The 288,358-nt window shown below is 40.9% G+C and overlaps 4 protein-coding genes and 1 non-coding gene across 14 annotated transcripts in view; all 5 read left to right on the top strand.

Moving 5' to 3' along the window:
- The first annotated feature begins 68,191 nt into the window (after window positions 1–68,191).
- On the top strand, window positions 68,192–68,326 carry LOC115893040. The gene has a single exon (XR_004052997.1). It is a non-coding gene; the product is annotated as a small nucleolar RNA SNORA70 (small nucleolar RNA).
- Window positions 68,327–92,390: 24,064 nt separating this feature from the next.
- Window positions 92,391–113,153, top strand: C13H21orf62 (chromosome 13 C21orf62 homolog). The gene is given in 4 exon segments (XM_010358823.2): window positions 92,391–92,542; window positions 95,359–95,439; window positions 112,349–112,889; window positions 112,891–113,153. Coding segments are annotated over 2 exon segments (660 nt in total). The 5' UTR covers window positions 92,391–92,542; window positions 95,359–95,439; window positions 112,349–112,412; the 3' UTR covers window positions 113,074–113,153.
- Window positions 113,154–124,792: 11,639 nt separating this feature from the next.
- PAXBP1 (PAX3 and PAX7 binding protein 1) lies at window positions 124,793–162,849 on the top strand. Of its 3 annotated transcripts, none has more exons than XM_030914181.1 (18): window positions 124,793–125,345; window positions 126,766–126,894; window positions 132,163–132,339; window positions 134,306–134,527; window positions 135,368–135,471; window positions 136,486–136,703; window positions 137,211–137,400; window positions 141,134–141,257; window positions 145,093–145,192; window positions 145,280–145,395; window positions 147,608–147,807; window positions 150,608–150,752; window positions 151,734–151,855; window positions 152,899–152,975; window positions 153,331–153,397; window positions 158,088–158,129; window positions 159,216–159,370; window positions 161,686–162,849. In XM_030914181.1, exons 1-18 carry the CDS (start codon window positions 125,000–125,002, stop codon window positions 161,801–161,803), a joined length of 2,652 nt encoding a protein of 883 aa, XP_030770041.1. In that variant the 5' UTR covers window positions 124,793–124,999; the 3' UTR covers window positions 161,804–162,849. The 3 variants fall into 3 exon arrangements, with proteins under 3 accessions (XP_030770041.1, XP_010357123.1, XP_030770042.1); XM_010358821.2 differs by having other exon boundaries at window positions 157,983–158,129; XM_030914182.1 differs by lacking the exons at window positions 158,088–158,129; window positions 159,216–159,370; window positions 161,686–162,849 and adding an exon at window positions 154,958–155,253.
- Window positions 162,850–168,887: 6,038 nt separating this feature from the next.
- Window positions 168,888–272,602, top strand: SYNJ1 (synaptojanin 1). Of its 8 annotated transcripts, none has more exons than XM_030914173.1 (31): window positions 168,888–168,985; window positions 170,012–170,157; window positions 196,190–196,276; window positions 198,118–198,385; window positions 202,885–203,110; window positions 204,480–204,563; window positions 210,706–210,767; window positions 211,999–212,095; window positions 213,467–213,636; window positions 214,955–215,036; window positions 217,320–217,472; window positions 220,165–220,330; window positions 225,434–225,625; window positions 228,517–228,601; window positions 232,301–232,441; window positions 232,737–232,929; window positions 233,800–233,958; window positions 241,341–241,497; window positions 242,097–242,214; window positions 242,315–242,530; window positions 246,250–246,328; window positions 249,587–249,749; window positions 253,980–254,189; window positions 254,783–254,926; window positions 256,084–256,122; window positions 257,654–257,701; window positions 258,945–258,983; window positions 259,107–259,177; window positions 261,282–261,390; window positions 261,935–262,152; window positions 269,550–272,602. In XM_030914173.1, exons 1-31 carry the CDS (start codon window positions 168,891–168,893, stop codon window positions 270,360–270,362), a joined length of 4,830 nt encoding a protein of 1,609 aa, XP_030770033.1. In that variant the 5' UTR covers window positions 168,888–168,890; the 3' UTR covers window positions 270,363–272,602. The 8 variants fall into 8 exon arrangements, with proteins under 8 accessions (XP_030770033.1, XP_030770034.1, XP_030770036.1 ...); XM_030914178.1 differs by lacking the exon at window positions 168,888–168,985 and adding an exon at window positions 168,998–169,094 and having other exon boundaries at window positions 220,174–220,330; XM_030914175.1 differs by lacking the exon at window positions 168,888–168,985 and adding an exon at window positions 168,998–169,094.
- A 5,766-nt stretch (window positions 272,603–278,368) lies between these two features.
- CFAP298 (cilia and flagella associated protein 298) overlaps window positions 278,369–288,358 on the top strand; it is a 12,645-nt gene continuing 2,655 nt past the window's right edge. Inside the window, 6 exon segments of the mRNA XM_010358818.1 lie at window positions 278,369–278,666; window positions 278,669–278,740; window positions 278,743–278,790; window positions 278,793–279,089; window positions 282,267–282,434; window positions 284,664–284,731. Coding sequence (XP_010357120.1) covers window positions 278,369–278,666; window positions 278,669–278,740; window positions 278,743–278,790; window positions 278,793–279,089; window positions 282,267–282,434; window positions 284,664–284,731 — 951 coding nt within the window.

Here is a 288,358-nt window from a genome sequence, read left to right as displayed (position 1 = left end):
TGTCGCCCTCCGGACTTATTAACATACTAATGGTCTGACATTGTATTCTCTGACAGGCAACAGGGCTTACTGATTTGATGTCTGGACATGGGGATTTTATGCAGGAATGAGAGCAGGCTTTGGGAAGGAGGTTTAAAAAACGCAAATTAACTCTTTGGTATCAATGTGTTTATGGCTCTCTTGTGGAAAAAAAAAAAGTTCAACCCCAGGCAGGCAAGGAAAGCATGTTATGGGTAGAAGCCCGGCTCCATCCTTGCAAAGCCAGTTGTGGTTCTCCAGGAGAAAATACGCTCCGCGTGAGAAGAGCCAGGCTTTGTTTCGATTACAGGGTTATTGTGAGGAACTGCCTCAAAGGAGAAGTCTTCCGCAGCCCCGGGGAAAGTTATGTGATTAGACTTTTTCTACTGTAGCTAAGCAAATGAAAAGTAGCAATTCTCCTTTTGGGAAATTTGAGTGTGGTCTGTCCGCTCCCCCTCCCTTTTTTTTTTTTTTTTTTTTTTTTTTTTTTTTTTTTTGACAGGGTCTTTCTCTGTCATCTAGGCTGGAGTGACACCAGCGTTTCTCACAGCAGCCTTGAACTTCCGGGCTCAAGTGATCCTCCCATCCTCAAGCAAGTAGTTGGGACTGTAGACGTGTAACACCAAGCTTTGCTAATTTTTGTTTTTTGTTTTTTCTTTTTTTTTGTAGAGACAGGGTCTCGCTACGTTGCCCAGGCTGGTCTGGAACTCCTGGCCTCAAGTGATCCTTCCACCTTGGCTTCCCAAAATGTTGGGATTACAGGCATGAACCCAGCCTGTTCCCACCTTTGAAATCCAGCCGAGGACTGGATTGTGAACCCTGGGCTGATGGGAATGGCTTAGAGAACTGTCTGGAGCTGTCCCATGGACATTGGTAGAGAACAATGGTTTTGTTGGTGTTTTTCTTCTGGGATTGCGTGATTGGGTCTTTTCTGTCCTGGGAAATTTCAGGGGTGTGAGCATTAGTCACAGGCCACAGAAAGACTCAAGTCCAAGGATAACACAGAGAGACAGCTTATGCAGGGGGACTGGATGTTCCTTTTCTGTCCCTTAACCTTTCATTCCTAGTGTTTCCTCCTCCTTCAGTGCCTGCACACAGGATGAGCATAGACATAATTGAAAAGAAAAAGCTTCGTGAATTTTAAAGAAGTCAGTCTATGGAAGGGTCATGACCAAGGGCTGAACCAAATCCCACCAGCAGCTGCGGACGTGGGGTGGCAGCCCATCAGGGGACTGGGGTTGGCTGCAGCCTCCTGGGCCTGGGCTGAGGTTTCTGCCAGGTTAGCCAAGGAGCTGCGGGAGGCTGGGTCTGCAGAGAGAGCCAGAAAGCATTCCAGAAGCCGCTGCCCGGAAGCTGCAGACCAGAACTTGGCTTGCAGCTGGCAGACTCTCTTTATAAAAAGCCGCAAGTGGTTTCCCTTCCTCCTGGGCTCTGAGCAGGGGGAATGCTGCAGTGGGACAGTCACACTTCCTTCTCCTCACTAGTCCCCAGCCATGGCAGGAAGAAAGCACGGGGAAGAAGAGCAGGAACCTACCCACTGTCTATTTAATCCCTCTTTCTTTTCCCCCTCCATCTTTTTTTTAAAGAGTCAGTCTCACTCTGTCTCCCAGGCTGGAGTGTACAGGCACGATCGTAGCTCACTGCAGTCTCCAAATCCCAGGCTCAAGCAATCCTCCAGCCTCAGCCTTCCAAGTAGCTGGGACTACAGGTGCACGCCACTGTGCCTGGCCTAATCACTTTGATGGGAGGAGCAGGAGGAGGAGAAAGAGGAGGAGGATCATAGCCTTCATTTTTATCTCTTAAGCCGAGCCTTTTATAAACATGATCTTACTAAGTTTTTCACCCCAGGGTTTCTCAATTTCAGCACAACTGATACATTGGCCCTAATAATTCTTTGTTGTAGGGCACTGCCTTGGGCAATGTGGGATGCTGAGCTGCATCCCTAGCCTCTACCTACTAGGTGCTATTAGCACCCCCAACCCAGCTGTGATAACCAAAAATGTCTCCAGACATAGCCAAATGTCACTGGACATCAGGCAGGGGGAGTGTCCCTCAGTTCAGAAACACAGGTCTGGAGGTAGGCATACCACCCTCAGTTTGTAGATGAGAGGCAAACACCCTGTGAAAGAGGAATGGAAGCTTCACAGCTAGCAGGAGGCAGAGCAGGACTTAGACCTGCTGTCTGTTGGCTCTCACACCCTGGCTCATTCCTCTGCCCAGTCCTCCCCAGTCATGGTGTCACCAGTGGTGGCTCACCTGTCCACGTTCCAGTGCTGACCATTAGAGATCTATCTTGGGTCAGATGTTTGCTAAGGAATTTATATATCATCTTTTAAAATCCTCTCAATATCCCTTTGAGATAGGTACTATTATTAGTCTCTTTTAAGAGATGAGGAAACTAAAACTCACGAATTAAGTAACATGTCCAAAGTCAAACGGCTGATAGGAGAGATTCTCACTCAGGCATCTCTGGCTTCAAAGCACAAGTGTTTTCTAATACAGTACCCAGAACTCCAACCATCTGCACCTAGAGACCTCCATGCTTAGCATCTATTCTCTTTTCTTGCCAAGAAGGAGCACTTCCTCCCTCTGTTTCCCTGGCTGACCAGGGTGCTGTGCCTGTTAAGTTTCCCAAGGCCAATTGTGATGGTTAACTTTATGTGTCAACTTGACTGGGCCACAGGGTGCCCAGATATTTGATTAACATTATTCTGGTTTTTTATGTGCGGGTGTTTTTGAATGGGATTCATATTTACATCAGTAGACCCCGCAGAGCAGATTGTCCTTTCTCATGTGGGTTGGCTTCATCTAATCAACTGAAGACCTGAATAGAACAAAAAGGCCAACCCTCCCCCCAAGTAAGAGACAATTCCTCCTGCCTGACTGCCTGCAAACTAGGACATCACCTTTTTCCTCTCTTCAGATGCAAACTGAAACATCAGCTCTTCCTGGGTCTGGAGGCTGCTGGGGCTCTGCTGGTTCTCCAGCTTGCCAGCTCACCCTGAGGATTTTGGAACTTAGCTTCCATAATCATGTGAATCAATTCCTTATATGAAATATCTGTCTATCTCTGCATACATTGTATTGTTCTGTTTATCTGGAGAACCCTGACTAATACAGCATTTGTTCAGCTTTTACACACAGCAGCTTCTTATATCCCCACATTTTCAGCATTTCTGTTTCATTTTGCTTTAGGACTGACTTGTAACCAATGTGTAAGCAACCAATATGTATGTTTCTTAAAAATGTAATCTGAGACTAAGGATGTCAAACATGTTCTTTATTCTTGGCCATTTGGATAATTTATCACTCTGTGCTATATTCTGGATGAGTTCCTCCACAATGATCTTCCAGTTTGTCAGTTTTCTCTGTAGCCATCCAATCTAGGGTTTACGCCATATACTGGCTTTGTAAATTTCAGTAATTAGCTGCTTTGTCCTTTTAATCCAAGATTTCTAAATGATTCTTTTTCATATCTGTTCTTTTTTTCATTTCTGCCTGGTTCAAGTTCTTAATTTCTTGTCCTTTTATTAAAAAAAAGAAATCTTATTCATCTTTCCTTTAACTCTTAGAAAATATTCAGCATAGTGACTTTTTAAATCATTTTCAGATTACATTATTGTTTTCATTTTCTCTTAAGTGATTTCATCTCTTGATTTTTAATTTTTTTTGAATAGGTGTAAGTTTATTTTTGTTTTATTTCATTTTGTAGAAGTGGCCCTGTACTCACCATTCCCGTTCTAGTGGTTTCTTGTCTCTATGTGCCCTCTTAGAGTCTCTGGTTCAGAATCACATCTTACAGTGGGCTTTCAGAGTGTTCATCCTACAGAGATAACTGGGGATATTTTAGTTCTAGTCACTGAACCGCTTAGTAAAATGGCCAGATGCTAGATGCAAGGCTGTATTTGCCTTTTCTCATCTTGTATTTTCAGTTATGCAGGGGTTCATGGATGCATTTTATATTCTCTTATAAGAGGGAGCCACATTCCTCCCTAGCTCTGTTCTTCTGCCTTCCAATCACCCTGCAGAAAATGAACTCTCTGCTTCCTTTGACTGCTTACAGATTCACAACCCAGTAGGCTGCTAGCTTCAGTAACTGATTTGTTTTGAGTTTTTAGCCCATAGAGATGTTATCTTTTTTTTCCAGCATGGTAATTTTTTAAAACTCTACCATTACTCTGCATTGATGCAGATGGGGGGCTCGAAGCATAAATCTTGATGGGGTTTAACTTTCCCTGCTGTGTACATTTCTCATGACCATTCTACAATATTTTATCCAAAAAATCTCCCTACAGGAAATAGTCACCTAGTTGTTACCTTGGCTTTACAAAGTGCTATGATTAGGAAGTCAGAGTGCTTAGTGGTCTAAAGACTGCCTAGGTTCAAATCCCAGATCTATTACTTATTTGTTATGGAAACTTGGGCCAAGTTATTTAATGCTTTAAGCCTTGTTTTCCTCGTCTGCAAGAAATATCAGTAGTATAACTTCCTGCAGTTGTTCTGAGGATTAAAGAAGATAAGCCATGGGAAAGCATGTCCCACAGATTCTCCTGGCACACAGTCAGGCCTCAATTAATGCCTGCTATTATTACGGTGGTTATTATTTCTTGGTTAGAACCAAATATCCAACTTTAGAATAGTATTATTTTTTGAAAAGGGCTCCAGTGGCCTGAAAGGCAGAAGAGAGAAATGCCAATAAATCATTCAGTTCTTACGTTTTTCAAAGTATCTTTATATCTTTTATTCTTAATCCCTCAACAAGTCTGTATTTTTTTTTTTTCATTTTACAAATGAAGAGAAAACTGAGCCATAAGATGAAGAGAAAATTGAAGCACAAGATTATTGCACACTTTTGACCATATGCACAGGAATTAAAATTCTCACTCACTTGACACTCTCTGAGACATGAGAAGTGCTACCATTTCTTGAAAGGAGATTAGGAAGCAGCCCTGGGAAACCCTGCTACCTTTTGGAAATCAGCACTCTCCATTTCGCTGCTACACTGTCGGTGTCGCTGTGCTGTTGGTGGTCTTGGACCACAGAGATCATATTAATACCAACAACAAGCCAGCAACTCAGAGGGCTGCCGTTTGCTTCTCCAAACCCATTCTTCACTCACCTCTGCTCTGTTCTGTGTCCTTTATCTGCATGGGTTATAGCAACAGGTTCCCTACCCTCTGGCTCCTGGCTATACCTGACCAATAGCAGAATGACCAACTATTTACAGAATCAACCTGGGACAGGGCCATATAAGACTATAAAACAGGCTGGGTATGGTGACTCATGCTTGTAATTCCAGCACTTTGGGGGGCACCCAGTCACAGCTGTCCTCTTATCAAGCCCACATTACACTGAGCCCTGGTGTCAGCCCAAGGTGATGACATTGAGCTAACAATGTTCTCAATGAAAGCATTTTAATGTGGAGCCCTTATTGGAATTAAGGTTGATTTTATGTGTCATCTTGGCCAGGCTATGGTGCCCAGTTGTTTGGTCAAACACTACCCTAGATGTTGCTGTGAAGGTATGTTATAGATGTGATTAACACATAAATCAGCACACTTGAAGTAAAGCAGATGACCTTCCTTAACGTGGATGGGCTTTTTCTAAACAGTCAAAGGCCTTCAGAGCAAAGACTGAGGTTTCCCAGGGAAGAAGGAATTCTGTCTCCAGACTGCAATATAGAAACCCTGCCTGAGTTTCTAGCGGATTTTGGACTCAGGTTTGCAACATCTACTCTTCCCTGAGTCTCCAGCCTGACACCTGCCCTGCAGATCTCAGCCTTGCAGCCCCAATTGTGTGGACCAATTCCTTCAAATAAATTTCTCAGTGGATGGATGGATAGATAGATAGATAGAAGGATGGATAGATAGATAGATAGATAGATAGACAGACAGATGATAGATAATAAAATGTAGATTTTTTTATTGATTCTGTTTCTCTGGAGAAAGGGTAATAATAACGTACAGTAAACACATACATTCTGTGAAATCCTTTTAAAATTTTGCCATATAATACACTAGCAAGAACAAGTTTTTAGACACGCAAGAATTAGTTTGCAGCTCTCCAAGATTGTCCATCCACTTTGTAACTAAAGACTTGTTTTGGTAAACCAGATGTTTCTCAGTGAGATCGTTTGTACTAATAAATTAGTTATATGAGTTAGTCATGTCCAAAATGGCCATTATTTTACATAGTCTGAAGTACATTGGATGACATTATAAGTTAAACCTTTGTTTCTCATGGAAAATGGTATTAAAACACAGAGATCATTTTAATTTTTAAAATCTTAAATTGGATTACAAATAAACTACCGATTTAGTAGAGAAATTGAGAAAGCTCTGTTGCCATTTTCTGTTTTTTATAGTTTTAAACCTGCTTTATTAGTATTTTTTAAAGCATCACTTTTTTGGAATGAATCTAAGCCTTATTTTCCTCATCTGCTAAGTCCTTTTTTTTAAATGAATTTTTTCATAATGTTCACATAACATCAAACAACTGAAGTCCAGTCTGCCCATCCTTTTCTATGCTCCTTAGGGGCTCTTCAAAGACCACCAGTTCTGAAGAAAGGACACATAAGTTCTGTTTTGCTGTAATCCTTGTCTCCATTATCAGCCTCAATGTGTTTCCCAATTAAACAGGGACATCCTTCTTATCCCAAACTTTGAAAAAATGACTTTGCAATAGACCAACAATTTAACATTTTCTGTATGGCAGGCAATGATAATAGCCACTTTCTAGGCATGTGTCTAAGGAGACTATCTCCTACCACTTCTACAAGGTCAAAAGTCTCGTTGTTTCTACACATTTTGAAAGAAATGAAAGTTGACCAAAAGCTTTCATTATGAAATCATCAATATCCCAGATAAGCAAATCACACCCCCTAAACATATGACAATTAGCAGATAAGATTTTTCCATTTTCACTGGTAAGACGTTTATAGACTGAAAAGAATTTGCCAAAATTTACCTTTGCGTTCTCAGTCATATCTATAAGTAGATGAACTAAGTCTAGTTTTTATTTGTATTCTTTTTTTGTTTTTTTTGTTTGTTTTTTTGTTTTTGTTTTGTTTTGTTTTGTTTTGTTTTGTTTGAGACGGAGTCTCGCTCTGTCGCCCGGGCTGGAGTGCAGTGGCCGGATCTCAGCTCACTGCAAGCTCCACCTCCCGGGTTTACGCCATTCTCCTGCCTCAGCCTCCTGAGTAGCTGGGACTACAGGCACCAGCCACCTCGCCCGGCTAGCTTTTTGTATTTTTTTTTTTTTTCAGTAGAGACGGGGTTTCACCGTGTTAGCCAGGATGGTCTCAAACTCCTGACCTCGTGATCCGCCTGTCTCGGCCTCCCAAAGTGCTGGGATTACAGGCTTGAGCCACCGCGCCCAGCCTATTTTTATTCTTTTAATGTATTTGTATATATATTTTTGTAGTGATGGGGGGTGATATGGTTTGGTTGTGTCCTCACTCAAATCTCATCTTGAACTCCCATGTGCTGTGGGAGGGACCAGGTGGGAGGTAATTGAATCATGGGGACAGGTCTTTCCTGTGCTGTTCTTGTGATAGTGAATAAGTCTCATGAGAGCTGATGGTTTTATAAAGGGGTGCTTCCCTGCACAATCTCTTTTCTCTTGCTTGCCACCATGTAAGACATGCCTTTCACCTTCTGCCATGATCGTGAGGCCTCCCCAGCAATGTGGAACTGTAAGTTCATTAAACCTCTTTCTTTTGTAAATTGCCCAGTCTCAGGTATGTCTTAACAGCAGCATGAAAGCAGACTAACACAGGGGGTCTCACCATGTTGCCCAGGCTGGTCTTGAACTCCTGGCCTCAAGCAAGATTCCCATCTCAGCCTCCCAAGGCACTGGGGTTAGAGGTGTGAATGTCTAGTTTTTATTAGGATAAGGTATCAGTACTCTTTTGGTTTACATTTTCTGAGTTTATAAGAGTTTATAAACTCTTTATAGAAATCAAAACTATTTCAAACTCCATTTCTCAAATCAGAGCACCTGAGAGTGAGGGAGAATGGTTTTCTTGTTGTTGTTACCATGATTCAGTGCTGCAGAAAGCATGATTGTGGGAAAGATAGGAAAAGATCTGTTCTACCATGTAAGGGACCAACACATCTCTTACTGTTTTTATTCATCTCTTTTGTTTGCTTGCAAGACATTTCAGTTATAACCTCTGAATCAGGAAATGTAGCCTTACTGAATCTTATAAAATGATCAAAAGAGTGATTTGATAAAGCGTGTTCATTTGTGTGGTATGACTGAGCTAATGCAGCAGCTGCTATTTTTGATTGGACATTTTTTGGTAGGTGTTTTTTGATTGACTTAGGGATATCAGTCCCATCTTAGAATTGTGAGATGTCGTCTCTACATGCACTTTCACATCCTCTTCTCCACTGTGCCCAGTTCAAAACTCTTTTCTGCATATTGAGCAGTGTGCTCTGTTTTGATTATTTACCTCTCTAATCCAGTCATACATGTCCTTCCATATGTCATTAAGATAACACAGTTGGTTAGCCTTCTTTTCCAGTGATGCCTGGGTTTATGCCAACATTGGTATTGTAATCACTATCTTTTTTAAGTATCTGAACTCTTAGAAAATATGGCCACAATATTTACAACTGCTAAAAGTTAAATGAGCACTACTTTGATACAAAGGACAACAGTCAGTTCACAGGTCAAGTCAAAGACAGACTGTTAATGCCCATGATTTTGCAATGCACTTGTGACGCACACTTAGATGCAACCTTGGGAATGATGCAACAGTGGATGGTCCACTATTCTGAACGACAAGTTGTGGTCCAACCTGAGCAGTCAGGGAAGAAACAGCAACACAGGTTATGGAAGGTGGATCATCTGCACTGTACCCACTTACAGACAAAACAGTATTGCATTCAGCCCCTATTTTTTGGGCCACCATATGGTTTTTACACATTTCCCCCAAGCTTCTGTGCATATCACCAAATTGATTTTCCGGGATTTAGAACTTTCAGTGCTAAAACCAGGGTAATCCCAGGCAATCTGAGACCATTGGTCACCCTACCAACAAGGAACAATTGTGGGTTTGGAGGGCAGGAGGAAAAGAAATTACAGCTTCCTCCCTAAGGAATTGATACAGGCCGGCTTCATCCCTTGACCAAAGCACCCAGGACCTGTCACGTGGATTTCTCTCTGTCTCCGTGTTCCAGTAACTGCTCTTTCCCTCTGCACTTCAGGCCCAGGGATTGTAACAGAGCCCTGCTCTTACTAGCCCAAGAAACCCTCCCTGTCCTTTGTGGTTTCTCTAGACTCTACCCACTCTTAACTTCTAAATAATAATTAAATAATTATTAAGTGAATAATTATTTATTATTTATATTTTCATATATTTTCATTATAATTATATTATTTATATGTAATAATATTAATATATAAAATATTTCCATATATAGATAAAATATAATTATATAATTATATTTATTATAATTATATAAATATAACTATAAGTAATTATATAAGTGTAATTAGGCAATTAATAATATAATTATATAATTAATAAGATAAAGTATATAAATTATAAGTAATTTATATAAATTTATAAATGCATACTTATACATTATAAATATAATTAATTAATTTATATATTATTTATAAATATCAATTTTTATAATATACAATTTATATATTAAATATTTTGTACATCTATATATTATATGCAATATAATATAAAAATATATTTCTATAATTATTAATCATAATAAATATATAATTTATATATTATACGTTGTATATATTACTAATTATAAGGAATAACTATTAAATTAACTGATAAATAATTACAAAATACTATTTGTAAGTAATTACTTGGTTAAAATTTTCTCAAATTACTTCCTATTAGTGGGCCATCTATTTGTTGCTAGGTCCCTGACTGATACAATAGTGGGTTCCAGGAGCAGCCCCAGGAAACAGACCCTCAGAACTGAATTTGAAGACTGAGATAGCCACGTGGTGTGCTGGAGCCAACTATGACTGGTTTACAAGAGCTGATTGTGTACCTCTCTATCCAACTACGTGTTGAGTGAAATTATGTTGGTAGATTGAAATCAGCCACAGTGGGAATATTTATACCATAGAAATTTGCAAATGCTACCAATTAGGGCTTCTTTCTTTTCTCTTTTTTGTTTCTTTCTTTGTTTCTCCCTCCCTCCCTTTCTCCCTCCTTTCCTTTCTTACCTTCCTCCTTTCTTTTTAAGAATCAGTTGTTCAACACTTACCAGCAGGCCACTAGCTGCTCATCTATTTGCATTGCCCAGTGATACCTATCTTGCCAAGGGGAAAAGGCACACAGGTAATCCGTGGCACACTGTGATGTGTTATTACTCAAATTACGAACAGTGCTGGCATGAGATAAAGTTCAAGTTGAGGGCAAAGTGTAAAGAGACTTTGATCCTACTGTGATTCTAAACATTTATGGGGGCTAAGTGAGGACACAGCAAAGAAAGTAGCCGTCTGCAAGCCCACTTCTGGGCTCCTGCCTGTTCACTCATTGTTACTCAGGGAATCCTTATTAGTTTCTTTTGCTCTGCAAGCTTATACTTAAATTCAACATCTGAGCTGAGGTCATAGCTGAGGCCAGAAAGCTTGAAAATCAAGAGGTGAGGAAGGCTGGGATGAGGTGCTGACATCTATGCAGATCTAGGAAGCAGTCAGGAAAGGTGGCCAGAGTTGTAAATCCAGTCCAATCCATGGTGAGTGACTGATGGATTGGTCAGCCAGTCAGTGACCTGGAACAAGACTTGAAAATTGATGATAAGGAGGTCTGGGAGTATGTGGATGGATCTCTTAGAATGGGCATAGAGTCATGCCTGTTATCCCAGCACTTTGGGAGGCTGAGGCAAGCAGATCATGAGGTCAAGAGATCAAGACCATCCTGGCCAACATGGTGAAACCCCATCTCTACTAAAAATACAAAAATTAGCTGAGAATGGTGGCGTGCACCTGTAGTCCCAGCTACTCGGGAGGCTGAGGCAGAAGAATCACTTGAATCGGAAGGTGGAGGCTGCAGTGAGCCGAGATCATGCCACTGCACTCCAGCCTGGGGAGAGAGTGAGACTCCATCTTAAAAAAAAAAAAAAAAAGTGTGAGCAGAGAGTATAAGGATATTCATGCCTTCTTCACTTCAGGGCATTCACTGTGGAGGAGGTTCTCAAAAATCAGGTGTGTAATGGACTAAATTGTGTCTAACCCCACCCCCCAAATTCATATACTGAAGCCCTAACCCTTCAATGTGAATATATTTGGAGATAGGGCCTTTAAGGAGATAATTAAGATTAAATGAGGTCATAAGAGTGTGGCCCTAATCCAGTAGGACTGGTGTCCTGATAAGAAAAGGAAAAGACACCGGAGAACTCTTTCTCTGCATGCACAGAAAAGTGGCTAAGTGAGGACACAGGAAAGAAGGTAGCTGTCTGCAAGTCACTAATGGAGTCCTCACCAGAAACTGACCTTGCTTGATCTTGGACTTCCAGTCTCCAGAACTGAGAGAAACTAAATGTCTGTGGTTTAAGCTAACCAGTCATGGTATCTTGCTACAGCAGCTTGAGCAGAATAATTGAAGTGGTTAAGTTGACCTGTCCTGTAGAGGCTGACTAACCACATTGCTCACTCAATGGGCTGAGACACAAAGTGGCCATATGGCAGGGGTGGAGGTTTATACATGGGTTCATCACTGTGGACTTTTCCTCACCAGGCCTGATTTAGCTACAGCTATTGATGAGTTTCCAACTTGTCAACAGCAGAGACTATATCTGAGCCTCTAAGCTGTTACTATTTCCCAGGGGTACCAGCAAGTTGATTATATTGAACCCTGTATTAATCAGAGTTCTCCAGAGAAACTTAACCAATAGAAGAGAAAGACAGAGATTTATTTTAAGGAAGTGGCTCATGCAACTGTGGAAACTGGCAAGTCCAAAATCTGAACCTATGTAAGAGTTGATGCTGTGGTATTGAGTATGAATTCCATAGGGCAGCAGGCTGGAAACTCCTTCTTCCTCAGGAAACCTCAGTCTTTGCTCTTAAGGCCTTCAGTGGACTGAATGAAGCCAACATGCCTCACGGAGAAGAATCTGCTTTAATCAAAGTCCATGGATTTAAATACTAGTCATATCTAAAATACATCCTTACTGCAACATCTAGACTGGTGCTTGACCAAACAATTGGCCACCATGTCCCAGCCATGCTGACACATGAAAGTAACCCCCACAGAGCCCTTCCACCATGAAGGGGGTAGAACTTTTTCTTCACAGAGATAGATATATCCCTGATACAGATTTGCCTTCCCTATTGACATAGTTTGGATATTTGTCCCCTCCGAATCTCATGTTAAAATGTGATCCCAATGTTGAAGGTGGGGCCTAGTGGGAGGTGTTTTGGTCATGAGGCAGATCCTCGTGAATGGTTTGGTGCCCTCCCTGAGGTAAGGAGTGCACTCTTGCTCCTTTAGTTCACATGAGATCTGATTGTTTGAAAGAGCCTAGCATCATTCTCTCTCTCTCTCTCTCTCTCTCTCTCTCTCTCTCTCCCTCTCCCCCATCCCCATTCCCCCTCTCCCTCTCTCTCTCTCTCCCTCTTTCCCAGCCTGTGACACACTGGCTCACTTTCACGTTCTACCATGAGTAAAAGCTTCCTGAGGCCTCACCAGAAGCAGATGCTGGTGCCATGCCTCTTGTACAGTATGCAGAACCATGAGCCAAATAAACCTCATTTAAAAATAAATTACCCAGCCTCAAGTATTCCTTTACAGCAACACAAAATGGAATAACATGCCTATTCATAATGCTTTGATCAGCACCACTGTTCCCGCACTTGCAGAATGCTTCCACCGTTGCCATAGTATCCTACACTGTCACCTCTGACCGGGTGACATATTTTAGGGAAAAGGAAGTGTGGCAATGAACTCATGCCCAAATTAACCCAAATGGCCACATCACCCAGAAACTTAATAAAGAGTGGAGTGGCTTGAGGATGGCTCAGGTGTAGTTCTAGGTGGGAGACAACATGTTGGGAGGTCTGAGAGCTGTCTACCTTTGTCCCATGTGTCCTTAAAGAGATCTAAGGTTTGGTGCCATCTTCCCTTTAGTCAGAATGCACAAGACTTGGGGGCGAGTGGGGGAGATGAGTGTCGCTCTCACTATCACTTTGTGAAACTCTTTGGAGGGGTGTTTGCATCCCATCCCTATCTTCTTGGACTGGGAGATGTGGAGGTCTTAGTGCCCGTGATGGTCAGTTTGAAGTATCAACTTGGCAAGTTGATATGAATAATATGAATAATATGAATAATATGAATAATATGAATAATACCCAGTTATTCAATCAAGTACGAATCTGGGTGTTGCTGTGAAGCTATTCTGCAGATGTGATTGACATCTACAATCACTAGCTTCAAGGAATGAAGATTGTCCTCTACACTCTGGGTGGAGATTTCCAATCAGTGGAGAGGCCTTAAGAGCAGAGCTGAGGCTTCCCTGAGGAAGAAAGTCTGCCTTTGACCTGCAGCATCAACTCCTGCCCTAGAGTTCCAGGTGGCCCTTCCTGATGACCTACTGTCTGGATTTTAGACTTGCCTAGGTGGCTGCCACAACCTCATAAGCTAATTCCTTGCAATAGATCTCTTGATGTATATATGCTACTTGTTCTGTGTTTGTTTATTTTGTTTTTTGCTGGAACCCTGACTGATACAATGTCCGAGGGGAACATGCTTTCCTAGTCATGGCTTTTGGGGAGAAATCTTCCTGCTGCTTAATCAGCAAGCAGAGAAGGGGTCACTGTGTTGAACACAGTAATTGATCCGAATAACCAAGGAGCAAGTTACCTAATGGGTGAATGGAGTTCTATGTGTGGATCCCCAGAGATACACCGGGAAGTTTCTTAGTACTTCCTTGCCCAGTAGGCTTAGACAATGGAGAAAAGATTTCCAAGGACACAGATGCTTCCAGAATGAAAGCTTAGCTCAGCCCTCTAGTTAAAGAACTCAGGCTAACCGAAACTGGCATAAGACAAGGGGAACTCTAGAAGGGTGGTAGGAAGAAGGCAGCTGTAATGGCCAACTTGGACTTGTAACCTGCTCCATCAGGAACTATGGTGGTTATACACATCAGCCATTCCTTTCCCTTTTCCCTCATTACCTTGAATGAAGGTGGTTAGTATTTTAGGTTTTAGGTTGGAGCTGGCTGAATTGATATCACCCCACAATGGTACAGTAACTGATGGGACTTTGTATGACTTTGTCCTTGTTGGGGACACAAATTTATAACCTGGGTAAAGGACAAGCATAAATACTGGGGGATGAAGGGTACCCTGTGCCGGATGTCTCTTGTTTGCCCTTCCAGCCCTGCTTCCACCCCTGCTCTATGCCCACAAGTCTGACCTCAAAGGGCCACATCAATGGGCTCCTGTCCTCTCCGACTTCTGGTTGTCTCCAGTCAATGGGGACGTCATGGGTTGGAGAGGAGATGGGGATAGAAATATGAGGTCAGTTCATGTGCTCTCCTGATCCCTCTCTGGGGTCACTACAGGCTGGTCAAATCCCTCCAACTCCAGCCCTCTGTGCCTCAGGCTCCTGTGCTGTTAGGCCTGAAGGGGGTAAGTGCCCACCATGATTACTAGCCCAGAAACACCACAGTACTCCCTGTGGCTGCCCTGTAACCTGCCCACATCATTGAAAAGGGTCCCTTTATGACACTTTCCTCAAATAACACAATTTGAGCATGTTGTCTTTTGCTTGCTGTACCCTGAGTGATAAAGGACTATTTGGGCTTACTGAGCTCTGAGCATCTCTCCAAAGAAGATTATCAAAGACTCATGGATGAGGACGGACTGTGGGTATGGTTGAGACCACTTTCCAGTCAACCTAGATAACAAACAGAGAGAGGCTCTGTGAAAGAATAAGGTATTGATTTGGGGACAGAGCATTGCAATGAGAATACACAGTAAACTATGTGCGTATTCAGGGAGGTGAAGGAACACAAGGGTTTTCAAGGAGGAAATGAGGTGAGCACACAATTGTTTGGAGGTGACTATCCTTGGCTACAAATATCTACAACAAGGGTGACTCCAGTCAAGGTTGGGCAGACAGTTGCTGCACAGATGTTCCTGCAGAAGTATTCTTTGTGTAAGGCTGCGATGGCCTCTGTGCAGGGTTGTGGCTTTTGCAGTCCTTTGTGACAGTTTGTGTCATTAGGCATACAAACGTAAGAGCCCTCTCTTCATGGCTTTCCCTGGCTCTATTTGTGAGGTTGGGTTTTTAACATTAGTGACTCCGTGTTCATTCTGACCACTCTCATGTTCCATTTCCAGATGAGACAAGCCGCCAAGGTCGAGAGTGGTGAAGTGAGAAATCCAAGGTCCTTTCGCCAAACAGGGGCAGGGCAGGGACCTATCTCAGATCTCCTGGGCCCATGCACCGCAGTACCTGACCATTCCTCCTGTCTGTCTCAGGCTCTGCGAATGACTCTCAGACCACCTAGGTGTAAGGAGTCCTTTATAAATCCTTCCTGAGGTGAAGAAAGTAACACCTGCCTTGTAATCCCGTAGCAAGGACCTTCAAATCAGACCAGGAATCAAACTATATATTCAGGGCCCCATCACAGAGGTGCTCTGTGGAAAGTCTGTGGGTTCTAAGTCAAGCCCTGCCCAAACTGCGAGGCTGAGGGAGCTGTCTCCTTAGCCCTCACCAGCTGCTGCTGAATGCCCTGTTCTTAAGTACCCCTATTCAAGACGCCACCTGACAACTGAGAAGTTAACAGATTTTTTAAAGGCATTGTCCACGTTGTTTACAATAAGTGAGAAACTCTCTCAAGCATGGGTTTCTACAAGTAATTATGTAATGAGAGTGTGAAGAAATAGCAGCCTTCCTTAACTAAAACGACCTCCTGGATCCATGGGGTCTGGCCTCACTCTAAAGCCCTCCACAGTATATTCACTATCTTGACTCGGAATGTTCCTATCCCATATGCACAGGCAGTATGTGTGCAATGCCCATGTATTGTGTATGGGCTGGGAGAGGACGGGGAGAAGCCACCTATAACCAAGGACTTAAAGTGAGAATTTAATACAAATAGCTGTTAACTAGTTATACAATATTTTAAAAGTCAACTGGAAAGTCACAGACAGAAGTAGCAACTACCAGAAGCAGCACTACTCTTAGGGCTGGCACAAACAAAGGGAAGAGGTATTTTTTTTTTTTTTTTTTTTTTTTTTTTTTTTTTTGAGACGGAGTCTCGCTCTGTCACCCAGGCTGGAGTGCAGTGGCCGGATCTCAGCTCACTGTAAGCTCCGCTTCCCGGGTTTACGCCATTCTCCTGCCTCAGCCTCCTGAGTAGCTGGGACTACAGGTGCCCGCCACCTCGCCCGGCTAGTTTTTTGTATTTTTTTTGTAGAGACGGGGTTTCACCGTGTTAGCCAGGATGGTCTCGATCTCCTGACCTCGTGATCCGCCCGTCTCGGCCTCCCAAAGTGCTGGGATTACAGGCTTGAGCCACCGCGCCTGGCTCGGAAGAGGTATTTTTAAAACAGGTAATTTAATGACTCTGAGGAGCAGAAACTCAAATCTCAGAGGAAGGCACCCTGCCCAACTGCTGATTATGTTTCTGGGCTAATAAGAGGGACCTTGTGGGGCTGAAATTCAGTTCTGAGAGGAAGATGCTCCTGCCAGCTGGTTCTCAAGGTGGGGGAGTGGTACAATGAGGTAGTATCTATAACTGCTGGAAAAACTACTCATTGGATGCAGCTTCTGCTATGTGAAGGAACTGCTGCTGCTGGGGTGAAGAAGCATGCTTGGGTGATGCAGAGAGGGACAGGAAGCAAGCAAGAAGGAACAGGTTCCCTTTTTCTACTTCAACCTTTTAGCTTCTCTTCAGTACACCCTCTTGGCAGAGCCTAACATGGAGCCTGCAGGGAAAGTGGATATGTGGTTTGTAAAACCTCTGCTCCAATCCAATAGCATAGAGCAGAAATTAGAAGGGTGAGTCTGGAGCTGAAAAACAACAATAAATAGCACACTTTCAAATTTAAAATGATGGTTTCTCTCAGAAAAATATAGCCCATGAGGATTTATGGTGGGTGCCAAATAGCAACAAAGTTGGTCTCTCAGGACAATGGTTTTATTTTCTATATGGCTGTCTTGAAGGGTGGGCTCCCATCTGAATGGAGGACAGAACAGACTTAGATTAGTTGGGTGTGGCCAATTGTTACCCAAGCCTCTGGTTGAGCAGCTTTGGGGAAGAGGAAGGGAGGGAGGTAGATCTGAGGAGAGCATGTGTCATATCAAAAGGCAATCCCATGGAAACAGCCCAAGTATCCATCAACAGATGATAAAGAAAATGTGGCACATCCATACAATGGAATATTATTCAGACATGGAAAGAAAGAAAGTTCTGTGCATGCTATAACATGTAATATGTTAAAAACATTACACAAAGTGAAATAAGCTGGGCACAAAAGGACAAATGTTGTATGATTGTATTATTCCACTTGAATGAAATATTTAGAACAAGCAAGTTTCTAGAGACAGAAATTAGGTTAGAGGCTACCAGTGGCTTGGAAGAGGAAGAGTGGGGAGTTATTGGTTAATGGTTATAGGGGATGCCCTCTGCCTGCTGCCCCAGCTCTTCAAATGCTCTTATAAGCATCATTCCCTATATTAAATGCCTTTCCACATTTCAGGGTCCTGCACTCATCCAGTTCCCCCACTTCGAGTGGGAGAGTGACATTTCTCATCTTTTTAGAGTAGTTCATATATTCACAATAACTCACCCCTTATTTCATTTGCCTTCTTCAGAGGCTCATAGTCTTCCCAAGCACCTCCCTGGCTCAAACATTTGTCTCAGTAATAATGTCATTCTCTGAGCCTCAGTTTCCTCATCTAGAAAATGAGGATGGCCAGATGCAGTGGCTCAGGCCTGTAATCTCAGCACTTTGGGAGGCCGAGACAGGTGGATCATGAGGTCAGGAGATCGAGACCATCCTGGCCAACATGGTGAAACCCCGTCTCTACCAAAAACACAAAAGAAATAGCTGGGCTTGGTGGTACATCCCTGTGATCCAAGCTACTTGGGAGGCTGAGGCAGGAGAATCACCTGATCCAAGGAGTTGGAGGTTGCAGTGAGCCGAGATAGCGCCACTGCACTCCAGCCTGGCAACAGAGCAAGATTCCGTCTCAAAAAAAAAAAAAAAAAAAAAAAAGAAAGAAAGAAAAGAAAATGAGGATACTAATCCCTGACATGCAGAGTTGTCCTGAAGATAAAATGAGTTATTATCCAATGGAAAAGTTGTGTGATAGATGAATGCATAAAATGTTAGATCCATGAATAGTTGATTAATAAGCATGACTTCCATGAGTTGACCAGTGAAGAAATAACAGTATTTGCCTATCTTTTAAAAGAAATATATGTTTATGTGTATTGGTATAAATGCTATATATTCATCTATATGTTTTTCAAAACGTGTGTGCAGTAATACATATTAAGATTTAGAAATTCTAAATGCAGGCTGATTGCTTAAACGTCAAGTTTAAGTTACAACACAAGGTCTGCAAAGTGTAGTCATAATCATTTAAGACATTATGACTCACTCAATATTTATATTTTAGAAGTAATTTATTTTATTGCAACCACCAATAACCAACTGAAAAACTTTTAAAATTCAAGATAAAGTTTCTGTGGCCAAGTCCGTGCTCTGATCAGCAGCCATTCTCTCATTGACACTTGTGGCCCCACTGATTTCTGCTCTCATTTGCAGTGTGTAAAAGGCCTCTGACAGCCTCCTTTCCACCCTGTTCAAACAAACAATAGTCTTTGGAGCAAAGAAGGAAATTTGTAGCAGGTGAAAGTTTAGTTTTAATGATGGAGACACCAAATTGTTTTTAAACTTGAAATACATAAAAGGCTCCAAGCCTACTTTAATGTCTCATTTCTCACAATTACCTCATTATAGTTTACCAAATATTTTACTTTGCATCACAGGATCTTTGAAAGAAATTCCAAAACTAACCTTTTGCACATACGTAGCTTATTAGCAACAGAAAAAATTACTTTTCTCTCTGATTGTGAATTTTTTTCTCTCCAGAACATAAAATAAAGACATAAACTTATAGGGCTTAGAGGTTGTGACCAGTGACATTTTCCCATTTTCTTGAGGAAAGAAAATCTAGCTTGAGAGGGTAAGAAAACAACAAAGCGTAAGATTGGTCATTTGTATCTACATGCAGCAAAGAAGCTAATAGGCACTGACAAGCTACTCAGATCAGAACACCCAAGGCTGTTGTCGTTTCTCTTCATGCCCTGCAATCATTGAATCCGGTTATTTAATTGGTGTGTAAAAAGTCACCTTAACACAGTTCATGGTCACCTTTCCCTGAAATCTTCATGACAAAGGATTTGTGAAAACTTTTCTAAATAAACATAACCTCTCCAATGTTCAACTATGTACAGGAAGAAGAAATGTCAGTGTTCATGCACAGAATCACTTTCCTTGAGACCTCTTCCCCAGTAAGACCCAGAGATAGCATTAGGGATAGAAAGACAAGATACGCCCTGGCAAGGATGGTAACAGAGTACATTAGTCAGGGTAAATTACACAAGCTGCAGTAACAAACATCCCCCAAACATCTGTGGCTTAACACATTACAGGTTTATTTCTGCTTGTACCACAATCCATTTTAGATTGAGAAGTTCCCTCCCAAGCAGTAACTCAGGATCCCAGACTCCTTTCATCTTGTATAGCACCATTTTTAACACATGGCCTGCAAGGTTGCTGTGAAATAGAAAGAGCCTGTGAAAAGCAGACACTCAATTGTCTAAGTTTGGTCAGGGTGCATATATCTTTGGCTAAAACCAGTTTTTTTGCCCAATCTAAACACAAGGGATCTGGGAAAGTAGTGAAAACTGTACATAAGAAAGGGTCAGTGAGTCTGCTAGAATAATGAAGTGGTCTTGGTTGGAGGAGGTTCTAAACCCTGGGCTCCTGGATCCCAGAACACAGTATAATACCAATGAGTTGCACTCACTTCAACAAAACAAATTACTCTTCAATTTGTCTCAATACATTCTATTCACTCCCGGTGATATGGTTTGGCTGTGTCCCCACCCAAATCTCATCTTGAATTGTAGTTCCCATAATCCCCACATGTCATGGGGAGGGACCCAGTGGGAGGTAATTGAATCATGGTGGTGGTTACCCTCATGCTGCTATTCTTGTGATAGTAAATGAGTTCTCACAAGATCTGATGGTTTTATAAGGGGCTTTTCCCCCTTTTGCCCAGCACTTACCCTTCCTGTTATAATGTGAAGAAGAATGTGTTTGCTTCCCCTTCCACCATGATTGAAGGTCCCTGAAGCCTCCCCAGCCATGCAGAACTGTGAGTTAATTAAACCTCTTTCCTTTATAAATTACCCAATCTCAGGCAGTTCTTTATAGTAGCATGAGAATGAACTAATTCACCCGGTTATTCTTACATGTCCCTCATTTTACATGACTAGACACGTGTTTGATTTTGTAAGTATTCTCTAGAATTTAGCGAAGTCCAATGCATTATCAAATACAATTTAAAAACCAACAAGTTGGCTTGATCTAAGTGCCCCTTGAGGATGAGGGCTGAGTTTGACTCCTTTTGATGGGACCAGAAGGTAGGATATGACACTCAATGTTTGCTGAACAAGTTAATTTACAAGCAATGTTGCTGACATATTTAAATCTCAATTTTTGAAAATCTGTATCTATCCTAGGCTGTCCCCTGGAATCACTTTCCAATTTTCCATCCTAACTCCTCTCATAGTTCTAGCCTAAAATCTGCCTCCTCTGTGGCTATGTGGTAGAACAGTGACGAGTCACATGACTACATATCTCATCCTATAAATGACCCCTCCCCACCATCACCAACACTGTTTCCAACCAGATGAAGGTGGACTTATGCATTGATTACTGACCCATCAAAGGAATTCCTGACCATACAATGAATTAACATCCTCCCCCTCAATTAATACTTAGTAAACCATGAGTATGGGAACCTGATTTATCTTATTCTAATGATACTAACTTTAGACTTCATTCCGTTATTTAATCCTCATGCTAACACCAAGAAGAGGCAATTTTGCAGATGAGGAAAATGAGGCACATAGATGTTAAGTAACTTGCACAAGGTCATACAGCCAGGAAATGCAAGAAACAGAATTTGAACTCTACAGTAGCTATATATGGGCCAGGGGTGGTGGCTAACATTCGTAATCCCAGCACTTCGGGAGGCTGAAGTGGGTAGACCAATTGAGCTCAGGAGTTCGAGACCAGTCTGGGCAACATGGTGAAACCCCATCTCTATTAAAAATACAAAAATTAGCCAGGCATGACGGTGTGTGCCTGTAAGTCCAAGCTACTTGGGAGGCTGAGGCAGGAGAATCACTTGAACCCAGGAAGCAGAGGTTGCAGTGAGCTGAGATCACACCACTGCACTCCAGCCTGGGCAACAGAGCAAGACTTCATCTCAAAATATATACATATGATTTTACAAGGTCAAGAGGGATTACAGTGTAATAAATTTAGTTGCGTCAAGCATCAATTTTAAGAAGATCTTTACCTGAAAGGGGTGGGCCAAGATCTGATTTCTAGAGTTCTGAGCAGAAATAGCTTTTGCCAAGTAGAGCTTTTCAGTCACAGAGCCTGGAGAAAGGACTAGCAGCATCCAGGTGGGGAGTAGATTCATCCACCTGCCACCAGGGCTCCAGGGCTCTGCTCCAGAGTCATGCTTTTCCTAAAGACCTCGAGGCTATCATAGAGGAAGGGCAGGAAGTTAGGTCTAAGGTGGGTTCTGCTTATGCTCAGAACAGGAGCCCTTTGCTATGATGTTCTCAGTCCTCCTCTCTGGCCAAGAAGGAGCTTCTAGGTAGTCTTCTAGGCTGGGATTTCCTGGTCCTCCAGACACAGCAGGCTAACAGAAGCCAGGCTGACAGTAGAGGAGAGGAAAGGAAAATGCAAAACACTTACCCCTAGCTCCCTAAAGAAAAAAAATGGTCCAGGCAGAGTGGCTGTAATCCCAGCACTTTGAGAGGCTGAGGCATGAGGATTGCTTGAGGCCAAGAGTTCAAGACTAGCCTAGCCAACATAGAGATCCTATCTCTACAAAAATTTTTAAAATTAGTCGGGTGTGATAGCGTAAACCTGTAGTTCCAGTTACTCAGGAGGTTGAGGTGAGAGGATCATTTGAGCCCCAAGAATCTGAGGCTGCAGTGAGCTAGGATTGTACCATTGTACTACAGCCTGGGTGACAGAACAAGACCAATGAAAGGAAGAAAGAAAGGAAGAGAGAGAAAGAGACAGAGGGAGACAGAGAGAGAGAAGGAAGAAAGAAGGAAAAAGAAAGAAAGAAGGAAAGAAGGAAAGAAAGAAAGAAAGAAAGAAAGAAGAAGAAAGAAAGAAAGAAAGAAAACAAAAAGAAAGAAAGAAAAGCAAGAAAGAAAGAAAAGAAAGAGAACAGGAGGAAAACCTAGGGAAAGAAAGAAAGGAAAAAAAAAAAAAAGCGAAGCAAAGAGAGAAAAAGAGAAAGAGGAGGACAGTTTTAGAGAAGGACGGACGGGAGAGAAAGATAAGAAGAAAAAGAAGAAGAAGAAAAGAAGAAGCGAGGAGAGACTCCAAGATACATAAATCAAATAGTATAAAAATTTAAAATTTTTATCCATGTGAAAAAACATTAAGTCAATTAAAGACAGTGTTCTTTCCAGGAGACACCTACCACATCAGCACTGAGGTAATTTGTGCTCACCCAGACACACACCAAAGCCCTCTGTCCCTCCTGCCTGAGACTCACAGCCATCAAGCATCCAGTAGCAGCAACACGTGGGAGGCAGAACTGTTATCTCAGAAGGAAATGCCCATTAGACAGAAAATAGAGCAACAGTATGATTCTGCCAAGCTAACTGACACTGGAGTTGTACAGCTTTGTAAATTCTTTTTGATTATTTGAGGCTATCTACGTCACTGACATGCTTTAATGCAAAGTCTTCTGATTTTTCATTGAGAAAAACAAAACTTCCTGGGCTATGGAAAACTCTGTGGCTTGGTTGTCCATGTTTGGCATTAGCCAGCAAAGCATTGCTTTTAACTCTGTGATGCCAGGCCTCTTGCTTTTCCTGCACCCCTTTTTCTTTATCTTTCTTTCCCCAGGCATCATTACCATTTGTCAACTTTTCTTTTCTTTTTCTAGTCTAGCTCTGTCGCCCAGGCTGGAGTGCAGTGGCGCGATCTCAGCTCACTGCAAGGAGTTCCGCCTCCCGGGTTCACACATTCTCCTGTCTCAGCCTCCCGAGTAGCTGGGACTACCGTCCCCTTGAGTGTGGGCAGGCCCTGTGACTCGCTTCACAGTAGAATGTGGCAAAGATGATGGGCGTTCACACACACAAGGGTGTGAATACCAGGAGGTGTGGACCGTGGGGCCACCACAGGGTCTGTCCCCGACCCCACACCAGGTGACCATGAGGCATCCAAAAAATGGAACATTCTCCTGGGGACAGACGGTGAGGGTCTTTCTCACATCTCTGGGAGGAAAAGTGATTTTTGTTATTAGGACAGGTTTTATATTTTGAAATCAACCAAGCCACTTCTAAATGAAAAAGGGGAGCTATTTTTCCATCTGGTAGTCCCTCCAATGCTAGGATGTTTTCTGCAAACACAGCAAGATGCTGACTTGTTTGGGGGAAAGTTCTGGTCTCTAAAAGTGGGAACAATGGAAGTAGAAGGTGAGGTGGCAGAGCTGCCCCTGTGGGTTTCTTATGAGTGGTCAGAGGAACGGCAGGTCGGGGGCATCCAGAGCTGCATGGCCCAGCACTGGCCACAGCACACAGCCCCCAAGGCTCAGGCAGGCCTTTCAGCTATTGGGGTAGAACCATCCCATTTAGGTGATGCCAGGATGAGGTACCATGGAAAGGCCATTTATGGCAAGGCATTCCAAATTCTATGTAATTTCGCTTCTGACTGAAGTTTTTTTTTTTTTTTTTTTAATTTGTTGAATAGAAAATATTTTCACAGGGAGTTACATACACATTGTGCATATATATGTGTGTGTATATATATGTATATATGCATGTGTGTAGATAGATAGATAATCATATGTCCTCCTCCTCTTCCTGACCCCATCTTCTCAATTCTTGTCCTCCTATTGCACATATGCTCACACATAGGTTAGCAAGTTTCATTTTTTTGTTGTTTTGTTTTGTTTTGTTTTTACAGGGTCTCGCTCTGTAACCCAGGCTGGAATGCAGTGGCACAATCACAGCTCACTGCAACCTCTGCCTCCCAGGCTCAAGCAATCCTTCCACCTCAGCCTCCTGAGTAGCTGGGACCACAGGCATGCGCCACCACAACTGGCTAATTTTTTGTATTTTTGGTAGAGACGGAGTTTCACCATGTTGCCCAGGCTGGTCTCTGACTCCTGAGCTCAAGTGATTCACCTGCCTCAGCCTCCCAAAGTGCTGGGATTACAGGTGTAAGCCTCCGTGCCCAGGCTAGCAAGCTTCTTATCTACATTTCAGGGTATGTGTAAGTAAATATATAGACACATTATATTTTCTTAATACAAGAGTTCACTCACATGGTGAACTCACTATGCGAGTGAAGTACACACAGTACTCGCCTCTGCTTTTTTGCAGGTTATAGCATATCCTAGAGATTATTCCACAGCAGACCATACAACACTGCTCATTCTTTACTTACAGTCACGTGGTCTTCCATTGTGGAGACGTACTGATCGATTCAACAGTTCTCTGCTAATATTGATGGACAGTTGGGTTATTTGTCAATCTTTCACTCTTATCAGGATGTTCCCAGGATTGGGATTGTTGGGCAAAAGGATCTATGACTTTCTGCTTTCATATCTATTGCTCCACTGCCCACTGTAGGGGGTCGCACAAATTTACATTCCCACCAGTCTTCCATAAGTTTGTCTTGTTTCCCCCCAGCCTATCACCAAATTCATGAATTTTTTTTTCAATCTGCTAAATGAAAAGCCACCGATACCAAAGTTTCTGAAAATCAAGTGTGTCACTGGAATATTGATTTCTTCTTTGGGAGAAACTTTTTTTGGAGTAAAATACACATAATGTAAAATTTGCCATTTTAATCATTTTAAATGTACAATTCAGTGGAATTAACTGCATTCACATAGTTGTGGAACCATCACCCCCATCCATCTCCAGAACATTTTCATCTTGCAGAACTGAAACTGTACTCGTTCAACACTAACTCCCCATTCCTCTTCCCCTAGTCCCTGGTAACCCACAATTCTGCTTCCTGTCTGTATGAATTTGACTATTCTGTGTTCCTCACATAAGATGAATCATACAGCATTTGTCATTTGTGTCTGACTTATTTCATTCAGCATAGTACCCTCAAGGTTCATCATGTTGTAGCATATGCCAGAATTTTAGTCATTTAAGGCTGAATAATATCCCGTTGTATGTATACACCATATTTTGTTGGATCCATTCATCTGTCAGCGAACACTTGGGTTGTTTCCCCCTTTGGCTGTTGTGAAGAATGCTGCTGTGAACATAGGTGTACAACTACCTTTTTGAGTCCCTGCTCTCAAGAAGGAGGGGCATCTTCCCTCCTCCTCTAGCAGGTATGAAATGAACTTCACCCCGTTAGTTGCTATGGAGGATCCCTGGTCTTTTGTTCTCTTTACCTACCCAAGAGAATTCCATTCCAGGCTGCCTTTTCTCTAAATGCAAGATGCACACACACTGCAGTCCACTCCTTGGAACTATTTGGGACCTTAACATCACACTTTTCCAATGGACAGTGAAGGCCATTGTGATTTCTTAAATATCATGCAACTCAAAGCAATCAATGGAAGTCAACAGACAACATCTAGAAGAAGGGGCAGCAATGGTCTTCCTCTCCTTTGTGTAGACCAGAGTGTGACATCCAGTGCTAAGGAATGCATCTGAAGGGAGAGGTAAAAGGAGAGGAATGTATTCAAAGAAGAGGAGCTGGGATGCTCAGGGGAATAAAACCCTGCATTACAAGAGACACAGCTGAAAGAGCTGGGGTGAAAAATTGAGAGAACAAACATATGACAGTATTTCTTAATATTTTAAGCATATGACAATGTTAATATTTGAAAGGCTGTCATGAGGAAGTTAGATTTGATATTGATGACCTCAAGAGAAGCAAATGGAGTCAATAGGTATGAGTTCTAAGGAAAGAGATTTGGGGTTTATTATAAAGAAGTGTCCAAAGATGGAATTAGTTTCTTCACAAGGCTGTAGAGTGAGTTTCCTGTTCCTGGAACTATATAAGTCTTGACTACATAGTTTCTTGACTGGATTGAGAGGGAGGGGAAGCAGGCATTGGTCTTCCTTCATTTTACATATACAAATAGCTGAGGATCTCCTATGTGTTTAAAGGTTGGAGGTGGTTTCTACTACTCCATCTTCCTAAAGCAACCTTTCATTTCCTGCACCTGGCAGAGATTAGTTAACCCTCAGGACCTCTAGCAAATGTCACCTCCTCTCTGAAGCGCACCCCGATAGGCTTCCCTTCTTTTAGTACCTATTGTGTCCTGATTATTGGTTCATATGTATGATTATCAGCGTATACCATAAGCTCCTGAGGTTAGCTGGGGTGGGTTCTTCTGTTTGCTGCTAAGAACCCCAAGGCAGACAAATAGGCAACCAGCAAAATCTGCAATTGTCAAAGGCGTTTGAACCAGATTGGCTCCATCTTGAATAGGGGCTGGGTAAAATGAGGCTGAGACCTTCCGGGCTGCCTTCCCAGGAGGTCAGGCATTCTAAGTCACAGGATGACATAGGAGGTCAGCACAAGAGGTAGGTCACAAAGACCTTGCTGATAAAACAGTTTGTGGTAAATAAGTCAGACAAAAGCCACTAAAACCAAGATAGCGACGAAAGTGACCTCTGGTTTTCCTCCCTGCTCATTATATACTAATTATAATACATTAGCATGCTAAAAGACACTCCCTCCAGTGCCATGACAGTTTACAAATGCCATCGCAACATCAGAAAGTTACCCTATATGGTCTAAGAAGGGGAGGGAGAAACCCTCAGTTCCAGGAATTGCCCATATGTTTTCCGGAAAACTCATGGATAATCCGCCCCTTGTTCTGCATATAATCAAGAAATAACGGTAAAAATGGCCAACCAGGAGCCCTCAGGACTGCTCTGCTTATGGAGTAGCCATTCTTTATTCCTTTACTTTCTTAATGAACTTGCTTTCACTTTACACTGGATTTGCCTCAAATTCTGTCTTGTGCGAGATCCAGAAACCCCTTTCTGGTAACACAATGATAATCTTTGATAAAAATCAATGATGTGAAAATTACTGCATTTGCTTTGAAGCAATTTGAAAGATCATTTGTTCTTATTAGTAATAATTAGTAATAATTGCCATCAATTTCTGAGCAATTACTAGTGCCAGACACTGTGCAAAGTGCTTCATATCTACCATCCCGTGAAATCTTACAACTCTATAGGGTGCATGTGATCAGCCCCATGTTACAGCTGGGACAAAAAGGCATTTAGAAAAGTTAAGCGACTTGTCCAAAGCCACACATGTAACAAAAAGTGGAGTGTTTTTTGAGCCAGGTTTATGTGAAGCCGAAGCTCAAGTTCTTGACTGCTAGGCTCCAGTTGTGTGCAACTGTCAACCAAAAATGGAGATTTGAGAGGCCAAAGATGTCACACACCTTCAAACTGCACATCACACAAGTCTTCATAAGCCTCCAGTGCCACTGTTACTGTGCCTCTCTACGGTCAGGACCCATCCACTTATTTCTGCTTCGCCTTTTACTCCCAACATTCCATCTTCTCACTCCAAATCTGGTCCGAACTCTAAGTTGCCCTTGTTAGACCAAACACTTTTCCTATTTGTTAAATATCCATTTGCAATTCTATGTCCTAATTCATATTTCCAATGTTACCCTCTTTTTTTTGTTTTTGTTTTTTTTTGTTTTTGTTTTGTTTGTTTGTTTGTTTTTTTGAGACAGAGTCTTGCTCTGTCGCCCAGGCTGGAGTACAGTGGCCGGATCTCAGCTCACTGCAAGCTCCGCCTCCCGGGTTTACGCCATTCTCCTGCCTCAGCCTCCTGAGTAGCTGGGACTACAGGCACCCGCCACCTCGCCCGGCTAGTTTTTTGTATTTTTTAGTAGAGATGGGGTTTCACTGTGTTAGCCAGGATGGTCTCGATCTCCTGACCTCGTGATCCGCCCGTCTCGGCCTCCCAAAGTGCTGGGATTACAGGCTTGAGCCACCGCGCCCGGCCAACCCTCTTTTTTTTAAATAAAATTCCAATTTCCATATCAGCACTGTCCTTTTGGTCCTTACGGGAATTCCCTGAAGATATCGCTGACTCCTTACATGGGGGAACACCCCTTTTCTCCTAGAAACTCCATCGTTCCTACTGGACCATGGCAATCCCCTAATCCCCATTAGCTCAGGAGAACAAGAAAGGTAGGGCAGTCATCTAAATTCTGAATACTTGTAACTGTGGCCAATATATCATGAATAACCAGAACAAAGCTCTTAAAACATTCATATTTCGTTTCATTCCAAAAGCATGAATATACGATTATTCCTTACTGATGATGTATTTTTAAAAGTAATTCCTTTACTACTTCTCTGTTCAAATGCTCCAAGTTTGGTGTAAAAATAAGTCACATATTATTTATACTCTTTGGAACATCCTCAAGTAGATTTTTTTTTTGGTTGGGGAAGAAAAATAATACTGATGTTAAGCATCCCCCACCAAGAATACGTTCATCAAGGCTGTGAAGCCCTTCATAGCATAAGAACACACCCGTGGCAGGTATCCGAAATTTTAATCCCCTAACTTTGCACATGTTTTTAAAGCAGGTGACAAACAAATATTCACCCTTGGTTGCAATTAGGTCCTCATATTACAGTCAATGGGGCATTTTTGAGACCAGATCTTCTCTTCCATTAATTCATGGTGTTATGTATTGCTGTACTGTATCCTTTAGAAAGCACATAGCCTCTCTGGTGTTTGACTTTGTTCCATTTTGTTTTGTTTTGTTTAAGGCTGGCTGGATTAAATGATTTAAGGTCATATTTGGTCCTAAGACTGTTTCTATGATTGCTTTTCTCTCCCTGCCGTCTGTGGGGGGTTATACTTGCAAAAGCCTTCCAGACAAGTTCTCTGGTTGAGACATAAATGCAATTATCAGGGGCAGGGGAGGGAGGGCATTAAACAGGTCATGGTGGATTCTGTTCTTCCTGTTTCAGCAAAGCTGGCACCTGGTACTTACCCCCCTCCACTGCGGCATTTATCTACACGGTGAAAATCTTGCTCTGAGAAGCAATGTTGAACCCCACAGATGCTTGTCCCTGGGACTCATCAGGGGACAAAGACAGAGCCACACAGCCCTCATTAATCCACGTGGAAATAAAAAAGATTAAGCAGCATAGACCCTGTGACCACTGAGAAAATGACAGAAATAAAGATCATTATGTGCCTTTGGTTTTCCAGGGGAAAGAAATGGAGAGAAAGCCTTAAGTCTTTAATAAGGCTGGAAATTAAAACTGGGATTAACAACAACACGAAGCATTTATAAGAAGCCATCCATGACATTCCTGCTTAGGTTTTGCTGGCCTGGTTTCTGGAACATTTTCTATATTGTTAATTTTTATCACCAGCTTTTTCTTTAGTTGAAAAAAAAAAGTCACTGCCCACTGGTTTCAGGTTCACAGCCTTCTCTCCAGACATACTAGACCTGCTTCAAGATGATACTTCTTTAAAACCAATTATTCAGCACCATTTTCATGAGGTTTCTGCGGAGATAGGGGAGTATGTATTGCTGAATTTCAATGAAGTTTTGAGGTCTGGTTTTGCTCTGTGATACACAGAGAAAACAGCTTTCCGAGAGAGCTGACCATGGGCCACACATCTTAAGTCTGGGAGGGGCAGGAGGGGAGGATGAACTATCCCTACATTTAGACACCCCAGATTCTCCTACCAGAGATGCAGTGGACATTGGTGCCTATCCAGGAGGCTGTGTTAAAATGTAACTGTGCCACTTGGTTGAACTATGTGACACCCACCCCACAAAAAAACACACTGAGGTCTTAACCCCTGGGACCTCAGAATGTGATTTTATTTTTGAGTAGGATCTTTATAGATCTCATCAAGTTAAAATGGGCTCATTAGTGTGGGCCCTAACCCTATATGACTGGCGTCCTCATAACAAAGGAAAATTTGGACACAGAGACAAATGTGCACAGAGAGAACGTGATATGAAGACACAGAGAGAAACTATATGAAGTCCGAGGATGAAGTGACGCATCCCTTAGCCAAGGAACGTCAAAGATCACCAGCGACCCCCAGACACTGGAAGCAAGGCCTGGAACAGATCCTCCCTCACAGTCTCACGAAGAACCCCCGCTGCCAACACCTTGATTTTAGACTTCTGGCCTCCAGAACTGTGAGAGAATCAATTTCCATTGTTTAAGCCATCCCATCTGTGATGCTTTGTTACATCAGTCCTAGGAAACAAGTACCTCAACATTTCAACCAATTAGAGATTATTGGTGCCTTAGCTATTATCATCTAGCAAAGAAAGAATTTTAAAGGAATGAGGAATGTGTCTGAGAGGGAAGGCTGGTAAGATGCAGAGAGGAGTTGGTGCTAGCAAAGAGCATACAGAGGGGAGTGTTACCACAAAGGCTACAGGAAACCCAAGACTCACTTGAGGGCACTGAGATTTCAGGGAGTTGGGGACAGAGCCAACACCAAAGGTCAAGAAGATGTTAAAGATAAGCTCTCCTGGCTGGGCATGGTGGTTTATGCCTATAATCCCAGCACTTTGGGAGGCCAAGGCAGGAAGATCTTCTGAGGTCAGGAGTTCGAGACTAGCTAAAAATACAAAAATTAACTGGGTGTGGTGCCATGTGCCTGTAATTCCAGTTACTTGGGAGGCTGAGGCAGGAGAATTGCTTGAACCTGGGAAGGGGAGGTTACAGTGAGCTGAGATTGCACCACTGCATTCCAGCCTGAGCAACAGAGTGAGACGCTGTCTCAAAAAATAATAATAATGATAATAATAAATTCTCCTTGCATTACTGTTTGCTGAGGTTTAGGACCACAAGCTTTATCCATGTTTGAACTTGTGGCTAATTACGGATTCTCACAATTAAATATGCCTAGCAGCACCAGATTGTCTTAGCTCTTCACCCAGGACATTAACCATTATCAAGAGCCATGGCCGGATCGTCTATTAGCCCCTGTTGTGTGTCAGTCAAAGCTAACGAGCCTGGTCAGGTGTTGATATACCTTAGCTGCAAAGGATCCTGGGATATGGTTGCAGACAGAATGATGCTGTATAAAATGTGAAAAGCCTGGCTGTGGAGACCGGTCTTGCTAGGTCAACCCTAGGCAAAGCCTGCCAAAAGAGATGAAGACTGTGTTCAGCCCCCTTCTGGTTCTTAGCTCATTTCCACCTTTATTTTTCTTCTTTCCCATGCTCTTCCCCGGCCTGCTCTACTCCTTGCTCTATTCTATTCAGTCCCTCCAGGAGTGCAGCCCCAACCTAACATGGCATGGCAGATCCCAGAAAATAGAACATTTCAGAGTAAGAAAGTGGGTGCAAATGGTGCACTGCACTCATTAGAATTAAGTTGAGCTACAGAAAAAAAAAAAGAGAGAGAGAGAGAGAAAGACATAAAACAAGAGACGAAACAAGACAGTGTACTGAGAGGGGTCAGAAGTAGGCAGTCTGCAGTGGGTGCTATTCCACAGGGCCAGGAACTCTCTTCCTCACTGCTTCACACTGGATGGCTCCAAAGTCATCCCTTTGTCCCAGGAAGGTGCCAGAACTCCAACCAACACGATTACAGTCCAGCCATGAGGAAAGGAAAGAGGGCATAAGAAGTGCATGTTTCCCCTTAAAGCACTCTTTAAGGAAGCTCCCAGAAGTTGCCACACCATGCCAGCTGTGTCCCATGATCTAGAAGGTAGTCACATCCAACTGCAAGGCTGGCTGGAAACGCAGCCTTCAGTGCTGGCAGCCCTGTGAGCCAAATATCAAGGATTCGATGACTATGGACCTGGGTCCAACTGACATCCTGAGACTGGTGAGTCTGTGGGGGAGTGGAGGGAGTGCCCTGTGTGCTGTAGGATGTTTAGCAGCATCCTTGACCTCTACCCATTAGATACCAGCAGCACCCTTCTTCCATGTGACAAACCAAAATGCCTTCAGACATTGCCAGATGTTCTCCAGGGGCCCACATTACCCCCCATGGAGAACCTAGAAGAATCTAGGAGAACCACTCCACTAGATGAAGAGGAGGAAAATGAGCCATCTCTACTACCTACACTTCACCTGCTTGTATCTCGAACCATTCCCACAGCCTCCCCATGCCACTGAAGGCAACCTGTTTCCTATCGTGACTTAATGCAGTTACTTGGGTTTGGTGAACTAACCTGTCACTTGCAACTCTAGCTCTATTTCCTGGACAATCTTTTGTGTATCACCTCCAAATTAACCCTAAGAGTTGACCTAAGCCAACACCAAAGGTCGAGAAGATGTTAAAGATAAGCTCTCCTTATATTACAGTTTCCTGAGGTTTAGGACCTCAGCCTTTATCCATATTTGAACTTGTGGTTAATTACAGATTCTCACAATTGAATATACCTAATAGCACAAGATTGGGGGCACACATAGATCTCTTAGTTTGGGGGCTAATGACCCACTCAGGCATGAAAGAGCAAGGAACTCACAATTAAAGTGAAAGAAAAGCAACACAGAGAAACAAACTTATTTGAAGATATTATGGAATATTGAATTTCCTGAAGAAGATGTGGCCATACAAATATGTTAGTGTTGCTCATTTCTACATATCATGTATAGGCATGAGGATTATATTTTTGAAAATATTGAAACACTATTTTCCCATAGTTGCTGGGTGATCTTCCACCTGTTGAAACTGAGGGATTCGTTGCCTTTGGAAGAGGGTGGGGACTGCCTAGGAGACAGAGAAGTCATTGATCTGTTGGATGCTTCAAACTAAACTATTTAAGGTCCGTGGTGAGTAGCTGTGGAAGAGGGAAGACAATAGTCTTGAAAGCCATGTTTTCAAAAGAGAAAAAAAAATGAATTTCTTAGAATTCCCAAAGCTGCATTTTATCATCAATAACTAAAGCTTTGAGGATTAGAACTGGCTATGGAGCAGGTCATGGAATGTAGGCTATGACATAAAGGAGGCTCCCAGCCTACAGGAAGAAGAAAAGTCCGTCTTTTCTTCAGGAAAGATCAGGAAAGAATTCAAAGGGAATAAGAGAAGTATCCTCAAGAAGGCACCTGATGCCAATGTCCTGCTGAATCCTGGGCAGCTAAAGGTCAGGCAGAGGGTCAGAAAGACCTGGACAGACTCACTGGACTTAGGGACACTCAAAAGTATCCAGAGGTACCTTGGGAAGCAGAAGGTGTCAAGGCAATGTGACGCCTAGGAAAGAGATTAGCAGAATATCAGGAAGGAGGTGCAAGGTGTGGCTCTGAGAGATTGCCTTGGCTTGGGAACAGATGGCTGGCTGTGCACCTGTTTCAGTCTGTCTGTTAATTCCTGGAAAAGTGTGGGGTTTCACAGCCTGATCAGATGAGCAAACCCATGTATACCAAATGCTCCGTGTACGAAAGACACCCAGGGACCCCACATGTCCGTGTGGGCCTGCAGAAAGGCTGAGAGTCTTACGGGCAAGAAGAGAATTAGGAGCAAGACAAGGATGCTGCAGACTGTGGGAATCTTAGAACCAGGGTCTGTCCCAGGGACCAGAGACTTTAACAGCAATAGCCAGGCAGCATGGTGCCCATGATGGTGACAAACACACCTCTGCAGACACAGTTGAGATGGAGAGATAATCTCAGGAGCAGGAAGGCCAGGAGAACAGAAGATGGAAGAAGGGCAGATGCCCTCATCTTTATGCCACCAGACAGGAAGCCGTCAATAACCATCAGTTACCCCATAGGAAAAGAAGGAAGAAGGGGGAAGTAGGGAGAAATGCCAAAAGACTGATTATTTATCTGAAAGAGACTAGGTCATCAAAATAAGCTGTTTTAAACCTGAAATTACTGAGTGACAATTTAAGTCGTGTCTGAGTCAACTCGGGCTGCCAGAACAAAATACCACAGATTGGGTGGCTGAAACAACAGGCATTTATTTCTTAGAGTTCTGGAGGCTGGAAAGTCCAAGATCAAGTTGGGTAGATTTGATTCTGGGGCCTCTTCTCTTGGATGGTAGGAAACTGCCATCTTGCTGTACACATACGTGGCCTCTTTTTTGTGCAAGCGCGGGGAGAGTGAGCAAAAGAGCAAACAATCTCTGGTGTCTTTTTTTTAATACAGAGTCTTGTTCTATCTCCCAGGCTGCAGTGCAGTGGTGCAATCACAGCTCACTGAAGCTTCAGCTTCTTGGGCTCAAGTGATCCTCCCACATCTGCCTCCTGAGTAGCTGGGATTACAGATGTGTGCCATCATGCCTGGCTAGTATTTTTTTTTTTTTTTTTTTTTTTAATTCTTTGTAGAAACAGGGTCTTCAGGCTGGTCTCAAACTCCTGAGCTCAAACAGTCCTCCCACCTTGGCCTCCCAAAGTACTAGGATTAAACGTTCGAGCCACAGCACCTGGCCCTTGGCATCTCTTCTTAGAAGGACGCTAATTCTGTTGGATCAGGGCCCCACCCTTATGACTTCATTTAACCTGTTACTTCTTGTTGTGGCCTAACCCCACACCAGGGGTTAAGGCTTCAACATATGAATTTTAGGAGGACACAAACATTCAGTGCATAACAAGTGGCAAGTCTAAATGTTTTCATCTACCAAGTTGGATAGGGGCTCAAGATCAAGTTTATTTCTATTCAGAGAAGTAAACTAAATATCTACATACCTCTGAGTGTGTTATCTATGAAACTTGGAGCCTTTGATAACATGTGTGGGGGATAAGGGAAAACTACTTCTTTGCCCTCTGATGGCTTGCTGAAAAATCAACTGACAAAAAGCAAATTAATAGGAGAAATGGTACACAAATTTATTAGCATGCATAGGGGAAATCACAGAATAATTGCTCCACCATGCAATGGGGTACAGATGCTTACACCTTACTTCTTAGGGAAAGGAAGATGGGGAGGTGTGCATTATTTTAGTGGTTAAGTAAATGATTTTTAGGGGACTTCAATGGGCTTGAAAAACATAGGCTGGCCTGGGACAAGTCTGTTAGGCCTCAAGAGCAGACAACGGTTGTGACAAGTCTGTCCAGGTGCATTGACAGACTTCAGTCTTTCTTCCTGTGATATGGGTTCAGTGCATCCTGACCCACCGTCATTAACATGTGGCCTTCATCCTTAAGTCACAAGAAGTCTGATGCACTGCAGGTGTGTGTGCCTGCTCCCCAACCCTTGAATTTTTCAGAAGCAACATGTTTGTTTACAGGAATTAATATATAAAGTTTGCCTCTACCTTGGTGAGCACAAAGAGATGCTCAGAATTGGACATTTCGTTTTTTGCTTTTTTTTTTTTAAAGAAATTTTAACTAATACCAGGCTTCCAGAATTAATAATAAGAACTGTTGGGCAATGCATTACCTAGAATCGCCTAATATTTTTACCCAAATCTGATGCCAAATTTTCCAAATACATTACCCGAACCATTTTCTTCCCCTTGCAGCAACAGCAGCACAACCACTACACAACAATCATGGTTATCATGGAGGTCAGCCACAAGCAGTCCTTCCTCAAAAACAACACACAACAAAAGGATATAACCAATATGCTTTTGATGGAGTTCAGGATGCATTACCCCAAAATATGGCACCTTGACATTTGAGAAAACAGCAGAAGCAGGAAGATCTCTCTCACTTTCTTCCCAAGCCTCTGCCCTTGTCCCCAGAAGAAGAGTCATAAAACTTAGGAAGGATTTTCTGGCCCTTTCCCTAGAGCCAATCATAGGACCCTCGTTCAAGAGGTGCCTTCTCTATATCTGCAGGAAAGAAACATTCTTATCTCTGAAGACACAGGAACACAGAGACGAATCTGAATAGGGCTTATTAAGTTCCTCTAGTTTATCACCAGTAGATCACCCTTTTTAATCCAATTATACTTCTCCATGGCTGTCCAATTCTTCATCAAACTTAGCATAAAAAAATACAGGCTTACCCGTTTCTTTGGGTCATTTCCTTATGAAGGCTCCAATGTAAACTTATATTAAAGAAATCTGTATGCTTTTCTTTTATGGATCTGTCTTTTTTTTTTTTCCAGAGGTCCCCGCTATGAACCTAGCAGTGGGTGAGAAAAAGGTATTTCTCTTCCCCTACATTTGTGATTTTATTCCTTGCTTGAAAGGCCTAGCTAAATGCCTCTTGTGGCATAGCCGAAACAGAAAAGAAACCCATCAGAGGTGAGCAGGCCAAGCAGGAGTGCAGACACAATTCCTTTCCAGCCATTTGGGCTGTCAAGTTAAGGAAGCCGATGGCAGTGAGTGTCTCCTTTGCAGAACTAGCAAGTTTTTAGAGGTGCTCCAGGGACCCTGAGCATGGGGTGGTGGTCCCAAAGATTAGAAACTCTTGCATTGACTTGAATTTAGTATCATGTTTGACTAGTTCTTTACCACTATGAGAATCATTATTCCCTAGTTTACCTTTTAAAAGAAAGTTAATATCATCTAGAAACCAACAGTCGTAGGATAAAACCTTAGAATTTTGTTTTTTATGCTTATAATCTGTGGAAGAAAAAGAGCTCTTTACATTTTCTGTTAGTTGATTAATGCAAGAGCTCATCCTCCTGGAATACAATGCTCTTTCTCTCTTCTATGCTGCAGTACTTCTTTACGATGTAAAACATCCACATCTTAAGTCTACTGCTCTTTGACTTAATGACAAATGTGAATCCCATATAAAATTACCCAGCACAAGATATAGAAAATTTCCTTGTTTCCCGGAATTTTCAGGCCCCATTCCAATCAATCAGCACTATTGTAATCACCATAGATTACACCTATTTCTTTCACCATAGTTAGTATTGCCTGTTATTGTATTAGTTTTGCCTGAACTTTGTATTAATAGAATTTAAAAATGAATTCTTTTGTACCTAGATTCTTGCATTCAACATAGTGTTTTTTCAAATTAATTCATGATGTTGCTTGTATTAGTGGTAGTTGCTTTTGATTGGTGAGTAGTAATCCGTTGTAAAAATATGCCAGTTTGCTTATCAATTCTCTTGTGTTTTTAGTGTGGGGTTATTAAGAATAAGGCTACCATGAACACTCTTGGACACATCTTTTTGTGGACATTTTTCTTTGCAATATACCTAGGAGTGCATTTTCTGGGTGATAACATGGGCACTCATTTGACTAAGATTACACTAATTTATACTGCTGCCAACATGGTACAGTTGCCACTGAAACCACCCTCACAAGAATTGCATGCTAAGCCCACAAAAATTACAAGCCAGGTTCTGGACAGAAATATGGTCATAATTAAGCATTAATAAGGCTGCACATTGGTCCACTTCCTTGTAGCTGCTTGCTAACCAAAAGTCATGTAACACTAGGTACAACCACTTGCCCATCCTATATCATTCCCACAGATGTAATTTCTGACCTTAGAATCATATGGCTTTTGTTTAAAATTTGCTTAAGATATTTCTCAGATCCTGATTTCCAACAAAATAGCTGATGTCAACCAGTGTGAAAACCCACAAAGAGGAAGCGAATTAGCATGGGAATACTGTTTCTTCATCTCTCAGTCCCGTGATTTCACCCTGCTTTCTTCAACCAATCAACAGTCCCCACACCTCAGGACTACTCCAGACCTCTTAAAATCCCTAGCTCCAAAGTCCTCAAGGAGGCAGATTTGAGATTTCCTCTTGTCTCCTCATTTGGCTGCCCTGCAATTATTGAACTCTCGGCTGCAGTGTCTCAGTATATGGACTCTCCCCAGTGTCTCAGTGTATGGACTTGCTATGCACTGGGCAGAAAAACCTATTACGCAAATACTTGGTATTAACAGTCTTTCTTTAATTTTAGACATTCTGGTGAGTGTGTTGTAGTATCTTACTGTGGTTTTAATTTCCATTTACCTCTTACTGAATGATGGTGAACATCTTTTCATGTTTCTTACCAGCTCAGGTATCTTCCTTTGCAAAGCGGTTACTCAAATTTTTTGTTCATTTTTAATGAATTGTTTGGTTTTTTTATTACTAATATATGAAAATTTTCAAATATATTCTAGGTGAAGTCTGTGTGTGTGTGTGTGTGTGTGTGTGTGTGTGTGTGTGTGTTGAATATTTTCTCCCAGTCTGTGGCTTAACTTTTCAGTTTCTTAATGATGTTTCTTTTGATGAAAAGTGTCTAATTTTGATGAGATCCAATATGTGAATATGTGAATAGTTTGTTTTTATTGTTAATACTTTTTTTTTTACTTTCTAAGAAATTTTTGCCTGTCCCCAATAGTGAAGATATTCTCCTTTGTCTTTAATTTTTTTTTTTTTTTTTTTTTTTTGAGACTGTGTCTTGCTCTGTTGCCCAGGCTGGAGTGCAGTAGTGCAATCTCGGCTCACTGCAACCTCCATCTCTTGGGTTTCAATGATTCTCCTGCCTCAGCCTCCTGAGTAGCTGGAATTACAGACACCCACCACCGTGTCCAACTACTTTTGTACTTTTTAGTAGAGACAGCATTTCACCATGTTGGCCAGACTGGTCTCAAACTCCTGACCTCAAGCTATCCAGAAGCTGCAGCCTCCCAAAGTGATGGGGTTACAGGTGTGAGCCACCATGCCCAACCTGTCTTTACTTTTTAATTTCAAATTCATTTATATGTGTGGTATGATGCAGGACTCAAGGTTAATGTTTTTCTATGCCAGTATCTCATTTTTCTACCATTTTTCCCTGCCATTTACTGACATGTGATTTATTTTCTTTCTCACATTAAATTGCTTTGGCATTTTTGTCAAAAATCAATTGACCATGGGTCTATATGTTGTCCAGTAAACCACTGTGGGTCTATTTCTAGACTCACTGTTTTTCTTTACTTTTTTTTCTGTTTGCTTGTTTTTTGTTTCTCGTTTTCTGAGATGGAGTCTCACTCTGTCACCAGGCTGGAGTGCAATGGCACAATCTCAGCTCACTGCAACCTCCATCTCCCGGGTTCAAGAGATTCTCCTCCCTCAGCCTCCTGAGTGGCTGAAACTACAGGCATGCACCACCACACCCAGCTAATTTTTGTATTTTTAGTAGAGACAGGGTTTCACCGTGTTGGCCAGGATGGTCTCGATCTCTTGACCTTTGGCCTCCCAAAGTGCTGGGATTACAGGCATGAGCCACCGCTCCCAGTCTATTTTTTATCCTTATACTTGAGAAATAATCCTGACCCACTAATGGATTAAATGGACCCCCTTGGTTTAAGAAATCCTAAACGCTAAGAAAAAGTTCATTGAGTTGCTGGCTAGGGTAGAATGGGAGCTAGTTATGCCCCAAGATACCCCTTCCTTATTAAACTTTAACCAGAATTCCCTCCTAAGGAGTAATCAGAAACCAGCTGTGACAAACAAGAAATACATCTTATTCCTTTATCACATCTGGTCAAACATCTGAGGCTGCAGCCAGACTCCCCCAATACCACCACCCCCACTCCACACCCCCTTTGTCAGTTTTACATTGACAGTCACTAGTTTTGCAACACATCCTTTCCTGATGAGAAGCCACCAACCATGGTGGTTCTGGGAAGTCTGCAGAGGATGCACAATGCAATGACAGTGTTTGTGTCCTCTGCTTCACCTTTTGATGCCATGGGACTGAAAACTTGACCCTTAGATCATGCTAATGGTGCTATTCTTTTTGTACATGTGACACAAGGAGAGGTGTACAACTCAATTGCATATGTGCTTTTTTCTCCTTTCATAAATATTCAGCACTCCCTATATAGCTTATTAAAAATGTATATTCAGCCACCTCTCTCAGTATAAATTCCTGTTCCTTTCACTCCTCCATCGAAGTGCTGTTTTTCCAGCGTCTGCCAGAGTCTCTGCTTCCTGCCTGCAGGTTGTGATACCTTTCAGGAATAAAGCTCTCCATTTCAAATTTATAAAATATCATAACTTTATTGGTCAACATACCAATACCACACTGTCTTGATTACTATAGCTTTTTAATAAGTGATATGGTTTGGCTCTGTCCTCACCCAAATCTCAGCTTGAATTTTATCTCCCAGAATTCTCATGTGTTGTGGGAGGGACCCAGGGGAGGTAATTGAATCATGGGGGACGGTCTTTTCCATTCTATTCTCATGATAGTGAGTACGTCTCATGAGACCGGATGGGTTTATCAGAGGTTTTCGCTTTTGCTTTTTCCTCATTTTCTCTTGCTGCCAACATGTAAGAAGTGTCTTTTGCCTCCTGCCATGATTCTGAGGCCCCCCCAGCCATGTGGAACTGTGGTCCAATTAAACGTCTTTTTCTTCTCAGTCTCGGGTATGTCTTTATTAGCAGTGTGAAAACGGACTAATACAATAACTCTTCAAATCAGCTAGTATAACTCGTTCAACTTTGCTCTTCTTTTCCATAGTTGTTTTGGCTATTTTAGATCCTTTGCATACATATTCTAGAATCAACAGGTCCATTTCTATAGTTGGATTGGGATTACATTGAATCTATAGTTAAATGTGAGGAAAACTGACATCTGAACATTCTAAGTTGTCCAATACATGAACATGGCCTATCTCCCCATTTATTGAAAACTTCTTTGATTTTTTCAGCAATATTTTATAAATTCTCATGTAGTGATCTTGCATATCTTTCACTAAATTTAAGTGTATTCTGAATATATGATTCTTATACTACTTTAAGTAGTGTATTTTAATTTTAATCTCATTGTTTTTTGCCTCTATATAGAAATATATTTCAATATTTGTACATCAATCTTTTATTTTACAATCTTGCTGAATTTATTTTTAAAATTCTAGTAGTTTGTAGACTCCTTTGGACATTTCATGTACACAATGATGTCATTTGTGAATAAAGATAGTTTTACTCTTTCCTTTTAGATTTTTAGACCTTTAATTTCTTGTTCTTGCCTTATTGCACTGGCTTTGCCCTCTACTACATTGTTGAATAGAAGTGATGAGCATGGACATTCTTGCCCTCACTGTGGGGGAAAAGCATTTAATATTTAACCATTAAATATTATTTTAGTTCTGTGTTTGGTAGATAGCCCTTACTAGAGAGGAAATTTCCTTGTATTTCCAGTTTGCTGAGAGTTTTTTATTGTTGTTTTGGTTGGCTTTTTGCTTTTTAAAATTTTGGATGGATGTTGAATTTCACTGGGGGATTCATTTGGATTTATTGAGATGGTACAACATTTGCTTCTTTATGATATAATTGTTTTTTGAATGTTCAACCAATTTTCCATACCTTGTATAAACCCCACTTGGTCAAGATATATTCTTCTTTTTATACATTGCTGTATTCTATTTGCTAACATTTTGTTTGGGGCTTGGTAAATTTCAGGAACTAGTCTAATCTGAACAACAAACTGTTCTCATTGTGTTGAAAGGAAGGTCTTCACATCCCAAATTCAATAGCTTCGTTGTTGCCATACAAGCCTTTCATGAAATACAGATTTTTTTTTAACCTCTCATTTTTACTCTTCCTTGTGAAAAATTTTAGCAGGTAAAACTGAATTGAATTTGCCATGGCACAAATAAAAATGCATAGACCATAGACATTTTCTGTGAAATCGGGTTCATCTAAAAGCCATAACAAAAACAAATCCTATTTGAATTAGCAAAGTCAGACCAAAACCAGATCCTATCTCTCTGTAACTGAGTGATACTGAGGAACCTGGCTATTTGTACCTTGTAATAGTGCTTGTCTTCAGCAATGCACAAATCCTAAAATGACAAATTTTATCCTGGGATTAAGGATCATCCTTTTATAATTTGGAAATGAAAATTGTCTGCGAAATATGTGACTTGATTTTGAGAAATAGAGGATGAATCCCCAGAATCTCTCAAAAATCCTCAGAAATTGTCTCTTGACACCACCCTCAGTTCCCACTCCAATCCCAGCCCACCCACATCTTTTGGTCTCCAAGTTAAGCCAATGATTCACTGTGTGCAAGGGTAGGCTTAGCCCAGACCTTCTTCCTGTGCTAAAGTGGGGTCCCACCTCCCACGTCGGGGAATCCCAGTCATACCAGGCCCTCATAGCCATTCCCTGGGAAGCTCTTTTCCTGACATGTCCCCCAGGAAAGCCTGGAAAATTGGATAAAGGTCCCATCTCACTCAGCCCCAAAGTAACCTATGTCAGGAAATGAACTCTTCCCAAACTGCTCACCAGAGCAAGGACTGTCCAAGGCCAAAATCTCTCCTCTGACCTGCCCTGGGGTGCAACCTGCTCCCAGACAACCTGTATCTAAGGCCATTGCCCCACATCCACCCTCTGGCACACTGGTTCCAGGCTCTGTGGGGTGGAGATGGTAGCTTCTGTGCCTGTCTCCAGCCTTTCCTGAGAGCAATCCCTGATGCCTCGGAAAAACCACCCTTACTTACCACTCACACCCCATTTGTCTTTCTCACAGTTTCTTGAGTTTGTTTTGGGCACTTGCATCCAAAAGCTTTTTTAATTGACTCACAGTTCTGCATAGCTGGGGAGTCTTCAGGAAACTTACAATCATGGTGGAAGGAGAAGGAGAACCAGGCCACCTTCTTCACAAGGAGGCAGGAAAGAGAGAGATCAGGAGGAACTGCCAAACACGTATGAAACCACTGGCTCTCATGAGAACTCACTCACTATCATGAGAACAGCACGGAGGAAACTGCCCTCAAGATCCAATCACCTCCCACCAGGTCCTCCCCACACCAGGTGGGGATTATGGGGATTACAATTTGAGATGAGATTTGGGTGGAGACACATAGCCCAACTATATCAGATAGACGGATGGATGGATGGATAGATAGATAGATAGATAGAGCAATGATAGAGATTATAGAGATAGATATGATAGATAGAGCAACGATAGAGATTATAGAGATAGATATGATAGATAGAGATAGCAATGGTAGAGATCATAGAGATAGATATGATAGATGGATAGATAGACAATAGATAGGTATGATAGACTGATGGAGGTAGAGGTGAAGGTACAGAGAGGTAGAGATGAGGATGGGAATGGAGATTGGGATGGGGAGAAGGGATAAGGATAGGGATATATATTTTCTGGTGGGGCGTAGAGGAAGTTAAAGGCGTACAAGGAGTGGGCCACTAGGAGTGGGCAGAGACCCGAATTATTTGTCACATTTCTCCTCCCACTGTTCTGCAAACACCTTGGGGCAAAGTCTCCCTAGTGCTCCTGGCTAACATTGCAGGCTGGTGACCAGCGGATGGAGGACATGCAGGAGGCAAGCCCTGGGCTGAAAGAACAGCCACTTCCCCTTATGGCTGCTCAACAGCTGGACTTCAGATCCCCTGACCAGACCTGCTGAGCACGTAGTCACTAATCTCTGCAACAAAGTTCCTCCCTGAAAATTAGGGGTTTTGTTTTTGTGTTTTGCCTTCTGCAGTCTTGTCCACATTGGCCTCAATTTCCACCCCTCACTGTGACCACCTGTTGGGTCTAAATGTTATTAGGAGGGGACAAATCCCGCAGGTAGCTGCCACCTCGCCCACAATGGCAGTTGTTTGGAAAGCCAGGGTCCTGCTGCGAGGGGCCACACCACCCTGGGAGGGAAATGACCAAGGTCAATGTTGGGGACGCAGCATCTGCAGCGAGGCATTTGCCCATTCTCCTCCTGTGGTCATTGTTACATTCCACTGACCAGCTGCCTGCAGGCTCCAGGCACAGCCGCCATTCAGCAGAGATTAATGCCTGAAATGAGCCACACCTCTGAACAATTGCTTCCTATAAGAAGGACAGCACTGAATGGCCAGGGAGCCCCATTGATGACTGTTATAAAAGAGGTGAAGGCTTTAATGGAGGGAAAGAAAAGTTTCACACCGCCCCTCAAACCTAGCTCTGATTCTTCCTTCTCTCTCTTCTTTTCCCTTCTGACTGCCCATTTTGGCCACATTGCCTTAATCCAGAATCTTCTTTTATGTACAGCAAGCTTAAAATTTGTGAATTTGCTACTGTAAGTCATATTGCTGTGTGCTGATCGCATTAGTACTATTATCTGCGCAACTTTCCGACTTGACAATTAGTTACTATCATTCACACTGTGCAATCAGCTGTTAAATCCTCATTTATGCTAATTTGAATATGAATGTGCTGTTCAATAACATGTTAGATTGCCATGTTTACAAATATACTCCAGGTATTTAGAAATTTAGATGATGCAAAACATACTGTTTAAGTTGCGCTCAGTGCCAGTTTAAATAACTTAAGCCTATTTATCAGTCACTTAGCAATTCTTTTCACATACTTCTGTTTTCCTCTGTCCTACCCTTCTCAACCAAAACTAAAATATGCTCTTTTTGCTTGTTTATTTTGTTGCTGTATTAAACTAATCATCTTCAAGATGGAACTTAATTAGCAGTCACCTCAACGTGGGCCTTCTTTTCTAATTCCTGCTGATCTAATTCCTGACTCTTTTAGGAGCAGATGAAACAGTAAATAGGAAAAAGAGAGAAAAAAATGATCTCTGCAGCTGCAGTGTTAAATATTGATTTCTAACCCAGTCATTGAAAAGGAATGATTTGTATGTAGCTAAAAAAGGAGAGACGACAAAATTTTTTAATGAAGGTAAAACTAAAGACGGCGAGATACTCGTGATGGTAAACTCCTGGAAGGAAAGCGATGTGAATGCTAGAGCAGAGCTTCTCAACCCTGAGTATGCACTGGAATCACCTGGGGATCCTATGACTCATAGACGCTGGTTTAGTGAGTACCCTACTGACTGAGCTGCTGTGGTTCTAACCACCTCTCAGGTGCTGCTATTGTGGCTGCTATCTTGGGTACCACACTGGGCAGTCCAGCTCTAAAATATATATCATCCAACTCCACTGGAAACAAGAAAAAGTAAAATAAAATAAAATACATATCACACATGCACCTTCAACTATTACTTTTACAATCAAACATGCTTTTCCACCAAGAGATTTAAAAATCAGGCTTGACAATTTCACTTCTGAGTATTAATCCAAAAGAACTGAACTCAGAGTGTTGGAGAGATATTTATGCAACATGTTCACAGCAGCATTATTCACAATAGCCAAGACGTGGAAGCAACCCAAGTTATTAGCCATTGATGGGTGGGTGGGTAAATAAAATGTGATGTAGACATCCATACAATGAAGTATTATTCAGTTGGAAAAAGGAAGGAAATTCTGGGACATGCTATAACATGGATGGGACTTAGAAATATTATGCTGGGTGAAATCAGCCAGTCACAGAAGGATAAATACTGTATGGATCCATTTACATGAGATCCCTGGAGTAATCAAGTTCATAGAGACAGAAAGAAGAATGGTGGCAACCAGGGGCTGGGTAGAGTGATACATGGGGGTTGTTTAATGGATATAGAGTTTCACTCTTGCAGGATGAAAAAGTCCTGGAAATGGGTCACTGAATGGTACATTTCAGAATGGTTAGGATGGTAAATTTTATGTTATGTTCTTGCATTTTACCACTGTTTTTCTCATTTATAAAATAAATTTTTTAAAAAATTGGTTTTAGGGACATTGCAAAAAAATATTTTTTTCTGCAAAGAAAGCTATATTTTAGCCAATTCTTCTCAATTCTTCAAGGAGCTAGTCAGATATCGCCAGCCCTGGCACCAGTCAGGATATAACTAATCTATTTTTCTTCATAGTCTCACATCTTTTGATGAAAACTCCATTCCAGGCTGGGCGTGGTAGCTCACGCCTGTAATCCCAGCACTTTGGGAGGCTGAGGCAGTGGATCACTTGAGGCCAGGAGTTCAAGACCAGCCTGGACAACATAGGGAGACCTTGCCTCTACAAATAATTGAAAAATTAATTGGGTGTGGTGGTATATGCCAATGGTCCCAACTACTCGGAAGGCTGAGGTACAAGAATGGCTTGAACCTGGAGGCTGAGGTTGCAGTGAGCCAAGATGGCACCACTGCCCTCCAGCCTGGGTAGCAAAGCAAGATTCTGTCTCAAATAAAAAATGTTTTACAAAGAAACTCTGTTCTGCTAAGTGTGACATTCTAGTTGATGATCAGATTCCTTGTGACTGTCTCCACGTCCCTCCCTACAGTGTGAGGTTTTGAGGGCAGTGGTTGATGTCCTGCAGAGCTGCAGTCGATGCTGTTGGCTGCCTTCCCTCAGGCCATCTTCTCTCCTCCTTGATACAGTCCTAATTTTGCTCAGTAAGTCTCCTCCTCCACTTGCCCATGTTGGCACCAGGCTGAGGATTAAGCCAGTATCAGAAAAAGACAGAGTCAAAGGACCCAGAGAGGCAGAAGCAGAACCCAGGCCACTCTCACTTTAGATCTCCTGCCATGTGAGATATAAAGTGCCCTCAACACTCCAGCTGGTTGAGTAGGAATTTTCTCTTTCTTACAGCCAAAACCAGCTTAACTGATCACAGTGTTCTGCAGGTAGAAGATGGTCTGAAATTTGCCAGACTGAATTCAAGTAGGAAGATAGGGCTGGTTCACTGTGCCCAGAGGCTCAGCAGGCAGCCAGACAACTCTCCCCTGTGCTAAGCAACTTCACATAGGAAACGGTATTTTCCAAGGAGAAAGGTAACAGTGTTTTGGTTTTTTGTTTGCTTGCTGGCTTTATTAAAGGGTTTTCTAAGGGATACTTTTCCCAGAAAACGTTTAAAATGTTTTTCCATCAAGCCTGTAATCCCAGCACTTTGGGAGGCCGAGACGGGCGGATCACGAGGTCAAGAGATCGAGACCATCCTGGCTAACATGGTGAAACCCCGTCTCTACTAAAAAATACAAAAATCTAGCCGGGCGTGGTGGCGGGCGCCTGTAGTCCCAGCTACTTGGGAGGCTGAGGCAGGAGAATGGTGTAAACCCGGGAGGCGGAGCTTGCAGTGAGCTGAGATCCGGCCACTGCACTCCAGCCCGGGCGACAGAGCGAGACTCCGTCTCAAAAAAAAAAAAAAATGTTTTTCCATTTACAAAGTTTTATTGAGTTTTACCTTTTTACAAACCTGTGTCTTATAAGAGCAACATTCGAGGAATAGGTAAAAACAATGTCTGCTGCTTCTTGAGCACTTACTCATGGTATTGTGCTCAGTGAATCCCTCACAAGAGCCCTTCGGTGATACAACTTTCATTCTCCCTTTACGAATAAAGAAATAGAAGCACAAAACATTTCATTTCCTTGTCCAAGGCCACACAGCTAATAACACCTAGGGCTGGGATTCCAACCTGAACAGTCGGCTCCTACCATGATACTTGGCAGCTATGCTTTGGTGAGGTGCATTGCAGCATTCCTTAGTTCAAATAACTGCAACCCACATTCTATAGGGTGGTCAGAAAAGTCTTCTAAAAAAAAAAAAAAACCATTACAACCTCCTTAAGACTTAAATCTCATTAACCTGCTAACCAATGCCCTTCAGTGGATTCCAAAGGATGTTCTAGATTATATCAAAGTGACTATATCCACAGCCCCTCCCCCTGTCATTTCCAGCCCTGCCCACCTCCTACTGGCCTTCTCTCAGCTCCTCTAACACATTCTACCTTTTCTGTCTCAGAGCCTTTGCATATGCTTCTCCACCACCTCCAACACACACACACACACATACACACGCATGCACACACACACACATAGACACACACATGTGCACACGTACCCCTTGGTTCTGGATAACTTCTACTAATCCTTCAAGTCTCATTTTAACATTTTATTTCTTCAGAGAGGTCTTTGCTGACCATCAGTCTAAATTAGTCCCCTGTTAGACCCTCTCCTTGTCATCTTTGTCACAGCATTTATCAGAATTTATCATTTCACTGGTCTGTGTGATTATGTGCTTTGTCTCTGTCCTGCCCAAGGAGAGGATCAGCTGCAGGTGTGTGCCCTCCCGTGCATATTGTCACCGCTGTATCCTGAGTGACAGGCACATTGTAGCAAAGAGCAGGGAAATTGTTGGGGAATGGGAGAAGCAAAGTTGAAAGGAAAATAAAACATTGGAGGGAAGGAAAGGAGGTGAAACTGGGCGAACAGAGGAAGGAAGGAAGGAACTGTGTGGTCCCAGGAGTTGCCATGCATTAGAAAACTTTCATCACAGTATCATTTCCTACTCCAGCACACAAGAAACACCGCTGTAACAACAGCTAGCTTGTTTCTATGCTTCCTTCTTCGTTCTGTCTATACCTTTCTTCCTACTTCTTTATTCCTTTTTTACTTTTTAATTTTTATTTTGTTCTATTATGTTATTATTTATTTATTTATTTATTTCTGAGACAGAGTCTCACTCTGTCGCCAGACTGAAGCACAGTGGCATGATCTCGGCTCGCTGCAATATCCACGATCTTAGCTCATTGCAATAGCTGCCTCCCGGGTTCAAGTGATTCTCCTGCCCCAGTCTCCCGAGTAGCTGGGACTACAGGCGTGCACCACTGTGCCTGGCTAATTTTTGTATTTTTAGTTGAGATGGGGTTTTGCTGTGTTAGCTAGGATGGTCTTGATCTCCTGACTACATGATCTTCCTGCCTCGGCTTCCCAAAGTGCTGGGATTACAGGCGTAAGCCACCACGCCTGGCCAATTTTTTTTTTTTTTTTTTTAAGTTGGAGTCTTGCTCTGTCGCCTGGGCTGGAGTGCAGTGGCGTGATCTCAGCTCACTGCAACCTCCACCTCCCGGATTCCAGTAATTCTCCTGCCTCAGCCTCCTGAGTAGCTGGAATTAGGAATTACAGGGATCTGCCACCAAGCCCAGCTAATTTTTGTATTTTTAGTAGAGACAGGGTTTTTCCTTGTTGACCAGACTGGTCTTGACCTCCTGACCTCAGGTGATCCACCCTCCTCGGCCTCCCAAAGTGCTAGAATTACAGGCGTGAGCCACTGTGCCCGGCTTACAGACATGACCTCCACATCTGGCTATTTTTAATTTCCATAAAACAAGAATAAATGATGAAATGAAACTGGCATGTAAAAATTAAACTATCCTTAAATTTTAAGGTAAAATACGTGCTGGGCCAACAAGACACATTTACCCTTGTTTGATGGAGAGCCAGGGAGCTCTCTCTTCCCTCATACTCGTCCTCTTCTCAAAGATGTATCTGTTTATATTATGTGCATGAGCCTTCACAATCTCCTCTACCCTTCAGTGCAATAACACTAACCAAGCTACTATGCTAGAATTAGGAATGTAAGTTTTAGAAAAACCACTAAGCAAATTGGTGGATTGTTCACTTATAAGGTTAAGAGGCTGTCAAGAAATCAGCATGAGGTCAAGAGAGTTACAGCTCAAACATCTTCCTTTTTGAGCCACAGCTCAAAAGCTGTGGCTCACTCCTGTAATCCCAGCACTTTGGGAGGCCGAGGTGGGTGGAACTCGAGGTCAGGAGATCGAGACCATCCTGGCTAACACAGTAAAACCCCGTCTCCACTAAAATTACAAAAAAAAAAGAGCCAGGCATGATGGTGGGCACCTGTAGTCCCAGCTACTCGGGAGGCTGAGGCAGGAGAATGGCGTGAACCAGGAGGCGGAGCTTGCAGTGAGCCAGATCGGGCCACTGCACTTCAGTCTGGGCAACAGAGTGAGACTCCGTCTCGGGAAAAAAAAAAAAAAAAAAAAAGAGACAACTAGTGAGAAAAATATAATGACTTAAAAATACCCAAGCAACCAGAAAACCATTAAAGTTGAGAATCACCAAAATATAGAGTAATCTGGGGAAACAATAGAAATTCTAGCACTTTAAGCCATTTTGAAATAGACAAAATAAATTCATTCCGAAACATGTCTAACTACTCAGGAAATGTGATTATAATCAGCAAAATGTCTTAAAATTTATTTTGTAGAGCATTATATTGGTAATTATAACTAAGATGATATTGACCAACAAAATTCTAGCTATAGCACTGAGGCCATATATTCAAGTTTCCGCAGATTAGAAAGCACAGCGTGCTTTAACTAGTAAATGTCTCATGTCTTTTTTGTTTGACTAGCTTTCAAATTCATTTCATCCATGGGACCCATCAATTAATCACCTGATGTGGTAATGAGACTGATGAAAGGAAGGAAGAAAGGGAGGAAGAGAAGGAGCAACAAAGGGAGAAGGAAAGTTCTGCATCTAAATTAATGGGATCCTTCAGTAGTGCTTCCTTGAGATTACATATTTAGTCTTCAGTGCCTCCATTCCTTAAATGTTTTGGGGAAGTTCCCACTTGGAACTGCCTTTTCCATAGTGGTTCTCCCTTGTAGCAGGTGCACAAATTAGACCATCCCTTACCTGTGTATCACACACCACAAAAGTTTAGGGCTTGAAGAAACTTTAGGGTTTATCAAGTGTTTATTTTATGGATAAGGAAACTGCAATTCAGATACTTTGAGACACTTAGCAAACTCACAGAAGTGAGAACACGGATCCACTTTGACATTAAAGTATTCAAAGTTATTCCATTCTTTTTTTCTGCATCCAAGTATATCAGCTGTTGTCATTCTTTCTTATTAGATTCTCTCATTCATTTATTCTGCAAATATTTACTCAATGCCTAGTAAGTGCCAGCTATTGTTGAGACAGCAGTGTACAAAATAAACAACATTTTCTACCCTCATGGAGCTCATGTCCAGGGATTCAGTGTGATTTAAATTCCTGAATCTATTTTCCATTCAGAGCTTGCTGTTTTAACAATTCTCAGGAACCACTTAATTAAAATCAAAGGTGTTGAGCAAATCACTTATAGGATTAAGTGGCCATCAAGAAATTATGTCCTACTGACATAATTTGATGAGTGTAGAAATTACAAATATAAGCCCACTCTATTGATCACAAAGGGAAATGGAAGCAGTATCCATTCAATTTTTAAAGAGAAAGTGAAATTAAACCCCATGAAAAAATAATGTCCCCACATAACATCCAGATTTGCCAGCCACAGCTCCTGAAACAGAGGGCAAGACTTAGAAGTAAGACAAAAGACAAACTAAAAGCATTTTTAAAGGCTTTGCATACAGGATAAGAAAACATTAAACTCTTGGCAAACATCCTAGCAGCTTGCAAAACAAAACCACTCCCTGCCTGTAAGTGTTTAGCCCACAGCTGTTGGAAATGAAGAATGTCAAAATACACAAATGTAAGAATTCATGCATGCACATCAAAGAAGCAAAGCTCCAGGGAAACCCAAGGGTTGGAGTCCAACTAGGATGGATCACGGAAGCTCGGGAGAAGAGGCAGAAAAAGGAGATCTGGATCATGCAGAAGACCACGCCACAACCATAGATCTGGGCTGTGCTTATCAGCCTCCTATACCATCATGTGGGAAAATTATCTCCATCATTCAGAAATGCACTTTAACAGGACAAAAAGCCTGCTTCAGTTGCTCCATTTTGCACATGGTGCCTCAGTTTACTCAATAATAAAATCATAAAAACAGAGGCAGGGGCCAGGGATGGTAGCTCATGCCTGTAATCCCAGCACTTTGGGAGGCCAAGGCGGGCGGATCACAAGGTCAGGAATTCGAGACCAGCCTGGCCAACATGGTGAAACCCCATCTCTACTAAAAATAAAAAAATTAAAAAGAAATTAGCTGGGTGTGGTGGTGTGCACCTGTAGTCCCAGCTATTCAGGAGGCTGAGGCAGGAGAATCTCTTGAACCCATGAGGTGGAGGTTGCAGTGAGCTGAGATCGTGCCACTGCACTCCAGGCTGGGTGACAAGAGCAAAACTCCATCCCAAAAAAAAAAAAAAAATTGTAGGCAGGGCTCCCATTTTGCTTTGTCTTTTTTTTCTTTTAATCAAATCTCATATTTACTGTAGAAGTTAAAATAGTTGAAAAAGCAAAACAATCTTACTTATAAAGAAAAAGCATTGTATACTTTTGAGAAGCCAATGTTCTGAAAGTTCATAAATCCCTTTATTTCTTGGTTTAAGTAAAAACACCACATTCCAGCCATTAAAGGGGAGGCACATTCATGAATGGGGCCAACCCTTGTGGAGCCTTGATGGCTGTGAAGATGATGTCATAACTTAGAGAAATTATTTGTGATGTGTTTTCTTTTTTATTTTTACAAGTTTTGTGGAATTTGACCATGCCAGTTTAATAATTTCAACAAACAATTACTAAAAATAATATAGAGTGAACCTCTACTCTGACTAGAGGGTGAGAGGCATGTCCCTGGATTTGGTACTTTCAGATACAGTGACAAAGAAAGGCATCAAGATCAAAAAAAGTATGGAAAGATGATCCACAGGCCAACTAAGCTTTCTGACACATGAAATGCAAGAATCAACATGCTTCCCTTACATCACCACTTTATTCAAATAATTCAAGAGACTTTTGTAAGCATTAGGAAATTGGTCCCTAAAATGTCGTGAGTTACTTAGGTAAGAAAAAAGAAAGGGAGAAATCAGAAGAACTATATTGTAAATTGCTTTGATGAGAACCTACAGGACAAACCTTAGTTCCAAGGCATGAGAGCTGCAGGCTACAATAGGCTGAATTAATACAAGTGATAGTAGCAGGAGGCAGTCAAATGCCTACACAGATAGGGGCAGGTCCCTGGTTAAACGCCACCTCCAAGCTGAAGACAGTTTAAAGCCTGAAAGCCAAGCTACAAGTCAAATCCACAGACTGGATTGAAAACCTGTCTTCTTGTTTGGCATGTTTCCTCTGATTGATCACCACCTTTCATCTATTTTACATACCTATCCTTTCCTAATTGGCTTTCTACACTGCTGTGCCCACCTTTGAGTGGTGCTTTTGCTTTAGCCTTTCTTTGCATACTCACAAACCAATCAGCACACACTCCCCTATTCTGAGCCCATAAAAGTCCCAGACTCAGCCACACTGGAAGAGAGAAACCACCCCCATGTTCCCTCTCCACTGGGAGCTGTTCCATCGCTCAATAAAATTCTTATCCACCCATCCTCACCCTTCAATTGTCGGCATATCCTCATTCAGTGATTGGGTGGCTGCCAGAACTGCAGACCAAAGTGGGAATTTGTGGTGACTTTTCCAGGTGCCCCCCATGGTCACCTATGGACCAGTTGATACACACTTTCTCCCGTCTGAGGCCCATAAAAGCCCCATACTCAGCCAGAGCAGAGCAGATGACAGGATGACCAGCTGTAGGAGAAGCTACCCTCTCTGCTAGGAGCTGAACATTCATCTGGACACCCTGGCTGTGGAAAGGAGCTACAAACTGAGGGTCTCCTCCTAGCTGTTCTATGACTCAATAAAGCTCCTCTTCGTCTTGCTCACCCTCCACTTGTCACCATACCTATTCTTCCTGGTCACAGGACAAGACTGGGGACCTGCCAAATGGTGAGGCTAAAAGAGCTATAACACAAACAGGGTTGAGACACGCCCTTTGCTTGCCACATTGCAGGTGAAGAGATGGAGAAAAGAGCTCTCCTTCGGGGAGCCAAGACTGGGGAGCTCCCTGAGCCAGGGCTGTATCTCCTTCCTTGGGGTCCTGCAATTCCTGACATATTCAAGCTTCTGAGTGCCACTGTGTTCCCCACTGCCAGCTCTGGAAGCTGCTTGTGGTGTGCCTGGTCCAGCCAAACCCTTGCAGACAGCCAGCACCTGTGCAGACATCTGGAGCTGCCCACCCCACTGCAGCAGCTGCACAGAGGTTTCTGACCAGAAAAGCAGTACCTCAAAGATCCCATAACATTTTCTCTGAGCTACCTTTAAAGATTTTAGATTGTGTAAAAAATGCTTACCACCTCTTTGAAAATACCTTGTACACTCATGATTAAATCATAACCTTAGTTGAGGTTTATTGGTTTCACCTGTGAGGTTATTTTTGGTAAAGTTCAAAAGTTAGGAGTATCAGCTGCTTGGCATGGCTAAAGTCGAGTAATAAGGGAATTAAAGGAATTTTTAAAAGAGTGCTACGGTTAAAAGTCAGCTTAATTAAAAGTGGATATCCAAGCTATATGTATATTTAAAAGGCCTTTGTGCTTTTTTTTTTTTTTTTCTCTTCTTGGATCTTGTTTTGCTGGAAAAAGTTTTTCTTTTTTCTCAGTCACCTGAATTATTTTTCTCCATTTTGTCTTGCCACTCTTAATGCACACATGAGAGGCCCTAAGATAACTTCTGATAGCCTGGGATGGCTTGGGCAAAACAGAAAAGGTGCCATGGATCCTATTTTGGGTAAAAACCTCTGTTTTCCTCATGGAACCCCAGGAATTAAAAGTGGATAGAACCCTCTCAAAATCTGTATTTGTCTTCCAGCTGTGCCTGTTTATTAGGCCCTAGAAACTGCATGCTTTCCTACTGCTGCTCTTCAAGGGCTGCACCCTGAGGCCAGTAATCCAATTAAGAAACTGGCAGATGAAAAATCTTACAACTACTGGATTTTCTTCTGTCTGTCTGTGTAGTTATATATGTGTGATGCGTGTGATGTTTATATAAAAAAGAGCTCTAACTAATTGACTTAAAGAAAAAAAATCAAAATTTTTAAAGGAAAAATAAAAGCTGTGATGCCATTTAGTTCACATGACTTTAATCTTTGAAAAATAGAAAATTTTAAAGATTATTGGTAAAACACAAATGTCTTCAAAATGTAAACATGTGGTCTAAATTATGTTCAGATATTAGGTTTGCTAAATGCTCTAAGGTCATAAACTGCTTCTTTGGCTTTTGAAAATTGTTCAGCTTGCCTGCTTTACAGTTTGGTAAGGCTTTGGGACATGTGGAGTTAACTATACCTCTAACTATACTGGAAAGAGTCAGACCTTAGCTGCACCTAGTACATAACTAAAACAACTCATCAGGTTTTACACTAAAACTAAAACTTGCTAAGAGTTACCATTATAACATGTAATTGAGACTACTGAAAACAGATTTACATGCAAAGTGTGTAAGGAAAGTAAAATACGTTTTTAGTAAAAGATTATAAGAAGGCATGGGAATGTAAATTTTTGCCTACTTTAGAGAGTTAAAGAATTGTTTTAAATTAGATAATATAAAGCTAAAGGTTTAAACAAGTTGTGAAAGGTTGGTAAAAATTAATCCTGCAAAAGAAACTCTGTGCGTGATCAACTAAACTCAAAAGAGTATGATTTGGTTTTTCCATAAATCAAGCATTGGAATAAAAGCATAACAGGGTTTTCTTAAGGCACTGATCTGCTCTTTAACAAAAATTTGTGAAGAGTTTTAAAAGATTTATAAGAACCTCACCTCATGGTCAAACTGGTTAAGATTGGATAGAATTATCTACAAGATTTCAAAACAAAGAGAGAGGGAGACAAGACAGTTTTGGAAAGCTAAGTCTTCCCTCCTAATGAGTAAAGGTTTTTGCCTTTTTAAAAATGTTTTAAATTGTCTTTTTGGCTAAACAAATGACTTGTGGTAACTTGGAATTCTATTTCATAATATCAAATGTTTTAAACCTTTAACATGTTTGTAGGCTTCCCCAAAAATCAAACTTCAGCTTTGAGGTGGTCTTTTCTAACCCCTAACTTTTGGATGCTACAGAGGGCCCCTGGAACATCCAAAAGAGGTAAACAGGATTAGTTGACATGTTTTGTTTTAACAAAAATGAGGACTGGAGAGATAAAAAATATGTTTCAAAACTTACCATACACTTGACATTAAATCCTAGTTTCATTGTTTTTAAGTTTTTGTCTGCATTTCAGACTAACCCTGTTTATTCCTGTGACCCAACCAGTGATCTCCAGCTGCAGCTCAGAAGAAGCAAAAGGGTTGGGTAATGTGGAAATCTGGATCAATATTCTAGTTCTGGGCAATTATCCTGCAAAGCCTGCCAGGTGATAGGAGTAAACAGGGTGCCCATAACCCCAGGGTTTCTTTGTTTGGGAAAATAAGACCAAGAGAGCGAACCAAAGCCAAGCTCCATGCACTCAAGTCTTAGCAGGCATAATTACAGCCATCAGTTATCTGGCCATGTTGGCAACCTTGGGATTTGTAAGCTGCTCTTACCCTCTTGTTTCATGCTGATACATATCTTCTAATAGCCTGGCTTGTCTCTTCTCACCTTCAGGCCATCAGACTCTAAATGGTCATGCAACTGGAGCCTCAGACAATGGCTCTTTTTTGCCAGGGACCCTTAGAGAGGACTCTGAGGGAGATCTGACTGCCATTTTCCCAAAACAGCACCCACTGTCAGCATGAAGCAGTTAAGGTCAGTCACCATTCTTATCCTAATGGCAGTTAGATGTACCTCTTCAGAGGGGGGAGTTGATAGTGGCAGGAGGCAAATGCCTAGTCTGATATGGGCAGGTCCCCAGTGAAACCCGACCTTCAAGCCAAAGACAGTTTAAAGCCTGAAAGCCAAGCTACAGGTCAGATCCACAGATTGGATTGAGAACCTCTCTTCCCATTTGGCATATTTTCCTCTGATTGGTCCCCACCCTTCACCTATTTTACATATACTTACCTTTTCCTAATTGGTTTTCTACACTGCTGTGCCCTGCTTTGAGCAGAGACTTTGCTTTAGCTTTTCTTTGCATATTCACAAACCAATCAGCACACACTCCCCTGTTCTGAGCCGATAAAAGTCCCAGACTCAGCCACACTGAGAGAGAAAAACCACCAACTGCAGGGGTCGGGGACCATCCCTGTGTTCTGTCTCCACTGAAAGCTGTTCCATCACTCAATAAAATTCTCCACCCATCGTCACCTTTCAGTTGTCAGCATATTCTTGTTCTTCTTGAACGTGGGACAAGATCTCAGGAACAACTGAACTCGGGTACAAGCTATAACACAAGTGGGCCAAGTGGGCAGGGTGCCTCCAGCGACGGGCCTGGGGCTAAGCAAGACCTGGGCAGGGGGACGTCACTGGCCATGGAAGTCCCCAAAGTGGCCAAGAAAAATAATGTGTTACAAGTAAATATGGCCTCCCTGCCCCACTGCATTCCTGCCCCTGAAAAGCAGCTGACAGGATTACCATAATATGATAAATGTCCAGAGGTCAACTTAACTACATATGTGAAAACATATATATCCTTTGACCTAACAAAGCTTTTAAGTCTTTATCTTAAAGAGCTAACCAGAGAAGTACACAAAAGGTATTTGTACAACACACTGATTTCAGCTTTCTTTCTAATAAGAAAAAAATGGGCACCCCCCCACCAAAAGGCCCACAAAAGGGATTAATTATGTAATTAAGGAGTATCTATTGAACTCTGATGCTGTCTTTAAAAAGGAATATGGGCCAGGCACGGTGCCTGCCCATACTGGTGTCTTTAAAAAGGAATATGCTCAGGCTGGTATCTTTAAAAAGGAATATGGGCCAGGCGCCTGTAATCCCTGCACTTTGGGAGGTCAAGGTGGGTGGATCACCTGAGGTCAGGAGTTTGAGACCAGCCTAGCCAACATGATGAAACCCTGTCTCTACTAAAAATACAAAAAATTAGCTGGGCATGGTGGTGCGTGCCTGTAATCCCAGCTACTCATGAGGCTGAGGCAGAAGAATCGCTTGAACCCAGGAGGCAGAGGTTGCAGTGAGCCAAGTTTGTGCCATTGCACTCCCACCTGGGCAACAAGAGCAAAACTCCATCTCAAAAAAAAAAGGGGGGGGGGAATATGAAGATATAGAGTCAGTGAAATAAGAAAAAACCTTCATGACATATTGTTGGCTAAAACAAGCTATTTATAAAACAGTATGTATGGGTGGGAGGGGGTGGATGATGAGATATTAATTAATGGGTACAATATTCCTTATTTGCGTGATGGACACACTAAAAGCCTTGATTTCACCACTACACAATCTATCTATACAACAAAATTCCCCTTGCACCCATAAATTTATACAAATAAAATAAAATAAAATGGTATGTATGCTATGGTACCATTGTTATTGGACAAGATGTATAAATGCATAGACATCCGGAAAAGAAGTGTCCTGCTTATTGGCAGTGGTATCCCTTGGTGGTGAATTTAGGATGACTTTTGCTTTGATCCTTACTCTGGCCTGTGTTACTTGAACATCCTACAAGAGGAGGTGTGGACTTCATCTGGTGCTGCGAAGAGGCCTCTAGGATGGAGCTGACAGAGCCTCTTGAGAAGTTCTGGGGAGCCCCAGCATAGCGACCAGCGGAGGCCCCAGGGATGGGATTGCTAGAGGATGGGCAGAAAGGCTTAAATGATGTGGAAGCAAAGAGAGAGCCCAAGCCATTTTATGGCAAGAGAAAGGACTGTGATGAAGCAGAATTTCCGGGTGATTAGTCTGAGCTCTCTGCAAGGCTGCATGGGATCGTGTGTCCCATTATTATTCATAGAATTCTTGCTATCAGGGAACTCAGTGGGCCATTGGAACAGCCTGGCTAACTGGTTGTTGTTTTTTTGTTTGTTTGTTTGTTTGTTTTTGTTTGTGTTTGTGTGTTTGGTCAGCTTGGGGCCTGTTTGGGGAAAGTAAATACCAAGCTAACTTTCCCAAGGAATGCCATAGTCATTGGAGGTGGGGGAAAAATTCTTCCGCAGAACATGCGAAATCATCAAGGTCCACAGTTAGGCTGCAGGCTATCTTGATTGGCAGTTGCATTCAGCACAGTGAAATACAGTACATTTTTCTTTCCTAAAAATTGGTGAAAATGAGGTAAAGAATAGTGAATCTCTTCCTATAACAGGAATCTGGCAGTGGAGAGTGAGTGTAGAATGTCCTGTAATGGTTCCATTTAGTGTTGAGATCCTCAGACACCAAAGATGTAACTACTAGAAAGTACAATAGCTCTAATCCTGCAAAATTTTCTGGTGGACAAGGGAGAATAAGAAGCATTTTTGGCCTAAGTACTAGTTTGCCTGATTAAATATTCTCTATGGAGTAGGTGGAGTTAGCAATAGAAATCAATAATATTGAAATAATTTTCACAGTGTTGGTCCAGCACAGAAATATTGTTCAGTACTTCAGTAACATATTTTCCACTACCAAAATTCAAAAAAGTATTATAAAAATATACCCAAAACACTTATTTTCTTTTCCATAAGACTCTATTTGATAGAAAATACTTATTAAAAGGAAAATATCTTCAAACCGATTGCCCAAAATGGCTCCAGTTCACATGTCTGGGAAAATGACATGCTAATATTCAGAGGACTTTCCTGCTCGATCATTCTAACAGTGGTCACTTGAAAACTTCACATTAGATTTGCACACTGTACCAAATCAAAAATTAAACAGCCAAAATAAATAAAAAACAAAACCATAATGCAAAACCAGCTGCGACAGAGAGCCCTCAAACATTTGAGGCTATTTAAACATTTTGGAACATCTCAAAGTGAAAACAAACTTCTCTGCTGAAATCTAGTAAGCACATTTTTAATGTTGCAACACAGATTTTCTATCATGCACTTTGAGTTAACACAGAGATACAACTTAATACAATAAGCATGGCTGGCTTCTCCTGTTTGGGATTCTTAAGTTGTAAGAAATATAGCATGCTGGCTCTTTACTCTGTTTGAATTACCAGCAATGTACATATAGGATATTGTTAAGATCAAGTCATTCTATGACCCTTTGCTGCTTAAAATTTTTTCATTTAACAGAATCCATACATTGGTAATGTTTAAAATGAGACTTTTCTGTGACCAAAAAAAAAAAAAAAAAGTATTTGTGTAATCTTCAAAGTGTTTAATTTGTATTAAAGCTAAATCCAGAGGCTCTGAAACCTTAGGGGCTCTTGATGTGGATTTTTGTTCTGGTTCACACACCTTGAGACAAAGGCTCATAGTCAAGATGTGGAGGAAAAAGACGTTTTTTGTGTGTGTGTGAGATGCGGGGCAAATTTATTCCTGAGGCAGCCTGGAATGGGCTTCAGAAAATGGATAGAGTGTCTTCTTGAAGAAAGGGCCTCTAAGTAAACTCCACTGCCATTCAAAAGATTTGCTCTGACACTTAACAAGTGGTGCAGGAAGAAAGGAAAATCTGTTGTCAGGTTTGGGGTGTTTATCAGCTCCCCTCGAGACACTTGACCTAATGCTGCGGTGCCCCTAATCCGCTGATCTGCATGCGGTGGTCCTGCGAGCCTCAGCCCGCAACTGCCAGCAAAATTGCCTGGAACACTTATCCCAACGCATTGATCCCTCAGTATATTGTGTGCCGCTCACCTACTCCCCCTCCTCCCCTCCCGCCCCCTTCTTGCGACTCCCCCGAAATTTAATTCTGCTCACAAATTGTGAAATAAGTTGTTTGGGCTGGATTTGTCGAGTGAATTGTCCCACTAATGAAACAGTCTGTTCATTATACAGTGGTAGGACGGAAGATTTAGCGCTCCCATACCCCGGGACCCAGGCAGGTTAACGTTTTTAGACTGACAGTTGACAAAAGAATGAATAGCTCTCTCCTGTCAAATCAGGCTTACAAACAGCTTGGCATACAAACAGTTACTGCTTGCATGCATGAGGATTTCGGATCCCCGTCTGCTAATGCCCCAGATTTGTAAGTACAAATTGGTTAGTCTTCAAACTGTTTGCGAAAGGAATAAAATGACCAAAAATTAGTTTGTTTTAGCCTTTCCTCCTCCCCTCCCCGCTCCTGCAAGTGAAACATTAAAAAAAAGAAAAGAAAAGGATAAAATAGTGTGTAATGGTCTCATGGAATATTGTTGGGATTTTGCTTAAGGCATCAAATTAAGCAGAACCATTGTTTCGCAGGAAACATTTTGTTCTGCTTGGACACCCTGCTTCTTGAAAAGCAGCGGAAAATCTAATGGAATTAATGTAAGATATGTGATTTTAAACGATAGGGAGCAGAGGGGGAAGGAGAGAGATCAAAAATGTTCATTTCTATTCATTTTAGTACCTGTTGCTTAAAACAGGTTATAACAACACAATGGGTCATTGAGATTTCTGAAACTTTTTCATAGGCAATTATATGTACATTAGATAAAAACCATTTTAGTTTTCCTTGTTGGTTTGCATCATTTTGTGACTAAAGTAAACTAATGCAAAAATCACTGAGAGAGAAAGTTCTGTAGGAAAGAAAGTAAATACTTTTGCCAGGTGATTTCTCAATGTGGTGATAATTTTTAGTCTGGCTTAGGTTACATAATTCTCTGCTATATCATAACTGAGGCAGAGCAGTAGACAGGGACAGGAGTGATAGCATATATTTTTGTTGAATTCTAGGGAACACAAATGAAAAAAGGTAACAGACAAGAATTTTTTCAACTTCGAGCATGACCCAATGTCTTTGAATTAACAACTGTTTTCTTCTTTATAAAATGCATTCCCAGGGTAGCCAAACTCCTTATAATACTGGGAGTTGCTCTTACATTTCAGTGAGTTCATGATCACATCTTTCTACATATGCTAAAGACAATTTTTAAAAATCAGACCTTTTGGAAGCTTTGCAAGTAGCAGTTATGAGTTAATTCAAACATTCCTAAAAACCTTTTCTCTTATCAGTGCCTAAGTCTTGCACGGGTATTTGCAGCATTAAGAGTTCCAAACAATAAGTACAATCTTAACGCATAAGTGTACAAAGTCAATGACAGTTGCTATTGGAAATCTGAATAAAGCGAGAGCATTAGGCTGCTAGAGAGAATAAGTGGGACAGCCTTCGTCCCAGATATGATTGAATCGTTTTTTATGAAGTCGTCCAAGCCTATAGAATGTTCTGCACCTGTGAGTCCTTATGCCAAAATTGGTCATTTAAATCTGAGGATGGGAATGGGAGAGAAAGTTACAAACAACTCAATAGCAAACAACACTATGGCTGCGCACAGAACAGACCCAAGTGGTCTCCCTCCATTTCCCATTTCTCCTTACCACTCACAGAACTTTGAAAACATCTTCCTCTAAAATCCATTCCTTTCCCATCAACCCCCAATTTTTTTTTTCCTACATCATCACATTTTGGGCATTTCAAAGACAGAGGCCAGGACTGATGAAGAACTTCAGATTAAGAAAATGCATATGTTTGGTGAAATCTTTTGGAGAAATATGCTTAGAGAAATGGCATTTTCCTATGGTTTTTACAGTGCAGTGATTGCCTTACAATGGAAAACCATAGAAAATGCGGGGGTTTCAGTAATCAGGTCATCTGTTTGGGGTAGACTTCTCCACACAATCCACAAGATTACAAAGAATGCAGAGGGGAGTAAGACTAAAGCTGACCTAAGTTCCATGCAAGAGTTGAAGAGAAATGAATAAATACTTAAGGCTGCTTATTGTCTTTCTCCTTATGAGAAACAAAGGCTGCTGATGGAAAGCATTGTTAATAGCACACTATAGGCTAAAATACAAAGCCTTCCTGCTCTAAAAAAGAGCTGAGGATAAAGCAAGCAAGCTGCATCATTAGCAAGAAGGGATGGGCATGGTGCACAGGTCTCTGCGGAAGGAAATGCCGTTGACCTTCATGGATAGGTTTTCATGGTGGTAAAGCCTCAGTCTCCCAGTGACCATGGGCAGGTCTCTTAACCTCTTTGAGCTTCCTCATCCCATCTGTAAAATGGGGAGAACAGTATCTCATGCTGTTATTACAATGGATAATTTATGTGTTACACAATGCCTAGTCCAGCAAATATATGTAAATATTTTCCATATTAAAAAAAAAAGAATAAATAGTGGCCAGGCGTGGTGGCTCATGCCTGTAATCCCAGCACTGTGGGAGGCTGAGGCAGACAATCCCTTGAGCCAAGGAGTTCGAGACCATTCTGGGCAACATGGTGAAACCCCGTCTCTACAAAAAATAGAAAGAGTAGCCGGGCGTGGTGCTTAGTGCCTGTACTCCAAGCTACTTGGGAGGCTGACGTGGGAGGATCACCTGAACCTGGGGAGTTTGAGGCTGCAGTGAGCCATGATTGTGCCACTGCACTCCAGCCTGGGGAACCCTGTATTTAAAAAAAAGAATAAAAAAGGAATCTATAGTCTTATGAGGTTTCTGAGCAATTGCAACTGGCTGAGGCAGAAAAATCCTAGTGTTTTATGATGCGTCTCAAAATCCAGTGGAAAACAGAGGGTGATAGTTGTGGCTGAATGAGCTATCCCATAGGTAAACCTCAGGCTGGTGTTGCATCCCCCAGTGAGGCTTAATTCATCTAACATCAGGTCTGGATGCCAGTCTACTTCATCTTACAGATGAGGAAGCTGAGGTTCAAATTAACATGGGGTTAAAACTCAGGCCTCCTGGCTGGGCACAGTGGCTCACGCTTGTAATCCCAGCACTTTGGGAGGCTGAGGTGGGCAGATCACGAGGTCAGGAGATCGAGACCACCCTGGCTAACACGGTGAAACCCCGTCTCTACTAAAAGTACAAAAAAAAAAATTAGCCGGGGATGGTGGCAGGCACCTGTAGTCCCAGTTACTCAGGAGGCTGAGGCAGAAGAATGGCATGAACCCAGGAGGTGGAGCTTGCAGAGAGCTGATATCCCCGCCACTGCACTCCAGCCTGGGCAACAGTGTATGACTCGGTCTCAAAAACAAAAACAAAAAAAACAAAACAACAACAACAAAAAAAAAAACTCAGGCCTCCTGATCACCAGTGTAGTAATGTTCTTCCCTTTCAGCACATTCATTCTAAAGGAAAGGCTGTAATGCTGTAACCTGGTTTATCTTTTGACACATAACTCTTACTTTATCTGTATAAAATGGGGCATTTGTGTGGGTTCAGTGCGTTTTCTGAACTGACATTGGTTCAGTACTTTTTGCCTATTAGGCATGTTTATGAATCTGTGAGATCTAGTTTTAGAAGTTAATTACTAAGTCTACCTTTTTTCCAGTTAAATGTCTAGGTCATGGTTATCATTGTTTTGTTACTTATGAAGTAAAATAAGCAGAAAAAAAAAAAAAACCCCGAAAACAAAATAACCTATTGTTACCTTAAATCTTTTAAAATATAACATCAAAAATACATTTTTCACATTAAAAAATCTATTGATTCAAGAAAACTGTACTCAAACCATGGCCCCAGGGTGAAATGAATGGTGAGCAAGAGTGCCAATTAAAACAGATGGGAGGAGAAACGTATTTGCATTACCTTACACAGGTTTTCTAGGATTCCCTAAGATCTCCAGAAACCTCTAGAAGGTGTTTGTTTTCTCTTTTGCTATTCCCTTTCTGGGAAGGCTGCCAGAGTCCCTTCATCCCGAGCACCCATTCAACATAAAGCACCAGAGAGGCTAAGACGGCTGCCACTACTACCAGGCAAGGCTCAGGTTAGGATATCAGCCGCTCATGGCTTGGCTACATATTGCTTTGATTCAGTATTAGTGGCACCCTGGTGTGGTAAAGATTATCTTTTAGAGAAAGGGATCCAGAAAGAGAAGTCTAAAGCCCCCAAGATGAATTGCATCGTTTTACCCAGTACAAGCCTGTGGCAGATCTACACAAGAGCTACCGTTCTCTAACTAAAAATGGGGTCGGAGCACTAAGTCTTATGTGAAAAGGAATGTAATGCTGAGGTTGGGAAAGACAAAAACAAAAAACAAAGAGGCTGTACAGCCAGGGGACATGGTTTTGAATTTTATTTTAGCTACTTATAAGTTGTGTGGCCTCAGTTATTTAGTTTATTCACTTAGGTATTCAATTATTTAATTCTTCATCTAGAAGATGGAGGTGATAATAATATCGCCCTCGTGAGGTTAAAAGTAAAGATTAAATATGCAGACACATATACAGTACTTACAACATAGTCATGTGGTTCATAAGTGTTAGCTGCTGTCAATGGATATTCACAAGATCCTCTAGTGAATGTTCACTAGTGTTTGAAGTGTGGGCCTTGGACCAGAAGAATGGTCGTCAACTTGTCAGCAATGCAGAATCTCAGGCCCCACAACTGCTGAATCAGAATCTGCACTTTCATAAAGCACTCCGATGATTCACGCGTCCATGAAAGTTGGAGGAATGCTGGCTTAGAACACACACTCCAGACTTGTCCCTTGAGGCTTTGACTGGGTGGCACTGAAATGAATGCTGAAGTCTTCAGCTTGGATCTCCCATATGCTAGCACTCTACCCAGTAGTGTGGGCTGCCAGGCTGGTTATTTAATGAGTTTTATGATACATTAAATCTTCCAGACCTCACGGCAATTTGACCATTAAAGAAACAACTTTTTTAAGGTAGCCCAAAACAAGCCAACTCAAGCGAATAATGGGATTAGCACGGTGATATTGAAATCAGAGTCAGACCACGTGAATCACTCTCCATCAATCACGGCTGCTGTCCTCACAGCTGATTGTGGCACATTGTCTCATCAAATTAAACACCAAAGGGATGTTGTAAAGGCAGCATATGGTCCTCTTTCAAAAGTAGTTTAGCCTGGCATTGCACAAGTGGCCTCATGGTGGCTCCCCTGAAACCTTCTAAATCAACATATTGAGGGTATTTGCTTTTGCAAAACAATGACTCATAAAAGTGGTTGCTTTTAATTGCAGGCTTGATAACGTTGTCGTTGGAGGCAAGGGCAGGATGTGAGATGGGAAGGAGAGTAGATGGACTCACGATGAAAGGACAGAAATCAACTGCCATCTTTTCCTGTTCTCCCATCGCAGTGGCAGTGATCACAGAGGAGAGACGCCTACGTTCACCTCTCCCACCTGGATGGATGCTGAGCTCTTAGAAACTGACTTTCCAAAGGATACAGAGGTTCACGCCTATAGTCCCAGAACTTTGGGAGGCCGAGGTGGAAGGATGGCTAGAGACCAGGAGTTTGAAGCTGCAGTGAGCTTGAGACCAGCCTGCAGTGAGCTTGAGACCAGACCCTGTCTCTATAAAAAATGTTTAATAAAAACTTAGCTGGGTATAGTGGCATGTATCTGCAGTCCTAGCTACTTGGAAGGCTGACATGAGAGGATGGCTGTGTGCAGGAGTTCAAGACTGCAGTGAGTGAGCTATGACTGCTCCACTGCACTTCAGCCTGGGTGACAAAGCAAGACCCTGACTCAAAAAAAGCTAGAGCAGGAGGACGAATAAAAGAAAAAAAAAAAAAGGAATAGACTTTTCTCCCTCTCTATTAGGCAAAAGCAGACTGGGGATGGTTTTAGAATCAAAGCAAGAATCAAGGCAAGACATGTGGCTAGACGACCTGCTGGAGGAGGGGAGAGGATGTTCTCAGGAGAGACACAGGACAGAGCTTCGTAGAGGAGTCAGTGAAGGGCAACTGTGTCAGCCTCTGGTGGCTCCAGTAGAACCCTCGTAGTTTGTGATGCACCAGTTAGATGATACTGGAAGATGAGGCCAGCCCAAGTCTGACTTTCAAGAGAAAGTCATTAGGCAATATTAGGAGCGATGTTTGGTTGCTATTTTGCATCTATGTGGCTGACCTTTGCTCCATGAACGTGATGGATTAGCCAATGTGCAATTAGTGAATAGCAAACCTCGCAGCGCCCCTGTGAGCTCAGCATGAAAGGAATGTCATAGGTGGCAGGTCACCTGAGCCAAATTCCTCTCTTCCAACTGCAACTCTTATCCCACCCTCCCCTCAGAGTGCCCCCAAAACAAGAAGGCTTGACCAGCCATCATGCAGGGGTGGAGATGCCATGGGTCACCTCCCACCTTCTGGTTAGTATGTGACCCTTTGTCACTTCTGACCACACAGTTGCCACCATTCCTAGGGGGCAGCCCTAAGTCCACAGCCCCCTTCTATGTCTGCTCAGAGGTAAACACAACTAAGAGAACTAAGGGAACATTTGAATCACAGCCTGAAAAAAGATACTATTATTGGTTGGATGCAGTAGCTCATGCCTGTAATCCCAGCATTTTGGGAGGCCAAGGCAGAAGGATCACTTAAGCTCAGGAGTTCAAGATCACCCTGGGCAATGTGGTGAAACTCAGTCTTGCTAAAATAAAAAAAATTTGCCAGACATGGTGGCAGGTGCCTGTAATCTCAGCTACGTGGGAGGCTGAGGCACCAGAATTGCTTGAACCCAGGAGGCAGAGGTTGCAGTGAGCTGAGACAGCGCCACTACACTTCAGCCTGGGCGACAGAGCGAGACTGTCTCAAAAATAAAAATAAAAAATAAATAAAAGATATTATTATTATTATTCAACAGCAAGACATGACCTTCATTTTTCAAAATGAAGGGGATAAAAATAAAAGTCAAAGTCTTGTCAGCTGACTACTGACCTTCCCCTTCTGTCCAAGAGTAGCTACTGGTGCTGGCATGTTCTCTACCCTGAGAAGGATCTTAGATAGTGCCTGGTCAGTTTTCCAGTGGATACAGGAATCTCCTCAACACTGAGAATAAACCTACATGCCTTGGTAAAATCATCCTACTAATAATACTTCACAAATAACACAGCCTTTTACCTTGAGAATTGGGAAATACTGGTTTTTACCCTAATTTATTAAACTCTGGCAGGATGATACAGTATCATAGGGGTGCTATTTTACCCTTCATAAAATAGACATGGGTTCTACCATGTCTAGGCTTCTACATAGGCCTCAGAAAACTTCCAGTGATGGCACACAGTGGAAAGCAGGCACATCACATGGCTGGAATAGGAACAAGAGAGAGAAGGGGAAGGGGCTACACACTTTTAAACAACCGGGTCTCATCAGAACTCACCCACAATCCTGAGGATAACATCGAGGGGGTGGTGCTAAACCACTTATGAGAATTCATGAGCACCCATGAGCCAATCACCTCCCACCAGGCCACACCTCCAACATTGGGAACCTCCTTCCTAGCAGTGGGCAAAAAGCAATACATCACTAGGTAGCCGGGACAATTCAATCCATGAGTAGCAATAGAAGTGACCTCAAAATTCCAAGTTATTTTTCTTAACCAAATGAAACCTTTAAAACTCCAAATAGAGGAAGTTGTGTCAACAATTGCTAAGGTCATTATTTGTTGAAGAGATTATTAGTAAAAGGAAGACTTTATAAGAAATGGAACTCACCTACTGGTCTGATTAAGAAAATTCAGCATGGAAAGACTTCAACCAGAAAAGTGAGAGAAATATTTCATTCCTGCTTGAATAACAGGGGCATTTTAAAGGAAAACATGTGTGCCACAGAGTGGAGACTGAGCTCATCTGAGACAAGACTTAGGTCATGTCCTTAACTGTGGCAGGATGAGGTGACTCCCGGTATAGGATTCACGGGGGTTGGCGACTATTAGTCTGTTCTCACATTGCTGTGAAGAAATACCCAATCTGCAGCCAATTAAGCTGAGTGAGTTCTTTTCCTCATGGGGGCCAGGTGTGCAATGACTGCAAACAGCTGCTTCCTCGGTAGTGTATGCAGCCTGTTTCTTGTATGGGTTGCTCTAAGGGACCTTGGAGACAGGCCCTTCAGATGGATGTTCATGTCTCTGACCTTGCACTACCCCAATGGAGGCAAACAGGCATGCGAGGTACCTTTGGAAAGCCCCAGGACACTGTGGCCAGGGTTCACGTTGTACCATGGTTATCATGTCCATCTACACCAAGCTGCAGAACAAGGAGCATGTGATTGAGGCCCTGCGCAGGGTCAAATTCAAGTTCCCTGGCCACCCCGAAGATCCGCATCTCAAAGAAGTGAGGCTTCACCAAGTTCAATGCGGATGAATTTGAAGACATGGTGGCTGAGAAGTGGCTCATCCCAGATGGCTGTGGGGTCAAGTACATCCCAGTCCTGGCCCTCTGGACAAGTGACAGGCCCTGTACTCATGAGGGCTTCCACTGTGCTGCCCCCTCTTAATATTCACCATTAAATCCTACTTACTGTCCAAAAAAAGAAAAAGAAATACCCAAGAATGGATAATTTACAAAGAAGAGTTTTGAGGCCAGGCACGGTGGCTCACGCCTGTAATCCCAGCACTTTGGGAGATGAAGGCAGGTGGATCACGAGGTCAAGAGTTCAAGACCAGCCTGACCAACATGGTGAAACCCCATCTCTACTAAAAATACAAAAATTAGCCTGGCATGGGAGCAGACACCTATAATCCCAGCTGCTCAGGAGGCTGAGGCAGGAGAATTGCTTGAACCCAGGAGGCAGAGTTTGCAGTGAGCTGAGATCGCACCACTGCACTCCAGCCTGGGTGACAGAGTGAGACTCTGTCTCAAACAAAAGAGTTTTGATTGGCTCACAGTTCTGCACACTGTACAGGAAACAGGATGCTGGCATCTACTTAGCTTCTACAGAGGCCTCAGAAAACTTCCAGTGATGGTGGGCAGTGGAAAGCAGGCACATCACATGGCTGGAGTAGGAACAAGAGAGAGCGGGGGAAGGTGCTACACACTTTTAAACAACCAGATCTCACCAGAACTCACCCACTATCCTGAGGACAGCATCATGGGGATGGTGCTAAACTATGAGAATTCATGAGCACCCATGATCCATTAAGAGAATTCATGAGCACCCATGATTCAGACCACACCTCCAACACTGGGGATTACTATTTGACATGAGATTTGGTGAGGACGCAGGTCCAAACCATATGACTGACTGTGTACGATCTTAACCACTCAGCTAAAATAATGGCTACACGTAACCAACTTAAATGACCTTAATAAACTTGTAACCCTGGCGTCTGGGCCACCTTGGGATCTGTGGTAGCTGAAGCATAACAACCAACCTGCTGGGGGAAGATGCGACTCAAAACAACCAATCTGCTGGGGGAACATGCGACTCGAAACACACCTGCGGTGAGTTATTTATTTTTTGGTATCAATTGAAAGCCCAAACACTGATGCAATTTGGTCCTCTTTAGAGCCGGGCTTCATCAGGCACTCTCCCCGTTAATTAGCTGAGCTGTAAGATGTTGCTAATAGCTACACATCTTGTAAACATGTTGAGCTGGCCCTGCCCCTGAAGAGCCCGCACTGTTAAGTGATATCTCAGCTGGGGCTGGCAGAGCCCATCTTCCCACCAGGGAGCCATTGCAAGGTGTGCAGCCTCCGATCAGCATCAAAACATGGTGCTCGGAGAGGTTCTCCTTTGGTTGTTGTTCCCTTAGAGGTGACTACCTTTTGGTAGTAATGATAATAATAATGAGAAGGAGAATAAAAATGAAGAGGCAGAGGAGGAGTGGGAGAAGAAACTTGCCTTTACATTCACTAGAGAGACTAGAGGTGGTGAGATTGTGGACATTCTGCTTTCTTCCCAAGGTAAACAGAGACATCAAGCCTTGCAGAGAAGAAAATCTCTGTGAGTGTTCCTTAGTCTGCTGACATGGCTGATCAGCTGCTCTCTGGCTAGCTACCAAAACTAAAACCATAGCAATGAATGATTAAAAACAGTTTCCCAAAACAGCACCCAGATAGGAAATTGCAAAGGCAGAAGAAAGAATGAAGGAAGAGGTGGAGAGGCCACATGGCTGCAGCTCTGTTTGCTAACTTGATGTTTGAATTCTTTTGCAGGATTGTGTCCAATCTTAGGTATTCAGAGGTATATCAGGGAAGGTGACAGAATAAATCAAATGCAGAAGAATCCTGGAGTTAGGGTGAGCAACCATCCTAGTTTTCTCTGGCTTTCCCAGTTTTAGCACTGAGAGTCCCTGTCCAAGGAAACCACTGAGTCCCAGGCAAATCAAATGGTTGGCCATCCTGCCTAGAGTCATAGAAGTGCATGGTTAAAAGAGAGCCTGGACCCTCATCCAAATCCCTAATTTTTGGCCAAAAGCTTCTTTTGGCTTGTCTTTATATCTCCCTACAACTATGACTAATCCTCTTTATTTGAACAACTTCAAAGACTCTAATTTCACACACATGGCATGCATACAACAGACACATTTTTAGTTCCTGCCAGCAGGTAATTAGAAGCAACAAAAAGGTATGTCTTGATGAAGAATTGCCTCGCTGTCCTAGCCACCACTTCAGTTGATCCAGCAGAAATTCATCCTGTTACAGACCACTTCTCAGAGGCAGAGGAGGTCTGGTTTGCAGAGGAAAAAAAAATCATCTAGCCAATCAGACTTGAAATTGATCAATTTCATCCCATTATATTTATGTACAGAAAAAGCCTATTAATTTTTGTATAACTAACTTTATAACCAGGTACTTAGTCATATTATTTCTAACAGCTTTTCAATTGATTGATATGGATTTTAAAGATATATAATGATATAATCTGCAAATAATTTTCTCCCCATATTTATAGCTTTTTTTTCTCTTATCTAATTACATTGGCTAGTACTCCTACAACAGTTTAAAAAATAGTTTCCATGGTGATCAATATTATCATTAAAGATAATATTAATGAAGATAAATTTAATAATAAAAAATGGTTTTAGCATTTTGCCATTTAGCATAATGATGGTTTTTCAATTAATATGTGCATATATGTTTACATGTTAATTTATTGTGTCCAGAATCTATTCCTAATTGAAATTTTAAAATAAAGAAATGATTGTCAAATTTTGACAAAAAAAGCTCTTTGGGTCACAAAAATACAATTATGGGTTTTTTCTTCCATTACCTATTAGTATCGTAAATTATAATAATAAACTTCATAATAGCAAGCCATTCTTGCATTCCTATGATTTTTACATTTCAATAAACTTCTAAATTCTATGTGCTAGTATTTTTTTTTACGAATTGTACTTAAGGACATATAGTATAAAGAAATAATCAGAGCCAGGCGCGGTGGCTCATGCCTATAATCCCAGCACTTTGGGAGGCCGAGGTGGGCAGATTGCCTGAGCTCAGGAGTTAGAGACCAGCCTGGGCAACACCATGAAACCCCAACTCTACTAAAATACAAAAAATTAGCTGGACATGGTGGCATGCGCCTGTAGTCCCAGCTACTTGGGAAGCTGAGGCAGGAGAATTGCTTGAACTCAGGAGGCAGAGGCTGCAGTGAGCTGAGATTGCACCACTGCACTCCAGCCTGGGAGACAGTGAGACTACGTCTCGAAAGAAAGAAAGAAGGAAGGAAGGAAGGAAGGAAAAAGGAAGGAAGGAAGAAGGAGGAAGGAAGGAGGAGGGGGAGGGGAGGAGGGAGGGAGGGAGGAAGGAAGTAACGAAGAAGGAAGACTTAATAAAGAAGGATAAGAAAAAGGAAAGTAATGAAATGGGGGAGGTAATTACGAGATAGGAGAATATGAGAGGGGGAGATTTTCTATTTGAAAGAATAGAGAAAGGGGAAGTAAAAGAAGGAATTGAAAAAAGTCAAAAAAAAAGATAAAAAGAAATAAGAAAGAAAAACGACAGAAAGAAAAAAATAAAATAACGAAAGAAGACGAACGAGAAGGATGGAGTAGGTGTATGGAGTTATGTTAGTGAGGATTTAAGAAGCACTAACCTTACGTCATTACGTAGAAGGAATTCATTCCCTTCATTCTGAAGGAAGAGGATCAGAATTATCCGTCTCCATACCGGCATTTCTATATTCTTTGGCTCTGTAGGAAATTTGGTGCTGCTAATACACCTCTAGGATTTATTTGTTGTAAACAAGTAATAATAATAACAATCCTGTGAGGCAAGTACTATCATTATTATCATCATCATTATCTCTGCTTTTCAGACAAAGAAACTGAGCTTGTTCATATAGGTAGTAAGTCACAAAGTCCAAGCAATCTGGCATGACAGTTTGTGTTCTGATTCCCTAAGTCACTCGTTTATTGCACCTGCAGCATGTATTTACTCCCTGCCTCCTATTTTGAAGACACTTCATAATATTTTCCTTTTAAAAAGCAAATGAATACTTTGATGAACATCTAGGTCTATGCAGTAGTTCTAAAATGTGTTTATCTATTTATTCCAGGCAATATTCCCATACGGCTCTTTCCCCAACCTTTCAAAATTTCTGTCCTAACTGCTGTCATCCAGTGTGTCAGGCTGAGGGAATATTAAGCTGAGCCCAAGATACTAGCCTAGTCTGATGACATTTTGGCAGAGTCTGTGTGGATGCTCCTGGAAAGGTAAGGCCTTAGTAACAAAGAAGAACCGAATATCCAGGTCAGTTGGATGACCAGGCTGTTGCAAATGACGCTACCCAACACGACATGTCTTATCTGCAAAAGAGAGAAAACTAGCTAGACTAAGATGTGCAGCAAGACATTAGTGCTTGGCCAGTAGAAGGCACAAGAAAATAACCGAGTGCTAACTTCAGGCAGACCGTGAGAGCAGGGCAGCATCTGGGAGGGGCTTTTCACACCATATGTCTTTTCCTTTGCCCCAGAGCCCCTGTGGCATTTTTGAGGCGTTAGCCCTTGGTTTCTTCTATTACCTGGTTTTCATTAGCCTCCTGAAGCCCCTTTGTGTGGGGTGTAGTGTCTGCTGCGAGGGTGATAAATAGAAGGCACCCCGGTCAATATTTTGGGGAAGGAGCCTTGTGAATGGGCCTGATGGGCCAAGGTTGGGGCCTGGGGAAGGTGGAAGGAATGTTTCCCCTGTAATCTGGCATTTAATCACTGGCGCTGAGAACAATGGAGGCTCCTCCACCCTCCCAAGGCCTGATTTCATTTGGCAAGCCCAGCCCTCTTTTGTCAGCCTCACAAGGAGGTCCCACCCCTCCGTGTTCCACACCAGGTTCGCTTCCCAAGTGTCACTGAGATGAAACAGTCAGAACACGGGCTGCGGACTGCTGGGCTCAGCCTCTCTCTGCCACCAGCACCGGCCCTTCCCTCATAGGCCTTTGTGACTCTGTGAATCTATAATTCCAGGAACTTTTATATTTAGTGTTCTCAAAGTGAGTGCAACACGGTGGAATGCGTTTCTATACATATAATTTTTCCTAAGAAAATTATGATTCCATTCAAGAGCCAAAGAGTGCCAGATGGTTCCTGGCAATATGAAATGATAAGCATAGTGATACTAAAACGAGAGGAAATCTCTCAATGATTTTCATTTCTTCCCTTCTCTTCCAGTCCTTAAGTATTATGGCTATCTAATTTTATGTAATAATTACAACAAAGATGTGATTTTTTTGTACTTTTTTCTCAGCCAAGTGCTTTTTAATATTGCTATGTTGCTTTCAAAATAATTACGTTAATGCTAGATACTTACATTCACGTTCCTATGTTAACATGTATCCTGTTGCTGCACACAAATATAAAGGGATGTCATACTGCAGGATCAGCCCCTGAAATCAGAAAACCTCAGCTTTGTTCTGCTTTTATTCCAACAGTGTGATCTGTATACCTTAACCACTCTAAACACGTCTCTTCATCCATGAAGTAAGGGTCACAACCGCACCTAACTCCCAGGGCCACGGTAAAATCAAAGGAAATGATACATGTGACAGCCGCTTCTGAACTGCAGAGCCAGACAAGTGGTAGTTATTAGTAGCTTGTTTCCCAGTTTTCAATGCTAAAAATAAAGATTACAGTGAACATTTTCAAACCCAGAGCATTCAACTCCCTTCAGATGCTTTGTCTAGGATAGATTCCAAAACCCAGGACTATTTGATCAAAAAATAAATAAATAAACCTTGTTATGGTTCTTAGATCAGAATTGCTACCTGCTTTTCAAAGGGTTGAACCAACTTACATTGTAACTGGCTACATCTGGATGTAGCACTTTGCCAAGACCTCATCAGCATAGCAAAACTTCATTTTAAAACAGGTTGGCTAATTATATAAGTTGCCACCATTTGCGTTGTTTAACTACTGGTGAAAGCTGAACATTTTTCATGTTTCCTTATGAAAAACAAGCGGGCTTCAATATGTTTTAAGACCATTTTTAATGCTAATTTCTCATGGTAGGGAGAAAAAGACCATATCATGTAGAGAAACCAACTTGAGCTTTAAAACGACACTTAAGTACAAAAATGTTTGCAGAACTCTATAGTCAATGAGCTCTCCAAAACCAAGAACCCAAGTTCCCACTTTTGTCCTGAAATATATCTGGCCACAATGGTTTATCCTGATCTGGGGCCCAATCCTGCCTCTATGGTCCTTTTCTGTAGTGTGGATATTAGCTTGTGAAGGCAAGCGACACAGTTGGGGACTGACATTTTACCGGTGAAAAACGGAGGCTTATGGGGCTAGACTTCAACTAATGGACTAGTCGACAAATATTTATTAGGTGTTATTAAGCACTTACTAAAGGATGGCCTCTACTCTCAAAGAAATAGTAAGACGAAAGGGTTAACAACAGGAAACCATCGTAGAACACAGAACATACTTGAAAACCTGGTGATGATGCCTCCCCACACCTCTGCAGTCAGGAAGCAGAGAAACCATGTCACCTGGAGTGAGCTGGAAAATCTTCAGAGAACAGGTAAAAATTGCTCTGCCAGCCGGGTGCTGTGGCTCACGCCTGTAATCCCAGCACTTTTAGAGGCCGAGGAGGGTGGATCACCTGAGGTTAGGAGTTCGAGACCAGCCTGGCCAACATGGGGAAGCCCCGTCTCTACTAAAAATATAAAAAGTTAGCCAGGTGTGGTGGCACATGCCTGTAATCCCAGCTACTCGAGAGGCTGAAGCACAAGAATCACCTGAACCCAGGAGGCGGAGGTTGCAGTGAGCCAAAATTGCACCACTGCACTCCAGCCTGGGGAACAGAGTAAGACTCTGTCTCAAAAAAAAAAAAAAAGAAAAAAATTGTCTTGGGTCGGTGACAGCAGAACACAGACAAGAGGAGTCACCTAAAGTCAGGTCACCTAAAGTCTTCAGCACCTAGTCGCTGTGAAGAATTTAAAATTATGACAACTTTTTAGTAATGCGTAGAGAAAAATATTGGTACAAAAATGTTGACAATGGTTGTATCTGGGGATGAAATTTGGGGAGATTATAATATCTTTCTATTTATTTTATTTTATTTATTTATTTATAGAGATAGAGTCTCACTATGTCACCTAGGTTGGAATGCAGTGGCATGATCATAGCTCACTGCAGCCTCAAACTCCTGGGCTCAGGCGATCGTTCCATCTCAGTCTCCTGAGTAGCTAGGACTACAGGCCCAAACCACCATGCCAGGCTAGCTTTTAAACTTTTTTTGTAGAGATCCGGCCTCACTGTGTTGCCCAGGCTGGTCTCAAACTCCTGGCCTCAAGCGATCCTCCAATTCAACCTCCCAAAGTGCTGGGATGACAGGCGTGAGCCATTGTACCTGGTCTATATTTTTTATAATAACCATAGATGACTCAAATGATAAAGGAATATGATAAAATAAGAAGTAATATTGTGGGCTAACTCAGAAAACTAACAGCCATGTAAAACATTTTAATTAGAAAATGTATTTTGAGATCCAAAAATTTTAAAGTACAACCCCTGTATACATAGGGGGTGGGCAATGTCATTTTTTATGATCCACTGTGATTATACAGCAATCTGACCATGCCTCTTCAGTACCTACCAAGTACTTCTCTGTACCTACTGAGGTGCTAGAATGATTTTTTGAACATTTGTCTCCAAATGTATCTATCCATGAAAAGAGGCAATACTAAAAGAACTATTCTGGGAAGTTGAGGAGTGGATAGATGTTTGTTTTTTAATTATTACATTGGTGCAAAAGTAATTGTGATTTTGCAATTACTTTTAATGGTGCAATGACATAAAGTGAGCATCTTGTAAATTGAATTGACCTCTAGCTGGGTCATACTCAGACCTAAAGCAGCACTGCCTATTATTCAGATGCTTTCCAAGACAAGTGGATAAAGGAAGAAGGAAAGAAAGCTTCATTTCAAATCCTGAATTAGGTCCAAAGATACTCCCTGGGAAACGCATTCGCTTCGGTGTGTTTTCATTGAAGTGCTTGCGTGCTGGAAATACCCTCCCTCCTCTTTCACTCCCTTGCTTCCCCAGTTCTTAGTCACAGGCTCAGGGGACCCTCAGCACCTCTCCTTCCTCCAGCTAAGTAGAAACCTGTACCACGTCGTAGGTGGCTCCTTTGGGTCGGGAGCAGGTGCTGCGAGCCCGGGAGGCCTCCTAGGGGACACTGGCTACCTTGCGGGAGAGCCTGCGTGTCTGGTTGGTGCGCAGAGAAACATTGCCATCTAGTGGAAGAAAGAGCAACGCTCTCATTTCTTTTCTTGAGTTAATGGGGTGTAACTGTGGATTGGATGTTTAGAGCCGTCTCACTGTTGGGCTGATCACATTTAACTTTCCTAGGAAAAGTTTTTATCATCTTCTTCCTACCTTAAAATTTGTACTTCAGTAAATTTAAAGAAATACAATTGGGCACTTCATTCCCAGGGAAATTACCAGAAACCACCTAAGCTAGACAGGAAAAGAAATGAAGAGAAAATAGAGGTTATCTGCAGTTCATGATGAACTTGCTGTTTCCCTCATTATCACTCGTACTTTTCTTTGTACTTTTCTCTTGTTTATGTATCTAGGATGACTCCTTTGTTCAACACTTCACCAAATCCAACCCCATGGACTCAGTCAGATTCCATAGGTGAAGAACAGCAGCTCATATTAGCAAAGCTTCCTTGTGTGGTGTTCTGATTTGATGATTTTTTTTTTTGGAAACATACTATCAAGCAATCACTGTTGGCCATGTGAGGTGGCTCACGCCTGTAATCCCAGCACTTTGGGAGGCCGAGATGGGAGAATCTCTTGACACCAGGAGTTTGAGACCAGCCTGGGCAACATAGCAAGACCCTCATCACTATAAAATATTTAAACATTAGCTGAATGTGGTGGAATGCAACTTGTAGTCCTAGCTAGTCATGAGGCTGAGGTGGCAGGATAGCTTGAGCCTAGGAGTTGGAAGCTGCAGTGAGCTATGATTGCACCACTGCATTCCAGTCTGGGTGACACAGCAAGACCCCGTCTCCACAAAACAAATCTCAGAAAATTTAGAATTAAAATGAAGGAGGTGATTGGGATAAAAAACAAATTCATGATTGGAGTAAGATAATAAATACAAACCTAAATATACCATAATAATATTAATGTATCAAAATTCCCACAGTAATAACAGATTGGATTTAAAAATCAGTTATATTTGGCTGGGCACAGTGGCTCATGCCTGTAATCCCAGCACTTTGGGAGGCCAAGGCAGGCAGATCACCTGAGGTCAGGAGTTCGAGACCAGTTGACCAACATGGAGAAACCCTGTCTCTACTAAAAATACAAAATTAGCCAGGCGTGGTGGCACATGCTTGTAACCCCAGCTACTTGGGAGCCTGAGGCAGGAGAATAGCTTGAACCTGGAAGGCCAGAGGTTGCGAAACTCCGTTTAAAAAAAAAAAAAAAAAAAAGCCAGAACAAATAGCATATTATTGCAGCTGTAACATTTTATGTCTTTGCCACAACAACTGGTTTTCCGCAGTAATTTTGCTATTATGCTATGATTTTTATTAGAAAATGTATTACTGCCATCTTAATTTTCTTAGCCAGTTTAACACATTTATGGCTTTTCTGCTTTTGCAAAGTGGTATTTCAAATGCTGAAGAATAACTTTTTTTAATTCTATAAATCCTGGATGAAATTTAAACCATAAATTTCATTTCTGAATAATCAACTCAGAACATTACTGCAACTGTTTCATCCCCTAAAGGCAGTAAAATTCCATGAGTTTGTAAAAATGTTATTGTGGGCAAGTCACACAAGGGGTAGTTTAATGATCTGAAACGTCCAGGGTTTGCTATTTCTTCCCCAATAGTCCTTTTTTTTTTTTTTTTTTTTTTGTCTAAGATGGAGTATCACTCTGTTGCCCAGGCTGAAGTGCAGTGGCACGACCTCAGCTCACTGCAACCTTTGCCTCCCAGGTTTAAGCTATTCTCCTGCCTAAGCCTCCCAAGTAGCTGGGATTACAGGCTCCTTCCAACACACCCAGCTAATTTATGTATTTTTAGTAGAGATGGGGTTTTCACCATGTTGACCAGGCTGGTCTTGAACTCCTGACCTCATTATCTGCCCTCCTCAGTCTCCCAAAGTGCTGGGAGGCACAAAGTGCAGGCGTGAGCCACCACGCCCGGCCTCTTCCCCAGTATTCTTGAAGAGGTTTATAACAACACCGACTCTCATATCTGACGGCTACCTGTTGGGAGAAATCAAGGAATGAGGAAGAGTTTGAACGAGGAATGCAGGTGGCCTTTTTCGCCATCCTTTTGCCTAGTGACCCCCTTTTTCACAAAGACAAGGGGCTGGTTTTTGTTTCTGGTTTTATCACATCAGATTCTGGCTCATAACAAAAGCAGTCAGTCTCCTGTTGCTGCTTCACGGATAGTGCCTCCAACAGGCATTGATTTGTTGTTGTTGTTGTTGTTGTTGTTGTTGTTGTTGTTGTTGTTAATGGTCTGAAACTTCTAGTAGTAATGGGATGGAGGGAGGGTCAGCATTCACTCTAATAGAACAGTCTGGAAAGACAAGTGTTGTTGGTAAACCCTAGGGACGTGAGAATCAAGTGTCACCAGTAGGTGGAGGACTTGATCAGAAATACACAGGCCTTGGGGCCTATGTGGAGTTGCCTGCTCAGCTATGGCTTGAAGCAGAATCCGAGGCGATGCTCATGGTCCAGACAGTTTGGCAAATATCAGGGTGTGGGTATGTAGATGAGGCACAAGGTTAACTGGAAGTGTGGGACATAAGTGAAAGATGGTACCAGGAGGTTGAAACTGTCCCTTAAACTGAGTCCTACAGGCACCCTCTCTTGGGTGATGGAGCCCCAGTTACTCCTGTGCACCCTCATAGGCTTCTGAGCTCAAGGCTCTCTCCCCGACTCGATGGCTGATGCTCCAGAACACACCATATGTGAAACTGTCAGTGGATTCCAGGCACCCATCCTTTAGTAGGCAGCTAGCAGATCCCTAGCTTAGCGGAAGGCACAGGTTTGATGGAGATTCAGAAACGAAGCCCAGCAAGTTCCCTCATCACTGACTCTCCACCTGGATACATAAACAACCTATTACAATGGTTGTTTAAATACTAGAGCTAGTTCGTTGCCCAGATCTCCTGTGTGCCCTCTCCCTTTTTTTTTTTTTTTTTTTTTTTTTTTGAGTCGGAGTCTCGCTCTGTCGCCCTTGCTGGAGTGCAGTGGCGCAATCTTGGCTCACTGCAAGCTTCACCTCCCGGGTTCACGCCATTCTCCTGCCTCAACCTCCCGAGTAGCTGGGACTGCAGGCGCCCGTCACCACACCCAGCTAATTTTTTGTATTTTTAGTAGAGACGGGGTTTCACCATGTTAGTCAGGATGGTCTCGATCTCCTGACGTCATGATCCACCTGCCTCGGCCTCCCAAAGTGCTGGGATTACAGGCGTGAGCCATGGCACCCAGCCTCCCTCCCTCTTAGACGTATATTTTGCACACTGAGCTCTTTGCACAATCAGCGTTAAAAGCAAATAGCTGGTGGAGGAAGGGTGAACTGACTCTCTCTGCTTCAGCGGGGACATCCATCTTCTTCTGCCCTTGGACATGAGCTCTCCAACTTCTCGGGCCTTTAGGCTCAGACCTAGACTCACATCATTTGTTCCTCTGGGTCTCAGGCTTTTGGGCTCAGACTGATACTGTACCTGGCTTTCCTGGACCTTCGACTTGCAAATGGCAGATGAAGGGATTTCTCAGCCTCCACAATTATGTGAGCTAATCCCTCATCATAAATCCCTTTCTATACATCTATATATAGCCTATCAGTTCTGTTTCTCTAATACATTTTATTTCTGACTTCTTCAATTACTTCTTCTTTAACAGCTCTAATGAGACATAATTCAAATACTACACAATTCACCCATGTAAAGTGCAAACTTCATTGGTTTTAGTATATTCACAGAATTGTGTAACCATCAACACAATCAATTTTAGAAGTTTTTCATAACCCCAAAAATAAGCCCCATATGCATTAGCAGTTATTCCCCATTTCATCTCACCTCCAGCCCTAGGCAATCGCCAATCTACTTTCTGTCTCTACGGAGTTTTCTCTTCTAGACATTTCATATAAATGAAATCATACCATATGTGGTGCTTTCACACTGGCTTTTTGCACTTAATGTTTCAAGGTTTATCCATGTGGCAGTATGTATCAGTACATCATTCTTTTTCAGTGCTGAATAATATTCCATTGTGTGGATATACCACATATTATTTATCCATTCATTGGTTGATGGGCATGGGTTGTTGCCACTGTTGGGGTATGATGAATGATGTTGCTATGAACGTTCATGTACAATTTTTTGTGTGAGCACGTGTTTCACTTCTTTTGGGTACATACCTTCCAGTGGAATTGCCTGGTCATATGGTAACTCTATCTTTAACCTTTCAAGGAACTGTCAGACTGTTTTCCAAAGTGGCTGCACCATCTATTACAGGCTGGGCATCCCTAATCTTAAAATTTCACATCCAAAATATTCCAAAATCTGAAACTTTTAAAGCACCAACATGATGCCACAAGTGGAAGATTTCTCACCTGACCTCGTGTGATGGGTCACAGTCAAAATGCAGGTGCACAATGATGAAGATGACGTGGTCAACACTGCAGAAAATTTGCCTCTAGACGACATAATGAAAATGTATAATGGGCTCATTGAAGGACCAGAGCACCACGCATTCATAACAGAAGAAGAAATCATATCCGGTTTATAAAGTCAAACAGAGACTTCTAAGACAAGAACAATTTACGCTTGACATTTATGCTTTAATGACGCAGATGATTCTGGAGGAAATATCTTTAAAAGCCATCCAGCAGAATGCCTCATGAGCCCCAGAGGACCCACTTCCTGGTCTCTCAATTGCTTCTGAAGTTTCTTCTCATCTAAAAAAATAAAATACAGTGCACAGTAACCTTTTCATCAAAACACAGCATCGTAGGTGGAGACAGGAAACCTGCTGTTGTTTGTTGCTACTGCTGTTTAGCAGCTGATCCAGCTATTCCAGGAATGCTACTGAGAAGCTTGGTTGCCCTGAACACATTATGTTTTTTCACTGTATTTATGGCATTCCATATTTTCTTTTCTTTTTTTTTTTTTTTTATTATACTTTAGGTTCTAGGGTACGTGTGCACAGCATGCAGGTTTGATACATAGGTATACGTGGGCCTTGTTGGTTTGCTGCACCCATCAAGTCATCATTTACATTAGGTATTTCTCCTAATGCTATCCCTCACTCTTCCCCCTCCCCACAATAGGCCCTGGTGTGTGATGTTCCCCTTCCTGTGTCCAAGTGATCTCATTGTTCAGTTCCCACCTATGAGTGAGAACATGCAGTGTCTGATTTTCTGTCCTTGTGATAGTTTGCTGAGAATGATGGTTTCCAGTTTCATCCATGTCCCTGCTCATCCTTTTTCATGGTTGCATAGTATTCCATGGTGTATATGTGCCACATTTTCTTAATCCAGTCTATCATTGATGGACATTTGGTTGGTTCCAAGTCTTTGCTATTGTGAATAGTGCCACAATAAACATATGTGTGCATGTGTCTTTATAGTAGCATGATTTATAATCCTTTGGGTATATACCCAGTAATGGGATTGCTAGGTCAAATGGCAATTATAGTTCTAGACCCTTGAGGAATCACCACACTGTCTTCCACAAAAGTTGAACTAATTTATATTCCCACCAACAGTGTAAAAGCATTCCTATTTCTCCACATCCTCTCCAGCACCTGTTGTTTCCTGACTTTTTAATGATTACATTTCTAACTGGTGTGAGATGGTATCTCATTGTGGTTTTGCTTTGCATTTCTCTGATGACCAGTGATGATGAGCACATCGTCGTGTGTCTGTTGGCTGCATAGATATCTTCTTTTGAGAAGTGTCTGTTCATATCCTTTGCCCACTTTTTGATGGGGTTGTTCGTTTTTTTCTCGTAAATTTGTTTGAGTTCTTTGTGGATTCTGGATATTAACCCTTTGTCAGATGGGTAGATTGCAAAAATTTTCTCCCATTCTGTAGGTTGCCTGTTCACTCTGATGGCAGTTTCTTGTGCTGTGCAGAAGCTCTTTAGTTTAATTAGATCCCATTTGTCTATTTTGGCTTTTGTTGCCATTGCTTTTGGTGTTTTAGTCATGAAGTCCTTGCCCATGCCTATGTCCTGAACGGTATTGGATGGCATGCCATATTTTCTACTGGTCAGTACTCATGTGCAAATAAGTGTAAGAAAATGATATTTATTTATTTATTATTTATTTATTTATTTATTTATTTATTTTAAGACAGAGTCTCACTCTGTCGCCCAGGCTGGAGTGCAGTGGCACGATCTCGGCTCACTGCAACCCACCTCCTGGGTTCAAGTGATTCTCCTGCCTCAGCCTCCCAAGTAGCTGGGATTACAGGCCCGTGCCACCACGCCCAGCTAATTTTTTGTACTTTTAGTAGAGATGGGGTTTCACCATGTTAGCCAGGGTGGTCTCGATCTCCTGACCTCATGATCTGCCCTCCTCGGCCTCCCAAAGTGCTGGGATTACAGGCGTGAGCCACTGCACCTGGCCAAAAATGATTCTTATCACTAGCATATACATTCAGAGCCTGGAATAACAGTGATGCCAAACAGCAATGTCCACATGGGTGACTGAGATAGTGACACTTGTTTTCGGATGGTTCAATGTACACAAACTTTGTTTCATGCAAAACATTATTTAAAATATTGTATAAAACTACTTTCAGGCTACGTGTATCAGGTGCATTTGAAGCATAAGTGGATGTAATGTTTAGATTTGGGTCCCATCCCCTATATATCTCATTATGTACATGCAAATATTTCAAAATCCAAAGAGCATCTGAAATCCAAAATACTTCTGGTCCCAAGGATTTTGGATAAGGGAAACTTAGCCTGTACTTCTTATCTTAAATGTTTATTTACTATTCAAATAATTTTTACCTCGTTTTCCTATGGTTTTATTTTTTAAAACTTATTAATCCCATATAGACTTCATTCAATACATAGTGACAATCTATATTTGGATTTTCCTCCAAATTCATAGCCAGTGATTCCAAATTATTGCTGAGTAATCCTTAATCTCCTCAGTAACGTGTATTTTCTTCTTTTATATATCAATTCAAAACAACGTTTTTTAGACACAAGGTCTCACTGTGTTGCTCAGGCTGGCCTCGAGCTCCTGGGCTCCAGTGATTGTTCCAAATAGCTGAGACTACAGGTGTGCACCGCCACCTGTGGTTACAGTCTGCCTCTGTTCATGTCAGTACCTGCACTATTTCAGTGACTGCTATTTTGGTTTTTGTGTTTTGGTTTTTTTCTGTTTGTTTGGTTTGTTTTTGTTTTTGAGACAGAGCCTTGCTCTATTGTCCAGGCTGCAATGCAGTAGTGGATCTCAGCTCACTACAACCCCCAAATCCTGGTTCAAAGATTCTAGTGCCTCAGCCTCCCAAGTCGCTGGGATAACAGGTGCCTGCCTCCACATCCAGCCAATTTTTGAATTTTTAATAGAGACAGAGTTTTGCCATGTTGGCCAGGCTGGTCTTGAACTCCTGGCCTCAAGTGATCCACCCACCTCGACCTCCCAAAGTATCATTTTGTTTTAATAAGTCAAATGACTAATCCCCCTCTTATCATTCTTCATTTTTTGAATATTTTCTTTATTATCTCATTGAACTTCAGAATACTTGTATCAACTCCTTTGATACTTGTATCAATTTCCATTGGATTTTTAAAATCACTCTTGATTTAGCTCTCTAAATTAATTTGAGAGAAGTTGTTCTTTCTGGCTGGGCACAGTGGCTCACACCTGTAATCCCAGCACTTTGGAAGGCTGACACAGGCTGATTGCTTGAGCCTAGGAGTCTGAGACCACTATGGGCAAAACTCTGTCTCTACAAAAAAATATAAAGATTAGCTGGGCATGGTGGTGCATGCCTGTGGTCCCAGCTACTTGGGAGGCTGAAATGGCAGGATTGCTTGAGGCTAGGAGGTCGAAGCTACAGTGAGCCGAGATCATACCAGTGCACTCCAGCCTGGGTGACAGAGCGAGACTCTGTCTCAAAAAAAAAAAAAAAAAAAAAAAAAAAAAAAAAAAAAAAAAAAAAAAGTTATTATTTCTACAATATTTAACTATTACACCTTGAAACATGCTTTTTCTGCAGGAGAAATTCAAACTACAATTTCCAGTACTTGATGATTCGTTGGCTCTGTGGATTAAAGAAGGAAGAGTCAAAATGTTTCTGAGATTTTGGGCCTAAGAGAGTTTGGGACTCAGAAAAGCTTCATAGGAGCCAAAAGAGCATTGCTAAGGGTTATCAGAAAGAAGAGGCAAGAAGAGTGTTACTCTTAAGGGTGGAAAAAGAGCCAATGTCTCAAAATTCCCAGGAGACAGATTCAGCCATACATAAGAAATTATTTTACATAATAGAGCTCTCCAAAAATGAAAAAAAAAAAAAAAAAAGCTGCTGTGTAAGGAGGCAAGCCTTTCATCTCTGAAAGCATTCAAACTGAGGATAGATTACCAATAAGTGTCAATAAGACAGCCCTCTTATTTCTAATCATCTGTGTTGAGTTTATTCTCCAAGCTGGGGTGATCTTCATATAACTGAAACAAGTGACTAGAACTCATGAAGAAGAGCAGGGTTAAGGACAACACTTTAAGGGCTGCTCAAAAAAAGGAAAAATAGGCCAGGCGCCATGGCTGATGCCTGTAATCCCAGCACTTTGGGAGGCCAAGGCGGGTGGATCACTTGAGGTCAGGAGTTCAAGACCAGACTCGCCAACGTGGCAAAAACCTGTCTGTACTAAAAATACAAAAATTAGCTGGCTGTGGTGGTGCTTGCCTGTAATCCCAGCTACTCAGGAGGCTGAGGCAGGATAATCGCTTGAACCCGGGAAGTGGAGGTTGCAGTGAGCTGAGATGGTGCCACTGTACTCCAGCCTGAGCAAGAGAAGGAGACTCCATCTCACAAAAAAAAAAAAAAAAAAAAAAGAGAGAGAGAAAGAAGAGCCCAAAGGAGAGAAAGAGACAGAGAGAGAGAGAGAGAGGATGTCACCAGTAAAATAATATAAGCACCAGGAAAGTTATAGATTCATGGATGACAGTGGAGGACCAAGGAAAGGTTGGCTAATAGTCAGGTACCACAAATAAGAGAAGTACAGTAAGGCCAAGCAAGTTGTGAGAGGACTTGGAGAGTGAAGTTCCAGTAGATCTATGCAACAGTGAAATGACAGCTAAGTGGCCCTCTAGAGTCAAGCGACAGTTTATGCATTTCAGAATGAGGAGGCCATACACATCTGAAGTCCAAAGAGCCGACAGCAGGGATTAAGAGATAGAAAGTACAGGAGATTCGGACATTTATGCTTTAATATCTATGGTTCTTACCATTTGTCACTGACCTCTACGGTCCAAACCATGTTGTAATTTTTAAATTTTGCCAAGGCACACACTGGAATCACATCCGCTGAGAAACTGCCGCACAAGAGTGAGTCACTTATTTGGAGAGCATGCCTAGTTAGCTGCCCAACATCTGTATCATATCATGCCTTTGTTATTCTCTGCTAATCGTACATGCTGTAACTATCGTGAAGTGAGAGGGACTCTGCTGCTTTGTAGATTCAGATAAGCTCATGGGTAATGTCGCCACTAAGATGACATATGATGACTACTTTAGTTCTTTAAAAACCATCTAAGGGACTGAAGATACCACTTTGATGCTTCAGGTATTCTTCCAGATGCAGGTAATTCCATACAACGGGTACTCTAAAAAGGGATTTTCACAGCTCTAAGGATACATTTCTTAAAACTATCAAGATCAAAATTCTACTTATTGGAAGAGGTGAGGCCATCACTAGAGAAGAAACGCAGGAGTTGGGAAGGGCTGCTTTTAGCTCACAGGTAGAAGAATGTATTTCAGAATCTGGAAAGAAGAAAGAATGTGGCTTAGCCTGATTTCCCCAGAGAGTAGAACATCAGAAAAAGCATATATATATATACATATATGCAAGCACTATATTGGGAACTGCGATGCTTACAAGCAAGAGTGAGGGAGAGGGAAGCGGTGAGAGGCAGCCCAAGGTAGGTTATTGCTTAATTCTGTGAACCACTGAGAAGCCACAAGGCACGCATCTCAAGACTGTCTGTCTGGGTTGAGAAAGGAGGAGGCATTTATCCATCAGCTCGAATCCCCCATTGGTCAGAGGATCACTCCATGGAGGCATTAACTCCCTGGAACTTCAGGTTGCATTCATGAGACTACTAAGGAGTGTTTGTAGCGTCTGTCCCAGGCTGCAGAGATGACAGAGAAGGCTTCGGATGGGAGGTGAGAGGTGCTTGCAAGTTAGTTCTACATACTGCTGGTCAGGTTCATGGCAGAGCTGTCACTACAGTGGCGGCTGGAATCAAAGACAGGTGTGCCTGAAAGGAGCTGAGGCAGTGCTTATGAGGTGTCTGATTCAAGATGTTCACGTTCTAAGAAGTACATGGGTGTGAGCAGGATGGTGAGAAAGCCCTGGTCTGATTCCTGGCTCCTCTCAGACGCAAGGCCGTCTCACAAGGCTGGGGATGCCGTGACAGGAGTGAGTATCTGATACAAGTGGAGAAGAGTTATCACAGCCACTGGGCCAGAACTGCCAGGAAGACTTCCAGGATCACATCAGGGGTTCTCAGGAAACCAAGCATTAGGAATTCTTAGTTCTCTGCATTTTCTCCATGAGTGCCTGCACCCTAGAGTGGATGCTGAGGAAGCAGACCATGAGAGGACCCAGAGTGGACTTTGCAGAGGGCAAAGGTCATAGGTAGGGGTCACCCCGGTAGGGGTCAGGGCAGTGTGGATGCAGCAGGGCAGGGAGAGCCGAGGGTGGATGGAAGAGGTAAGGCCAGAGGCGCTGCTATCTAGAGACACCGTGAGGATGGAGCAGGGAGAAGGAACACACGCAGAGCCCTGCTCAAGCTCTGGGGCAAGGCCGTGAGGTGAAGACATAGGTGCTGACATCCTGCAGTGAGCTGAGAATACAGATGTTGAAGTTGCCAAAGAAGGAAGGGGAAGGGAAGTTGGGAAGGAAAGAGAGACCCTGAGATGACTCCGGAAGCTGCCCTGGATGGAAGAAACAGTAATAGAAGACACTGTTTTGTAGTGATTTGGAGGCAGTTAAGTAGGGGGTGGTAGAGACTCCAGATGAGAATCCATGAAGAGAGGGTGTCAGAAACAGTGGAATTTGAGGCCTTGTGGTAAAAGTTTTTTTTTTTCTTTTTCAGAGACAGGGTCTTGCTCTGTCGCCCAGGCTGGAGTGCAATGGTACAATCTTGGCTCACTGCAGCCTCGACCTCCTGGGCTCAAGAGATCCTCCCACCTCAGCCTCCTGAGTAGCTGGGACTATAGGTGGGCACCTCTACACCTGGCTAGTTTTTTATTTTTTGCAGAAACAGGGTCTCACTATGTTGATAAGGTTGGTCTCAAACTCCTATCTTCAAGTGCTCCTCCCATCTCAGCCTCCCAAAGTGCTGGGATTACAGACATGAGCTACCACGCCAGGCCCAAGGTAAAAGGTTTTAAGGAACACATGCTAGTGAACAATCAAGTAATATTTGCTTCCCTGCAGACTTACACCAGACGTTATTTCCGGAAGATCAGCTGTAGAGGGGGGTGTGGGTTTTCACTTTTGCTTAATACATTGGATATTATCTGAATGTGCTATCAGAAACCTGCATTGCTTTTATGATAAAAATAAAAGGAAGAAAGAAAACAAAATTGGTCAAGGACAAAGCTAGAATTCCATCTCATCGTGAATAAACACTTGTCCACCACCCGTTGGCTCCACAGCTGAACAAAACAGGCAGTCTGAGGTGTGGTTTTATTAACCTTCCCAATACCCATTGCTGCTAAATCAACTTAAACTGTGTGACCCAGTTAACACAAAGAGCCAGTGGAAGTAAATGCTTTAAAAAGACAAGGAGATATAAAACCTGGGGTAAATGTTTAACATGCCATACACAGAGACCGAGCCACATTCCATCGGCAGCTGCGTGTTTGGCCTTCAAGTTTCCAGGGAAGTACCTGGCTCTTCACACTCTTTGTCTTCAGCCAGGAACCCCACTAAGCAAGAGGTCCTGGAAGGCATCTGGGTCATAAATAGAGAAAGTGACAAGGAGTAATCAATATAATAGCTACCATTACTGGCTGCCTTCTTTGTGCAGTGGTTTACACTAAATACCTTATGCTGCTTATCTTAGTCATTAAAATAAAGGAGTAGAAGAGACAATACCAGCAAACTCCCACTTATCTTGTATAGTAGGCCATTCTCATCTTGCTATAAAGAAATGCTTGAGGCCAGGTAATTTATGAAGACAAGAGGTTGAATTGTCTCATGGTTCTGTGGGCTGAACAGGAAGTATAGCAGCATCTGCTTGGCTTCTGAAGAAGCCTCAGGAAACTTACAATTGTGGAGAAGGTGAATGGGGAGCAGGTGTGTCCCATGGGGGAAGCAGGAATAGGTGTGGGGAAGTGCCACACATTTTTAAACAACCAAATCTCACGAGAACTCACTATCGTGAGGACAGTATCAAGCATTCAAGAGAAATCCACCCACGTGATCCGATCACCTCCCACCAGGCCCCACCTCCAACACTGGGGATTACAATTCAACATGATATTTGGGTGGGGACACATATGCAAACTCTGTCACCTTGTATTGGCCAGAATGAAAGCACTAGTATATAATGCAGGGTTCTTGGTTACAGGCAACAGAGTCTACTCCAGCTGGTTTAGACCAACCAGGAATTTCTTCAGATGTGCAGATACTTCCTTGAGTCATTGGAAGGACTGAAGAAATGGATTCTAGACTGAACTCTGAAAGTCACCATAGAATTGGACCATCATGGGAGCTACTACCTGATCCACCATCAGGAAGTTGCTGAATTAAGAGGCCACATTCTCCAACAGGAAGTTAGTGCCACAGTTCTCAGCTCCTGAGCCATGCCACATGGGCCACAACCAGTCCACAACAGAGTCAGAAGGCCACCCCCACCACAGACCATGCCATATCTATTGAGACCCTGGCCAGCAAGAGATTTCCAGCACTGTCCTCTCTCTCCTCACTTAATTCATTCCCAAAGTCTCAGGGTCCTCTCTCCACATGACTTCGTTCTGAGTCAAGTATAAATAATAAAACTCAAATCCCACCTGAAACCTCAACTTCAGGAGACACTGGTGTGTTGAATTATAGAGATTTCCAGTCTCTACAGTAGAGGCAGGCAAGAGAGAAAGATGTAGAAACAGGTTGAGTACGCCAAACCATTGGATTAGCCACAGTTGCTCTGGAAAATTGGGGCACTTGGTGTATCGTTAGCCAGCCTTTCCCTCCCTCATCTTCAGGTATCCAGTGCACATATATTATCTCATTTTTTCCTCAGTTCTACCTTTCAACAAAGTATTATTATACTCACTTTATAGATAAGGAAACTGAGGCTTATAAAGTTTAAATAATGTGCAAGAAGGTAACAGACTCCAGGTTTGAACCAAGATCCACTTTGCTGTTTTCACATGGTAGAATTTATACATGTGCTTTGCTGAAACTGATCACTAAACAATAGCAGCCTCTCTCTCTTCTCAATTCCCTTTATCCTGGCTGTGATTCACTGGCTTTCCAAATGGCTGAATAGGCCTGGGACTCTTCCACCTCCAAACCTTTGCTCCAGTAATTTTCTTAGTTACTTGAGCTCCTTTATTCTGTGGGCCACCCGAGAAGCCATTTGTCTCAGGCTCTCTGGGTGCAGAAAGGAGGAAGGATTTATCATCACCTTGGGTCTGCAATTCATCAAAGAATCACTCCATTAGGGATTGTTGTCCTTTCCCCCACAACTGACCACACAGATCCCAGCCATCCTTTAAGGCCTAGATCCAAAACTACCTCTCCACAAGGACTTCGCCAGTCTCCCTGGCAAAGGCTGACCTTCACTGAGACTCCCCTGCATTGTGTCTATACCTCCCTTCAAACATTTCCCAGACACAATGGATATAATTGTGCCTTCTATAGTATAACTCCCTTAAAGACAAGAACCATGACATTGATCTCTGTGCCCCTTAAATCTGCTGGCACAGTGCATGTGTATGGTAAGGATTCACTAGATGAATAATAAATGAATGAATGAATTTCCCACTGAGGTGCTCTCTTCTTTAACATATTGGAGAATCTGTATCTGGGTAATTACAAATCAATTGCTCCAGTTTCTTAATGCTTTTAATTAGCAAGATTTTTCTTTATCTCAGCAGTCCCCAACCTTCTTGGCACCAGAGACCGGTTTCATGGAAGATAATTTTTCCACAGACAGGTAGGGGTAGGAGATGGTTTGGGGATGATTCAAGTGTGTTACATTTATTGTGCAATTTGTATTATTGCATTATAATATATAATGAAATACTTATACCACTCACCATAATGTAGAATCAGTGGGAGCCCCGAGCTTGTTTTCTTGCAACTAGACTGTCCCATCTGGGTGTGATGGGAGACAGTGACAGATCATCAGGCATTAGATTCTCAGATGGAGCATGCAACCCAGATCCTCGCATGCACAGTTCATAATGGTTCACAATAGAATAGCATTCTCAATTTGCTGGTATGAGAATCTAATGCCACTGCTGATCTGACAGGAGGCAGAGCTCAGGTGGTAATGTGAGTGATAGGGAGTGGCTGTAAATACAGACGAAGCTGCTTCTCTTGCTTACCCACTGCTCACCTCCTGCTGTAGCATGGACTGGTACCAGTCTGTGGCCTGGAGACTGGGGTCCCCTGCCTTATCTTTTTTTCCCGTATTTAGTGAGACCTCATCAGTTGTTAAGGCCCAGGTATTTATCTTCCCTTAAAATACATATATTGAAACCTAATCCTCAATGTGATAGCATAGGAGGTGGAGATGTTGGAATGTGATTAGGTCATGAGGGTGGAGCCCTTATGAATGGGATTAGTGCCCTTGTAACAAGCTGAAAAACCACAGTTGTCTCCCTTCCACCATGTAAGGACTCAGCTAGAAGGTGCCATGTATGAACCAGGAAGCACAGACCCTCACCGGAAAAGAAATCTGCCTTGATCTTGGTCTTCCCAGCCTACAGAAATAAATGTGTTGTTTATAAGTTACCCAACTAATGGCATTTTGTTGTAGAAGCCCACAAGGACTAAGACATCAGTTAATGTACATAGAATAATTTTTACCTATTTATTGGTTTTGTGGCTTCTCTTTTTTTTTTTAATTAACTTAAAAAAAAAGAGAGAGAGAATAATGTCTATCTTTGGAGTTCAAATGAGTTTTTTTTTTTCCTTTGGAACAACTACGATGGGACACTTTTTACAGTAATGCAGGCATTTACCATAAGTAACAATTCATCAGACCAAAAAACATGGAATAAATCATGAAAGTAAAAGTATCAAGGAATCTCCGTACTCTACATTTAATCCATTCAATTTCCTGCTAAAGTAGAATTTCTTCCATTTGTGTCAATCCTTTGGGATCAGCCTGCAGCAACAGTCTCCTCAGTTTCTTCTAGAAACTTCCCAGTTTAGAACCCCAAAAGAGTGGCTAGAAGTCACCAAGGCAGGTTCTCTCCTGCGTGTAGTTAATGAGACTGGTAGGCCAGCCGCTTCCTCCTGGTTGCCATGGAAATGACCAGGCCGCTGGCCCTCTGAAGACGGAAAAGAACAGCAAGTGCAAGACCACGCATTCCACCCTGGCTTGCAGATTAAACCAGCTGTCAAGCCAGGGTGAAGGCTCCGTGGCCAGGCAGAGGTCTGTGGAGTGGAGAGGCAAGGCCTCACGATGGAACTCTGAGATGTAAGTAATTTCTCTGTTCCTCTTTTTTAAAAAGCATGCCTAGTCTGACAGTTTTTAAGAGCTTCAGAATTTCTGCTGCATGGCAGGAACTGTGACGGTTGGAAGAACCATTATCAGGGTCACCTTCTTGTTGCATTTGCATTTCCTGAACATAATGTACATGTATGAGTGGCTTTCACTATGAAACACTATTTTAGGCTTCCAGGCATATGAATTCCTCTTTACTGAGATCCTGCCTTGAAAATGAAAGATTTTCAGTGCATTAAGCAAATAATGAAATGGTCTTCTCATTTAAACCCTAAAAAGATAAACTAACTTAAGGCTAACAGAAAGCTCCTTGAAATCTTGTCTCTATTTTAAAACATCTGGCTAGACTTTTCCATTAGTCTTCAGTGGCAAATAACAATTAAGGAAAAGAGATATCAGATCTGATATCTCTTTTCCTTTTTGTGATCGCAAACAAAGAAAAGTGGGAACTCCCAAAACATCGGCTGATATTGTTTCTTTGCTCTGTTTTAATAGTATTATATTTACTGCCTATTTACACACCAGGCTTTATAGAGTTTGCTGATTAGAAAACAAAGAGAGAAAAGAAAGTAAGTTAAGATGAGCGTTAACATTTGGATTGGACAGTTCGTGTTTTTAAAAAATTGCTCTTTTATTCAAAAGTGAAAAAGCATGATAAATAATGTAGCAAAAGGCAAGATGAGGAGGGGAATGTTTTAACTCAAAATGAGTAGAACATATACAGTCTTGCATATATTTCTTCGTTTAATAAACATATTTCTGGAAAGTTTTTAGCACAAAGTATGTTGGTGTATACTGAGGACAGGAAATGTTTCAAAAACATTGTGCATATTTATTAAAAACCCATCTTTAAAAATACCAAAAAAAAAGATCTCATTTGTTTGAAAATTTTTTTACCAAAAAGAGCCATCCTTGAGAAGTTTTTGCTTTTTTTTAAACTAAATAATGCAATATGTTTGGAAGAGAAAAAAAAAAAAGACTTTTCATTACTTTTTTTCTGACAGAAATTGGGCATTTTCTGAAAATAACAGTTTCAATAAAGTATTTATGGAAATGAGTGCTTTTCAAGAGCTGACTTGGATTTCTCAGCTTTCTTTTCCACACTAATATTTTTCACTGCTTAAAGCTGCTACATTATCAGCTTTTAAAATTCAGTGCCCAGTGGCTTGTGTCTGTGTCTGTGGGAGCTAGTAGGTCAATAGGCCCCAGTGGGAAGAACAGGCAGGCCTCACAGTTCTGTGGGCATGGGACCAAGGGGTAGCTGTGCAAAGCTGTGGATGTGAACCCTGGTGATGCAATGAACTGAGTGTCTACCAAGTCACTCAAGGGAAAAGCCTGAAGGATTTGCACTCATTGCCTAATTCACTCTCTCAAGGACTGTGTCAAGTAGAAAGGTACAGTAGCCACATATTCTAGTTAGGACTTCCCAGTGGCTCACTCTCTGAGAATTCTTTGTCCCACATTCCATACCTATGTTAGCAGAAGCAGCACTCTGCTCATATTGTCCTCCATTCTGATTATGAACTTAAGAACAGAGATTTCTTATGGTTCTGGAGACTGGGGATTCCAAGGTCAAGGGGCCTGCATCTGGCAAGGGCATTCTTGCTGTTTCATCCCATGGTGGAAGGTGGAAAGGTAAGAGAGCATGGGCACACACTTAAGAGAGAGAGAGAGGAAGGGGGTCAAATTCATCCTTTCATTTGAAACCTATTCTCATGGTGACCAACCCACTACTCCTCAATAACAGCATTAATCCATTCATGAGGGCACCACATCATAGCATTTAGCATGAGGGGTCTATACACATATAGGTTAAAGGCCACAGCATCTAGTAATAGAATACAATGCATGGAATCTCCCTTGAATAGACCCAATTCCCTGGGGTGGGAAATAGCACTGTAATTTCCACCACGACTCTTCAGAGTATAGTTGGCTGGGTTCAAATTTTAGCCATTATTAACTAGTTCTGTGACCTTGGACAAGTTATTTAACCTCCCTGTGTATCATTTCCTGATATGAAAATGGGACCATATGCAGTGGCTCATGCTCGTAACACTAGCACTTTGAGAGGCTGAGGTGGGATCAGGAGTTCGAGACCAGCCTGGCCAAAATGGCGAAACCCAGTCTCTACTAAAAATACAAAAATTAGCGGGGTGTGGTGGTACACCACCTATAATGCCAACTACTTGGGAGGTTGAGGAAGGAGAATTGCTTGAATCTGGGATGCAGAGGTTGCAGTGAGCTGAGAGAGTGCCGCTGCACTCCAGCCTAGGTGACAGATCGAGACTCTGTCTCAAAAAAAAAAAAAGGGGGGGGGGGCCATAATATCTACCTGTAGGATTACAGAAAGGATTAAATAACATAAAATTTGCGAAACACTTAGTACCTGGCACAAAAAAACCACTCATTAGATCTTACTATTAGTGAATAAAAATATGGATAGTTCCTGATATCATTCAATTTTCAACATACAACATACATGTATCACATTTTATATTTTAAAGTATATTGCCTCTTCATCAATGACAACTTGCTGTATTTAGCTAGCTTAGCCTTGGGAACATGGGGCTGAGGAATGGTGAGTTATAGATACAATAACATTTCTCATAGGAGTCTGAACTTCCTTGGGGATCAAGAGCTGTGTGTTTGGCGTGTTAAGTTGGAGATGTCCACTAGACATTCAGAAAGAGCTATCAGATACAATGTGGGACGTGTGAACATGATGCAGTCAGGAGGTAGAGACATCTCTCAGTTCACCATCAGCATCTAGGTGGTATTGAACTTCACAGGACAGCATGCAGGCACCAAAAGAGTGGACGCACATACAGAAGACAGCCATGCACTGAGCTGCAGACATGCAACAATAACAGGTAAGAAGATCAGATGCCAGCCAAAAGACTGAGAAGGAGTGGCCATTGGAGGAGACAGAAAACCAGGAGAAGGTGACATCATGGAGGAACAGAAAGCTATTCACTCAAAAAGAAGGGAGGAGGCAACCAAGTCAGATGCTGCTGGGAAGTCAAACAAAATGAGACCAGGAAATTAATCACTGGGTTTAGTATGGGGGTGGTGGGATTCACTGGGAACCTGATGAGAATGGTTGCAATAGAATGATCACAGCAAAAGTCTGGTTTTTGGGAGTGGCTTAAAAATCTAACACAACTAGCTACTAGGCTCTGTGTGATAACAGATTGGCTTGCAAAACCTTTTTTTTTTTTTAATTTATCTTACAATAGACTGATGCTGCACTCTAAGAAAAGCAGGTTTGAGTCAAACAAGAACTGTCACCTATTCCCCCAGCTTAATAATAAAATGTCATGAAAGAGGAGAGATTTGAAGACAGTATGAGAGATGAAGGTGGTTTCTTAATGGATAAGAAACAGAAATCATCCCAAATACAGAGGGCGGCATAAGCAGCATGAGGCGAATGGGGTCCAGATTGGAGAATAAGAAAACACAATGCGGGCAGGCGCGGTGGCTCACGCCTGGAATCCCCACACTTTGGGAGATGGGAAGATCTCTTGAGGCCAGAAGTTGTACATCAGCCTGAGCACTACAGCTGAGACCGTGTCTGTACAAAAAATTAAAAACATTAGCCAGTGGTACGCACCCATAGTCCTAGCTATTCAGGAGGCTGAGGTTGGGAGGTTTGCTTGAGCCCAGCAGTTCAAGGTGACAGTGAGCTACTGCACTCCAGCCTGGGTGAGGGAGCAAGACCTTGTCTCCAAAAAGGAAAGAAAGAAAGAGAGAGAGAAAGGAAGAGAGGAAAGAGAGACAGAGAGAGAGGAAGGAAGGAAGGGAGGGAGGGAGGGAGTAAGGAAGGAAGGAAGGAGGAAGGAGGGACGGAGGGGAGGGGAGGGGAGGGAGAGGGGAGGGAGAAGGAAGGAAGGAAAGAGAGAAAGAGGGAGGGAAGGAGGGAGGGAGAGAAAGCAGAAAGAAAGAAAGGCCGGGCGCGGTGGCTCACGCCTGTAATCCCAGCACTTTGGGAGGCCGAGGCAGGGGGACCACAAGGTCAGGAGATGGAGACCATCCTGGCTAACACGGTGAAACGCCGTCTCTACTAAAAATACAAAAAATTAGCCGGGCATGGTGGTGGGTGCCTGTAGTCCCAGCTACTCACGAGGCTGAGGCAGTAGAATGGCGTGAACCTGGGAGGCAGAACTTCCAGTGAGCTTGCAATTGATCACACCACTGCACTCCAGCCTGGGCGACAGAGTGAGACTCTGTCAAAAAAGAAAGAAAGAGAGAGAGAGAGGGAGGGAGGGAGGGAGGGAGGGAGGGAGGGAGGGAGGAAGGAAGGAAGGAAGGAAGGAAGGAAGGAAGGAAGGAAGGAAGGAAGGAAGGAAGGAAGGAAGGAAGGAAGGAAGGAAAGAAAGAACAATGAAAGCGCAGTGAGACATCACACACACACATACACACACACACACACACGCACTCCTCGAGGCTCGTCCCCACAACATGCCTTGGTGTCTCTGCTTTCCCAGTTTTGATCCACTTCCCATAAAAAGATTACTTCGCATTTGCATCTCCGAAATGCCTGGTCTCTGGGTCATTAAAAAAAGAAAAGAAAAGAAAAGAATCTCTGTGGCCAGGAGGTCTGAATAATTCATTTGGAGTTGTGCCTAGACACTATTTCATGGGCACTCAGTTTAGCCCAAGTCGTGATGCCAGATTATCTACTGGAGCTCTGCTGCTGTCACAAAACTAATCTTCAAAGAGTAATCAATGAGATTCAGGATTCACTCTTTTTAAATAAAATTCTTATTTTGCAATAGTTTTAGGTTTACAGAAAAATCATGAAGATAATGGAGAGCTCTCATATAGAATTAACATCTTACATTAGCATGGTACATTTGTCACAATTAATGAACCAGTATTGACACACTATTATTATAAAATAAAGTCCAAACATTATTCAGATGTCCTTAGATTTTGCCCATTGTCCTTTTTCTTGTCCCAGGATTCCATCCAGGATCCCACATTACCTTTAGTCATCATTCCCAGGAGGCATTTTAAAACTCTGAAAAATCTTTCAAGACGGAAACAAGTTTTAAATGTTCATTGGTTCCAATAATTGTAACCAAAACCAGCAAAGGAAATTGTAATTATTTTTATCCAAACTCGAACAGGTCGGAACTATAGCTTGAACACAGTTGAAAGGAAAAAAAGCCCAAGGCTTACATCTTAAGGAAATAGTGCAGGTACTTTATAGGAATAGAAGAAGGCACAACTGTAAGTGGAAGATCTGAATTCTCTTTTATTGTTCTGGAAGCAGGTAATTAAAATAGTAAAGGTCTGCCAGCCTTTTTTTTTTTTTTTTTTCTCATCTCCTAGCAAAGGGATTAGTGTCTGACTCATTTTCCTTGGCAACCTCACACTCACATAATACTGGCCCAGTAATTTAAGCAAAGCTCTCCCTGAGTTAGCTTTACAAGATTGGACTCTGAAAGGTTAGGTCGTGGGGGAGTTTTGCAGCAAGGGCTGTTGTAATCGCTCAACCAAGAGCAATTAGGGGAATGGCTTTGTGATGCTCACAAATATCTGTGAGACCAAAATATACTAACCGTACTAATGTTTTCCTTCGCCCCTCGGAGGGTGTGTGGCATAAGATGGAAGGGCAGTGATTAGAGGCCTGACTTGGGACTCACAGTCTCCATTCTAGCCAAGTGTATTTTACCCTTCATCCTCATCAGACTCAAGGGAAGTTGTAAGGCAACCGGGAACCTAGACTAGGCCTTTTGGTAAAGTCACAGGAGGTTGGAGGTGCCTCCTGGGATTTTGCCAGATGTCGTTCAGTGGCTTTCAAGGATGATGCACAGCTAGGCCATAGGAGAGTAAGCTCAAATTCCCACCCTGTCACCCATACACAGAAACTCATTCTGGTTTCTCTGCCATGGCTAGGCCATATAATGAAAGTCGCTGAAGAAGAACATGAATGTTGCTTGCTGACTTGGTAACACTCGACAATCCTAGGAGGTAAAAGGCAAAAGAGGGGCTGGGCAAGGTGGCTGACGCCTGTAATCCCAACACTTTGGGAGGCTGAGTAGGTGGATCACCTGAGGTCAGGAGTTTGAGACCAGCCTGACTAACATGGAGGAACTCCGTCTCTACTAAAAATTAGCCCAGTGTGGTGGCACATGCCTGTAATCCCAGCTACTCAGGAGGCTGAGGCGGGAGAATCGCTTGAACCCAGGAGGCGGAGGTTGTGGTGAGCCAAGATCAAGCCATTGCCCTCCAGCCTGGGCAAGAAGAGCAAAACTCCGTTGCTCCCACCAAAAAAAAAAAAAAAAAAAGAAAAAAAGAAAAAACGCGTAAGAGGGAATCAAGGACCAATAACATGCCTCATTGGCTTGGCTGACGTAGAGACTCATTTGGATAATATAAACAGTCATGGTGTGCCCCTGTGTGCCCAGCCCTGTGCTAAGGTCTGGGGAAACTGCGATCAGCAAGAAGGCATCAGAAACCTGGCCCCTGATATGGTTTGGCTGTGCCCCCACCCAACTTTCATCGTGAACTGTAGCTCTCATCATTCCCTCGTGTTGTGGGGTGACCTAGTGGGAGATTATTGAATCATGGGGGTGGTTTCCCCAATACCGTTCTTGTGATAGTGAATTCGTCTTGCGAGATCTGATGGTTTGATAAGGGGAAACCCCTTTCACTTGGCTCTCACTTTTCTTTTGTTTGCCACCATGTGAGACATGACTCACTTTCCACCATGATTGTGAGGCCTCCCCAGCCATGTGGGACTGTGAGTTCATTAAACCTCTTTCTTTTGTAAATTACCCAGGCTTGGGTAATTTTTAATTGCTGCTTTATCAGCAGCACGAAAACGGACTATAAAACCCCACAGTAAACCAACAAGGAAGCCCCGTATCCAGGCAGCAAATTAGTGGGTGAAATTAACACCCAGGTGAGCTCAGTGCTTTCCAAATAAAATATCTGCTCTTCAGTCAGTTCTTACTCAGCTCCTAAGCTCCTGAGCACTTAGTCTATTTCTATGATTCAATCAATTTAATATCAAACCAGTAATCCAGCTGATACCTGAAGAGCTCCTGGCTTCACCAGGCACAGATGAAGTGAATACGAATAGCTTGTATTCTGCTGGTTCATGCTCCCACCTACCTGATACAGGTCCTTGCCTCCTCCCACCACTATGTCTACAAAATAGAATTTTCTCCAGGTGCTTCTTTGAGTCCCCAGGGGTCTTGCCTATGCTCACAATGGTCCTTTCATCTGCTCCTGTCCCCAGCCCCCACTGGATGCTGACCTGTCCATTGCCTTGGCCAAGAGGCTTCCTGTTGCTTGATGACCAGGGAGCAACATCCAGGGGTGGCCCCAGTCTGTTCTCGAGAAAGGGTCAAATGGTGCCACCTGTCCCTCATTCCTCACTGTGCTACAGCTGAGCTGTACTCAGTACAGAAGTGGAGAAAATGCTTCTATCCATCACTCAATGTCGCCCTTTCTTGCCTGGACAGGGGGCCACTTGTACCTCACATCTCAGAATTCTCAAAAGCACTTCTTGCAGCCTTTGCTTGCTACCTGACCAGACTCAGCCTCAGGCATATGTTTGGGCTGTAAAGACACAAATGCTACTGTCCCATCCCTCTGTTCTTCCCTGCCCTGGGCCCTCCCATATCCTCTTCGCTCTTCTTTCTTCTTCAACAATTCCACGTATGCAATTAACCACCTGAAGATGGTTCCTCCTCAACTCATAAGACATATCCAGATGTATCCATTTGGGCTTGGCAGGACCCAACATGGTGTGACTATTCTATGGGAGCATTGAGTTTGGTATTTCAGGAGAATAGTTAGCCTGAGAGCTTATGATCTAGGCTAACGAGAGGAATAAACCACATAATGTAATTAGCAAACACTGCAGGGCTATGAATACAGAAGGGCTGGTTTGGTCCACAAGGGTGGTTTGATGTGGTGGTTTGGTTTCCTCATCATCTCTGTATTCATTTCCTATTGCTGCTATAACAAATTTCTACAAATTGGCCAGGCACAATGGCTTACACCTGTAATCCCAGCACTTTTGGAGACCAAGGCAGGCAGATCACTTGAGGTCAGGAGTTTGAGACCAGCCTGGCCAACATGGTAAAACCCAATCTCTACTAAAAATACAAAATTTAGGCTGGTATGGTGGCACACACCTGTAATCCCAGCTATTCAGGAGGCTGAGGCAGGAGAATCGCTTGAACATGGGATGCAAAGATTGCAGTGAGCCAAGATCATGGCATTGCACTCCACACTCCAGCCTGGGTGACAGAGCGAGACTCCGTCTCAAAAAAAAGAAAAAAAATCTACAAATTTAGTGGCTTAAAACAACATATCTATATTCTTTTACACTTCTGGAGGTCAGAAGTTCAAAACCAGTCTGACCAGGCTATTGTTAGGGTGTAAGTAGGCCTGGTTCTTTCTGGAGACTCCAAGGGAAAATCTGTTGTTGCCTCTTTCAGCTCCTAGAGGCTGCTGGCATTCCTTGGCTTGTAGCCATATCACTCCAATCTCTGCTTCAATTGTCATATTGCCTTCTTCTTATACAGACCCTGTTGATTACATTGGGCCCACCCAGATAATCCAGGATCAACTCCTTATCTCAAGTTTCTTAATTTAATCATGTCTGTAGAGGACTTATGGCCATGTAAGGTAAAGCATTCACAGGGCCCAGGGATTAGGACACAGGCACCTTTAGGGACTATTATTTGACCTACTGTAATATCCATTAGGCACAGTAGGAGATCAGAAATAAAGCGTTTTGATCACAGCCCACATTCCTGCTGTTCCTTCAAACATTTTACACACATTTAAATTAGTAGAAATGGGAATTGGATAATTAATTTCTATTTTCCAGACTAGCTCACTAATAATTTCAGGACCTCACAGTCCTCAGCATTTACAGGAGGACATTTGTAAATCTGATTTGATTAGTTACAGGAAAAATCATGCAAAGAGACATTTTTGTTTTATGCTGTGCTTGTTCTCTCTCTAGTCAAATGTTTGATACAAGGAATGCATTAAATGAACCAGTTACTTTAGATTTCTTTGGGGTGGCTTTTGGGATGCCCTCACAGAGCATGCTAATACATTTGTTATCACTATGACTCCGATATTACAAAATATCATTGTCTATGAATAATACTATGTATATTGTAGTATACCTATGAGTACTTATTAGTACCACAATATACATAATACTATAGAACTATTCAGACTGGGGGCGGTGGCTCACGCCTATAATCCTAGCAACTTGGGAGGCCAAGGCAGGAGAATCACTTGAGCCTGGGAGTTTAAGACCAGCCTGGACGACATAGTGAGACCCCATCTCTAAACACAATAAATACATAATATAGTACTATTCATATATATATATAATCACATGCATCTACTTTGCTTTTGTAACCTGTGTGGTTGGATTATTATCCTGTGCCATGTCAAGAGAAATAAGACTCAGACAGGTTCTCTGACTGATCCAACTATATACTAGTGAGTTCAACATGAACAGTCACAAAAATATTTTAAAGTGTGTCCTCTCAAAACCCAAATTGCATACTTGAAGCTAATTTTGCCTGCATAATTCCAACTTATGGAGACATGAATTTACTTCATCTTTTTCTAGATGAGCAAATATATCAGATGATAGCATATAGTTTAGATCCTACTATAGAAACCAAATGAGATTCTGATCACATCAGAATTACTGGGAACTCATTTCCTGCCCCTCACAATGAACTGCGTAAACCACAATGAAAGGGAAATGATCTTCACCCACAGAGACTTCACAGAACGGTGACTTCAGCATTAGATCCTTGTAAGGGCCTGTGAAAACTCAGTGGCTCATACCAAGGATAAGGATGTGCTGTCGTGGAATGTGAAGAAGAAATAAAAGACAACACGTACCACAGTAAGAAAACATTGGAGAGGGACCCAAATTAGCTTTCAACTTCATAAGCTTTGAAATATTAAACAACAAAGATATAATTCCGTTTTCAAATATCATCTTACATAGTGTTTATCTCTAACCTGCCTCCTACAGTGCATTTGTGGAACAAAGCCAAAGAAAAGAAAAATGCTAAAATCCCTTTTTTCAAGAGCATTTCAAGGTCCTACATCTAAAGCCCTCACACAGTGCCTATGTGGGCATCTCATCCACATAACAGAATAGCCAACACCCCTCCTTGACCTAAATGGGAAGAGGGGTTGCACAACCCTGGACAAGTGGGCACTGGACCTGAGAACAGGTGACCACTTGTTTCTGGAGCCCTAGCGTGGAGTCTCCACCCCACACTCCTCCCATACTTTCTATTTGATCCTTGCTATCTCTCTAATTAGGAACAAGGTAGCCATAAGGCTTACAGTGTAAATACCCTTGGGAAAGAATGTGTTGGTTTAAATTCCGATTGAGGCCTAACCAACTGGTATCAGATCCCAATCTGTGAGCGGGTTTTTAGCACTGGCTCCTGGAAAGAATGGATGATCAAGGAATTAAGAGGAAGGCACATCAAGGGGAACTGGGGATTGGAGAGCTACTCCACCTACTCCATAGCTTGCCATAACTAACCCTCACTAGCAGCTAGGCTTGCTGTCAGTCTGATGAAGCCACCCAGAGGCTGCTAATTCTGAGAAAATGAGCTATGTTTTTCTCGCGGCTGTCCGGGCTCACAGTGGATGTCTCAGGGAGTGGCGTTCCCAGGCAAACTGTGTTGGGATGCTAAGAATGAGACGACGATGGGAGGCTGAGGCAGGAGAATTGCTTGAACCCAGGAGTGGGAGGTTGCAGTGAGCCAAGATCGTGCCACTGCACTCCAGCCTGGGAGACAGAGCGAGATGAATGCTTTTCTGTGCTGCCCACTTGGGTTCTCCTGCTCCCTGTACCACTGGTTCCCTCCCAGGAGTTCTAGCAGGTGTCCTGACTGCATGGTCATAGGAGGAAGACAGCCTCATCCTCATCCCCACCTTCTCAATCCTACATTCTTGATCCTCTCCATCCCCTTGAGGATTCCAGATATTGAAATAGATTTATCCAAAGAGCCTGGAGTTAGAAAGAGTCAACAATTGGATAGATGGAAATCATTGAAGAAAATACAAAAGAAAAATATTTTGAACTCACTGTCCTGACTCTAGTGTCTTCTCCCCAGATTTGATCTCTCCCTGGCAGCCTAGGTTACCTTCCTTAAACAAGATCTAAGCAGATGTCTCCTGCTTCAGACCTTTACCATCTCATTTTTTGTCTCTTGCAGGAGCCTCCAGAGAGGGAGTTTACATCACAGGAGGTTTGCAAGCCAAGCTAATGGGGTAGAGCTGAAAATATTCAAACTTTCATTTTTGTTTATTTCTCATCTCAAATTTTTAAAAATGTTACTGTTTGCATATTGTTGATAATACAGATGATATGTAAGCATGGTAATATGTGAATAGCCTATATTAATTAATTCCTAAATTAACAGATACATCTATTGGGGAGAGTTTTAAAATTATTTATTGATGGGATGATGATCAGAAGAGTTTGGAGACCAAGTAACTGCCAGCATAAAGTCCAAACCCCTTAGCTTGATCAGCAAAGTCCTGTCTAACCCTGTCCTCCTGCCTGCCTCCCCAGCCTCATGGACCCCCAGATGTCTTATACCTGCTCTAAACATACTAAGGACTTTAGTCATTCTGACATTTGTGCCAATGACTCTTGCATCTGCACTACCTCACCTTTCCTAACCCGAACCTCTTCTCCACCTGGCCCAAAGAGCACATCCTTTGGGAGTCTTTCCATTTCTTCCTTACCACCACTCCATCTGCATCTTTTTTTTTTTTTTTTTTTTTCTTTTGAGATGAGTTTCACTCTTGTTGCCCAGGCTGGAGTGCAATGGCGCAATCTCGGCTCACTGCAACCTCTGCCTCCCAGGTTCAAGCGAGTCTGCTGCCTCAGCTTCCTGAGTAGCTGGGATTACAGGTGTCCACAACCACGCCCAGCTAATTTTTTGTATTTTTAGTAGAGACAGGGTTTTACCATGTTGGCTAAACTCATCTCAAACTCCTGACCTCAGATGATCTGCCCACTTTGGCTTCCCAAAGTGCTGGGATTACAGGCGTCAGCCACTGTGCCTGGCCTCCATCTGCATCTTTAAGAACTACCAATCACGTTGTCTCATAATTAGTTGCCCAGTTGTTTGTTCCCAGAGTACATTCCAAGTTCTCTGGGCAAATTTCAAGCCCCTTGAGGGCATGGATGATATCTTCTTCATTTTTGCCTCCCCATGACTTAGGCCATTTGCCTGGCATCCAATAAATGTCCTCTAAATGTTGATTTTTCATTTTCTTTTCAGAAAAGAGGATGTAAAAATCATAAGTTGCAAAGCAATATTAGCACCTGTTGTATTGTACCCAGTTAACAGGGTAGGCTAGCTGCTTTGACAAACTTCAAGACATCAGTGGCTTAGAGCAATTGAGATCTGCTCCTCCCTTACATCACAGACTAATGCCATTAAGGGGGTAGAGGGGTGTGCTGTCTTCCACACAATCATTCAGGGATTCAACCTTTTGTCTATAGTTCTGCCATCTTCTAGGGCTGTCGGTTCCTTTGTGGAATCTTCTACCATATTCCATAGGCCAGAACTCAATCACATGGCACCACTTCACTACCAGAAGCTCAGAAATAAAGTCCAATGATGTGCCAAGGAAGAAGAGGCGAAAATGGCATTCACAGGGACTAGAAGTCTCTGACATAACTAGGTTGTAAGACACAATAAGTAGCTTGATGCAGCCATGACAAAAACTCGGGGGATGTCTATGCATCCAAATTTTTCAGTCAAGATGCTAAAAACTGTGCATGACTTTTTTTTTGAGGCCGAGTCTTGCTCTGGAGTGCAATGGCGCAATCTCGGCTCAAAGCAACCTCTGCCTCCCGGGTTCAAGTGATTCTCCTGCCTCAGCCTCCTGAGTAGCTGGGATTAAAAGCACATGCCACCACGTCCAGCTAATTTTTGTATTTTTAGTAGAGATGGGGGCTTCACCATGTCGGTCAGGCTGGTCTTGAACTCCTGACCTCGTGATCCACCTGCCTCGGCCTCCCAAAGTGCTGGGATTACAGGCGTGAGCCACTGCACCCAGCCTATGTGCATGATTGTTAAATATTTGGGACTTAAAATCACCGGACAGTTTTAAAAACCAGAGCTACTATCAGAATCAGTTTGACTATTATTTTTGTATTGCAGCTGAAGAAATCTCAAGAACAATACTAGCAACTAGCTGCATAAAGGCAGAGGGCTCTGAATTGAGGAGATACAGACATCAGTTACTTGAAAACAAATTCCACACAGATTCCTTCTCAATCTAGGATTACACCCAACATTTAGATAATGTTTATACTTGGCTTCAAAAGGAATGTTTCAAACTCGACTAGTTCTGTTTATAAGAAGATATTACTAGTAAGGAGATATTATGTCAGTGGGAGGATAGCATTTGGAGCATTTGCCCAAAACAGATCTGAAATGTCATAAATAATGATGTTCTGAGCGCTATAGTCCTAACACAAAAGACAAATAACTAATTGTGGAAAAATCAAGTGACATTCTCCAAATTCTTATAGCAATTAAAAATCAAAAGCAATTTAAAAACGTAATTTGGAAGTGAGTTTAATTTGAAATCAAAAGTGGTTTTTATTTTATTTTATTATCTGAGATAGAGTCTCACCCTGTAGCCCAGGCTGGAGTGCAGTGGTGCAATCTCAGTTCACAGCAACCTCCACCTCCTCGGTTCAAGCGATTCTCATGCCTCAGCCTCCTGAGTAGCTGGGATTATAGGTGTGCACCACCACACCCAACTAATTTTTGTATTTTTAGTAGAGACAGGGTTTCCCCATATTGGCCAGGCCAGTCTTGAACTCCTGACCTCAAATGATCTGTCTCCCTCAGCCTACCAAAGTGCCAGGATGACAGGTGTGAACCACCACGCCTGGCGGTGATTTTTATTTTTAAAGTGGAAATGCAATTAGGGGAAAGACTCAAGAGAAGAAACTGTGAAAGGCTCAAAACTCAGAAGCTGAGGAGATGCCCTGGCAAGAAGCAGTCTCAAGTATAGATCTGAGTTATGGCTCTGGGGTTAAAATCAGAAGAAAGCCAGGGCCCGGGCACCCCAAGGAACACACTGTGAAGCCAGGAATTGGAGAGGTAAGCAGGGCTATCACTCACAAATGCAGTCCCCAACGTCTGTCCCTGCAAAAATCCTTGAAGATTCTTGGGAGGTAAAAACGAGGGGCCTTCCAGTAAAGGAGCCAATTTGAAATTCTGAATATATCCCACAAAGTCAAACATATATCTGCACTCTTAAGAGTTCATTTTATCTAAGTGGTGCTTTGGTGTTTGCTGAGACTGAGAGGAATAGAGTTGCAATGCTCACCCACGCCCATCCCACGGGTCTTGTGGGCACCCACTTTTCTGACTGCCCACCTGGCCCTTTTCTAACAGTGCCTCCTGATTTCCCTTTGCAGAGCCATCCTTCTACCCTCTCAGTCCACTGTTCGCAGTGTGGCTGATCCCATTCTTTGGGTCCTGAGCTGAGCGTACGACTCAGGAGACCCGTGTATTTTTGCCTCCTAATATTTATTTATTTACTTATTTGGTTATTTATTTTATTATTATTATTATTTGGTTGCAGAGTCTCACTCTGTCACCCAGGCTGGAGTGCAGTGGCACAATTTCTGCTCACTGCAACCTCTGCCTCCCAGGTTCAAGCGATTCTCCTGCCTCAGCCTCCCTGTTGCTGGGATTACAGGCACGTGCCACCCAGCCCGGCTAATTTTTGTATTTTTGGTAGAGACAGGGTTTCGCCATGTTGGCCAGGCTGGTCTCGAACTCCTGAGCTCAAGCGATCTGCCTGTCTTGGTCTTCCAAATTGCTAGGATTACAGGCCTGAGCCACTGCACCCAGCCATATTTATTTATTTATTAGAGAGGCGGTCTTGTTCTGTCATCTAGGCTGGAGTGTGTAGTGATACAATCATAACTCACTGCAGCCTCAAATGGCCTAAGATTTCAAAGCCCAGTGAAATCATAGCTCACGAGGGGTACTTGAGGGAAACTAGGGGAGGAAGGTTTGAGACACAGTCTCCAGCAGAATCGGCTGTCATGAACCCGTGGAGTAAGAACTGGGGTTAGGTCGTGAGAAGAACAGGTGCCTTTTCATATCATCCCTCCGTCAGTCACCCTAAGCAAGAAGCCATCCAGAGAGACGCCAAGGCCAGGGATTGAGTGTGCTCGCACACCTTGCCCTGAACCTGCACTTGTGTCCCTATTTCTGCCTGTGCTGCCATAACAGATACCACAACAGGGTGGCTTAAACAACACTGAATTCTCAGACTCAAGTGATCTTTGTGCTTCAGCCTCCCGAGTAGCTGGGACTATAGGTGCGCACCATCATGTCCAACTAATTTATTTTATTTGTAGAGATTATGTCTCATGATGTTTGCTGGGCTGGTCTTGAACTCCTGGCTTCCCACAATGCTCCTACCTTGACCTCCCAAAGTGCTGGGGTTACAGGTATGAGCCACCGCACCCAGCAGCCTGGTGCTATTTAAAAAGAGTTTTTTGGGTTTTTTGTCTATTTGTTTGTTTTCTTGAGAGGTTGCTCAGCTGATAGAAAGTAAACCTGGATCTACTAGTGACCATCTTGTCCCCAGAAGGAGTGATCTTGTCTGGGAATAAAGCCCACAAATGAGAAAGAATAACTGAAAGATGGAAAGACATTTCTGAAACCGTTTTTTGAGTAGCTGGATCAAGCCATGCCTGAAATCCTTCCTTAATTTTTCAAATAAGTGGGCAGTTTTTTTTTTTTTTTTTTTTTTTTTTTTTTTTACTCAAGTCAGTCTTAATTGGATTTGTATAGCTAGCAGTTAAAAGAGTTTGAGGCCGGGCACGGTGGCTCAAGCCTGTAATCCCAGCACTTTGGGAGGCCGAGATGGGCAGATCACGAGGTCAGAAGATCGAGACCATCCTGGATAACACGGTGAAACCCTATCTCTACTAAAAAAATATGAAAAACTAGCTGGGCGAGATGGCAGGCACCTGTAGTCCCAGCTACTCGGGAGGCTGAGGCAGGAGAATGACATAAACCCAGGAGGTGGAGATTGCAGTGAGCTGAGATCCGGCCACTGCACTCCAGCCTGGGCGACAGAGCAAGACTCTGTCTCAAAAAAAAAAAAAAAAAAAAAAAGAGTTTGAGTACACTGTCATTTGGTAAACTATGTTTTTTCATTCATTCAATGAAATTTGTTGAGTCTTTGCTATGTGCTAGGCACTGTGTGGGAAAATGAGAATATAAAGCCCCAAAACTGTTCTCTCAAGGTGTTTACCCCAGTGAAAGAGAACTTTGAACGGTACAGCCAAGTACAGTGGCTCATGCCTGTAATCCCAGCACTTTGGGAGGCCGAGCCAGGCGGATCACCCTGAGGTCAGGAGTTCAAGACCAGCCTGTCCAACATGGCAAAACCCCATTTTTACTATAAATACAAAAATTAGTCGGGCATGGTGGTACGTGCCTGTAATCTCAGCTACTTAGGAGACTGAGACAAGACAATTGCTGGAACCCAGGAGGCAGAGCTTGCAGTCAGCTGAGACTGTACCACTGAACTCCAGCCTGGGCAACAGATCAAGACTCCATCTCAAAAAAGACAAAAGAAACTCACGGTAGACCGAAGGAGGAAAATATCCAACTGGCATCTCTGTGGCGGCCGCCATAAACGGGTTACCGGGGTATTTGCCCCACTCGATGCCCTCTTAGTGAGCCTTCCCCCCGGGCATGTGTTCTTGTTCTGGCATTGGGACTTCCTGATATCCAGGAGGCAAGGACCATCCTGAGGTCCAGCCAGGGCCTTACTGTTGGGAAGTTGCTCACAAATTCTTTTGGGAACTTCTTGTCCCACACGTTCCAGCAAACCAATATCCTTTTCCCTTCTGATCTCTTTTCCTCCTCCATGGCTGCCCCTGAACAGGATCAGCACTGGAAAGAGGGAGGCAGGCACTTTTCTCAGTAAGTTTGGGCTGGTGAATAGACCTCTCCCCTCTCTTTCCTTTTAAGGCTAGGGTCAGGGTGGACCAATGGTATTGACGGCATTCCTGGTTCTGGGATGACAGGGTTACTGGGACACGAAGTCCCAGAGGCCTCCAGTGGAATCTGGGACAGCTGATTATCTAAAATTATCTTGTAATTAATAAATTATTCACCGTTCCTCAGGACCTCGGGATGGTCCCTGCCTCCTGGACATCAGGAAGCCCAAAGACCAGAACAAGAACACATGCTCACTAAGCGGGGTAGACACACCCACATTCTAACACTGCTTAAGACTGTTAAGCCTCTTGTTCAGGGAGAACTCTTGGTCTCCACGTTTCTCAAAGCTCTTTCTTTCATGACAAAATGTACCTATTAATAAATCCTTTAAGAAAATCCTGTGCCAACTTCAAAATAGACACAAAGCTCTATAAAGCGCCTTATCCAGTCCCCCACTGTCGAATCTCTCTCTCTCTCTCTCTCTCTCTCTCTCTCTGCTGTGTTCTCATAGCAGCCTGTATGTTCAGTACAGCGCTTCTCAGTTCAGCCTTATTTGTCTTTTTCCTTTGAGGATAAATCCTGGAGGATAGGATCCAGGTCTTTTGTATCGTTGTTTCTTCTGCTTGGCCTAAGCCAGGGCCTGGCACACGGCCTAGGCTGGGTCCTGCCCAACTCCTGCATTTGCCCCCTCCTCCCACCTCTTCCCCACTGCTACAGCCTCTCTGTCCTCATATGCAGGACTGGCCTGGCTTTGGGCTCTGATGCCCAGTTCATTGGAAGCAGAAGGAATTTTGTTAGGACATAAGTTCTATGAGGACTGGGCCCTGGGTTGTCTTGTTCTGAGTTGTAACCTCATGACTAGCAGAGGGCGTGCCACCTAGTAATCTTCCAATAAGCATTAGTTGAAGGAAGGAAGGGCCGGGCGCGGTGGCTCAAGCCTGTAATCCCAGCACTTTGGGAGGCCGAGACGGGCGGATCACGAGGTCAGGAGATCGAGACCATCCTGGCTAACACGGTGAAACCCCGTCTCTACTAAAAAAAAAAAAAAAACTAGCCGGGCGTGGTGACGGGCGCCTGTAGTCCCAGCTACTCGGGAGGCTGAGGCAGGAGAATAGCAGGAACCCGGGAGGTGGAGCTTGCAGTGAGCTGAGATCCGGCCACTGCACTCCAGCCTGGGCGACAGAGCGAGACTCTGTCTCAAAAAAAAAAAAAAAAAGAAGGAGGGAAGGAGGGAAGGAGGGAAGGAAGGAAGGAAGGAAGGAAGGAAGGAAGGAAGGAAGGAAGGAAGGAAGGAAGGGATAAATGCACGAATACAGTCAGAATTGCTATGAATCAATGTCTTACCCTCTGTTCAAGTTTACGCAGCAGAGCTTACTTCTATCCTCCTGGCATTCCACCCATGGGGTTATGGCTTGTGCCTCCTGCCTGTCTACCTGATCCCTGACATTTTTAGCTTTGATTCCTTTGGATTTCTAATTGCCCTGTGGCCTCGTCTAACACCCTGATTGCTGCTTGTCTGCCTAGCCTCTTCCCTGCTGTCACCATACTCTTTGGACACATGTTGAGATCCTCAGACAGACCCTCCCATCTGTTGCTCCCTGGCCCTTAGTGTAGTGGCCCTGCCAGTAGCTCTGGGCCCTCCTACTCAGAGGTCTAATGCCCAGTATCCCACCACACCCAGGAACTCAGCAAATGGAGATGGACTGAATTGTATTGTTTGGTTTCTCTCTTCAGTCATTGGGGGAATGCAACTACTTTTGCCAAACTGAAATGTGGTACGCTCTGCCATGATGCTCATCTCATTCCAATCACACCACAAAGGAGGACCCTGCATCTGTCATATGCCAGACACTGTGGGGCTTTTCCCCCAAAACTGGACATTAGTGTTGCTCTTTAAATTACCCATGCATCCCTACCTTATTTAGATTTTTTAGAAGTTCCTATATATGGTTTTGTTTTGGAGCCCTGCAATAAATTGACAAGATCAGTTCATAAATTTCTTCTGGCATAAGAGTAGCTAAATCAAAATAATTGTGATTAATCAGTGGGTGATTAGCCTTTTTGTTGTCTATTACCACAGTTACTTAGGTACATTAGGTACATTAGGTAGGAGGCCCTGAAAAGGATGAATGGACCTACAAACAGATTAATATGGTGAGGATGGAAGGCATGTTTATCTACTTAGAAATTAAAGCTTACCATTAACTAAATGCTCCATTGGTATTCATGCTATGTTGTGTAATAGATAGTGCTTGGATAGCTGAATCCAACAAAGAAGTGTTTGTCTCCTGAATTCCAGGAAGTCAGATATTCAGGGGGAGGAAAGCATGTGCATGTTCAGGTGTTTGTGGGCACTTGATACTAGTAATCGGATGTGTGGAGAATGTGCTCTCTCAACTCCAAATCCCTGCCCATAGATAGGATGCGGTAGGTCTCCTCTCTGGCATCCGCTCTGGCATTTCTCTGGCTGTGTTGTTGACATGCTGGTCTCACTGTCAGCCGACATCACTGGGAGTTTTACACCTCAGATGAGCAGAGCTCAAAGGTTTGGCTGCTGTCTCTGGATAAGGTGCTGAGAAAAGAGCTTTCCCAGTGTCTGGGCTGCAAGTATTGCCTGCAGCTCAAGAAACAGTTACTAGAACAGTGAGAAAGAAATGTTTACAACTTGTTTTTTTCTGGGGTTCCTTTTCCATAAACTGTGTATTTCAAATGAAAGGTTGTGATAAAGCTGCCTGTTTTCTTTCAGGTGAGTTCCCACAAATTGGTTCACAAAGGTGGGGGATAAACACGCTGGCCCACGCTGGGCAAGCATGGCACCACCTCGCAGGCACTGTCTCCTTCTGATCAGCGCTCTGGGCGTCTTTGCACTTAACTGCTTCACCAAAGGTCAGAAGAACAGCACGCTCATCTTCACAAAGGAAAACACCATTCGGAACTGCAGCTGTTCTGCGGACATCCGGGATTGTGACTACAGTTTGGCCAACCTGATGTGCAGCTGTAAAACCGTCCTGCCCCTTGCGGTGGGGCGAACCAGCTACAATAGCCATCTGACCATCTGGTTCACGGACACATCTGCGCTGGGCCGCCTGCTGAACTTCACGCTGGTCCAAGACCTGAAGCTTTCCCTGTGCAGCGCCAACACTCTCCCCACTGAATACCTGGCTATCTGTGGTCTGCAGAGGCTGCGCATCAACATGGAGGCCAAGCATCCCTTCCCAGAGCAGAGCCTACTCATCCATAGGGCTGGGGACAGTGACTCCAGAGAGAAGCCCATGTGGTTACACAAACGGCTGGCAGCCATGTATGTATATCTCATTCTTAGATATGGCTCTTTTCAACAGGGACTCATCCTTAAAATCATATAGTATTGAAAACGTTACCAGCATTGCCAACAACTTTCCTGACTTTTCTTATTTTAAAACCTTTCCAATGCCAAGCCACAAAAGCTATGTTGTCACATTTATTTACTAACATAATAACTGCGTCCAGCTGCCTGGAACTTTGGCAAACGATGGATAATTTGCAGAAGGAATCTGGAAATAAGGCCATGAGACAAGTATCCCTACCCACAACTGTGCCTCTCTCTGCAGGCTCCATTTGCAACACAGCCACACATACCAATAACCAGCTCTCTGTTCTGCTCTGTGCCCAACTGCCAGAGCACTTTTGAAAAACAAAAGAAAAAGAAACCCGAAAACCAACTTGATTCCATCCAGGGACATGTCTTGGGAGGCAGCTAGGCTTGGTCTCTGCAACTAGGAGCCTGTGGGGAAACATCCAGTCAGAAATGGAGCAAACAATACACCCTAGAGACTGGTTAGTGGAGCTCCTCCCAGGAGGGGACCCCCAAGAAACATATCTTCTTTCAAAATACTGCCTTACTTTGTTTCTGTTTCATTTTGTGAAATTGCTTGGAATTCCTCGAAGTAGAGAATAATTGATTTCACAGGTCTTGGGACTGTGAGTTTTATAAAATGGCCAGGCGCAGTGACCCACACCTGTAATCCCAGCACTTTGGGAGGCCCAGGCAGGCGGATCACCTGAGGTCAGGAGTTTGAGACCAGCCTGGCCAACATGGAGAAACCCTGTCTCTACCAAAACTACAAAATAAGCCAGGCGTGGTGGCGCATGCCTGTAATCCCAGCTACTCCGGAGGCTGAGGCAGGAGAATCACTTGGACCTGGGAGACGGAGGTTGCAGTGAGCCAAGATCGCACCATTGCACTCCAGCCTGGGCAACAAGAGCGAAACTCTATCTAAAAAAAAAAAAAAAAAAAAAATCCACTGCAATTATGATACAAATGTCTAAACCTGGAGTGGAATGAATTTGAAACATTATTGCATTCATGATGCCATAATGATAAGAAATAGTCCATGACTTAACAGGATGTCCTGGGGCTGATGACTTTAGATCACATACATCACTTTTTTTTTTTTTTCCTCTTAACCTTAACATAGAGTAACTGAAATAACCTGCAATTTCTACATTTGCTTAATTGGTGGGGGACTTAGCCATTCAGGCTAATTAGCATGAGTCCATGTCAGTGTTTAAATTAGGCCAAAACAAAGACCAAAGTATTAATTTTAATAGAAAAATGTGACCTCATTACTGACATTGTACTTCAGATAATGTTAAAGTGATAGAAAAAAATAAGGAAAGGGGGAAAAAGGAGGAGAAAGGAAAGCAAGAAAAGACAAGTGAAAAGATAAGTAATATATTCACTGTCATTAGTTACTGAAAATATAACAAATTGAATTTTAATAATTTTTATTAATAAAGTATAAAATTAAATGATGTTAGAAAGTATATGTCTCCTATAAATATCTTCCATTTGGTAGCTTTTAATAGTTTCAAAGCCCTTTCACATACGTTTTAAGTGAGTCTTTTGAGAAATACTTGTGAGTTAATGGGACTTAAATCAATAGAAAAGGAAAACTAATTTAGTTACAAATCAAGCCTGAGGTTTCAGATTTCTGGACTAAAAATATGGTTCAGTTTGTGCTGCTGTGGGATGAAGAATGGGCAGAGAAAGTCCACAGCACAGGCATGGGGATAAATGGCATTTGACACTTAGGTGCAGGGTTTGGGGGACAACAGGGAGTGGTGGGATGGTGGTTAAGTAAGGGTGCACGCCCCACCTGAAGCTCTACAGTGGCTCAGCTTCCACTGAGTGCTGCCATGGGAAAATCTGACGGGGCCAGATCTGATCCTTCAAGAGAATGAGGTATTCCAGGTTGTTATGTGAATTCTCACAATTTGTAAATGTGGCATGCCATTCAGCATTTTTGTCTGTTTGTTTTAAATAATATCATGTGGGTCAAACAAACTATGTCAATGGTACCTATCTGGCCTGGGGCTAGTAGCTTGTTGCCTTCAGTCAGTGGTGTGCTAATAAAAGTTTCACCACCAGCTCTCCAACAGAAAAGGGAGGTGGGCTGCTCTGCCTGTGAAGTAGCCATGCTTTCATTCCTTTACTTTCTTAATAAACTTGCTTTCAGTTTACTCTATGGACTCACCTTGAATTCTTTCTTATGTGAGATCCAAGAACCTTCTCTTGGGGTCTGGTTTAGGACCCCTTTCTGGTAACATCTTTATGGCAACCACGAAGGGATGATACTAAGGAGACCCCTGACCCAAAGGAAATAGACCAACACTGACTGGCTGACTTTGGAGTCAAGGAAACTTTTCTTTTGAGCTATTGACAGCTTTTAACAATTGAGTAAATTATGTTCCTGTGAACAAAATTTGAAGCATGTTTGTTTCTCTCTACCTAATTTCTCCAAAATCTGGAAACTAGTTATATCACCTTTAGTCAGAGTTATGAATGGCCCTCACCATACTGAGACTTTCTCTGACTGAACTCCTGTCTAGCCTGGATCTGAGACCCTAATAGTTAGGCAGGAATATCATCACCCCATTCAGCCTCCAGAAGTTACAAAAGATAGACCTTCATCTCTCTACAACCCTTAGGATTAAGGGTTCTCTTATAAAAGGGATGGGGGAAATGTCAGAGGCATTTAAACCAAAGCGACTCCATCTTGTATAGAGGCTGGGTAAAATAAGGCTGAGGCCTGCTGGCCTGCATTCCCAGCAGGTTAGGCATTCTTACTTACAGGATAAGATAGGAGGTCGGCACAAAATGCAGGTCATAAAGACCTTGCTGATAAAACAGGTTGCAGTAAAGAAGCCAAAACCCACCAAAAGCAAGAGGGAGATGAGAGTGACCTCTGGTTGCCCTCACTGCTACACCCCAAACAGCGCCACGACAGTTTACAAACCCCATGGCAACATCAGGAAGTTACCCTATATGGTCTAAAAGGGGAGGAGCCCTCAGCTCTGGGAATTGCCCACCCCCACTCCTTTCCGAAAAATTCATGTATAATCCATCCTTGTTTAGTATATAACTAAGAAATCACTATAAAAATGGGCAACCATTTGACAAATATCATACCCAAGACAAATATCATAATGTTAAATTAGATAGTATTAAAGTGGAAAACAAAGAGACTAACAATCTAATAGAAAAACAATGAAATAAGCATGCAATTCACTTTAAGATGAAAACAAGTAGCCAATAACCGAACAAAAGAAAATTACCTCTACCAAGAGAAATGCAATAGGAAACTACTATTTCATCCACTAGATTGGCAAAAAGTTATTTGATATTCCATTTTGTCGTGCCTGTAGGCAAATAGATAGTCTCTATTTAAGAGAATAAACTGCTACAATCACTTTGAGTACTATTTAGTAATGTGTCTTAAAATTTACACAAGCTAGAAAACAACAATTATATGTTTGTATATCTACATAGAGAAGCACCACACACACAGATACACATATGTCAGTAACAATTCACTTAGCTCTTCACTTACAATAAATGCACCTTTCTGTATGCATTCTATACTTCAATAACAATTTTTTAAAAAGAAAAGAATGAATAGTGTGACTAACATTCATGTAATTATCATCCAGAATTGACAAATATGAACATTTTGCCACATTTATTTTAAGATTTTTTTGTGAAAGAAATAAAACACTATTAGCTTTTAAAAATGCAAAGAAATTATAAACTTTAGTAGGTTTGTTGGTGGTGATAATATTGGTGCAACAATTCTAAAACCACTTTATAGGATTGTGCAAAAAAGTAAATACATTGAAGTTTTGGGGGTCCATCCAGAGTTGTAATGGTAGGAAATATAAAGTGAGGGAAGAAGCAGCCGCCTGGGATGTTGGATTGGAATTAAAGGTATCAGTGCAAACTCATGACTTTTTTTTTTGAGACAGGGTATTGCTCTGTTGCCCAGCCTGGAGTGCAGTGGTGTGCTAATAGTTCACTGCAGTCTCAACCTCCTGGGCTCAAGTCATCCTCCCACGTCAGCCTCCCAAGTAGCTGGGACTACAGGTGCATGCCGTTATGCCTGGCTAATTTTTAAAATTATTTGTAGAGACAAAGTCTCACTACGTTGTCCAGGCAGGTCTCAAACTCGTAGGATCAAGCAATCCTCCCTTATTGTGCTGGGATTACAGGTGTGAGCCAGTACACCTGGCCAAACTCATGCTTTTTAAGACATATGTCTTAGCTTTATCCTCTGAGAAAGCCTAGAAGCAATGACACCCCTGTGGCAAAAACACACCTGATACCTAAATTGTGGTTTCTCAACACCATTCCCCACTAAAACAAACAAACAAACAAACAAAAATAGGGCCTTGAAGAAATGGTTGATTCCAGGGGTCTGGAGAAACAAAAACATAAAGTGAGCTTGAAACATCTTACTGTAACAGAAAGTAAGATAAGGTCAAAAAGCTGATGGAGATGTAGCAAGAGAATACAGAAGCCATTGCAGAGAGTTTTACTGGCCAAATTAGGGATAATATAAACATCAAAATGATCAATTACAGAAATGGATTTTAGATATTGATTTGAAAACGACTCCATGAATCTGTACTGTCACTAAAAAAGTAAAAAATTAAAAAGTGGGAAAGGAGAAGAGAAAGTCTGATTTACAGAAGAATGGCAACTAATAAATTTAGAATGAGTAATAGAGCGTAATACCAAATAACCATTTTGCAAATGCTATAGTAATCATGAATTCTGAAAAGAATCATTAATGGATGCTAAAATTATTGGTTGAAATTCTGAAGAATATTTACACAGTCTAAAAGTATCATCACTCCACAGATTACTTATTAATTACAAGCAGGACCTTTACAATGGAGAAAGGTCCACAACTGGGTGATTAAACTTACCATGGGTGACCATAGTCAATAATAATAATAACTGAATTGTACATTTAAAAATAACTAAAAGAGTGTAACTGGATTATTCGTAACACAAACAATAAATGCTTGAAGGGATGGACACCTCATGTGTCTCCATGATCACATTGCGTACCTGTATCAAACTATCTTATATACCCCACAAACATATACACCTACTATGTACCCACAGAGATTTAAAATAAAAAACTTACCATGGGACAAATTGGCACCATAAGCTGCCTGATGTGATGCACTGAGAAGGACACACTACCTAGGTAAGATTTTTGCCAAAAAATGTCAAACTTGTGTAATCCAGATCCAAATAGGGGACATTCTGGAGAAGAACAAAAACAAAAACAACTGACGAGGACTCCTCAAAAATGTCAGTGTTGGCCAGGCATGGTGGCTCACACCTGTAATCCCAGCACAAGGTGGGCGGATCACCTCAGGTCAAGAGTTCGAGACCAGCCTTGCCAACATAGCGAACATAGAGACCCCATCTCTACTAAAAATACCAAAAATGACCTGGAGGCTGAGGCAGGAGAATTGCTTCAACCTGGGAGGTGAAGAGGTTGCAGTGAGCTGAGATCTCGCCACTGTACTCCAGCCTGGGTGACAGAGCAAGACTCTGTCTCAAAAAAAAAAAGTCAATGTCATGAAAGTTAAAAGACAAGAAGAAAAAAGGAAAGGATAGGCTGTCCTAGAATAAAGGAGACTAAATACCCATGGCAACTAAATGCAATGCACCATCTTTACAAGATACCAGATCAGGGATAAAACAACAGCCATGAAAGACATTATTCGGATAAGTGAGGGAATTTTGAATATGGACTCCATGTTAGATAACAGTAGTATGTTAATGTAAAACTTCCTGAGTGTGATAACTGTATTATGGGTATGTAGAGAAACGCCCTTGTTCTTAGGGGATACTCACTGAAGTATTTAGGGCTGCAGTATCAGGATGTCCCCAGGTAACTTTGAAATGACTCAGGAAAGCTAAAGAGAGAAAGCAAATGTAGCAAAATATTAACAGTGATGAATCTAGATGAAGGATAGGTGGGTAATCGTTGTATTATTCTTGCTTTTATGTGTGTTGGTGTGTTGAGAGAGGGTCTTTACCTGTCGCCCAGGAAGGAGTGCAGTAGTGCGATCACAGTTCACTGTAACATCTAATTCCTGGACTCAAGTGATTCTTGAGTAGCTGGGACTACATGTGTATGCCACCATACCCAGCTAACTTTTTTATTTTTAGTTTTTTTAAATAGTGATGGGGTCTAGCTATGTTGCCCAGGCTAGTCTCGACATCCTGGCCTCAAGAAATCTTCCTGCCTGGGCCTGCCAAAGTGCTGGGGATTACAGGCGTGAGCCACCATACCAGTCTCCTGCTTGTTTTTTGTTTTTTCCTCTGAGACGGAGCCTTGCTCTGTTGCCCAGGCTGGAGTGCAATGGCACGATCTCAGCTCACTGCAACCTCTGCCTCCTGGGTTCAAGCAATTCTCCTGCCTCAACCTCCCGAGTAGCTGGGATTACAGGCATGCACCACCACACCTGGCTAATTTTTTTGTATTTTTAGTAGAGACGGGGTTTCACCATGTTGGCCAGGCTGGTCTTGAACTCCTGGCCTCGTGATCTGCCCACCTCGGCCTCCCAAAGTGCTGGGATTACAGGTGTGAGCCACCACACCTGGCTCTGCTTGTTTTTATACATTTGAATTTTTCCAAAATAAAAAGTTGGGAAAATGAATGAGGTATATTTATACATACTTTAAAAAGCTGCAAATCCCAAGCTGAAAGGAAAAAGCAAGTTATAAAACAACACATAGAGTACGATACCATTTAGTTAAAAATACACAGAACATTACTTAGATAAATAGATGCTGCATCTGTGTGGAAAACAGAAAACAGTCTAGGTGTTTTGAGCAGAGAATGACCAAAGCAATCAGGAAGGGAATGATCCAAAAATTAACATTTAATAACTTTTAGGATTTAAACCACATGATTAGTTTATAAGTTATTCTTATTTTCTTCTTTGTATTGTTCTGTATTTTCTGATTTCTAAAATGTGCAAGTAGTACTTTTATAATTAGGGAAAAGTTACTTTTTAAAGTCCATTTGTAGTTTTTAACAAATTCAAAGCTGCATCTGATTCTGTTATGTAATCACAATCTAATCTTACTGTATGTTTATTGTATGACTTTGCTGCCCTCTAGCAACACTAAACAATACAGAAAAAAAGAAACATCAATTATTCTATCTTTTATACCCAGAAGGCATGTTTATAACTGTTGTCTTCCATAATATATCTGCTTCAAATTTTTTCCAAAAGGGACAATAATGTATGAATGATACTGACCCAACAGGTATTAAGTGGGTTCTTTCAGGAAGGCTGCATAGATTGCTATTTTTGCTGTTTCATTGGTCACACTATTCTCAGATGTATAATACAAAGTGTCCATTGTGAATGTAATATAAATATCTTGTTCTACTATGGTTATGGTTCTGAATAATACTCTTTCACATAGTAACACTAGAAGATAAAAATTACTGAACTGGATAAATGATTTCAAATGCTCATTTTACACGAAATGTTTGAAGAAAAGTTTACTACAGAAGACACCTTGAAGCTGTTCATTGTAATCATCTTGCAGGAAAATGTTCTGCCTCAGTCCCCGAAGTCCTTACACATTTTCTAATGATAAAGATACTTAAATGGCCATTGGCACTGTTAGGGCTCACAATACCACAAAGCATGCCACTTTAGCATGCTGAGTACCTTGAACTACAGGAGACTGGAAAAGCACAGAAGGACCTCAGAACCAGGGTCTCCCTGACCTTCTCCCGCCCTCCTGTCTCTGGCCCCTCTTTCTCTCCTAAAGCACAGGGAGAGGCTCTCTGAACTTCTCATACCTGCCTAAAGATAGATCCTCCAAAAAGAAACTCAATTGTCATGAGTCTCCTCCCCAGGAATCTCATCAATCAAGGAAGATTGACTGCATCCCAAGAGAAGAGATTGAAGGTCAACACCACGCCCAGGCAGACGTGGCACAGGCTCTATCACCTATTCATCTTTCCCCCAAATTATTTTCTCAACCTTGAGTTACCTATATCCTTCCCTCTTTCTCCTCTTTGATGAAGGTATATAAGCTTCTACATTTCATTCCGTTATTGGGTACTCACTTTTTCCTATGATGCCCCTGTACATATAATAAATTTGTGTGCCTTTTTTCCCTCTTACTCTGTCTACTGTCTATTTACTTCAGTCCTTCAGAGGGTAAAGAGAATGGTTCATGCCTGCAATCCCAACACTTTGAGAGGCCAAGGTGGGCAGATTTCTTGAGGTCAGGAGTTCAAGACCAGCCTGGCCAACACAGGAGCTTGTGGGGTGTGTGGATCATCTCTACTAAAAATACAAAAATTAACTGGGCATAGTGGTGCACAGTTATAATCCCAGCTACTTGGGAGGCTGAGTGGGGAGGATTGCTTGAACCTGGGAGGTGGAGGTTGCAGTGAGCTGCGATCACGCCACTGCACTCCAGCCTGGGGGTAGAGCGAGACTCTGTCTCATTGCTTTAACCTGGGAGGTGGAGGTTGCAGTAAGTTGAGATCGTGCCACTGCACTCCAGACTGGGCGACAGAGTGACACTCCGTCTCAAAAAACAAAAACAAAACAAAACAAAACAACAACAAAATAAGTTTTAAAAAATAAGAAAGCTTATAAAGTAAAAGTTATAGTAAGCTATTTATTATTGAAGAAAGAAATACGTTTAAATATTTAGTGTAGCCTAAGTGTACAGTTGTTTATAAAATCTACAGCAGTGTACAGTAATATCCTGGGCCTTCCTATTCACTTAACTCACTCACTGACTCACCCAGAGCAACCTCCAGTCCTGTAAGCTCCATTCCTGGTAAATGCCCTATACCATTTTTAAAGCTTTTATGCCATATTTTTACTGTATCTTTTCTATGTTTAGGTGCAGATACTTACCATTGTGTTATAATAGCTACAGTATGCAGTACAGTAACATGCTGTATAGGTTTGCAGCCTGGGAGCAATAAGCTATGCCATACAGCCTACGTATGCAGTAGGCTATACCACTAAGTTTGTGTAAGTATGTGATGAAATTGCCTAATGGCATATTCCTCAGAATGTATCCCCGTTAAGTGACACATGATTGTATTGTGGCTTACTTAAAATGGCAGGTACTCTTCCCTCTATCCATATCCAATCACCACTTTTACACTGGGAGAAATTTTTGAAATTTCAGGCCAACATAATAACATACTCTGCTTCTGGACCTTATCTTTGCTACCTCTACCCTAATCATTTTACTGCAAATCTTTCTCTTGGCTCAGGTGTCTGGAGGCTGACCAGGCACAATTTGAATCTTCCATAATTAGAAAAGGGAGTTCAATTTCACTAGTGACACAGTCTGTTGGAATCAGAACTCACATCAATGCTGAACAGCCAGAATATAAGAACTGAGAGTAACATGAGTAGAATGGAAGCCAGATGTTATTAACCTTTCCTATTAACTAGAAGAAAATGTAAATGTTATAGAGGATATGCTTAGCTCCAAAACTGAGTCCTTGTTGTGTACACGTCAAATCTAATTAAAAATGTAAAATTTAGGCCGGGTGTGGTGGCTCATGCCTTAATCCCAGCATTTCAGAAGGCTGAAGCAGGCGGATCACGAGGTCAGAAGTTTGAGACCAGCCTGGCCAACACAGCAAAACCCCATCTTGACTAAAAATACAAAAATTAGCCGGGTGTGGTGCTGGGTGCCCGTAAGCCCAGCTACTCGGGAGGCTGAGGCAGGAGAATCGCTTGAACCCGGGAGGCAGAGGTTGCAGTAAGCTGAGATCGTGCCATTGCAGTCCAGCCTGGGTGAGAAGAGCAAGACTCCGTCTCAAAAAACAAAACAAAACAAAAATACAAAAATTATCTGGGCATGGTCACATATGCCTGTAATCCTAGCTACTTGAGAGGCTGAGACATGAGAATTGCTTGAACATGGGAGGCAGAGGTTGCAGTGAGCCGAGATCGTCACTGCACTTCAGTCTGGGCCATAGAGCAAGACTCCGTCTCAAACAAACAAACAAACAACAAATAAATAAATAAAATAAAAAGAAATGCTTGGAGTGCTCGGGATCTTCCGCTTCAACCTGGACTTTAAATGTTACTGAAATTTCGACAGGATGGTGTGGGCAAACAGGCATCCTCATGTTTGCTGATATAAGTACAAACTGCATAACTGCTATAAAAAGAAATCTGGAATGAGCAAAATCATAAATGCACATATTGTGATCAAGCAATTCCAATTCTATTTCATCCTCCAGATGTGACAGTTTTTCAAAGCTTTTTGTTATAGCACTGATTAAGACTAGAAATAATCTAAATATCAATGTTCATGGAATTGGCTAAATAAATTATGGTATATCCCAACAATGAATCACTATGCAGCTACGAAAAACAAAACAAAACAAAAAAAAGACGGCCGTGTGCAGTGGCTCACACTTGTAATCCCAGCACTTTGGGAGGCCGAGGCTGGCGTATCACGAGGTCAAGAGATTGAGACCATCCTGGCCAACATGATGAAACAGTCTCTACTAAAAATACAAAAATAAATTAGCCGGGCGTGGTGGCCGGTGCCTGTAATCCCAGCTACTCGGGAGGCTGAGGTAGGAGAATCACTTGAACCCGGGAGGCGGAGGTTGCAGTGAGCCGAGATCGTGCTACTGCACTCTAGCCTGGGCGACAAGAGTGAAATTTCGTCTCAAAAAAAAAAAAAAAAAAAAAAAACCTTCATATACGGATATGGGCGGATTCCAATTTATGGTAGGCTAAAAACGCACTGTTTACACACCATCTGTGTAAAAAGGGGAACACATTAAAATATGCGTATTTATTTGCTTTTATGTTTGTAGAACATCTTTAGAGGATCATAAGAAACTGTTAACATTGCCACTGAGGAAGTGAACAGTCTTCCAGACATGGGTGGATTTTTTTCAATCTACCGAATACCCTTTTAATTTTGAAACATCAAAATGAATTTGTACACACAGGTGCACGCCAGAAGGAAAAACTTCAAGTTCGGTGAGGAGACAGGGAAAGCCGGTGAGTTCAACCTCAGGAGCAATCACCCTGTGAAGGTGTGGCCATTGAGGGTTTTGTCACCCACGTCTGAGAACTGTCACAACCTTCCCCACCCCCGGCTCGATTTTCCTTCCACTTGTTTCTGAAACTCACTAAGCTTCGGAAAGTATTTACTCAAAGAATTGCTAGCAAACTTGGCGTTCTTACGAAAACACTTTTGCTTTCCTTGTTACTGAGAGACTGGGGAGCAGGGGACATCACGCCAGGTAACATTGTATCATAAATGAAATTCAGTATCTTTGAAGTAACATTGTATCATAACTGAAATTCAACGTCTTTGAAGTAACATTGTATCATAAAAGAAACTTAAATGTCTTTGAATTAACATTGTATCATAAAAGAAATTCAATGTCTGAATTAACATTGTATCATAAATAAAATTCAATGTCTCTGGAAGAGTTCTGTAGCTATAAAGCTGTAGAAATACAAAGTATTACTCAAGAGTAACTAGTGATTACCAATAGTCACACCTCCGGTCAAAGTTTGGAGAGGATTATTTCACCTCCTAGACCACACTTCCCTTCCCCAAAGCCGCTTCTCGCTCTGATCCCTCCCCTCCTCCGCTTGGCTGGAGGATTCCTCACCCAATCGCTCCGCCTAAGTGCGAAGACGCACTGCAGCAGCGCAGTCTGAGGGACAACAGAGCCTACTCTTTTTTCTCATCTCTATGATCCTCTTTGTGACCTGTCAAACAACACCGGAGTTCCATGCTAATAGTCCTCCAATCCGACAGACGGCGATGCAAAGAGCCGACGCTCTCGCCAGAGGTGTGCGGCTCTCTCTCTCTCTCCCCCTCTCTCTTTTTCTCCAAGTATTGAGAGCGCGTGGGAGCACAAGCGCATGCGCGCTCGTGGGGTGCGCGGTAGCAACAGAGAGGACTCGACCCGGCTGGAGCTGGGGAGAACGCGCGTGCGCCGTCACGAGCTCGGCGCTGCCGGGACCGCGGTGTAGAAGCGGGTGTTCGACCGCCGTGCGGGCCGCGGAGATGTTCCGAAAGGCCCGGCGGGTGAACGTGCGCAAGCGGAACGACTCCGAAGAGGAAGAGCGGGAACGCGATGAGGAGCAGGAGCCGCCGCCGTTGTTGCCGCCGCCGGGCACGGGCGAAGAGGCGGGCCCTGGCGGTGGCGGCGACAGGGCCCCTGGGGGGGAGTCGCTGCTGGGCCCGGGTCCGCCGCCGCCTTCCGCGCTGACCCCGGGCCTCGGAGCTGAGGCCGGGGGCTGCTTCCCTAGCGGCGCGGAGCCCGGCAACGGGCTGAAGACGCGCAAGAGGCCTCGCGAGAACAAAGAGATGCCCCGGGCCAGCCTGCTCAGCTTCCAGGACGAGGAGGAAGGTAAAGTCCGCGCTTCGGGCGCCCTTAGACGGCCACATCCCCGACCCAGGCCCCAGTACCCGGCCCCCGTATTCTCTGGACGCCCAGCCCCCTAGCCCTGGAACGGAGTCCCCTGCCGCCCGACCGGCTGCGAATCTTCCCCAGCCTCCGGCCTTCTGCTCGGGCAAGGGACGCGTTCCCGCGCTGCCACCAGCCTTTTCTTAACCACCTCCTCTGCATCGTCTTCCTGTGCATTTCCTACTCCACGGGGCCGGAGCTCAGATCGGGCATTCTGAATGTTTCAGGGGAAATTCGGTGTTCCCTGTCCTGCCTCTTTTCTGCCTGGCGTGTTTCAGAGCTAACTTGGTGTGGGTCCCCTGGCTGCTCTTGGCATGCTTTCTGAGCCCACTGCAGCTCACTGTGCCCACACTTCTTGGATCCTCTGTCCAGGCGTCCTCGACCGTGAAGGCCGGGTTTGTAATACTAGGAGAGGGAACAGAAGCCTGGAGTTGCAGCTCTGGTTCTGAGTGACCTTGGGCCAGTCCCTTGCAGTCGCTGAGCCTCAGTTTATCCATAAAACTAATTACGGGTAGCTAATACCCAGCCTTCTTCGCACTGACTTTGGGAACAGTGAAGCGAGACGGTGTAACAGTAAAAGCAAGGCAGTTTCTTCAATTCCTTGTGGGAGACCAGGCTGCAGTGGATTTAGATTGCTGATCTTAAATGAGCCTTAAATCTTTTCTTCTGACCACTTGAATGTGCATAACCCAATTAATTCCGTGTTACGAAGAAAGAAATTAAGTTTTGGAACTCTTACTTGCATTTTTATTCGAGACGCTTTCAGGTTTCCAGTAAGGTAGGCAGTTTATCTTTGGCATTTCTGTTACTTTTTATTTGGTTTGTGAGGAGTACAGACAGATTTTTGTTTTTGAGATACATGAGCTATTTTTTAGAAGTATTTAGTATTTTTAAAATTTCAAATCAAAGAAAAGTGGTTTGCTCTTACCTTAGCCTTAAAACAACTATGTCAGCTTATGGTGGATGTAGTTACTCAGAATTGACAGCACCTTTTTATTTTAGATGCTTTGTTTCAGATTCGTTAATAACTTGATGATGTGGTTTCTCAGAAACATTTTGAATGATTTTTTTTCCCCTCCTCAAATAGATGATTTAAGGAAGACAATAGGAAAATTTTGTGAAGTTACATGTGCTAGTCCTTTAAAAAGTCTCAAAATCTCATTACTTCACATTAGGTCATTTAGGAGGTTGACCTCTGTTTTTGAGAGTCTGTGACAGACTTGAAATAATTATACAATGAATTTGGCATATGAGTATATATACTTGGGAGAATTTGTCTGAACAGCACGTAAGATCGTGTGAAAGAAGGGAAAATATTTTCAGAAAATAGTTTCTACAGACTTCATTTAATTTCCTTTTTAAGAAAATGAAGAAGTTTTCAAAGTGAAGAAATCAAGTTATAGCAAAAAGATAGTAAAATTGCTCAAGAAGGAATATAAAGAAGATCTTGAAAAATCGAAGATTAAGACAGAACTCAACTCATCAGCTGAAAGTAAGTACCAAAGTAATTGAATTCTTTTGAAATGACAAAATGAAAGCTCTTTCTCACAGTGATTTGCTATGTATCTTCTGAACTCATTCAGTGGACCCTGTGGTTGTCAAGGGCCCTCATTGAGTAGCAATGCAATTCTGTTATTTAATTGTAACACAACTGCTTTGTAAATGTATTTTTTAAAAAGACAGAATTGTTGCCACTGGAACATTTCTGCTGCAATGACTAGATTTTCTCACAGTTTTCCTTCTTGTGGGCAGACTGCTGTTGAACAGAGAAAGGTTTCTCATTTCAGCCTAAGACACAGGTTTATTCCTGTTCGAAGGAGTGTTGTGCAAATTCCTCCTGTACTTGTGTTTTGTAGAGACAGTTTTGCAATTTCCTTGGTGGTATTTCCACAGTGGATTTTATTCTTAGAGAACTTTTAGGAATGCCCAAAGTTTAATATTGGCATTACTTCCATTCAGCAGCCTTATCTGATACTAGATGAAGACTCCTTAGAATAATGAGGCAGTTGTATTGTACAGACATCTCTTATGTCTCTCAAAACCTCGGTTTAAAAAACTTTAAGCAGTTATTTTGTCTTTAGGAAAGTGGATCCAGTATAATATTCCATGATCTGAGTTATTCTCATGCAAATGCTGTTTTATTTTATGGAATTAATGAGAGAATCATGACTTTCCAGATTCTCACAGGCTTAATGGGAAAAAGTATGGCATTGTATCTCAAATTTACAATCTGGTTGTGAAGACAATATCTCATAACCGTGTAAGAGGACTCAGTGTTTGCCAAAATGTTCAATCAGTGTTCCAAAGAATAGCTGCGCTTTCAGAGGAGAGAGGACTGCTTTATGGAAAAAGTGGGACTTGAAGATAGATCTTTGATAATTAAAATTCTGAAAGGGAAGGTATTGGGGTTATGATCAAGGATTAAAATGACTAAAGCCGTTTTGAAAAAGAACAAGTACCCTGACAGGTCTGAGTAGATGATTTGTGAAGGAAGTAGTTAGAGGTTTCATGTGAAAGACACGTTGACAGATTGTGAAGGATGTTCAGTATCCAGTAAGGGTTTACATTTGCTACAGTGGCTTGCCAAGATGATGACATGATAAATGCCTTTTGAAACTTTAGCCTGGTATTAATATGCAGCATGAGGAGAGATTGGAGGTCTAAAGGAGTTTAAACTCAAGGGCCAGCTTTGATCCATTAATAGTGGGTTTAAAAAGATCTCACAGTTGAGCAAGAGTAAAGGCTTCTATTGACTTAGTAAGAAATTCTGGATGAGTTAAAAATGTTTTCTGTTGTTGTAGGGGGAGAAGGGTAAGGAAAGAATGATTTGAGAACCATTCCAAGGGAAGAATTGATAGGCTTGATGTACACTTTGCCATGTTGGATTTAAAAGAACAGTCAAATTTGAGCTTTTGACCTGGAGTGTTTTAATTCATTTTCTGCTCCTGTAACAGAATACTACAGACTGGGTAATTTATAAACAATAGAAGTTTATTTGGTTTACAGTTCTGGAGGCTGGGAGGGCCAAGAGAATGGCACAGGCATCTGCTAAGGGCCTTTGTGTTGTGTCATAACATGGTAGAAGGGCAGGTGAGCCTCCAAGACAGAGAGGGAATATCCTGCCAAATTCACCCTTTTATCAGGAGCCAGCTCCTGGGATAACAGCATTAATCTCCTCAGGTTGTAACTGCCATTTAAAGGCTCCACCTATTGATAGTGTTACAGTGTAATTAATTTCAACATGAGCTTTGGAGGGGACACTCAAACCATAGGGTGACTTGGTTATGAATAATTATATATAGGAATAGGGAAGGCAAGTGGAAGGAGGAATGTTTTTAGGAGAACTGGTTATTTTGGAGTCTAGGAGACTGCCTTATTTTCCCCAGAATTCTTGAGACCAGTTATTTATAATGAGATAGTAGAAGAAAGGTCAGGATAAGTGACAACTGAGAAAGGCCTGTTGTCATGGTTGCTGTATTAAGTCTCTTTTCACGCTGCCGATAAAGACATACCCAAGACTGGGAAGAAAAAGAGGTTTAATTGGACTTTCAGTTCCACGTGACTGGGGAGGCCTCAGAATCATGGCAGGAGGTGAAAGGCACTTCTTACAAGGTGGCAGCAAGAGCAAATGAGGAGGAAGCAAAAGCGGAAACCCCTGATAAACCCATCAGTTCTCGTGATACTTATTCACTGTCATGAGAATGGCACGGGAAAGACCAGCCCCCATGATTTACTTACCTCCCCGTGAGTCCCTTCCACAACACGTAGGAATTCTGGGAGGTACAATTCAAGTTGAGATTTGAATGGGGACACAGCCAAACCATATTAGTTGCCATTTATTGTTGGGTTTAGAAATGGAAACAAGTGTGAAGTTTAGGAAGCCATCTCTGACCTCTTCCTTCCTTCTACCCTCACCTAATTCTGATACTCCACTCACCAGATAACTCCAATTAATGTCCTCCCTGAAGGCACAGTCTGATTGTATTATAGATTGTCATTGTTAACACTGAAATGAAGGTCTGTCATTGACAATCAGAACTCTTCCTACCTTCAACCCTCTTTAGTAGGCAGAGACAATTAACTTCAGAATAACCACGCTATTGACTTGAGAACCCCATTTTTCTGATATTCTTAAAATAATGAGTTCAATTTTTAACTTGAATTTGAGTGGAAGTAGCCAGTGACTAGAGATGTAGATTTGGGGGTAGTGCTTATTGCGGTGATAATTAAAGGTGGATGGAATTGATGAAGGAGCCTTATATAAAGGAAAAATTCCTGAAGACCAAAGACTTCTACTCTAGTAAGCCTACATGTAGAGGAAGGGATTTACCAAAGAGATAAAAGAATCAGAAAGGCCAAAGAGGAAAAGGGAAGAAGGTTTCAGGAAGATGATGGTCGCTTGTGTGAACTAGTACAAGAAACGGCAGGATTGCCCGGCTTTTCTCTTGAAGAGGGCTTCTGACTGGGTGGGAGTGGCCCACCAACCAGACCCAGTGCCCTCAGAGCTGTTTGGAAGAAGGAACACCTTTTGCTAAATTGCTTGATGATGCTGTCATATGAATTAGCCATGCTTGCAGCCATTGGGTTAGCTGCTGAGCTTAGGTTGAGTGAAATCAAAGGCCGTTCGTAGGGTCAAGGCACAAAAGTTGGTGAGGAAGTAGAGGGCAGCAGGTCCACACTGCTTCCTTGGGAAGTTTGGCAGAGAGAGACATAGGCAATAACTAGAGGGACCAATGGAGTCAAGTGGGAAAGCTCTTTTTATGAAGAGAAGCCTGTGCCTCTTTGTAGAAAAGGAGAGGGAGAGCCTGACCAGGTTTAAGGTGAAGCAGGTAATAATTGTGAGAGCAGGTTTCCTGAAGTAGTAGTAAATGAAATTGAAGGCATAAGTGGAGCCTTGAAAAACGTTATTTAACATCTGTATAGAGATGTTTGGAAGGGTAACATGTGACCACTAACATTCACATATTACCATGCTTTGGACTTGTGTTTGCTCAATCATAAGCAAATACTTGTGAATTTAATGTAACATTGAATCTTAAAATTTGTAGGAATGGTTCATTATCTAAGCATATCTGATGTAGTAGACCTTTTGCACTTTTGTTTTTAGTCCATTAAAAGCCATTGGTTTAGCGTGGGTTTATTTGTTTTGTTTTGTTTTTGAGATGGAATCTCATTCTGTTGCTCAGGCTGGAGTGCAGTGGGGTGATTTTAGCTCACTGCAGTCTCTGCCTCCTGGGTTCAAGCGATTCTCCTGCCTCAGCCTCCTGAGTAGCTGGGACTACAGGTGTGTGCCACCACGCCCGGCCAATTTTGTATATTTAGTAGAGAGGGGGTCTCACCATGTTGGCCAGGCTGGTCTTGAACTCCTGATCTCAGGTGATCCACCCACCTTGGCCTCCCAGAGTGCTGGGATTACAGGTGTGAGCCACCACGCCTTGCCTAGCATGAGTTTAGAGCAAAAGGAAATAGGTAGTTTTTACTCCATCTAATAATATGATAAAGTTAGTTTTAAAATCTTATAGCTTCAGAATCCACTTCAGAAGGAAGTCTGGGTAATGAGAAAATGGTAAATGAAAAAAAAAAAAAAAATGAAAGAGCCTAAAACAGGTGACCTGAAATCTTCTTGGTAAAGTTAAAAAGAGGGGAGGTATGTTATCTCTGGGACTATTAAGGGAGTACAGTATGGTTTGAGAAGGAAGAAGTTTGAAGTAGTTTTGGGGACAGGAACATTCTAAGGAAATGACAGAAAAATATCTTTCATATTGAGAATAAACGTTTGCTTTACTCTTTCTTCAGTATATTCTTTGTGCCTGTTGTGAGTATTACCAGGTTCATTGCTTCAAGGTGAAACACTTTGATTTGGCTGTAGTAGGAGTATTTAATTATAAGCAATGTAAACCAGGGCAGTTTATCATTAAGATGTAGTGGTGCCTCCTGGATGCCAGTGGCAGGAAAGCAATCTTGAAATGGGCCTCAGGAGTGGATTAGAACTGAGAATTAGGAAACTCTCTTCTCTGTACAGATGGCACAATGCGGCCATTCCTCAGCTCCCTTCCTAGTTTACGTACGGTTGTTCTTAGTGTCATGTAGCCCTTTAGTTTCAGGCCTGATTCCAGATTCCCAGAATGAGAGTCGGTTACCTCTGCTTCAGTCAGACATCCACTCCTAAACATTGAGTCATGGTAGTGGGTCCCGCTTGCACAGTGTACATGTGACTGCTGGGATCTCATCTCTTTAGGTGATAGGTGGCAAGTGGTTTTGAGCTAAGAAGGTATTCCACGTAAGTGTCCATTACTAAGAGACTTAGCTGGACTGTAAATGTGCTTTGTTCATAACAGAGTTGCCTTGAATGGGCTTAGGGTTTAATGAAATACATAAAATGAAGTAATGCTTAAAAGAGGTACAAGCAGTTCCTTGTGGGAATTTAGAGGAAACAGTTTTGATAAATTGTTGACATTTTGATAAAATCAACTGAAGGTGGGATGGAGCGGGGCCTCAAATGCATCCTTTATTTTATCCTCTGTATTATTTTTACCTAATCCTGTCTGTTATGCTATTTCATGCTCATGCACTCAAGAGTTTTGAGTTTTTAATAAACAATCAAAACAATTCAAGCTTTACTGGATTGAGCCCATAATTGAGTGAAAATTTCCTTTTTTTAAAAATTAAATATTTTTTAAATGATGTCAATACCATAGAAATAAGCTTTCTTAATTTATGAATTTTATTTTACATATATTTTAATTTTTCAAAAATTTAGGTGAGCAACCTTTGGACAAAGCAGGACATGTTAAGGATACAAATCAAGAAGATGGAGTTATCATCAGTGAACATGGTGAAGATGAAATGGATATGGAAAGTGAAAAAGAGGAAGAAAAGCCAAAGACTGGTGGAGCTTTTTCAAATGCTTTATCTTCATTGAATGTTCTCCGTCCAGGTGTGTACTCAAAAGTATTTCTCAGAAGTAAACCAAACCCGCAAGAATGGGCCATCTTTAAAGATGATTATTAAGAAGGAGTTAGCTAAGTCGTGTTTCTTATTATGACATCGCTGTTTGAAGAGGGAGTTTTTCCATTTGCAAATATAAAAAGTAGGAGAACCAGAAGTTTCCCAACTTTTCCAAGTTTATTCACAGATAATTTTATTTTGCAAATGAGTCTTCAAGTAAGTGGAAAAATGGTCCTGTAGTCCTTTTTAATGTATCAGATTAAGACTGACTTAACTTTCTTCTGAACTGCTGCTAAAAGCAAAACCAGTTTCTGTTAGGTTTTTTTGTTTTTGTTTTGTTTTGTTTTGTTTTTTTTGAGATGGAGTCTCGCTCTGTTGCCCAGGCTGGAGTGCAATGGCACGATCTTGGCTCACTGTACCCACGACCTCCCGGGTTCAAGCAATTCTCCTGCCTCAGCCTCCTGAGTAGCTGGGACTACAGGCAACCACTACCACACCCAGCTGATTTTTGTATTTTTAGTAGAGATGGGGTTTCTCCATGTTGGCCAGGCTGGTCTTGAACTCCTGAACTCAGGTGATCCGCCTGCCTCTGCCTCCCAAAGTTCTGGGATTACAGGCGTGAACCACTGCACCTGGCCTGATTTCTGTTTATGTCCATACTCCTTTTTACTTTTCTGCAAAAAATAGTTTGCAAGTCTAGCCACTGGCTAATCCGCTTTTGAATAAATAAGTGCTCGGTAGCCGGATTTAAATTATGAAGCAGTACCATTTAACTCCTGTTAATGTTTATACAATTCTTTTCTGGGCTGAGAAAGTTGTAGTGAATTCTATACATATATCACTAGTGGGAGTCTAATTGGTACAGTCCTTATGGGAAACTCTTTGGCAATATGAATCAATAGATCTCAAAATGTTCTTACTCTTGACCCAGTGATTTCATATCTAGAAATTTATCCCAAGGAGATAATGTTTTTATTGGAACATTTGCAATGAGCAACATTTTCTAGCAGGAAGGGAAAGGTTCGTTAGTTAATTATAGTACATTTACTTGATAGGATATTATGTAGCTGTTAACGATTAGGCAAGTAGGGAGGCATTAATTTTTACTGTAGTCAAAAGGTCAGTTAATGTGTGAGGTAGATTATGCCTTATCCAGAAAATGTTAAGTCATTAAAAACTATGTTTATGGAGAACAATAGCATGGAATAAAGCTTATTATGATATGAGAAATAATTAGGTACAAAATTAAGTATTTAGTATGTTACAGGTGAACTAAAAACTATCTGCAAGAGAAATGTACTATACATCATATAGTGCCTTTTCAGGGTCATGAGATTGTATTATTTTTATCTCTTCCAGCATCATAATACAGTTTTATAACCTTTTTTTTTTTTGAGACGAAATATCGCTCTTGTTGCCCAGGCGGGAGTGCAGTGGTGCAATCTCAGCTCATACAACCTCTGCCTCCTGGGTTCAAGCGATTCTCCTGCCTTAGCCTCCCAAGTAGCTGGGATTACAGGCGCCTGCCACCACATCTGGCTAATTTTTTGTATTTTTAGTAGAGATAGGCTTTCACCATGTTGGCCAGGCTGGTCTTGAACTCCTGACCTCAGGTGTGAGCCACCGTGCCCGGCCACTTTTATTTGTTAAAAATGAAGAAAAAAAATTACGGTTAGAACAAAACTGCTTTGGTGAGTTTTTCCTTTTTACCCCGTCCCACTTTTTCCCATATATATTACCATTATATGTTCTTTTTAGTTTCCTCAGTGACTTTTATACTCCATTTAAACTCAATTAACAATCTTTCAGATTGCAGACACAGTGTGGGAAGGAGGTGCCAGCAGTTGAAACATCACTGTGATGTGGCTATCTTGGATTATTTTACCTTTCATATTTTCAAGAAAATAGAAACTTTGCACCTCTCATACTGCCATATTCTTACCATTTGTTTCTAGGAGAAATTCCAGATGCAGCTTTTATACATGCTGCAAGGAAAAAGCGCCAAATGGCCCGAGAATTGGGAGATTTCACTCCTCATGATAATGAGCCTGGCAAAGGCCGCCTTGTTAGAGAAGATGAGAATGATGCCAGTGATGATGAAGATGACGATGAGAAACGCCGGATAGTTTTTTCTGTGAAAGAAAAGTCACAAAGACAAAAAATTGCTGAGGAAATAGGTAACTTGATTTAACTGAATAGTAAGCCTATTGCATTGCCTTTTTTTGTTTGTTTTTAGGCAAAGTGTCATTCCATCACTTAGGCCAGAGTGCAGTGGTACAATCATAGCTCACTGCAGTGTCTTGACTTGTGGACTCAAACAGTGCCCCTGTCTCAGCCTCTCAAGTAGCTGGGACTACAGGTGTTTGTCACCACACCTGGCTAATTTTTTTGTTTTTAATTTTTTTGTAGTTATGGGGTCTCACTGTGTCTGGTGTCTTAACTCTTGGCTTCAAGAGATCCTCCTGCCTCAGCCTCCCGAAGTGCTGGGATTACAGGCGTGAGCCACCATGCCTGGCCTCTAATGCTGTTAAATGTGATTTGATATTATAGTCAAGTAAAAAGTATTTAGACTATTAAGTTTTATGTTAGAGGACTGTTCTTGGGTACAAGTATCTTATTGGAATTTTAAAAAACTATAATATTGTGATAACTAATGTTTATTGAACATTTATTGTGCAGCTGGTATTGTGCTTAGCAATTTACATGCATAAATTCATATAATTCTGTATTCTTAGGAGGCATTAGATTTTGTTCCCTTTGTTGATGTCAAGTTTACAGAGGTTAAGAAACACATCCAAGATTTTAACTATTACATTAATACTGCCTTTAGCTTCAAGGAATACTGTGCTTAAAACAGGCAAAGTCAGGACTACCAAATGAGAGAGGAGATCATATTAGACATTTTAGTAAGATTGAGTTAATAGTTTTGCTCAGTTCTTGTGAAATGTCAGGTCAGCATCTTTTACCTCTTTGCTGTTTGGGTGTTACTTACTTTTCTTTGTTACTCATGGCTGTAGGAATTGAGGGGAGTGATGATGATGCTTTAGTAACTGGAGAACAGGATGAAGAGCTCAGCCGATGGGAACAGGAGCAGATAAGGAAAGGAATTAATATCCCTCAGGTAAGACAAAAGAATTAAACTAAAAATTAAAAGTAGATTAAAAAGCCTTTTTTATCGAATCTTTGTCATTTCAAGTAACAAAATCCCATGAGGACACACACACACACACACACACACGCACGCACGCACGCGTAGGCTTTAAAAGAAACTGCATTATGTTCAGCTTTTTGCAGTCAGAACGATGGAGGAATTTCCAGTTTCTTCGATCAGTTTTTCTCAAAGTGGTCCTTCATTTTAGCAGCATCGGCGTTACCTGGTAGCTCATTAGAAATGCAAATTATCAGCCCCCGGAGACCTACAGAGTCAGAAACTTGGGGTGGTGGGGCCAGCAATCTTTGTTTAACAAGCCCTCCAGGTGATGCTGATGCACACTAAAGTTGGAGAACCATTGCTTTAAATGGATTTTTTTTGTGTGTATAGCTTATTTTTTTGGACTTTAAGAATTATTTTGAAGAAGATGGATTTCTCAATAATACAAAAATTTGAGATGGATGAAAAATATCTTCCCTAATAGTTAAAACAATTTGTTTTATAAAAGTAGGTAATACAGTGAGAAAAATTGCATAAACATAAACCTATTTTTGTTACTAATGTTTTGAGGCAGAATTCGCATACATTTGGGTGAAGTTAAGAAAATGACACAATAGAGAAAGTCTTGGACTGGATGTCAGGAGTTTTAGATTCTAATCTCTGGTTGCCCATTGATTCTGTGACCATGGGCAGGCATTTATCCTCTTTCATTGATCAAAGGTGGCCTTAAATGATTTTTGATGTTCCTTCCAACTCTGAATGCTGTTTTTCTGAAAATTATTAGAAGTAAATGTAGTGATTCCACCAAGAGATATGACATTCATTCAATCCTGCTTTTATCTAATTTTGAAGAGTTCTGCAATTATTACATAATGTTTGACAAATAGGTATAATTTTTTGCTGATTTTTTTTAACCCTAAAGGCTTATTATTGTTTTCAAAGTTTTAACTACCGGATTTCATCTATATCCCATTTCTTTTCTAGGTTCAAGCCAGTCAGCCCACGGAAGTGAATATGTACTACCAGAACACTTACCAGACAATGCCTTACAGCTCATCCTATGGCATTCCTTATAGTTATACGGCCTATGGATCATCAGATGCCAAATCTCAAAAAACAGATAATACAGTCCCTTTCAAAACTCCCAGTAATGAGATGACTCCCGTTACTATTGATTTGGTAAAGAAACAGCTTAAAGACAGGTAGGGCAGATCAACTTCTTAAAGACCTGTCCGCTAGCTTTCTGTTCCCTCAGGCAACATGTAGTCTGGGGTAGCAGATGCAGAATATCAGCAAAGAAGATTCACTGGCCCAGCTTCAAAAGCTAAACAGAAGATGACTTCATACTTTGTTCTGCTACCTTCTTGGATTACTTCTGTGGAAGCCTCGAAAAGTTATAAAAAATGCCACTTCATGATCTTGTTGAAGACATTTCTGAGTTTCTACCTCTTGGACTCTGAAAAAGTGTAGTCACGCTATGGGGGGAAAAGCAAAACAGTGAGATTTTGGTTAGCCCACAAAACTGCGAAATCTGTAAACTGCCATTTTTTGTTTTTTGAGAAAAAAAGCAGTACAGATGAAAAGATGCCATTCCAAATATTTTTATGTTCTAATAGTGGAACTAAATGCATATTTTAATATTGCAAGAGTCCTGACAGCATAGACCTTTGGATGTAAATGTGTTATATTTATCCTTTTGTGTTCCTAAGGTTGGACTCCATGAAAGAATTGCACAAAACAAATCGACAGCAGCATGAGAAACACCTGCAAAGCCGAGTGGACTCTACCAGGGCTATTGAAAGATTAGAAGGGTCTTCTGGGGGTATTGGTGAACGGTATAAATTTTTGCAAGAAATGCGAGGGTATGTCCAAGACTTGCTTGAGTGTTTCAGTGAAAAGGTAAGAATGCAAAAATATTAATCTCTTTGAATAAGGCAAAATTAGGGAGGTCTAGATGGCCTTGTGTAGAACATTCTGTAATTCTCAGAAAGTACCCACTGAACTCAACATTAGAAGTGATGAAAAGTCATGTTTCATTTTTCTTCACTTCATTAGTGGCATTATCTCTTAGGTGCAATATAATACCTTTGTTGAAAACAGAAATAAATATAATATCTTAAAGCACATTTAAATAAGACTTTGGAAAGTCTTATGTCAATATGGTGATAGATTATTATTGGCCTGTGCTGAATTCTTAGAAGATAAGGGACTCATCCGATAAAATTTTCTTTTATGGTTCAGGTTTAAACTTATTTTTAAGCTGTTTCTACAAGTAATTCTAAATGTGCATATAAAGTTGCAAATTTTTATTAGATTTTTTTTTTTTAAACCTTGGGTGATTACCATGGTTGCTAATAGCTTTTATCTAAATAAGCCTATGCTTGATTCATTTCAGAAACCATTCATTGGATATCATTTTTCTAAGGTTTCATTTCTCCCAAATTTATTTTTTTCCAATAGGATAGTCAGTTGACAAAATGTTTTGCATTCTTATACCATTTATTGTTTACATTTAAAATTAGGTGCACACAGCTAATTTCTCAAATGACCTCCTAATTGATTTTTTTCTTTAAGATAAAATACTGGTTGAGGCACTGGTTTATAAGCATTTGTGGACTTTGCAGCCTTATCTTTAAAAAAAAAAATTTGAAGTGTGGTCCTTAAATATCCTGTCTGAACTTTGGATTGGAAGACACATTTCCCTTTGTTATTGACTATGTAGATTAGCTTAGAATCTGTAAGCGTATAGTGTGGTTAAATATGTATTTCAACTTTTATTATCTCTGTTGATTACTTGAATACCCTAAAACCAGTAGCTGGGAAAAGCACATTGCCAGACTGTCTTCCTGATGGTTCTTTCTTCCCGATGGGCCTTTCTTCCTGATGGGTCTTAATAGTTCCAGTCAGTCTGTGGCCAGATTCAGGATGAGATAGCATTCACCATGTCCTCTCTGTAGGGTCTGTCATGTTTTGTCTTTATCACCTGGTTTCTGGAGAAGCAGCTGCAGTCTGAGTTATGATACCACTTGTGGTATATCAGTTGCTTAGGGTGGGGAAGAAGTATAGGCTTGTCTGTATTCCTCTGTGCCGGGAGCTGGAGTCAAGATTGGAAGTGGAACCTAAGTGTCAAGAGTTGACAGATGTGTCCTTCCTACTGGCAAAACTCTTCTGAGCCCAGTGGGCATGGTGGGAGCTGGTCTCGTAACTTTTGTGACTAGAGAAAGGATCTTTTTCTTAAACTATACTTTGTGAGTTTATCCCTGGAGAGCTGCTTCTTGAAGTATCTTGGCGCTTGCTTCGGAACTTTCTTGAGTAAATTAAGATATTCATAATTGCAAACACAACTCTGAAAAATTTGACAGTAATATGGTCAGCTAGATAATACCAAAAGTAGGACAACCTAGTTTATAGTTTTTAATTGTTGAATTATTAGTGTACTTCATCTCTTGATTACCCTGTTCCTAGAGAAGTTTACTTCAGATTATGCTAACGTGGTTATACAGAGTCACTTAGATTTTTTGGAACAAATCTTAAACCTTATACAGTGACTACATTTTAATTAAAAGAGAGTTAGACATACCTTCATTTAAAGATGAGTATTATATTTCATTCTAACATTTTCATGTGTATTTCATTTTATTAAGTGTACTGCTTAGTTTAGATCTTTAGAAGATAATCTTAGAAAAAACAAAAAAGTACTGCTGAGTTGATAATATAAATTATTATATTGGAGATGCTTAGAAATAATTGGATACTTTGAATCATTTTACCATAAGAATATTATTTCAGAGTTAAACTGTAAAAAGATAAAGATCCCTTTTTTTTCCTCTTTGCTTATGAAAGTTTAGTTGGTTTTTAAACTTAAGTTTTAAATATTTGTAAATCATTTTAACTTGCCATTGTTTTTGTTTCCCTGTAATTATCTTTCTTGGGTTCTTTGCCTTAACTTTGGTCCTAAAATAGTAATAATTGGTAAGAGTTTTGAGTTTGGAGAGGATAAAGAAGTCGTCATGGTGCAAGACTCTTGAGATAAATCAATATTGTTAAGAAACTTGAATGAGAGCTGACAGTCGGTTTAGGGCTTTTATTCTCAGTAGAGTTTTTCTCTGGACCTCCAGTAAAAGGCATTCCAGTTAATCTAAAGAGAAAAACTACATTGTCAGGATCTTAACTATCCATTGCAAATTGTATTCTGTATGATGCCAGCTTAGGTGGGTAGTTCTTACAGTACAGGAAGCTTAACAATCTCTAGGACTAAAAGATAAAAGGATGCCTCTTAGGCTCATTTATCTTCAGTACTTCATGGTTTTTTTAAAAAAAGTAATGAGGGCGTGGGGAAGTGTAAATGGCAATGTGATGGCAGTAATTGCTGAAAAAAAAATCAGATTATAGTAAAGTGTAATGATAGAGTCTCTGGACTCAGCTGTGAAGGATAATCATTGCAGATTTGGGGACATTGTTGCCCATGGTGTGGCATATTAAAGAGCAAAATAACTCCATTACTTTGACCTTTCTGTGAGCATTTGCTACTTTTGCAATGGAATCATGCAAGTATATAAAATTGCTTTTATTACAGACATCTTTGTATTCCACCTGCCTTTTTTTATTTTCCATTTGCAGTCTGTTCAGTTCAGGAAGCTGCTATAACATTTGGTGCCAGTGTTCCCAAACTCTAAATAATGTTTTCCATTTGCACTAACCATCAGGAAACTAGAATTTCTGGTTTCCTCAGGTATGTGTAGTGGTCATTAGTGTTATGTGAAAGTTTCATAGCATTTGTCTATAACATAAGGTATTTATAAAGAGAAAGTTTTCTGTTTTAAGTTAGCTCTCATGTTCTTTTGTATTCTATATGAATCAAGTAAATGCTTTAAGGATATTAACCTGGAAAAAATTATTGACTTTGTAAGCTCACAATTCATGTAAAGAAATTTTTATAAAATATGGAAGAATTTAAATATTTGACAGGAAGAGGACAACTTTCTAAATTTGCGATATATTGATTTCAGAGAGGTTAGTGATAGCTAGAAATTTTATTTGCCCTAATAATTATTTTGTTTACATTAAAAAATTTGTAATAAAGGTACAAAATAGTTAACAGATTAACGTACTTGGTACGTATGAGTGGCAGAGCAACTGAAATATCCAAAACTGGAGAATTAGCAGACTTTTTTTGTTCTTACCTATTCATAGAGCCATTGCACTTTTTTGGTATTGCACAGTGATAATGTTTTACTTTGAGCTACAAAAATCGCAAGGCAGATAATGCTGCTGGAAAATTAAAAATAGATATTAAAAAGACTTCTGAGTACTTAAATATTCTCTAAAGGAAAAGCTCTAAAATTGTTGACATTTCTTTACTTGTTCTGTGAATACTGAAGTGCTACATTTCTTAACTAACGTTTGCTCCAATAACTAGGCACTGGACATTATAGCTCTATGCATGGATTAAAAGAAGAAGTGTTGTTTCCCAAATGTAAAACTGAATTTGCTACTTGTGTGCTGTTGGGGATTCATGATTATTCTGTCCGTAGAGAGGGTACTTTTTCAGAAATCCGGAAATAGTATGGAACCCTCAAATAAGTAAGCAGCTGAGGAGTTTGGTGTTACGGAGTGTGTTGTATTTTTACAGGTGCCACTGATTAATGAACTTGAATCAGCAATACATCAGCTGTACAAACAGCGAGCTTCACGCCTTGTCCAAAGACGACAAGATGATATTAAAGATGAATCTTCGGAGTTTTCAAGCCATTCAAGTCAGTCCATCTTGAAGGTTTTTATTATTCATTAAACAACCTTGTTTACATAGTGCAGCCTAATTGAAAATTAGAGATCTTGGAGCATTTTTTTTTTAAAGAAACAATTTCCTTGCTCTTGTGTCAGGTAGATCTAAAAATCGTAACAGTGTGTACTTGAATTGTGTTTAAGAAAATAGAGCTTTTGCTCAAAAACGTGGTAATATTCTGTCAGTCTTATTCTTCTTTGGGCATGTTTTTTCATTCTCCTTTAGAGGACAGAAAAGACATTATCAGTATTTTATGTTAAAACCATTATTTGTTTGGCCCTAGTTGTTTTTTTCCCCCATTTTCATTCAAAACACCAATACAAATAAATGCTTTTCTTGATCACAGTGAAAGAGTTTGAGTTTAGGGACTGGGACATTTTGTGGGTAAGGGGAGGGAAGCTATAACTTAACAAATGACACAACTCCAAGATTAAGAGAGTTTTGAGCTTCATCTTTTGGATAAAAAATGTTTTATATTTTCTTTTTAAATGTTTCTCTAGTTAGCCTTATATACTGGGTTTTTTAGTAAGTCAGTTGGTGCTTACAATTCCTGAAATTCTGTATAAAAATGGATAGAAATTGAATTGTACTTCCATCATGATGGCGTGTGTTATGGAAAACCAGAATTAGAAACCCCTTGTTAAATAGTTCAGTGGAGGTCCTTTAACTAGATGTTTTAAACTTTTTAGTTCCTTTTTTTCCATTGCCCTCCATATTCTTGAGTGCGCTAATAGGAGTTTTCCTAGCGTGAATTCCTTGTGGTTTCTTTTGTCATTTCTTTGTTCCCTTTGTCAGCATTTCTCAAATGGAAGTGTGCATCACAATTACCTGATACTCGTTTAACATACGGATTTTCTGGTCCTATCCCCAGTGATTCTTACTAGGTCTTCAGCATCCAGAAATTGCATGTTAAACAACCTTTCCAGGTGATCAAATGCAAAGAGCTCTAATGTTACTCTTTCAGAAAGCAATGCTTTGCTGTACAGGGTCTCCTCTGAGTCAGAGACATAGGATCCCTGAAAAAGCATCCTTCTGTATGTCAGATGGGTTTTGAAGAGGCATAAACAGATGGTAATACAGCCCTCATAGCTGAGGCAGACTCAGCTATGAGCCCTATAAGTGGCTGTGACCTTCTGTTTTTGCCACCGAATTTTAAACTGGATTATTGACAGCCACCTACATGACTAATGCATCCTTTCCAGATCACTTTTGATCTAGAAAACCAGATTTCTGGGGCAGATTGCAGGTAACCATTATATTACAAAAGGAGGTAATTTTTTTTTAAGTTAGATGGTTTGTGTGAGCTGTACGTTTCGTCAAATACCTTTTCCCACCTGTAATTTGTTCTTGAGAATATGATGCTGTTTACTTGGAGGGAATTTGAAGGAAGAGTTGAATTATGTATACTAATTTGTTTGAAAGTTGGAAAGAAATTAAAAGATACTGGGAAAGTGAAAAATTCAGTCCTAGAGGGAGTATACATTAATTGCCAAAGATTTGAGGAAAATTACATGGGACGCTGGAGAATCAATTCATTTTCTGATCTGTTTTTTAAAGAAGTAAAGAATAGTCTGAAATTCATCTGTTTAGATTTATAAGCACTTATCTGCAGTTACTGTGTATAATTCTTACAGAAATGGAGGAGGCTATCACTTGAGTCATGTTACACTCACCTGTGTCCTCCAGTGCACATTTTACAAAACCTATACGTGCAGCGATGTTTTAAGTATAATGATATTTTTAACAATATTTCTTGAATGAAGGAAAACTCTTGAGTCAGGAATTATTTTTATAGTTTGGGATATTTTAGCTAATTTATCTAGGGTGTGTAGTGAACTCACATCTAGGGCTAGGACATCTTTCTGGTTTAGTAATTTTTCATTCCAATTGGTGCACTTGGGAACATACCTCCTTCCTAATTTCAGAGCTATTTTGAAATATGAATTAAAAACTCAGTAAAAAAAAAAAAAGTCAACTTTTAAAAATAGTAGGGTCTGGCCGGGCACGATGGCTCACACCTGTAATCCCAGCACTTTGAGAGGCCGAGGCGGAGTTGGAGACCAGCCTGGCCAAAGTGGCAAAACCCCGTTTCTACTGAAAATATAAAAATTAGCTGGTGGCGGGTGCCTGTAATCCCAGCTACTCAGGAGGAAGCTGAGGCAGGAGAATAGCTTGAACCTGGGTGGCGGAGGTTGCAGTGAACTGAGATTGTGCCATTGCACTCCAGTCTGGGCGACGAGCAAGACTCCGTCTCAAAAAATAAAATAAATAAATAAATAAATAGTAAGGCCTGGGATGGTTAGGATATTCTGAAGTAAGAGCTGATTTTTGGTTTTGTTTTTCCTCTTGCTGATTTTGGTGACACATCTCTCATATCAAGTAAAAAAATAGGCACGTCTTAACTTGGATGTCTTTCATCTTGCATGTGCTCACCTCCCTCCCCTCTCTCCCAATGCCTTGGGTTGTTTGCCTCCCCTTACTATCATGTCTTCATAGTGTGGAACTAAAACGTAGAAATGAGGGAAGTATAGTGGACAGATGTTTCCCCCACCCCTTCTTCTACCTGGGCAAGAGATTAGGGGAGTCTTGATTAAAGAGAATAGGTCCAAAATAAAGACCCTGAAACACTAAAATCTAGGGGTCCCCAACAAAAGAACTGGCTCTGTACCTAGTGATCTGATGGAGACACCTCTGTTAGACAGCTCCTGCCCACACACACAGCTTCCAATCTTGCTCTTCTACATGAACAGGCAGTTAACGATGATCAGAAGGACCAACCTCAGCAGTAGAACCAAAGGGACTGAGGAGACAGACAGTGCTGGTGCAAGTATGCAAGTTTTTTTTTTTTTTTTTTTTTTTTTTTGAGGCAGAGTCTCACTCTGTCGCCGGGGCTGGAGTGCAGTGGCCGGATCTCAGCTCACTGCAAGCTCCGCCTCCCGGGTTTACGCAAGTTTTCTGTGAACAGGATACTTTCAAACAGTTGGGAGCCCCAGGGAGATAACAGAAGGTATCCTATTCAGTAGCAGTATAGAATACTGTAGAAGAGGAATATTGTAAGAACAGGAACCATCGCTAGAAAATGAAAAACATGATAACTGAAATACAAATAGGATTGGAAACTAAAGCTAGGAAATTACCCTAGAACGTTTTTGACAAATGGAAAATAGGAAGGCAAATAAATAAATAAATAAATAAAACTATGCTGTGAAAGAGAAAGATTAGCATTGAGAAGGCAGAAGTTAGTCCTGCTCAGATACGGTTTTCAGTCTGTGGTGTTGCCTTGTTCTAAAAATAGTGATAGAAAACAAACTTCTACAAAGCAAAATTATAATAAATTCATTAAACTCTTGCAACAAAGCTGTTTTCTTATGTCTTCCTATGTTTTCCTGCTGTCATATCATTCAACGTGATGCTTAAGGTCTTCTTCTTTAAAAGTGTAATAATACTATTTTTCCCTTTGCACAGGTAATTTAGAGTTTTAATTTATTTGGTCATCGTGATAGCTATTCCTGATAGCTGTCCTGTTACTTAGACATAAAAATAGTGAGTAAGCCCAATTACATATTTGTAGGGTTGTTGAACTCTTAAAAAGAAATCACTTCTTTAATTTTTCTACTTTTTAAAATGGGAACGCAGAATAATACTGAAATTTGTTCTAAACTAAAATCCTGTCTGGTTTACCAGTTATTGCAGAATCTTGCCGTTGAGATTAGCAAGCAGTCTATCGTAATGGCTTATTCTGTGCAAACTCTTTCCTCAAGATTGTTGAAAGATGGCTTTTAATTTTAACTGTTGTTGTTTTGCAGACAAAGCTCTGATGGCACCAAATCTTGATTCCTTTGGACGCGATCGGGCACTGTATCAAGAGCATGCAAAACGTCGCATTGCAGAGCGGGAGGCCAGGAGGTAATTGTCAAAACCCTTGCTCTTGGCTTGTTTGGGAAGGGAGGAGTCTCTTTTATCTAGTTTGGGAACTTGATGTTTATTATTTAGGACTCGTCGTAGACAAGCCAGAGAGCAAACCGGTAAGATGGCAGATCACCTTGAAGGCCTTTCCAGTGATGATGAAGAAACTTCTACAGATATTACTAATTTCAATCTGGAAAAAGGTTAGACATTTATTTGGAAATAAGACTCATCATCAATTTAGTTTCTACTTGGGTATGGTTTTTACCATGAAATGGTTTGAATATTCATGGCCTCTGCATTAGAACCAGGCACTTCTTTTTTAATTGCAGAAACTTGCATGCCTTTTTATTAGTGAATATCATGATGAATTCTCAAAAATAGGGGTAACACCTTCTCATAGGGTATACTTAGTACTTGCATAATAAATGTTGTTACTCTTCCAAATGGTAGAATTTTAAGTGACTGGAAATGTGTCAGGTCCTGAGGGCAACTCTCATTGCAGCCTGTCTGGTCTGGAAAGGTAAAGCTTGGCAGCAGAGCACTCAGCCCTGAAGGAAACTCTTGGGGAGTCATGAGTAATCTCACTTTAGAGGGTGGTTAGTACTATTATGTGCCAGGCATTTTCAGAAGGATCCCAAATAAAAGTCTTCATTTCCCACCATTGGCTATAATTGTTTGGAATTATATCAATTGCACACCATTTGGAACTTAGTTCGAGAACCTTCTTTCTCTCACTTTTTTTTACAGTGAACATTTCTAAACAGAAAATTTGAAAGACTAGCACAGTGATCATCCACATACCTATCACTCAGATAACAATGCTTATCATTTCACCAAGTTTGCCTGACTCTTTATACATGGAGATGTGTGTGTGTGTTGAACTATTTGAAAGTACCTTACATACCTCATGGCACTTCACTCCCCAAAATTTCAGTGTGTGTTTCCTATAAATGAGTATATTTTTCTGTGTAATCACAGTACTATTATCTTTTTTTTTTTTTTTTTTTTTACGATGGCTATTCTGATTCTTTTTTTTTAGCACAATAAGAAAATTAATAAATTTATTAATATCATGTCCATATTTAATTTTCCTCAATGGCATCCTGGAAAAACCCTTTTTAGGAACTATTTTTATTTTGTTATTTTGTGGTTTTTGAAACCAGGATCCACCTAAGGTTCATGCTCTGCATTTGGTTGTTAAATTTTAAAATCTAGAATAAATGAATAACCGTAAGTACTCCACGCATTCACACACCCACCCCTATTGTTTAAGACACTAGCTTTTTGAAGAGACCGGACCACTTCTCTTATAGAATATCCTATATTCTAGACTGTTCTGTATGTTTCCTCATAGCATTGTTTAACTTGTTCTTTGATCCATTTCTTGTAAACTGGAATTTAGGTCTGAAGGCTTAATTAGATTTAAGTTAAACTTTTTTTTCCCCAAGAATAATTTATACAAGATGTTGTTTCATACTGCCTAAAAGCACATGACAAATGTTAGACTGTCCCACTATTAACATTGTTAAGATTGATCTTGCAGTAAAGGTTCTCAGAACTTTCTCCCTCCATTGTAAAGATTTCCTTTTCCCAAGTAATCTGGGACATCATAAGAGTATCTTATTCTTGGTCCAGCACAATGGCTCACACCTGTAATCCCAGCATTTTGGGAGGCCGAGGCAGGTGGACCACTTGAGGTCAGGAGTTCAAGACCAACTTGGCCCACATGATGAAACCCCCATCTCTACTAAAAATACAAAAATTAGTTGGGCATGGTGGTACATACCTGTAATTCCAGCTACTCGGGAGGTTGAGGCAGGAGAATCACTTGAACCTGGGAGGCAGAGGTTGCAGTGAGCTGAGATTGTGCCACTTCACTCCAGCCTAGGTGACAGAGTGAGAATCTGTCTCAAAAAAAAAAACTTAAATAACTTTTCACTTGAAGTTCTTAGCATCCATTCAACTGATGGTTGGCTAGGTCAGTTATTATAATCACCAACAGAGTTTGAATGAAGCAGTGTGATTAGTGACTGATTATGATGCACAGCTGTTAATCTGTGCAGTGGTTTGTGGACTAGAAAGCTAGCAGTGCAATTACTCATGGCTAATATACTATGGTAACTGAAATTTGAACTGTCTTGTTTGGAAACAGGTGTTATTTAGCTAAATTTAGAAAAATTGTACATACTGGAACTGCAAAACAAAGACTGGCTGCACTCTAGTTTACGTAAAAGAGAAATTGAAACATCAATTTATCTTTATTTTTTCTTCTAAATTATGACTAATAATTGGCCCTTTGTTAATTAGCATATCTTCTGATACTGAAGCAACAAAGAAAACAGAAAATATTGGACTGTTTTTTTCCTACTTCATACTAATGTATGGTTCTCTCTGGGATTTTGTTGTTTTTAGATCGAATTTCAAAAGAATCCAGCAAAGTTTTTGAAGATGTCCTTGAAAGTTTCTATTCAATTGACTGTATTAAATCACAGTTTGAAGCATGGCGTTCAAAATACTACACGTCCTACAAGGATGCTTACATTGGCCTTTGTTTGCCAAAATTATTCAACCCCCTCATACGACTTCAGCTTCTCACTTGGACTCCTCTTGAGGTGAGTGGCTTCTGTCACTATTAGAAAGTGTTATAATTTGATACCTGGGTAATTTTAATCTCAGTGCTAGAGAAGTAAGCTTAAGCAAAATATTTTGCAGGGGCGATAGGGCATAGGCTGTAATTGATACAGGTTGTATCTGGTTATAATCTTATGATCTTTCCTTTTAAGTTTCATCTCTTCCCAGAAGAGCTGTGTGGTTTTTTTTTTTCAGTTTACATATAATTCTTTTTTCAGCCAGCTAAAATTATATGCAGTAACACTGGGATATGAACACAAATAGTAAGAACTTGGTCCTTTGATCCTAAGGGATCTCAGAACCAGATGGGAAAGCACAATGAGGCAGGTGTGAAATGAGGACGTGAACCAAGTCAGTGGTCATGGTGAGAAAAATTGATAGGCCAGGCATGGTGGCTCACGCTTGTAATCCTAACAGTTTGGGAGGCCAAGACAGGAGGATTGTTTGAGCTCAGGAGTTCAAGACCAGTCTGGGCGACATAGCAAGACCTTGTCTCTATTTAAAAAAAAAAAAAAAAATTAGCTATGGTGGTACGTGCTTGTATTCCCAGCTACGTGGGGGGCTGAGGCAGGATTGCTTGAGCCCAGGAGATTGAGGCTATAATGAGCTATGATTGTGCCACTGCACTCCAGCCTGGGTGATAGAACAAGACCTATCATAAGAAAAAAAAAAAAGAGAGATAAGGAGGTGGAATCAAGAGGACCTATTGGTCTGTCATAAAGGGAGGGGGCTAGAGGGGTCTAGAATTGACTCTGGAGGTCTAGTGGTGATGTTTACAATGTGGTTTGAGAAGTTAAAAACTGACTTGGGTGAAGCTGTACACACGGTTGAGATTGGCTAGGTTGAATTTGTGGACTGTAAGGAAAATGGGGCTGAGGTTGAAGCCCTGGAAACACAACTGAAAAAAATGTGAGCTCTGAGAAGCATTCAGCTCACAGCTCCTATTTCCTGTGTGCTCTTGGCCAGACCTTCTGAAGTTTTGCTGTGTGTCTGAGTATCTTGGTAGACAGCAAAGGCCCGAGACTGTGTTTTGGAGTTGTTTTTCTGTGTCGCCCACTCCTCTGCCCCACAGCTTCCAGCTGTCTCAGCCTTCCTGAGACACCCTCTGTCTCCTCCACTCAGCAAGACTGCTCTGCTGCCCTGAACTAGCACCTCACCTCATTTGATTCCTTTCTTTCAAGGGTCATAGTCTTGTGCTGCCTGTGGTCCATTGTATTTTGTCCAGTTCTTTTGTATTTTCTTCAGCTTTTAAGTTCCGGAGTACATGTGCAGATTTGTTACTTAGGTGAACATGTGGCATGGTGGTTTACAGCACAGGTCGACCCATCGCCTTGGTATTAAGCTAGCATCCAGTAGCTGTTGATGCTCTCCCTCCACTAAGTCCCCACCCCCACCCCCCAACAGGCCTCAGTGTGTGTGGTTCCCAGTATGTGTCCATATGTTCTCATTGTTCAGCTTTCACTTGTGAGAACATGTGGTGTTTGGGTTTCTGTTCTTGCGTTAGTTTGCTGAGGATAATGGCTTCTAGCTCCATCCATGTCCCTGCAAAGGACATGACCTCGTTCCTTTTTATGGCTGCATAGTATTTCATGGTATATATGTACCACATTTTCTTTATCCAGTCTATAATTGATGGGCATTTGGGTTGATTCCATGTCTTTGCTATCGTGAATAGTGTTGCAGTGAACATACATATGCTTGTAGCTTTATAATGGAATGGTTTATATTTCTGTTGGTATATACCCCGTAATGGGATTGCTGGGTCAAATGGTATTTCTGCCTCTAGATCTTTGAGGAATTGCCACACTGTCTTCCACAATGGTTGAACTAATTTACACTCCCCCCAATAGTGTAAAAGCATTCCTTTTTCTCCAAAACGTTACCAGCATCTGTTGTTTCTGGACTTTTTAATAATTCCTATTCTGATTGGTGTGGAATGGTAGCTCATTGTGGTTTTGATTTGCATTTCTCTGATGATCAGTGATGTTGAGCTTTTTTTTCATGTTTGTTGGCTGCATGAATGTCTTCTTTGGAGAAATGTCTGTTCATGTCTTTTGCCCACTTTTTAATGGGATTGTTTTTTTCTTATACATTTAAGTTTCCTCTAGACTCTGGATATTAGACCTTTGTCAGATGCACAGATTGCAAAAATTTTCTCCCATTCTGTAGGTTGTCCATTCATTCTGATAATAGTTTCTTTTGCTGTGTAGAAGCTCTTTAATTGAATTAGATACCATTTGTCAATTTTTGCTTTTGTTGCAGTTGCTTTTGGTGTTTTTGTCATGAAATCTGCCCATGCCTATGTCCTGAATGGTATTGACTAGATTTTCTTCCAGGATTTTTATAGTTTTGAAGTGTACATTTAAGTCTTTAATCCATCTTGACTTAATTTTTGTATATAGTGTAAGGAAGGAGTCCATTTTCAGTTTTCTGTATATGGCTAGCCAGTTCTCCCAGCACCATTTATTAAACAGGGCATCTTTTCCCCGTTGCTTGTTTCTGTCAGGTTTGTTGGAGATCAGATGGTTATAGGTGTGCAGTCTTAGTGCTAAGTTCTCTATTCTGTTCCATTGGTCTATGTGTCTGTTTTTGTATCAGTACCATGCTGTTTTGGTTACTGTGGCCTTACAGTTTGAAATCCGGTAGCATGATATCTCCAGCTGTCCAGTTTTTAGTTGTTTACAACCAAAGGTTAAATCCAGTTCTTGTTTCTCTTATCACAGCTGGAAGCTGAAATACCCACTATTTTAGTATTTGGGTAACCTTTTAAATGTCTTTTAGGCAAAATGTCGTGACTTTGAGAATATGCTGTGGTTTGAATCTTTGCTGTTTTATGGTTGTGAAGAACGAGAGCAAGAAAAAGATGATGTAGATGTTGCCCTACTACCTACCATAGTAGAAAAGGTGATTCTTCCTAAACTAACAGGTAAATCTCCTGTTCTCTGAATTGAGCATTCAGACACACTGGCTTTCCCAAATCTATTTTTATGAGTTTTTAATTCAGAGCATATTTCTTTATAGAAATTACATGAGAAATAATAGTTACCACCTGGCCCAGAGATGACTTGAGGGCAGAGGGGTTCTTATCCTGGGACTTGAGGACCACTTTAGGGTGGGCCTATAATTGAGTGCAGTAATTGCTTCATAGGTGAGGTTTAGAAATTCAAAGACTAACTGAAGCAAAATTATACATAGTTTGAGGGAGGATATGTATTTATGTGGGGAGCAATTTCTTTCTTTTTTTTTTTTTTTTTTTTGAGGCGGAGTCTCGCTCTGTCGCCCGGACTGGAGTGCAGTGGCCAGATCTCAGCTCACTGTAAGCTCCGCCTCCTGGGTTTACGCCATTCTCCTGCCTCAGCCTCCCGAGTAGCTGGGACTACAGGCGCCCGCCACCTCGCCCGGCTAGTTTTTTTTTTGTATTTTTAGTAGAGACGGGGTTTCACCGTGTTAGCCAGGATGGTCTCGATCTCCTGACCTCGTGATCCGCCCGTCTCGGCCTCCCAAAGTGCTGGGATTACAGGCTTGAGCCACCGCGCCCGGCCTTGGGGAGCAATTTCAATACTTTGATAAGTTCCTCTAAAAAGATTAGGAATCATTGATATAGGAATTTATTTTGAATACTAGAAATGTTAGTTTGAAATTCTTGATGCCAAGACAACATTTCTACAGAAATCCTCTTTTTTCCTAATCTTCATTTTCCCCGAGTACCAGAAATAAGAATAATCTATCCTCTCTCCACATCCCTGTCCCTCCAAATTCCCACAGTTAATAGCACAAAGAAGACTAAAGCTTATATTGTAGAGAAAGAGGAAAAATAAATTAGGATTGACATTAATAGAGGTCTGCTTGACAAAAAATTTAAGCTACAATTGGCTTCTGTGTCTCAATCCTCTTTTTTTCTTAATAGTGATAGCTGAAAATATGTGGGACCCTTTTTCTACAACACAGACTTCAAGAATGGTGGGAATTACACTAAAATTAATCAATGGATATCCTTCAGTAGTGAATGCAGAAAATAAAAATACACAGGTAATTTAGTATCTTTGGAAGACTTTTTTTTTTTTTTCCTCTTTCTATTGAATATGAGCAAGCATTGAGAGAATGAGTCTTTATCCTAAACCAATCAGAAATCTGGTTCTCTCACTTGGGCCATCAGGGCTGTTAAAACCTGAAATACACAAAATTTGAGATGTTAGGTTTTTTTTTCTTTTTTTTATACCTAGTCCCACAGAGAGATGCTAGTTTTCAGTTTAAAAAAGTTAATAAAGAAGGAAGATGGCATCAGTTTAAATAGCCTTTCATTGTTATGATTTCTCACCACCACACCTCAGTCCCAATCCAACTAGTCAAATGTCCTTTTAAGGACTGTATTTTTTGGGGGGAAATGAGAAACTAAAATGTTAACAATTGATAATTTAAGCTTGTCCAAACCATGGCCCATGGACATGTGGCCCAGGACGGCTTTGAATGCAGCCCAACACAAATTTGTAAACTGTCTTAAAACATGAAATTTATGCACAGACCCTGCCCCCCCCCCCCCCCCCCGTTTTAAATTTTTTAATTTTTTTAGCTCACAGCTATCATTAGTGTCAGTGTATTTTATGTGCGGCCTAAGATAGTTCTTCCAGTATGGCCCAGGGAAGCCAAAAGATTGGGCACCCAAACCAATTAAACAGCATATGAAACAACTAGATACTGTTTTATAACTAGTTTCCACACTTAAAGGTAATGCTCTTCAGGGGCCTTTCATAGGAGCTATTTAAATGTAGACAAGGTGGGTGTTCTTTGTCATTGTTGAATTTTCACTTTGAGAACTTGATTATGTGTCTGGTCTTAAATCTTTATGTAGACTAAGGGATTGAAAGATTTCTAAAGTTTTATTGCATGGCAGTTGTTGAGGAATGAACTAATAGATTATTAAATATTAATTACTTTAGGGTCTTCAATGAGGAAAATTAAAAATTTGGAAAACTAGTTCACTCAGTTCAATATTCAGTTACATGATTTGGAATATGTCATTTTTTTTTGTCATAGTGCTTATTAAAATGTGTGATCTACTTTTAACTCTTTAGGTATACCTAAAGGCACTTTTATTGAGAATGAGAAGAACTTTAGATGACGATGTCTTTATGCCCTTATATCCCAAAAAGTAAGTAACTCTGAAGAATATTAAAGATAATATTCTCCATTGTCTTTCAGAGAAGGCTTATAAAATTCTGCAAAACTAGCTTGAAATATAAACTTCACCCTCGTAGTGTATTACAGAGACTAGATTAGTGGGGAGATTGTTCCCTTAAGCAGAACAAAACAATTAATACTCTTATGTTCTCCCTGAGTGTCTTAGAGTAAATTTCCATTGCCTTTTTAACATACTATCTTCCAGAATGCAATTATTTGAAAAATTAAAGAATTAGTTTACCTGTTTTGTAGAAAAATCTTTAGGAATCATATGGCACTTACATATAAAATATCTGATCATGGTATGTTTCTCTGTTTTTACTTAGCGTCTTAGAAAATAAAAATTCTGGGCCTTACTTGTTTTTTCAACGACAGTTTTGGTCTTCAGTTAAGGTACGTATTCATAGACTATCTAAAATACTCAGATTTCGTTTGACTTCGTATATTATATTTTGCAGAGTGTTTTGTTTTTTATTAACTCCATAGGCTTAGATCTATTTATATGTATACCCAAAATCTCCATTTTATAAAGTAATTTTATTCCAAAAGTTCATTCAAGTTTGATATTTTCACAGCAGAAAGTGATTTCTGAGTTCCAAAGTAAGGTCCATGGTACTCAACAAAATGCCTGACTAAGCTGCAATTAATTTTTTAGCAAGTAGATTACAGTAGTCCTCCCCATATCCATGGGGATAAGATGCCCAGTGGCTACCTGAAACCACAGATGGTACCAAACCCTATATATACTGTTGTTTCCTCTACATACATACCTATGATAAAGTTTAATTTATAAATTAGGCACAATAAGAAATTAGCAATAACTAATAATAGAGCAACTATTAACAATACACTGTGGTAAAGGATATATGAATGTAGTTTCTCTTTCTCTCAAAATACGTTATCGTACTGTGCCACAGCTGACTGAAACCACAGATAAGGAGGACTGCTGGAGCAGATACTCTTCTGAGGTTTGGGGATATAGCAGTAAGCAAGCTAGAAGTTGAATCTTTGTGGAGTTCATAGTCCAGCACAGTTGACATCAAATAGGTAATCGCAGGTGTGATGAGTTATGAAAGGGGACATTCAAGGTAATGTGGAACATATGAAAAGGGCACAGAGACCTTGACTAGCCAGTCCCAGAAGATTTCCTTCCACCCTGAGGAAGTGATATTTAGATCTTTAGACCTGGAGCATAAATAGGAGTTAGCCCTGAGGTGAAAGAGAGCAGGCTACACTGGAGGCGCTGAAGAAAGCATAGGACAGCTGGAGTGAGCAAGGAGGTCCATAGTCCAGATGATAGAGGATCTTGTAGGTCATTTGAAATACTTTGGTCCTTATCCCAAAAGTTGTAGGAAGTCACAGAAAGATTTTTTCCTTTAAAAAAAAAATTGATATGATTTACGTACAGTAAAATTCACTCTCTTTAGTGTATAGTTGTGTGAATTCTGATGAGCAGGTACAGCCATGCTATCTGCTGCTGTACAGTCAAGGTCACAGCAAGCCCTGGCCACCTCCCAGTCTATGTCCTAGGAAGTGAAGGGAATTACATGATAGGCAGAGTCTTTGGAGTCTGGCTGCTTTCACTGAATACATTTGAGGTTCAGCCTTGCTGCGTAGGTGCACCAGAGTTGGGTTTTGGTTTTTATTTAGTCCCTAATTAAGGGACATTTGGATTGTTTATCTTGGGACTCAGAAAACAATACCATAAAATGAAGGCCTCAGCCTCAGAAGAACTTTTTCTTTGACCTTCTCCTGCCCTCCTGTCTTTCAGTCCTGTTCTCCCTTGAGGGTTGACATAGAAACTAGAATCCCTGTTGCCCCAGGTGGGTCATAGACACCAGAACCCCTTTTCTGCAAAGCCAGCCATAAAACCTAAATATATTACTCTTAATTTTGGCTCTGCCTGTGTAAAAACTGGCCATAAAACATCTGACCTACCTTGTTTGATTATAGGTCATAAAACCCCCATTCCAGAGAAAGTCCTGCCCCATACCCAGAAAGAAAGAATGCTGCTGGGAGAGGCCAAGAAGAATCTGGATGGACAGGCCTTGTTGTGTGTCTTCTCTTGGTCTATGAGCAGTAGATCATACCTTTTTGTCCAGGCGTGTTTCTGCATGCCTGTACATACTTTGTTAAACCTAAACATAGAAGTAGACAGTTTCTCCTCCATCTTTGGGTCTTTACTCTGAAGGCTCTCATGTAACATAAAACTGTGATCAAATAAATTTATATGCCTTTTCTCCTGTTAATTTGCCTCTTGTCAGTAATTTTCAGCGAAACTTCATAGGCCTAAGGGGAAGCTTTCCCTTGGTCCCAACATTTCCAATTTGGTTATGAACAAGGTTTCTATAAGGGTGTTCTGAATATGTAAGTTTCATTTCAGTTGGGTGAAACAGCTGGACAAAGCTGTCTTCCCAAGTGGCTGTATCATTTTGCGTTCTTACCAGTAACCTGTTACTGTCCTGGTTATTCTTTACTCCCACCATACTTGCTGTTAGTGTTTTGCTTTTAAAGTTATTCTGTGGGGTGCAATATGGTATCTCATTGTGGTTTTCATTTGCATTTCCCTAATGACAGTCATGTGCTTATTTGCAATTCGTTTATGTATTTTGGTGAAATGTCTTCAGATCTTTTGCTTAGGTTTTAAATTGGGCTTTCTTCTTACTAAGCATTGAGTTCTATATTCTGGAGAGAAGTCCTTTATCATATAAATGATTTGCAGATTTTTTTTTTTTTTCAGTTTGTGGCTTATCTTTCCATTCTAATAGTCTTCCATATGCAGAAGTTCTTAATTTTGATGAAGTCTAGTTTTTCTTTTTTTCCTGTTACGGATTGTGCTTTAGATGTAGTATCTAAGAAATCTTTGCCTAACTTGAAGCCACAAAAGTCTTCTATCCTTTCTTCTAGAAGTTTCATAGTTCTAAGTTTTACGTTTAGGTCTGTGACTCTTTTCAAGTTAATTTTTATTATAGGGTGTGAGGCCTGGATTAAGGTTTATTTGTTCCAGGACTATTTGTTGAAAAGGCTATCCTTTGTCCTGTGAACACCGAAAATTTGAGACAGGTCTCAGTTAATTTAGAAAGTTTATTTTGCCACGATTGAGGACGCACCCGTGACACAGCCTTAGGAAGTTCTGATGACATGTGCCCAAAGTGGTTGGGGCATAGCTTGGTTTTATACATTTTAGGGAGATATGAGACATCAATCAATACATTAGTTCCATCCAGAAAGGTGGAGACAGCTCAAAGCAAGGCCCCCCCATTGGGGACTTCCAGGTCACATGTAGGTGAGAGAGAGATGGTTCCTTTCTTTGGAGTTTCTGATAAGTTTTTCCAGAAGAGGCAATCAGAATATGCATCGGTCTCCATGAGCTGACAGATGACTTTGAATAGAATGGGAGGCAGATTTGCCCTGAGCGAGGTTCCCAGCTTGAAGAGGCCCAACATATTTCCCTTTCACAGTCCATTGAATTGCTTTTGTACCTTTGTTGAAAACCAGTTAACTATATATGTGTGTCGTGGAAGGATTTAAGGTAAATAAACAAATTGCCTTTTTTTTTTTTTTTTAATTTTTTTTTTATTTAAAGAGATGAGGTCTTGCTGTGTTGCCCAGGCTGGTCTTAATCTCCTGAGCTCAAGTGGTCCTCCTTCCTTGGCTTCCCAAAGTACTGGGATTACAGGTATAAGCCACCGTGCCCAGCCATAAATTGCTATTTTTAAGATTACTCTGTCTGCTATGTGGAGATAATAGATTGAAGTAGGTATGGATAGTAATAATGAAAATGGGAACTGGTATTTATTGTGTATTTTAGGGGAACTAGTATTTATTGTGTGTTTACTATGTACCAAGCGCTGTGCCGTACCTTTGACATAGATTATCGTGAATCCTCAGAATGACTCAATGAGGTACCGACTGTTTTTTCACTTTACTGATGGGGCAGTGAGGCACACAATAACCTGCCCAGGGTCATTCCATTGGTAATTAGAGATGGGATTCAAACTCAGGCCAGTCTGACTCTTGAGCAGCTCTTCTCAACTGGGCTTCTGTGGGAGACTTAATACCTAATGCCCTAAAGCCTCCGTTGTCTATAATGAATTCTCCTCTTTCCCGCGCATCTGTAACAGTACTAACTATGTATCATTCTTGGGAGAACTGAGTAAAGAGCCACACAAATCATTTTCTGTAGATTTGGAACTCTTGCAGAGCCCTGCTTAAGAAAGGCTACTCCATGCTCTTGCTCATAATTACTGGAGTAACTGCAGGGTTCCGAAGAGATTAAGGTGGGTTGGATTTGGGGGATGGCAGCAGGAACTGAGGGAAATGGAGAGACTGGATGGTGGTGGAGACACACAACTTGAGAGAGAGGTCAGGAATGACCTCCAGACCCCTGGCACGAGCAGCTGGTTGAATAGTGTTACCATTTACTAAGTTGAGAAACAACTGGGAAACTAAGTTTTTATGGTGGGATGGGATGAGGCTTCCATTTTATGATGATAGCTTTCACTTTCTATGTATTGATTGAGCTTGGGTAGCTTGAGATGCACAGTGATATAACTTGGTTGTAGTTCATGATATGTGGTAGCCATGCAGGGTTGTAGTCAGACTCTCCCATCCTTTGTGGGCGGCGGTGGGGGGGTGGGGGTGTGCACAGAACCAGCTGGAGTGTAATTTTGAATGGAGGACACTTACCTAAGAATTAGCACTCCCTAACTGTCTGCGAAGATGGAAAATGTTCTATATCTATGCTGACCAGTGCTGTAGCCACTGGCTACATGTGGCTGTTTCAGTTTTGACTAATTAAAATTGAATATTCAAATGTAACTATTCTAGGAAATATCTGTACCATTGAAAGGATTAATATTTCTTAGTACTTTGCAAGACAGGGTCTGCTGTATTTCATGTGGTGTTTTACTATGTGACTTATTTATGTTGTACTTAATCTAATTGTGTCACGTTACCTATTTTTTCTTCTTTCCAGCTATTAGGCAATTTTCTTCAGTGGTATGGCATTTTCTCAAATAAAACTCTACAAGAGTTATCAATAGATGGTTTATTAAATCGATATATTCTCATGGCTTTTCAGAATTCAGAATATGGAGATGACAGCATCAAAAAAGCCCAAAATGTGAGTTAAATGACATAGTGTAGTTTTTAAAGCATATGAGTTAAAATGAATTAAGTTTTTGTTTGTTCGAAGAGGGATTTGAGAATTTTATGAAATCCCTTTGATTACTGGACTTGCATGTAAGGTTGACAGTTTGCCTACCCAGGTAGTTCCAAACCCCTACAACTTTTTTTTACATAAAAATGCATACTATTATATATATCTATCCATCTGTATCCATATTTTGTAGATATTAGTAAAAGTTTTAATATTTTATAGGTATAAATAAAAGCTTTAATTTCAGGATAATAATAACCTTACTATCTTAACCTCAGTCTGGGCCAACTCGACTCCCATTGTCCGCATGCACGGATGCCTATTCATGGAATTATTGCGGGGGTTGGGGGCAGTGTGATTTCATTTTTATACCACTCATATTTTTACATGAAAAACTGCTGAAAAAGGAAACTCAGTTTATTTAGGCCATCCTAGAAGACTGGAAAATGAAGCAGTTGGTTGTCAGTTTTACATTACTAATTTACTCAAATATTGGACAGATTTTCTTTTGCTTTGAGTGCCTAACCCATTGGTTGGGGTAAAAATTCAGGTATATTGGTTTAGTTAACGTAGGAAGTAAGATTTAAAAGAATATTTCTGGCCGGGCGCGGTGGCTCAAGCCTGTAATCCCAGCACTTTGGGAGGCCGAGACGGGCGGATCACAAGGTCAGGAGATCGAGACCATCCTGGCGAACACAGTGAAACCCCGTCTCTACTAAAAATACAAAAAATTAGCCGGGCGAGGTGGCGGGCGCCTGTAGTCCCAGCTACTTGGGAGGCCTGAGGCAGGAGAATGGCGTGAACCCAGGAGGCGGAGCTTGCAGTGAGCGGAGATCGCGCCACTGCGCTCCAGCCTGGGCGACAGAGCAAGACTCCGCCTCAAAAAAAAAAAAAAAAAAAAAAAAAGAATATTTCTTCAGAGTAATTGCTGTGTAGCTCAGAAGCATGTCTTCTGGTGAAATACATTTATACCCGTTATCTAGACTTTGCTTTTAATATTTTAATTTATTCTGTCTTAACTATTTTATTTTACATCTTTCTTCTCCACAGGTAATCAATTGTTTCCCCAAACAATGGTTCATGAATCTGAAAGGAGAAAGGACTATTTCTCAGTTAGAAAACTTTTGCAGATACCTTGTACACTTAGCAGATACAATTTATAGAAACAGTATTGGGTGCTCTGATGTGGAAAAAAGAAATGCAAGGTAATTTTGTAATTAATGAAATGGTAATCTAGAGTTGTTTTAGTTGCCAGATTTAGTATTAAAATATTTTAAGTAGAAATATTTATATTTTAGTTTAAATTGTATGTTCACTTAGTATTATAAACCTGCCAAAAATGCACATAATTTTTCGTTTTTGCAGTTTTTACTTTATCGTTTTTTCAGTATGTTATTTATGAAGATACTAAGGAAAGACTTCTGGTAAGGACCAGCCCCTCAGGGGAGTGAATCAATGGTGGTTTTCTCTGTCCCTCTCTTTGAAGAATTAGAGAGGTCTCAGACTCTATTGTTTGGAGTTTCATTATACAGATGTAAATTCAAGGTTATCTCCCAATTTGGGGAAATTTTTTGTTTTAATCCATATTATGAACTAGAGGTTATCACTAATGGCTTTTTGGGAGCAGCTTATTTCTAATTTGTATCAAGGGTTGTAAGAAAAGAGTGAATGAACCATTAGCCTTTCTGTGGGCATTAATTATGGATATTCAGGTAATTCTGGGATAAATCTCTAGCATAAAAAGTAAATAATAGCACTAGGGCAGTTTGAAGGAATTGTCTTTTTAAATTTTTAATTTCATATATCTTTGTAATGTCAAAGTTTAATTTTTGTTTAGATCACACCATTAGTCATACCACTATAACAAAACCTTCTTCCGTTCCCTCATTCCCCTTTCTTGAAAACAGACCTTATTTTCCTGCAAGAAAATCAGATATTTTTTCCACAATAAAATTAAAGTAGCTATTAAAGATTTTAGGCCGGGCGTGGTGGCTCATGCCTATAATCCCAGCACTTTGGGAGGCTGAGGCAGGCAGATCATGAGGTCAGGAGATCGAGACCATCCTGGCCAATATAGTGAATCCCCGTTTCTACTAAAAATACAAAAATTAGGTGGGCGTGGTGGTGCATGTCTGTAGTCCCCCCTACTCGGGAGCCTGAGGCAGACAGAGGTTGTAGTGAGCTGAGATTGTGCCACTGCACTCCAGCCTGGTGATAGAGCAAGACTGCATCTCAAAAAACAACAAAACAGATTTTAATGGTAAAATTCTTTGGTAGGTTTTGGTTGATTTGATTTTGTTCTTAGTGTGTGCCATTTTGTTATTTGTTGGCACTAACATTTTTTCTCAGTGTGTTGTTTTCTACTAGATAAGTTTTATCACATTTTAAACTTTGATTTACATACATTTAACAGTGTTTCTGTTTGGGAGTTAACAAATAGTGTTTACTTTTCTACAGAAAAGAACTTTAACAGCCATGTAAGCACCTGCTTTGTGCAATGCATATAAAGCAGGTTTCACATGGGTTACCAAGTTTTGCAAATTCTAATTCTTCCCTAATAGGTGCTTACTACAATTCTGTAGAAGAGATGAGACAATTACTAATGTCATATTATGTCTTGTTTCTTATGAGTGGTTTCAGCTAACTGTTAAAACAGTCATTCTTAAAGTGTGGTCCCTAGACCAGCAGTATCAGCATGACACTGGGAGTTTGACAGACTTGCAAGTTCTCAGGCCCTACTCTGGGCCTACTGAATATAACTCTTGGGGTGGGGCCAGGGATGATCTGCATTTCAGCAATTCTCTAGGTAATTCTGATGTGGGCTAAAATTTGAGGATTACTTCCTAATAAGAAAGCAGAATGTCTTCTAGCTGGGGTGATAAGGAAAGTCAGATTATACTTTATTTAGTGAATTTTGGTGGAGTGGAAATGACGCTGGATCTTGATGGATTGGTGATGAAAAGACACAAATACCCTTTGTGTTCCAGGTATATGCTGAAAGAGCCAGGACTCTAGTTTGAGAAGGAATGGGAGACAGGCCTCTGAAGTAGTTTGAAAACAGACTGCTTTCTTTTCTTTTGCGATATTAATGAAACTCATTGATCTCAATGAATTTTGTGTTTTTTTTTTTAAATGGGTCCCCTGTCTCTGGGCTAGTCATTTAAACATATGTAAGTTTTGTTTTATATGGATAAATGTAAACTTTTTATTTTATTTTATTTTATTTTATTTTAGTAGAGACGGGGTTTCACCATGTTGGCCAGGCTGGTCTTGAACTCCTGACCTCAGGTGATCGACACGCCTCAGCCTCCCAAAGTGCTAGGATTATAAGCGTGAGCCACCGTGCCCAGGCTTTTTTTTTCTTTTCTACATGCTGTAGCTTGTATATCTGTTTCCCTTCTTTGAAAATGTGTGCTTGGAAAAATTGATTGCAGAAGCTCTAAAATAGCCATGAAATCAGTAGCAAATTTTCTCTTAGATGTACTAATTAATGAGATGCTGCTATATTTTTTTCTTTTAGGGAAAACATAAAACAGATAGTAAAACTCCTTGCAAGCGTTCGAGCTTTGGATCATGCTATGTCTGTTGCAAGTGACCACAATGTGAAAGAATTTAAGTCTTTGATTGAAGGAAAATAGATCTGTGAGACTGAAAAACCTATTTGCTTGATTACCATTCCCAATGTGTAAATTTTGTATATATGTAAAGTTTCTTAAACTGTAAAATAGCGATTCTTCTTTTAATACAAAAAACATTATATTCAATACTGTGTCCTTAAATGATATTTCTTCAGAATGAAAGGAATTCAGATTATTTCTAGGAGTCTATGAATGTTTACTGCCTGTCATACTTTGTTTACAGAAGTATTTTGTATGGTCATTTAAATTAACCCTCTCAGTTAATTGTCCCCTGTAAACGATGTGTGCAGTGTAAATTGTGTAATTATGCATATATATATTTATACCACCATGGATTTACTTTCACACTGGAAATTTGTGGTGTTTTTCTACAGAGGAAGCCTTTTAACAGCAGAAAATTATCCGGTAGCAAATTGTCTTAGGGAAATTACTACACTGTTGTAACAAAAGGGCTGGCAAGTGACTAAATGTTCATTACCTTTTGGTTAGCGTTGCTATCACTGTAGCTGTGCTGCCTTAACATTGAGATTTGAGTTGTGGACTTAGTCGTTGAGTGAATGTTGAACTTTCTTCCTTGAATCAGCGTTAGAGTCAAATGTGGGTTTAATGTGAATGCTAAATGATATATGCAACATACTTTCAAATGGAACATAGAAATTTCACTTTTGAGAATAATAAACCCACAACCTAATTGCATGGTTTTGGGCTGACCGTCCTGTCTCATTCATGATTTTACTCCCTGCCCAGCTTGCACATACATGCATTTGAATTTTAGTAGTCTGTCATATTTAAAATCCCACATATGTGAGTTAAATATGCAATAAAGAATACGCCTTGCTGATTAGCCACACCCAGGCAATTTAATACCCATGGTCTTCTATAATGTTTATATCACATTGTAAATATTCAAAGAACTTGTTTTAAAGTTTATGCTTTCTGATTCTGTGATTTTCAAAAGAGGAATTTTTTGGAAATTAAGGACTATTGTTTGATAATTATATATGTAATTAAGCTTTAGCCAAGCATTAAATTAATTTTTAAATATATCCTTTGTTGTATTTTCCTGATGACTAAGTTTGCAGCATTTCAAATGACTAATAAAGTGGGACTATGAGCAGGCCCATGTGTACCCTTGATCAGAACATAATATGCAGAACAGTGTCATGCACTCTATTTCCTCTGTTAATTTTATCTTATCCCTATATCTTTGTATTAGTTCATTCTCAGGCTGCTATAGGGACATACCCAAGACTAGGTAATTTATAAAGTGGTTTAATTGACTCACAGTTCTGCATGGGTGGGAAGGCCTCAGGAAACTTACAATCATGACGAAAGGCACATCTTCATAGGGTGGCAACAGAGAGAATGAGTGTCGAGGGAAGGGGTAAGCCCCTTATAAAACCATGAGATTTCATGAGAACTCACTAGCAGGAGAACAGCATGGCAGAAACCACCTGCCATGATTCAGTTATCTCCACCTGGTCCTGCCCTTGACATGTGGGGATTATTACAATTCAAGGTGCGACTGGGTTGGGAAACAGCCAAACCAAAACAGTATTCATTCTGGATGAATTTTCTGTTACACCTTACTGGCCTACTAAGTAGAATTAAAGTCAGAACACCTATTCCTCATTTTAAGTAGAATAAAACATATAAACATGTATATGTATCACATGCAGATCATTTAGGCCTTAAACTGCATATTATTTCCAAACCCATTAGACTAATTACCCTGCTTTTAAGAACTCTTGGCCGGGCGCGGTGGCTCAAGCCTGTAATCCCAGCACTTTGGGAGGCCGAGACGGGCGGATCACGAGGTCAGGAGATCGAGACCATCCTGGCTAACATGGTGAAACCCTGTCACTACTAAAAATACAAAAAACTAGCCGGGCGAGGTGGCGGGCACCTGTAGTCCCAGCTACACGGGAGGCTGAGTCAGGAGAATGGCGGGAACCCGGGAGGCGGAGCTTGCAGTGAGCTGAGATCCGGCCACTGCACTCCAGCCTGGGTGGCAGAGCGAAACTCTGTCTCAAAAAAAAAAAGAACTCTTAAACTCAGGCTTTTTATCCTATGAAATCTGTCAGGCTATAGGTTTCAGGAACGGGTTTGAACATCACACTAGGAATTTGATGTAGGGTACATAAAACCAATGGTTTTTCTATCTCAAGCAGAACATTTTTATTCCTGATATAGCTTAAGGACATTATTTCTTATGAAAGGAATTCTCAAAAGATAAATCCAGAACCATTTTAATAAAGCTGGTTTTGCTTTTTAGTTTTTTCTTTTGGAGCAATCCTCTGAATTAACTCCAAAATAGGTGACAAATGTTTTTAAGAAGGAAAACTATTGAAACAACAGTCAAGAGTGACTAGTACTACTGTAGCCAATGATGTCGATGTCTCACCATGTCCCTGTTCTTGCCACTGGTGTCCTCTTGCAAGTACTTGCTCCTCTGCCTGAGGGCTTTTCTTTGGCCTGTGCAACAGGCTGGAGTGTCCTGGAGATACTTCTTGGAACAGATCTCAGCCAAGGGAGGAAAGGAATTGGAGGTTAAATGCCCCAGTGAGTCAGTTGGGGTCCTCTTGGGAGCAGACACTGAGATGGCATTAAATGTACAAGAAGTTTACTGGGGGGGGGGGATGTGTATAAGAGAAAACAGAGGGGAGCCTGGAGGAGGCTGGGAAAGCTGTCAGTGAGGCAGGCAGGTTTCACCTGTGTGAAGGAAGGAGGGAGGGATGAAAGTCTCAGACATTGGTGCAGTTCTAAAGTTTCAGCAGGGCCAACTGGCAGCCCTGACAAGTACAACCAGGGTCTCCTTGGTAATATGAGATCTGAGAATTTCATGATCACCAAACCCAATTTGCTAATCTCTCAGGTAGGAAAGCAGATATGGTCCACATTGCCTACAAGAGGTCTTCAGCTGAGTAGAGCCATCGTTGCCTGCAGTGGTAACATTACCAGCATCCAGAATTGGCCAAAAATGGAAAATGCTAATAATCGTCCTCGAAATCATGAAACCCTTACAAAAATGGTCAAATGTTACAGAGCTGCAATATAAAATAGGAAACTGTAAGTTGCTACATTGTAGTGGTGGTTTATGGTTACAAGAGCTCTTCTTATCTCTAACATGGTAATATGCGTGTAATAAAGGGAGTCTTGCCCATTCACTGATTATGACAAAACATTTGATCTGTTGTTTCAAGTAAATGAAAATGAGAAAAACGCTGGCACTACATGTAGGAAGAAAAATTAAATATATCTGAATGTTTGGGAGGTCTTGTACTTTCATAAATGTTTTGAAGACTGCCCTCCAGAACTGAAACTGTCCATGGATATGGGGTTTACAGCTGCTAAGAGCTGCTTCAGACTGCCCAAACACAGGCTGAATATTGTTATATGGAATTGGTGTCGAAGTGCAATGTGGACTGGCCCCTGGCTTGCTTCTGGAGTCTAGCCCCCAGTAATTTGTACTGAGTTCCTGTCAGTCCTAACTCCAGAGGCTTAAAGGATACAATCATTCAGTACCATGAGAATCCCTAGCACATGACTTCTTAGGATCTTGTTAAATATCTTTAGGAAAATATATGAGAAAATTTTTGACAAAACACTGCAGAAACCATTCTAAGCTACTTTGCAAAAACATTTTGATCATGAAAGCTTACCTTTTACGCGTAACCTTAGTGAAATTGCTGTTGCTTTGGGACCCAGAGTCAACTTGAACAACTTGAACACAGCTCTAATCTTGAAGGTTGAGCCCTGTTTTTGGCTCCGGCACTTTGATTTCCACAAGAATCCTTGTGTGTCATTAAAATAAACCCCCTTCACTTGATCTCTCTTCAGCTGGTCTCTTGTTCCAAATGAAAACACTTCATTTTTATCTATCACAAATTTCCTGTTTGTTCTAGTGGCAATTTCCTGTCTGTGGTACCTGCAAGTTATTTTTCAGTTTGTTTGTTTGTTTTTTCCCCCACAGTGATTCTGCTCTCGAGCTTATTAGTTTTTTATTCATAGGATTTCCATTTTTCTAATTTAAAATGTCATCCTTCACTGGTTACATTGAATTTCTTTAAAGAAAAAGCTAATGCTATTTGTAACCTACTGTTGCATTGTCTTTCAAGATCACTGTTTTCTCTTGAACAACGAGCGATTTCTTTCTCAGTCATTGGTGGGGAGCATGGCCAGGTACAACTAGGGTCTGCAGATCCTGCTATACTATACTATATTAGGACCAGGATCTGCAGAGCACTATACTAATTGCTCTGCAGATCCTGATCCTGATATAAAAGTTAGCCTGTGTAACCTGAGAAGAAGCTGTTAAAGGTTACTGAATCAGATTGTGACTATTTCCCTGATTTTCCATGTTGTCAAGCATTTTTGACACAAAAAAAGCCAGACAAAAGAGAAAAGCAGGCACTACTACTAATTCACATAGTAATCACCTGTCAAAATTTATAGCCGTGCACTTGATATAGTTTTTTAATGTGATTGTTTGGGATTATCATTAATCATCTGTAAATACGTAAATTCTTGTATAGTCTGCCTGGGACATATTATTAGGTTGGGCCATATATTGCCACTATGTGAGGTTTTTTTTTTTTAACCTATGGAAATAACAATTCCATGTTTCCACATAATGAATTGCATATTTCAACAAGAGTTACCCATAGGAGAAATAACTTGCTCACAAATCAACATTGAAAATTTAGGGTGTTTATCTTTAATTTGTTCTATTGGATGTGATATCTGAAACACCTACCTGGGGCTGTCTCTCTCCTGATGGAAAGTCACATCAGCCTTGTGTTAATTTCTTTTAGCTGGTGTTACAAATTACCACAAACTGGGTGGTTTAAAACAACAAAAATGTATTTTCTCGCAGTTCTGGAGGCCAGAATCAACAGGGCCATGCTCCTTCCAAAGGCTCTAGGCTCAAATCCTTCCTTGCCTCTTCCAACTTCTGACGGCTGCTGACAGCTTGGCTATTGCCACATCGCTCCAATCTCTGCTGCTGTCTTCATATTACTTACTTTCTTTCTCTTTCTCTCTCTCGTGTGTGCATGTTTAATTTTCCTCTGCTTCCCTGTTATAAGGACACTTGTGATTGCATCTAGGGCCCTAGGGCCCACCTGAATAATCCAAAATAATCTCAAGACCCTTAATCAAATCTGCAAATTAATCTAAATTAACATTCACAGACAAGAACATCTTTTTGAAGTAGCATTTTTTTAGCCTCCCACAGGCTCTTCATTGCTCAGTTTCAAGGGTTGAGTTGGTGTCAGCCTGTCTCTGTAAGCCCTTAGGATCTCACTAAGAAGTCTGTGTATGCCACTTAACCTATATTTTAAGTCATCCTACCCGAAAGACATTTCAAGGTCAGTGAAAATTTTTCCAGCTATTGTCAAATGCTGTAGCAAAAGTAGAAGTATAAATAGGAAAGAGGGACAAGAAAAAGAAGATAGAACCAGTCAAGCCACTAGTCAAATTGCCTTTATGTTTTTCAAACACTGGGCATGTTTTTTCATGACTAAAATGAGATGTGGAAAAGCTGTGGCCGTCTAACAATCTAGGAATAATAGTCTTGCTACCCTCCAGTTTAATTTGAAGAAAGAAGCAGGAATTCCAACCCAGAACCCAGAAATTTTGATCTAAATCTCCTTAGTTCCAAATAAAAAGGAACCAGGAATATGCAGAACACCTGTTCCTGAAAGAGCTTAGTACCCATGCTTCACACTATAAGAAAGGATGCGTTTCTAGTGTAGCCTTACAGACACACAGGCACGGTGGAAAGGATTTTGGGCTTTGGAGTAAGCAAGTTTGGTTTCAGTCCCCAACTCCTCTTGAAACTGAGTGATTTCAGTTGTCATAAAAAGGTACCTCTCAAGCAACGCATTTCGTATCGACAGTTTTTTTCTGAGACAGTACTGAGATAGAAACCCCCTCCAGTTCTTACAACGAAATCCAAGAATCTTTGTATTTCTCCTTCATGACTTGGAGTGGCTTCTTTTCTAATAAATTTAGTTCCGTGTCCTGAAACCAGGGTGGGTGCAGCTTCTCTAAAATGGATGAAAAAATCAAGTCACATGACAGGGCCTGAAGAGGGAAATGATTTTTGCAACATAACCAAATTTAAATTCTGCTTTGGCTGTTAAAAACCAGAAGGAGAAGAGGTAAACAAAAAGCAAAGGCAAGTGGAGACAGTTTGAGTCCTGGGTTCTTCAGGTTTTCAATTCCTTTCTGCCCTGTTGGCTTTGACTTCATTCTCTTACTTATTAGGTCTATTCAATGGAAGCAGAAATAAATCTATGGGACACGCTGATATTAGCCAGGAAGCACAATTTGTTGAAAAATGAGGATGAGATAAAAGGGTCAGGTGCCTTTAGTCACTAAATTCCACGGTTGGCAAAAGCTATTCATCCTTCAGTGACAACCACAGCTGTAGTGGCCTCCCTACAGCCATGTTTTGTTGGACTCAGCCTTGAGATTCTGGTTTGTGACTTCCCACTCTCCATCGTATACACCTGAGCACTCTTCGATCGCACCCTGTGAGCTCCAGAACACACAAGAAAAGGCACCAAACAGAACTGTCCCAGAGCAGGCATTAGTTTTTCTTCTGCTACCTACCCCGATACTCAAGACTAGGAACTCGGTGCCATTTGCTGGGCTGTCGACACCATGGACAGCTCTTCAGGCGCCACCTAGTTGGCTAGGCGAGCCGACCATATCGAGCCCTCCCTCCTCTCCCGTCAGGCCCGTGGGGGCGGCAGGGGGTGGTCCTGACGCCCAGCTTGGGGAGCAGCAATACGCAGCCCCCCAAGCTTTTCTCCTGAGTCCCTCCCCGGCGCTCACGCTCTGAAGAGCCCACGCAAAGGGACCAAGGAGGCCGGATCTTCCCTATCCTTGCACCCCCGGCGGTGGGATCGCAGCTCGGCTTGGGGGCGGCTGCAGGAGGCGAAGGTCGGTGGAGACTGAGGCTCCGGCCGCCCGCTGGTGCCCGGCCTGGCCTGTTGGCGCAGAGTGGGCGTGGTCTCCCTCCTGACGCCCCGCCCCTTCCCTCGCGAGGGGCGGATCTTCCGTCCGCTGCCGCGGCGCAATGCGGAAGAGATGGGCCTGCTGGAGCGGAAGTGACGCTTCTAGAGGCTGTGGCGGCGGCTGCGGGAGAAGGAGGAGGAGGAGCCGGAGGAAGGGGTGAGCAAGCCGGCGGGGGGCGGGGAGCGGCCGAGGCCAGACCCACCGGCAGCCGGGCGGGCGGACGCCTCCAAGACCAGCCTCTGCCTCCGCAGCCTCAGCGGGAGCGGTGAGGGGCGACCGCGAGCAGCCGGGGTGCGGGAGAGCGGGCGGGGTTGTGAGGAGACCACGGGTTGTGCAGGGCGCCGCGTCAGGCTGGGGGCTGGTGACAGCGGCTGTCAGCCTGCCCGCGGGAACGAACCGAATCCGCCTGGTCGCCCGGGCATCTCTTCTGGTGCATAAATGGAGGGTTTGGGCTTCTCGGCTCTTCATTCTCTCTGAGAAGGAGCCGTTTTCCCGAGCAGTCGACTTCCCGGGACCCCGAGGAGCCCCAGTCGGGTCGGTGCCCCGAGTCATGACTCTTCCCGGGTGGCCATTCGTATTTTTCGGCCCCGCCTGCCGTGCCCCGAGCCGGCGGTAGCCCGGGGCAGGGGAGGCGGTGGTAACCTGTGCCGTTTCCCTTGCCCTTCGTCGCCACCCCCGGGAGAGCCTGTCGCGTAGAATAATCCTTTTCCTCCTCCTGCCCCCTAAGGAGCTTTGAACCAGCCTTGTCACCCTTCCCTTCCACCTCCGTTCCTTTCCCCTCGAAGGAACTGCTTGAAGTTTCCAAATCGGTTCCCTTTCAACGTAGTGACAGATCTTGAAGCAGGAAGCTGATAAACAACTCCGAACGAAATACGCTCAGAATTTTTCCTTTCAGTAAGCATAAATTAAACGGGAAACTCAACCAAACCGTTGATGGACTTACAGTGTTAAAACCTTGTCTTGCCTTGGTATGAGAATTGGTAGCTTTTCCTCTTGCTTTTTGGTAAAATTAAGTGACGACTTATCTTTTGGAATAAGCCATTTTCTCCCTGAGCTGTCTGTTTTTTTCCCACCCCAACCCCCCATCAAAACCTGGCAGGGAGAGACTTTTGGATGCTTTGCAGTCCTTGCTGCAGAAGGAAACATCAGCTTCATTTGCTTTGCTTTGCTTGGTTTCCACAGGGCTGCCTCCGAAGAAAGGAGAATGGCGTTCAGTAAAGGATTCCGGATCTATCACAAATTGGATCCCCCACCGTTCAGCCTCATAGTGGAAACTAGGCATAAGGAAGAATGTCTCATGTTCGAGTCTGGGGCTGTTGCTGTGCTCTGTAAGTCATCTGTTAGAGCCCAATTTATCATGGTCTCTGTTTTGATTTGAAATAATTCAGATGCAACCATTTTTAGAAAAGAGCCCGACAACCCTTTCACTGTATTTCCTCTAGCAGATTATGCTTGTATTTCCTTCTAATCAAACTTATTTTCCTGTAAACTTTTTGTTAACAGGTTTTTGTTGAGGGGGGTGCAGGGCGATGCCAGTTTTGGTGCAGGAGTTTGCTTTCTTGGGTTTTGCTGCTGCTTCTAAAAGTAAATGTTTTTTTCCAAAGAAATATTGTTGCAGTTTGTATCATATATCACATAAACCCATACAATGTCTTGCTTGACATATTTACTGGTAGGTCACTTCTAGTAGTAGGTATTATCTAATGTTATCCAATATTGTTGGAGTATTTATGTTATGGCCGTTATGTTTTCATTAAGGGAATTGTAAACAGCCTCTAGATTTTCATGTGAGATACATGATTGATTTCATATTATTTTAAGAAGTATTTTGATAGTCTAATTTAAAGAAAAGGACTATTGTACCACAATAAAAATAGATTAGTAAGGTTTGAGTTATTTTAGGGGCAGATGGGTGGAATTAAAATTAATTTGAATACTATGTTTCTTTCTTAACGTATGATATGCCAGGTGTGGGGGCTCATGCCTGTAGTCCCAGCACTTTGGGAGGCCAAGGGGGACAGAGCGCTTGAGGCAGGGAGTTTGAGACCAGTCTGGGCAGCGTGGTGAAACCCTTTCTGTACAAAAAATACAAAATTTAGTCTGGTCTTGTCGTGTGCACCTTTAGTCCCGGCTACTCAGGAGGCTGAGTTGGGCGGATTGATTGAGTCTGGAAGGTCGAGACTGCAGTGAGCCTTGATCTCGCCACTGCCCTCCAGCTTGGGCATCACAATGAGACCCTGTTTCAAAAATTAAAAAGAAAAGAAAGTATATGATTATATATATATGATTTAGGCAGATAATCCTAGTGTTAGGATTAGTTTAGTTACTGATTATATCCTTATAAATTAAAAATAGTGTTTGAAAGGCATACTTACAAATATAAGCCCTTAAATATCTTAAACTACTAAGCTTTCTCCGGCCTCAGTAAATGAAGAGCTTAAGACCACACTCTTTGCATATAGAATATTAATGTCAAAGTGTTAACTTGACTAAAATAGTATAATTGCATCTGATGGGGAAAAAGATAGTGACATAATGAAAAGTCTTAAGCAAAGAACAGTGTATTAGAAATAAATATTTGGTACATAAGTTTTTGAATGAAGGAGAAGGGGCTCTAGGTCTAAGAAATAAGTATAAATAATATTGACTAAATCAGTATGGGCTTAATTGCTTCAAGTTGTTTTTTGGATTTAAATCAAACTGTACCTTGGTACAGTATTAATTTCCATTGCATATATTTTTATACAAGTGTAATTCTTTTTTTTTTTTTTTTTTTTTTTTTTTTTTTGTTGAGACGGAGTCTCGCTCTGTCGCCCGGGCTGGAGTGCAGTGGCCGGATCTCAGCTCACTGCAAGCTCCACCTCCCGGGTTTACGCCATTCTCCTGCCTCAGCCTCCCGAGTAGCTGGGACTACAGGCGCCCGCCACCTCGCCCGGCTAGTTTTTTGTATTTTTAGTAGAGACGGGGTTTCACCGTGTTAGCCAGGATGGTCTCGATCTCCTGACCTCGTGATCCGCCCGTCTCGGCCTCCCAAAGTGCTGGGATTACAGGCTTGAGCCACTGCGCCCGGCCACAAGTGTAATTCTTATACTGATGAATTCTTAATAAAAATATTGGGGGTGCGAATGTTTGCTTTCCTGTGGGAAGCATTTTTCAGCTGCTTGTGTTTTTTGGTGACATTACCTGACTTACTAATCTTGTATAAATTCTAAATGTGTCTTTATGATTACTCATAACAGCAAGTCAAATTTTCAGCTGCAAACTGTGTATTACTTATAGTTTTTAGAATTATTGCTGTACTTTACTCCAAGGTTAGAAAACCTAAGAATAATCATATTTCCAAAACCTCCAGCAGCCATCTTTTATGCCAAATAATGATTTGTTTTTGCCAAAAGGCCCTAAAACATTTATTTTGGCATTAATGTGCATTCTAAGGAGAAAGAATATTAAAATATTGTCTAAACTATTCTGTTTTCATTAGGTTTAGACTATGTGAGTAATTCAGAAAAAAAAATGTTGGAATATTTCCTCTTTCTATAAAGCTAACATAAACGGATGTCTAATCTCTTGGAATGTCATTATCTTTCCTACTATAAACTTTACAGTAATATTTTCTTCAGTCATTTGACTTAAAATTAATTTGGCCTTCATTTTGGAGTGATACCAAGGTTTGTATTGTGCTGTACAGTGTTCACTTTTAAAATCTTCACACTTTAAAAATGCCTATTGTATTCAGAAGCTGTGCTTGGAAAATATCAATGTGTTCTCTTCATCTTCAACAATCCCAGCTCCCTGAATTTCAGTGCATGCTGCATATTCATCTACCTGTAGAAGCTTCTAAAATCATGTTTTGTTTGTTTGTTTTTTGAGACAGGGTCTCACTCTGTTGCCCAGGCTGGAGCGCAGTGGCGTGATCTCGGCTCACTGCAACCTCCACTTCCCAGGTTCAAGTGGTTCTCCTGCCTCAGCCTCCCAAGTAGCTGGAATTACAGGCATGCGCCACCACGCCTAGCTAATTTTTGTATTTTTAGTAGAGACGGGGTTTCACCATGTTGGCCAGGCTGGTCTTGAACTCCTGACCTCAGGTGATTCGCCTGCCTCAGCCTCCCAAAGTGCTGGGATTACAGGCATGAGCCACTGCGCCTGGCCCTAAAATCATTTTTTATAGTAAAGCAAAGTGTAACCCTGTTTTTCACCAAGATTAAGTTTATTCTCCTCAACCTGTTATTTGTCCAGTGTTGATCTCCTTTAAGGAGATCTGGTGTTTCCTCAGTGCCTTCCCAAGCACCATGCTTTTTTCAGCTTGATCATACTGTTGCTTTTTACACCTTCTTCCTCCAAGATTGTTAGAGTGCTGCTTCTCTAATCTGAGCCTGTCAGTCCCACTGAGGTCCTCCTCGGGTCTTCTTCCTTCGTAAGACTCTGCCCCAACCACTCCAGCTCACCTTTATCTCTGCCTTCCCTTCATTTCTCTAGAACTTACTCTGTATCACAAGTTGCATACTTTGTTTTCGTTTTTATTTTTTGAGACAGGATCTTGTTCTGTCACCCAGGCTGGAGTGCAGTGGCATGATCACGGCTCACTGTAATTGAACTCCCTGGAACTCCCGGGCTCAGTTGATCCTCCTGCCTCAGCCTCCTGAGTAGCTGGGAGCATAGGCGCACACCACTATGCCCAGATAATTTTTTTGTTTGTAATTTTTTGTAGATGTGGGGTTTCGCCATGTTTCCCTGCTGATCTCAAACTCCTGGGTTCGTGGTCTCTACCTGCCTCAGGCTCCCAAAGTGTTGGGATTACAGGTGTGAGCCACTGCTCCCAACCAAGACGCATACTTCTTGTGTGCTGGTTTTGTTGCTGTCTAAATGCTCATATGTAGGTGTTTTTCTTGGAAATGGGTGGTGGAAGTGACCTTAGCAGGACTTGGTCTTTATGTACCCAAAGTTCCTAATTTCAAGTCTCTACTTGCCCTGGCTTTACTTTAAAGAGTAAATTTTAAACGGACATTTTAATCAGCGTACAGTGTTGAGGATTAGCAATCACTTAATTTTCTTGGCTTATGCTGAAGTGTCATGAGATACCAAACATGAAACTTTATCTTTCATGTTATTAGCACATACCAAAAGGTTGCAAGTAAAAATACAATGAAAATAGTCTCAGACCATGGCTCCCCTTAGGGACCCGAGTGTTCACTAATGCAGCCTCAAGACTGTCTTTATGTTGATAGGATTCTAAGCTTAAATCAGTCATGATGTTATGACATTATCAGTGTTATAGTCCCCTGGGCAGCTTTTACAAATACTGGTATCTGGGCTCCAGCCCCCTGGATGTTCTGATATAATTAGATTGTGATGCTCATTTCTGAGCAAAGCGTATATAGGCCTTTCTGTGATAGATTAGGGGATTGCTTTTTTTTTTTTTTGGCTTGCAGATTTTATCCAAAATAACCATGTTTCCAGAATTTTAATGCTGTTGTCTTTTATGGGGCTACTAAGTAGTTTTCTTAAAACTCTCAGGCTGAACTAAGTGCCAATACTCTTGTAGCACTTTGAGTATAGTGCCTTCATATCATGGGGAATTGTGCTCAGGTTCTGTGTCTGGATGCCGTGCTCCTTGAGGAAAAGGCCCCGTGTGTCTTAGTAATATTTGCAGTCTTAGTGCTTAGTGTAGTGTTTTACTCATACTTGAAGAAAATGTGATTATTAAATGAATGACAGTAAGGGAAAGACTAACCTAGATTACAAAGTTGATAAACATGCAGTTATTATGTTTGAAAATATGAGGTCTTTTTCTGTATATTTTTGTTGTTGTTGTTGTTGTTTGAGCAGAGTCTTGCTCTGTCGCTGAGGCTGGAGTGCAGTGGTATGATCTCAGTGCGCTGCAACCTCCGCCTCCTGGGTTCAAGTGATTCTCTTGTGTCAGCTTCCTGAGTAGCTGGGACTACAGGTGCACACCACCATGCCCAGCTAAGTTTTGTATTTTTAGTAGAGATGAGGCTTTACCGTGTTGGCCAGGCTGATCTGAACTCCTGAACTCAAGTGATCCACCTGCCTTGGCCTCCCAAATTGTTGGGATTATAGGCGTGAGCCACCAAGCCCAGCCCTATAAAACTTATTTCATATACATACATACATACATACATACACACATATATATATATAACATTTATTTTTTCTTTGAGACAGAGTATTTTTTTTTTCTTTGAGATGGAGTTTCATTCTTATTGCCCAGGCTAGAGTGCAATGGCGCGATCTTGGCTCATCGCGACCTCCGCCTCCCGGGTTCAAGTCATTCTCCTGCCTCAACCTCCCAAGTACTTAGCTGGGATTACAGGCATGCACCACTATACCCAGCTAATTTTGTATTTTTAGTTGAGACAGGAGTTCTCCATGTTGGTCAGACTGGTCTCGAACTCCCGACCTCAGGTGATCCGCCCACCTTGGCCTCCCAAAGTGCTGGGATCACAGGCATGAGCCATCGCGCCTGGCCTATTTCCTATATTTTTACGAATTGTTATCTGACTGAACTGCTGATATAAAAGACATATATTACACATTATTTAGATTTGTTATTGACAAATTCTATTGGAAATAACTATTACCCACATTATTAAGGTTCTTCTGAAATGCCAATTTGAAATGTCTGTGATAAATGTTATTTATTATTTCTATAAGTACTATTAATTTGTTTCAAAATTACTTTTTTTTCCCCCAAGATGGAGTCTTGCTCTGTCACCCAAACTGGAGTGCAGTAGTGTGATCTCGGCTCACTGCAGCCTCCTCCTCCTGGGTTCAAGCAGTTCTCCTGCCTCAGCCTCCCAAGTAGCTGGGACCACAGTCGTCCGCCACCACACCTGGCTAATTTTTCTGTATTTTTAGTAGAGACGGGGTTTCACCATGTTGGCCAGGCTGGTCTTGAACTCCTGACCTCATGATCCACCCACCTCAGCTTCCCAAAGTGCTGAGAATATAGGTGTGAGCCACCATGCCCGGCCTTCAAAATTACCTGTTTAAAATAGAAAATAATTTCATTATTTCTTCTGTTGCATTTATTTATTTAAAACACCTTCTAAAAAGTTCTTACCCTTAGATAACAGTTAATATGTTTTTTAGTAGTGTACCCATTTTTAGCATTACTCAGTTTTGAAAAGTATTTGTACAGCAAATGTTTGATTAAATTGCAATTTGATGTCTTTGGAATAGTGGGTCAGTGTAGCAGGTGAGCTATGTGACTAGTTTGCTGCATCTACCAGTTTAAGCAGCTTGTGTGATGGTTAGCAAGTTATAAACAAGTACATATTTTTTTCCTGGAAACAATTTATTAAGAGATAAAAGATGTCTCTCAGCTTTGTGCACAGTTCATTATTCTTCGTCTTTCTACAGTTTACACACACATATACAAAGACTGTCACAGGAGAAGGACAAGCCATCAGTCTGACATACATGTGTTACATTTACAGTCTCAGTGTTTTACAGCCCATCTCAGGCTTCAATAAAGTGAATGATTCATTTCATAATTATGTCCTAAATAGAAGATGGAGTAAAGAAAAGGTCAACATGTGGGAAATGGAGGATAACTGTAAAAACAGAAGTCATGTAAAAGATGGGGATGTGAGGTGGCGCCATGGATTCCTAACTCTTAAAATTAAAACTTTTGCTCTTTTCCATATTACATGCTAGCATAGGAGTAAGGATGAATTGCTTTTATCTGTCTAGTGGTAAAGTTATTTTCAGACTTTTCAAGTAGCATAATTTGAGTCAGATTAGGACTCAAATCATGCATTTTATAAATAGCAAGGCCATATCATTGGACCTGGTTTTCCTACAGGTTGTCCATATGAGATTCTTTGTCTACCTAATTTTTTCTTACAACGTAAGTCATAATACTATATATAATACTAAATATAAGTCATAATACTATAGGACAATATTCTGAGATCTTTGTTACAGAATGCGAAATAATCCTCTCTTTTCTATAAAACTGCATAGTTAAAGGACTAATCATAGTGAAATGATAATGGCTATCACTTACTGGAAGCTTATTCTTCCAGTCACAACATTAAGCCAGAGGTTTTTAAACTTCATTGTTTTATGGTGACCTTATTATCTCATTACGTTTTTTTGTTTTTTTTTTTTTTTCAAGAGAGAGTTTCGCTCTTGTTGCCCAGGCTGGAGTGCAGTGGTGCGATCTCGGCTCACCGCAACCTCTGCTTCCCGGGTTCAAGCAGTTCTCCTGCTTCAGCCTCGCGAGTAGCTGGGATTACAGGCATGTGGCACCACGCCCGGCTAATTTTGAATTTTTAGTAGAGACGGGGTTTCTCCATGTTGGTCAGGCTGGTCTTGAACTCCTGACCTCAGGTGATCTGCCTGCCTCAGCCTTCCAAAGTCCTGGGATTACAGGCATGAGCCACTGTGCCTGGCCTCGTTAAGTTTTTCACAACACCCCTCTGCCACAGACAATACTTAATAGTTCTGTTTATTAAATAGGTCCAATAAATATGTGTGTCCGAACAACTTTTATAGCTGTTCAAAAAAAAAAATGCAGAAAACAATAGAAAATTTATTTTCTTCATAAATAACCACAGTTTACTAATGAGATGTATGTGCTTGTTGAGCACTGAGAGCTGAATAGCTTTTCTTTTTTTTTTTTTTTTTTTTTAAGATGGAGTTTTACTCTTGTCACCCAGGCTGGAGTGCAATGGCACAGTCTCGGCTCACTGCACCCTCTGCCTCTGGGTTCAAGCAATTCTCCTGCCTCAGCCTCTTGAGTAGCTGGGATTACAGGCACCTGCTACCACACCTGGCTAATTTTTGTATTTTTAGTAGAGACGGGGTTTCACCATGTTGGCCAGGCGGGTCTTGAACTCCTGACCTCAGGTGATCTGCCTACCATGGCTTCCCAAAGTGCTGGGATTAGGGGCGTGAGCCACTGCTCCCAGCCTGGATAGCTTTTCAAACCTTGGAACAGATTGAACACTGCCATCCTCATTTCCTGTTCCACATTGATTTGCAGGTGACACTTGCTTTTATCACAGCAGCCAGCAAAAACCCAGTTTCACTAATATATATCATCCAAGGAATGCACTGCAATCTAATATGACAACTCTGAAGCACCTCACGTTGATAGTTTGGCTGGTTTCCAGCATGTGTTGAGAATCTCAGTGTTTCCTTCTGTTTAAAATATGCAGCTTTCCTGGGGGTTTGCTATAGTGCTGGGGGGCATCTTAGCACAGAGTTTAGGAGATGTGGCATTTGACACAATTTTTTTCATTCAGTTCAGATTGTGCTTTTATCCGTGTTTCAGAGATTTGGGAACTGAGGAATGGAAAGATAACTGCTCTAATGACATAGTCCTACCATTTAATTTTTTTACTGTAATTATTGTTTGTGCTGTTGTGAAGCTATTGTATTACTGTATATTGTGTGGCTGTTATTTTCAGGGGTGGGGAATGAAGCATGAAAAGAAGGGAAGGCGTTAAGGTTAAGGGTGTAATTGGTAGCATTTTCTAATGAGGGAACTGTACACTTGTGTTTTTCCCTACAAACTATTAATATATTAATATATTAGAGGAGAAAGTATGGTTTAATTTACAGTAAAGTCATTAAAAACAAAGTTTCTTTCCTGGGCCAAGTTAAATGTCAGGTTCTAGAATTTTGGATAAATGTAGTAGGTGGTAATGCCAAACAGTGTGTATAGTTTGTTTTTTTTTTAATTGCCAAATGCTGTCAGCATGATTGCCCTTTAGATAAGTTGCAGTGTCCTGTCTCTTTTTAAGAAAAATTTGCAAGTTGAGGGAAGAAGTGACTTTTTATAGTTGACTTTTTCAGCAGAGAAATCATGAAATTTAGACTTGTTGGATATCACTTTATGTTAGGGTTGCAAAAATTCATTTTCTTTTTATAAATACTTTTGGAAGGTGCATATTTCTTTTCTTATGTGCCCCTGTAGTCTGAGGAATGTACGTATTTAATAGGAAGTAACTTAAATGTCAACTCTTTAAAAAGAAAATCAACTGAACTTTTTAATTCTGGGTTGGTAGTAGGATTAACCTAGGGCCAAAACCGGTAGTTAGTTCTTAAGTACTTTCATTTCTTCACCACTTAACTTTTCTATGAGAAAATAAAAAGGAAAGGCAGAACTTCCACTCTCACTGAATAGTGAAAACTCTGTGACTTTTTATTGCATCATCTCATGTCTATCAGATGTTCTAACTTGTCCTATAAAATATAAGTAACTCAGGACTGTAACAGGAGCTTCTGACCACAGTGGAGTAACAAGAACTAGATTTACCCTCCTATCTTAATTAACAACAACAAAATGAACAAAATATATAGAATGATTTGCAGACCTTGAACAAAAGGCAGCGTAAGATGCTGACCCTCGAGAGAAGGGAAACAAGTGAGGTGGGCTTTATGAATGCTCCAGCTTACTTCCTGGAGAGCTTCCAGGCCACAGCAGCAGAAGAGTCACTCAAACAAAACTTAACAGGATTCCTGAGTAGGGAATATGGGGAGACCAAGGCAGCCAGAATCTCAGGGCTGTGTGCTAGAGACGAGACAGTTGCACAAAGAGCTCCAGAGATCTGTAGAGGACTCCGCTTGAGACCAGCTGAGTGCTGATCGGTGCCAGTGTGTAAGGAAACCATTTGAGGCAGGGAAAGAATCACCAAAAAAGATTAGGCAGAAAAATTTCTGGAGCTCACACAGGGCTAGAAATAGTTCATGTTTAGCAACCAGAGTGGAGAATTGGGTTGAGTAGTGAAAAGGGTATACTGCATGGAGAATTGGGTTGAGTACTGAAAAGGGTATACTGCTACAGTAAAGGGGCAAAGTAGTCCTAGACTAAATTCCACTCCAGCCCTCCCTAACAAAGCTTAAAAGCAAGACCCAAAGGAATGACACTGTTTCCAAGTAACTTAATTTCCAAATAACTGTATCCCAGAATGAAGTTTAAGAATATTTATAGGAATATAGGAAAATACACCTCATAAGGAGCAAAGTCAAATGTAGAAACAGATGCTGTAATAGATAAGGACATTAAAACAGCTATTATAAATATACTCCATATACTCAACAAGTAGAGGAAAATATGAGCCTGTTAAGAAGAGATATGAAAAATGTGAAAGAGGCCAGGTGTGGTGACTTACACTGTTAATCCCAGCACTTTGGGAGGCCAAGGTGGGCGGATCACCTGAGGTCAGGAGTTCAAGACCAGCCTGGCCAACGTGGTCAAACCCTATCTCTACTAAAAATACAAAATTAGCTGGGCGTGGGGGCAGGCGCCTGTAATCCCAGCTACTCGAGAGGTTGAGGCAGGAGAATTACTTTAACCCAGGAGGTGGCGGTTGCAGTGAGCCAAGAGCATGCCGTTGCATTCCAGTCTGGGCAACAGAGCAAGACTCTGTCTCTAAAAAAAAAAAAAAAAAAAAAAAAAAAGTGAAAGACCCAAATTAGACTTCTAGATGTGATAGGGATTACTGTATTAGACATTGCAGAAGAAATGATTGGCAAACTTGAAGACATAGTAATAGAAACTGTCCAAAATAAAATACGGAGAGAAAAAAGGCTGAAATAAATAAATACACAGAGCATCAGTAAACTGCAGGATGACTTCCAGTGACCCAATGTACATGAATATGTGGATCCCAGAAAGAAGGTGGTAGGGAAGAAAAATACTTGAAGAAATAATAGCTGGCAATTTAGCAAATTTGATGAAAGCTATGAATCCACATATCCAAGAAGCTAAATGAACACAAAGCAGAACACTATACCCAAATACATGATCAAATTACTGTTTACCAGTGATACAGAGAAGATCTTAAAATTAGCCCAAGGAAGAAAAGACACACATGTACAGAAGAAGAGTGAAGATAAGAATGATAGTAGACTTTTCTTTACAAGCAATCCAAGCCAGAGGAAATGGGGAACATCTTTAAAGTAGTGGAAGGAAGAAACCAAACCAAACCATCCACCTAGAGTTTTGTACCCAACCACAAATGAAGATCGAAGGTTGAAAAAATATGAGCTAATTATAATGATTAGTAGTTTAATATTGTAGTATTACCTTTCTTAGCATCCAATATAACACTTTCGAAACTTTTGAGATCGTAAAGTCTGATTCAGTGAAATTTTGAAAGCAGCATACAAAGTGAAAGAAACAATGAAGAATGGAATAGGCTAGTGCAATTGGTTAGCCTTGTAATTAGAGTATCAAAAGGAAGTATAGTTTTAAAAATTGTGTATCATATTTTTACTGGTGACAATTAAAATTTGCTTGAGTGTTTTAATGGTCGTTAATAAGAATTTTGTATTTTATCTTTTTCCAACTTAAATAGAGTTTATAAGTATAAGCCATTGCTGATCTGTGGTGTTACATATGTGAGCACATGCATTCACATTGAGTTGCATTTCATAGCTGCTGAACCAAATTACTGAATAATTTGGCACTTGGAGAAAATAAATTTGGTACTTGGAGAGATGTATAAATTCTTCTGGGTTGGCTACTCATTACTTCCTCAGTTCAGAATGAAAAAATTTTAGACCCTTGAAATTCCTGGATAATTCTGGGCCAACTGAGTCAGTGAAAATAAAAAAAATTTTTAAAAACTTTATTGTCTCAAAACATTAAATATTTATATATGTTAAATGTACTTATTAAAATTTTATGTTTCTATTTCATTATAGTCTTATTTAACTTTATATATATGAAAGTGTGTTTACTTATATAACTAGCTCTTAGCAATAAATATTTTTTGAGTTATGTTTCATTCTGTTCACTGGTGGACCGTAGGATTGCTGTAGTCTGTTGAATCTGTTGCTGAAATATAGATAAAGTCATTTAATATCCTATGGACCATGTGTGAACTATAAGTAGAATGAATCTTCTTTTTTTAATTTTTTTTTTTTTTTTTTTGAGACAGAGTCTCACTTTGTTGCCCAGGCTGGAGTGCAGTGGCATGATCTTGGCTCACTGTAACCTCAACCTCCTGGGTTCAAGTGATTCTCCTGCCTCAGCCTCCTGAGTAGCTGAGATTACAAGTGTGCACCACCATGGCCAGCTGATTTTTGTATCTCTTTAGTAGAGACAAGGTTTCACCATATTGGCCAGGCTGGTCTTGAACTCCTGACCTCAAGTGATCCACCTGCCTCAGCTCCCCAAAGTGCTGGGGTTACAGGCGTGAGCTACCATGCCCAGCCTCTTTTTGTTTTTATTTTTAAATTCTGGAATCTTATAATTAAGTAAATTTCTAGCTGGTTGTACCTTAGTGCTCATTAGTTGTCTGTCCTTGGTTAGCATTGGGAATATATCTTTGGCCTATCTTGTTTCCTAGTTTTATCAATTCTCTTAGAGAACAGAGTAGAAAGTATAGTTTTCAGATTTTTAGTTGTGGCAAAGTGACGTGGGATTGATACAGAGCTGGGTTGAATAATTATCCTGGATGACACAATTGAGATCCAGCTTTTTGAAACTCAGATAATGAGTTAGAACCTACAAAATGAAAATGCACTTCCCCTTGCACTGGATTGAATGTTTGTGTATTCCTGAACCAAAAATGACTATTGAGATATCATGTGCTGTTTGGATCAGGTAGATCATTGGCAGAAGAAGGTAGAAATTTCTGTGATTTCCATAGTATCACAAACTGGTGGCTACCAAATGAGGAAAAGTTGGAATAGGTCCCGTATTGATGGTCTTATCAACCACTGCATACCCTCAAACCTGATGTTCTTCAGTCTCCCTTATCTCAATGGATTGCACTCCATCTACCAAGTTGTTTCAAACAACTTAAGAATCATCCTCAACACCTCTTCCCCTCACATTTCACACATTCTCTCTGTTCTACCTCTTCCCCTCACATTTCACAGGTTCTATTACCAAGTCTAGTCAATTCCTCCTCTTAATTTCCTTGAGATTCCATGCAACTCCCTCCATTTAGCTGGCTCTGTTTCAATCAAGACTCTGTTGTCTCTTTCATGGATCATTACAATTGCTTCCTTGACTGGTCCCTCTGCTTCTACTTACCCTACCTACCCCCTGCAGTCTTTTAAAAAACACAATTTAGATCTTATTATTCCCCTGCCTAACACTCTTCAGTGATTGGCCACTGAAGTTAAAATCTAAACTCTAAGATGACCTATAATAAAATCGGGTTTCAGCTTCCCTCTTCAACCTGTTACCACTTTACCTCTTGGTTTCTATATTCCAACCTCATTGGCCTTCTTTGACTTCTGAATGTACCAAATTCTTTCTGGCTTCAGGGTCATTACATATGCTGTTCTTTCTGCTCAAATGTAGTTTTTTTAAATAATAAGCTTTTTAAATTATAATACATGTAGAAAATTATATAAATCTTAAACATACAGCTTGATATATTATTGTAGGATAAACATACCCTTATTACCACAACTGGGTTGAGAAATAGAAAATTATTACTGGCATACCAGAGAGCTCTCCAGAGAATAATCACCTCATGCTCCTTCCCAATTATCTTTATTATGATCTGCAAAGATAATCACTATTCAGACCTCTTATATCATAGAATAGTTTTAAGTGTTTTTCAACTTAACATAAATGGAATCATTCTCTGTGTATTCTTTGGTATCTAACTTCTTTCACTCAATGAAATCATCCATGTTGAAACATGGGAAATCATCCATATTGTAGCAAGTGGCAGTAGTTTACTCATTTTTGTTGCAGTGTAGTCCATTTTATGAATATTAAAATATTTAGCTGTTGACATTTGCTTTATTTCCAATTTTGCTATTATAAATGACACAAGTATGAACATCCTTGTACATGTTTTTTGGTACATATATGTACACATTTCTGTTGGATATATTCTTAGGAATGGAACTGCTGGATCGAAGTATATATGTCACCTGAAACATTTTTATCTCCACTCTTTATTTGGCTAGCCTTCCTGTCTCACTATAAAGGTCACTTCCTCAGTGAGGTTTATTCTAATAATTGTCCTCCTCCAACAAACAATTTTAAATTAGGTTCTCCCATTGTAATCTGTTGGAACTCCATTACAGTACTGACTATAATTTATAATTTTGCATTTGTATGGTTATATAATACCTGTCTTCCTAATCTGATTCCTAAGAAGGTGTCACGGTACTGTTTTTATTCCTAGAACCTTACCAGGGGCCTGGCGCATGGTAGGCATTCAGTAAATACTTCTTGCGTGAATGAATGAAAGTTTTTTGTTTTTTGTTTTCCCTTAAATGTCACCAAGATTAGAATGTGAAGTTTAAATAGGACATTAATTTAGATAGTTGAATATCTTTCAGCTGGAATTTTAATTACTTTTATAAGAGGAACCTTTTCCTTTTAAAATAATTTTTTTCTTTATATATGAATGGAAAGAAGCTTAACTGCCAGCTAGTTGTGTGATCTTGGATGAATGCTGTAACACCTACTCTTTTTCTTCTGAAAATGAGAAGCTTGGATTGCATGATCTCTAGGATCCTTCACACACAGGAGGTTCTCCGGTTCTATACCAAAGTGCTGTCTGCATGCAAATAAGCTCACCACAAACTGCAGTGCATGCAACCACAGGCAAATTGTGGTTCTAGAGAGATCATTTTAACATGCAGTCTTATTTTTACGTTGTTATTGACCTTCTTTAGCTTGGTCTTCTGTATCAGCTGGGGAAGAACAGTGTATTCTCAGACCGGAAGGTTTGAGCCACAGCAGAATGTTGACATTGGATAGTGGACCCTTCATTTGCATGGCTTTATTATTTAGCTTAAATTATTATAATTCATCAGAAGTTGGAGAAATTTACATTTAAATTTCATCCTCCAAATACTTTTAAAGTTAAATGAAAGTGGCATTTAAGTTACCTATTGCTCTTGGATAAGAAGTTAATTTTGTTTCTTTCCTGTTCAGATGTGGAGTTAGCAATGCAGGTGTGATTATCATGTGACAACTATTTTATGTTTGACAAACCTCTTTTAGAGCCACAACTCATGAAAATCAAGAAATAGGCATATGATTATGTCTTCATCTGAATTTTTATAGTTTGATCCTAATACTTTATTATTTGCCTTAAATTCTAATTTGAGAAACGAGGTGGTAATACAATAATGCTGAATAATGCCAGTTATGTCACATGACATAGTATTATAGAAGTAAGTCACTGCTGGGCACGGTGGCTCACACCTGTAATCCCAGCACTTTGGGAGGCCGAGGCGGGCAGATTACAAGGTCAAGAGATCGAGACCATCCTGGCCAACATGGTGGAACCCCATGTCTACTAAAAATACAAAAATTAGCTGGGCCTGGTGGCGCGTGCCTGTAGTCCCAGCTACTCAGGAGGCTGAGGCAGAAGAATGGCTTGAACCCAGGAGGTAGAGGTTGCAGAGAGCCAAGATCATACCACCACACTCCAGCCTGGCGACAGAGCGAGACTCCATCTCAAAAAAAAAAAAAAAAAAAAAATTAAGTCACTCCAGAAAAAAAAAGGTGGAGGATGTCAAATAATATTATAGAGCACAATTGATATGTTAAATTTTGATAGAGAACAATTGATACATTTATATTCTGAGTGTTTTCTGTAGTCTGTAAATAGACCACCTCTACAGTTTCTATTTTTGTTACCTTCCAGGAGCTTAAAGAGGAATAGTTGTAGGTTGGGCCTCCCTTCAGTCATGCATGAATTTGTTTGGGTAAAAGAAGTTTGAAAACATGCACAGAACTAAAATAAGGAAGGAGTTGAGTTATCTGAATTAAGTTGTAGGATATTACTACCTCATGGCTTTATATAGTTTTAAATATTTCCTAACTTCTTCTGTGATAATGAGCAAAAGCAAACTTACTATTTTCCAAGGATAGTTTCCGTTTCAACAGGTAGAATATTAAAACTAAATTATTTAGGATGAATGTAAGGAAAACATTGATGGCAGGGTATAACAATATTTACCCTTCCTAAGGCCTCCATTCTGGAATTACTAAATCTTCTCCTTTCTTAATTTAATATACATTTACTATTTGATGAGTGTTTGAGAGCCTTGGGAAGTGTGGGCTATGGGACCATTCTAAAGATTGTAGGACTTACTACTCCCTTTGAAGTTTATGAAAGTCCAAATTGATCAGGTACAATGGCTCACACTTATAATCCCAGCACTTTGGGAGGTTGAGGTGGGAGAATTGCTTGAGCCCAGGGGTTTCAGGTTACACTGAGGTATGATCATGCCACTGCACTCAGGCTTGGGTGAGAGTGAGAGATCCTGTCTGGGGGGAAAAAAAAAAGTTCAAATGCCTATTGAACTTTTGGCTAATGCACTTCTGGTCTAGGGTAATTAGAGAAAAGTACTTCTCTGATCCCTTAGAATTCCAGTAGCTTCTGGCTCTCTCAAGATAATTGGCCAGAGTTATCTTCTCTCCTTTCTGAATGTATCCAGTATTTTAAAGAACGTAATGAGAATAATTTTTTTAACATTTTATTTGGAGAAATGGTGTAACTGTTATATATGTCACCTAGCCTCCATAATTATCAACTCATGGACACTTTTGTTTTTCTATATTTCTACCTACTATTTCTCCCTCCTTTTTTATTTATTTATGTTTTTATGTTTTTATTTATTTATTTTGAGAAGGCATCCTGTTCTGTCACCCAGACTGGAGTACAATGATGCAATCTCGGCTCACTGCAACCTCAACCTCCCGGGTTCAAGCTTTCATGCCTTAGCCTTCCGAGTAGCTGGGATTACAGGTGTCTGCAACCACGCCTGACTAAGTTTTGTATTTTTTTTTAGTAGAGACGGGTTTTCACCATGTTAGCCAGGCTAGTCTCAAACTCCTGACCTCAAGTGATCCTCCCATCTTGGCCTCCCAAAGTGCTGGGATTACAGGCATGAACCACCACACCCCACCTGATTTCCATTTCTTTTACATGAAAACATGGCAGCGAGAATTCTGTCAATACTCTTTAAGCATAATGTTTAAGCACATGAGTTTAATAGGCAGTGTTTTTGGCTGGACACCATGGCTCACATCTATAATCCCAGCACTTTGGGATCCCAAGGTGGGAGGATCACAGGAGGTCAGGAGTTCACGACTGACCTGGCCAACATGGTGAAACCCCATCTCTACTGAAAATACAAAAATTATTTGGGCGTGTTGGTGGGCACCTGTAATCCCAGCTACTCGAGAGGCTGAGAGGCAGGAGAATTGCTTGAACCCAGGAGGCAAAGGTTACAGTGAGCCAAGATCTCATCACTACAGTCTAACTTAGGTGACAAGAGCAAGACTCTGTCTCAAAAAAAAAAAAAAAGCAGGGTTTTTTCTTTCTTTCTTTTTTTCTTTTTTGAGACGGAATCTCGCTCTGTCGCCCAGGGTGGAATGCAGTGGCATGATCTTGGCTCACTACAACCTCTGCCTCTTGGCTTCAAGCAATTCTCCTGCCGTAGCCTCCTGACTAGCTGGGACTGCAGATGTGCACCATCACGCCCTGCTAATTTTTGTATTTTTAGTAGAGACACAGTTCCACCATGCTGGTCTCTATAAACTCCTGACTTCAGTGAGCCACTCGCCTTGGGTCTCCCAAAGTGCTGGGATTATAGGCTTGAGCCACTGTGCCCAACTGGCAGTGTTTTTTCTTAAGTCAGTAAAAATTTTACTGTCTAAAAGTGAGTTGGATCCATGAGTGAATTGAAATATATTTCTAATACTTAAGTAAGATTGGTTTTTATGTAGCTTTTTAATTGTTCTGTGATTAATAGGCCATTGAAAAATGAATCTTGTTGTTAAAATTTTCTTATTGTCTTTATGTGGCAAGTTTTGGTTATACCTAACCTGTTACATATCATTCCACCTTTATTTTTTATGGAGAAACTACTCTTTTTTAAATTTAAATTTATTTTAAATTTAAATTTATTTACTCTTTTTAAAATTTAAATTTAAATTTTTTATTTTTTAGAGTGGGGTCTTGCTATCTTGCCCAGGCTGGTGTTGAACTCCTGGGTTCAAGCAATCCACTTGCTTGACCTCTTAAAGTGTTAGGATTACAGGCATGAGCCACCATGCCCAGCAAAACGATTCTTTTTGGGCCCACAAAAATGTTTTTCTTTTCTAATAAACAGTTGGTATCAAATGGAAAAAAAAAAGGTACCTAAGAAAAGGTATGAATGAAAAATGGTGTTGAGTATGACATGGGAAAAATAAATAGTCTTTTCCTTTAAAATGAGCTATAGAGGGAGTTAGGTACTATTTATTCCTAAGGTGTTATAGCAGAAACTTTAGAAGTTGGAATTTGCTTTAGCTTATGTGTTCAGCATGTGAACTAATGAGTTGCAGGCCGCCTTACCTTAGCTGAACTGCTGTCGATCTTGATGGGCTCAGAATCACTCCAAAAGCAGTTAGTTCTCTTCTGGGATATTCCTACCTACTTACGGTTAGATATCAGTAACTTACAAAGAAAGGTTTGTTTTGCCTAGCATCTCGTTTGTTTAATAACCACCATGAATAGGAGGGGGAAAAAAATACCTCTTCACAAAAGGGAGTTTATTCCGTTCATTGAAAGTGCAGTGAATACCTTGAAAGACTGCATAGCAGGAAAGTGACCTGAACTTCCCTAACACTGTATCTCCTGAACTTTCAGTTCCGCTCATTCTTTCCGTTTGTTTCCTCTGAGCTCCCACACACACGCTGCCACTTCATAAACTTCAGTATTTTAAACCGTGGTTAGCAATCATTTAACAATGCCTGTATTTCCCACCCCCACCTTACTACTCCCTGCCACAGACATACACATTTGAAAGTTTCCAGACATAATTGAGGAGTTGTTGAATGTGAATCTCAGTAATGAGGGCATTCAGATACTTTCAATGATAAAGTAAAATGTTTTATCTCTTTTTTGAGATGGAGTCTCACTGTGTCACCCAGGCTGGAGTGCAATGGCGCATTTTGGCTCACGGCAACCTCTGCCTCATGGGTTCAAGCAATTCTCCTGCCTCAGCCTCCCAAGTAGCTGGGATTACAGACCTGCATCACCACACCCACCTAATTTTTGTATTTTTAGTAGAGACGAGGTTTCACCATGTTGGCCAGGCTGGTCTCAAGACTCCCGACCTCAGGTGGTCCATTTTATGTCTTATTTTTAAATTAGCAAAACATTTTCTTTAATGCGCAACCTCTCCATTTGTTTTTGTCTATTAGATGAATATTTAATCAGCAGCTGCAGTGTTCATTCAGAGTCTCTGTGTTAGGTAGGTATGGTGTTGAGATGTAAGGAAATGAGGCTAGGTGCAGTGGCTCATGCCTGTAATCCCAGTACTTTGGGAGGCCAAGGCAGGAGGATCACTTGAAGCCAGAAGTTTCAGACCAGCCTGGGCAACATAGCAAGACCCTGTGTCTACAAAAAATAAAAACCAGGTATGGTGGCACATGCCTGTAGTCCTATTACTACTCAGTATAGTCCTATAGTATTAGTGCCTGTAGTTCTAGCTACTCAGGAAGGAGGCTGAGGCAGGAGCATCACTTGAGCCCAGGAGCTTGAGGTTACAGTGAGTGGTGATTGCACCACTGTACTCCAGCCTGGGTGACAGAGTGAGATCCTGCCTCAAAAAAAAAAAAAAAAAAAAAAAAAAAGGAAAGAGAAAGAAGACCTAGTTTCTGTTGTTACTAGTTTAGATGTAACTATAGTATAAATTGAGAGAAAGATTTGCCTCCAACTAGAGCGATCAGGGAAAATCTTTGGGAAGGGAAGTGGTGTTTTAGTTTGGAACTGAAGGATAGGTAATATTTGGAAATACAAGGATGATTAAGGTTGGTCCTGATGAAACAACAGTATGAACAAAGGGAGAGAGGGAAGAGAATGTGGAATATGTGGGCAACAAAATTATTCATGTTGGCTGAAGCATGGGATGCAAAGGAGGTTATTAAGGCAAAAAGAATGATGGTGATGATTGTAAAATATTTCCAAGTGCTGTATTTTATCTAAAGATTATACATATTATTTTATGTAATGTTGTACAGCCTTTCTTATTTTAAATAATTTTTTTTTTTTTTTGAGACGGAGTCTCGCTCTGTGGCCTGGGCGGGAGTGCAGTGGCCGGATCTCAGCTCACTGCAAGCTCCGCCTCCCGGGTTTACGCCATTCTCCTGCCTCAGCCTCCCGAGTAGCTGGGACTACAGGTGCCTGCCACCTCGCCCGGCTAGATTTTTGTATTTTTTAGTAGAGACGGGGTTTCACCATGTTAGCCAGGATGGTCTCGATCTCCTGACCTCGTGATCCGCCCGTCTCGGCCTCCCAAAGTGCTGGGATTACAGGCTTGAGCCACCGCGCCCGGCCGAGTGTTACAGTTCTTAAAGATGGTGTGTCCGGAGTTTATTCCTTCAGATGTTCAGATGTATCTGGAGCTTCTTCCTTCTGGTGGGTTCGTGGTCTCGCTGTCAGGAGTGAAGCTGCAGACCTTCGTGGTGAGTGTTACAGCTCTTAAAGTCAGCGCATCTGGAGTTGTTCCTTCTTCCCGGTGGGTTCGTGGTCTCGCTGGCTTCAGGAGTGAAGCTACAGACCTTCGTGGTCAGTGTTATAGCTCATAAAGGCACCCTGTACCCAAAGAGTGAGCAGCAGAAAGATTTATTGCAAAGAGCAAAAGAACAAAGCTTCCACAGTGTGGAAGGGGACCTGATCCGGTTGCCACAGCTGACTCTGGCAGCCTGCTTTTATTCCCTTATCTGGCCCCACCTATATCCTACTGATTGGTCCCTTTTATAGAGAGCTGATTAGTCTATTTTACAGAGAGCTGATTGGTCCATTTTGACAAAGTGCTGATTGGTGCGTTTACAATCCTTGAGCTAGACACAGAGTCACAGAGTGCTAGTTAGCTACAGAGTTAACTAGATACAGAGTACCAATTGGTGTATGTACAAACCTTGAGCTAGACACAGAGTGCTGATTGGTGTGTTTACAATCCTTGAGCTAGACAGAGTCACAGAGTGCTAGTCCTCCAAGTCTTTACCAGGTTAGCTAGATACAGAGTGCTGATTGGTGCACCTAGGATCCTCTGGCTAGATCAAGTTTTCCAAGTCCCCATCCAGTTCAGGATCCCAGCTGGCTTCACCCAGTGGATCTTGCACCAGGGCTGCAAGCGGAGCTGCCCGCCAGTCCCCAGTGGCGCCTGCACTCCTCAGCCCTTGGGCTTTCGATGGGATCCGGTGCCACGGAGCAGGGGGCGGCGCCCCTAGGGGAGTTGGGGGGGCCTCAGGCTGCGCGGGAGCCCACCGCAGGGGGAGGAGCTCAGACGTGGCAGGCTGCAGGCCCAGAGCCCTGCCCCGCTGGGAGGCAACTAAACCCGGCGAGAATTTGAGTGCAGTGTTGGCGGGCCAGCACTGCTGGGGGACCAGGCGCAACCTCCGCAGCTGCTGGCTCAGGTGTAAGCCCCTCACTGCCCTGGGCCGGCGATACCAGCCGGCTGCTCCGTGTGCAGGCCGTCCAGCCTGTGCAGTGGCCCGCGCCCACCGGAACTCACACGGGCCGGCCAGCGCAGCCCCTGTTCCCACCTGCGCCTCTCCCTCCACACCTCCCGGCAAGAAGAGGGAGGAGGCGCCGGCCTCAGCCAGCCCAGAGAGGGGCTCCCACAGTGCCATAGCAGACTGGAGGGCTGGCTCCTCAAGCGCCGCCAGCGTGGATGCCGAGGCCGGAGACCGAGGAGGCGCTGAGAGTGAGGGCTGCTAGCACATTGTCAGCTCTCACTATCATAAAGTTAACCGTGATGCATTATTGCCATCTAATCCTTAACCTGTCTTCAATTTTTTTTTTTTTTTTTTTTTGAGACGGAGTCTCGCTCTGTCGCCCAGGCTGGAGTGCAGTGGCCGGATCTCAGTTCACTGCAAGCTCCGCCTCCCGGGTTTACGCCATTCTCCTGCCTCAGCCTCCCGAGTAGCTGGGATTACAGGCGCCCGCCACCTCGCCCGGCTAGTTTTTTGTATTTTTTTTTTTTTGGTGGAGACGGGGTTTCACCATGTTCGCCAGGATGGTCTCGATCTCCTGACCTCATGATCTGCCCGTCTCGGCCTCCCAAAGTGCTGGGATTACAGGCTTGAGCCACCGCGCCCGGCCATCCTGTCTTCAATTTTTACCGATTGCCCGAACAACGTCCTTTATAGCAAAAGGATCCAGTTCAGATGTATACATTTTATTTTGTTGTCAGTCTCTGTAGTTTCCTTAAATGGAAAAATTTCTCAATCTTTGATGTTGGTGGCCTTAAAAACGTTGAAAGTGAAAGCCAGTTACTTTGTAGATTGTCCTTCACTTTGGGTCTGATGGCTTCTCATGCATAGATTCAGGTTATTCACCTCTGGCAGAAGTACTGCAGCAATGGTGCTCTTTTCACTGTGTCTTGACAGGTGGCTCACAGTTTTGACTTGTCCTTTTACTGTTGGTGTTCACTTTGGTTTACTGTTGTTGTTGAGACAGGGATTTACTCTGTCGGCCAGGCTGGAGTGCAGTGGCATGATCTCAGCTCACTGCAACCTTGACTTCCCAGGCTCAATCAACCTTCCCGCCACAGCCTCCCAAGTAGCTGGGACCCCAGGTGCATGCCACCACACCTGGATAATTTTAATATTTTTTTTGTAGAGACAGGGTCTTGCCATGTTGCCCAGGCTGGTCTCAAACTCCTGGGCTCAAGCACACCTTCTGCCTCAGCTTCCCGAAGTGCTGGGATTACAGGCATGAGCCACTGTACCAGGCCCCTCCCTGTTGGTGTTCACTTTGATTACTTGATAAAGGTGATGGTTTGCTAGGCATGTCGGGAAGACTTTTTATAATTGTTTTGCCCATTCCTCATGAGACTGAATTCATAGGCTTATAATCCATTACTCTTATCATTTGTTTTAATGCTTAAATTTTCCTGGATTTCACCAGTAGAAACCCCTTCAAGCTACCTTCTACATGTTTGTGACATATCTCCATTATCCTTTAAACACTTGCTTACTTTTTGGCACAATACTATGTTTCAGGCTCATTTTGTCCCTGTCTTTGCCCTGGAATCAACCATTTCTCCAAGGAATCCTAGTAGTTCCTTTTAGTGGAGAATGGTATGTAGAAGCCAAAGTATGGTAGGTGTGAGCATTGCTGTCAGAGTATTACAGATCCTGGGTCTGCTCAATGGCTAGTGCTAAGGAGTATATGTAACTGTATATGTATACGACATATATACTTATATCTATGTTTCTATATCTTTTCTATATCTTTTTGTCTGTCTTCAGTCTATCTAGAAAACACTGGTAACTCCAATTCTTTTTTTTTTTTGAGATGGAGTCTCGCTCTGTCATCAGGCTGGAGTGCAGTGGCACAATCTTGGTTCACTGCAACCTCCACCTCTTGGGTTCAAGTGATTCTCCTGCCTCAGCGTCCCGAGTAGCTGGGACTACAGGTGCCCGCCACCACACTCGGCTAATTTTTTGTTTTTTTAGTAGAGATGGGGTTTCATCATGTTGGCCAGGGTGGTCTCAATCTCTTGACCTGGTAATCCGCCTGCGTCGGCCTCCCAAAGTGCTGGGATTACAGACGTGAGCTACTGCGCCCGGCCTGGTAACTCCAGTTCTAATCAACACTGTCCATTCTAGTTTCTTTCTTCGCATTTGTGAGTACCTTCTCTGACAGTGAGAAACCTGGCTCTCATTATTCTTGATCATTCCCCGTAAATAACCACTCTCCTATTGCCAATGTAGCCTCCTCCACTGCATAGGTACCCTCCTTACCCCACTGGCACTTCAAAACCCTGCCTTCCCCATCCCTCTCAAGCTCTTACTTACCATGTCAGGGTGCCCCTAACACACCTGGGTGGACAGTCCTCTCCTCACCCTAGTCAGACTTCAGGAACTCATGCCAGGCTGCCCCTCCCACTAGTGGACGCCCTTTTCCCCCGCCTCTAGCTTCAGCTTCATGCACGGGCCATCCTTCTTTTCCTAGTGGCCAGTACTGGGCCTCCCTCCACTCTACTCAGAACCTTTGAAGCATATATCTTAAAATAGGGAAACATCTACTGTCCTTCAGATACAAATATATTTAGGAAGAAGATACTGTTTTCTCTTATGAAATTGGAAGTGTCTGGAATTAAAAGTACATTTGACTCTAAGAGTATGGACTTTAAGGTGTGTGTGTGGGTATGTGTGTATCCTGTTTCCCGAGTCTCCGAATAGAATACAAACATGTAAATAACTAAACTGCAAAGTATTTGTTTGCATGTTCGAATTAGATGATAGTCTAACAGATGGGCCTTCATTGGTCCTGAGAGACATATGTTCATGTGTTTGGAGTGTAATTCATGAGAAGATAATTATTATGCATGATTAGAAGAGAGAACATTTTGTTACATGGTAATTTAAGTTATAGAATGACTTTTCTGTTTTCTAAAGGAAGGTGGTGACTTAATGTTAAGAATATATTTTTTGCTAGGCATGGTGGTTCATGCCTGTAATCCCAGCACTTTGAGAGGCTCAGACAGAAGGATTGCTTGAGCTGGGGAGTTCCCAACCAGCCTGAGCAACATAGAGAAACTGTATCTCTACAAAACTAAAAAAAAAAAAAATTACCTGGACATGGTGGCATATGCCTGTAATCCCAGGTCCTTGGGAGGCTGAGGTGGGAGGATTACTTGAGCCCTGGAGGTCAAGGCTGCAGTGAACTGTGATTGTGCTACTGCACTCCAGCCTCTGTCTCAAAAAGAAAAAAACTATATTTTCTTCTTAACTCTTCTGTCTCCTGGCATTTGAACCCAAATGATGATTGCTGCTGAAATGGATATATCTAGTACTTTCTATATAACTATATTAGTGATTGTATTTTAAATGTATATGGCATATGACTTGTAAAATTCTAGAAGAATATTTATCCTGGAAGTCATGCCTTCTGTCCCGAGAGGTATAACAAGTCTCTATAATGTTTACAGTACATGTGGTACTCTTAAAGAGGCAGTATTTAGGAGAAGGCAATTCTATTTTGCTGTATAAGATGTAATTAAAGTTTATATTGTAATGTTTTATATTTGGGTTGTTTGTCATGGAATGTTAGGATTAACTGTTGTACAAACATAAGATATAATAATAATAATAGGAACTCAAGGAATGCAGAATGAAATATAAACCCCCATCACTTTAATGGGTTGGTGAAATCTCCACTCCCTAATTTCATACTGGGTGGTTTGATAATGGCCCACACTTAATAATGAACACATTAGAGAATTGTGAAAATGTCAGCTAATTGAGTGATTGAGTCATTTAGTCTTAGCCTGTGCTGCAACTAGCAGAGCAAAACTCATCAGAAGGCAGAAGCCAGATCACTAGGAAGAAGGCTTAAGCCTACATGGTCTGAAAAGAGGTGAAGCAGGCAGGGAAAGTGAGATGTTCTGTAGACTCTGGAGAAGAGCTTCCAGGCAAAGCAAAAGATCTCTAATGAGAAGTACAAAGGACTATTAGGCAAAGCAGTAGGCTAAGAAGAGCCCTTTTGTTGGCAATAAAGATGCGCTGGAAATGAGCCAGTCATAAGGATCTCCTTACATGATTTTCTAACGTGGAACATGTTAGTATTGCCAAACATACTATTTTGTAGATAAAGGAAAGGGGATATGTGTAGGAGATAAGAAGTAAATAATGTGTAAACCGGTCAGCCAGGAAGTGAGTTGAGTGTGGGGTAGATGATGGAGAAGGGAAAGCAGCAAAGAAGGAAAGAAACCTGGAAGGAAAGGAAGGTATCTTTCTCAAGGATCAACTGTAGACTGTGGGATGTATTATTTGTATTTGTCCTTTGAAATACCGGTTGTTAATATTTCTTTGGTTCTTTGTCAATTTTTTAATATGTATTTGCTAAGTGCTAGGAAGATTTTTCCTTTAAAGTTTCAGGATTTGATTTTTGTTGTTGTTTTTTCTTCTCAATAGAATAATCACAATAGCCTGTCTTAGGAAAATTATTCTGTGGTTTATATTCATTAGCAAGATAACGTTAACTTTATAGCAGAAGAAATAAGGCAAAGACGAGACTTTTGTCTTTTCAGAATCAGATTTCCCCATTCTTGCACTACATTTGTGTAGTCAAGTGTTGCCATTAGCTTTTATCATTTAAATGTTTTGTCAGTTTTCTAAGTGTCAAGCACTATTCTGTCGCGAATAAAAGGATAAGAGTACAGAGTTCAGATCAGTGGAGAGGATGGATTGATTAATAGATGGTCTTGGAATAATTTATTAACTCTTTGGGAAGAATACTTATGTTACTAGTTTGAGAAAATACTTTATGCAGTACATTTAAGAATATCAGATTTAGAAACTTTTGATTGAAACTCTGGATTTATACTTAGCTAAATAGAATTCAATGTTTCAGGTCATTTTTCTTAAACTAAAACTTTTTTTTGTAGCATCTGCAGAAAAAGAGGCAATCAAGGGTACATACTCCAAAGTACTGGATGCATATGGACTCTTAGGTGTTTTGCGGTTAAATCTTGGTAAGTTTATCATCCAGTAGAATTCATCCATTTTTTCATTTCTATTTTGTAATTCTAAGGATTTGAGAGGGACTAGCTATGAATTATTGTAGACTCTTTATTTAAGCTACACATGTGCTAACATCTTTTAAACATTAATGTAGCTAATGTTGTGATAATGTTTGTTGCCCAAAAAGGCATGCTACATGCTCAAACTCATGGAAGTCTAAGTTCGGAGACAGTCTCTGGTTTGACCACTTGAAGAGATAAGTGTCAGTTGTCAAAACAGAAAATCAGAACATTTTCCTTTTCATTGCTTCAGTGCATTTAGGAAAAAGTGTCTTCATTAGAACTACACTGATTTTTCTTGGTTTATAGTGGAAAAGACATCTGTTTTGAATTCAGAAAGCTCTGTTTGAGCCTTTTTTTTTTTGCCACTTAATGTCACCATAAGCTGCAGAGTAACCTTTGCAGTTACTAGTTTATCTATAATTGTGTGGCTCGAAGTGGTGCCTCAAGATTGGTACTGGCCCATAAATTATTTTGTTATTGATCCGTGATAAGATAAGGAGCTTGCACTATGATGTAAATCAACATATGGCTTCTTTCATTGATAAAGTCTTACTAGAAAAAAAAGTCAGCTAAACTAAAGGATGAACTTAGTAGTATAGTTGATTTCCATTCTGGTGTATGCGTCCTTTCTCACTGTGAGCTGGTAACAGTTCCTGGACCATACTTTTTGAGTGGCACTGTTCTATAAAATGGAGATTTGTCGTTTGTTATGGATCTATCACATATAAAGCACTATGCTTAGGTGCTTTGCTGATTAGTCCTGGGTAAGTCTCATAGTGTAATGAGGTATTTGCTTTAATCTCTTTTTATAAGAGATGGTATCTCAGGTTGGTTACGCTATGTCCTGAAATTGGTCCAGGTAATACATAATGGAGCCACGATTCAGGGCCGCTTCTACCTGTGTCAGAGCCCATGCTCACAGTAACCATTGTTCAATTTCAACTTTATACTAATTTCATAGACTTTTTGTCACAATTACATGAAAACAATCTCTATGAAAGTTTTTGTAAACCAAATTGCTTTATAAATTGTTACCAGAGACTTTTGCCCATATGTCATCAATATCATCAGCTCACAATAGTATACCATTTTTTCAACTTTACTATTTACAAAGAACTTGTAAAAATGAATGTGAATTCATTATCTTATCTGAATTTTCTGACAGTCATTAAGCAAAAGTAGAGAAGGTAACACATACTTTTTTATTTGATAAAGTTTTTTTCTTGTTTGGGTTTTTTTTGAGACGTAGTTTTTACTCTTGTTGCCCGGGCTGGAGTGCAATGGTGCAATCTCGGTTCACCGCAACCTCTGCCTTCCAGGTTCATGTGATTCTCTTGCCTCAGCCTCCTGAGTAGCTGGGATTACAGGCATGCGCCACCACGCCCAGCTAATTTTTGTGTTTTTAATAGAGATGGAGTTTCTCCATGTTGGTCAGGGTGGTGTTGAACTCCCGACCTCAGGTGATCCGCCCGCCTCGGCTCCCAAAGTGCTGGGATTACAGGCATGAGCCACCGCACCCGGCCAATTATTTGATAAAGTTTTTATAGCCTCAGAGTAAGTTCAGGAACAGTTTTATGTGAGATTATCCTGTTAATGTTTAAATGCTTTATTATACTTAATATATTTAAACAAGGATTTTTTTCAACCAAAATGTCTAGTGAATTTCAACACATCCATGATAAGTTTAAAATAATCACAATGTCAGATTTTAAAAATAGAAGTGCAAGAAGAAATGGAATAGCTTGAAAATGTTGGGATTTTTCATCCAGTAAAATCTTTGGGTTTTGCAGGTGATACTATGTTACATTATCTGGTCCTAGTCACTGGATGTATGTCTGTTGGAAAAATTCAAGAATCTGAAGTTTTCCGAGTTACTTCCACTGAGTTTATATCACTGCGAATTGATTCTTCAGATGAGGATCGCATTTCAGAAGTGCGGAAAGTTTTGAATTCAGGAAACTTTTATTTTGCGTGGTCTGCATCTGGCATCAGTTTAGATTTGAGTCTTAATGCGCATCGTAGCATGCAAGAACAGACAACAGATAATAGATTTTTCTGGTGAGTTCATTTTTTCCCTTTTGGTGATTTGGGACATGTTCAGCAGTTGTTCAGTCGTCAAAACCTCCTCATTGTGACAGCAAGCAAGGAGGAAGGACCCTGAAGACCCTCGATGCCCCTTTTCAGCAGCAAGTAGCTACAGAGAATGACCTCTGCCCCATCTCCCAAAAGATTTCTGGGTCCCCATGCCTTGAGGGAGAAATGTAAGAGTAGATAGTCAGATATGAGCAGGCATGAGCGGGAGGTATCCATGTTGGAAAGAATGCCCCGGAACACCTCTTAGGATGTCCAGTACTCACTCCATGGTTGAACTGTCAGAATGTTGTTAACTAGATCCTGATATGGAAGGAAAAAGGCAAAGGGGAATTCCCGAGAGCCGAGCAGGCACAATGAGTACAAAATTGATGGCTATACCTTCCTGGGTTGGTGGTAATAAGCAGTGCCACCATTAGATAGGATTCATATTGATCACTCATTCCTGTGCATGTGCATTAAGCACAGTAAGGGAGGATCCCCCAAACTTTGGTGAGAACTGGGTAAAGAAAGAACTGAGACAATAGAAGATCACAATGTAGAATGTCTTGGGGGTGTTTCCAGCAGGGTCAGCCCACTCTCTTGGAGTGTACTTGTATTTCCCCCAATAAAACTTGTGCTTGCTTTACAAAAAAAAAAAAAAAATGTTCAGCAGTTGTTATGTCTAGAGATAACAAGGGATAGACATTGTTAATTGAGTGTATCCCTCTTTCTTTCTCTGGAGTCCTCAGCAGAGCATGGCAGGCAGCTACTGTCGGTTTATTGAAGTTGGCATGTGACATGAAACCCCTGTGCTCCACCCGATCTAGACTGAACTTTCATTTCAAAAATACATTTAAAATAGTTGTGTAAATTTAGAAATGAATTTAATTGTAACACAACTGTGTTACTCACATTTCCTATTCTTGGTTTTGAGATCTTGTCTCTGGCAGCATTCCCTTTCTAAGCCAGCATTCCCTTATTATTCTAAATTTTAAGTAGGTGGTCTTGATTCAAGAGCAACAGACTGTGAAGTAGTAGTATACTGGGACAAAGTCTAGTACTATAATAAGATGAGACTTATGTAGGTAAGTGCGATGTATTTCATAATTATGCATAACTGTGCTGTATTCTAAGTAGGCACAAATGATGAGCAGCACACATGGGACTATAATTAGCATTGTTCTATTGCAGCAGACCAGATTTCTAGTATAGTGGTTCTGTTGTTTACAGCCAGCATTGATGTTGACTTTTTTCCTTGATATCTTGTGCAAATTATGTTTTATTTTATTGACATATGGTTTAAGGCCAAAGTTCAGGACTATCTGCTCTTGGCCTTCCTTAACAGTTCAGATTCAAGGTGTTTCCTCTTGTGTACTTTTTCTCGCTCACACTTTCACTGTCATTTACATAGTCCTTGAGTAGCACATTCAGGTGTCACGCATTTGCCCTAGCTGTCAGAAGACTCAAAGTCAACAACAACCTTAGGATAAGAAACTAACTTTAGAACAACAGCTTGGTCACTTTGTAGCTCATATGGAAGTATTTTGACCCAGTGGTGGCATCAGGGAGAAGAGTGGACAGAATAAAAACAGAGTTTATAGCATTATGTGTTAGAGACTTGGGTTTAGCAAAGGAGGAGACCATGAGGGAGAGGAAAGGAGAGAGAGGTTGCAGGGACTAACAGGGCAGATGAATGGACATGAGTTCCTGCCTGCCCAAAGAAGCTAGCAATGATGGGATGTACTTTTGTGTAGCATTCAGAAATGGGCTTCCAAGAGTTAAAACCATGTCAACACTACACTTTTTCTAGCAGAGGATGTTGAAGTCCCTTGGAAAGGTAAATGTGTTTCAGCTGTCCTTACATTTTTTTCCTTCCTCATTTTACCCAAAGTTTCTTAGATTGACAGATAAAAGCTTTCATACAACAATTAGAAGTCCAAGCAGATGCAGATATATTGCCTAGGTTTAATCAATAGGAATGATTGATTGGTTGGTCGGTTGATTGATTTTTTTGAGAATGTCACTCTGTTGCCCAGGCTGGAGTACAGTGGCACGATCTTGGCTCACCGCAACCTTCACCTCCTGGGTTCAAACAATTCTCCTGCCTCAGTCTTCCGGGTAGCTGGGACCACAGGCATGAACCACCATGCTGGCTAATATTTTTGTGTTTTTAATAGGGATGGGGTTTCACCACTTTGGCCAAGCTGGTCTCCAACTCCTGACCTGAAGTGATACCCCCACCTTAGCCTCCCGAAGTGCTGGGATTTCAGGCGTGTGCCACCCTGCCTGGCCTCATTTTTTTTTTTTTTTTTAATTTACTTAAAAGTAGAGATGGGGGCAAAGTCAGATAAAAGAAAGCCTGAGGTTTGTCCACTAGGAGACAGGTTGAACAAAGGGATGGCTAAAGCACCAAAGGTGAATTTTGTTCATTTTACGATTTTGCTAAGGATTGGCATTCTTGAGCTTCAGTTTATATAGAAAAACAGAAACTTTTGGAATTCTTGTGCATACCCTTGCACTTAATAGCAATATTTTCCAGGATACAACCATGTAATTTTTGTAGCCGAAGAGTGGCAGATACCTATCACAAAACCCAGATAACTTTACTCCGTTGGAAATTCTAAGCTGCTGCCAGTCAAAAGTCATATATAAATTTAAATGCTAAAACAGTGACACACTGACAGCAAAGAAAAATGAAAACTGACAGCAGAGAGAGGAACTCTGCCTGCACAAAATGCATAGGATTTAAGGTCTATTTAAATGGGGACAAGTAAGTTTCTTATAACTTTGCTGTGGTGTAGATCTCAGCTGTGGTGTTTGGACATACTGGGTCACAACCAATTTGAACTTTGCCTCAGATCAATGTGGGTAGTAGTAAAGTATGGAAGTTTAAGTCAATGTATTTTTAAAATAAGTAATGGTTATCAGATTTAACATTATCCCTGTAGTAACCTCATCACTCATTTATATTCCCTTGTGCTTTCCTGGATGGATAAGAGGGGTTGGGGTCATAGCTGGTTTTCCAGAATTTCAGGTGACCACCCTTTTTATCTCTATTGCAGCCTGTAATCTGAGGGGCTGGCAGGGAGTTGAGGGCTATTGCTGTGAGTCTTCAAGAGAATGCGATTACATCTTTTATACCTTATTTAAGACAGGAAGAGAGAGAGAGTACGGAGCACTTAAGTAGAAGAATTCCACTTAAAACCTAGAGAACCAAGCTTCAACAATACAGGAAACTCACTTTCAAATTGATAGAGTTTTTCCACTTAACAATATATTTTCCTTAGTGGTATGTTGTTAGAAGTTTCTTTATATGTTCTGTGGCGGTCTAAGGTTCCAGGAGAGACCCCGAGGGGTAATCAGGGTGAGATGGCCAACCCAGCAAGGCTCAGTCCCAATCCCCACTTTAGCCATAGCAGCTTTTTATCTGTATCATAATCATTGGGCTTCTGCATGTTTGTCTGAATAAATTTTTTTTCTCTGAAAAAAGTTTGGAAACCAGGCCACATCTGTTACCTAGAATGCTAAAAGTATTTGGAGCGATGGCAAACCCTATGCCTGCACTTTCTAATGTGGTAGCCACTAGCTACATCTTGCTATTTAAATTTAAATTAATTAAAATAGAGCCTTATAAAAGTCAAGCCTTAAAAGTAGAGTTTCATGGCCGGGCACTGTGGCTCACGCCTGTAGTCCCAGCACTTTGGGAGGCTGAAGCGGATGGATCACAAGTTCAGGAGTTCAAGACCATCCTGGCTAACACTAACACGGTGAAACCCCGTCTCTACCAAAAATACAAAAAATTAGCCGGGCGTGGTGGTGGGTGCCTGTAGTCCCAGCTACTCAGAAGACTGAGGCAGGAAAATGGCATAAAACCGGGAGGCGGAGCTTGCAGTGAGCCAAGATGGTGCCACTGCACTCCAGCCTGGGTGACAGAGCGAGACTCCATCTCAAAAAAAAAAAGAAAAAGAAATTAGCTAGGCGTGGTAGTGCACGCCTGTAATCCCAGCTGTGTGGGAGACTGAAGCAGAAGAATCGCTTGAACCTGGGAGGCGGAGGTTGCAGTGAGAGGAGATTGCGCCACTGCACTCCAGCTTGGGCGACAGAGCGAGACTGTCTCAAAAATAAATAAATAAATAAATAAAAAAGTAGAACTTCATAAATTGGGGTGGGGACATGCATATGTAATCCTTTTTGGAACAAGTTAGGTTATAAATACATTATATATAAAGACGTAACAGAAATGGGCCATAGATACTAAAAACACAAAAATACTCCTTTTCTGTGGACCATAGATCACATGTTGAAGGATCTCATTTTATAGCCCTGTCTTCTCATCCCTAGCATAGTAAATGTAAATGAATTGATTTGTTGTTTGTGCCTTTAAATTTAATAATATTAAATTAATTTTCCAGGAGATTATTTTTAAAGTCATACTTTGTTATTTAGTATTCCATAAGCTAATCATTTATTTCTTTTCCTGGTAGGAATCAGTCTTTGCATTTGCATCTCAAACACTATGGTGTGAATTGTGATGACTGGTTATTACGCCTTATGTGTGGAGGAGTAGAAATCAGAACAATTTATGCTGCTCATAAACAGGCAAAGGCTTGCCTCATTTCAAGATTAAGCTGTGAACGAGCTGGGACCAGGTTTAATGTCCGGGGAACAAATGATGATGGTCATGTTGCCAATTTTGTAGAAACAGAACAGGTATATATAGTGTTTTATATTACTTAATTAATGTATTGTAGGAGAGGTACAGAAAATACTGGAATAACAGATTTTTATTTGATTCAGAACTCATTTTAACATCTATAATGTTGTTTTATGATTGTTCTTGGTTACTTATGGGCCTTAAAAAAAGGCTTCCCTAAAACAAACTTATTTTGGTCTGGCTCTTCATCTAGGTAACAAGATGTCACTAATCAGCATGACATAGTCAATGCTGTGTGTTTTGGTATTGAATTTTAAAATCCTTAGTTGTAGAACTAGACAACTTGTTTTTTTGTGAAGTTAAATTAAACCCAGCTCTTGGCCGGGCGCGGTGGCTCAAGCCTGTAATCCCAGCACTTTGGGAGGCCGAGACGGGTGGATCACAAGGTCAGGAGATCGAGACCATCCTGGCTAATACGGTGAAACCCCGTCTCTACTAAAAAATACAAAAAACTAGCCGGGCGAGGTGGCGGGCGCCTGTAGTCCCAGCTACTCGGGAGGCTGAGGCAGGAGAATGCGTAAACCCGGGGGGCGGAGCTTGCAGTGAGCTGAGATCGGCCACTGCACTCCAGCCTGGGCCACAGAGCAAGACTCCGTCTCAAAAAAAAAAAAAAAAAAAAAAAAAAACCCAGCTCTTAATGGCAAATATGTGTACCATCTAAAAATTAGAAATTATGATTTTTTGGCTATGAAACTATATGATTATAAATTCAGGCCATGAACCCAGCCCAACACAGATCTTCCAATTAGGTTATAAAGAGCTAAACAAAATGAAATATAAAGACGTGTATGTAAAATATTAAGATTTAAAAGGAATTTATTTTTAAAAATTGTGAATCTTATGCTTATATTTTTACCAATTTTTTTGGTTAATATTGCTAACAGAAAAAAAAAGTCAAGCCTGTATAGTGGCCTGTTTTGGACAATTGTACATGAGAGTTAGATTATAAAATATAACTAGTATGTGCCTGGCGCAGTGCCCCACACCTGTAATCCTAGCACTTTGGGAGGCCGAGGCAGGCAGATCATGAGGTCAGCAGATTGAGACCATCCTGGCAAACATGGTGAAACCCCGTCTCTACTAAAAAATACAAAAATCTAGCCGGGCGAGGTGGCAGGCACCTGTAGTCCCAGCTACTCGGGAGGCTGAGGCAGGAGAATGGTGTAAACCCGGGAGGCGGAGCTTGCAGTGAGCTGAGATCCGGCCACTGCACTCCAGCCCGGGCGACAGAGCGAGACTCCGTCTCAGAAAAAAAAAAAACAAATTAACTAGTATGCAATAGATTTTAGTCTATTTGTTTTTCTAATATAAGTGTAACAACCTTTCTGTGGAAATAGTTTACATATTATTTTTTTTTTTCTGTAGGTTGTATACTTAGATGACTCAGTTTCTTCCTTCATACAAATCCGAGGATCTGTTCCATTGTTCTGGGAGCAACCAGGGTTGCAAGTATGTGTTTGACATTCAGTTATTTTTATTTTTTGAAAAATTTTCATATTTTCTAAACTTTCTGGATAGTTTATTAATTAATTCATTGATAGTTCCATTATTCCATCTAATAATGTTAACTGGATTTACAAATAAGGATCTGAGTACAGAGTTTCTGGAATTATCTTAGATATTTTTTCTTTTAATGCTCTTTCAAATAGCCATTGAAATTCAGCTGCTGTAGTTAGTGTTAAAAATTTTGAGGTCTTTATAGTGTATCGATTTTCAATGTGATTCCATATTTATTACCTTCTTATCTTAGTATATAATGATTTAATCTCTTTAGGCAGAAGAATGTAGTAGATAAAACAAAGCCTTGGGAACCAGACTTCTTAATTGGGATCCTTACTGTACCACTACTAACTGTGTGATCTTGGGCAAATAATTTAACCCTTCTGTGTCTCACTTTCCTTATCTGTATAATGGGAATATTAATAGTACCTACTTTATAGGGTTGTTGTAAGGATTAAATAAAAAGCTCTTAGAATAGCACCTGGCCACCAGTCAGCACCATGTAAAGGTTAACTATTGTTGACATTTTATTTTTATTCAAAATTTATTAGTCCTTAAAGTATGTCATATTTACTTTAGGATCTAGGTATGTATAGTCTAGTAAGTTTGGTGCTTCAGCCTATAGTATTGAGAAAAGGGAAAGAAAAAAAATTCTTGCTTCCTTTATTTGACTGCTGGATCTCTTATGTCGTAGACTGGTTATTGCAGAGAAATATTACAGACCACTTGAACCTTTTTAGTAACATTTTATTTAAGACAGTCTAAGAGTTAACAAGGATTAACCCTTGTACTGCTATGCAAAAATTCTTGAATTCTTGTCAAGACGATTTGACTTGTTTTATCTTTGTAGGGATAACTTAAATAGATATATCTTTCCCCAAATTTCCCTTAGGAGAGAATGCCAACAGAACCCCACTTCTCCTAAGCTTTCATGATCAACAATGGGTGTTTGGAATATTTGCTTTAAGAACATTGCTGAAACCCTGATGTGATGCAAGGTGAATGCTTTTGTTTTAGGGACAGGCTAGTGTTAGAGATTCTAATAACCAGTTTATGAGCCCTGTGTTACACTGTTTTCGTGTTATTTCATTTACATTTATTTATTTATATATTTATTTGTTTGAGACAGGGTCTTACTCTGCCACCCAGGCTTGAGTGCACTGGTGCAATCACGGCTTACTGCAGGCTTGATCTCCCAGGCTCAAGTGATCCTCCCACCTCAGCCTGCCGGGTAGCTGGGACTACAGGCACATATCACTATTTTTTGTAGAGACAGAGTCCCACCATGTCACGCAGGATGGTCTTGAACTCCTGCGCAAACGGTTCTCCTGCCTTGGCCTCCCAGAATGCTAGGATTACAGGCCTGAGCCACTGTACCTGGCCTGTGTTATTTTAATAAGAAGTTCTGAATTACAGTGTTTTGATGATCCAATAAGGTTGGGTCCTGAGTAGTTACACTGTGGGATCTTCCTTGAGTGGGACTTCCTTGTTCCTTCCTTCTCCTGTGTGCTGCAGCCTTCCTAAACAGTCTGGTTTGCTAATGTTATGTCATGATAGGTGGAAAATTACGGATTTGTGTGTGTGTGTGTGTGTGACAGAGAGATGCTCTGTTGCCCAGGCTGAAGTGCAGTGGTGCGATCTCGGCTTACTGCAACCTCCGCCTCCCAGGGTCAAGCAATTTTTCTGCCTCAGCCTCCTGAGAGTGGGACTATTAGGTGTGTGCCACCACACCTGCCTTATTTTTGTATTTTTAATAGAAATGGGGTTTCATTAGGCCAGGCGCGGTGGCTCAAGCCTGTAATCCCAGCACTTTGGGAGGCCGAGACGGGCGGATCACAAGGTCAGGAGATCAAGACCATCCTGGCTAACACGGTGAAACCCCATCTCTACTAAAAAACACAAAAAACTAGCCGGGCGAGGTGGCCGGCGCCTGTAGTCCCAGCTACTCGGGAGGCTGAGGCAGGAGAATGGCGTGAACCCGAAAGGCGGAGCTTGCAGTGAGCTGAGATCTGGCCACTGCACTCCAGTTTGGGCGACAGAGCGAGACTCCGTCTCAAAAAAAAAAAGAAATGGGGTTTCATCATATTGACCAGACTGGTCTCGCACTCCTGACCTCAGGTGATCCACCTGCCTCGACCTCCCAAAGCACTGGGATTACAGGCATGAGCCACCATGCCCGGCCAGGAATCCTCATTTTTAACCAAGTTCTCTACCACTCAAAGTCAAGAACTTTTGTTTTATAAGACCCTACTCTAATGGCTATGAAGCAGCCAGTCCTGACCAAGTGAAAAGTAGCCCTGTTACCTACCATTAGTCCCAGCATTCTTCTAGGCAGTGGGACTTTCTTTTTATTCCTACTACTATCCTCTGAGTTAAGGTTTTCATAATTTGTTCTAGCCTGGAAGATTCTCACAGTTTTCTGTCTTGTCCCTCAAGGCCCTGCTTCCTGCTAACTCCAACAGGTCTTCTTATTTTTGATATATATTATGCCTGTCAGATTTACTAGGCACCTGTGTCCTTATGATCTGGTTTACTCAGCCTATCCAACTGCAGGCCTTGCAGTTTTCTAGCAGGAATCCTCTACTTCCAAAATTAAGAATTATTTTCCTTCAGTGGCCACTCAGATCTCTTTGTTAAATACTTGAGTTCTTCCCGTGTATGTTATTTTGTGGGAGATTCAAAGATATAATGATGCTTCATAGAGAGCTTGCCATTTGGGCATTCAGGCCTTTTATGGAAAAGGTGAATACCAAGATGAATTTGTTTGAGGCATTGTAAGAATTGTCATAAGGTGTTACACAAGTAAGATGACATTTTTAGACTGGCAACTTACTTATGATTTCCTTTGACTTGTGATTTTCCTTTTACTTATTTCCTTTCTCTTAATTTCTTTAGCATTTATAACTTATAATACTCAGTATACTATTATACTACATTACAGTATATATCAGTTTATTAGTCCATTCTCACACTGATACAAAGAAATACCCGATTCTGAGTAATTTATGAAGAAAGAGGTTTAATTGGCTCATGGTTCTGCAGGATGTACAGGAAGAATGGCAGCATCTGCTTCTGGGGAGGCTTCAGGAAGCTTCCGATCATGGCGGAAGGCAAAGCGGGAGCGAGGAGTCTCACATGGTGGGAGCAGGAGCAAGAGAAAGATAAGAGGGAGGTGCTACACACTTTTAAGCAACCAGATCTCATGAGAACTCACTCACTAGCATAAGAACAGTGCAAGGGGGCATAGTACTAAACCATTCATAAGAACTCCACCCCCATGATTCAGTCACCTCCCACCAGACCCCACCTTCAACCTCGGGATTACAATTCAGCATGAGATTTGGGGGGTACATAGATCCAAACCATATCAATAAGTCAAAAAATGGTAAACATTGTGAGATCTACACCCAATTTTTGGTTGAAATTTCAGAAATATATGAATATGAAGCAGTAATATTGATGGAAAATGGTTTTCCATACCACACAATTAAATGATTTTTAAAAATACCTTTAATGCAACTTTTTTCTTCCCCGCCAGATGGAATTTAGCTCTTGTTCCCAGGCTGGAGTGCAGTGGCACAGTCTTGGCTCACTGTAACCTCCTCCTCCTCCTGGCTTCAAGTGATTCTCCTACCTCAGCATCCCCAGTAGCTGGGATTACAGGCATGTGCCACCATGCCCAGCTAATTTTTGTCTTTTAGTAGAGACAGGGTTTCACCATGTTGGTCAGGCTGGTCTCGAACTCCTGACTTCAGATGATCCACCAGTCTCGAACTCCTGACCTCAGGTGATCCACCTGCCTCGGCCTTCCAAAGTACTGGGATTACAGGTATGAGCCACCACGCCTGGCTGCAACTTTTTTTTAATTGGGTAAAGTTATGGTTGTTTAAAGCCTTAACACTTTCTAGAGTGCTACTTTTATCACAACTGGCACCAGCTCTCTTATTGTAAAACTTTTCTTTCAACGTTGAGTAATAAAACCTAGTCTAGGAGGCCAAGGTGGGAGGATTACTTGAGACCAGGAGTTCAAGACCATCCTGGGCAACATAGACACCCAATTCTACAAAAAAATAAAAATCATCCAGGCATGGTGACATGTGCCTGTAGCCTCAGCTACTCAGCCGGCTGAGGTGGGAGGATCCCTTGAGCCTGGCAGGTTGAGGCTGCAGTGAGCTATGATCGCACCACTGTACTCCAGCTTGGTTGACAGAGTGAGGCCCTGTCTCTAATAACACAAAAACAAAAATCTAATCTAGTCTAGCCAGTGTATTGCTATGAGAGCTGTGATACATAGCTGGATGTATATATGTGTTGGGGAACAGAGTGATGGAAAACAACCACAGGCATTACCTGGAAGACGTGAGAACTGGATTGTTTTCACCTTATGCACAATTGCAGTACTATGCAAAATAAATGTGAATCAGTAAACAAAATGCTAAGTCTTGAACTTATATAGAGTGATAGGCAATTAATCTGGGATTACTCCAAAGAAAAAGTATCAACTTCTTCTGAGTTTTCTGCAGTCTAAAATGCTTAATGTCCTGGGACATACATCTTTCAAATTTTAAACTTTTATGAAGATTATTAAGTACTATAAAATAAAACACAGATGTGACATTAGGCTAATTGATTTCTTATTTAAAAATTAGAGAATCCCCTGGTTATCAGAACACTCATTAGATTATCTGACTTAGTGCAGTGAGGGATAATGCTTAATGAATAATAATACTGTACTGTTAATTCAGTTTTGGATTTGGATGAGCATATTAGAGTTTATTTTTGGGTTTTACTTGTCAAATTGCATGACTGATTTGACAACCCTCCTTTTACACCCTCTTTAAAAGCACTTTGGGCGGGGCGCAGTGACTCATGCCTGTAATCCCAGCACTTTGAGAGGCCAAGGCAGGCAGATCACGAGGTCAAGAGATCGAGCCCATCCTGGCGAACATGGTGAAACCCCGTCTTTACTAAAAATACAAAAATTAGCCAGCCATGGTGGCGCATGCCTGTAGTCCCAACTACTCGGGAGGCTGAGGCAGGAGAATCGCTTGAACCCGGGAGGTGGAGGTTGCAGTGAGCCGAGATCGCACCACTGCACTCCAGCCTGGCAATAGAGTGAGACTCTGTCTCAAAAAAAAAAAAAGCACTTTGTTCACAGGTTAGCAAGAATGAATTTTGGGCAACTTTTTTTTGCCCGCCTCAGTGATCCTTGTTGTGACTGGGCAACCTTCATCCCAAAGTCTCAGAGAGAAATGTGTAAATTGAAGTTCAGAGAAATAAACTGGTCTCACCTATATATTTCTTCTTGGCATGTTGTATCTTTCTCAGTTATGCCTCGTCTCTCTGCTATTCTCCTATGTAAGAAAAGAAAAATTATAACAATATACAATAGGTAGATATTTTCCATCTTGTTTAATTTGCTTAACCCAAAATTTCTGATTCTGCAAAATGTGCAATTACTATAGTTGGGTGATGGCAAGGTTGACTTGGAAAGTCTGCTTTTCCAGGAAGGAATGATATTCTCAATTTGGTGGAACTTTTGGTGAGAGAGAGGTGAATAGAGTATTCAACATAGCAGAAGAAAAAAGCACATAGATATTTGTACTGGTAGGCAGCTTGGAGGAGTAGGAATTTAGGTCAGAGACATAAAATCTCATCTGAATCTCTTTTGGAATTAGTTATGTTGATCTCAGAGAGCAAGCTATTTCACCTGTTGGTATTTCAGTTTTTTTAATTACCCAAATGGTAATACTATCTGTTACACGGGGCATGTAGTTTGAACTTAAAGTAACATATATGAAAACACCTTTAAAAATAGTTTTCATCAATAAAAATTCCTATCAGTTACGAATATTTCATAATGAGGTAACTTCTAGTTCTTTTTTTGATGAGGTTGGTTTTTTAAAAATAAAGGTGGGGGGTGGAAATCCCCTGGAACTTTTTTTTTTAAAAGCATATCATGAATGAAAATCAGTTATTTGATTAACAACTGTGTGTTCAGCAAAGAAATTGTTAAATATTGTAAGCAGTGATATTTCTTTCGTCTGTATGTTGGTTTTTGGTTTGATTAAATATATTTTTCTTGTCTAAGGTGGGATCTCATCGTGTCCGTATGTCAAGGGGATTTGAGGCCAATGCACCTGCTTTTGACAGGTAAGACAATTTTTACATAGTGCTTTAAGTTTTGATATTGCTAAGCAGTGGGACTACTTATATTTACTGATTCATTTCAAACTTTTTTGGCTTTAAATAAAATTCCTTCTGACTCCTAATTTAATTGAAAGACAGTGACACCTACTGTTACGACTTCTGGGGGTGGTAGTGCTGGAAGTGTGGGTCTTAATCTCTTGACGTTAAAATTTCCTCTGTGGGCACATTGTCCAGTATAGCAACCACTAGCCACATGTAGCTGCTGGGTACTTGAAATGTGTGACTAGTCTCAGTTGAGATGTGCTGCAAGTATAAAATGCACACTGGATTTCAAAGACTGCCTTAAAAAATAAAAAAGAATGTAAGGTGTCTCGTTAGTAAAATCATGTTCGGTATACTCAGAGTATTGGTTCTACCCTCACATACCAAAATCTGTGCATACTCAAGTCCCACAGTCAGCCCTGTGGAACCCATGCTTATGAAGTCATCATTCATATTCATGGGTTTTGCATGCCAGGAATACTGTAGTTTTGATTCTTGTGTAGTTGAAAAAATCCATATATAAGTGGACTTGCACAGTTCAAACCTGTGTTGTTGAAAGGTTAACTGTAGTTGTTTTATATTGATTACATGTTGAAATGATATTTTAGACATTTTGAGTTTAAGAAAGTATATTTTGTTTCATGTTTTAAATGCACCTTCTTGAAAATTTAACATTATAGGTGTGGTTTGTGTTACATTTCTTTGTGTGGCATTGCTCTACATAGCTTCTGGAATGGTTAGAAGCTGGAAAGAAAAAAAGACTCGTATTTGGGGCCCATTTTTCTGAAGACTGGAGCTAGTAAGGAGGTCCCTCTGAATCCTCAACAGAGTATGTGATGTCCTCACATGTGAGCAGCAGCCCTTTGCCATCTGCCCTTACTGCATTTCCAGTCAAGCTTATGGCTGTTGTCTGTCTTGTCTGGTGCCAGCCTCACAGAGTAGGCAGAAGCTGGATGTCTCCACAGCTCCGGCAGGGATGGGAGTCTCAGTACCCATAAGTCAGAGAGGAAATTGCATTCATAAGTTTTCATAAATTCAGCTTTGAGACCATGTACAATGATTTTGCACCCAGTTTTCCAATTCTGTGTTTAAAATAATACCATATAAGTTGTATTTAATAATGGATTCTTGTTTATTGAAAAAATTAGGCTTCTTATTTAACATGTGCTTATTTCCTTTCTTTCTTAAATAGGCATTTTAGAACACTTAAGAACTTATATGGTAAACAAATAATAGTAAATTTGCTTGGATCTAAGGAAGGTGAACATATGTTAAGTAAAGCCTTCCAGGTAAGTATGGTCATTTCTTATTTCATTCTGGCCCATGGACACCTAGAATGGTAGTAAAAAATAAAATAATAAGGTAATCAGATTCTTCCAGGAAGCAAATTACTTCCAAGAAAAAGGTTGGGTACTTGTTGGAAACTTGAACTCTTTGGGTCTATTAAGAAACAATTTAGGCTAATGTTGCTGAAACTGGGATTCTGAAAAGTTTTCAATGCAAATGACACTGTTTTCTAATCTGCTTTTTCATTTTGTAGAGAAACAGAAAAATACCCTCCTTGCCAAAAGTTTAGCTATCACTAGTAGAGAAATAGCAGTTTCCTTCTTCATCTGTTGATTGCTTTGCCTGCTTCCTAGAACCATAGTCATTGTTTTTAACCTATGGAATTGTGAATAATGCATTTATATACATGCAACACTATACCTTCTTGCATTGATGAGGGAAAACTTGAGAATTTCATGTCAAAAGGAACCCCCAAATTGCCTGACTTCTAAAGAAAAAATATTTTAATAAGCACTTATTGAATTAATAATGAATTAGTATAAATTATGGTGTTACATATGATTGTAAACTTAAGATAGTTAAAAAACATTTTCTGAAGTTCAATCTCCTAAGTCCAAAAGCATCCTAATTATATAGCTGTTATTTTAATCTTGTGAAATATTGTTTTTTTTTTTTTTTTTTTTTTTTTTTTGAGACGGAGTCTGGCTCTGTCGCCCAAGCTGGAGTGCGGTGGCCGGATATCAGCTCACTGCAAGCTCCGCCTCCCAGGTTCACGCCATTCTCCTACCTCTGCCTCCCAAGTAGCTGGGACTACAGGCGCCTGCCTCGTCGCCTGGCTAGTTTTTTGTATTCTTTAGTAGAGACGGGGTTTCACCGTATTAGCCAGGATGGTCTCGATCTCCTGACCCTGTGATCCGCCCGTCTCGGCCTCCCAAAGTGCTGGGATTACAGGCCTGAGCCACCGCGCCCGTGAAATATTGTTAATAAACAGATTATACTTTACAGAGTGACTTCATGGTAAAATTTAAAAATACTTGTATGTATTGAATGAAATTATAAAATATGAATCTTTCAGTCTTTGATAGGCTTTGTCTTAGATAATTTTGAGATTCTATAATAGGTATAAATAGTTATTAAATTTGTGTTGTAAAAATAAAATGCTGGCAATTGGAAACAATTTTTTATTTCCTAAACCAGATGAGAATATTATTTAAGTACCCTGATGTTAATTGTGTCACCTTATCTCTGAGGGATAGTTTGTGAGACTTCAGGGAAAAGATTTATTGCCAGTGTCAATGAAATGTGATGAATATTTAGATGAATATTTGCCTTTTTACTTTCATTTAGATGAATATTTGCCTTTTTACTTTCAGAGTCATTTGAAAGCTTCTGAACATGCTGCTGATATCCAGATGGTGAATTTTGACTATCATCAAATGGTTAAGGGAGGAAAGGCAGAAAAATTACACAGTGTCCTTAAACCTCAAGTCCAGAAGTTTCTAGATTATGGATTTTTTTATTTCAATGGAAGTGAAGTTCAAAGGTTTGACTCCCCTGTTTCTCCCTGTTTCTCTGTTCTTTGAATTGGAACATTGCTATAATTAAAAATTATTCTTAACGTTGAACTCTTACATTTTCTTTTTAAAATTCAAGTTTTTAATCAAATAAAATTTCTTTTAAATTTTTTGTTTTATTTTTATTATTTCGAAATAGGACCTCACTTTGTTGCCAGGCTGGTGTGCAGTGGTGCAGTCTCATCTCCCTGCAGCCTCTGCTTTCTGGTTTCAGGAGATCCTCTCACCTCAGCCTCCTGAGTAGCGGGGACTACAGTTGTGTGCCACCAAGCCTGGCTTTTTTTTTTTTTTTTTTTTTTTTTGGTAGAGACGGGGGTCTCCCTGTATTGCCCAGGCTGGGCTCAAACTCCTGGGCTCAAGCGATCCACCTGCCTCAGCCTCCCAAAGTGCTAGGATTACAGGCATGAGCCATCTCACCCATCCTATACTTGATTTTAAACTTGTTTTTCTTTCTTTAGAATTCATCAAATAATAATAAGAGGTTACATTAGTGAGCGCATTTTATGGAGCAGGCAGTGTACTTAAGTCTTACCATGTATCAATAACAATTATAGGGATAGGCTCTATTGTTAGGTCCTTTCCCATCTGCTGCAAGTCTCATAATTAACAAGTGTTAGAACTGGGATTTGTCTGGCTTCATACTTCATGTTATTATATATGAAACTTTTGCTTCTCTTTTAAAACTTATGTTTTAATATTTCTTGATGCCAGTAAAGACTGTTAAATGCAAATAGAAGTGAAAGACATTGTTTACTGTCTGCTTTAGTATAACTTAAATTTCAGTTTTTGTATGTGAAATAGAGGAGAAAAGTAAATGTTAAAAGAGTTCAGAATATAGGTTAAGGGAAACTTGAGTGCAGAAAGCTCAAATTTTTATTTTTCAATTTGTATTTTATTTAGCATCAATGCTGTATTCACAGTAATTAGAGATAACAGATCTTAGGTTTAAAAAAAAAATTTGTTCCATAAATATTTTTCTTTTAAGTCCAAAGAACTGTAAGAGCATAAACCTGAATGTGTATTTAGTTTCTAATTGTTGGCCTAATTAAAAGTAAGTGTGTGATAGATAATGTAATGAAGAATATGTGACAAAATGTTAACAGTTGTCAAATTTAAATGGTGGGTATATGCATGTTCACAGTATAATTTTTTTTCTATATTTGAATACTGTAATAGTAAAAAGTTGGAAGGGAAGGTGGGTGCTACATTTTAATTACCTCAATTATTTGCTGTTTGTTTTAGCTTTATTTTTGTTCCAAACTAGATATTTAACTTTATTGGTTACAGATGCCAGAGTGGTACAGTTCGAACAAACTGCTTGGATTGTCTTGATAGAACAAATAGTGTGCAGGCATTTCTTGGCTTAGAGGTAAAAAAATGAATTAAAATGTATGTGCCTTGTATCATCTGCCTCTTTAAGTGCTTTTGTAATACTTAGGTTTCTTATTACTTTTCAGAAAATATATATAATGTTATGCTTCATTTTGTACTTCTAGTCTCTGTCTCTTTTTTGGCCAAACTTTGTTTTGATTTAAATATTTCCTTTACCTGATCTTCATATTCTCTTTAGGTAGCTGTCTATCTACTTCTGTTGTTCCTTATTCTCCCTTTTAAAATCTGCTGTTTATAGTATTTCAACAATTTTTTCCCTGTCTTTTTGGAGGAAATATATACGTGTGTGTGTGGGTGTGGGTGTATGTGTGTATTTGGCCTTTTATTCTCTGTGTTATCTTTTAACAATCTATTTTAGGATAAGAAGGGTCTATTTTCACATGTACAATTATGTAGGACTGTATTTTTGACAATTTGTAACCCAATCCAGTTCGTTTGGTGTTTTCAAATTAGTAGTTATAAAAAACAGGACCAGATGAAAATGCCAGTTAGTGAGAATGAAAATGAATGTGATTCAACTTCTGTGATAAGGTTGCTGTTTGCAACTTTTTTTTTTTTTCTTTACTACTTATCCATCAGATTCAGCCTAATATAAACACAGTCTCAACTATTTGACAAACTGTTTAGCAATGCTGAACTTTCTAAGTCTTCCCTATTCTGCAAGTTAGGGTTATAAGGCTGTGGCTAAACTTCATTTAGTTCCATCAGAACTTAACATAGTTCTCAAATGCTATAAAAAAAAAACAGCAATAGGAAGTTACATGTTCTTATTTCCTCTAGTTAATGATCTTAAATTTGACCTGAATATTGGTTAATTAGTTACTTTGCAGCTGAGGTTCTTTATCTCAAAAATGAAAGTACAGTGTATAAAATTCTCTATTATAGAATATATTTTTCATGTAACTAAAGAAATTTTACTGTTTGGATTTTTTCAAATGTTTTTGAGGTTTATTTGTAATTTATTTAGAAAATTTGACAGAAACAAGAAAATGAAAGCAAGCATGTTGGTCATTTAGATAAGAGTTTATCTTATCTTGGCTTGGATTTGTTTCAAGTTCTGGTTTTAAGTGGTTGAATAAATGTACATGGATTCTGATAATAAGCTTATTGAAAGACTTGGATCTCTTCATCAAAATTATAACAGATGTTAGTTTTCAGGATCTGACTTAGCTGATTCTCCACTGTTGATAGCTAGGAATTAGAAAACTCCCTAGGACAGCAAACGGTCGACAGTTTACAAAGTTTGCCACTAAGATAGACAAAGCCCAACTAGTAGAGAAGTAAGATCAGTTTTGCCCAGTTCCTTGAAGAGAGAAAGATTTAAATGATAAAGGAGGCCCTGGAGCTTATTTTGTTTTATTCTCCATGCTAGCAAAGAACAGCTCTGGTGTAAGTCTCTAGGTAATTAAATGAACCCAGTTTAAGGTTTTAAAAAAATATTATTTTAGCTTTTGGTTCTCTATAATTATGGATAATCACCATACTTACATGATAAAATAAAACATAAATTGGAAAGAGTTAAGTGAAAATGCAAGGCATAGAATATGACTAGATTCCAGATAAACAGATTGGATAAAGATTGAACATTGACTCTAGGCTAGAATTCATACATACAAAGATCAGTAACTTTTTGGAACACTTATTGTTATATGTGATAGGGACTTGTGGAAGCTGAGAGGTCCTTGAATTTCTTGCATGCTATTCCCCCCAGTTCTTCCTTATATATATTACCAATGAAGATTTTATGCATAAAAAGCTGTCATGACTTTATTCAGAGGTTTTACTTATTTTCTTTATTTTGTGACAATTTAAGAGCAACTCCTTTTTTTCCATATTTTTTTTACCTACCTTAATTACTTAAACTTATAAAGCCAAATCCAAAAAATTAAAGAGACCTAGTTATTTAGGTAAACTAAGTAAACATTTTTCTCAGTTCTAATGCAGACTGTTGATGGATGAATTCTTTTAGGTGGGCAAGGTGAACAACTCTGATTTATAGGGATACTTTAATAAGATAAATTTTGTCATTTAACCAGAAAGAAGTCCTTATCAATACTTGTAGTTTTCATTGATATAGTATTTGTTTTAAAAATTGAAATGATGGGAAATAACTCAGCCTAGTAAACTGTTATGTTTTCAGAATCTAGTCCCAAATAGTGCTATAACGATAAATTTTTGGTTTGATTCTGGTAGTTCTTAAAAGCCATATTACAATTAATATATTAATGTACTTATAAAAATTTCTCTTTTGCTGTTTTAGATGCTAGCTAAACAGTTGGAAGCTCTTGGTTTAGCTGAAAAGCCTCAGTTGGTGACTCGCTTTCAAGAAGTTTTTCGGTCAATGTGGTCCGTGAATGGTGATTCAATCAGTAAGATATATGCAGGAACTGGAGCTCTTGAAGGGAAAGCGAAGGTAGATCTAGATCTATCTTAACATTACAGAATATCCTCTTTTTCCTCTCTTCATAAAGCTTTTAAATGGCCTTTTAAAATTAATAGATGGTTTACATTAATAGATGTGTCTTAGAATTCTGTTGAATGTGCTTTTATGCCTTCTTTGATACTTCCTTTCACAGTGGATACTAGTGAATAAATGGAAGATAGATATTTCCCTAAGTTTGGGAAGTATGTATATATGACGTATCTAGTCATTTAGTGACAATCCACTAAGATGATATATATTGCTCTTTTTTTTCATGATTTTCCCTTGTATATCTGTTTCACTTTTTGTATTGTTTGATTACAAATATGATTTTTAAAACCATAGACCTCTTAATAAAGGGTTCTCTCTTATTTGGCTTTGTGTTCCCTTCACTTGACACAGTGCGTACGGTTAATAGATGTGTGATGTATGCCACTGGGACAAATAAGTCAATCAGCGGCTTATGCAGTGCTTACTATGAACCCAACATCAGGGCATAATTGATCTTTACTTATCTTACCTTGGGAAGGTGGCTATCAAGATGTGCCAACGACATGTGAAATATGGGCCAGGTGTGGTGGCTCACGCCTATAATCCCAGCACTTTGGGAGGCTGAGGCAGGTGGATCACTTGAGGCCAGGAGTTCTAGACTAGCCTGGCCAACATAGCGAAACCCCATCTCTACTGAAAATACAAAATACTAGCTGGGCGTGGTGGTGCACACCTGAAATCCCAGCTCCTCAGGAGTTTTGAGGCATGAGAATTCTAGGAGGTGGAGGTTTCAGTGAGCCAAGATCACTTCACTGCACTCCATCCAGCCTGTGTGACAGAGTGAGACTCTGTTCCGAAAAAAAAAGAATGGACTTAATTATAATTGTCTGTTTCACCATTACTTTTTATTTCCTGACAGTATCTACACACTACTTTCTTCTCAAGTATTTGGCCTTTATTGAGGGAGTTTAGAACAATACTTGAGATAATTTTCATTATTTTATATTCTTAAATATTGTTTAACTTTTTAAGGATCCTGGCCTCACTTGAATTTATCAACTTTCTAATTCTCCACAATTCCTCAAATTATTTCCAGAATAGAAATGAGAACATTTATCACTTTTATAGTTCTCGTTCAGCTTCTTCCATATAGCAGCTGAAATTCTTTAAAGACCATTCATGATCTCCAAGTCTTCTTTTAATTTCCAAGTCTTCCTCTTCTGTGTCTCATAATACGCCATGCCTCTGCCCAGAGATATTGACCTTACCTGCAAAGTTTCTTTTGTTCAACTCATAGAAATAATTTGTATTGACTTTTACAAATATTTACTTCTTAAGTGGTCCCTATTTTTGTAAACATGAAATTGTTAAACTTTGATTTATTCCTTTTAAATAAAGAACATAATTCTTGCTATTAAAAGCTGATTCTCAAACTATTGCTTAAAATATTCTTTTATATTCTTCTACCTTTTTATTTCTGCAGTGACTACAATGTATGTACTACAATGTATGTACAGAGGTTACATATATTTTCAGTGATCTTTTATCTTTAACATATACAGATATAAAATTTTATACATTAAATATGCTAGTCTGAATTGAACTAAAATCTAACATCTGAACTGCTCTTTCTTTTCCTTTCTCTGGGTTCCTTTTGATTAATTGCCTGGTAATGTGAATGGTGAGTCTCTTTTCAAATAATGTCATTTGTATATGTTATTATATAGAAGGAAATAACAATTAATGCCAAACATTAATTGCTTATTAAATATAGTAGCATTCATTTAACGGCATTGAAGAAAACTGGTTCTTCATTTAGTGGCATTTAAGAAACTTGGCTCTTTATTCTAAAAAGAAGCCTAGAGTTACTGTTATTTCTTTAAAGAGTAAAAATTACATATTGCAAACTAAAGTTATTTCCTAAAAGTCGCAAGTTTTTTGTTTTGACAGTCATCAAAATCTGTAAGATCAAAATAAATCCTTATGGTAACTGATATGCCTAAGTAAAATATATATTCATTAAAAGTTATAATCAACTCTCACTATAGGAATAAGTTTCTTATTTTATGATGTATTTTTGCATAGGCAATAAAATGACTCAAAATATACAAACTGTAGTTTACATGTAATATTCTTTTGTGAACTGTACTTGTAAATTTCTTTTGAGACTAGACCTTCATTCTTAGGTTTAGTTTTAATTTTAACTAATGTAAGCTATTTGGGAGCAATTTCCATTTTCTTTTTCTACTACCAAAGCAATTTGAAGTTTTTCTAGGGGCAGTTAAGCTCAGTGTATCTTCTTTTATCTCCCATTTCTCCTTACCCAAGTTTTATCCCCAAGTTTACAAATTACCTTGTAAGAAGGAATTGTCTTGTTTTAAATAAGTTCACTTCAGTTTATTTCCTTTGTAATAAACAATTTTAAACATTTATTGCTCTAGATGTCATTACTGGATGAGGTTGTAGCACTGGGCTTTTTCATTTCTTTGTGCAGAGCTTTAATCCAAAAGAAGAAAGGAAACAGTGACATGTTGGAGGCATTTTAATTGTCATGACTATATATTCAAAATAGAACGATTAGCTCCTTTTTCATATTCAAATCATATAAAACTGATTTAAAATTTCAAAATACCTACTGAGTAAAATCAGTAATATTAAAAATGAAAATCTGCACTCCTTTCTTTCTCAACAGGCTGGAAAGTTAAAAGATGGTGCTCGGTCTGTTACCCGGACAATTCAGAATAACTTCTTTGACAGCTCCAAGCAAGAGGCCATTGATGTTTTGCTGTTGGGAAATACTCTGAATAGTGATTTAGCTGACAAAGCTCGAGCACTTTTAACTACTGGAAGTTTACGTGGTATGTACACTTTATATTTTATTTGTTATTTACATTCCTAAAAGTCCAAGAGGTAAATGTAAACTTATTTACACAAACAATTTTTAGTTGGTTAAAATAGTTTTCGAAGGGATTTCTATAAAGGTAATTTTTAAAAATTACATTCTCCAAAGGAAGTTTGTCTGTTTTAAAATGTTTATATAATCAGTGGTATTACTAAGCTGTAAACTGAGGCCCATGCATGGTTTCTTCTATAGATTATGACTGAGAGGGTAAATAATTAAGCATTGTTAACTTTGTACAAGGCAATATTTCATAGAATATTCACCTGGTACTTTTAATAGAGCATTTAATAACCTAATTTTGCAGAAAAATGCTTTACTGGAAAAACTAATGCCTATATTGGTTATTTTTTAAATCACTACCCCAAAAGTTTCTGTAACTTGGTCTTAACTTTTAATTCCTATTGTTCGAATAAGCATTAAATCATATTAATAATTTAAAGTAGTGCTAATTATTGGGCACTAACTGCTATTACCAATTTTAATATTTGAAATAAATATATGGCCTTCAGAATTGGTTTTCACCTTTCATTGTGTCTTTTATTAAAAAAAAGCTTCTCCTATCAGTGAGCACATAAAAGTAGCATGATGGGAAAACTTAGCATTCATTGTAGAACTTAATAGATTAGACTTGCTTTTTCTTTCTCTAAAATGTATTGAGGTATAATTGACAAAATAATTTTTTTCCATTTTAACTTTTTAGCACTCTGAAAAACAAATTTTTTTTCTGTTAGCCCTAAACCAAACTTGTTAATGTTTCCTGTTCAAGTGGGAGAAAATTGTTTCTGCATCAAGTAATGTATTCTTGGGTAATTACTTGGTCAAATAGGTTATGGATTCTTTCAGAATTCTGCATGGTGCCTAAAGGTAGTTAATTACAGACAGCCCCACAGGGACCTATAAGTGGGCTGGGGAACTTAGACCTACTAAAACTCCAAAAAGTATCTGATCTTAGCTACTACTTTCAACTTCAGGCTTTCTTCCTGGCTTCTAAAAGTAGAGACTTGACTGATTTGTGTTTTGTCACCTCTTTCCACCTGTGCCTGCATTGATGTGGAGGCATTAATAAGCAACAATTGAAAGTAAGTGGTTGAAGGAAAGAAGAGGAGAAGCAAGGGACTTATGTAATCCCAAAACTTCAGCATTAGTGTTTTTAGTTGCCTGCACATTTTACTATAAGTAAAATAATACCTTTAAAAAAAGTACAGTCAGTTCTGCTGTAATGCTTGTTCTGAGAATGGGAATTTGTTCCACTGTGATATATTAGGCAACTGTTTGAGCATAAGGCTAATTTTGCATGAGCTTATGAGTGATTTTGCTGGCAAGCAACACTAGGTAAATGCAGAAAAGTGCACCCAGCAGAACTAAGATGGCTAGAAATATATATAACATATAAAACACACATACACATATGCACATACACCTCAAACATCTTCCCCTGCCTCAGTTCACTACGTGTGTTATGAGCCATACCTATTCACATCTGTTATTTCAACGTTTCATCTAATTTCAGATATCCCTTTTACCATTATTCACATTACAAGCTGGACCCTGTCTAATGCCCATTTCTACAAGCCAACTTCATTCAAGATGAAGTGCCTTATTAATGGTTATATTCATGTATTTCATAACCATTTACCGTGTAATGTCTTGCTACTATTTTTATGAGGTTCCTGTCTTTTTTCGTGTGTCACTGTTGAAGTTTTTGAATGTGGTACCCCTTACCCATTCTTCCCATGAGCCCCGTGGTTGTGGGAATTTGCAAAATTTGCATAGCATGGTGATGTTTTTAGAATGTGTTTTTCTTGTTATAGCTGAAGTGATTGTACTTATCAACTGCTAAGTCCCAGAAAGAATACTAAAAGTTGTATATTAGGACAGTATCTTCCATATCTTCAACATCCTCCATCTTCTTAGGTTTTCGTATTTATATTCATAATATTCTCATACATGTACACATGCATGTATAACATAGACACAGGAGCAGCCAGAAGAGCAGGCCTAGGGGCTTCTGATGGTGAAATGGTGGACATCACTGAGTCACTGTAGAATTTTTCTTAGGTGCAGAAGGTTTGTATCCATCATTGTCGTTTATTTGTAACCTTTGGTGTTCTATAGCTATCAGAAAAAATAAAGTCATCAAATTGACTTAAAATAAAAAAGTGCAGTCTTCTCAAAATGTTTTGTCACTGTACTCTACATTTTAATTGTAACTTGTTTTTACTAATGATTCTTTGTTTTCTTCTTGATGCATCCATAGTTTCTGAACAGACATTACAGTCAGGTACAGTATAGAAAATCAATCTATAAATAAAAGCAATTTTTTCTTATTTTTTTCTGAAGTTGATATTGTAAACAAATAAAGCCATATAATTGGAAGCTTTCTCATTTTGCCATCAGATTCTAACAGGATAAATTGATATCTTGTTTTAATCTGAGAAAAGAATTTCAAGCTTGAGAAAATTTAAGTACTTCATTTTGAAGAAAATGTGCAGTGCTCTTTGTCTTCCTGTAGCAATTGCTTAATTCCAGTTGAAGATAATTCAGCTTGTTTTAATTTCACTTTACATTTCATTGAACAAACATTATTAGTGTTATGCCTTACTCTTAACAGGCTGATGGAAAAAAATCCAGAAGTAACTACGTTGAATTAATTTCTGAGTGCCATCTGTGATATTTATGACTACTCAACAGAGTTTCTCACACAGAATATTTAAGAAGGCATTGTTGCATTTCCTTATTGTGAATGAAGTAGTTTTGAGACTATAGACATGCACTAAAATATGATCTGAAATCTCTTAATTTTAAAAAGTGCCGAGATTTCTAACAAAGAATAGTTAAGTGTGTAAGACCTAAAGATTATTTTTTATTTTTCTTGCCTATTTATTCCTAGGAATCTCATGTCTTCATTCTCTGGGCAAGGTTTATGATCTTGTCTTTAAACATGAATCTGTGGCAAAAGGAATGAAAGCTTAACTCTTGCCAGAAATTTAGTTGAAAAGGATTTGCTATCCTTTAAGAATTGTTTGGCTTAGTTATTGTTCTGAATGTTTTGAGAAGCTGTTGATTATTTTCTTGAGAAGGATAGAGGAAGGGAGCACCTGGATATATTTTTAACTTATATAATGAACACCATTTTCTGAAATGGTATGGTATTTAGGGATGGACATCTGTTGTTTGAGCATAGACCTGTTTCTTCCTTAAAATTTTTTATTTTATTTTTTTGACTCAGTGTTTCTTTAAGCACATTAAGGTGCCACCAGTTAAGAGTAAACTAGGACTATTTTTTACCTTTTTATTTCATTTAAAAACTGACTGACTTTATTAGTTCATACAGTGTGGCAGCACATTTTTGTTCACACAGTTCATTGTCTTGCTGAATATTTTAAGCCATGTAATTATTATAGAAGCTGTGTGTTGATATAGAATAGATTGTAGAAGCTATGTTTGCATTGGTAACAACAAGTAGTGACTTCAATTTTAAAAAGCAATGATAAACCGTAATCGTAGAGAATTATTTTTATCTAGGTACAGTCAGCTTTGAATTAACCATACTAATAGTCCAGACAAGTAATCTGCTTTCATTACCACCCAGACACCTCTATACAAGCTATCAAAGCAAACAGCTAGATGGTGAGCAATCTGCATATCTGCCCCTGGAAACAATGGTGATATACTTATCTAAATCAGCAGTTCCACAGGTCAAAATTATCTTTACCAAATACTAAGATGTTACTTGCATTTTTCACTCTCATTTCCTCATAAGACTGCTATATCTTGGTATCATAATATCATAATAAAATGAGATCATGTGGTAAAAGGTGAAAATAGTTTTGATGTCCTTTTCCTGTTACCAGTTAGCTACCAATTAAGTACAGATTCTGTTTCTAGGTTGAGGTGCTTTTAACGTTCTATGCTGAGAATTTAACCAAGATAGAATGTGGTTTAGAAAGGGAAAAAAGATGGGTTGTAGACCAAAAAAAAAAAAAAGAGATTGAGGATTCAAAATGTATTGAACATTCATTCATTTAACAATTATTTATTGAGCACTTACTGTGTACCAGGTAGTCTTTTAGTTACTAGGAGTATTGCCATAAAGAAAACAGACTAACGTGTCTGCCCTCATGGATTTTCCATTCTCATGAGGGGAGAAAGTTACAGGATAAATAAATAAAATACATAGTTTATAAATGTGATAAATGTGATAGAGAAAAATAAAGCAGGGAGGGGATAATGGAAAGTTAAGGGCAGAGTGCATAAAGTGGTCAGAGAAGGCCTCATTGGAAAGTAAAAACTTGAAGGATGTACAGGAAGAGTGTTTCAGGCTATGGGCACAGCCAGTGCAAAGGCCCTGTGGTAGAAGCAGACCTCGTATGTTTTTGAAACAGAAGGAAGGCCCGTGCAGAGTGCACCAGGGAGAGTGGAAGATGAGGGTGGAAAGCAAAATAAATTGTTTAGGGACTTGTGAACCATTGTTTAAGCACTTTGGCTTCCACTCTGAGTGAGATGGGAAGCATTTAGTAGTGATTTCATTTTCAGAAATATCATCTTGCATTTTTGTCAAGGAGCCATTATTCATCAAGCTGCCTGTCAGTAGCTACAATCTTAAATGTAAATATTCTTAAATGGTTTTGTTTGGAGAAAAATAAAATTTATATTTTTACCAGACTGTTAATGAAAGATGTAGAAAGTTAATTGCTATCTTCCTAAAAATATATGATTCTTAGGATTTGTACATTAATGTACCATTTTATTGAAACAGAACTATTTGTTCTGCATGTTGTTGCAATAATTCTTTATGTGTAGTTTTTTTTTTTTTTTTTACTTCGCTATTGTATTTAATGTTGACTTTTTTTTTTTTTAAGATGTGTTGGTTAATTGCCTCATAACAGGCTTTGCATTGAAGGCTGATCTTTTTTTGTGCCTGTGCATGTATCTTTTGCTTGTTTGTGCTTGTGATAATAATTGTGCTTTTCGGTAGACATCATATCTCAGTTATGAAAATCAATTTTTACATATGGTTTGATACAGCTAAAATTCTGTTGTATCTTGTCTTGATTAGCATCTTCTAAAGTACTAAAGAGCATGTGTGAGAATTTCTACAAATATTCAAAGCCCAAGAAAATTCGAGTATGTGTCGGAACCTGGAATGTGAATGGTGGGAAGCAGTTTCGCAGCATAGCTTTTAAGAATCAGACACTCACTGACTGGCTTCTTGATGCACCCAAGTTAGCTGGCATCCAGGAGTTTCAAGGTTGGCTTTTTATAATATAGATTTAGTTAATAAATCCTGACTGTGATGTATTGATCTAGAAAACAAATATAGCACTTCAGAGTATGCATTAATTTATGAAAGAAACTTGGAGCTATATATTTGAAGACCAACGTCTTTAAAGATTACATCTATTAAAATCTTACCTTTTTAAAATTTCTAGACCTTTGTTTTCTACTTCATAAAAACATATAATGGTAAAGCAAAAAATCTTTTTCTTTTCATAGTTTATTCTCAGGAAGTAGGAATTCACACATAGATTTCTTTGAAGGCAACCACACATGTAAGAAAATCTAGTTTTGTTTTTATTTTAAATGGACATAATCTTAGATTATGTCCATTTAACATTGATCATTTATTAATTTTAACCAAAATTACATAATTAAAATATAATTGATCATTTGAGTTTTATTTTTCAAACCTGCTATGTCCCATTTTTCAATTCTTAATCCTCTATTTAATTACTAAGACAAGAAATGTCAGAGTGGATCTTGAGCAACCTTATAAAACTAGTGATATTTATTGGTACTTTATGTGATGACTTAAGAATACTGGTTTATCCTTGAAAAACTTTGTTGGCATTCAGTTTGGGTTCTCTGCACCAAACTGTCAATAGCCAGAACCAAACATTGAGCAGAGGATACTTTTATTAAGATTTTGGGCCGGGCACAGTGGCTCACGCCTGTAATCCCAGCACTTTGGGAGGCCGAGGTGAGTGGATCACCTGAGGACAGGAGTTTGAGACCAGCCTGGCCAACATGGTGAAACCCCATCTCTACTAAAAATAAAAAAATTAGCCGGGCGTGGTGGTGTGCGCCTGTAATCCCAGCTACTCGGGAGGCTGAGGCAGGAGAATCATTTGAATTCAGGAGGTAGAGGTTGTGGTGAGCTGAGATCCCTCCACTGCATTCCAGCTTGGGTGACAAGAGTGAAACTCGTTCTCAAAAAAACAAAAGAGAAAGAGCATTTTAATAAAAAGTTTGGGGAAAGTCCCAGGGTTTAAGATGAAACTGATGAAAAATAACTAGAAAAGAAAAATTTTATCTCACACCATTTCCTATACACATCACCCTCACATATAAAACTTGGTAATTATATGCTATTTTAAAAAGGAATTAAAGTTAATTTTTAAAAAGAAGAAAATTAAGTTCATGATTCTAATCAAAATCTTTTTTTTTTCTTTCTTTCTTTTTTTTTTGAGATTGAGTTTAGCTCTTGTTGCCCAGGCTAGAGTGCAGTGGTGGGATCTCGGCTCACTGCAACCTCTACCTCCTGAGTTCAAATGATTCTCCTGCCTTAACCTCCTGAGTAGCTGGGATTACAGGCATCTGCTACCACGCCTGGCTAATTTTTTGTATTTTTAGTAGAGATGGGGTTTTGCCATGTTGGCCAGGCTGGTCTCAAACTCCAGACCTCAGGTGATCCACCCCCCTTGGCTTCCCAAAGTGTTGTGATTACAGGCGTGAGGCACTGTACCCGGCCTACAATGCCCTTTCTTACTTAACCGAACTTGAAATTGTAATAGTAATAATAATAAAATAACAGCTAACAGTATAATTCTGTGTACTTTACATGTGTTCATTTAATCCTCAGAGCTGACCTATTATTTCATAGACACCATTTTTCCAATTTTACAGATGAAGAAACTGAGACATAGAAAGGGAAGGAACCTGCCCATGTTCATGCAGTAGTGGCAAAGCCAGGATTTGAACTAAGGCAGTTTGGCTTTAGAGTCTGTATGCCAGGCTGCATTTTATGTGTGAACTTGGGCAAATAAAAGACAAAAATAATCTTTCTTATGTTTGTGTGGCAGATTAAATGAGATGATGTATGCATGAGCCTTGCACATAATAGCAGTCAATAATTCTTTTTAAATTTCAGTATCAGTTCAGACTATAGGCTCTTCTTTTTCTTTTTTTTTTTCTCTTTGAGACAGGGTCTTTTTTCTGTTGCCCAGGCTGGGGTGCAGTATCTATATCATAGGTCACTATAACCTCAAATTCCTGGGCTCAAGAGATCCTCACTCCTCAGCCTTCTGAGTAGCTAGGACTACAGGCATGCCACCATGCTAAGCTAATTTTTTTATTTTTATTTTTTTGTAGTGATGGGGTCTCACTATGTTGCCCAGGCTGATCTCAAACTCCTGACCTTAAGTGATCCTCTCACCTCAACCTTCCAAAGGATTTGGCATTACAGGCAGGGGCTGTAGCATCTGGCCATATAGGCTCTTTCTAGCTATTTGTCCTCATTTCTAGAAACTTGGGGCACCCGAAGTCTCGCTGGGCAGCTTTCTCAGGCAGCTCTGTACTCCGTTAGTTCTTGTAGTTTCCAGAGTGCCAGTAGCTAGACAGGGTGATGTGTCCTACTTTCTGGATCTCTCCTAGTTTTCCTGGATTTCTTTCACCCAGAAAATAGCAAAAAGATCAAGCTTATGTTTTTCAAATTTGAATGTGAAAAATTCCTCCCAACTGTTACCAGCAATTTGAGGTAGTTTCTCAGTCACTTTATTCTTTGTGCTTTTTCTGAATAATTTCTTTCTCTCTCCAGTTTTATGTGAGATTTTGATTTGAGAAATGATTTGTTTCTGTGCTGTCTCTGGTAAAAACTTTAGCAAGAATTTTTTCAAAGTGAATTCTGAAAGGACTGAAGAATCTTCAAGGATAAGTCTTAAAGAAGCAAACTTAGGACACCCTAATAGAAAGTATATTTTAATAATTTTATTCCACTCAAGAGTTTTTGCCTTTAATGTGAATTTGGTTAAGCTCAAAACACAAAAATCAATTTTTATGAGCTCTGGTGTTATGTTGTATTGGGTGGGGTTGCCATTTGCCTGAGGCTATATTTAAAAGTATTTCTTGGATGCTTAATTTTAGATAAAAGAAGTAAGCCAACTGATATATTTGCAATTGGTTTTGAAGAAATGGTAGAATTGAATGCTGGAAACATTGTGAATGCAAGGTAAGCTAACCACATTAATACACTGAAAAATTTGCCAGTTGAGGGAAACTATGGATGACAGATAATTAAGTAATTGTTACAAGGATAGTTTGAAATAATAAATGGAAAAGTGCTTGTTAAACTGTAAAAGAGCATTTCGCACACTTTTGGGTCTGAGGATTTCTCTGCACACTTAAAAATATTGAGAATGTTAAATAACTTTTGTTAATGTTGTTTATATCTTTCTATTAGAAATTAGAAATGAAAATTTAAAAACATTTAATTCACTTAAAAACAATAATAAACCTATTTCATGCTAACATAAAATAAATTTTTTGAAAAATAACTTTTTCAAAACAAAAAATTTACTGAGAAGGATGGCACTGTCTTGTAGTTTTCCAAATCTCTTTAATGTGTAGTTTAAGACAGCCAGATTCTTAAATCTACTTCTGTGTTAGTCTGCTACAGTATGTTGTTTTGATTGAAGTGTATGAAGAAAAATCACATAACTATGTAGTTTGAAAAGGAAATATTTTAATAATTTTTCTAGATAATTTGTTCTCTGATACTACACCAAAACAGATCATTTCTTCTCTGCTATAGTGTAGATAACAGAGAAGTATTATCTTGGTGTAGTGTAGATAAGACACTACACCAAATGGTAGTGTCTTACAGGTTAGTTGCAAAATGAAATCTGAAACTGTATTGATGAACTTTTTGTGCTCTATTATTCTAAAATTCATCTTTTACCTTTGCATGATTTTGTAACATCATGTATTGGTCACTTGGGTTCCCTAAGTTATGTAATGCTTCCAAATTTTACACATTTCATTATATAATACCAAAGCATTATATTGTTTAATTACCATCACTGGTATTTGCATCAGAAAATAATTGTTGGGAAGCTATAAGGATCATGGTAGCAGATACAAGTTTTCCAGAATACGAATTTTTGCCTGAAAACTGAAGTTTTTCCATTGAAAACAAATGCTCTTAGTTTTCTTGAAGAGACAGACTTAGCTGAAAAAAATGCCAAGTAACCTAAATCTGAATAACCGTTGTCTGTCATTAGTTCTTTTAAGGAAAAATTGTATTCCAAAAAAAAAGTGGCAGTTTGACTCCCAACTTAAAGTATTTTCTTTTTTTGAGTTATAGATCATAAGTCAGTATGCAACTAAAGTGCTTTGTGTTTATTTCCTGTGTATCACACAGTATATTAAAAAGATGCGACCTGGGTTGAGCTTTAATAAAATTAATAATGTCTGTTGCTTCATCAAGGACATTCTTAGGTTAAGTGGCATTTTTTTTTTTTTTTTTCTGCAGGTATATGGCAGTGGGGATTGTAATGACAACTAGTATAGTTTGGTGCCTGGATTCAAGCGAGAGCACCAGCACTTTTACCCATTGTTGCTTTTGCACCATCAGTGCAAATGTCAGTCAACACAGTGAAAGATGTCTTAGTAGTTGTGACCCCATGGGCTTTGGGAACCCTCAAAGATGTCCCCAGATCACACTTTGGGAATTGCTGCTCTGAACCCATATTATAAATACAAATTATATGAGTGAAGCTTAAAGCTTCAGTGTTTTATTTTAACAAAGTATGCTTGCTTTTAAATTTCAGCAATTTCCCATATTTTATGACATTTTAAAAGATTTTTCAGGAGAAAATTATAGGCTGAAATAGTCATCAGTCTTGCAAGTGACAAATATTTTATTAGCCAAAATGAATAACAATTCACATCAGGAAAATTGGAAAGAAATCAACTTCACTCATTTTGTTGTTTGATTATGTTTCCTGAAAAATATATTCAGGTCTTAAACTAGAATATAACTCTGAGGATTCCTAGTACTAAGCGCATGGATCAATTGTTTGTCTAAATAGAGTTTAATCAAATTCTTCTTTAGGCTAGGTTTAATCAAATTCTTCTTTAGACTGGGCGTGGTGGCTCACACCTGTAATCCCAACACTTTGGGAGGCCAAGGCAGGTGGATCACTTGAGGTCAGGAGTTTGAGACCAGCCTGGTCAATGTAGTGAAACCCTATCTCTACTAAAAATACAAAAATTAGCTGGACATGGTGCCCCATGCCTGTAATCCCAGCTACTCAGGAGGCTGAGGCAGGGAGAATCGCTTGAACCCGGGAGACAGAGGTTGCAGTGAGCGGAGATTGTGCCACTGCACTCCAGCCTGAGCAACAGAGCGAGACTCCATCTCAAATATATACATATACATATACACACACACACACACACACACATATACACACACATATATATACACATAATATATATATATATATTCTCCAATAAAGTGGTGAATATTTATTTATTTATTTAAGCAGTATCTACTGAGCACCACTCTTAAGTACCTCCAATGAATCAAACAGACAAAACAGACAAAAATCCCTATCTTCATGGACTTTGTATTCTAGTGGGAAGAATCAGACAGTGAACAATAACAACAATAAGTTAAATTATACAGCATGTTAGAAAAGTGCAATGGAAAACAGAGGAAAAGGGAATCAACTATAGGGACACAGGGAAGTGTTGGAATTCTCAAATGAATGATCAGGATAAGGTTCATTGAGAAGATGAAGAATGAGTTTCAGCTACTTGGGGGGCTGAGGTGGGAGGATCGCTTGAGCTTAGGCAGAGGTTGCAGTGAACCGACATCCTGCCACAGCACTCCAGCTCTGGGTGACAGAGTGAGACCCCATCTCAAGAAAAAAAGAGAGATTAGGAGACATGACTAGCAAATGCAATACGTGGACCTTGTTTGGACCCTTTTTAAAGAAACAAACCAACTGTTAGAAGATTTTTTTTTATAAATGGGTAACTGTACGTATAAAATATTAGATGATAATAAGGAATTGTTAATATTTAAATGTGATAAGGTAAAGAGGATGGAAGAAAACAGATTGGCAAAATGTTGGTAATTTCGAAATGGGTATATAGTGGTTTGTTTAATGATTATGTCTTCTAATTTCCCATAGCAAGATTTTTTAAAAAGACATGAATTATAATTTAGAAAAATTTTAAATTTTAAAAAGCGGGGAAATGTATTTGGAAGCACATATAGTTAGCTGTCCGTATCCTTGGGTCTCACATCTTTGGATTCAGCTCATCAAAATATTAAATATTTTTTAAAATTATGTCTGTACTGAACATGTGCAGACTTTTTTTGTCTTTTTTACTTACAGACTTTTTTGTATCATTATTCCCTAAACAATACAATAACTAATTACATAGCATTACATTGTATTAGGTATTATAGGTAATCTAGAGGTGATTTAAAGTATAAGAGAGATGTACATGTACAAGTATTACTCCATTTTATATAAGGGACTTGAGTATCCTTGGATTTTAGTATCCACGGGAGGTCCTGAAACCAATCTCCCACAGATGGTACTGTACTTCTCTGTTATCTTAATGAATACTTAAGGAAAAAGTAAAATGTATAAGTTTGAGTTTACTCACCCAGTGAGTAGTCATTTAATGTCTTTATATTTTCTTTGTAAAGAAGTAATAAATTAGATTTTGAAATGTGGTTTTCTTTTGGCTAAATTGTAGATTTTCCTTTTTAAAGGAAACAAAAACAGCCTAAGCTTCCTTCAGAGTCTTAGGAAATTTGGGTAGATAAAGGTATAATTGACAATTGTCATAAAAGAGGCTACTGTCAATTATATTTTTTAAAAATTCTCTTTTTAATATTTTCTTGTAGCACAACAAATCAGAAGCTCTGGGCTGTAGAACTTCAGAAGACAATCTCCAGAGACAACAAGTATGTGCTGCTGGCTTCTGAACAGTTGGTGGGCGTCTGTTTGTTTGTTTTTATCAGACCACAGCATGCTCCTTTTATCAGGTCAGTAAACAGAACACTCCTCTAAGGCTACTTCCTACCATTACATAACAAGAAAAGCCTAGAATGTTTATTGTTTCAGTTCTTCAAACAAAAACTATCCATAGTTCTTGTTTTAAAATGGGGTTTTGGGGGTTTTGATTAAAGACTCACTAATAGCTTCACTGTACTGTTTCAAAGGCTTGCCCTCAAAGTACCATACCATGTGTACTTATATGATTATGTATATTCCTAATTTCCTATGCACATGGAACTCTTGAAATTTCAAATCTGCGATTTAGAATTCTTTGTTTCAAAGGGATGTTGCAGTTGATACTGTGAAGACTGGAATGGGAGGTGCAACTGGAAATAAGGGAGCAGTTGCAATCCGAATGCTCTTCCATACAACCAGCCTTTGCTTTGTCTGCAGCCACTTTGCTGCAGGGCAGTCACAAGTCAAAGAAAGAAATGAAGATTTTGTAGAAATAGCACGAAAATTGAGTTTTCCTATGGTAAGCTCTTGCTGCTTGTTCTTGAAGATAAAGCTTTGAAATGTATTTTAATTTGCCCCAAATTCTACATCAGTGTTTTTGAAAATTTAAGATAGTTCCTAGAAACATTAAGAATATTCACCTAAATAGATATTTCATGTGTATTAACCCAAAATATCTGAGGCAGGTCTCAGTCAATTTGGAAAGTTTATTTTGCCAAGGTTAAGGACGTGGCCGTGATGTAGCCTTCAGAATTCAGAATGACATGTGCCCAAGGTGGTCAGGGGCACAGTTTGCTTTTATACATTTTAGGGAGACCTGAGACATCAGTCAATATGTGTATGATGTACACTGGTTCGGTCTGGTAAGGCAGGACAACTCGAAGTCAGGGCTTCCAGGTTAGAAGTAGATAAGAGGCAAAAGGTTGCATTCTTTTAAGTCCTAAATCAGCCTTCCACTGAATACATAATTTAGTCTGGCTCAGTGAATCTGAATTTTTACATAAACAATAGGGCAGAGGAAGCAGTCAGATGTGCATTTGTCTCAGGTGAGTCTCAGAGGCATGACTTTGAATTCTGTCTGTACTTTGTCCACAAGGAATTTCCTGTGGGCAAATTGTGAGGGAGTATGTAGCTTCTTATCTTTGGAGCTATCTTATTTAGGAATAAAATGGGAGGCAGGTTTACCTGTCATAGTTTCTGGCTTGATTTTTCTCTGGGCTTAGTGATTTTGGGGTCCTGAGATTGATTTTCCTTTCACATGTGTTATTACTGTTGGATTAAAGAAACAGGACATGGGAGGAGACAAGCATATCTCAGGCAAAGAAACAGTTGTAAAACATTTTTGAACATTGATTGTTTTGAATTTAAAATTCTATCTCATTGCTTTCAGGGAAGGATGCTGTTTTCCCATGACTATGTATTTTGGTGTGGTGATTTCAACTATCGAATCGATCTCCCTAATGAAGAAGTTAAAGAGCTCATAAGACAGCAAAATTGGGATTCTCTTATAGCAGGAGATCAACTTATCAATCAGAAAAATGCTGGACAGGTATATCCATACTTGAGAAGATACTTGCATTAAGATTTTGGGTCATGAAACATGCCTTTTTAAATCACGATGTTTTAAAATTTTCTTGGGGTCTTTTTATATTTAAATATGTATGGGTAGGTAAATAGATAATAGAATTATCTTTCCTTAAAGTGTAGCAGGATGAGCTGCATGCAGACAAGAACCCCTCAGACACCGAGTTGTAGAAGGAAAGGGCTTTATTCAGCTGGGAGCATCAGTGGACTCATGTCTCGAAAAACTGAGCTCCCCGAGTGAGCAATTCCTGTCCTTTTTAAGGGCTTACAACTCTAAGGAGGTCCATGTGAGAGGGTCGTGATCGATTGAGCAAGCAGGGGGTACGTGACCGGGGGCTGCATGCACTGGTAATCAGAATGGAATAGAACAGGACAAGGATTTTCATGACGCTTTTCTATACAATGTCTGAAATCTATAGATAACACAAGTGGTTAGGTCAGTGGTTAATTTTTAACTACCAGGCCCAGAGCTCGGTGCTGGGCTGTCTGCCTGTGGCTTCCATTTCTGCCTTTTAGTTTTTACTTCTTCTTTCTTTGGAGGCAGAAATTGGGCATAAGACAATATGAGGGGTGCTCTCCTCCCTTATTCCCCTCTTTGAGAACTTCACTCATTAGTGGGAGTTCTCACTTTCATCCTCACTACCCATGTCGTCTTGCAAGACAGATTGATAGTGATTCATATAGTACACTTGTGCTGAAGCATTTTGGTGAACTAAGGTAGCAATGAAGCTTTTTAACATTTGAAGAAGTACAGGTAGCAAACAAGGGAGCAGTAAACAGGTTCCTATTACTATTGTAACTCTTATTATAAGAGTTTTAAATCCTCCTATTGCTGGGAACCGTTTTCCAAGCATGACCCCAGGATCTAATCCATGCCACATTTGCACAGGCACATGTGCCAGTTTTATCATATCTCTGTCTTCAACTACTTGCCCTTGATCATCTATGTGTAGACAGCAATTAGTAAGGTTAAATTTCCCACAGACCCCCTCCTTCAGCTGCTAGTAAGTAGTTGAGAGCCAATCTATTTTGATAGATAGCATTTCTTATCTGAGTTTCTTGCCGGGCCAGAATAGTCAAGGCTCTGCAGGTTTTATTAGTGATTATTTCTAAGACAGCTTATAACTGTATGATTCGGTTGAGCATGTAAATGGTATCCCCCTGAGCCATCTTGTGGCCAAGTAGCAGGTCCGTAATATTGTATGATTCTCTCAGGGGGCCATTCATCATCTTTCCAATTTCCTATAGCTATGCTTCTCTTTTTGTGGGAAACATAGACAGGGAAGCCTAGGAGTTCGCCTGTCTTTATGGGCAGTAGGAAGAAAGATGGTTTAATAGTGCCAACACAACTGCCTGCCCACTGGTCCGGTAATTTGGCGTAAGCTCTAGGCCCACATATCCAGTATAATCCAGTGGGGGCTGTCCAGTTCCGTGGGACTCCGGGTGGGTCCACACGGTTTGCAACTTTGGGAATTTACTAAATGGATTCCTTTCTGTGTGATTTGAACTCCACCAAGTGACTATTTTTGTGGTACCATTATACAGTTTCTGTCCCAGACAACTAAGTTGTTCTATGGGGTGAGTGAATTCTTTTCCTTCTGTAGCTATACAATATTGTCCAGTAATTGGGGTTTTTAGGACTCAGAAATTATCAGGTTGATTCTTTTGCACCAGGAGTTCATCAGGAACTGGGTCTGTAGGTACTAATTCTCAGGCTTCCCATGGCCATTGATCTCCCATTACAGTTCCTCCATATACATAACATGAAGTGACATTGAGAGACTGGGCTACATGCTCCGCTAATTGCAAAAACAAATTTCTTGTTTTTCCTGGAATTTCTGGTACTGGCACATTTAGTTCATCATAGAAAGTCTGAAGCACTGGCTCAAGAGAGCATTTGTAAACTTCTCCTAGAACTAAGATATTTACTCAAGGATCCAGTCAGGCCCCATTGATTCGTAAGATCACACGCTCCCCTTTTTTCCAGCAAGGATCAAGGGGATTGGTTATTACTAGCTCTAAGGGGTTACATTGTCCCTTAATACAGGAAGGGCCACTTTTTCCTTTCTGAAAGTGTACTGGATCCTTTTCATTTTTTATCCAAGTAGCCCAAATGACACAAGACCAGTATCCACATTCCTTTCCACATAGTCCTAATTCATGACAAATGTACTTATTTTCAGTTATATAGCCTTTTTCCCAATCAAAAGAGCCACACCCATTCCTAACTTATTGCTATTAATGACAGCACAGGCATCAAATTTCAAGATTATGTGTTTGGGCACCCCTTTTGCTTCTCTTCTGGCTAATACTTTACTTGTATCATTTACAAGTCCCCACCAGTCTTCAGTCCTTAATCTTACTTCAAAAACTGTGGACATGGGAGGCTCAGAGGAGTCATAACACACATCTGGTCGGTTGTTTCCTGGGCTACATACCTTGTACTGAGTGTCATTGTATAAACATGTTCCTTTTAAAATTCCTAGGCATTCATAGTAACTATATAGAACAGAAAGATTGTTTTAACTTGTTGCCCTACCTCAGTAACCTGATGTATATACACCGAGAGCAGTCCTCCATGCGGGGAAAATCAGTGGAAGTTTTTACCATACAAGTCCAAATTATAAGGAAAATGAGTCCCACAGTGATTCTCCTCAGCTTTGGCTGTACGTAGACCAGTCAGCTTCTGGGTGTGACTGGAGCAGGGCTTGTCATCCTCCTTAGAGTCACTTTGCAGGGGTTGTCCGGGCTCGGTTTTGCCTCCCAAATTTCAGCAGCTGCAGGTTTCACATGGCTGTGGTGGATCCAGTCTGGGATTTCTTCTGCCTTTACAGCCGTGGCGGTGGTCAGGATGACGGTGTGAGGTCTTTTCCACCGTGGCCGCAAAGGGGCTACGTTCCAGTCCTTGATCCACATGCAATCACCTGGAGAGAAAGGGTGAACTGAGGAGAATAAGCTGACGGAACCCCTCTCATTTACCCAAGTTGAGATTGTTTGTGTAATTTTTCCCAAAGCCTGTAGCTGTCACTGTAACTCAATTTCATCTAACTCGGGGAGTGCCTGGAAGTCCCCCTAGTATAGGAGGAGGCCTATGATACAGTATTTCTTTTTTCTTTTTTTTTTTTTTTTTGAGGCAGAGTCTTGCTCTGTTGCCCAGGCTGGAGTGCAGTGGCACGATCTTGGCTCACTGCAAGTTCTGCCCCCACCCCGGGTTCACTCCATTCTCCTGCCTCAGCCTCCCAAGTAGCTGGGACTACAGGCGCCCGCCACCACACCCAGCTAATTTTTTGTATTTTTTTTTAGTAGAGACGGGGTTTCACCATGTTAGCCAGGATGGTCTCAATCTCCTGACCTCATGATCCGCCTGCCTTGGCCTCCGGAAGTGCTGGGATTACAGGCGTGAGCCACCGTGCCCAGCCAATACAGTATTTCATAAGGGGAGTATCCTGTTTTCTTAGAAGGGGTGCATCTAATTTTAAACAATACCATAGGAAGGGCCTGTATCCATTTTAATCCTGTTTCCTGACATACTTTCCCTAAACTATTTTTGATAGTCTGATTCATTCGCTCCACCTTTCCGGAACTCTGTGGTCGGTAGGCGGCATGTAGCTTCCAAGTGATTCCTAATGCCTTTGCTGTCTTCTGTACCAAGTCAGCCACAAACGCTGGCCCGTTATGTGAGCTGATTTGTAAGGGCAGTCCAAACCTAGGAATAAGATCTCGGAGAAGCACACAGGTTACTTTGTAGGCCTTTTCAGTTTGTGTTGGATAAGCCTCCACCCACCCAGAGTAAGTACACACAAGAACCAGCAAATGCTTGTTACCTCCACATTTCGGCATTTCTGTGAAATCCACCTGAAGATCCTCAAAAGGAGCCGCTCCATAAGCTTGTATGCCGGGCGGAACAGTGGCGGCTTGCCTCGCATTGTGCTGTCGGCAAGTAACGTGCCATTGTGCTACTGCTTTGGCAAGGGCTGGCAAGTGTGAGATGTAGAAGTACTGGCCTAACAACTTTTCAAGTGAGTCTTGACCTAGATGAGTGGTTTCATGCATGGCCAGTACAACTGTGGCTGTCAGCAACTGTGGCACAGCTACCTTCCCATCTGGCAGTCTGATCCATCCTTCTTTTATTACTTGCCCCACTTCTGTGTGGAAAAAGTCTTGTTCTTCCTTAGAATAGGTAGGTACCAGGTCAGGTGTTTGAGGGAGTAAGGGGGCTGCTACTGATGCACGGTAAGGGGTAGATGCTGCATTTCGAGTTTTTGAGTCAGCTTGGGAGTTTCCTAAGGCCACTGAGGTGGAGGCTCATTGGTGTCCCCTGCAGTGCATGACTGCCAGCTTCTGAAGTTTCCACACTGTCTCTAATAATTGTAGAATTTCTTGTTGATATTTTATGTCCTTTCCCCCAGAGTTTAACAGGCCCCTTTCCTTATATAATGCTCCATGCACTTGGACGGTGCGAAAGGCGTATCGAGAGTCAGTGTAGATGTTAATAGTCTTACCTTCACTGAGTTGTACAGCCCAAGTTAAAGCAATGAGCTCAGCCTTCTGGACTGAAGTGCCCTGTGTCTATGGTTTCGCTTCAGTGACAGCATTCAAAGTTACCACCGCATATCCTGCACATCTTTCTCCTTGGGTTGATGAAGCTGCTCCCGTCCATGTATAACTCCCAGTCTACTGATGCCCATGGCTGGTCCAAAAGGTCAGGTCTGCTAGAATAAACTGAGTCCAACACTTCTACACAGTTATGCTTGACCAGGCTCTCTGATACTGGGAGCAGGGTGGTGGAATTTAGGGTGTTACAGTCTTTGGTGGTTATGCGTGGATTTTCACATAGCAAGCTTTGGTAATTGGTTAATCTAGCATTTGTTAGCCAGTGATGTCCTTTGGTATTCATCAAAGTTACCACAGCATGGGAGGGAGGCCTTTATATTCAGGTTTTGCCCAAGGGTTAGTTTATCTGCTTCTTGTGCTCACAGGGCCGTTGCCGCCAGGGCCCTTAGACATGGGGGCCAGCCTTTGGAAACCCCATCTAGTTTTGAAAGGTAGGCCACTGGCCTTGGCCAGAGCCACACAGTCTGGTTTAAAACTCCAACTGCCATTTTTTATCTTTCTGACACATAGAGTGTAAAGGGCTTTGTCAAATCTGGTAGTCCTAGGGCTGGGGCCAACTAAGTTTTTCCTTTAACTCATGGGGACCTGCCACGCGATGCTCTGGTGAGGCGTTCCACTGGGGCAGTTACCTACCCGGGAGTGCTCTCAGGATCCGCGTCACTCAAGCTGTCCAGAATCCCCCACAGGGATGCTCCACAGGGCAGGTCTAAGCCACCTAAGGGGCTGCCTCTACCGTCCGTTAATCACCTCGCTTCCTGGTCCATTAATCACGTTGCGTCCTGGTCCGTTAATCACCTCGCTTCCTGGTCAGGGAACCAAGAAATGGAGCAGCACGAGCCTCAGACAAGAACCCCTCAGACACCAAGCTGTAGAAGGAAAGGGTTTTATTCAGCTGGGAGCGTCAGTGGACTCACGTCTCCAAAAACCAAGCTCCCCGAGTGAGCAATTCCTGTCCCTTTTAAGGGCTTACAACTCCAAGGGGGTCTGCGTGATAGGGTCATGACTGATTGAGCAAGCAGGTGTGACCGGGGCTGCATGCACTGATGAACGGAACAGAACAAGACAGGGATTTTCATGATGCTTTTCCATACAGTGCCTGGAATCTATAGATAACACAAGCAGTTAGGTCAGGGGTTTTTAACTACCAGGCCCAGGGCGCGTGGTGCCAGGCTGTCTGCCTGTGGCTTCCATTTCTGCCTTTTAGTTTTTACTTCTTCTTTCTTTGGAGGCAGAAATTGGGCATAAGACAATATGAGGGTTGGTGTCCTCCCTTAAAAGTAATAAAAATAGGAAAGAGAAAACCTATAATAATTCCCATAAAGAAAAATATGTATCTATAAGATTCACTTTCAAATAGAACAATAAACTTTTTTTTCCTTGGTAATAGTTTAGAATCAGTCTTTAGGGCTGTTTTTTTGGGGGGGTTAAGTTTTGTGGTGATTGACTTTTCTTTTGTTTATGTCATCTGACTTTTGAAACACTTCTTAAAGCTTATGACCACAAAATTTGGGAAGAATTTATTAAATATATATATGTTTTAGGTAAAAGGATCAGTGGCCATCTGGTATGGTGCCTGGTGATCCCCAGACCTGAATTCTAACACTTCGGGCACCATGTTACCTTTTCAGGCCTGAAAAAAAGTCAAAATCCCATTTACAGTTCCAAATGTCTCATATAGCTCAAAGATTGGGCAGAATTCCCTTATTCATGTAGTTAGTTTAATCGAATGTCAAACAAGTGGTATTGAAGCAGGATATTTCCCTGACCCCTTCGCAAGTGGGAACTGGAGTGCATGGACACTGACGGGACGAACTCCGTTCACTTGACCCGCTGAGCTCCACCCCTGTGGGAGGGGGAGTTCTGGTGAGTGAGTGCAGGAGCTGGGGTGAGCGCTTTTGGGCACCGGCAAGAAGGAACTTTCTACTAGCCCCGAGGCAGCATCTAGGGGAGGGTGCCTGCAACTGCTGAAGCCCCAGAGGAAGTGTTACAGTGCCATTTTAGCTTTGCCACCTGCAGATGGCTTAAGTGTTAACAGCTTAGTAGAGGGTCAGTGCGACAGCCTTATGCGCCCACACTCATGGCACCCGAGTTCTTGTGTGGCGTCCAGGAGGAATGAGGTCGCATGAACAAATTGAAGATGGTAAATGTGGGGGATTTTATTGCCAATGAAAATGGCTCTTGGTGGGAAGGGGAGCTGAAAAGGGGACAAAGCAATAAATAATCTTCCCCTGAAGTCCAGCCATCACATGGCCAGACTCCTCTCCAAAACTATGCTACCAAGCTGTCCCTTTGAAGACAAGCTGCTTCTCTCTGACATCCAGCTGCTTCTCTCTCTGCCAGCTGAGCCTGGGGTTTTTATGGGCACAGGATTGGGGGCAAGGCAGGTCATGGGCGGTTTTGAAAAAAGCAACATTTGAGCGGGAAAACAGGGATATAAGTTCTCACACGGGGCTCTGGTAACAGGCTTTTTGGCTTGAGGGTAGAGCCTTTGCTGGGGACACACCCACTTCTGCCCAGAATTTCGCTGCCTCCTATCCCTATCAGTATGAAAAAGGCAAGTCTCAGGTTATTTTTCTAAGCTTTGTTCCATTCAACTAGAAGTGTTCGTCAGACGCATACAGATTTCTTCTGAGAAGAGCCAGCATATAGTAGACATTTAATGGATGGCTGCCTGAATGAAAACAGAACTTGTTGCTATTTGGGAATGACTTATTTTGTATATGTTTATTTTAGATTTTTAGAGGATTTTTAGAAGGAAAGGTAACCTTTGCTCCGACATATAAGTATGACTTGTTTTCTGACGACTATGACACCAGTGAAAAGTGCCGCACCCCTGCATGGACAGACCGTGTCCTTTGGAGAAGGAGGAAATGGCCTTTTGATAGATCAGGTTGGGAAATGGACTTCTTTATTTAAATGAACTAATGTAAACTTATGAGGAAGCAGGGAATGACATAATATCAAATGAGAAGAACATTGTTTTTCAAGAAACATTATCTAGAATAGAATAAATAAATTAAATATTAGATTTTAAAAAATATTCTCAAATCTGTTTATAATAACTTATTTAATTTTTCAGCCTATTTTCATATAATTTCATGTCAAGAGAAGCAAGGAAATATTTCTGTGAAATTTTTAATTGATGCTAATTTGGGTTTTTAACTAAACTAACTTTAGTGATTTGCATATGTTTTGGACTGCCACTTGTCTCTTGACTTGTTTATGAAACACTGTTTACTCACAGTCCTTTAAGTAATCTCAGAAGTAAAGCCATATCTTAATTTTTACTAAATAAAGAATAAAAAGATAACTTTACCAAAAGCCTTTCGAATTTAAAGGTATTTAGACTGCCTGCCTATTACCAGGTGTTTCTGGCATTCCAGCCTCAAACCACTGAAGCTCACGAAAGGAAGGAGAATGCCTCTTTGCTCTACACAATCTGTCCTGCTCATACAGCTTCTCTTGTGTTTTCTTTTCTTTTGACTGCAGCTGAAGATCTAGATCTTCTAAATGCTAGTTTTCAAGATGAAAGCAAAATCCTGTACACGTGGACTCCAGGCACTTTGCTGCACTATGGAAGAGCTGAGCTGAAGACTTCTGACCATAGGTTTAAGCAGTCTCAGTTTTTCTAACGGTGTTTGAAATGTGTTTGAAATACACCCTTTTAAAAACATTTCTAATACATCTATCTTCCTTTATGCCTTAAGGCCTGTCGTTGCCCTGATTGATATAGATATATTTGAAGTTGAAGCAGAAGAGAGGCAAAACATTTATAAAGAAGTAATTGCAGTTCAGGGTCCACCAGATGGTACGGTATTGGTCTCAATCAAAAGTTCTTTACCAGAAAATAATTTTTTTGATGATGCCTTGATTGATGAGCTTCTGCAGCAGTTTGCAAGTTTTGGTGAAGTTATACTTATAAGGTAAGATGTTTATTATGCAAAAGTAGCTCGTGATTCATAAACAATCATTTCTATATAGAAATCACCTTATTTGGGGAAGGAGAGAATTTTAAAAAAGAAAGATATCACCTTATTTAGTGTTTAGTATATGAGTATTTTTATTTCCAAACTAAAGAAAAATCATACTGTGGATATTATTCTATAGGTTTTATAACTGAATTCTCTACTTAGAAAGCTTAAATGAATAGCAAAACTTTTTTTTTTTGAGACAAAGTCTGGCTCTGTCACCTAGGTTGAAGTACAATGGCGCGATCTCCGCTCACTGCAAGCTCCGCCTCCCAGGTTCACACCCTTCTCCTGCCTCAGCCTCCCAAGTAGCTGAGACTACAGGCACCCGCCACCACGCCCGGCTAATTTTTTGTATTTTTTAGTAGAGATGGGGTTTCACCATGTCAGCCAGGATGGTCTCGATCTCCTGACCTCGTGATCCACCCACCTCGGCCTCCCAAAGTTCTGGGATTACAGGCGTGAGCCACCTTACCCGGCCATGAAACTTTTTTTTTAAGACAGGGTCTCACCCAGTCGCCCAGGCTGGAATGCAGTCATGTGTTCATGTCTCACTGCAGCCCCAACCACATGGGCTCAAGCAATTCTCCCGCCTCAGCCTCCCAAATAGCTAGATCTACAAGTGCACACCACCATGCCTGGCTAAGTTTTGTAGTTTTTTTTTGTTTGTTTGTTTTTGTTTTTTTTTTTTTGGTAGAGGCAGGGTTTCACCATGATGCCCAAGCTGGTCTCAAACCCCTGGCCATAAGCGATCTGCCCAGCTCAGCCCCACAAAGTGCTGGGACTACAGGCATGAGCCCCCACATCCAGCTAAATAGTGAAACTTTATGTGAACAATTGAAAACAAAAATAGATGCAATTTCAAATATGAACTCTCATGATTCCTACACAATAGAACATGTAACAAAACCTTATAACAAAATGAAGCCGTGTTTGCTATTTTTTGTTTGTTTGTTTTAAGGAGAAGTAACAGTGACTCCCTACCTGCCTCAGTTAAAAAAATTTGAGTAATTTTAAGTATGTTTAATTTCTAACAAACAGAGATGTGATGAATAGTCAGGAGTCATTCCCTTCCAGTCTTGGTTTCCCTTATTGACTTAGCCATCTGCCTTTTGCAGAACCAGATGCCTCTTTTGTTGTTTTAAAAACTTTCTCTTCCAACTATACAGCAGTTTTGAGACTGAATTATGTGCATATGTGCATGTGTTTGAATTTCATAGGGAAAGAGGTACCATTAAATCCCTTTAAATACCATTCATTTGCTTAGTTAGGTATGTTTTATAGATATTTGGTGGGCAGATCTCTATACTAGTTGCTGTAGAAGAGCAGAGGAGAAATTGAAGATACAACTTCTGCTTGTAATCTAGTAGGGAAGGTCAGCATGTGTGTAATGACACCCCCAGATCCTAAAGGGCGTAGTCCACAGAATTAAGATGGTATGGCTTCTAGAGAGTGAAAATCAAAGACTCCTCAAGTCTTTTCAGAGAGTAAATGAACAAATGGAGAAGAAATTGTGTTTAGACTTTGCTCAAATCTTTTGACAAAGATCTATCCCAAAGCTTTCAAATTACAACAAAACATTTAAAAAATCTTAAGGTTCTAGAAAGTACACAGTGAAATCTGTAAGTGTACAGATGACAGTATACTTTGCCAAGTACAGAAATGCCAAACCACCAGAAGCATCATGTAGACTGTGTGAGTGGGCAGCAAAGTAGCAGATAAATGTCTTCCTGAGCAAATGTGAAATACTGCACTGAGCTACAAAGAATCCAAACTGTATAAGGGATGAAAGACTCTGATACAGGAAAGGGACTTGTCTTTATAACCCAACCTCTAAAGATCTTGTTAAATTGAAGCGAGAAGGTTTCCCCCAAATGTTTGTCATCATTAGGAAAAGTATTGGTAAGAAACTAAGGCATTAACCTAACATTATAAAACCATGAGGTGTCTCCAACCTGGAATATTCTGGTTGTTAAACCCCAAGATGACTAAGTTGGAAGAGAAAAAGCAGACACTGAAAGTCAACAAGAGAGGATCTCTATAAGCAGTGAGAAGAAACTGGTTATTACCTTTTAGTCTAGACTAAGCCATTAAGGAGTGAGTAAACTCTGTAAACCCCTTTATTTTTAAATAAGAGGTTCCCTGGAAATGTGTATGGGATAAATTTAAATACATATAGATGCTTACATTAATTGAAGGAAAAGTCTAGAAGCTTTTACCGTAGTGGGTGAAAGCAGGAAGAAAATACAGCTTCCAAAAGAACTTACATAAATCAATAGATATAAGAACCAGAATCCCTTGTTAAAGTTAGAAATGTGTAAGGAGCACATTGCTGATTGAGAATAAGGACAAAGATATTAGCCCTAACCCAGGACCACAAAAGTGTTGGTACCTATCAAAGAATAAATAATGTTTGGGGTTTTAGGGGACTGGTGCAGCATAAATGTATGCTTACCGTGGTGATTATAACCTTTGGAGGAGGGATATTCTCCATTGTCAACAATCTGAAAAAGATACCTTCATGTAGTTAGGTAAGAATGGTCTCCCTGTGTATTTCAAAGAATAGCATCCTGCAATATAGCTTTATGCCAAAGAAATTGAATCAGTTTCCTGGGTCATATTTGCGGGATTGTAGAAATCTGTTCCAGTCCCTCCCGGCCCTTGATTTTAACCAGGGTGAAGTACTTGTGCACACTTTTGTTTTTGGCCTTTTCCTCTTAATATTCATAATTCATACTTTGGAATCCTAGTTTAAGCAGGGGACTAGGGGGAAAGTGATTGTGTGTGTGTGTGTGTGTGTGTGTGTGTACATGTTTTCCCCTCTCTCATTGTGGAAAAATCTGTAAAGATTTCTGAACTTGTGGTTCAACTTGCCAAATTATTTCTGTAATAAGATTGATAACATAATTTGTTCTTTTTTGAATAATAACTTAATTACATACCCGTGACCCTCTTCAGAACTTGTTCTGTCCTTTTTATTTATTTATTTTTCCTCTTGAGAGTTTTATTTCAAAAGTGAAAACTTGGAATCCTATCAAAGACCATTGAAATCCCAAAAGAGTAAATGTTTTTCAGTGATGAAGGACAAGAAGCACAACCTAAGGCTTCTTGGGGCCAGTCTGGTTTTGTTTTCTTTCACTGACAACTCTCATCTTTTTTGGTCATAGGAAATTTTCTTCAGGGAAGTCACTGAGACAGTGAAAATACATAGTACAGGGTTGTGGGGTCAGGAGACTTGGATCCCAGCCCTGTAACTTATTCTCCTTGTAGAGTCACTTTGAACAAGTCACTTAACATCTTTCTCTTTTTGCCTTGTCAGTGAAATAGAGGATTGGATGGGACTGGATTAGCAGTGATCATAAATGGAGGTGCACAGACCCATTTCTCGTGACTTCCATTAACAGTATTTGAAAGAAATTGGAGTGTTTTTAGGGGAAGAGTGCCTACCTGCACTCCCTCTACTTTTTACTTCCTGGCCTCTGCCTGCACTCCCTCTACTTTTTACTTCTACTGCACTCCCTCTACACCACTAGCCCTACCTGCACTCCCTCTACTTTTTACTTCCTGGCCTCTGCGGGCCCTTGTTAATAATCGGTAATCGTGGGAGTCGTCACTGAGCTTGTTATGTCTATGATATTAATTATGGTTTTTTATTGGTTTTCTCTTCCTTAAAGATTTGTAGAAGATAAAATGTGGGTTACATTTTTGGAGGGAAGCTCTGCCTTGAATGTTCTGAGCCTAAATGGTAAAGAGGTAAGGTAGCATTTGTTGATTCTAAACCATTCTGAAATTAAATGCCTGAACATGATACGATATTTTTATAGACATGCAGCAAAATTATTTAAATGGGAGGGGAAAAGACCTTATGGTATGTTCGAGGAGTTATTTAATGTTTTTTATTTAAACTGGATTTCTGACTAGCCTAGGCTTATTTAGGTCTCTCCCCAGAGATATTAACTGTTGGTATAGACTAAGAAGGAAACATGTTTAGCACCTAATTTGATTTATTACATTTTATGATGCAAAAAGTTTTAAAATTTTAATTGGGGGTAGTCTGGCTCATCTGTATAGTAGAAAAAGGTTCTATCAAGTGAAGAAAATGCATTATTTACCAGAAAACAAGGGAGGGAGGTGCTCATTATTCCTAGGAATTTGTTTCATTGGCTTGGCTTACCTAGTTATCTTCTTCAAACATAACTAAATTAATTTCCAGAGATAACAAATCCATCCCATTGAAGTATTTCAGAAATTTTTAACAAATGGAAATATTCCTAACCTGTGATTTGAAAAGTCATTGATGACAGAAACTTACATTGTTGGCCTGGAACAGTTTTACCTCTCTGAAGTGCTGCATCCGTCATTTTATTCTGAACTCTTTTAGACTCAAATCCTAAATTTCTAAGTATATGGTCAGTGCACAGGATGGACTGTACTCTAGGCCTGATTCCTGCAGCACTGACCTACTCCATGAGCACTGTCCTGAGCTTCCTCTTCTGTCACATCAACTTCTTTGGAGAAAAAAAATTCCTTTTTTTTTTTTTTTTGAGACAGAGTTTCTGTCGCCCAGCCTGGACTGCAGTGGCGCAATCTCAGCTCACTACAAGCTCCACCTCCCGGGTTCACGCCATTCTCCTGCCTCAGCCTCCCGAGTAGCTGGGACTACAGGTGCTGCCACCACGCCCGGCTAATTTTTTGTATTTTTAGTAGAGACGGGATTTCACCGTGTTAGCCAGGATGGTCTCCATCTCCTGACCTTGTGATCCTCCCTCCTTGGCCTCCCAAAGTGCTGGGATTACCAGCGTGAGCCACCGCGCCCGGCCGAAGAAAAAAACTTCTTTATGTGTATTAGGCTGGGCGCGGTGGCTCATGCCTGTAATCCCAGCACTTGGGGAGGCCAAGACAGGCGGATCACCTGAGTTCAGGAGTGTGAGACCAGCCTGGCCAACATGGCAAAACCCCGTCTCTTCTAAAAATACAAGAAGTAGCCAGGCGTTGTGGTGGGTGCCTGTAATCCCAGTTGCTTGGGAGACTGAGGCAGGAGAATCACTTGAACCTGGATGGTGGAGGTTGCAGTGAGCTGAGATTGCACCAGTGCACTCCAGCCTGGGCAACAGAACGAGACTCTGTCTCAAAAAAAAAAAAAAAAAAAAAAAAAAAAAAAAAAAAAAATAATTCTTTGTGTGGATTGCTTTCAAAATAGGTTTTGTAGAGTTTCGTTTTCCTAAATGTAATACTAGTATACTCATGTAAAATAATGTATCAGGAAATACGGAAAAGAATTAAAAATAAGACCACTCACATAATCTTACCATTCTGAAGTAATTTTTCTTAATCTTCATGTTAAAATATACATATATAAATACAAATGGGATTTTATACACACAGACACATTAACACAAATGGGATATGCATATATGCAAACGCAAATTGAGACCATATTATAAAGCTGTTTTCTTACTACCTCTTGTGACTGTGTCAGGGACATGTTAAACAAATATGTCATTTTTAATGGTTTCATTAATTTCATTATGTGAATAAATATGTACATTTATTAAACCAAACTCCTATTTATAGACATCTAGATTATTTCCTATTCTTAATTATTAAAAGCAATATTCCAGTGAACCTCTATATATCTTTTTGAGTATTTTTTTTTTGCCTTCTAAATTTCTTCCTTTTCATTTGGCCCTGGTCTCTATCAAGGGGATATTCCTAAGGAATTATATCTTAATTGACCATTATGGTGATAGGTATTTAAGAATGCTTGTTAGTATTTTTTGATGAATATAAAAGAATTTTGTTGACTTTAAAAAGTAATATATGACTTGTAAAGCATGTTAAGTTCTGAAATTGGATTGATTTTAGTATTTATATCTACTTAGCAAGTAAAGGATTATGAATTCTAGGATTTTGACTTTAAAGTTCAGTGTGGATGCTAAATTACTAATAAACACAGCTGTACCACTCAGTTCAGCAACTTTCAACCCCTCCGTTATTATGCCTTCAAGGAATTCCAATATCAGTAACACTTTGAGCCAAGGAAGATCTGTACCCACAAAGGTGCCAACTGTCAGCACAGCATATTGCTCACAGCTACACAGTTCATTTGCAAATACCAAAAATATTCACATCGTGTTCACATTAAGAAACTCTTCAAACAAAGGAAATTGAAACTATGTGGGAGAGAGATTAAATTTAGAAAGCAAGTTTGTTATAAGGATATGGGTTTTAAATGAGAACTCCTTTCTAGTGCACGTTTATCCTTGACCAAAGAGTCTTGCTGTTATCAGCAAGTTTTTTTGAGAGTATTTTTTAAATACATTGACACGATGTGCTATAACTTGATTATAATGTCTTGGTTGTCTTAGATTATACTTTAGTCTAAAAGTCACCCAAATTTATAGAGAAGGCAGAGTGCCAGTTTCACAGGTAGAACTCATTGTGTTTTTAGAATGATTAATTTTTGTTGAAAATTTAAAATGATGTTCAGTTCTCTTAATATTCTTCTGACATTTGAAATGCTAAAAGTATAGGTTAGCATTTAGCAGCTGACAGTATAGCAGCTCTCAGGACCATATGCCAAGTTAGGAAAGACCAAATGAACAGGAACAGGAAATGCATTTTAAAGATTTTCTGCTGTCTGTTTTGTAGTTGTTTCATGTGGGAACAATTGCTTGAATCAAAATAAAGAAAGTGTAAAGTTATGTAGCAAAGTTGTTGGTGAATTTACGTCTGGCCAGGAAAACATAGTGGTTATAGCAAAGGAAACTTGCATCTCTGGGCAGCCTAGAAAAGATCTTTATCACCGCAGGCATTTAAAGGGAGAACCGAGTAAACAAATGTTTACTTTTAAACTAGTTTAAAATTTAGTATATGTGAAAGAACTATGCTGAATTGTCTAACTAAATTAACTGTCTATACCATTGCATAGTTTAACGAAGTCAGCCTCTTTATTCCAAAATAGTTAACTTTCATGTTAATCTTTATTTTATATCTCTTTTACTCCACTAGTTATTGAATCGGACTATAACTATTGCTTTAAAAAGTCCAGACTGGATCAAACATTTGGAAGAAGAAATGAGTTTAGAGAAAATTAGCATTGCGTTGCCATCGTCAACAAGCTCTACCCTGCTTGGTGAAGATGCAGAGGTTGCAGCAGATTTTGATATGGAAGGTTTGTTTCTTAAACACATTTACTTCTTGTAGTTCTAGATATGTTTTCTTCCCATCTGTAAAGTCTTATTTTCTAAGTTTATCTTTCTTCCTCTTCTTGGGACATACATAGCACTATTAATTAGAATTTATTTTGGCCAGGTGCAGCAGCTCATGCCAGCAATCACGGCACTTTGGGAGGCTGAGGAGGGTGGATTGCCTGAGGCCAGGAGTTCAAAACCAGCCTGTCCAACGTGGCAAAACCCCATCTCTACTAAAAATACAAAAATTAGCTGGGTGTGGTGGTGCACGCCTGTAATCCCAGCTACTCGGGAGGCTGGGGCAGGAGAATTGCATGAACCCAGGAGGCAGAGGTTGCAGTGAGCCGAGATTGTGCCACTGCACTCCAGCCTGGGCAACAGAGCGAGACTGTCTCAAAAAAAAAAAAAAAAAAAAAAAACCCAAAAAAACAAAAAACAAAAACAACAAATTTATTTCGCATCATATTGTGTTTATTTGCATATACTTTAAATGTATTTACCATTCTTCCATTCAAATATTAAGACCTTTACAAATATTAATTTATATTCTTATTGGATAAAAACCCAAATTAGTATTGTTGGTGTATGGTTTAGTCCCAATAATTAAGGTAAAAAAGTAGAAGTTCCAAAAGGGTATTCTAAGAACAGAAGTGAGTTTAAGTATTTACTCCAAAAACTTCCTTAAACATGATTTTAAAATGCATTTGTTTGATGGCAACATTATCAAAAGAAAAAAAATTTTAAATGCATTTGTTTTCTAACACAATATGCTATTCTAGCCAGTTTTTCATTAAAATGCATACCTTAGATTATAATATTGTAATGCCCTGTATAGCTAGGTACCACATTTAAGAGTGGAACGTCTTACAAAGTTATCTCATTTTCACATTCTCTGTTCATTTGTTTACTCAGTCCACACGTATTTATGTAGTACCTTTATGCCAGATATAGCTGGGTGCTGGAGATTCGACAGCTGTGGTTCTTTCCTTTCCAGAACTCATAGCTTATTGGGTGTTACATACAAGTAAGCAGGCACTCATAATAAAGTGACATAAATGTGATAATGAATGGTTTTGTGGTAGCTTATGGGAAAGGTACTTAACCTGGATTTAGAAAGTTGGGCAAGGTTTCCCAGAGGAATTGAAATTTAAGTTGAGAATCCAAAGACTCAGGGAGAATGGGATTAACACTATAGAGGAGTGATCCAAGAAGAAAGCATGTGCACAGCCCAAGCCAGGAGAAAGAGGATCCACATGGATTATGCAGGGACGTTTGTGAGGGAGTAAATGAAGAAAATAAATGCAGAGAGAGAAGTAGGTACGGGATGGAAGATGAATTTTGTTTTGGATATGTTGAATTTGAGATGTTCGTGGAGTCAATCAACCATGAGTCTGGTGCTCAGGAGAGAGCTCTGGAGTCAAGGAAGCTCTAATGACCTGCAAAGTGATGGGTATTTATTAATATAACTTTGGCCAATAGGATTATAATGAGACAGAAGAGAATAAATTGAATATGGAGAAATATAGTCCTGGGATTGAGTATGTGGAAATATAGAGTTTAAATATAGACAGAAGAGGGCTGCCCATGAAAAGAAAATGAGAAGAAACAATGTCAATTGTTTAGAAATCTCAAAGAGCCAAGAGAAATTCATGGCTTAAAAATTAAGGAAAGAGGCCGGGCGCGGTGGCTTAAGCCTGTAATCCCAGCACTTTGGGAGGCCGAGACGGGCGGATCACGAGGTCAGGAGATCGAGACCATCCTGGCTAACACGGTGAAACCCCGTCTCTACTAAAAAAAAAAAATACAAAAAACTAGCCGGGCAAGGTGGCGGGCGCCTGTAGTCCCAGCTACTCGGGAGGCTGAGGCAGGAGAATGGCGTAAACCCGGGAGGCAGAGCTTGCAGTGAGCCGAGATTGTGCCACTGCACTCCAGCCTGGGCGACAGAGCGAGACTCCGTCTCTAAAAAAAAAAAAAAAAATTAAGGAAAGAAAATGGAGCATGGAAGGGGAGTAGTCAGTGATGTCTTGTGCCACAGAAAGATTAGAAGAAATGAGGATGGAAACGTGTCCTTCTGATTTAATAACAGGAAGGGAAGCTGTTATTGACATTTCATGAGAATGATCTCAGGAGTGGTGAAGCCAGATGGTGGTAAATTGGTATGGATGGAACATGAAGAAGTGGAGAAAAGGGTCTGTAGACAACTCTTTAAGGAAGTTTGGGGGAAAAGAGAAGAGGGCAATTGCTCTAGGAAGATTGGAGGTCCTAGGGTGGTGTTTCTGGATGGGAGAGGCTTGAGAATGCACAGTGCTAATGGAAGTACAGGAGAAAGGGCTGATGGTTTGGGAGAAGGGCACAGCAGAATAGTAGAGCAGTGTCACTGAGAAAACTAGGCTGGGTAGGGTCCGTTTGTTCCATCCTCAAATACCCAAGTGACAGCCATGTAATGAGACTCCAGCTTGGGGGCAGGCTGTTGAAGCAGGGGTTCCCATCTTAAGACTTCTCTCTTCTCTGTGAAGTGTTGAAGTTATCTGCAGGAGTGGGACAGCCCACAGTTTCAGGAGGGTTGAGGAATTTTTCAGTAAAGCTCCTGAAGAGCAAAGGGTGAGGGGAAGAGCAAACCAGGAAATCATGGAATTGCCAGGCACTTTAGGAGCCCAGAAGAGACTGAAAAGCATAATTTCTTTTTTTTTTTTTTTTTTGAGACGGAGTCTCGCTCTGTCGCCCAGGCTGGAGTGCAGTGGCGTGATCTCGGCTCACTGCAAGCTCCGCCTCCCGGGTTTACGCCATTCTCCTGCCTTAGCCTCCCGAGTAGCTGGGACTATAGGCGCCCGCCATCTCACCCGGCTAATTTTTTGTATTTTTTAGTAGAGACGGGGTTTCACCGTGTTAGCCAGGATGGTCTCGATCTCCTGACCTCGTGATCCACCCATCTCGGCCTCCCAAAGTGCTGGGATTACAGGCTTGAGCCACTGCGCCCGGCCAAGAAAAGCATAATTTCAAATGTGACTGCAGTTGTCAGGACTGGGTGGTTTTCTTTAGCAGAGGCAGTCAGCAGTCCAAGTGCTACCACAGAAAGATTAAACAGGGGAATCAGTGCAGGGATGGGGTTGTGTCAAGCACGTGCAATGGAAGAAGAGCAAAGTAGGGTGATGTTTGAGATGGAAAACCATAGAATCTGAAGTAGGTACAGAAGAAAGCAGAATCAGATGGAGGTAAAAGTTAAAGGGATCAAGCCCTGGCTTCTGAAAAAATCAAAAGAAGAAAGAGTAGCCAAGGGAGAGAACTGAAAAGCTGGGAGGCCAAAGTCAGAATGAAACTTTTGCATTTATTATTTCAGAGGAGTGCAGTTCTGAGGGTTGTGGGTTAGGAGTGGAGGTGAATGTCAGTAAGGATAGGACCAAGGCATTTTGTTATTGAATGAGTTGTCCACATGGACTTTGATGCCACACAGAAAGATGGTGCGGGACTTGACTTACAGTCTTGCTCTCTGCTTAGTCCTCAATGAGTGGGTTCAGGAGATGGAAGAATGGACGTTGGAGATGACTATAGCAAGTGGGGGTAGAGGGTGTTACATAAATTCCTGATGGCATAGCCTCAGAGCAGTAGGACTTTTTGTTCAGGGTTGGAAGACTAATGTTCTGGAATGGCAGGTTGCAAGGGTTACTTTGACCCCACTTTCCTACCCAGAAGTAAATAGAGATGAGGAGACCCTGGGGGAGAACCAGTGTTTACTTAAAGCAAAGAGGGTCTTTGTGGGGTGAGGGTGGCAGGGAGGAGCCTTCTGGGGGAAGGCTGTGTGGCTCCTGAGAGCTTGTTGACTCTAAGGCTGGACCTGGGTTGGGCAAGGGAGTGGGGCAGTTCCACAGAGCACAGTAGACAGGTTTGGAAGGAGAGCAGGAAACTTGAGTTGGCTTGTACTGGGAGAAGCTGCGCTGGGGCATATTGATAGCCCATTGGGTCACCCCAGCTCCAAGTGGTTGGTCACCTGGCATCTTATTGCTCAGAGACAATAGATACCTTTACATCTTCTGAAACAGCATTTCTACTAATTCTGGTTTTATACACGCCTTCACGCTTAATCCATGTGTGTTTGCAATGTCATAATGTTCATATTTGTTTTGTGTATTTTAACTCTTTAAAACCTAAGGTGAAACAAAATCTCTGAGCAAGTTAAAATGGAGTTATCTCTGATCAAGCCTGTTTTTCCTTAGGTGATGTTGATGACTATAGTGCTGAAGTGGAGGAACTTCTTCCTCAGCATCTCCAGCCCTCTTCAAGTTCCGGCCTTGGTACTTCCCCCAGCTCTTCACCCCGAACTAGTCCCTGCCAGTCACCTACGATATCAGAGGGTCCTGTACCTTCCCTTCCCATCAGACCAAGCCGAGCACCGTCAAGAACTCCTGGGCCTCCCAGTGCACAGAGTATGCATTTTATTTGAAAGTTTGGTATGGCTTCCTGTAGCCAATGTGCTTGATGTTGGAGAGTCATCGTTTAAGTTTTATACCTCGGTGCTAAAGTGCACCCTGTTTTCTCCGGTACAGAAGAGGAAAACTTGTAGATGATTAGCTCTCAGTGGAAAGGAAATTTGTTATAACTGTCGCTAGATGAAAATTGTTCTTAATCTTTTTTCTATGTGGTTTGGTTTGTCTGTGTCTTAAACAACTGATGATTTTCTGTGGTATGAACCCATAAGTATTTGGGCTTTTTCTTCTCTCTCCTGGCCAGACTGCAAAATGACTTAACTCAAACAATACTTTGTGCCATATCAGGGCCACTTAGTAAATTAGCTTTCAGCACCTGAGGCCTAGGTAAGAAGTCAGCAGGAGGTAGCATTATTGCTGCCATGGTACCAGAGGGCAGTTTAATGGTAGACTGCTTTTGTTATTCATACTGAAAATACATGCCCTTTTTTTATACCATTGTGCACATTCGATAGAACATTACACATATATATATTACCTTCTGTCAACAGCTACTTGGAACCCGATCTTCTTACCTCCTTTGTGCTTTTTAGGTTCTCCTATTGACGCGCAGCCAGCAATGCCGCTGCCGCAGAAAGACCCCGCCCAACCCTTGGAGCCCAAGCGGCCGCCACCGCCCCGCCCTGTTGCCCCTCCCACACGCCCGGCTCCCCCACAGAGACCTCCTCCGCCTTCAGGTGAAAACCTTTTTTTTCCATTTCTGCTAGATGTAAAATTCTTCACTCTGTTTTGCATGTTTTCCAATCTCTAGCTTCTGGATTTTACTGGGTTTTTTTTTTCTATCATTGTTGCTATTTCTTAGCTTTTCTCTAAAGAACATCGTAGTCGCAACAGACACGGTAGAGTGTTTGCAGAGTAGATTCCTCTAAGGTGTTTTCTTTTCTTTTCTTTTCTTTTTTTTTTTTTTTTTTGAGACGGAGTCTCGCTCTGTCGCCCAGGCTGGAGTGCAGTGGCCGGATCTCAGCTCACTGCAAGCTCCGCCTCCCGGGTTTACACCATTCTCCTGCCTCAGCCTCCGGAGTAGCTGGGACTAGAGGCGCCCGCCACGTCGCCCGGCTAGTTTTTTTTGTTTGTTTGTTTTTTTGAGACGGAGTCTCGCTCTGTCACCCAGGCTGGAGTGCTGTGGCCGGATCTCAGCTCACTGCGGATCTCAGCTCACTGCAAGCTCCATCTCCCGGGTTCACGCCATTCTCCTGCCTCAGCCTCCCGGGTAGCTGGGACTACAGGCGCCGCCACGTCACCCGGCTAGTTTTTTGTAGTTTTTAGTAGAGACGGGGTTCACCGTGTTAGCCAGGATGGTCTCGATCTCCTGACCTCGTGGTCTGCCCGTCTCGGCCTCCCAAAGTGCTGGGATTACAGGCTTGAGCCACCGCGCCCGGCCCCCTCTAAGGTGTTTTCACAGCTGCCTTTAGCTGCCTTCTCACCAGCCAGCCAGAGAAGTTTATTTTGTTTTTGCTAATTTGATCTAGTTACGCATGTAAACTGTTCTTAGGTAAAATTAGGTTTAATTTTTTTCAAAATCCTCATTTCTGGATGACTTATAAGCATGAAATCATTAAAATATGCTAATTTCTGTAAAATGTATAATTAAAACTGGAGAGCATACGTATTAATGTACAATTGTATATATTTGTTTAATGTTCTTTTAAATTAAATATAGTGCTGTTACTTCAATTATAAGCATATGCATTGAATAATAGTTTTTGTAATACCTAGGTAATATGTAATTCCTGCATGATACGTGACATCACGGATACTATAGCAATCTTTGACATTTCACTTCTGTATTTAATGTCATTTCCTTTCTACTGCCTATTTTCTTATGAACTATAAGGGGCCAGGAGTCCTGCACCCGCTAGAAAGGAATTTGGAGGTAAACATTTACATTTGTTAGCATGTGTGAATCGTGGTTCATTAATGTTTTGGAGCTTGATCCCTACAACTGAAAGACATTTTAGGTTTGCTTGATAAAAGTCAAAATGAATGACATTCCAGTCTAAAACTAATCCACAAACAAAACTAATAAAGGCTTTCATTTCCCAGATAGGCTGGGATTGTTCAGGCCTAATAATTTTTTAAAAAATAAATGTGGTCGATTCATTTACAAAGATTTAATACCTAAAAGTTATATTAATTTTAAAAGTCACTCAGGTACAGTAAATACAGAACATTTCCCAAGTATTTGATTAGTGATACATTTATTTTCTAGTGGAAAAGCTTGTGGATTAGCAAAGAACTGTATGATTTTCTTTTCATTTCTTCTTAAGGAAATTTTTATTCACAATGGGTCACTTTTTGTTTGAAGTATAGTTTATTTGGTTTACATGAAAACTCACAGAGCTCAGTTGGAGTTATACATTTGACAAGTTTATTTATTCTAATTCTCAAGAAAAGATGAGGTGAGTTTTCACAATTCCTCAGAAGAATTTTTACAAATCCAATGTTGCTAAGGCTTACTGTGCATGTGTAGCTGGTCTGTTTCTATTGTAGCTTGCCTAGTGACATGACTGAGTGATTCAGGTCTTCCTACAGACCGACTTTGCCTGTGTGTAGATCTTAATGACTGCGTGTGATAAGAATAGCTCAATTATTTCAGCATTACAGCTTCTGCCAAGTACAGCTAAGTGATCATTTTTCCATTGACCTACAGAAAACATTTAATTTTTCCTTTTTCAAGTTCCTGCTTTTATAGAAAACATTTAATTGTTTCCTTTTCAAGCTCCTGCTTTTTTTAAAATTTCCATGATAATTTTTGCTTATATTCTGCTTTAATTAGGAAAACATCCTGTAAAAAAATAAATTTAAAATGAATCTGTCATAAGTTATATTAGCAAACCAGTAGATTACAGTGAAATCTGTCTTAATTTTAAAAATTGCTCCCCTTCATAATTCTTTTGTAAGCAGTGTTTGCAACATGTTTTTTCATCCTGTAACCAATAATTCCTTTACGTAATTATAGTACATTAGAGTTTTTAATATTAATGCATCAAAAACTAACTTCAAAAGACTTACGTAGTCTCAGAAATTTATGATTTCTTTCCTTTTGACTATCAAATATCAGAGTTTTTACTTGCTCTGGATATAAAGAGTAAGATGATTTTTAAATAAAGCAAAGGGCCTCATCAAACATATTTTTAAATTCCCTACTGGTAGTAATTGTATATATAAAAAGAAAACTGTCGTCCTGTTTCTACTCTTCTGTTGGAGTAAAGGGAGGATTCAGGTTTGAGCCAAGCATCTGAAGTCACTTTGGTTTGTATTGATATCTTTGAAGAAATTTAAAGCAATAAAAGAGCCCTTTTGCAAAAGTGAGTTTTTACTATGGAGATTGTCTTGTGTGCCTGCCTTTCATTCTGTGATGTGGGCCCTGAACAATATATAGCTTCTGTTCTTTCTCTAAAAAGGTATTGGAGCCCCTCCCAGTCCTGGGGTAGCTAGGAGAGAGATGGAAGGTAACAAGACTCTTGCATTATAGAAATGGTTCTCTCATTTTATTTCTCAGTGTCAGTGCCCCACCCCCCAGTGTTTACAGGCATACTAAATCTTTTCTTGGTCCAGCTGTAAACTTCTCTTTCCCCTCCTTATGTATATCTTGTATTTTTTCCTCTCTTCATTCTATGTCACCTATAGTTTCTAATGGATATCCATTTAATTTCCCTGAGATCCTTAGTGTTGTTTGTACTCTGTTTCATATATAGTTTATGTATGTCCAGGTTGTGAAATTACTGTTTAAGAATGTCTTCAAAATTCTTTTCAGAATAAGTAAAATATTTAGAAATGTACTTTACTAATCTGAAGTTTTAAAAATTAATGATTATAATTAAACCCTATTAATTCAGATCCAAGAATATAGTATTTTGTAGTTGATTTCAGAACATAGCTGTTTTATAGATTAGCACTGAGCCAGATTTGTTTAAAAGACCTTTAAGACTAGTGGCCATTTGTTATGATTTTAGTTATTAAAAGGCTGATATATTTCTTATAACAATTGTACTTGAATTTCTTTACAAAAAGGAGAGTTTATCTAAGATGCTGCCCTTGATAGTCACTCCTACTCCTTTTGGCCCCAAGAGTAATTTATTTCATTTTTTCCTTAAGCTACCATTCTAATGAGTTTGAACATATTTTTAACACTATCTTCCATAAGGCAGATATTTGGTAATAACATATGCCTGTCTTCTGTCTTAATGATGGGATTTTGTTATAGAAATCCAAAAGATCTCATCATAAGATAGCCTTATCCACAATGACATCCACAGTGTGAAGCCCTAAAGGAGTGCTACTAGGAGCCTCTTGTGTAATTTGACAAATGCAGTCCTGTCTGTTGCTCAGGAGCCACTTGTCTGCCAGACTCGAAGGGGCAGCAGTGCCACATCTTGTGACCATTCACACAGCTGACTGTATGTTTTCAGGGTTCACAAAAGAGAGCTCTATGGGGAGTGCTACCCTAAAAGTGGCCCCATGAGTGAGATATCAAACTAAAGTCACCACTTGTCTCCCATGAAGGTCTCTCTAAATATTGTAATTTTTCTCTCTTTTGGAGTATTTCATTCAGGACTGGTAATCCAAACCCTTCATCATTATCCAAAGCCCCAATTTCTGCTGGTAATGAAGCAGAACAGCAAGCTGATGTTATGCAATATTGCTTAATTGTTAACTTGCAACTAATTGTTTTTTTCCCTTCTTGCTTCAAAGCACCCAAAAGCCCTGGAACAACACGGAAAGATAACATAGGTAAAAACACTTGAATGTAGCTATTCACCCTCAAAACTGGACCATGAAATAGACACTTGGAATATAAGTACATGGTTTCTGTTTTATTGTTTTAAACTTAAATATATGATGTCTTTGTTCCAGGACGCAGTCAGCCTTCACCTCAAGCAGGACTTGCAGGCCCAGGACCTGCTGGATACAGTACAGCCAGACCGGTAGGTAAGACCTTGCCTGGAGCCAAGGGGTCTGGGTTTTAAGTCCTGTTTACTACTAGTCAGTTCTGTTACCTTGGAGAAATCATGTGACCCTTCAAGGCCTCAGTTTCCTCAGCTCTAAAATGAGGGGATCGCACTTGATGATTGCCCAACTCTAACATTATTTTAACGCACTCTTCAAAAATAACCAACGCCACTATTTGGATAAAAGTGATAGACTTAAAACAATTATGGTCACTAAGTAAATATCTGAAGAGTCTCAGTATATGAGGAGATGATGGATTTGGGCAGCTTTTTATCATTTTACCTGAGTAATGAAGATATAAAGTAATCCTTCATTAAAAAAGGATTTTAATTACATTTCAGGAAAAAAATGATAAATACAGTATAGTAAAACTGGTTCTAAAGGTTTTTTTCTCTTTTTGGTTTTTTTCTTGATCAGATTCATCATATTCCGTAAAGATATTAGAAATAGGAGGGTTGATGGTGTTGCAGGATTTTTCTCTACCTGATGAATGTGTCTTTTCTGTATGTTTATATGTTCTCTTATACACATAGGTTTTTTATTATTTGAAAACTTTCTCTGGACTGTAACAGGTAATCAAGAACAGAGAGAGCAAATAAAAACCAGTAAGCAGTAACTTAGGCTAATCCAGTAGAACTTGGGACTACTGAGAGGCCCATATCTGAAGAGTAGGAAACTGAGAGCTGTTACTATACCTAGAAATTAAGATTATTAAGATTGTGAGAACTGAAAAAACTACTTCCTATGAACATAGAAGTTTTTTGTCTTTTCCGTTGTAGCTGTCCGCTTAATAATTTGAAGGTTCTTTTTTATGTGTAATATTCAAATATTTATCCTCCTTTTTTCAAAAAAAGAAATTTGCCATTCACTGATTCCATTACCACACTGGGCACAAGAACTTTCTTTATTCTGTTGAATACCGTAAGTACAGGAAAAGAAAGTCAAGATTTTTGTGAGTTTAAAAGTTCATATTTTGCTTAAAATAAATATTGTTAGCTTAGATCCTTCAGCAAACATATGAAAATAGAAAAAATATTTTTCACTGATGAGTCTTTTCAGTGTATTTATTTTGGAATATTGAGTTAGTCATTCAAAAGTTGTACTTCTGTGTTTAAAAAAAAAATATGTGGCTGGGTGGCAGTGGCATGCACCTGTAGTCCTAGCTACTCAGGAGACTACAGTGGAAAGATTGCTTGAGCCCAGGAGTTCAAGTCTAGCTGGAGCAACATAGCAAGACCCCATCTCTTAAAAAACAAATCTCGGCCTGGTGCAGTGGCTCACACCTGTGGTCCCAGCACTTTGGGAGGCTGAGGCAGGTGGATCACGAGGTCAGGAGATTGAGACCATCCTGGCCAACATGGTGAAACCCCATCTCTACTGAAAATACAAAAAATTAGCCAGGTGTGGTGGTGGGCACCTGCAGTCCCGGCTACTCAGGAGGCTGAGGCAGGAAAATGACCAGAACCTAGGAGGCGGAGGTTGCAGTGAGCAGAGATTGTGTCACTGCACTCCAGCCTGGCCACAGAGTGAGACTCCATCTCAAAAAAAAAAAAAAACAACAACAAATCTCAGGGTTTTTTTTTTTCCCCCAAAGTCTCCTAGTTGCTCAGGTATATATCTCTCTGTCTCCTTGTGTATTTTAAAATCATCCCAGTTTTTTCCATGAAGACAGCATTGCACATGGTTAAGAACCCTAGCCCCACAGCTAGTCAGACCTGAGTTTGGATCCTGGCTCTGCTTTCTGTGTGGCTTTGGGCAAGTTGTATACATTTCTTCATCTTAATTTAAAATAGAGATGATAAAATAATACCTACTTCTGAGGGATATTTTGAAGATGAAATGGAAATGCCTATACAGTGCTTAATTAACGTAATGTCTGGCAGATAGTAAACAGTCAGAAGTAAACAGGAAGATTTTAAAATTCATCACTATATGGATTCAGGTAGAGAACCCTTAAAATGACAAGATAGGGACTAATACCATAGAAGAAAGTAAATGAGATGCAAAAGCAAATGTTTTCACAGAATTTTACCTGTGGAAGGTAAGTAAATGTCTCAAGTGTATGTTTCCCATCTGTAGATGATTCCTCCTCGTGCTGGAGTTATCAGTGCCCCACAGAGCCATGCGCGGGCATCTGCTGGAAGACTGACTCCTGAAAGCCAAAGCAAAACATCAGAAACATCGAAAGGTAGATACTCTTTGGGAGGCTGAGGCAGGAGGACCGCTTGAGCCCAGGAATTTGAGACCTGCCTGGGCAACATAGTGAGACCCCGTCTGTAAAAAACTAAAAAACTCTTAAAATTAGCCAGGTGTGATGGCACATGCCTGTGGTGCCAGCTACTCAGGTGGCTGAGGTGGGAGGATCACTTGAACCCGGGAGGTTGAGCTTGTGGTAAGCCGTGATCATGCCACTGCACTCCAGCCTGGGCAAAAGAACAAGACCCTGTCTCAAAAACCAAAAATCTTTAAAAATTGAGAGAAAAGAAAGGTAGATACTATATTAGAAATACTATAGTGGTTTTGTTGTGTATTTTTCTCTTTTTCCTTCTGTCATCTCCCACCTTCTACAACGTATTCAAATAGATACATGCTTCCTTCATTATACCACAAGAAATGGGGCTACTTATTGGGGGAAGAAATAACTAGAATATTCTCCTAACATTTCACCAAAGAAGGAAAAAAACGTGGTTTTCTAGAATACACCTAACGTCTGACAACCACTGGTTTTTCAGGTTCAACTTTCCTTCCTGAACCACTGAAGCCTCAGGCTGCTTTTCCTCCACAGTCTTCTTTGGCCCCGCCTGCTCAAAGGTTGCAGGAGCCTCTTGTCCCTATGGCAGCACCTATGCCTCAGTCTGGCCCCCAGCCAAATTTGGAAACCCCACCACAACCACCACCTCGAAGCAGGTCATCCCATAGCTTGCCTTCAGAAGCTTCCTCACAACCGCAAGTAAGTCTCATTTGTTACACAAAATATTATCTTTGATGCATATGGTTTAGTCTTTGAACATACCTATTTTAATTATTGTCTATTATAAGAAGTAAAAGACGAGTTTTAATTTTCTTTTTATATTTTGTTATACATATATATATATAAATTTGTTTGTTGTTGTTGTTGTTTCCTTTTTCAGACAAAGTCTCGTTCTGTTGCCTGGGCTGGAGTGAAGTAGCGTGATCTTGGCTCACTGCAACCTCTGCCTCCCGGGTTCAAGCGATTCTCCTGCCTCAGCCTCCTGAGTAGCTGGGATTACAGGTGCTTGCCACCATGCCCGGCTAATTTTTGTATTTTTAGTAGAGACAGGGTTTCACCATATTGGCCAGGCTGGTCTTGAACTCCTGACTTCAGGCAATCTGCCCACTTGGCCTCCCAAAGTGCTGAGATTACAGGTGTGAGCCACTGTGCCCAGCCTACTGTGAATTTTCAAAGTGATCTTTCCTTAAAGTATCTCATTACACTCTTCTGAAAAACCTGTGAGATGAGTGAACCCTAACACTTTGGAAGGCCGAGGTGGGCAGATCCCTTGAGCCTGGGAGTTCAAGACCAGCCTGGGCAACACAGTGAAACCTTGTCTCTACAAATTAAAGAACCATCCAGGTATTGTGCCATGCACCTGTGGTCCTGGCTACTTGGGAGGCTGAGGTGGGAGGATTACTTGAGCCCAGGAGGTCGAGGCTGCAGTGAGCCATGATTGCTCTACTGCATTCCAGCCTGGTGACACAGTGAGACCCTGTACCTCCAAAAATAATAAATAAATAAAAAGTCATCTTTTACACTTTGGAAAGATCTGAAATACAGAAATAATATGCATTGGCCATGTCCCTTAAGCACATTTATAAGTAATAGTTAACATTTATTTTTACAAATATATGGGTATTTCCAGCTAGTTGGTAGAAGTGAACAGTTTCTTAAGTGTCTACAGAGTGAAAACAGATGTTAAAGTAAATATGACTCAATACAATATGAATAATGTTAGCAGTTAGCATTTATTAAGTCACATTTGTAAAAGTTGAAGGATATATAATACAGAAAAATAAATGTTCTTCTAAGCTGGTTAATACCAAAAAGCATGCTACATTTTTTTAGTTTAGAAAATTGAGGATGAAGTCTGGGAGCAGAGGCCCATGCCTGTAATCCCAGCACTTTGGGAGGCCACAGTGGGTGGATTGCCTGAGGTCAGGAATTCAAGACCAGCCTGACCAATATGGTGAAACCCTGTCTCTACTAAAAATACAAAAATTACCCAGGCGTGGTGGTGTGCGCCTGTAGTCCCAGCTGCTCGGGAGGCTGAGACAGGAGAATTGCTTGAACCCAGGAGGTGGAGGTTGCAGTGAGCTGAGATTGCACCACCGCACTCCAGCCTGGGCGACAGAGCAAGACCCCATCTCAAAAAAAAAAAAAGAAAAGAAAAAAAAATTGAGGATGCTGAAAATATATAATAATGGCAGAACTCCTTCAAAGAATGGTTTTTTTTTTCTGCTAATCCATTTTTAGCCAATAGTGATTTTTTTCCTTATTTTCTTGTAATGTATACAATTGTAGTCTTTAAAATGTAATTGAAGGGCAAAAAACTTTTTTAGCTAGCCACTCTGAGCTTTCTAGGACTGCTTTAGGACATCCATCTCATTGTAGATGTGTGCCATAATTACTAAAACTCTGATGGTTTAAGTGTCCTTAAACCAATAAGAAAGCAGATAAAGTACTCTGAAAAACTTCCGGAAGTGCATACTGTCAGCTGAGATTGTAGTTAGCATTATAAAATCATCTTAAGACACGTATCATTTTCACAGAAAACTTTCCATTGTTTTGATTTATGTTTTTCATTGAAGTGAGTATAGCGATTTGGTGGCCGACACACATGCTTTGTGTGTGCGCCCTTAGATTGTGTTCTTGAATCTTGTGGTTGTCAGTTCATCAAAAAGACAAAGATATTTGTTTCAAATCCTGAAGTATCTTTTTGCCTCTGTCATTGATATCAAACTCCTTAATATTAGATACACAGACACACCTTTCGTGGGGGGGGGGGTCTTGTTGACATGCAAAGTGTCATTGTGAGGGATCACAAAGTGGTTATAGTTTCCTCCAGGGAATGCCCAATGCTGGGGGACCAGGAGGGAGGTGAGGAGGAGTGTTTTTATCTTTTTGTACCTTTTGAATTTTGAACCATAAAATAATGCCTATTTTAAAAATAATAAAAAATTTTAAAAATTATTGGAAGTAGCTGTAAGTTGAAAAATATACAAGATTTTCAAACCTGATGGTGAGATTTTTAAATATGACAAATTCGATATTTTGTAATGAGATGGAATAGTTTTAGAATTGAACATTTGTTGATTTTTATAAGTCTTTACTTATCCTGTTCCAAATCTACAAGGTATTTAAAACATAATGTACATGACCCAGTTTTACTTTTTATTATTTATTCTTTGACTTTTTAATTTTGTATAGAAGAGATTCGTTTAATTTGAGTGATTATGTAACATGTCATACATCCTTTACAAAGTATAAAAAATCCTCACTTATCTATCTGACTTCCAGCATCTTAGTCATCTTTATCAGCTAAGAGCCAGAAATAAGGAAATGCAACTGGAAGTAAAGGAACTGAACTCACTGCTGTACTGTTACTATGAGACCTGGTAGAAAAATCGCAGCAATCTAGACCCATTTAATGGAGGATACAGCAACGTTATACCTCTCAGTATAAACCTATTCCTGATCTCCTATCCACTGCCAGAGCTGATACACTAAACTCTTGAGTGTTAAACTAGAGTCTCATGTTTACTAAGCAGGGAATTCTAAAGTACTTAATATATTTCAGGATGATGTCTCTGAATTGTCAAAATTAGTTTTGCTGTTTAGTAGTACGTTTAGATATTGGAGAAGATTTACCTCAAAACTGTTTTTTGAGGATACTAGATTTTTAAAAATAATGGTATATTATAGAGGGATTATGATTTCATTTTTAAACAAAGGTAAATTCCAAATTTCTTGTAAGGTGCAAGTTTCTCGTATGTTCCAACTAATATGTTATGAATTAAATTAATGATATTAAGGGTATCATTTTTCAGAAAATTTAAGTAAGATAAAACAAGCTAGATCCTGACCATTTTGTTAAAATGAATACTAATTTTCAGTGGGATGGTCTTTTTGCAAAATAGTATGTACCAAAAATGGTATCATTTTGTACCATTAAATTGCCATTTTCTCTAATAATGACATCCCTAGGCTATCCTAAGGCTGTGTCTTAGTCTGCTTGGGTTGACATAAGAAATACCATAGACTGGGTGGCTTACACAACAGAAATTTATTTTCTCACAGTTTTGGAGGCTGGAAGTCCGAGATCAGGGTGCCAGCATGGTTGAGTTCTGGTGAGGGCGCTCTTTGTGGCGTGCTGACAGCCACCTTCTCACTGTGTGTTCATGCCGTCTCATTGCATGTGGTGCCTGGAATGAGAGCAGGCACACACACTTGCACAAGCTCTCTGGTGTCTCTTCTCATAAGGACACTAATCCCATCATGGGGTCCCACCTTCATGACCTCATCTAACTCTAATTACCTCCCAATGGCCCCACCTCCAAATACCATCACACTGGGGCTTATGGAACCAACATACGCATTTGGGAGGGGAGAGCACACCAATACTCAGTCCATAACAGGTTGCTTAAAATATTTTAGAACTCTGAAATCATTTGGAGTATTATTTTTGGAATAACAAAACTGAACTGGTTAGTAATCAACCTCAGACAAAACTAAAGTCTGGACCCTAATTCAACAAAATTACAAAAGGAATTGGAATTGTCTTTTGAATTTATGTTACAACCTGCAAATATTGCTACTTTTGGATTCTGTATGTAACTTAGAAAGTATTTTGTTGACTGAATTGTTAGGGTTGCTGGTTGATCTCGGATTGTCCTCCTAACTCTTTCCTTTGATGTCTGTTTCCTTTCTCAAAGCAGGAGCAACCATCAGGGTAACAGGTATCTGACAATTTATCAATCTTACATGTATTTTCATCCGTCTCAACACATTAGATGTATGAATCTCTTCTTCATACATCTAAAGTTTCACCCATTTTTAAAACCACCTGTCTCCATTAATAAATTCTATCATACCATAAAACCTGCTTTTTCTTCTTCTTAGTATTTTGGATTTTAGGAACCATGTTGTTGTTCTTGCTAATGCTTTACCACTTTTTGCTTCATTTTTTAATGAAAATTAACAAAACTAAAAAGTGTAACTTTAAGAAAGTAAGATTTAGGTATATGAAGGCCTTTTTGGCAAAAGCAGATTGGTTCTTGGTTTTAACAATGGCATTTATGTAATTACATAAACACAAAATTCAGTATGTTTTTTAGGAAAAAATATTTTGGGGAAATATTTTTTCAAATAGTTTTAGTAGCAAGATTGTTATTGGTAAGGAAGAATTGATGGTTTAGAAAGATGAAAGTTGGCAGTATAACAGGATTATTTAAAGGGCCTTCCAACACCTTTCTCTGTAAAAATAGCACCAATTTTAATATTGTCATCACAAATCCTGCCTAGATTACATATTAATTCTAATGTGATGAATAGTGATGTGGTTGTCATTGTAATTTCAAGTCTGGGAAAAATGATCCTGATTCTATCAAATTAACATATTTTGAAATAAAAATATTCCTATATATGAAAATAAAGATATTCAAATGCATAGCAGTTATGCAGCAGGTGACTTCTAAGCTGGCAGAGCACAAAATTCTCCTCTCCTCTAATGTCTGTGTTGCGGACGCTTCTATCTGCCATAGGAGAATTTTGTCTCAGACTCAAATATTTCCATTTTATGTTAACTATAAATAGTCCAGAGATTTTTGGTAATACAGAGTTAATTTTATAATAGCTATATAAATTTCCTTTTAAGTACATTTCCACATATAGATCTACTTACCTAAGACATTTAGAATACAGTGTAAAGTCTGTGACGTGTTTTCTCTTTAATTTTGTACAAATTTATCACACTAAGTTTGAAGGAAAGTATACTTTTCCAACCAATTATAAAGCATATTCTAGGATAGCTGAATAAAACAGATACTTGAAAGTTATTCACTTAAGTCATCCACACCATTTCCTTTTACAAGTGAACATCCTTCCTTATTCTTTTTTTTTTTTTTTTTGAGACGGAGTCTCACTCTGTCGCCGAGGCTGGAGTGCAGTGGCCGGATCTCAGCTCACTGCAAGCTCCGCCTCCTGGGTTTACGCCATTCTCCTGCCTCAACCTCCCGAGTAGCTGGGACTACAGGCGCCCACCACCTCGCCTGGCTAGTTTTTTGTATTTTTTAGTAGAGACGGGGTTTCACCGTGTTAGCCAGGATGGTCTCGATCTCCTGACCTCGTGATCCGCCCGTCTCGGCCTCCCAAAGTGCTGGGATTACAGGCTTGAGCCACCGCGCCCGGCCAATCCTTCCTTATTCTTAAGCAGTAACTAGGTGTTTCATAATATGCAGTTACATTTTATTGAGACTGCTGCTGTTTTTTTCCAATATATTTCATGAAAGTATAGTTATTTTGCTTTAACAGCTATCCAAATTCCTGTTGGGCAGTGCTCATTTTTATTACATTGCCAATCTTGAACTGAATTTTTTTTTTTGCCCTGTCCTATCCAACCCTGAAGTTTTCTTAAGTTAGTATAAGTGTCCAAGTCATCTACTCTAGTTTTAAGAATTATATACATTTTTTTCAAAATTAATAATGAATGCCTGATAAGCTAATTTGCCCATGAGGCCAGAATCGTAGTTCTTTTCCTTCATCTAATCAGTTGGCTTTGCGCAGTCCCTTGGCTGTGCTCCACTCCAACCAGCTTCTTTATGGAGTAGGGACCAAGGGATTTAGGGCAAGAGTGAAGGAATTCCAAGCACTCTTCCTACTGATGACAGTTCACAGCCAACTCTGTCACATAGAAGGGACCAGGCTCCACTCTAGGCACATCTTCATTGTGGTTGTAGATTTCATAAACCAAATAGAAAATAGGACTTTTTTCCCTCTGGTTTTAAGCAATGGTTGCATTTGGTTACTAATAGTGTATCTGTTTTGGAACATTTTTACAAGACAAGAGGGTCAATTTTTTTACGGAAAGTTGCCACATTACTCAGTTTTTGATTTTTGTTTTTTGAGACGGACTTTTTGCTCTTGCCCAAGCTGGAGTGCAGTGGCGCCATCTCAGCTAACTGCAACCTCTGCCTCCCAGGTTCAAGCGATTCTCCTGCCTCAGCCTCCTGAGTAGCTGGGATTGTAGGCGTGCATCACCATGCCCAGCTAATTTTTTGTATTTTTAGTAGAGACGGGGTTTCATCATGTTCGCCAGCCTGGTCTGGAATTCCTGACCTCAGGTGATCCACCCGCCGCAGCCTCACAAAATGCAGGGATTACAGGCGTGAGCCACCGCACCCAGCCTCACATTACTCACTTTATTCAGCAAAGGAGAGCTTGCATTAAAAGTCAGCTGTGCCGGGTGTGGTGGCTCACGCCTGTAACCCTAACACTTTGGGAGGCTGAGGCAGGCAGATTGTCTGTGCTCAGGAGTTTGAGACCAGCCTGGGCAACATGGTGAAACCCCATCTCTACTAAAATACAAAAAAAAGCTGGACATGGTGGCACACGGCTGTAGTGCCAGCTACTCAGAGGCTGAGGCACAAGAATAACTTGAACCTGGGAGGTGGAAGTTGCAGTGAGCCAAAATCATGCCATTGCACTCCAGCCTGGGTGACAACACAAGATTCAGTCTCCAAAAAAAAAGCAAAGAACTCTCAAAATTTATTTTTCCAAGTAGAAGAGGGAGAGGGAAAGATGGAGTCTTCATCTTATGAATAAAATGTGCTAATAGAATTTATTTTATCTATAAAATTGAATTTCCAGAGTAACATTAATTTTAAATGAAAACATACTTAAAAGAACAATGAAACCACATCATCATCATAGATGGGTGTTGGAAATTTATTTATATAGATTCACCATAAGTTATCAGTATGGATGTCTTAAGTTCATACTGAAATGTGATAGAACTGGGCATGAACAAATTTGTTAATTCTGTACAATTCTCCTTCTTACCATTTCAAAACTTGCATGAATGAAATAAGCTCTGATTTTGAGAGATTTTAAAAATTGATTTAATTAGAAAGGATTTATTTGGAAAAGTTTTTAAAGATTGTAGCTGTTTCATCTTATTTAAACCACCAGAGTAACAAACTACACAAAGCTACTTTTTAGTTTCTAAATTTACATGCTTGCCCCTAAAAAGGGAAGAATAATTGAAACAGGAAGAATAGGGGGTATTAAAAGTAAATATAAACTGATTTTTCAGTGCTCCCTTTCTTTTGCAGGTAAAAACAAATGGAATTTCTGGTGTCAAACGAGAATCACCATTAAAGATTGACCCATTTGAAGATCTGTCATTTAATCTGCTTGCTGTATCAAAGGCTCAGCTATCTGTTCAAACGTCACCTGTTCCAACCCCAGACCCAAAGAGGTTGATTCAGTTGCCTTCTGTAACGCAAAGTAATGTTAATACTTTGAGTTCTGTAAGTTGCATGCCAACAATGCCTCCAATTCCAGCTCGGAGTCAGTCCCAGGAAAATATGCGAAGTTCTCCAAACCCATTTATTACTGGCTTGACCAAGACAAATCCTTTCAGTGACAGGACTGCTGCTCCTGGAAACCCATTTAAAGCCGAGTCTCAAGAATCAGAGGCAACTTCATGGTTCTCCAAAGAAGAGCCCGTTACTATCAATCCTTTCCCTTCTCTGCAGCCTCTCAGTCATAATGAAAGCAAGGCTTCATCTTCACTTGATGGCTTTAAGGAAAGTTTTGATCTACAGGGCCAGTCTACATTAAAAATTAGCAACCCAAAAGGATGGGTAACCTTTGAGGAAGAAGAGGACTTTGGTGTGAAAGGGAAGTCAAAGTCAGCTTGTTCAGACTTACTGGGTAATCAGCCAAGTTCATTTTCCAGCTCCAACCTGACATTGAATGATGACTGGAATAAAGGTACAAATGTCTCTTTCTGTGTGTTGCCATCAAGAAGACCTCCTCCACCTCCTGTCCCTCTGCTCCTGCCTGGCACCAGCCCTCCAGTAGATCCTTTCACGACCTTGGCCTCTAAGGCTTCGCCCACACTGGACTTTACAGAAAGATAACGCCATGCAACAGAAGACAGTGGGTATTTGCTTTTGGCAGGTAGAGCCAAGAGAATTGGGCATTCGTATTTCATTATGTGCAATAAGTCATGGTAAGTGCACTGATATCTTCACAAAACACCACTATTTGATGTGTACAGAGTTGAAATATGTGTATATTGGAAATAAGGAAAAACACTTCTCATTGTTAACTGGAGTTTTGATGTATTTCTCTTTGGATGAATAGGAGACAGTAGTAGCCATAAAAAGTGCTTAAAACTGCTTTAGAAAACAGTCCTTATTCAGAAACTTTTCAGTCAGGCTTCTGAAGAATCTCAAAAAAGCCCACCCAACTTTCAGCTGACATTTCCACCAGCCCTCTCATACTTGTTAACAATTGGTATCTATGAGTATTTACCAAAGAGCTGCCAAGGTTACAGTGAACAGAGTTTTGAAAGGCATTGCTTTAAAGGGAAAAAGCATAGGTATGTGTACATATATAATACATACAAACACATGTACTTCTGTATACATTTATATATTTTCACAATTCATAGTTTAATTTCTAGGATATAACTCAGACCAAATTATACCTAAAAGTTCCAACAAAGTCCCTTTTTCAATATCACATTACCAAAAAGATGGCTGCAATGTAATTTGGACCTTTCATCAATTTTGTTTTCAAAACTAGAATAATCTCACCACAGAATCAGAATTTTCTACCATTCCACACCCAACACCTTCAAATACACACAACCTTGTTACTTTTTACTCTAGCACCTTCATATGCTTTTCTCCAGGAGGAGGTTCTTGCCGCTGGAAACAGCCTATTTTTGTGGTCACTGTCAAGTGGATGGATATTCTAGTGCTCCCAAAAAAGCACTATGGCCTTATATGCAGGGAAGGCACATACCACCAAGTTCAAGGAGAAATATTAGAGCTAACCGTACTCTCTGCGTACATTTGAATGTACGTTGCCTGTATCCCTCCCATATTTTCTTTTTGCTGCTTTTGCTCTGGAACTTTGCTTTTAGCAGGGAAAGCAGCCGTCCCCTGAGTGCTTTGAATTGGGGATATATCCACTGTGTGTTTCTCCCCCCTCTTACGAGGCTACATAACACATCTATGATGCTGCTTTAAGTTTTTAGAGGCTATACCTCAAATTAGCTGTGGATTTTGTCTCCTGCACTGCCAATATGCAACTGATCCCGCTTTTATTAATTTTATGAAGAAGTACACAGAATTTTTACAGAATGTAGTATTTTGATATCATTAAGTAAACCAGTCAGAAAACTCCTTGAGCAATAGTTGTTTGTCAGTTTCCGTTACAATCATCTTTACCCATTAAGACTTACATTAGCGTTCCTTTTATATAAAGAGTTGTATATGTCCACCTAAATTCCTATGTCCACACTTAACCTTTAAAGATGTACATTGAGGGAATATCAAAAAATAGCGTTCATGGCTACGAACATGTAAAATGATAAAAGCACAGCAAACTGCACTGCACTTACGACATAAAGCAAATCTATTAGAAAAAAAAGCATTTTTCTAAATGCTCAAATGTTATCAAAATACTATATTTATAGAAGTAATCTTCTCTGTTAACAGCCAGGATTTGCTGTTAGAAATAACTCTTGTGAGTTTTATATTGTGCTTTTTGGAGGTTCTAATCATTTCAGCAGTAGTGTCTTTTAAACAGCAGTATTACTATAAGCAGTATGCTTCCAAATGTGAATTAACTTGTTGAAACTGTGGCTTTAACATCCATGTGACTAGTGTATATGGTATTTGCTCTCCATTAGCAAAATAATTCATTGTTAGGTAAACTTCACTAGTGCAAATTGCAGTTCTGTGAGCAATGTTTCCTATTGGATATAAACTACTGTCTAAAATATACATATCAGCAGCCCAGCCTTTATCAGGAAAATTACACTTGGCAAGTTGCTGAAAATGCACAAAGTTATGAAAGTTAAAGGTATGCTGCAAATAACTAGCCATTATTCTGTGTATTATTAAATATTTACTAGTTCTGTTAAAAGCAGAGCAGAAGTTAGACACTAAGATCTCTTTGTGAACTCTGTGTTCTCTATATTAGATTGCTGTTTATATGTAAGAATTTTATTGCTTATGTGGCATACAATATTTATAATGATAAACTTTATAGAAGTACAGTATTAAAGTCAGTGGTACACAGACATTCTGTACATATCCTGTGAAACGTGCTGTCATATGAAATAAATATATCTGTCTTTACCATGTTGACTTCTTTGTTCAAAAGGGAAGAATTTTTCTCAGCCATTTTCCTTGTAGTTTACATACACAAGTTTAGTGACGTTCAAACTAAATAAGTTTAACCCTTATTGCCGAATCAGGTATTTTAATTCAAGACCTTATTTTCATTTCTCCAGATAGTGCTTCCTCTAAAAGTAAGAAGAAAGATTTTCTGAGATTACTAATCATTATTAAAAAGTCCATGCCCAGCCTGGCCAACATGGTGAAACCCTGTCTCTACTAAAAATACAAAAAAAAATTAGCCAGGTGTGGTGGCGCAGGCCTGTAATCCCAGCTACTGGGGAGGCTGAGGCAGGAGAATGGCTACAACCTGGGAGGCAGAGGTTGCAGTGAGCCAAGATCGTGCCATTGCACTCCAGCCTGGGCGACAAGAGCGAAACTCTTTCTGGAAAAAAAAAAAAAAAAAAAAAAAAGTCCATGCACTTACTCCATAAGAGAGGCCCTAACTCAAAATAATGCTGACTTGAAAATAATACATGAAATATGCATTATTTTTCTTACCCAAAGCAGAAGGAACAACTGGGGGGCAAAAAGGAATTGGGACACAACCAGACAGAAAAAGGGACTGTCTAAAAAGACCCAAAGTAAAAGGCCAAGGCCGGGTGTGGTGGCTCATGCCTGTAATCCCAGCACTTTGGGAGGCCAAGATGGGTGGATCATGAGGTCAGGAGTTCGAAACTAGCCTGACCAACATGGTGAAACACTGTCTATGCTAAAAATACAAAAATTAACTGGGTGTGGTGGCAGGGATCTGTAATCCCAGCTACTCAGGAGGCTGAAGCAGGAGAATAGCTTGAATTTGGCAGGCGGGGGTTGCAGTGAGCTGAGACCACGCCACTGCTCTTCATCCTGGGGGACAGAGGGAGACTCTGCCTCAAAAAAACAAAAAGAGGCCAAGGCTAGGCAAGGTGCAATGGCTCATTCCTGTACTCCCAGCATATTGGGAGGCTAAGGCAGGAGGATTGCTTGAGCTCAGGAGTTCGAGACCAGCCTGGACAACATAGACTTTATATCTGGTAAAAATCAAAAAAACTAGCTGGGCATGGTGGTGCATCCTTGTAGTCCCAACTACTTAGAAGGTTGAGGTGGGGCATCACTTGAGCCCAGGAGATCGAGGCTGCAGTGAGTGAGCTATGATCACACAACCACACTCCAGCCTGGGCGTCGGACTAAGACCCTATCTCATAAAAATAAAAAATTAAAAATAAAAAGGCCAAGGCTAGTGTTGCCTTTTTTCAGACCTATCTGGTTGATATTTGAAATTCTTAATTCTTAATGTTCATTAACCTTATATTAAGAAGTTACAGAATTATTGCCTTAAAAAAACCATTTTAAGATACTTGTAGGTTAATATGGAGTTATAAGAAATAATACAGAGACCCCATGTACCCCTTTACCCACTTGCCCCCATGGGTAACATCTTGCAAAACTACAGTACCAGAGCATGACCAAGACATGAATGACAGAGCATTTCCATCACCATAAGGAGCCCTCATGTTGCCCTTTTCCCACTTCTCTTTCATCCCATCTCCTTTTCCCCTGCCCTTAACTTCTGGCAACCACTAATCTGATCTCTGCATGTATAATTTTCTCACTTCAAGAATGTTATGTAAATTTAATCGTGGTATGTAACCTTTTGGGGTTGGCTTTCTTCACTCAGCATAATTCTCTGGAGATTCATCTAGGTTGCATGTACTGTCTGTTCCTTTTTATTGCTGAATAGTATTCCATGGTATGGATGTACCATCGTTTAACCATTCATCCACTGAAGGACACCTGGGTTGTTTCCAGTGTGGTGGCTATTACAAATACAGCTGCTGTGAAGAGAAGTTTCCATGTCTCTGGGATAAATACCCAGGAGTGCAATTGCTTGGTTATATGGTTACGGCATGCTTCCGTTTTTTAAAAACGGAAACTTCCAGAGTGCCTACCCTTTCATATTCCCATCAGCAATGCATGAGTAATCCAGCTTCTCCACATTCTTTTCCTCATTTGGTGTTGTCGTTATTTTTTTATTTTAGCCATTATAGTAGTGGATGTTTCCTTGTGGTTTTAATTTGCATTTCCCTAACAGCTAACGATAAAAATCTTTTGTTTTTGTTTTTTTTTTTGAGATGGAGTCTTGCTCTGTCAACCAGGCTGGAGTGCAGTGGCACAATCTTGGTTCACTGCAACCTCCACCTCCTGGGTTCTGATGATTCTCCTGCCTCAGTCTCCCAAGTAGCGGGGATTATAGGTGCCTGCCACCATGCCCAGCTAATTTTTTGTGTTTTTAGTAGAGATGGGTTTCACCATTTTGGCTAGGCTGGTCTCAAACTCCTGACCTCACGTAATCTGCCCAGTTCGGCCTCCCAAAGTGTTGGGATTACAGATGTGAGCTACTGTGCCCAGCCTGAAGATCTTTTCAAGTGCTTATTTGCCGTCTTATATTCAGTGAAGTGTCTGTGATATTTTGCCCATCTTCTACATGGATTTTGTTTTTACAGTTGAGTTTTGAGGATTATTTACATATTCTAGATTCTACTCATCTTTCATTGGATATGTGGTTTGCAGATACTTCTCCAGTCTGTAGCTTAGTTTTCATTCTTTTTACATGACCCACAGCCAGATTCTGAGCTCTGCAGGGCCAGAAACTATAGCAAGGGTGATAGGCATGTAATAAGCAAACTCACAAGAAACTGATGTATAAATCAAAACACCAATTTATTAATGCTAGAAAAATGTCTGACCATATCAAGGATTACCAATTATACGGAGAGAGGGGAACTCCTACATGGTTGGTGAAAGAGTAAACTGGCACATCAGCTCAAGAAAACAATTTAACAATATTAGGTAAAATTCATGTACCCTATCAACAAGAAATCCGACTTCTAGAGAAACTAGGACCTGTGGAACATGAGAGGCATTGTTTGTAATGGTTAAATCCAGAAATAAATGTCAACTGGGGAGTGGAGTGGAAAATGAGTGAAAAGAACATATGAGAAAACCTCACGGTGTAGCCATAAAGCAAGATACAAAATAGTATGACATCATTTATATAAAATTTACAAGGTCGGCTGCAGTGGCTCACGCCTGTAATCCTAGTACTTTGGGAGGCCAAGGGAGGCGGATCACGAGGTCAGGAGTTTGAGACCAGCCTGGCCAACATAGTGAAACCCCGTTTCTACTAAAAATACAAAAAAATTAGCTGGGCGTGGTGGCAGGCGCCTGTAATTACCCAGCCACTTGGGAGGCTGAGGCAAGGAGAATTGTTTGAATCTGGGAGGCGGAGCTTGCAGTGAGCCGAGATTGCACCACTGCACTCCAGCCTGGGCGACAGTGCAAGACTCCGTCTCAATAAATAAATAAATAAAATTTAAAATACACAAGAGGATATATTTTTAGGGGTACATACACATGTTAATGGTATCAAAAACATGCAATGGAAATGATAAACACCAAATTCAGAATAGCAGTTTACCTCTGGAGAAGGGGAAGAAGAGAATGGGATTAGAGAGAGGCTTTAACTGTATCTGTAGTGTGTTAGGACCTAAAAAAAAAAAAAAAGGCAGTCAATAGAGCAAAATTTGCCCTTTTCCTTTCTGGCTGCCTAATATCCAGCAGCCATCATGAAAGACTCATAAATTATCCAGACCAGGATGTTAATCACTGATGGACTGCTTAACAGATACAAATGGTCATAAGATGCTCTTCAACCTAGAAAGGCAACAGCACCTCAAATACAAAGAGAAAACTAGTGAAAACTCACAAGACCACACCAGGTGTCATCTTGGTCTTCAGATTCAGAACTCACTTGGGTGCCTGAGGGCAAGAAAACAGGCTTTGCATGATTTATGACTGCTGAAACCACACCAAGAAAAAGCTAACCACAGATATTTAAGACGAGCCCTGTATGAGAAGAAAAGGACCTTAAGAAAATGCTGAACAGGGCCAGGTGGTGGCTCACGCCTATAATCCCAGCACTTCGGGAGGCTGAAGCGGGCGGAGACCAGACTGGCCAACATGGTGAAACCCTGTCTCTACTAAAAATACAAAAATTAGCTGGGCCTGGTGGCGGGCGCCTGTCATCCCAGCTACTCAGGAAGTTGAGGCAGGAGAATTGCTTGAACTCAGGAGGCAGAGGTTGCAATGAGCCACTGCACTCCAGCCTGGGCGACAAGAGTGAGACTCCGTCTCAAAAAAAGAAAAGAAAAGAAAAGAAAAGAAAATGCTGAACAGAATGCAGTTATAATAAAATTATGAGGACCACAAATACCAGGGCTGACAAATTTAAAGATACTGCACGGGCTTGATCTGTGGTGATTTTAATAATCACTCGATGATTACTAAGCTACATATTTAAACAAAACTGGATGGTCAAAACATGGGTTCTTATGCAACGATTTTCTACATTTCTCAATATTATTAACAATTATATGCAGACCCCGTAAAATACGTAAGTTTGTGGACATGTAGCTCTCTATCTGGAAGGCTATACTGTAAAATTGTAAGAAGCTGATGAGTACAGAATTGGATTCAAGAGAAAGGGTATGACCTTATGGCCCGCAGTCAGGAGCTAAGAAAACATAGTAGCCCATTTCTCCTTCTGGCGAGATAGGCATTTGCCAATCAGACCAGTACTGCCTGTTCCGGGATTTGGGTGATCCCTGTCTCAACAGTACTAGAAATAATAACACATCTTCCCCTCTCCCAAGGCTCCATCCCCCTTCTATCCACTATCAGTTATCAGCCTTCCTATCAAGCCCAGACTGGCTTTGGGCATTTCCAGGCCTTCAGTCATACGCTTTCTCCCCACACGCCCCCTCCCCAACACACACTCCCCAGTTTCAACCAAGAAGACCAAAGTTCCAAAACTTAAGGAACAGGAAGTAGCGGGCGGTTGTAACAGTCAAATCAATATGTACTCAGCACTGCTCCCCTCCAAAAACCACGAGACAACGGGTAGAGGCCTTGCACTATCTTGCCTAGAGGCCTTGTTACTAAGGACTCTGCAAATGTTAACCATCTCTAAAGGCATTCCTTGACCATCCAACCTAAGAAGTCCATTAACCTGTTTAGTTTTCTTTAGACCTGTATTTGAATTTGCATTGTCTGTTTATTTATTATTTTTGAAACACAGTCTCACTCTGTCGCCGAGGATGGAGTGGCGCGACCTAGGCTCACTGCAACCTCTGCCTCCCGGGTTCAAGCGATTCTCCCACCTCAGGCTCCCTAGTAGCTGGAATTACAGGCACGTGCCACTACGTTTGGCTAATTTTTGTATTTTTAGTAGAGACGGGGTTTCACCATGTTGGCCAGGCTGGTTTCCAACTCCCGACCTCCCGAAGTGTTGGGATTACACGCGTGAGCCACAGCGCCCAGCCTGCCATTTATTTTTGTTTTCTCTTTGTCACACTAAAATATAAGTTCCATGGGAGCAGTGACTGTGCATCTGCGGCGCCCGGAAGAAACAGCAACTGACGCCGATTGACTTTTGCAAGAGTCCGCTGGATATTTCGGGGAGGGTCGCTCTGACAGGAGCCGCTGGAGCTACCCTAGCAACGCCATCCAAATCAGCCTGAAGAAGTGCAGACACTCGCCCTGGCCCCTCCGTCCTGAAAAGCAAACCCGCGCAAACAGCAGCCAACAGAGCGACCCAGTTCTAGGTTGCTGCCGCCAAACTTTCCCAGGCCGGAAGCAGCATGGAGGCGTTGCCGGAAGTGGAGACTGAAAGCGGCGGAAGGGACGCTGGAATGTGGAGCGGTTGTGGGGCGGCAGTTGCGGAACTCGGCGTGTATGTTGCCTGCCGTCCCTCCCATTCCCCATCTAGTAACTCCCACCTCAGCCCACGTATCCTTGAGTGGAATCTCGGGCCCCAGACCAGTCGATTGGGAGGTCCACCCTCCACTTCAGCGGCTTGGTCTGTGTTTGGGAAGTTGCCACGACAACAGTCACTTCCGGGAGGGGGATCTGCGAGTCTTCTTCCGTCGGTCCGGCCAGAATCAGCTGCCCTCTCAGGCTGTGTGGGTGGTTTCCCCGGCTGCAGCTACAGTGGGCGTAGATTGCTGGGCCTCAGTGCACCCCAGCCTCCGTTACTCGGGTTCTGAGCTGGAGCTGGAGGCTCTTTTGACTGTTTCACTGTTGCTGCTAGCAACATCCACTTCTGGGAGCGAGTGCTCCCTCGCTCACTGCGGGCTCGGGAGCGTGGGGTTCGGGCCCCTGAGCGGCTGTTAGTGCGTCGCCGCTGCTGGCGATCCGGCGACCCTCGGCCGGCCAGATCCGAGGGCCACGCAGCCCGGGCCTTCTCACCACCTCAGTGCCTCGGCGGGACCGCCATGGTTCTGCTGCACGTGAAGCGGGGCGACGAGAGCCAATTCCTGCTGCAGGCGCCTGGGAGCATCGAGCTGGAGGAGCTCACGGTGCAGGTGGCCCGGGTCTATAATGGGCGGCTCAAGGTGCAGCGCCTCTGCTCAGGTGCGGCTCGTGGGCGGGCCCAGCCGGGACAGATCGAGAGACAGGCGTGGGATGGAGAAAGAGGGGCAGGGTGGGCCGAGGGGTCAGGTTTGTGAAGATTATTGAAGAGATTTGCAGCAGCCGGGGTTGAAACGGGACACTGGGGTTAACTGGAGATGAATAAGGAACCGGAGAAGGTCCGGCCTGTCTGGCATCCCGGGCTGGGAGGTGGGCCCAGGTGCCTCTCGGAGCCGGGATGCTGCGAATCCTGGGGTGCTGCGAATAAGTGGAAATGGGCGGGGGAGGGAGGAGGGAGCCGAAAGACCGGGCTGAACAGCCGACTTAGTGCAATGAATCACGTGTGAGGGGTGAGATGAGAACTGGGTGGGCGTTTAAAAGCTGAATTTACTATTTTTAGTCGCCCGATGTAAAGCAGCGAGCCGCCTGGCTTTGGGGCGGCCCCTTACAGTTGAGGAAGCCTTGGTATCTTTCCCCGCCCTGGAAACGGCCTGTTGCTCGCTTGGCGGCGCCGTCTCCCTTCCCCGCGCAGGTTCTAGGGCACCGCTGTTCCGCAGAATCTCCCGGCGGTGGAAGGGCCCCCATCTGTGCTGTCCATTGGGCAGCCGCCGGCCACGTGTGGCAGAGCATTTGGAATGTGGCTAGTGCGGCCAGGCAACCGAATTTTACATTTTCATTTTAATTAATTAAATATATATATATTGTGTGTGTGTGTGTGTATGTGTGTGTGTGTGTGTGTCAGGGTCTCTCTGTCGCCCAGGCTGGAGTGCAGTGGCGCGATCTCGGCTCACTGCAACCTTCGCCTCCCGGGTTCAAGGGATTCTCCTGCCTCAGTTTCCCAAATATCTGGAATTACAGGCGCATGCCACCACGCCCAGCTAATATTTGTATCTTTAGTGGAGGCGGGGTTTCATCATGTTGGCCAGGCTGGTCTCGAACTCCTGACCTCAGGTGATCCTCCTGCCTCGGCGTCCCAAAGTGCTGGGATTACAGGTGTGAGCCACTGCGCCCGGCTGATTTTAATTAATTTAAATAAATTTAAATTGCCAAGTGAGTGAGTACCTGCCGCATTAGACAGCATAGCTTTTGAACTTGACGGGATGATACTTTCTGATGTGGTGTAGGATATTACTACGTGTTTATATAACGATCATTATGTATACATAGAAAATATAAACATAACTATTTGCAATAAATAGTATATTCATTTATGTGATTTATTAAATTGCATGAATATGTGATTTATTATTAAATATATTGATTAAATTGCATGAACATGTAATTTTTGCACCGTGGAGAAATTCCTGAGCATCATGGTTCTTTTCATGAAACTTATGTGTAGTGTATTAATTGAGCTTCCAACACAAACACAATATTAAATGTTATTTTTAAGTTAAAGCATTTGAGGAGAAAAGGAATTTGTCTTCTCTTTCTATAACATTATAAATTGGAAATGTGCTGAATGCTGAGAGTCACGTTAGTGAACTTAAAATTCATGTATTTATTCTGCACCAGTGCTCAGCCTTCAGAAGACAAGGATGGGGCCAGGTGCGGTGGTCACATGGGTAATCCTGACACTTTGAGAGGCAGAGGCAAGTGGATCCCTTGAGCCTAGGAGTTCTAGACCAGCCTAGAACATAGTGAAACTCAGTCCCTACTAAAAATACAAAACTGAACTGGGCGTGGTGACACATGCCTGTTGTCCCAGCTACTTGGGAGGCTGAGGCACAAGAATCGCTTGAACCCGGGAGGCAATGCTGCAGTGAGTTGAGATCGCTCCACTGTGCTCCTGCCTGGGTGAGAGAGGGAGACCCTGTCTCAAAGAAAAGAAAGACAAGGATGAATAAGACCAGTACCGTGCCCCTGTGTCAAGGGTCCAGGCCAGGTCTGGCACATAGCAAGTGGCATATAAATGTTCCATAAAATAGCCAGATGGGCAAGGCCCTGACCCCTAGAAGCTAACGTTCCAATGGGGTGTGAGGTGGTATCATGATGACTGTGATAGATGTTATCTAACCTTCCCTTATTTTTAAGAAATAAGTAGCTTAGACTGTGGTGGAGAGGGAGACAGTAAACATCCCATTCAGTTACACCATTTATTCATAATACTGTATTATTTCAGGTCAGGTGATGTCCTCACACAATGTTATGGGAACACTGAGATCCAGGTGCCTCCTTCACAGGAAGGAAGGAGAGAGAAAGGAAGGAAGGCAATTTTGCAAGGTTAAAATGCGGACCGGTTTTGGGGTGAATATATAAGGATTAGGAAACACAGCCATGCATTTGAATAGTGAACATGATACTAGAAAACCAAGTCCCTTGTGCCATCTCTGCTATCTCTGAGGGGTGTAAGCCGCTTTAAATCCTCCCCACTGATTTGTATAAATTATTTATGAAGCATTGACATGAAGTTTTATAGAAAGTCTCAGACCAGGCGTGTTGGCTCATGCCTGTAATCCCAGCACTTTGGGAGGCTGAGGCAGGTGGATCACTTAAGGTCAGGAGTTCGAGACCAGCTTGGTCAACATGGCCAAACCGTGTCTCTATTAAAATACAAAAATTAGCTGGGCATGGTGGCGGACACCTGTAATCCCAACTACTCAGGAGGCTGAGGCAGGAGAATCGCTTGAACCTGGGAGCTGGAGGTTTCAGTGAGCCTGAGATCATGCCACTGCACTCTAGCCGGGGTGACACAGTGAGATTCCGTCTCAAGAAAAAACATTATCAGCTGCAGCTGTGTCATCTGAACGAGCCTGACATGATACAACCATAAATTGAGGGTGGGGGGAATGTACAAGGTTAAATTAAATGAGATAGTCCATGTGAGTGCACTTGGAAAACTGTAAGACCCATGGAATATATATTCAGGTGTTCAATGAATAGTAATTTTGCCCCTCCAGAGTTCTAGGAAGCACAACATAGCACAAATGATTGGCCACTCAATTTACAGGCCAACTGCCTGGGACATGGGGCAAGCTTCTGAGCTCTCTATGCTGTTGGCTGAGGGTGGATCAATGACTCTTTGTCAAGGGTCCAGGCCAGGCCTGGCACTTAGCAAGTGGCATATAAATGTTTGTTCCACAACATAGCCAGTTGGGCAAGCCCCTGGCCCTTTGGAGCTTACGTTCCAATGGGTATGGGGTGTTGTGATTGTGATGCTGTCTTTTGCTTATTTTTAAGAAATGGAAGAATTAGCTGAACATGGCGTATTTCTCCCTCCTAATATGCAAGGACTGACTGATGATCAGATTGAAGAATTGAAATTGAAGGATGAATGGGGTGAAAAATGTGTACCCAGTGGAGGTGCAGTATTTAAAAAGGATGATATTGGACGAAGGAATGGGCAAGGTAAGTGAGGATTTCTCTTGTATGTGCATGCTTATATAGGCATAAGTATGAAAACAGTTCCCTTTTTTTTTTTTTTTTTTTTGAGACGGAGTCTTGCTCTATTGCCCAGTCTGGAGTGCAGTGGCACAATCTCAGCTCACTGCCAACTCCATCTTCCAGGTTCAAGTGATTTGCCTGCCTCAGCCTCCTGAATAGCTGGGACTACAGGCATGCACAACCACGCCTGGCTAGTTTTTGTATTTTTAGTAGAGACAGGGTTTTGCCATGTTGACCAGACTGGTCTCGAACTCCTGACCTTAGGTGATCTGCCCACCTCGGCATCCCAAAGTGCTGGGATTATAGGCATGAGAAAGCAGTTCTTTATGTTCAAAAATTGACCTCATCATTTCTCTACAGACTTAGAAAATACTATACTCTGTAGCTCCTGTGGTAAAACTCTAATCTAGGATGAATTAGGTAGATAAAGGAAGTTTTTGTCTTGCTCTTAATAAGTTGCAGCTTGCTTTTAAATATATTCGATGAACCAGATGAAATGACCCTTTCCCTTCTGTAGGTCAAAAATGGTTGAGTATTGGCAATTTCATGTGGTTCGACCTAATAATTGTTGGCAGATACTCACTGAAATGTATTCAGAGTTGTGTTTTGTTGCTGTTCACAGATGTTGGGGGACCTTTCGAGCTGGACTGTGTGAAAGAGGAAAGGGAAAGCATGTCAGCACATGGACTTCCCTGATCAAGGACATGGCTCTCTCTGGGGCAGAGCGCTTCCGTACATGGCAAAACACTGAAGAAATTCTTTCAGTGTTGGGCTGATCATGTGGAATTGATGATAATCCTCTTTGATAGCTTATTCTTTTTAACCTGCATTAAAAGCTCCATTTAAAGACTGTAATTGATCAGCCCTAAAACACTGTTAGGAGTAAAAGAACAGTATTCCTGCAAGGCCTTACCAGTTCAAAAATACATTTTTTTAAAATATCAGGGATAGTAAGAATTCCTAGTATTATTTCCTTTGAATGTTAACCTGAAAAATGGTTGTCTTCCACATCTTTCTTACCTAAGAAGATGTGGTAAGATGAAGAAAAAAAAAAATGAGAACCACTTAACAGTTCATTATTCATCATTAAACCAATATGTAATATGTTCTTAAATTAACCACTTTTTTTTTTTTTTTTTTTTTTTTGAGACAGAGTCTCTGTCTCCCAGACTGGAGTGCAGTGGCATGATCTTGGCTCACTGCAACTTCTGCCTCCCGGGTTCCAGTGATTCTCCTGTGTCAGCCTCCAGAGTAGCTGGGATTATAGGTGCCTGCTACCACGCCTGGCTAATTTTTGTATTTTTTGTAGAGATAGGGTTTCTGCATGTTGCCCAGGCTGGTCTCGAACTCCTGACCTCAGGTGATCCACCTGCCTCTGCCTCCCAAAGTGCTGGGATTACAGGCGTCAGCTACCATGCCTGACCTAACCACTTCTATTCTAATACAATCTTATATTTCTAATATTTCCAATGTCTAATTAATACTGTTATTTATTAGGAATATATGGTTTCAACTTGCCCCATTTTCCCTAGGTTTGGGCATTCCATCTTCTTTTTTTTTTTTTTTTTTGTTTCTGAGCTTTCAAGTTATTATGTTTTCCTGATCTAGGGGTCACCAAATTATGGGCTACAGGCCAAATGCAGGCAGTTGCCTATTGTAAATAAAGTTGTATGGAGATGCAGCCACCCCATTTATTTTTTTTTATTTATTATTTTTTTTTATTATTTTTTTTTTGAGACGGAGTCTCGCTCTGTCTCTCAGGCTGGAGTGCAGTGGCGCAATCTCCGCTCACTGCAAGCTCCGTCGTATTGTCTGCTCTTGTGCTACGTGGCACAGCTGAGTAATCCCACCCAACAAGACTGTGTAGCCTGCAAAGCCTCAAATATTTACTCTCTGGCCCTTTCCAGAAAAAGTTTGCCGGCCCTGTTTACCCAACAACATGGATTTCTGTTTTTTGTAGCCTTTGCCACTTTGCATAAAGCACACTCCAGGTCTCTGCTGCTGGGAAGAGATCTTCACCTAACTTCCGGCAGCCAGGTTTCTTGCCTCTCTTCTGTAAAGTCCACACTCGCACTCTGTCTCAGTTCACTTACCCCCTGACTCAGACAGAAGGGATTGAGATATTTCAGAAGAGTTTTAAGAGGCTTTGTATTTGACAGCTCTCTCTCCCTCTCTCCTTTTTTTTTTTAATAGCTCCAAATGAGAAAATGAAGCAAGTGTTAAGGAAGACTATAGAAGAAGCCAAAGCAATAATATCTAAGGTTGGCTTTTTAAAATGATGCTCTAAAACCTGTCTTTTTTGGGGGGGGTGAGGGGGAGATGGAATTTCACTTTTGTTTCCCAGGCTGGAGTGCAATCACGCGATCTCGGCTCACTGCAACCTCCACCTCCTAGATTCAAGCAATTCTCCTGCCTCAGCCTCCCGAGTAGCTGGGGTTACAGGCACGTGCCACCACGCCCAGCTAATTTTGTATTTTCAGTAGAGACGGGGTTTCTCCATGTTGGTCAGTCTGGTCTCAAACTCCTGACCCTGTGAGCTGCCAGCCTCGGCCTCCCAAAGTGTTGGGATTACAGGGGTGAGCCATTGCGCCTGGCCTGAAACTTGTCTTTTGAGAAAAAACTCCAACTCTGGCTTCCATAGTTGCCTCTCAGCCAGCCTTCTCTTTCAGCCTTCTGGAGGCAAAGGAAACAAGCATATTTGGGGTAGGCCATAGCTTTCCTTTCATAATCCTGACAGTTGCCCAGAGTCCTCCCCGTTCCTACAGGCAGACACAAATTTTGTTGGCTTGTGTAAATGTAGGTTCACGTATAATACAAATATGTATAATACAAATGTTGATTTCGTTTCTTTTACCTTTTTGAAGAACTTAACAAAGCTAAGTAGGGGAGATTTGAATATTGTGGCCATAGACTAGCTCTCCAGACACTTGATTGACTTAATATGTATTTGATATAAATCGGTTTTTTGTAATTGTCTTTAGCATTTATACAAAGGCTATTTTATAGAGAGAGGAGCATAAATTTATACCATTGATACACAGATAATGTGTATCTGGAAGAAAAGAATTTAAGGCTATTGAAAGAAGTGGTATCTGTATGTGTTGCTTGTATTTGTGTGTTGGTGATATTAGTTGCTACCACCCTCAACTGCAAGTCTCTCGATTGATAACCACTTTTTCTTCTGCTTCTCCTGATTTGCTCAGCAGAACTGTTATTTTTAAACCAATATTTATCAAACTCATCAAGCTTTTGACTAATCTTTGAAGAGCCTCAGCAAAGGCTGCCCTGAAGCTCTGTGCCTGTTAATATAGTAACGGCTTTATGAAGCTCTACAGGAGAGGCCTTGGTTGAGTCCAGTGTTTGCGTGATGATGGCATCCAGGCATGTGAGCACATCTCAGGCCATGACAAGAAAACGGTGGTCTGGCCATTGTCCTGCACCCTTCTCGCCACGCTTTGCTGTGGAACTCCTCTTTCGGTCGCCTCACTTCTCCCCTTTGCCTGTGTCCTTCTGAAAGTACTTTTTATCCTTGGCCTTCTTGCTCCCTTTGCATCTTATCTACTCTGCCAAATGCAAATTCCACCCTCTGTAGATAACTCTGAAGCTTCCGTCCTTTCCCCCTGACATCTTGCTTCACTTGCAACCTGAATTTCCAGCTGGTTGCGAGACCATTCTATCTGAACACCCAGTCAGCACTTTGAAGTCCAGTTTTCTAGAAATGAGCTCTTTGCTTCCTCCTCTCCCTCTGTGTTCTGTCCCTGAGAATCAGCACCTCCTATGAGCTTCTCTGTCTCCAGTAACAGAACCTCAGTGTCTTGGTTTTATAGGCCAAATCCTCAGTGTCATCTTCAACACTTCTCCCTTCTGTCACCTCTAGGTTTGAAGTGGGATCCTGTACCATCTGGTCCCATGATGCCTCTTAAATCCACCTCTTCCTTTCAGTTCTACAGCTCTGGCTTTCTTTAAGGCTCTCCTGTAGGCTTTTGCATTCTGATGCCCACCGGGGGTCCTGCCACTCAATTCCATTTCATTCTGACACTAACTACTCAGAGACAGCACAGACCCCACTGGTCAAAGGCAGATCCTTCAATTCTGACACTAATGCCTGGAGTTAGCATCAGACCCCACAAGTTAAAAGGCAAGATCACCAACAAGACTCCTCTTATTTCAGACACCAGCTGTGCGTGAGGTCCCCAGGCCACCCATACGTGTGTCCAGCTTGACTACAAATTTGGAGCTTCCCACCACGCCCCCATTGATGTGCGTCACCCGGCATGTCAGCGTCTGCACCAATCAGGAAGCTTCACTGAGCCATGATGTCCGGGATTTTTGTGGAGTTTCTGCTCAGTAGGCATGATTGCTTAAACTACTGGCCACGTGTTTGGTCCCAACCTCTAGCCCCCGGAGGTGGAGGAAGGGGGTGAGGCTGAAAGCTCCAACCCTCTAATCATGTCCTTGGTCTCCCTGGCATGGCCAGCCGCTTCCTTGAAACCAAGTGCTGATTACAGGTTACTGTGCTAGCACAAGCTCAGGTGTGGTGAGAAGGGGCTTGTAAATAACAAGACACTCCTGTCCCTCAGGAAATTCCACGAGTTTTGGAGCTCTGTGCCTGGAACTGAGTAGCAAAGACCAGATATATTTGTTATTTCATCACACCTTCCTCTGTACTCTTCAGAGCCTGCTACCTGGTCTCCCTCCAACTAGGTCTGTTCTTTTTTTTTGAGGCAGAGTCTTATTCTATTGCCCAAGCTGGTGTGCAGTGGCACGATTTCAGCCTACTCCAACCTCTGCCTCCCGGGTTCAAGCGATTCCCCTGCCTCAGCTTCCTGAGTAGCTTGAACTACAGGCACCTGCCACCACGCCCAGCTAATTTTTGTGTTTTTTTTTTTTTTTTTTTTTTTTTTTGAGACGGAGTCTCGCTCTGTCGCCCAAGCTGGAGTGCAGTGGCCGGATCTCAGCTCACTGCAAGCTCCGCCTCCTGGGTTCACGCCATTCTCCTGCCTCAGCCTCCCGAGTAGCTGTGAATACAGGCGCCCGCCACCTCGCCCGGCTAGTTTTTTGTATTTTTTAGTAGAGACGGGGTTTCACCGTGTTAGCCAGGATAGTCTCGATCTCCTGACCTTGTGATCCGCCCGCCTCGGCCTCCCAAAGTGCTGGGATTACAGGCTTGAGCCACCACGCCCGGCCAATTTTTGTGTTTTTAATAGAGACAGGGTTTTGCCATGTTGGCCAGGCTGGTCTCGAACTGCTGACCTCAGGTGATTCGCCCACCTTGGCCTCCCAAAATGCTGGGATTATGTAAGGTGTGAACCACCACACCTGGCCAACTGGGTCTGTTCTATACCAGTTACAAGATCAATCTCCCAACATTATCACTCCTTCCCAGAAAAGGCAGTCGCTTCCCGTGGTCTAACGGAGGAAACGTGAACTCTTCAGCCTGGCTTTTGTGGCCATTCGAAAACAAACTCCAGCTGATCCAACTAGAGCTGGCCTCATCTTCTCCTCTCCTTCCTGCCCCGTGCCGGGGAGGCTGGCCCCTGCTTTTCTTTCTTTCAGCTTGTCCTGAAGCACCTGCTGCCATCTCTACCTTTTCAGCCCGTCTGCGTTTCAAGGCCCACCTGTGGTGCCTGCTCCCCCTGCCGTATCTCCCGATCCTTGCCCCCATCTGTGCTGCCAGCACCGGGCTCTTTCTCATTGGAGCATGCTTTGCACTTCACTGTACTCCGTGCTCAGTGCTGCTCACTGTCTGCTTTATAATACAGTCGCGGTGTGCTTGGCTCAGCCCCTGAAATAGATGGTAGTCACTCTGGGAGCAAGAAGAGTTTGATTTCTTTTTGTTGCTCTGGCAGTATCTGGCAAGGGTCTTGTACAAGATCTTGATGGACTTG

Source organism: Rhinopithecus roxellana, chromosome 13 (genome assembly GCF_007565055.1).
Source record: "Rhinopithecus roxellana isolate Shanxi Qingling chromosome 13, ASM756505v1, whole genome shotgun sequence".
Classification (NCBI taxonomy): Eukaryota; Metazoa; Chordata; class Mammalia; order Primates; family Cercopithecidae; genus Rhinopithecus; species Rhinopithecus roxellana.
This window is presented reverse-complemented; position numbering and strand designations above follow the sequence as displayed.

Bases quoted from the DNA above. Each gene is read 5' to 3' on its own strand.
- PAXBP1 (XM_010358821.2), top strand. From the start codon at position 125,000: ATGTTCCGAAAGGCCCGGCGGGTGAACGTGCGCAAGCGGAACGACTCC. The intron at 141,258-145,092 runs GTCAGTCCATCT...GTTGTTTTGCAG, and splicing joins GGAGTTTTCAAGCCATTCAA to ACAAAGCTCTGATGGCACCA. The intron at 152,976-153,330 runs GTAAGTAACTCT...GTTTTTACTTAG, and splicing joins ATGCCCTTATATCCCAAAAA to CGTCTTAGAAAATAAAAATT.
- SYNJ1 (XM_030914173.1), top strand. From the start codon at position 168,891: ATGCGGAAGAGATGGGCCTGCTGGAGCGGAAGTGACGCTTCTAGAGGC. The intron at 203,111-204,479 runs GTATATATAGTG...TTTTTTCTGTAG, and splicing joins ATTTTGTAGAAACAGAACAG to GTTGTATACTTAGATGACTC. The intron at 232,442-232,736 runs GTCAGTAAACAG...TTTGTTTCAAAG, and splicing joins CAGCATGCTCCTTTTATCAG to GGATGTTGCAGTTGATACTG.